This window comes from Oncorhynchus masou, chromosome 33 (genome assembly GCF_036934945.1).
Source record: "Oncorhynchus masou masou isolate Uvic2021 chromosome 33, UVic_Omas_1.1, whole genome shotgun sequence".
Taxonomy (NCBI): domain Eukaryota; kingdom Metazoa; phylum Chordata; class Actinopteri; order Salmoniformes; family Salmonidae; genus Oncorhynchus; species Oncorhynchus masou.
The window spans coordinates 10,181,953-10,470,310 of NC_088244.1; the positions used below are offsets into that span (position 1 = coordinate 10,181,953).

Here is a 288,358-nt window from a genome sequence, read left to right on the forward strand (position 1 = left end):
TTTAGGCCCTGGTTCTGGTCTAGGGTATCAGTGTGGACTGTGTCCTGTTTAGGCTCTGGTTCTGGTCTAGGGTATCAGTGTGGACTGTGTCCTGTCTATTCCCTGGTTCTGGTCGAGGGTATCAGTGTGGACTGTGTCCTGTTTAGGCCCTGGTTCTGGTCTAGGGTATCAGTGTGGACTGTGTCCTGTTTAGGCCCTGGTTCTGGTCTAGGGTATCAGTGTGGACTGTGTCCTGTTTAGGCCCTGGTTCTGGTCTAGGGTATCAGTGTGGACTGTGTCCTGCTCTCTCCCCTGGTCCAGGGTATCAGCAGTAGTGTGGACTGTGTCCTGCTCTCTCCCCTGGTCCAGGGTATCAGCAGTAGTGTGGACTGTGACCTGCTCTCTCCCCTGGTCCAAGGTATCAGCAGTAGTGTGGACTGTGACCTGTTCTCTCCCCTGGTCCAGGGTATCAGCAGTAGTGTGGACTGTGTCCTGTTCTCTCCCCTGGTCCAGGGTATCAGCAGTAGAATGGACTGTGTCCTGTTCTCTCCCCTGGTCCAGGGTATCAGCAGTAGTGTGGACTGTGTCCTGTTCTCTCCCCTGGTCCAGGGTATCAGCAGTAGTGTGGACTGTGTCCTGCTCTCTCCCCTGGTCCAGGGTATCAGCAGTAGTGTGGACTGTGTCCTGTTCTCTCCCCTGGTCCAGGGTATCAGCAGTAGTGTGGACTGTGACCTGCTCTCTCCCCTGGTCCAGGGTATCAGCAGTAGTGTGGACTGTGTCCTGTTCTCTCCCCTGGTCCAGGGTATCAGCAGTAGTGTGGACTGTGTCCTGCTCTCTCCCCTGGTCCAGGGTATCAGCAGTAGTGTGGACTGTGACCTGCTCTCTCCCCTGGTCCAGGGTATCAGCAGTAGTGTGGACTGTGTCCTGTTCTCTCCCCTGGTCGAAGGTATCAGCAGTAGTGTGGACTGTGTCCTGTTCTCTCCCCTGGTCCAGGGTATCAGCAGTAGTGTGGACTGTGTCCTTCTCTCTCCCCTGGTCCAGGGTATCAGCAGTAGTGTGGACTGTGTCCTGCTCTCTCCCCTGGTCCAGGGTATCAGCAGTAGTGTGGACTATGCCCTGCCGATCCCCTGTTCCAAGGAATCAGTGTGGACTGAGTAGTGTGTTAGTCATTGATTTACCTCTTATCTGATAGCATGGAACCTTCCCCAGCTGTTTAGTAGGGAGGGAAATACCTATCTCAGCCTCCCTGGGTAAACACCATGCCACTCAGATCACTGTCTATTTCTCTCTCTCTCTCTCTCTCTCTCTCTCTCTCTCTCTGTCTCTCTGTCTCTCTCTCACTCTCTCTCTCTCTCTCTCTCTCACTCTCTCTTGCTCTCTGTCTTTCTCTCTCTCTCTCTCTCTCTCTCTCTCTGTCTCTCTCTCTGTCTCTCTCTCACTCACTCACTCACTCACTCACTCAATTACATTTAAGGGTGTCACCATAGAGAGCCTTTTTCTTCTCTATTTTGGTTAGGTCTGGGTGTGACTAGGGTGGGTAATCTCGGTTGTTTTATTTCTATGTTGGCCTGGTATGGTTCCTAATCAGAGGCAGCTGTTTAGCGTTGTCTCTGATTGGGGATCATATTTAGGCAGCCATTTCCCCACAGGGTTTTTGTGTAGTTGCCTGTGAGCACTCCATCGCTTCACGTGTCGTTTGCTCTTTATTGTTTTCTGTTGTGCGGTTCACTTCTAATAAAATGTCGAACCGATTTCACGCTGCGCTATGGTCCGAATGTTATTATGACGATCGTGACAAAGGGGCTTTATTGGCATGGGGAACCTATGTTAACGTTGCCAAAGCAAGTGAAGTAGATAAACATAAAAATATACATAAAGATAAACATAAAAATAAAGACAAAATAATAAAGACATTTCAAATGTCATATTATGTCTATATACAGTGTTGTAAATAAACATAAATATAGATTGTAAAACCTGCTTATCTCTCTTTCTCTCTCTCTTGCTGTTTTATTGTGTTACTATTTCCTTTTTCTGTTTTTCATATGTTTCTTTATAACTCATCGTAGGTAAAGGCCTCATACTGTACGTATGTTTCTTTATAACTCATCGTAGGTAAAGGCCTCATACTGTACATATGTTTCTTTCTAACTCATCGTAGGTAAAGGCCTCATACTGTAAGGAAGCATTTCATGGTAAAGTCTACACCTGTTGTATTTGGCACATGTGAAAAATAAAATGTGATTTGATTGGCTGAAGACAGGAGAGGAGGAGCCATGCATACAGCAGGTCACTGAGTGTCACACACAGATCGGTAGATGAAGCTTGTGTGACCTAGATGCACTAAAAATGGTCTATATCGTAAAATGTATGGAAACCTTATTTTAAGGTTAGGGTTGGGCATAACGTGAGGAGTGTTGTTAAGGTAAGGTTTCAAATCAGGTTTTATGAAGAGAAATTGTAGGAATAGGCAGGGTTTCTGACTTTGTAACTTGGCCAGATAGTGACGACCGGTCGGATTGGCAGTTGGCTGAGTCCATTTGAATCTATTCAAAATATGTGGTGAGACACTGAGACATGCAAACGCTTAGTGGATTCATGTTACTGCCAGACCTGAGGAAATCCTCCTTTCTTCTCTGCCTTGCTTCATATGGAACGTTCACGAAGAAACTGCCTCTCCCTCTCCGCTAGCCATTCATCCATTCTCACTGGTTATGTCATGGCCACTCCACGTTATGAGTTACAGTTACTGTTTATCTCTTCATATTCCCTTTTAGTTGTTAATACAGACTCTCTCTCTCACTATCTCTCTCTCTGTCTGTCTCTCTCTGTTGGTCTCTCTCTCTGTCTCTCTCTCTCTCTGTCTCTCTCTCTGTCGGTCTCTCTCTCTGTCGGTCTCTCTCTCTCACTATCTCTCTCTCTGTCTCTCTCTCTCTCTGTCTGTCTCTCTCTCTGTATCTCTCTGTCGGTCTCTCTGTCTGTCTCTCTCTCTGTCTGCCTCTCTCTCTGTCGGTCTCTCTCTCTGTCGGTCTCTCTCTGTCGGTCTCTCTCTCTCTCTCTCTGTCTGCCTCTCTCTCTGTCGGTCTCTCGCTCTGTCGGTCTCTCTCTGTCGGTCTCTCTCTCTCTCTGTCTCTCTCTCTGTCGGTCTCTCTCTGTCTCTCTCTCTGTCGGTCTCTCTCTGTCTCTTTTTGTTTCTCTGTCTCTTTCTCTGTCTTTGATCTCTCTTCTTGTACGGGTGGGAGGAGTGGTCCAGGGCAGATACTGTACAGTGTCCCAGGTGTCATAAAGTACCATCCCTGGTTAACAGATTGAAGGTAGGTGGCTCAGCTCAGTGTCCTCTAGCAGGGGCTGGGCCAATGAAATCAGCCTTCAATGTTAACACGCATCTCTTTACGCTCTCTGGACAGGCATGTGAGGAATTCTGGGATGTTGACCTGCCTAGCCCCAACGTATGATTGACAGTTCTCATTAAGCTGGTGGTCTCTCTCTATCCCTCTCCCATCTTTGTGTGTGTGCGTCTGAGTGTGTGTTTGTGTTTGTGAACTACCACCATCTTAACTTTCTGAGAGTAAATTGGTAGCCTTAACACATACCACTATTAGAACGAGGGCAGGAGGAAAGTGACCGTGCCTGGCTAATTTTAGGTGGGTGTGTTGCACAGGAGATTGGTGTTACCTTAATTGGCGAGGACGGGCTCGTGGTAATGGCTGGAGCGGAATAGTATCAAATACATCAAACACACGGTTTCCGTTGACTCCTTTCCAGCCATTATTATGAGCCGTCCTCCTCTCAGCAGCCTCCACTGGTATGATGAGCATCTGCAGTTAGGCTGGAGACTGAAGTAGTTTGCTGCTTTAGGCGCCGGTTGTCCCCACGGAGGGAGAGCTATCTCTGGGATACCCACGAGTCCATGGGCCCCTCCCTACCTGGGGCAGGCTGGATCTGGGGGTCCGCTGTTTGTAATGGATGGGATCCTGTAGGGGAAATAGGGGAGGTACAGTGGACAGAAGGGACAGATAAAGGTGATGGATGATTGGGCTGAAAGCTCAGGGTCATCAGTGGGGTTGGTTAACTATCTGATGTGACCACTTGAGTTGACTGTGAGAGAAAGACCAGAATACTAGACGGGAAAGATTTGTCAAAGCTGCCATTGGTGTTTGTGAAAGACATTCTAGAAGACGTGTGTGTGTGTGTGTGTGTGTGTGTGTGTGTGTGTGTGTGCGTGCGTGCGTGTGTACGTTACTCTGTGCCGTAATCAGAGGCCTAGACTTTGACATTATGGGGTTTTAAGTGTAGATCAGTGACACACAATCTAAATGGAAGTTATTTTAAATTCAGGCTGTTGGGGGGGGGGGGATGAATCCTCTCTGAAGGCACTATATGTGTGTTTTGGTTGTTGAGAGGGAAGCGTCAGTTTAAATTGGTCTATAATAGTCGTTATGTTCTTCTGGTGACAGCTTTGTCTATGACGTAGAAGGGGAAACAAAGGGGGTGAGATTAAGCCAAGCGGTTTTACACAGCGAGATGACAGGAGGCCACTGTTGCTGTTGCCAATGTGGACCCAAAACAGCCCACAACATCAACGGCTCTGGCCTATTTTTATAAACACACAACTCCGCGCACCATAGAGCTGGAGGGACTACAAGACCTTAGGGAGTGTTTCTTGTAATATGAATTCACTTATTTGGTTAAAAATGCGTTCCATTTTTAAATTCCTAGCTCAAGGGGTTACAGTGAAACACTGATTATCCTATTTCCATGGGAAGTTGTCCCTTAATAAAGAGTTGGGGTTGTTTCTTTGTGTTTGTAAAGTATGTTTTCTTTTCATCCACAGTTAACAGTGTCTCATCTGATCTAATCGGTAGAGGTGTTTCCTCCTAAGCCGCCCTCTGTGCTGCAGGTCTCCTGTTCTCTCAGAGAGGCTGTCTGTCTGTCTTTATTCCAATAGCTATCTGTCTGTCTGTCTGTCTTTATTCCAATAGCTATCTGTCTGTCTGTCTGTCTTTATTCCAATAGCTATCTGTCTGTCTGTCTGTCTTTATTCCAATAGCTATCTGTCTGTCTGTCTTTATTCCAATAGCTATCTGTTTGTCTGTATGTCTTTATTCCAATAGCTATCTGTCTGTCTGTCTGTCTGTCGTTATTCCAATAGCTATCTGTCTGTCTGTCTCTCTGTCTGTCTGTCTGCCTGTCTGTCTTTATTCCAATAGCTATCTGTCTGTCTGTATGTCTTTATTCCAATAGCTATCTGTCTGTCTGTCTGTCTGTCGTTATTCCAATAGCTATCTGTCTGTCTGTATGTCTTTATTCCAATAGCTATCTGTCTGTCTGTCTGTATGTCTTTATTCCAATAGCTATCTGTCTGTCTGTCTCTCTGTCTGTCTGTCTGCCTGTCTGTCTTTATTCCAATAGCTATCTGTCTGTCTGTATGTCTGTCTTTATTCCAATAACAGTGATGAGATTGTGGTGGGTTGTCATGACATCAGGCTGACTGTCTATGTGGCAGCAGGTGGACCTGCCACCCTCTCCCACTCCTGAGACAGACCTGTGGAGGGGCGGGTGGTTGTGTGTGTGCGTGTGTGTGTGTGTGTGTGTGTGTGTGTGTGTATATGTTTGTGCGTGCGTGTGTTTGTGCGCGCGTGTGTTTGTGCGTATGTGCATGTGTTGGGCAGCTAATGGGCATCAGTTGGCATATGGCATGGCTTGTGGACAGGGACCTGATGGGACGGGACTGAAACAGGTTCCCATGCCAGGATGCTTCTTAGTGGGATTTAGGTGTGTTTATGGTGAAGCATTCCTCACCGGGTCAACCTAAATGAGCCGTTACAACAGACGCTTCCAAACGGAGACCCTCCCTGTTTAAAACACACTCTCTCACTGTGTGGCAGTTGCATAGTGGTGACATCATCTCCCAGGGTCTCTGTTCTAATGCTTGGTTGTCCATCTCATTTGCTGCACTACTAGTGAACAGAGCTGTTAAATGAAGGAGAGATTTCTCTATTTCTCTTTCACTCCTTTTCTCTTGCAGGGGTGGCAGAGCTGGGCTGGCAGGGCAAGGCTGGCAGGGCAAGGCAGGGCTGGGCTGGCAGGGCAAGGCTGGCAGAGCAGGGCTGGCAGGGTGGGGCTGGCAAGGCAAGGCAGGGCTGGGCTGGCAGGGCAAGGCAGGGCTGGGCTGGCAGAGTAAGGCTGGCAGGGCAGGACTGGCAGGGCGGAGCAGGGCTGGCAGAGCAGGGCTGGCAGGGAAGGGCTGGCAGAGCAGGGCTGGCAGAGCAGGGCTGGCAGGGAAGGGCTGGCAGAGCAGGGCTGGCAGGGCAGGGCTGTCAGAGCAGGGCTGGCAGGGCAGGGCTGGCAGGGCAGGGCTGGCAGAGCAGGGCTCGCACAGTTTCCACACAGCTCTGAGTCTATGCATATAGTTCCGTATTTATTTATGTTTATTTTCATGGTTGTTGAATGGTTGATGGTTGTGTAGCTTAGGTATCATACCTCCTGCCTGCTGGCTCTATAGACTAACGGGGTGGTGACAACGAGAGTCTACAGTATGTCATTAGGTATCATACCTCCTGCCTGCTGGCTCTATAGACTAACGGGGTGGTGACAACGAGTCTACAGTATGTCATTAGGTATCCTACCTCCTGCCTGCTGGCTCTATAGACTAACAGGGTGGTGACAACGAGAGTCTACAGTATGTCATTAGGTATCATACCTCCTGCCTGCTGGCTCTATAGACTAATGTGGTGGTGACAACGAGAGTCTACAGTATGTCATTAGGTATCCTACCTCCTGCCTGCTGGCTCTATAGACAACGGGGTGGTGACAACGAGAGTCTACAGTATGTCATTAGGTATCATCAAATCAAATCAAATTTATTTATATAGCCCTTCGTACATCAGCTGATATCTCAAAGTGCTGTACAGAAACCCAGCCTAAAACCCCAAACAGCAAGCAATGCAGGTGTAGAAGCACGGTGGCTAGGAAAAACTCCCTAGAAAAGCCAAAACCTAGGAAGAAACCTAGAGAGGAACCAGGCTATGTGGGGTGGCCAGTCCTCTTCTGGCTGTGCCGGGTAGAGATTATAACAGAACATGGCCAAGATGTTCAAATGTTCATAAATGACCAGCATGGTCGAATAATAATAAGGCAGAACAGTTGAAACTGGAGCAGCAGCACGGCCAGGTGGACTGGGGACAGCAAGGAGTCATCATGTCAAGTAGTCCTGGGGCATGGTCCTAGGGCCGCGGTTCAGTTGAAACTGGAGCAGCAGCACGGCCAGGTGGACTGGGGACAGCAAGGAGTCATCATGTCAGGTAGTCCTGGGGCATGGTCCTAGGGCTCAGGTCCTCCGAGAGAGAGAAGGAGAGAATTAGAGAACGCACACTTAGATTCACACAGGACACCGAATTGGACAGGAGAAGTACTCCAGATATAACAAACTGACCCCAGCCCCCGACACATAAACTACTGCAGCATAAATACTGAAGGCTGAGACAGGAGGGGTCAGGAGACACTGTGGCCCCACCCGAGGACACCCCGGACAGGGCCAAACAGGAAGGATATAACCCCACCCACTATGCCAAAGCACAGCCCCCACACCACTGGAGGGATATCTTCAACCACCAACTTACCATCCTGAGACAAAGCTGAGTATAGCCCGCAAAGATCTCCGCCACGGCACAACCCAAGGGGGCGCCAACCCAGACAGGATGACCACATCAGTGAATCAACCCACTCAGGTGACGCACCCCCTCAGGGACGGCATGAGAGAGCCCCAGCAAGCCAGTGACTCAGCCCCTGTAATAGGGTTAGAGGCAGAGAATCCCAGTGGAAAGAGGGGAACCGGCCAGGCAGAGACAGCAAGGGTGGTTCGTTGCTCCAGAGCCTTTCCGTTCACCTTCCCACTCCTGGGCCAGACTACACTCAATCATATGACCCACTGAAGAGATGAGTCTTCAGTAAAGACTTAAAGGTTGAGACCGAGTTTGCGTCTCTGACATGGGTAGGCAGACCGTTCCATAAAAATGGAGCTCTATAGGAGAAAGCCCTGCCTCCAGCTGTTTGCTTAGAAATTCTAGGGACAATTAGGAGGCCTGCGTCTTGTGACCGTAGCGTACGTGTAGGTATGTACGGCAGGACCAAATCAGAGAGATAGGTAGGAGCAAGCCCATGCAATGCTTTGTAGGTTAGCAGTAAAACCTTGAAATCAGCCCTTGCTTTGACAGGAAGCCAGTGTAGGGAGGCTAGCACTGGAGTAATATGATCAAATTTTTTGGTTCTAGTCAGGATTCTAGCAGCCGTATTTAGCACTAACTGAAGTTTATTTAGTGCTTTATCCGGGTAGCCGGAAAGTAGAGCATTGCAGTAGTCTAACCTAGAAGTGACAAAAGCATGGATTAATTTTTCTGCATCATTTTTGGACAGAAAGTTTCTGATTTTTGCAATGTTACGTAGATGGAAAAAAGCTGTCCTTGAAATGGTCTTGATATGTTCTTCAAAAGAGAGATCAGGGTCCAGAGTAACGCCGAGGTCCTTCACAGTTTTATTTGAGATGACTGTACAACCATTAAGATTAATTGTCAGATTCAACAGAAGATCTCTTTGTTTCTTGGGACCTAGAACAAGCATCTCTGTTTTATCCGAGTTTAAAAGTAGAAAGTTTGCTGCCATCCACTTCCTTATGTCTGAAACACATGCTTCTAGCGAGGGCAATTTTGGGGCTTCACCATGTTTCATTGAAATGTACAGCTGTGTATCATCCGCATAGCAGTGAAAGTTAACATTATGTTTTCGAATAACATCCCCAAGAGGTAAAATATATAGTGAAAACAACAGCGGTCCTAAAACGGAACCTTGAGGAACACCGAAATTTACAGTTGATTTGTCAGAGGACAAACCATCCACAGAGACAAACTGATATCTTTCCGACAGATAAGATCTAAACCAGGCCAGAACTTGACCGTGTAGACCAATTTGGGTTTCCAATCTCTCCAAAAGAATGTGGTGATCGATGGTATCAAAAGCAGCACTAAGGTCTAGGAGCACGAGGACAGATGCAGAGCCTCGGTCCGATGCCATTAAAATGTCATTTACCACCTTCACAAGTGCCGTCTCAGTGCTATGATGGGGTCTAAAACCAGACTGAAGCATTTCATATACATTGTTTGTCTTCAGGAAGGCAGTGAGTTGCTGAGCAACAGCCTTTTCTAAGATTTTTGAGAGGAATGGAAGATTCGATATAGGCCGATAGTTTTTTATATTTTCTGGGTCAAGGTTTGGCTTTTTCAAGAGAGGCTTTATTACTGCCACTTTTAGTGAGTTTGGTACACATCCGGTGGATAGAGAGCCGTTTATTATGTTCAACATAGGAGGGCCAAGCACAGGAAGCAGCTCTTTCAGTAGTTTAGTTGGAATAGGGTCCAGTAAGCAGCTTGAAGGTTTAGAGGCCATGATTATTTTCATCATTGTGTCAAGAGATATAGTACTAAAACACTTGAGCGTCTCTCTTGATCCTAGGTCCACGCAGAGTTGTGCAGACTCAGGACAACTGAGCTTTGAAGGAATACGCAGATTTAAGGAGGAGTCTGTAATTTGCTTTCTAATAATCATAATTTTTTCCTCAAAGAAGTTCATGAATTTATCACTGCTAAAGTGAAAGTCATCCTCTCTTGGGGAATGCTGCTTTTTAGTTAGCTTTGCGACCGTATCAAAAAGGAATTTTGGATTGTTCTTATTGTCCTCAATTAAGTTAGAAAAATAGGATGATCGAGCAGCAGTAAGGGCTCTTCGGTACTGCACGGTACTGTCTTTCCAAGCTAGACGGAAGACTTCCAGTTTGGTGTGGCGCCATTTCCGTTCCAATTTTCTGGAAGCTTGCTTCAGAGCTCGGGTATTTTCTGTGTACCAGGGAGCTAGTTTCTTATGAGAAATGTTTTTAGTTTTTAGGGGTGCAACTGCATCTAGGGTATTGCGCAAGGTTAAATTGAGTTCCTCAGTTAGGTGGTTAACTGATTTTTGTCCTCTGGTGTCATTGGGTAGACAGAGGGAATCTGGAAGGACATCAAGGAATCTTTGTGTTGTCTGTGAATTTATAGCACGACTTTTGATGTTCCTTGGTTGGGGTCTGAGCAGATTATTTGTTGCAATTGCAAACGTAATAAAATGGTGGTCCGATAGTCCTGGATTATGAGGAAAAACATTAAGATCCACAACATTTATTCCATGGGACAAAACTAGGTCCAGCGTATGACTGTGACAGTGAGTGGGTCCAGAGACATGTTGGACAAAACCCACTGAGTCGATGATGGCTCCGAAAGCCTTTTGGAGTGGGTCTGTGGACTTTTCCATGTGAATATTAAAGTCACCAAAGATTAGAATATTATCTGCTATGACTACAAGGTCCGATAGGAATTCAGGGAACTCAGTGAGGAACGCTGTATATGACCCAGGAGGCCTGTAAACAGTAGCTATAAAAAGTGATTGAGTAGGCTGCATAGATTTCATGACTAGAAGCTCAAAAGACGAAAACGTCATTTTTTTTTTTGTAAATTGAAATTTGCTATCGTAAATGTTAGCAACACCTCCGCCTTTGCGGGATGCACGGGGGATATGGTCACTAGTGTAGCCAGGAGGTGAGGCCTCATTTAACACAGTAAATTCATCAGGCTTAAGCCATGTTTCAGTCAGGCCAATCACATCAAGATTATGATCAGTGATTAGTTCATTGACTATAATTGCCTTTGAAGTAAGGGATCTAACATTAAGTAGCCCTATTTTGAGATGTATCATACCTCCTGCCTGCTGGCTCTATAGACTAACGGGGTGGTGACAACAAGAGTCTACAGTATGTCATTGTCAGGGGATACCGACTCTAATGGCAACACTCCATCCAGAACTACTGAACTGGTTCTGTTTATGTTCTGTTTACACAACACAAAATTCCACCCAGTCTAGTTTCCGGCCAAGTCACAATGGCACCATCCCAAAAAGCCTAGAAGTCCCCTTCTGTCCTGGAAGTCCCCTTCTGTCCCCACCCAGAAACATAGTCTTCTTCCCCTCTTCTCATCCTTTAATCATCCTTTTTTTTATACAGTATGTCTTAGAAGCAATGGGCTGTCATGGGCTGCCCTACAGTGACAGAGATAGATGTTAAGGCATTGAGTGTTATGAGGATGTGACATCTCTAGCCACAAATGGAGTGTGAGAGCTCTGTTCTGTTGGGTTGAAACTCGCTGACTGCTAACTCAATTTGTCTCTCCATGTCCATATTGAGTTAGCCAAGCGTTTTAAAGGATCTTAACTTAATCTCCTCATCCTCCTGCTCCCCTCCCTCCTCCTCCTCCTCCCTGTCTCATCCTCTTCCTCCTCGTCTTCCTCCCCGTAGTTTTCCTTTTTCTCCTCGTCCTCCTTCCCATCCTACCCCTTCTCCTTCCTCTCCTCCTCCTTCCCCTTCTCCTCTTCTTCCTCCCTCTCCTCCTCCTCCTCCTCCTCCCCCTTCTCCTCCTCCTCCTTCCCCCTCTCCTCTTCCTTCTCCTCCTCCTCCTTGTGGTCCTTTTCCTCCCCCACCTCCTTCTCCTCCCACTCCTTCAGGGATGCAAATTAGTCACCTTTTGGCAAAATTCGTGGTTTTAAATCCAAAATAGGTGACCTATGTGATTCGTGTAGATCCAATGAGAAAAGTTTTTTTTGTGGGGGGGGGGGGGCTCACTACTGGCTGTAAGTGAACAAGTGATGCGCGTTTGGAGGAGTACTGTCTGTAATCCAAGGCTCAGACAATCATTCACATAACAACAAAATGCAGCGACTGAAGAGAGAAGAGAACCAACTTACCAGTTACAGCAGCGTGTCCCCTGGACAATAACTAAAAGGTAACATTAGGTGAGAAGCCTGACCACGCAGCAAGGAATGAGAAGGTGATGAAGCGTACTTCATGAGCCGTAACTGAAAGTTTGAGGTGAGGGAGAAAGTGTGGTGGAACGAGTATTAGCATTGTTAAGTATCTTGTTAGCTGGATCAAATTCTCCGTTAGCTAGCCAGAGAAATGTTGAGCAACATTAGCCAATTTATCTGATCAAATGATTTGAGTTTATGGTGTGAACATTAGCTTGCTTATAAAGTCAGACAGCTAACATGAGCTAGCTAACTTTACAACATCAGATGAGCTAACATTAGTAACCTAACCAATTCGCTATAGTATTAACTGGTGTACGACTCCTTGTCGTTCAAGTTATAATGCATTAGTTACTTACTGAACTCTGGCAATCTGTGTGAAATGTTAACTAGCTGACGAACTAACCACTAACTGTTAACTAATATTTTCCCTCTACAGTATGTGGTTCATTTTCAGAATGAGAGAATTAGGTGTAAATGAGGCGTTGCTTATTAAACAAGTGGATTCAGGGTTCAAGTGTAGCTGGAGCCGGGCCTGGTTTAAACTGGATGCCACGACAGAGGTGAAAGGAACACCACTTTCCCTCTTCCTCACTTTTGCTGGCACATTGTAGAACAGATGTCCACAGGCAGAACGTGTACAATGTAATAATGTGCAGTGTTGCCCAAAGGTATTGCTTTTGTTGTGTTCAACCTGACAGTAACACGTGTGTGTGTGTGTGTGTGTGTATGTGTGTGTGTGTGTGTGTGTGTGTGTGTGTGTGTGTAAGGGGGGATTGTAAAAATGTTTACTCAGTGAACGTTATTTTTGCACACATGTAGGCTTGTGCACTTGATCGATGTCTATAGAAGCCACCATAATAGAGCAAAAATAGAATGCCTGTTAGTTTCATTATATTTCTACATTAAGATGTTTTTTTCCCCCCAAGTGGAATATTTAAGTGTGTGGTCACAAGCTTTCTATTATAACGGCTGTCATGGCTAACTGCAATATTAGTGGATTGTTTTTCCTCTATGACTTGAGTTTCATTTGCAGTAAAGTCTCGGCAAAAAGTAACATTGGATATATTTCTTTACATGTTTTAGCTGTGAGTTCAGTTCACATGAACCACTTTTTATTTAACACACACAGTCTGATCATATAGATCATATTCTTTGTTGTTTAATTAGTTCAAACCTGTATTTCCCCCCAGCAGGGATTTATTACATGTTTCAGTGCAACTAAAAAAAAAGGTCACCTTTTTGGGCCTTCATCAGTTTACATCCTTCCTCCTCCCCCTCCTCCTCATCATCATCATCCTCCTCCCATCCCCTTCCTTCTCTTCTTTCCCCTCCTCCTGCTGCTCCTCTTCATCCCCCCCTCCCCTTCGTCCTCCTCCTCCTCCCCCTCCTCCTTCGCCTGCTCCCCCTCCTCCTCATGATCCTCCTCCTGCCCCCCTCCCCCTGCTCCCCCTCCTCCTGCTCCCCCTCCCTCCTCCTCCCCCTCTTCCCCCCCTCCCCCTGCTCCCCCTGCTCCTCTCCCTCCTCATCCTCCTGTTTTTGATTGGCCTGAATAAAGAGTTCTGGAGTTTGACATGACTCTTAGCAGAACCACATGGATGCTGGAGATTTGTGGGCTCATGTTTCAGAGGGTTAGGGTTACATGGGGTTAGTCTGGGTTCAGGGGTCAAAGGCTTTGTAGCCTGTGAGGTAACCTGACCTGGGTAAGGGTTTGGAGCAAAACAACAGCATTTTGACTGTGCAGTCGTTCAACACATACAACAAACACACACACACACATGCGCACGCACGCACACATATACACACACACACACACACACATGCAAACAATGCTTTCAGGCTTTGCATATGCATTCCAAAAAGTCATTTGAAATTCTTTGCTCAACTTTCCCATGAGAAATCTCTTTAGGATGCCCTCGTCCCCTTTTCCCACCGCCCTCCCTTTCTCCATTTCCCCCCTTTGCCAAACCCCCTGTTGCTCTCTCTTCCCCTGCCTCTCTCTCTTCCCCTGCCTCTCTCTTCCCCTGCCTCTCTCTCTTCCCCTGCCTCTCTCTCTCTTCCCCTGCCTCTCTCTCTTCCCCTGCCTCTCTCTCTTCCCCTGCCTCTCTCTCTTCCCCTGCCTCTCTCTTCCCCTGCCTCTCTCTCTTCCCCTGCCTCTCTCTTCCCCTGCCTCTCTCTCTTCCCCTGCCTCTCTCTCTTCCCCTGCCTCTCTCTCTCTTCCCCTGCCTCTCTCTCTTCCCCTGCCTCTCTCTCTTCCCCTGCCTCTCTCTCTCTCTAGGACCATTAGGCTATATGGTTTCGATGGGATAGATAGTGTTTCAGCAATACGATTGGCCATTTTGATCCCTCTTGTTGCGAACAGTGTGGTCCATGGGAGTGTGAGTGGTCGTTAGGGTCAGAATGGGTGTGAGGGTGAATGGTCATCCAGTTCATAGGGAGGAGACTGGTCAGTGTGGTTGAGAGTGGTCCTTGAGGTCCATAGGTGTGTAAGCACGGTCAGATCAGGACCACTCCCCGTGCTGTGGTATTCACCCTCTGGTCCAACAATAACCACAGGCAGAACAGAACCCACTCACAAACGGGATGAGAATATACTGGAATACTGGAATATACTCTATACTCAATATCAATCTGTTTACGCAAGAGTTGGGTATATTCTCTCTCCCACTCTCTCTCTCTCTCTCTCTCTCTCTCTCTCTCTCTCTCTCTCTCTCTCTCTCTCTCTCTCCCACTCTCTCCCACTCTCTCTCCCTCTCACTCCCGCTAATTCAATTGGCTTTCTCTTGCTCTCACTTTCAGCACCAAGTCCAGTTCCACCCTGTTCTAAAGCTCATGCCTGTCATTGGGCTCTGTTTTCAGAGATGTAAAGTTTTGAGTGAAAAGCGCTCCACTATGGAAGCCCGGACCGACTGTGTTAGGATGAATAACCGTGAACTCCCCCGGGAGGATGAGGACAGCTGAAGAGGGGGGAAGCATAGAGAGAGGGAGAAGATGAGTGAAAAAAGCGCTGAGAAAAGGAGTGTGAATTTTCCCCGGTGTTAGTGGCTGGGCAGTGGGGACACTGTATGCTTTTGTCTGCAGGCAGTGCTGAGCCAAACAGGATTAGAGGAGGAGAGGAGGCTCTAGCAACAGAACAAAGCAGCCCACAAGGCACGTGATCTGGGCCTGGCTGGTGCTGTAGCCCTTCCCTCTGGTTCTGCACCACCATCCAGAGAGACACACTGTAGGCCTCTTCGTCCCATACTTACCAACTACCATCCAGACAGAACGGTTTCATTCATTTAATTTTGTATTACAAGCCTACCCTTCCAAATGAATGACATTATGGTCCCTCATTAACTCACAGACATCCCTATGCGCTCCCTCCCTCCTTCCCTCCATCCTCCCTCCCTCCCTCCAGCTGCTGGCTAGCTCTGCTCAATAAGATCCTATAGAATAGCCCAGAGTAGACCTCAATCACTTTCCATATGGCTGCTCTCCTCATCTACCAAGTAGTAATGAGGTACAGATGGAACCTGCATCGTGGCTAGCCAGCCACTGCCCACTGGCCCGACGACTGGCTGGAGGCTAGCCACTGCCCACTGGCCGACGACTGGCTGGAGGCTAGCCACTGCCCACTGGTCCGACGACTGGCTGGAGGCTAGCCACTGCCCACTGGCCTGACTACTGGCTGGAGGCTAGCCACTGCCCACTGGCCTGACTACTGGCTGGAGGCTAGCCACTGCCCACTGGCCTGACTACTGGCTGGAGGCTAGCCACTGCCCACTGGCCTGACGACTGGCTGGAGGCTAGCCACTGCCCACTGGTCCGACGACTGGCTGGAGGCTAGCCACTGCCCACTGGCCCGACGACTGGCTGGAGGCTAGCCACTGCCCACTGGCCTGACAACTGGCTGGAGGCTAGCCACTGCCCACTGGCCTGACGACTGGATGGAGGCTAGCAACTGCCCACTAGCCTGACGACTGGCTGGAGGCTAGCCACTGCCCACTGCCCACTGGCCTGACTACTGGCTGGAGGCTAGCCACTGCCCACTGGCCCGACTACTGGCTGGAGGCTAGCCACTGCCCACTGGCCTGACGACTGGCTGGAGGCTAGCCACTGCCCACTGGCCCGACGACTGGCTGGAGGCTAGCCACTGCCCACTGGCCTGACGACTGGCTGGAGGCTAGCCACTGCCCACTGGCCTGACAACTGGCTGGAGGCTAGCCACTGCCCACTGGCCTGACGACTGGATGGAGGCTAGCAACTGCCCACTAGCCTGACTACTGGCTGGAGGCTAGCCACTGCCCACTGGCCTGACTACTGGCTGGAGGCTAGCCACTGCCCACTGGCCTGACTACTGGCTGGTGGCTAGCCACTGCCCACTGGCCTGACGACTGGCTGGAGGCTAGCCACTGCCCACTGGCTTGACGACTGGCTGGAGGCTAGCCACTGCCCACTGGCCTGACTACTGGCTGGAGGCTAGCCACTGCCCACTGCCCACTGGCCTGACGACTGGCTGGGTGAGGCACTTCCCTCCCTGTGATGATCAAACTGTTCGGGACTCCAGTCCCATCTCACTCAACACACACACCTCACCTGTGTGACCACCAACTGACAGACAAGGGTGCAGCCCACACACACAAAGACACACAAACGTACACATACACACACAAACACACAGAAACACAGTCCGGTTGGTTTGGTTTCTCAGCCCTGAGAATAATAACTTCATAGCGCCAGGGTTTCCCTCTGACTGTGTAATAGCTGTAATCAAGGCTGAAATGAGCCTGGCCTGCTGACACTTCCACACATCTGAGAGGAGGTGGTGTGGCTGTGGCTGTGCAGCTGTTCATCTGAGCCCATGGCATGGCAGACGTGTGCTTGTTGACTGGGGGCGCTCCACTGCATGGTCCTTACTATCAAAGCCTGCCAGAATGATGCCGTTCCTAATGCATTTTCCCCTTTGTGGTGAAACACAGAGGTCATATTTTGTACTGTCACCCTGTCTATTTACTCTACTCACTCACCAGAGTTACATGACTCGGAATGTCTGTTTGTTCACGTGTAATGGCTGTGGATGTACTCTACCTATCCTATACAGAACGGCACTAAACCACTGTGATAGCACTGTACCCCCCCCCCCCACACACACACACACACACACCTTACAAGTCTGGACATGAGCTCATCCCAGGACAGCCCACCCCATAGAGGAGCAATGTTTCCACAACCCCCCTCCCCCCAAATCCTCATCCCCACTTCCTCCCAGTCTGTCACAATCTGATCACAGTGCGTCTTTTAATCGTCTACACTTGTCTGGAAATGTGGACACAATCGGAATGTGGACCAGATCAGGACAAAGGCAGCATGTTAGAACCAGGTCTAAACAGGGCTTATGTCTGTGAGTAGTTCTGACCCTCTAGGCAGGAGGAGTTGAGTAAACAGAACAGAAGGCTGTGGAACCAGTTATTTAATAGTCATTTGTTGAGTGTTTGGCCATGGTCATGAAAGACACTACATCCATATGTATGTGTATACAGTGTGTATGTATTTATTTGCGTTCCCCAATGTAAACTCTCCGTCAGTAGAGGCGATTTGGACTTTTTTTCCCCTGTGCTTCTCTCCGATGTGAACGCTGTGTTGGTATTTCCTGTTTTCACTATGGAGAGATGCCCTTTGAACTCTCCAACAGGCGCTCCCCCAGGACACCCCCACTCTCTACACTCAGGGCCCCACCCCTTTTCCCAGCATCCCTCAGAGCAACAACAACACAAATCCACTCATGGATGTTTGTTTTTAATCAATATCCCGAATGTCATTTGTTTTTTCCCAAATATTTGTCTCTGACTGCCATAAGGTATTACAGTCAAATGTTTGCCCACATGGTCGCACCCTACACAACAGGCAGGCACTTAAACACACACCGCCTGAGCAACTGACACAACATTGTGTTGTTATCTATTGACCAAGGCCTTCAAAGTGTCAATGTGAGAGAGACAGAAGATAGAGAGAGAGAAGGAGGAGCAGGATAGACGGAGGAGGAGGATAGAGGTATGACAGACCACATATTCACCTTGCACGCCCCAATTGACAAACAAACAAACCAAAACAAAGTCTTCTCATGCTTTGTTGATTTCAAAAAGCTTTTAACTCAATTTGGCATGAGGGTCTACTACAAAAAATTGAAGGAAGGCGGTGTTGGGGGGGAAATACTAATTCCATCCAGCCACCGTTGCCCGAGAGCACACAAAAAACGATGCATACCTCGGCCTAAACATCAGCGCCACAGGTAACTTGCACAAAGCTGTGAACGATCTGAGAGACAAGGTAAGAAGGACCTTCTATGCTATCAAAAGGAACATCAAATTCATAATACCAATTAGAATCTGGCTAAAAATATTTGAATCAGTTTTAGAACCCATTGCCCTTTATGGTTGTGAGGTCTGGAGTCCGGACACCAACCAATAATTCACAAAATGGGACAAACACCAAGTTGAGATGCTGCATGCAGAAATCAGCAAAAAATATTCTATGTACAACGTAAAACACCAAATAATTCATTCAGAGCAGAATTAGAGTCCCCTAAGCAAGCTGGTCCTGGGGCTCTGTTCACAAACACAAACAGACCCCACATAGCCCCAGGACAGCAACAGCAACACAATTAGACTCAACCAAATCATGAGAAAGCAAAAAAAGATCTACTTGACACATTGGAAAGAATTTACCAAAAAACATAGAAAACTGGAATGCTATTTGGCCCTAAACAGAGAGTATACAGTGTATATACAGACTCCAGTCACCCAAGTTATAGGCTGTTTTCTCTGCTACCGCACGGCAAGCGGTACCGGAGCGCCAAGTCTCGGACCAAAAGGCTCCCCAACAGCTTCTACCCCCCAAGCCATAAGACTGCTGAACAATTAATCAATACGCCGCCGGACAATTTACATTGACCCCCCCCCCCCCCCCCGTCTTTTTTGCACTGCTGCTACTCGCTGTTGTTTGTTACCTATGCATAGTCACTTCACCCCCACCTACATGTACAGATTACCTCAACTAGCCTGTACCCCTGCACACTGACTCGGTACCGGTGTCCCCTGTATATCGCTTCCACACTGACTCGGTACCGGTGTCCCTGTATATAGCTTCCACACTGACTCGGTACCGGTACCCCCTGTATATAGCTTTCACACTGACTCGGTACCGGTGTCCCCTGTATATAGCTTCCACACTGACTCGGTACCGGTACCCCCTGTATATAGCTTTCACACTGACTCGGTACCGGTGCCCCCTGTATATAGCCTCCACACTGACTCGGTACCGGTGCCCCCTGTATATAGCCTCCACACTGACTCGGTACCGGTGTCCCCTGTATATAGCTTTCACACTGACTCGGTACCGGTGTCCCCTGTATATAGCTTCCACACTGACTCAGTACCGGTGCCCCCTGTATATAGCTTCCACACTGACTTTGTACCGGTGGCCCCTGTATATAGCCTCCACACAGACTCAGTACTGGTGGCCCCTGTATATAGCCTCCACACAGACTCAGTACTGGTGGCCCCTGTATATAGCCTCCACACAGACTCAGTACTGGTGGCCCCTGTATATAGCCTCCACACAGACTCAGTACTGGTGGCCCCTGTATATAACCTCCACACAGACTCAGTACTGGTGGCCCCTGTATATAACCTCCACACAGACTCAGTACTGGTGGCCCCTGTATATAGCCTCCACACAGACTCAGTACTGGTGGCCCCTGTATATAGCTTCCACACTGACTCGGTACCGGTGTCCCTGTATATAGCCTCCACACAGACTCAGTACTGGTGGCCCCTGTATATAGCCTCCACACAGACTCAGTACTGGTGGCCCCTGTATATAACCTCCACACAGACTCAGTACTGGTGGCCCCTGTATATAGCCTCCACACAGACTCAGTACTGGTGGCCCCTGTATATAACCTCCACACAGACTCAGTACTGGTGGCCCCTGTATATAGCCTCCACACAGACTCAGTACTGGTGGCCCCTGTATATAGCTTCCACACTGACTCGGTACCGGTGTCCCCTGTATATAGCTTCCACACTGACTCGGTACCGGTACCCCCTGTATATAGCCTCCACACTGACTCGGTACCGGTGTCCCCTGTATATAGTCTCATTATTGTTATTCTTATTGTGTTACTTTTTATTATTACTTTTTATTTTAGTCTACTTGGTAAATATTTTCTTCTTCTTGAACTGCACTGTTGGTTAAGGGCTTGTAAGTCCGCATTTCACGGTAAAGTCTACACTTATTGTATTCGGCGCATTTGGCAAATAATGTTTGATTTGATTTGACCAAAAATTAAGGAAAGCTTTGAATATGTACAGACTCAGTCAGCATAGCCTTGCTATTGAGAGAGGCCGTCGTAGGCAGACCTGGCTCTCAAGTGAAGACAGGCTATGTGCACACTGCCCACAAAATGAGGTGGAAACTGAGCTGCACTTCCTGCCAAATGTATGAACATATTAGAGACACATATTTCCCTCAGATTACACAGACCCACAAAGAATTTGAAAACAAATCCAATTTTGGGTAATACCACAGAGAGAGAGAGAATATACCCAACTCTTGCGTAAACAGATTGATATTACACAAGCTAGTATCGATCATAGCTACATGTCATTCTCACACCCAATACAAACATACTCATACCCACATGTACATCAACACAAAGGAAAACACACATAGATGCTGTCTAGGTCACCCGTTCTCCTGAGAGTGTGTAAGGGGATGTGGATGTTAGACTGATAGAGAACAAGTGAAATGACGTTTTAACAGTTAAAAATGTAGAGAAGAGAAAACAGACCAGAGGCTGTTTTTTTTAAAGTGTGGAAGGATAAGTGCAGAACACGAAAGAAAGGGAGCGTGGAAATGGAGAGACGTTGAAAGATGAAGAGAAAAGTAATGAGAGAGAGTGGGGGGTGAAGTAGAGTGAGGAAGACAAGGAGAGAAAGGATGAGAGGAGAATGTTTGAGAGAATGTATGAATCTTTAAAAGCAGAGGTGAAGTGCTAGAGTAAAGGTGTAGCTAGTGATAGAAGGTTTTCTATTCTAGCAAAGTACTTCGATCTTTGTGAGAAGGTGAGAGATGTTGTGAGAGAGGTGGAGATGAGACTTAGTGAGAGAAAAGAACAGTTGAGAGCGGTGGAGACAGACAGAAACCGAGAGGGTACTGAAGTACCCAATGTTGGAGAAGAGGGTATTGTGGTAGTGAGAGGATGATCCTTGAGAGGACAGAGAGAGTAGAGTAGGACTGTAGTAGTGTGAGAGGGGAGGGGAGGGGAGGAGAAGAGAGAAGAAGAGAGGAGGGGAGGGGAGGCGAGGGGAGGGGAGGGGTTATGTTGGTCTTTTATTCAGATCCCCATTAGCTGTTGTGAAAGCAGAAACTACTCTTCCTGGGGTTCACACAAAACATATCAAAAGAGAACCATGGTTCTTTCCCAGAAGCTTGGCTGGTGCGTAAAATCCACAAATTCAGACAAACTAAAGGTGTTATAGGTTTGCACACAAAACATGAAGCATGACATAATACAGAACGTTAATAAACAAGAACAACTCAAGGACAGAACTACATAATTTAATAATGGCAAACATAGCCTATATATCAATACATACACACAAAATATCTCTGTCAAATAGGGGAGAGGCGTTGTGCCGTGAGGTGTTGCTTCATCTGTTTTTTAAAACAGGTTTTCTGTTCATTTGAGCAATATGAGATAGAAATAAGGCTCTATATAATACTGTACACTTTGTTGAATTTGTTCTGGATTTGGGGACTGTGAAAAGAACCCTGGTGACATGTCTGGTGGGGTAAGTGTTTGTGTCAGAGCTGTGTGTAAGTTGACTATGCAAACAACTTGGAATTGCATCTGTTTTGACCATGACAGTTTACACCAAGCAATTTAGTCTCCTCAACTTGTTCAACAGCTCTACATTCATTACCAGATTCAGCTGAGGTCTAGAGCTTAGGGAATGATTTCTGCCAAATACAACGCTCTTAGTTTTAGAGATGTTCAGGACCAGTTTATTACTGGCCACCCTTTCCAAAACTGACTGCAACTCCTTGTTAAAAAAAAATTGTGACTGTAGTAGCTGTATTTGCTGACACTTATATGGTTGAATCATCAGCATACATGGACACACAGGTTTTGTTTAATGCCAGGGTCAGGTCATTGATAAAAAAAATATATAAAAGAGTAGAAGACCTAAAGAGCTGCCCTGTGGTACACCTGACACTACATGTTTGACATTAGAGAAGTTTCCATTAAAGAAACCCCTCGGAGTTCTACTCTATACACTACATGACCAAAATAATGTGGACACCTGTTAGTCGAACATCTCATTCCAAAATCATGGACATCAATATGGAGTTGGTCCCCCATTTGCTGTAATAACAGCCTCCACTCTTCCTTCCACACCGATCTGGACAAAACATTTATGTATGGATTCTCCTTGCATCCGCCAAACCCAGATTCACCCAAGTCATAGACTGTTCTCTCTGCTACCGCACGGGATGCGATACGCCAAGTCTAGGTCCAAAAGGCTCCTTAACAGCTTCTACTCCCAAGTCATAAGACTGCTGAACAATTAATCAAATGGCCACCCGGACTATTTACATTGACACCCCTACCCCCTTTGTTTTTACACTGCTGCTTGTCACGCCCTGGCCATAGAGAGGTTTTTATTCTCTATTTTGGTTAGGCAAGGGTGTGACTAGGGTGGGCATTCTAGTTTCTTTATTTCTATCTTTTCTATTTCTTTGTTTTTGGCCGAGTGTGGTTCCCAATCAGAGGCAGCTGTCTATCGTTGTATCTGATTGGGAATCATCCTTAGGTAGTCATTTTTCCCCTCTTTCATTTGTGGGTTCTTAATTTTGCACTAGTTGTTATTTTACCCTGCAGAACGTCACGTTCGTATTTTGTTTTGTTGTTGTCGGTGTTCAGTTAAATAATAAATAGAATGAACACGTACCACGCTGCGCTTTGGTCCACTTCTTCCCATGACGATCGTGACACTGCTACTGTTTATTATCTATGCATAGTCACTTTACCCCTATCTACATGTACAAATGACCTTGACTATCCTGTATATCGCCTTGTTGTTATTTTATTGTTACTTTTTATTTCATGTTTTACTTTAGTTTATTCAGTAAATATTTTCTTAACTCTATTTCTTGAGCTGCACTGTTGGTTAATGGCTTGTAAGTAAGCATTTTACAGTAACCTGTTGTTTTTGACACGTAAAATCAAATCATATTTGATTTGAGATTAAAGATATGACTGATAGGTGTCTGCTGCCATCCTCAGTAACTTTCCATCTAAATTGTCAATGCCAGGAGGTTTGTCATTTGATTACAATCATTTTACCTGTTATGAACTTGAGTGAAGACCCAAAAGCGGTTTTAACAGAAAACAGAGTTCTTTAATGAAAATACAGGAATGGCATAAATCCTCTTCCAACGTTGTCAGCGGAACAAAAAGAACGTTAGTATAGTGCAGGATGCTCCTGCCAGGCAGACTCCGACAGGACAGGACAAGGTGGAAGCAAACGAGACGACAGCCTGCTTCTGGCATCAAAAAACACAAACAAGAATCAGACACTGAAAGTAGCAGGAACAGAGAAAGAAATAGAGACCTAATCAGAGGGGAAGAGAGAACAGGTGGGGAAAGAGAGAATGAGCTAGTTAGGGGAAATGTAGAACAGCTGAGGAATGAGAGACAGAGAAGGTAACCTAAAAAGACCAGCAGAGAGAGAGAATGAAGAGAAAGGACAGGAACAGACATAACAAGACATGACAGTACCCCCCCACTCACCGAGCGCCTCCTGGCGCACTCGAGGAGGAAACCTGGCGGCAACGGAGGAAATCATCGATCAGCGAACGGTCCAGCACGTCCCGAGAGGGAACCCAACTCCTCTCCTCAGGACCGTACCCCTCCCAATCCACTAGGTACTGATGACCACGGCCCGAGGGCGCATGTCCAAAATCTTACGAACCCTGTAGATGGGTGCGCCCTCGACAAGGATGGGGGGGGTGAGGGACGAGCGGGGGCGCGAAGAACAGGCTTAACACAGGAGACATGGAAGACCGGGTGAACGCGACGAAGATAGCGCGGGAGAAGAAGTCGCACTGCGACAGGATTAATGACCTGGGAAATACGGAACGGACCAATGAACCGCGGGGCCAACTTGCGAGAAGCTGTCTTAAGGGGAAGGTTCTGAGTGGAGAGCCATACTCTCTGACCGCAACAATATCTAGGACTCTTGGTCCTACGCTTATTAGCGGCCCTCACAGTCTGCGCCCTATTACGGCAAAGTGCCGACCTGACCCCCGTCCAGGTGCGCTCGCAACGCTGGACAAAAGCCTGAGCGGAGGGAACGCAGGACTCGGCGAGCTGAGATGAGAACAGCGGAGGCTGGTACCCGAGGCTACACTGAAAAGGGGATAGACCGGTAGCAGACGAGGGAAGCGAGTTGTGGGCGTACTCTGCCCAGGGGAGCTGTTCTGACCAAGACGCAGGGTTACGAAAAGAAAGACTGCGTAAAATGCGACCAACAGTCTGATTGGCCCGTTCGGCTTGACCGTTAGACTGGGGATGAAAGCCGGACGAGAGACTGACGGAAGCCCCAATCAAACGGCAAAACTCCCTCCAAAATTGAGACGTGAACTGCGGGCCTCTGTCGGAAACGACGTCAGACGGAAGGCCATGAATTCGGGAAAACATTCTCGATAATGATCTGAGCCGTCTCCTTAGCAGAAGGGAGCTTATCGAGAGGAATGAAATGAGCCGCCTTAGAGAATCTATCGACAACCGTAAGAATAACTGTCTTCCCCGCTGATGAAGGCAGTCCGGTGATAAAATCTAAAGCGATGTGAGACCACGGTCGAGAGGGAATGGGAAGCGGTCTGAGACGGCCGGCAGGAGGAGAGTTCCCAGATTTAGTCTGCGCGCAGACCGAACAAGCGGCGACAAATCGACGCGCGTCACGTTCCCGAGTGGGCCACCAGAAACGCTGGCGAATGGAAGCGAGCGTACCCCGAACGCCGGGGTGGCCGGCTAACTTGGCAGAGTGGGCCCACTGGAAGAACGGCCGGACGAGTAGGAACGGGAACGAACAGAAGGTTCCTAGGACAAGCTCGCGGCGACGGAGTGTGAGCGAGTGCTTGCTTTACCTGCCTCTCAATTCCCCAGACAGTCAACCCGACAACACGCCCGTCAGGGAGAATCCCCTCGGGGTCGGTGGAGACCTCAGAAGAACTGAAGAGACGAGATAAAGCATCAGGCTTGGTGTTTTTGAGCCCGGACGATAAGAAATAACAAACTCGAAACGAGCGAAAAACAGAGCCCAACGAGCCTGACGCGCATTAAGTCATTTGGCTGAACGGATGTACTCAAGGTTCCTATGGTCAGTCCAAACGACAAAAGGAACGGTCGCCCCCTCCAACCACTGTCGCCATTCGCCTAGGGCTAAGCGGATGGCGAGCAGTTCGCGATTACCAACATCATAGTTACGTTCTGACGGCGATAAGCGATGAGAGAAAAACGCGCAAGGATGGACCTTGCCGTCAGAGAGAGAGCGCTGAGAAAGAATGGCTCCCACGCCCACCTCTGACGCGTCAACCTCAACAACAAACTGTCTAGAGATGTCAGGTGTAACAAGAATAGGTGCGGATGTAAAACGATTCTTAAGAAGATCAAAAGCTCCCTGGGCGGAAACGGACCACTTAAAGCACGTCTTAACAGAAGTAAGGGCTGTGAGAGGAGCTGCCACCTGACCGAAATTACGGATGAAACGACGGTAGAAATTAGCGAAGCCCAGAAAGCGCTGCAGCTCGACGCGTGACTTAGGAACGGGCCAATCAATGACAGCCTGGACCTTAGCGGGATCCATCTTAATGCCCTCAGCGGAAATAACGGAACCGAGAAAGGGACAGAGGCGGCATGAAAAGTGCACTTCTCAGCCTTCACATAAAGACAGTTCTCCAAAAGGCGCTGGAGGACGCGTCGCACGTGCTGAACATGAATCGAGAGAGACGGTGAAAAAATCAGGATATCGTCCATGTAAACGAAAACAAAAATGTTCAGCATGTCTCTCAGGACGTCGTTAACTAGTGCCTGAAAGACAGCTGGAGCGTTAACGAGGCCGAAAGGAAGAACCCGGTATTCAAAGTGCCCTAACGGAGTGTTAAACGCCGTCTTCCACTCGTCCCCCTCCCTGATGCGCACGAGATGGTAGGCGTTACGAAGATCCAATTTGGTGAAAAACCTGGCTCCCTGCAGGATCTCGAAGGCTGAAGACATAAGAGGAAGCGGATAACGATTCTTAACTGTTATGTCATTCAGCCCTCGATAATCCACGCATGGGCGCAGGGACCCGTCCTTCTTCTGAACAAAAAAAAAACCCCGCTCCGGCGGGGGAGGAGGAGGAGACTATGGTACCGGCGTCGAGCGAAACCGACAAATAATCCTCGAGAGCCTTACGTTCGGGAGCCGACAGAGAGTATAATCTACCCCGGGGGGGAGTAGTTCCCGGAAGGAGATCAATACTACAGTCATACGACCGGTGTGGAGGGAGAGAAGTGGCCTTGGAACGACTGAACACCGTGCGCAGATCGTGATACTCCTCCGGCACCCCTGTCAAATCGCCAGGCTCCTCCTGTGAAGAAGAGACAGAGGAAACAGGAGGGATAGCAGACATTAAACAGGTTACATGACAAGAAACATTCCAGGATAGGATAGCATTACTAGACCAATTAATAGAAGGGTTATGGCGCACTAGCCAGGGATGACCCAAAACAACAGGTGTAAAAGGTGAACGAAAAATTAAAAAAGAAATGGTTTCGCTATGATTACCAGAGACAGTGAGGGTTAAAGGCAGCGTCTCACGCTGAATCTTGGGGAGAGAACTACCATCTAAAGCGAACAAGGCCCTGGGCTCCCTAACTGTCTGAGAGGAATGTCATGTTCCCGAGCCCAGGTCTCGTCCATAAAACAGCCCTCCGCCCCCAGAGTCTATCAAGGCACTGCAGGAAGCAGATGAACCGGGCCAGCGGAGATGGACCGGAAAGGTAGTGCGTGATCCAGAAGGAGAGGCCTGAGTAGTTGCGCTCACCAGTAGCCCTCCTCTTACTGATGAGCTCTGGCTTTTACTGGACATGAGGTGACAAAATGACCAGCGGAGCCGCAGTAGAGACAGAGGCGATTGGTGATTCTCCGTTCCCTCTCCTTGGCCGAGATGCGAATACCCCCAGCTGCATAGGCTCAGCATCCGAGCCGGCGGAGGAGGGTGGCAGTGATGCGGCAGGTGGCAGTGATGTGGAGAGGGGAGCAACGGAGAACGTGAGCTCCTTTCCACGAGCTCGGCGACGAAGATCAAACCGTCGCTCTATGCGAATAGCGAGAGCTATTAAGGAGTCCAGACTGGAAGGAACCTCCCGGGAGAGGATCTCATCCTTAACCTCGACGTGGAGACCCTCCAGAAAACGAGCGAGCAAAGCCGGCTCGTTCCAGTCACTAGAGGCAGCGAGAGTGCGAAACTCAATAGAATAATCCGTTATGGATCTATTCCCCTGACATAGGGAAGACAGGGCCCTGGAAGCCTCCTCGCCAAAAACAGAACGGTCAAAAACCCGTATCATCTCCTCCTTAAAGTCCTGATACTGGTTAATACACTCAGCCCTCGCCTCCCAGACTGCCGTGCCCCACTCACGCGCCCGTCCGGTAAGGAGAGAAATGACGTAGGCGATGCGGGCTGCGCTCCTGGAGTAAGTGTTGGGCTGGAGAGAGAACACCACATCACACTGAGTGAGGAATGAGCGGCACTCAGTGGGCTCCCCAGAGTAACACGGCGGGTTGTTGATCCTGGGCTCCGGAGACTCGGAAACCCTGGAAGTGGGCGGTGGATCGAGGTGGAGTTGGTGAACCCGTCTTGTGAGGTCGGAGACTTGGACGGCCAGGGTCTCAACGGCATGTTGAGCAGCAGACAATTCCTCCTCGTGTCTGCCTAGCATCGCTCCCTGGATCTCGACGGCGGAGTGAAAAGGGTCCGGAGCCGCTGGGTCCATTCTTGGTCTGATTCTTCTGTTATGAACTTGAGTGAAGACCCAAAAGCGGTTTTAACAGAAAACAGAGTTCTTTAATGAAAATACAGGAATGGCATAAATCCTCTTCCAACGTTGTCAGCGGAACAAAAGGAACGTTAGTATAGTGCAGGATGCTCCTGCCAGGCAGACTCCGACAGGACAGGACAAGGTGGAAGCAAACGAGACGACAGCCTGCTTCTGGCATCAAAAAACACAAACAAGAATCAGACACTGAAAGTAGCAGGAACAGAGAAAGAAATAGAGACCTAATCAGAGGGGGAAGAGAGAACAGGTGGGGAAAGAGAGAATGAGCTAGTTAGGGGAAATGTAGAACAGCTGAGGAATGAGAGACAGAGAAGGTAACCTAAAAAGACCAGCAGAGAGAGAGAATGAAGAGAAAGGACAGGAACAGACATAACAAGACATGACATTACCACCTCCCCCACACTAACTTTACAACATTCAAACTTACAATGCTTTTCTTTCATTATTTATGCATGAATACAATGGCTCACTGTTCATTGTTGGCATTTCCTGCCTAAGTGTGCCCACTTTGCCAATGAAGTAATAATTTAAATAATTGGCAACATCGAATGGTTTTGTGATGAATAAACCATCTGATTCCTTGAAAGATGGAGTTGAGTTTGTCTTTCTGACCATCATTTAATTTAATATACTCAAAAATGTATATATAATTGATCTTGGCTTCATAATAATACCATTTCTTATTTTTATTGGGTCAGATGTGCAGCCAGACCTATTAGCCACTCCCCCCCCATCTCTTTTTTTGTCATGGGATATAAACACTGGGTTGTTATTTTACCTGAAATACACAAGGTCCTCTACTCTGACAATTAATCCACTGAGAAAAGGGTAAACCAAGTTTATTTCTAGGAATCTCTCCCCCTTCAGGCTTCTTCTTCTTCAGACTTTATATGGCTGTTGGCAACCAACTTTAAGGTGCATTTACCTCCACCAACTGGACTGGACTGTGGACCTCCGTTCATCTTTCAATCACCCACATGGGTATATGCTCCTAAAAACCAATGAGGAGAATGGAGAGGCGGGACTTGCAGCGCGTCAAGCGTCACAAATAGAACCAAAGTTCTATTTTAGTGCCTGGCTATGCAGATGCTCGTTGACGTGTGCGAGCAGTGTGGGTGCACAGATTGAATAACTTGTATGTTTACATTTATTTTGCAACGCTCTCGCACATGACGTGGGCGGTGTGGTCAGCATGTTACACTTTATATATACATTCCAGAAGACTGAAATATATCAAAACTGTTTGACAGAGAAACACCAGATTTTCAGCGTGGAATTTTTAACATTTATTTATTCATTATTAAATTCTGAAAAATATGAATAACATTCCACCCATGAGGCCACTTTTTGAAGTCAGTTTCTTAACAGGTGCATGTTTATCAATAATTGGAAGAAGCCATTTCATAAATTCATCAAGTGCAGTGTCTGGATGCTCCTTATTAATCATATCAGACAAACAAATATTTTTAACATCATCCACATAAGACTCACAGCAAAATATTTGATACACTATTTTAGGCCCAACATTTTGAAATGTGGCTTTCCTGGATATTGCTACTATATTGTGATCACTGCATCCAACGGGTACGGACACAGATTTAGAACAAAGTTCTCCAGTATAAGTAAAAACGTGATCGATACATGTGGATGATCTTGTTCCTGTAGTGTTTCTAAACACCCTGGTAGGTTGATTAATAACCTGAACCAGATTACAGGCACTGGAAACAGTGAGAAGCTTTGTGTTGAGCAGACAGCTTGATGAAAACCAGTCAATGTTCAGGTCCCCAAGAAAGTGGACCTCTCGGTTTACATCACATAGCAAGCATTTTACACACATTATTTAGATACTGTTAGCACTTGGTGGCCTTTAAAATAATAGGCTTCAGACGAGGCAGGTGAACCTGCAACCACAACACATCAATAACTCTTGACATGAGATCTTCTCTAAGCATTACAGGGATATGGCTCTGAATATACAATGAGTGGAGAAAACATTACGAACATCTGCTCTTTCCATGACATAGATTGACCATGTGAATCCAGGCGAAAGCTTGGAGACAATTGAGACATGGATTGTGTACGTGTGCCATTCAGAGGGTGAATGAGCCAGACAAAGATTGAAGTACCTTTGAACAGGGTACGGTAATAGGTGGCAGGTGGTTATGTAAAGGGGCACAGGTTTGTTTCAAGAACTGCAACACTGTTGCTGTTTTTTCGCTCAACAATCACCCACATGGGTATATGCTCCTAAAAACCAATGAGGAGAATGGAAAGGCTGGACTTGCAGCGGGTCAAGCGTCACAAATAGAACCACGTTCTATTTGTGTGTGTCAAGAATGGAACTGTGGGAAGCGTTGAAGTCAATGTGGGCCAGCATCCCTGTGGAACACTTTCGACACCCTGTAGACTCCATACCCCAACAAATTCAGGCTGTTCTGAGGTCAAAAGGGAGGGTGCAACTCAGTATTAGAAAGGTGTTTCTAATGTTGGTATAGTCAGTGGGATGGTACAGTGCCTTGCAAAAGTATTCATCCCCCTTGAAATTTTTCCTATTTTGTTGCATTACAACCTGTAATTTAAATGGATTTTTATTTGGATTTCATGTAACAAACATACTCAAAATAGTCCAAATTGGTGAATTGAAATTTAAAAAATTATTTGTTTCAAAGAATTATACAAAATAAAAAATGGAAAAGTGGTGCGTTCATATGTATTCACCTCCTTTGCTATGAAGCCCCTAAATGAGATCTGGTGCAAACAATTACCTTCAGAAGTCACATAATTAGTTACATAAAGTCCACCTGTGTGCAATCTAAGTGTCACATGATCTGTCACATGATCTCAGTATATATACACCTGTTCTGAAAGGCCCCAGAGTCTGCAACACCACTAAGCTGCATGAAGACCAAAGAGCTCTCCAAACAGGTCAAGGACAATGTTGTGGAGAAGTACAGATCAGGGTTGGGTTATAAGAAAATATCCAAAACATTGAACATCCCACGGAGCACCCATAAATTCATTATTTAAAAAAATTAAGAATATTGTACACAATCCACGACAAACCTGCCAAGAGAGGGCCACCCACCAAACTCACGGACCAGGCAAAGAGGGCGTTAATCAGAGAGGCAACAAAGAGACCAAAGATAACCCTGAAGGAGCTGCAAAGCTTCACAGTGGAGATTGCAGTATCTGTCCATACACTCCACTAAGCTGGGCTTGGAAGAGTGGCCAGAAAAAAATAAGCAAACATGTTTGGTGTTTCCCAAACATATGGAAGAAGGTACTCTGGTCAGATGAGACTAAAATTGAGCTTTTTGGCCATCAAGGAAATGCTATGTCTGGCGCAAACCCAACACCTCTCATCACCCCGAGAACTCGATCTCCACAGTCCAGCATGGTGGTGGCAGCATCATGCTGTGGGGATGTTTTCATCAGCAGGGATTGGGAAACTGGTAAGAATTGAAGGAATGATGGATGGTGCTAAATACAGGGACATTCTTGAGGGAAACCTGTTTCAGTCTGGGATGGGATGGGGCTTCACTTTCCAGCAGGACAATGACCCTAAGCATACTGCTAAAGCAAAACTCGAGTGGATTAAGGGGAAACATTTAAATGTCTTGGAATGGCCCAAACCTCAATCAAATTGAGAATCTGTGGTACGACTTAAAGATTGCTGTACACCAGCGGAACCCATCCAACTTGAAGGAGCTGGAGCAGTTTTGCCTTGAAGAATGGGGAAAATCCCAGTGGTTAGATGTGCCAAGCTTATAGAGACATACCCCAAGAGACTTGCAGCTGTAATTGCTGCAAAAGGTGGTTCTACAAAGTATTGACTTTGGGGGGGAGGTGAATAGTTATGCACGCTCAAGTTTTCTGTTTTTTTTTTGTCTTATTTCTTGTTTGTTTCAACGGTAAAAAATATTTTGCACCTTCAACGTGTTAGGCATGTTGTGTAAATCAAATGATACAAACCTCCCAAAAATCTATTTTAATTCCAGGTTGTATGGCAACAAAATAGGAAAAATGCCAAGGGGGGTGAATACTTTCGAAGCCACTGTACCAACACCTCCCCCATAAGCATTCCTGTCTCTTCTATAGATGTTATATCCTTGTATTGCTACTGCTGTATCATCAAAGGAATTATCTAAGTAGTCTCAGAAATGGCAAATATATTAATGTTATCATGTTAGCAAGTTATTGATTTCATTAAACTTAACCTTGGGGTGGCAGGACAGCCTAGTGGTTAGAGCATTAGACTAGTAACTAGAAGGTTGCAAGTTCAAACCCCCAAGCAGACAAGGTACAAATCTGTCGTTCTGCCCCTGAACAGGCAGTTAACCCACTGTTTCTAGGCCGTCATTGAAAATAAGAATTTGTTCTTAACTGACTTGCCTAGTCAAATAAAGGTAAAAAATCTATAATAATTCTAAGGCTACATATATTAATATGGGCTACTCACATGCTGAGATTCTATCAGAGAGGAGAGAGGGTGAGCTGGAACAGATCACATACCAGCTACTGTAACACTAGGGAAGGAGAAGGGCAACAGCACCAGCCCCCGCCTTTCTTTCCTTCGCTCTCTCTCTCATTTGTTTTTCTTGCTTCCCTCAGTAACTCCACAGTTCAATTCAGACGCTGGTGGCAGGCTACAATTAAGAGTATCTGTAAAGAGCCATGGAGTCTTGACTCTTGTGTTTTCACTGAAGACACTCACAGCGGTACACAAGACATCCATCATCCTTCTGAGACGCGCTGGCACAGGTTGTTTGTTTTCTTTTGGTTTTGAAGAGGAGGGGTTGTAGCAGCGTTCACACGGGGACTGAAGGAAACCCCGCCGTTACAACGCTGTCCCGCACCAACACAGGGACACAGGGAGGGGGTAAGTTACCTTCTGATCTTTTTTAGGGGACAAAGACCCCCCTCCACCCCCCCATTACACATCTTTACTCAGGCAATGCTTTGACCTAAATGAGCATGATATGCTGATAGGTTATATGGCGTTGTCCTCTACTTAACAGAGGCTATATGTTGTTGTCCTGTACTTAACAGAGGCTATATGGTATCCTCTACTTAACAGAGCCTATATGGTGTCCTCTACTTATCAGAGCCTGTATGTTGTTGTCCTCTACTTATCAGAGGCTATATGGTGTTGTCCTCTACTTAGCAGAGCCTGTATGGTGTTGTCCTCTACTTAGCAGAGGCTATATGGTGTTGTCCTCTACTTAGCAGAGGCTATATGGTGTTGTCCTCTACTTATCAGAGGCTATATGGTGTTGTCCTCTACTTAGCAGAGCCTGTATGGTGTTGTCCTCTACTTAGCAGAGGCTATATGGTGTTGTCCTCTACTTATCAGAGGCTATATGGTGTTGTCCTCTACTTAGCAGAGCCTGTATGGTGTTGTCCTCTACTTATCAGAGGCTATATGGTGTTGTCCTCTACTTAGCAGAGCTTGTATATTGTTGTCCTCTACTTATCAGAGGCTATATGGTGTCCTCTACTTATCAGAGCCTGTATGTTGTTCTCTACTTATCAGAGGCTATATGGTGTCCTCTACTTATCAGAGCCTGTATGTTGTTGTCCTCTACTTAACAGAGGTTACATGGTGGTAACAACTATTAGGCAGGATAATGTCTTACTTCCCACAGTGTTGCTTGTCTCCTATGTCTTTGCCTTCCCACAGTGTTGCTTGTCTCCTATGTCCCACAGTGTTGCTTGTCTCCTATGTCTTTGCCTTCCCACAGTGTTGCTTGTCTCCTATGTCTTTCCCTTCCCACAGTGTTGCTTGTCTCCTACGTCTTTCCCTTCCCACAGTGTTGCTTGTCTCCTATGTCTTTGCCTTCCCACAGTGTTGCTTGTCTCCTATGTCTTTCCCTTCCCACAGTGTTGCTTGTCTCCTATGTATTTGCCTTCCCACAGTGTTGCTTGTCTCCTATGTCCCACAGTGTTGCTTGTCTCCTATGTCCCACAGTGTTGCTTGTCTCCTATGTCCCACAGTGTTGCTTGTCTCCTATGTATTTGCCTTCCCACAGTGTTGCTTTTCTCCCATGTCTTTGCCTTCCCACAGTGTTGCTTGTCTCCTATGTCTTTGCCTTCCCACAGTGTTGCTTGTCTCCTATGTCTTTGCCTTCCCACAGTGTTGCTTGTCTCCTATGTCTTTCCCTTCCCACAGTGTTGCTTGTCTCCTATGTCTTTGCCTTCCCACAGTGTTGCTTGTCTCCTATGTCTTTGCATTCCCACAGTGTTGCTTGTCTCCTATGTCTTTGCCTTCCCACAGTGTTGCTTGTCTCCTATGTCTTTCCCTTCCCACAGTGTTGCTTGTCTCCTATGTCCCACAGTGTTGCTTGTCTCCTATGTATTTGCCTTCCCACAGTGTTGCTTGTCTCCTATGTCCCACAGTGTTGCTTGTCTCCTATGTCCCACAGTGTTGCTTGTCTCCTATGTCCCACAGTGTTGCTTGTCTCCTATGTATTTGCCTTCCCACAGTGTTGCTTGTCTCCTATGTCTTTGCCTTCCCACAGTGTTGCTTGTCTCCTATGTCTTTGCCTTCCCACAGTGTTGCTTGTCTCCCATGTCTTTGCCTTCCCACAGTGTTGCTTGTCTCCTATGTCTTTGCCTTCCCACAGTGTTGCTTGTCTCCTATGTATTTGCCTTCCCACAGTGTTCCTTGTCTCCTATGTCTTTGCCTTCCCACAGTGTTGCTTGTCTCCTATGTCTTTGCCTTCCCACAGTGTTGCTTGTCTCCTATGTCTTTCCCTTCCCACAGTGTTGCTTGTCTCCCATGTCTTTGCCTTCCCACAGTGTTGCTTGTCTCCCATGTCTTTGCCTTCCCACAGTGTTGCTTGTCTCCCATGTCTTTGCCTTCCCACAGTGTTGCTTGTCTCCCATGTCTTTGCCTAAGTTGGATGGGTAATGGTGGGTGTCCTGGCTGAGAGGTGGAGGGGTGGATTCATTGAGGTTATGCTGTTTTTACAGTAACATTTAGCTATAGTCTGAACAGTCTTTTGAAAGAAAGGGCCTGGTGTGAGGGGAGTTCAGTGCTGGTTAGATTAGCTTGTCGGGGAGATTATCAGGTTGCTTGTGGAGTGTGTAAGGCTGATCTGGGGTCTGAGGGAGGGTGAGTAGGCTGCACCACTGAAGGACCAGAACACCCAGGGCATTGATGCAGGATTACGGCCTGACATTCCACTGCCCTCTGAGGGAACATGGGAGGAAACACAGCCATGAGCGTGGTTGGGGTGGTCGGTGTGTGTGTGTGTGTGTACTGTTGAAGACGGAAGTTTACATACACTTAGGTTGGAGTCATTAAAACTCATTTTTCAACCACTTAACAAACTATAGTTTTGGCAAGTCGGTTAGGACATCTACTTTGTGTATGACACAAGTAATTTTTCCAACAATTGTTTACAGACAGATTATTTAATTTATAAGTCACTGTATCACAATTCCAGTGGGTCAGAAGTTTATATACACTAAGTTAACTGTGCCTTTAAACAGCTTGGAAAATTCCAGAAAATTATGTCATGGTTTTAGAAGCTTCTGATAGGCTAGGTGACATAATTTGAGTCAATTGAAGGTGTACCTGTGGGTGTATTTCAAGGCCTTCCTTCAAACTTAGTGCCTCTTTGCGTGACATCATGGGAAAAGCAATAGAAATCAGCCAAGACCTCAGAAAAATTGTATACCTCCACAAGTCTGGTTTATCCTTGGGAGCAATTTCCAAACCCCTGAAAGTACCACGTTCATCTGTACAAACAATCATACGCAAGTATAAACACCATGGGACCACGCAGCCGGCATACTGCTCAGGAAGGAGACGCGTTCTGTCTCCTAGAGATGAAAGTACTTTGGTGCGAAAAGTGTAAATCAATCCCAGAACAACAAAGGACTTTGTGAAGATGCTGGAGGAAACAGGTACAAAAGTATCTATATCCACAGTAAAACAAGTCATATATCGATATAACCTGAAAGGCCGCTCAGCAAGGAAGAAGTCACTGCTCCAAAACCTCCATTAAAAAGCCAGACTGTGGTTTGAAACTGCACATGGGGACAAAGATCATACTTTTTGGAGAAATGTCCTCTGGTCTGATGAAACAAAAATAGAACTATTCTATCATGGCTGCCATTGTGTTTGGAGGAAAAAGAGGGAAGCTTGCAAGCTGAAGAACACCATTCCAACCGTGAAGCACGGGGGTGGCAGCATCATGTTGTGGGGGTGCTTTGCTACAGGAGGGACTGATGCACTTCAAAAATAGATAGCATCATGAGGTTGGAAAATTATGTGGATATATTGAAGCAACATCTTTAGACAATCAGTCAGGAAGTGAAAGTTTGGTCGCAAATGGGTCTTCCAAATGGACAATGACCCCACACATACTTCCAAAGTTGTGGCAAAATGGCTTAAGGACAATAAAGTCAAGCTTTGGAGTTGCCATCACAAAGCCCTGACCTCAATCCTATAGAAAATGTGGACAGAACTGAAGAAGCATGTGAGAGCCAGGAGGCCTACAAACCTGACTCAGGTACACCAGCTCTGTCAGGAGGAATGGGCCAAAAATCACCCAACCTATTGCGGGAAGCTTGTGGAAGGCTACCCGACACTTTTGACTCAAGTTAAACAATTTAAAGGCAATGCTACCAAATACTAATTGAGTGTATGTAAACTTCTGACCCACTGGGAATGTGATGAAAGAAATACAAGATTAAATAAATCATTCTCTCTACTATTATTCTGACATTTCACATTCTTAAAATAAAGTGGTCATTCTAACTGACCTAAGACAGGGAATTTTTACTAGGATTAAATGTCAGGAATTGTGAATAACTGAGTTTAAATTTACTTGGCTAAGGTGTATGTAAACTTCCGATTTCAACTGTGTGTGTGTGTGTGTGTGTCTGGGTCTGTCTGGGTCTGTGTGTGTGTGGGTGTGTGTGTGTGTGTGTGTGTCTGGGTCTGTCTGGGTCTGTGTGTGTGTGTGTGTGTGTGTGTGTCTATCTGTACTTTTGACAGCTTCACTTGGCAGACTGTAACGCTGGAACAAACTTTTCCTGTTGTGTTTCCCCTACAAACATGACCGTGATGTTCTGGAAAATGAGTGTGTTTGTGTGGGTACTTCTGTTTGATAAGCTGAGTAAGGGTTTTGTTGAGAAAAGTGGTTCCATTGTTTCATTGTGACAGTCTCTTTAAGTAATATTAATAGCTCGTAAGATTAATTTAGTTTCTGTGCCCGGATTATGTACTCACACGATGGCCATGTTTGTTGGAAACTTAACCAGCACAATCTCAGTCGCACTGCGTCAAATCAGATCCATCTCAAGTTGTGTTGTAACCTTCAGTCTCATACCTGTCTCACAGTTGTAACCTACAGTCTCATACCTGCCTCCCATACACTCTCATAGTCTCACAAAATGAGATAAACATGGTTAACAAGTGGTTTGTCCTTCATAAAGACCTTGGTTGCCAATACTGTCAGACCTAGAGACCTATCACTCTCTCTGAACCGTGGAAGGTCAGAGGGTTTAAAGCTTGTAACGCAGGGGAATGTGCAGGTGGGATTCTGGCCAGGTCTGGCATCCCAGTCACAGGCTTCTTTCTTCTCAGTTGCATATGAGCAAGTTGCCATTGAACAGTCATCTGTCTTGTTTACCCACCAAACAGGTCTAAGCCATTGTTTATAGTGCTGTGTGCATGTGTACATATCATACATTTTTGATCCCACATTTTTGGTGTCTTTGAGTGTGTTCTATGTACAGCAGGGAAGTCAGTCCTTTGGGTAAGGATGTGGGTACACAGACCGGTGAGCCACTGCAGCCCCTTAAAGACTTCAGATGTTTTGTGGCCCCCACCCGCCATCAAAGTTGCCCATCCCTGATGTATAAATATTTGTTTTTATTTTTCATCAAAAAATCTTCCTCTCTTCTGTTCCAGGGACCCAGGTCAAAGATGGCAGCCAGCTCCGGGATCGAAGGCAGCCATGTTGGTGAAGGTGAACAGCATTGGCAGGAACCAGTCCGTGGTGCCCACTAGCACCCAGCACCTCAACACTCTCAGCCCTGGGAGCCCTGCTGTGTACCAGGTCCACTCAGACAGACCCAGTCCCAGACCCATATCCAGCCCTGCAGGCAAGATGGCTGCCCCTGTGGACCACAAGCAAGCCTTCCACCTGAAGAAGGGAGACAACGGTAACTTCGGCCTGGTGATGCCCTCCACTGGCAGCCAGGTCTACCAGACTCCACAGAGGTGTCAGGCTGGCACCCCCCAGCCCTCCTCCCCCCATTACGGTGCCACTCCGCCCATCTATGATGAACCACCCATGGAAACACCTATCTATGATGAGCCCCCGATGGAGGTGGAGGGGGCCGCCCTCCTGAATAGGTCCTCCACCCCAACCACCAGCCTGCAGAGGATCCGCCAACCCCAGACCCAGACCCACCACCAGACCCAGCAGCAACCCAAGCTGCTTCAATACCCAGCCTCTCACCCGACCTCCAAACACAAGAGGAATCCCTCCGCCACAGAGTACAGCCCCGCTGGACGGGAGTGCATCAAACACATGGTCAACGTGGACCCTGCCACCTGCAAGCAGAGCCCCTTATCCCATCCTATCCAGACAGAGCAGGCCCCTGCTCTAGACCCTGAGCTGCCCCCCTCTCCATCCCCATGCCCAGTCGTGACCCAGCCCAGGCCCAAGGAGGTGAGCCTGGAGAAGAAGCAGTCGTGGCGTCTCCTGGAGACCAGCGTGAGGAAGAACATGGACGCGCGGCACAGCCGGCAGAACAGTGTGGCGTCCCAGGAGTACCCAGCGCCGGCCGCCGTCACCCACCAGGACTCCGGCTACTCCACCGGGCCCTCGCCCAGCTTGAGGAGGAAGAACCGCCGGAGAGCCCTGGGAGGTGGGGCTGGGGGAACAGGGCAGGGCCGGCCAGGCTCAGTGGGCAGCAGTGGGGAGCTCAGTGCCCTGAATGAGAAGCTGATGGCAGAGATGCGGGTGGTGGTGAGTCGATCTAACACCCTGCGTGGCAGCAAGGCCAGCCTGGACACTGAGATGTCTGACAGCTCTGTACCTCGGACCCGTTCCCCCCTGGACTCCCCGAAGAAGTACAGGGGCCGCAGCGCCTCCCGAGAGGACATCAGCGCCAGTAACCACTCTCTGTACCGGACCGGGAGCGGGAGTACCCATGGCGACGTGCCCCTCTCGCCCCTGGCGTCGGAGGGCATGGTGCGGCAGAAACGGACCTATGAGAAGGTGGACACTCTGGAGAAGAGCATCATCAGCCAGAACAGCCTGTCCTCCTCGGAGCCCCACATGTCCCTCTCACAGGTACAGTTCAGTACAGCCCGCCTCTCAACACTGTGTACTGTATCTGGGGGGGGGGGAATGTTATACTTGTCTTAGCATTCAGACCTCTTTGTGAATACACAGTAGAAAACAGGCCTGTTCCTCTGGCGTGTGTTATATATAGTTAAGTGTTGATATGTTGACATGTGTAGGGTGGCTGCTTGAGTTCCAGCACACTGGTTGAATCAACGTTGTTTCCTCGTCATTTAAATGAAATTACGTTGAACCAACGTGGACTAGACGTTGTCTGTACACAGTGCGAGGACCGATCCAGCCATATGACCGGGCGGTCTGTGTGAGGAAGGCTCTGTACTCTCGGTCTCATATGACTGGGCGGTCTGTGTGAGGAAAGCTCTGTACTCTCGGTCTCATATGACTGGGCGGTCTGTGTGAGGAAAGCTCTGTACTCTCGGTCTCATATGACTGGGCGGTCTGTGTGAGGAAAGCTCTGTACTCTCGATCTCATATGATAGGGCGGTCTGTGTGAGGAAAGCTCTGTACTCTCGGTCTCATATGACTGGGCGGTCTGTGTGAGGAAAGCTCTGTACTCTCGGTCTCATATGACTGGGCGTGTGCTAATTAGCCTCGTTAGGTGTATTACTGCAGGTCAGCTGGAATGTCTACCATCCATGCCCTGGGAATTCTCTCTCCATCTCTCTCCGACTCTGTCTCTACCAAAAATAAAGCTGCTGCCTTTCTCCTTGCTATTGTTAGAAGCAGTTCTAGGGAACAACAATTGTTCTATTTCCTCCCGTGTTCTGTTGGAGATGTGGCAGTGTGTAGGCGATGCGAAGGGAAGGCATTGTGAGGCGGCAATCATCTCTATCTCTCCCTGTCTTCTTTTCTCTGGGATTCACCTCCCTCTCACTTCAGCCTTCAGGAGAAAAATTGGACGCTGTCGACATCCTGTCGCCGTAGGAACAATGCAGAAGAAAGCTGCTTGTTCTCAGTTTCCTGTTGCCAGTCTGTTCCATTCCAGGAAAAGGGCCTCGGAGTGCCTTGAATCCTATTGGAGTTGTTTCTAATCACATGTTTTCCTTCCTGTAAAAAAAACAACGTCACGTTAATGCAGTGTGTGTATTGCCACCTGAGACAGCCCCAAGCCTCCTCACCTTGTTTTAGAAATAGTTTATAGCGTGATTTGGGTTAGCCTAGTTGCTTGTTGTGGCTGATTAATTATAATGTTAGGCCGTGAGTTGTTTTTGTCAAAGGCTTTATCAACTCAAACCGCATCCTCCCCCGCAACTAAGAGTCTGGCTGCTCTGCAGGGACAACCTGCACATAAAAACTAAAAACACAGAACGAGGACTCCACAGGCTACACGTTTGCGGTAGACAGGAAAAATAAACATGAAACGCGCATGAGTTTTAATGGGGGGGCGAACGCTCCACTCCCCCACGTGAGGTGTCACTCAGCTTTCCAAATCCATAAGGTGACTTTAGTCACCTCCACCAAGAAAACACTGCAAGCCTGGAGAAGATCTCCTGCAGAGAGAACGAGTGAGGAAAAAACTGAGGAAGAGAGAGATTCCATTCCGCTCTCAGCATCTATCTGTCAGGTGAGTCAGTGATCGATGTGCAAGGACTCAAAGTGCTTTGAGAGAACTGGATCATAGGATTCAGTGGGCGTGTCCGAATACTCATAAATAGTAGGCATTTGGGGTTTGCATAAAAAAAAATCTTTCATTTTTAAATGCTTTAAATGCCAGGATGTTGTACTCATTTCACCTTTTTGTGCTATTGAGGAAGATAAGCATCTTTCCAAACTTCTGTGTGTTTAACAACAGCTGATAATCAGCTGAGGGGACACGCTGTACCAACATGAATGAATTGCGGAAATCAACGCAATTGTGCATGAGGTGATGCGTTCTCAGTAGGATGAGCCTAGTATGTTGATATATTAGTTGCTTACTGCATTAGTTTTTACTACAAATCAGACGGGCTAGACATTCTGGACCCTCTCTTTCTAAAATTATCTTCTGAAATTGTTGCAACCCCTATTACTAGTCTGTTCAACCTCTCTTTCGTATCGTCTGAGATCCCCAAAGATTGGAAAGCTGCCGCGGTCATCCCCCTCTTCAAAGGTGGTGACACTCTAGACCCAAACTGCTACAGACCTATATCTATCCTACCCTGTCTTTCTAAGGTCTTCGAAAGCCAAGTTAACAAACAGATTACTGACCATTTCGAATCCCACCATACCTTCTCCGCTATGCAATCTGGTTTCAGAGCTGGTCATGGGTGCACCTCAGCCACGCTCAAGGTCCTAAACGACGTCATAACTGCCATCAATAAGAGACATTACTGTGCAGCCGTATTCATCGACCTGGCCCAGGCTTTCGACTCTGTCAATCACTGTATTCTTATTGGCAGACTCGACAGCCTTGGTTTCTCAAATGACTGCCTAGTCTGGTTTACCAACTACTTCTCAGACAGAGTTCAGTGTGTCAAATCGGAGGGCCTGTTGTCCGGGCCTCTGGCAGTCTCTATGGGGGTGCCACAGGATTCAATCCTCGGGCTGACACTTTTCTCTGTATACATCAATGATGTTGCTCTTGCTGCTGGTGAGTCTCTGATACACCTCTACGCAGACAACACCATTCCGTATACTTCTGGCCCCTCTTTGGACACTGTGTCAACTAACCTCCAGACAAGCTTCAATGCCATACAACTCTCCTTCCGTGGCCTCCAACTGCTCTTAAATGCAAGTAAAACTAAATGTATGCTATTCAATCGATCACTGCCCGCACCTGCTCGCCCGTCCAGCATCACTACTCTGGACGGCTCTGACTTAGAATACATGGACAACTACAAATACCTAGGTGTCTGGTTAGACTGTAAACTCTCCTTCCAGACTCAGATTAAGCATCTCCAATCCAAAATTAAATCTAGAATCGGCGTCCTATATCATAACAAAGCATCCTTCACTCATGCTGCCAAACATATCCTCGTAAAACTGACCATCCTACCGATCCTCGACTTCGGTGATGTCATCTATAAAATAGCCTCCAACACTCTACTCAACAAACTGGATGCAGTCTATCACAGTGCCATCCGTTTTGTCACCAAAGCCCCATACACTACCCACCGTTGCGACCTGTACACTCTTGTTGACTGGCCCTCGCTTCACACTCATTGCCAAACCCACTGGCTACAGGTCATCTACAAGTCTCTGCTAGGTAAAGCCCCGCCTTATCTCAGCTCACTGGTCACCATAGCAGCACCCACCTGTAGCACGCGCTCCAGCTGGTATATCTCACTGGTCACCCCCAAAGCCAATTCCTCCTTTGGTCGTCTTTCCTTCCAGTTCTCTGCTGCCAATGACTGGAACGAACTGCAAAAATCACTGAATCTGGAGACTCATATCTCCCTCACTAGCTTTAAGTGCCAGCTGTCAGAGCAGCTCACAGTTCACTGCACCTATACATAGCCCATCTGTAAACAGCCCATCTATCTACCTACCTCATCCCCATACTGTATTTATTTATTTATTTATGTATCTTGCTCATTTGCACCCCAGTATCTCTACTTGCACATTCATCTTCTGCACATCTACCAGTCCAGTGTTTAATTGCTATATTGTAATTACTTTGCCACTATGGCCTATTTATTGCCTTACCTCCCTTATCTTACCTCATTTGCACTCACTGTAAATAGACTTTTTATTTTATTTTGTTCTACTGTATTATTGACTGTATGTTTTATTTATTTCATGTGTCACTCTGTGTTGTTGTATGTGTCAAATTGCTACGCTTTATCTTGGCCAGGTCGCAGTTGCAAATGAGAACTTGTTCTCAACTAGCCTACCTGGTTAAATAAAGGTGAAATAAAAAAATAAAGAGTGCATTCTAAATAGTACATAGTACGATTAGTACACAGTATGTAATTTTTACTAAACAGTACGTTGTAAATAGTATGTAGTACGATTGGTATACAGTATGTGTAAGTAAGTAAGTAGTAGGCATGCCAGATTTCAGACAGGCCACTATGTCAGTGAATCAGAGAGATGAAGAATGAGGTGGTAACAGTATGGAGACAGGAACACTGAACACATTACTGAACACAACAGCATCTAGATCACCACTGGAGTAGGTGTGTGTGTGCGTGCGCGTGCGTTTATATTAAGAGATTGTACCATGTAGTTCAGTGAACTGTATGCCAGATCAAGTGAAATAGAGGACGAGTGAAAGCGAGTGGGAAAGAAAACACAGATTTGATCCTGGCTTCAGTGTGTCATGTGTTGAGCTGGGCTTGGGGACTTACTAGGGAGAAGGTCCCGTTAAGTGCCTCTGTTTGTCAGCTCATTGAAGCTGAGTATGTGAGACTTTTTCCCACACTAGCGCTTAGCGGAGGTCACGCTAGATCCATCCACATCCATCCACATCCATCCACTATCAAAGCCGGGCCACTTTACTCAACTGGAGAATTCTCTAAAATCTGCTCTGAAAATACACTGAACTTTTCAATAAAACACACCCTCACTTTTTATACTGTCTGGACAAACTTAATAGAATTGTTGGTCTCATTCCAGGACTATTTCCATTGTTTAAAGGGAAAAGGGATCTCTGTTTTTGGCAGTAGAAATAAGAACAATCCCTTTTCATTTTTTTGGAGGGGTGGGGTTTCAGACAATGGAGATTTGGGAGTGAGGATTGGGGAGAAGGGCTCCAGGCAGTCCTACTCCCCACCTGTATGTTTCCTGGATGGGAGGAACAGAGTAGTCCCAGTCCAGTCAGGAACAGAGTAGTCCCAGTCCAGTCAGGAACAGAGTAGTCCCAGTCCAGTCAGGAACAGAGTAGTCCCAGTCCAATCAGGAACAGAGTAGTCCCAGTCCAATCAGGAACAGAGTAGTCCCAGTCCAGTCAGGAACAGAGTAGTCCCAGTCCAGTCAGGAACAGAGTAGTCCCAGTCCAGTCAGGAACAGAGTAGTCCCAGTCCAGTCAGGAACAGAGTAGTCCCAGTCCAGTCAGGAACAGAGTAGTCCCAGTCCAGTCAGGAACAGAGTAGTCCCAGTCCAGTCAGGAACAGAGTAGTCCCAGTCCAGCCCTGCAACTATTACAAAGGCACCAGTGTGTTACATATAAAAACACTGTACTCTCTGGATCACTGGGTATAATGTGTTGGAACTGGATCACTGGCTATAATGTGTTGGAACTGGTTCACTGGGTATAATGTGTTGGAACTGGTTCACTTACATTCTGGATGTACAGTACTTCTACTTCGAAATTGTAGACTCTCCTTGGGGACTTTTACTGGGTATGAGTGTACTTATGTCTCGGGGTAGTAAATGTCCAATCAGAGGTTGAGTTACTGACTGTTATTGACAGCAAAAGCCATCTTGAATGGCCTCAAATCCTCAGAGCTGATATCAGTTTTGTCTCGTGGATGAATGCGTGGTCCGTGGGGTGCATTTATCATGTACTCAAATGTGCTCCTATATGAAACGCCTACCTTATGCAGATGAATAGTCCAGGCACATGTTGAAATACATTGGGGCAGAGTCGTTTCACTGTTCATTGTCAGATCTGTAGGAGAGGAACTTGGCAGAAGCTGCCTATGCTCTGCAAGGAGACTGTGTGTGGGTTGAAATGCCTGACTGAAATGTGGTTCAGGCCCTCAGAAGCCATGTCATTCACTGCAGTATATGAACACCCATGGAAATGACTCTTCCAAAGGCCTTCAGCAAAAAGGCCTGTCTGAAATTGATAAATGAAGGGTGTCCTTAATAACCAGACATCAGCAATTAGCAGGGTCTGTAATAGTGCTTATTTTATCAAACCATAATATAAAAACTAACACAATTAATCAAGGATTTATTTGAACACACGTTGATGGTCAATGTGGCGTTAAGAGTCTGTTTTTTTGTCGTGCCATTCTCTCGTCTGTAAGACCTGCCACTGTCGCTGTCTGGATGTGTCTGTTTTGAAGGTACCCCAGCCTGCCATTCAGATTCAGGAAACATTAATGTCCTCAAAGAGGTCATTCATCTTGCAGCAGTCATCAAACATATAACATGCAACTTCAATTAGCACTGAGGTGTGACGTGAGAGGTGTCAAAGCCCTTGAGCCCAACAATGGCAGGAGAGTTTCACAGTCTACCCCAACCAAACACAGACCTTTGAAGCCCCCTCCCGCTGTTCAGATGTCATTACAACACAGTACCCTCTGGATGTAGAAAATGACAAGGCACAAAAAGAGTACATACAAGCTCCTTGTGGAATATCAAGAGACACTTTTTTGCTGACTATTATAAAAATGGGAACATAAACAACTTAATATTCCACACAGACCATCCCCTGGCATGGTGCAGTGCTATATTAACACACTACACCTCTGTTAAGAGGGGAGGTGTTAGCGATAGGTGGAAACTCGGGATACTAGAAAACGAGGACTCTTGAGTCAGCCAATGTCAACCTGTACAAATCTAGAACAGAACCGAGTACTGGAGGAGAAGGAGGGAATGATGACATATGACAACCCATTAGAGAACTGGCCACCCCTGCAGAGAAGCCAGCAGAACTACTCACCTCAGCTCCTGACAAAAGTCTCGACACAACAGCAGAACAGTCCACCCCAGACCCTGACTATAGCCTTGACATCACAGCAGAACAGACAAATGAAGAACCCCAAGCCACCCTGATAGCCCTCCTGACAACCACCCCCACACCCATTGAAATCATATACAAGCCACAGATTGTACTCCTTATGCACTCAAACGGGAAATACAGTGCCTTTGCGAAAGTATTCGGCCCCCTTGAACTTTGCGACCTTTTGCCACATTTCAGGCTTCAAACATAAATAATAATAATAATTTTGCACGTCCAATTTTTCAGTTTTTGATTTGTTAAAAAAGTTTGAAATATCCAAAAAATGTTGTTCCACTTCATGATTGTGTCCCACTTGTTGTTGATTCTTCACAAAAAAATACAGTATTATATCTTTATGTTTGAAGCCTGAAATGTGGCAAAAGGTCGCAAAGTTCAAGGGGGCCGAATACTTTCGCAAGGCACTGTATATATATATATATATATACAAGAAAATGTACTTTTTCCCAAACACACAGTGTCTAAACTCTGGTGCCCAAACACCCAGCATGCTCTAGACCTTCTGTCTGAGGACCAACTAGGGTCACCCAGCCACATAATAATACACACAGGCACAAATGACCTAAGAACACAGCAGAAAAGGGTGGCCACAGCACTGAAGGGAGTGATTGAAAAAGCTTCTTCTACTTTCCCCAACGCACAAATCTCCACTCTGCTACCACGAAAAGACTTCCACCCTGCTACCATACAGCGGGTAAACAAAAGTATTTTCCGTGACTGTGCCTCAAAGCCCAATGTCTACCTGGCTCACCACTCCACCCTAGACTTGAACAGCCTTTACAACCAGGTCCACCTACACAACGCAGCAGTGCCCACCTTTGCCCAGACACTAAAGGATATCGCCCTCAACCACTGCCCCAGCACCTCAGTGTCAGACACTCCACCCAGGCCAGTCAAGACACTCTCCCAGACGTGCGGGAGCCCCCCCCCGCCCGCCGAGAGGACCTACATCCAGACCACAGCACCACCAGCCACATCCACACCCCCACCAATCAACACCCCCCCCCCTCAACCATGCCCACACACCATTTAGAACACCTCAGATCAGACCTATGCCCCTCCTGCCCACCCCATGCACTCCACCCCCGCAAAGAGGGCCTCAACATGAATGTCACACATGCGCCCAGGCCGTGAGCAGGCAAACAGGGCCAACCCCCACTCTTACACTAGCCCAAGTCGATGGCATGTACCAGATGCTCAGCAGGCTCTGCTCACACTTACTGGCCTGAAGCCCAACCACACGACTCACATTGGACACTTTATGGAACACAAAGCCATCACTAACTCATCCTGGAATATCCAAGGCCTGAGGTCATCTGCCTTTGGCTTAAAGAGCAGGAACCTGGAGTTCACCAAAGAAATCAGAAATTCAGACATTGTCACCCTACAAGAAACATAGTATAGAGGATATGGACCCACTGGTTTCCCTCTAGGTGACAGAGAGCTGGTAATCCCATCCACCACACTACCAGGTGTGAAACAGGGAAGGGACTCAGGGGGTATGCTAATTTGGTATAGAGCAGACTTAACTCATGCTATTAAATTAATCAAAACGGGGACATTTTTCATCTGGCTAGAAATTCAAAAGGAAATTATCTTAACAGAGAAAAATGTCCTCATGTGTGTTACCTATATCACCCCCACTAGAATCCCCATACTTTAATGAAGACAGCTTCTCCATCCTGGAGGGGGAAATCAATCATTTCCAGGCCTAGGGACATGTACTAGTCTGTGGTGACCGAAATGCCAGAACTGGACAAGAACCTGACACCCTCAGCACACAGGGGGACAACCACCTGCCTGGAGGTGACAGCATTCCCTCCCCCATATGCCCCCCTCGGCACAACTATGACAACATAACCAACAAAATCGGGTCACAACTCCTGCAGCTCCGTCACATGCTGGGTATGTACATAGTCAATGGTAGACTTCGAGGGGACTTCTATAGTGGGTACATGGCAGTAGTACTGTAGACTACTTTATCACTGACCTCAACCCAGAGTCTCTCAGAACGTTCACAGTCAGCCCACTGACACCCCTATCAGACCACAGCAAAATCACAGTCTAGTTGAACAGAGCAATACTCAATCATCAAAGCCAAAGGAACTGAATAATATCAAGAAATGCTATAGATGGAAGGAAAGGAGTGTGGAAACCTACCAAAAAATAATTAGGCAACAACTAATTCAGTCCTTTTTAGACAATTTCCTGGACAAAACTTTTCACTGTAATAGTGAAGGTGTAAACTTGGCAGTTTCTCAGCTTCCCTATCAAATCAAAAAAATGTCAACAATGACAGAAGATTTTATGAAGAATGCAAAAACCTAAGAAAGAATTTGAGAAACCTATCCAACCAAAAACATAGAGACCCAGACAACCTGAGCCTACGCCTTTTGTAGAAATGCTGTTATGGCCTGATTGGGTCTTAGTGGAGCTTAGCTCCAGACCTGCTGAGGGGGTTCAGATTGGAAAGCATTGGGCCTGAGCTGTGGACAAATACACCAGTTCTGATCTGATCAACGGTCCTGTTTCGCCATGCTGCATGGATTACTAGACTATTGAAAAGATTATCATGCCGCTTTTGTTTTTCATAAGGCCACATTATGAAGCCCATACTACATAGACATATGTATTTTACAGCTGCTATGTAAAATAGGGGTACCCTCCCCGGTCCCTACCCACACATCTCTGTCAGAACAATAATGTAAAGCCTGATATATAAGAGATCAGATCTCCTCTTAACAGATCTGCTTGACTTCTACAGCATTATATGGTAAAATATGAGGTCATATGACTATGAATGTAAAAGCCCATCTTTCAAGGTTATATTACTGTTTGTTCTTCTTTAGGCCATGTAATTGAGTTTGAAAAGTCCTTTGGTAAGACATTAGTGTTGGTTCAGAGGCAAACTCACTATTGATGTGATTGTGATGAATGACCTGGATGTTCTAAAGGGAGAACAATGTTGGCCGTTTGGGATTTGATATGATTCATTGCATAAAGGGAACAAATCAAACTCATGTTATTAGATTTGTGAAAGTATAGTGAACACAATTCTAATTGCAACATGTAAAGTGTAGGTCCCATGTTTCATGAGCTGAAATAAAAGATCCCAGAAATGTTCCTCACGCACAAAAAAGCTTATTTCGCTCAAATATTGTGCACAAAACATTGCTGTTAGTGAGCATTACTCATTTGCCAAGATAATAAATCCACCAAACAGGTGTGGCATATCAATAAACTGATTGAACAATAGTATCATTACACAGGTGCACCTTGTGCTGGGGGAAACAAAAGGCCACTCTAAAATATGCAAATTTGTCACATGTTACAGATGTCTCAAGTTTTCAGGGAGCGTGTAATTGGCATGCTGACTGCAGGAATGTCCACCAGAGCTGTTGCCAGGTAATTGAATGTTAATTTCTCTACAATAAGCCGCCTGCAACGTCGTTTTAGAGAATTTGTCAGTACGTCCAACCGGTCTCACAACCGCAGACCATGCGTCAACAAGACAGCTCAGCACTTCCACATTCGGATTCATCACCTGCGGGGATCATCTGAGACCCCTCTGAAACTGTGGGTTTGCACAACTGAAGAATTTCTGCACAAACTGTCTGAAACCGTCTCAGGAAAGCTCATCCGAGTGCTCGTCGTGCTCACCAGGGTCTTGACCTGACTGCTCGGCGTTGTAACCGTCTTCAGTGGACAAATGCTCACCTTCGATGGCTGCTGGAGAAATGTGCCCTTCATGGATGAATGTATGGCGTCGTATGCGACGAGCGATTTGCTAATGTCAAAGTTGGGACTTTCCAGCAACTTTCCAGCAAACAGTGGAAGTGTTTTGGGGCGATGGAAGGGAAGCAGCCAGAGGAAGGCTACAGAGAGTGGGGGATGGAAGGGAAGCAGCCAGAGGAAGGCTACAGAGAGTGGGGGATGGTTGTTATGTTACCATATATGTGTTTAGATGAGAAAGCCACACTGGGTCACCTATTTCTAGAGTGTGATCTGCATGAATGATTCCAGATTCTACTCTGTTAACGCTTTAGGGGACATTAATAAATTGATCCTACAGTACGCACACTGACGAACACACACACACACCATAATTCACATGCTCAATGTACTGTATGTTTACAGAATTAGACACGTGCCATCAACAGACAGTAATTCACATATGATTCCAGCTGTAGCGTTTATGTCTATGCCTTGCTAAATATTCCTCCCCCTCTGGATCTTCTTCTCCAGGCAGGAACACTGGACTCCAAGGCCCAGTCGGAGATCTCGTCACAAGGCGGAGGTAATGGACACAGGGGCACCCCTCATGTAGTCAAAGTGACTGGAGACAGGAGGGGAGGTGGGGGAGGAGGAGGCGGCAGTGTGGGATACCAGTACCCTTACACCACCCTCTGTAAACCTCCTCCAGACACCAACATGGTGGACTGGGCCAGTAAGAACCTGAATCTGCACACGCAGGGCCTGTTCCGCCGTCGCGTCTCCATCGCCAACATGCTCTCCTGGAACAGAGGCTCCATCAAAAAGCCCATGCTAATCACCAGCGACCGCACCGTCAAGAAGGAGGCCTGTGAGATGTTCAAGCTGATTCAGGGCTACATGGGGGACCGTCCGGCCCGGCTGGAGCGCCGTCACACCGCGCTGCTGGTGGTCACTAAGTGCTGGGGAATGCAGGCCCTGAGGGATGAGCTGTACGTCCAGCTGGTCAGACAGACCACTGACAACCTGAGCCTGAGGAGCCTGGAGGCCGGCTGGGAATTCATGGCCATCAGCCTGTCCTTCTTCTCCCCCTCGCCCAAGTTCAGAAGCTACCTTGAGGGGTACATCCAGACACACCTGGAGCCCTCCAATGACAAGAAGAGTGAGTTTCAAAAATGCTTCTATTGATAAAAATGTTTGTACAATTTATATACAGTACATCTATGGATTATGGGTTGTTTTCCTGTAGCTGGTGGTTTCGAAATATGATTTATTTGTTTGATTAGACTTGGGTGCATCCAGAGGTGTGTTTATGTATCCGGTACTCCCGTGAGTTCAAAAACAGACAGTCGATATTGGGTTTCCCAGCTATTATTATCTGGGATTCGGGCCAGATTAAACAGGATGCAGCACTGGAAAAGTGAGACAAAAAAAATGGAGTGGGAGCAGGGTCAAAGTTGAGAGAGCCCAGCACAAAACACCATCATCTGTTTTTCAGACCTAGACACTGGGGAGAGCGTTATTGCGACAAATCTTTAATCAAAAGAACATTTTGTCTTTCCGTCCTCCTCACCACTTCATTTACAGTCATGCAGCACATTATGGAACAACAGGACATGAAGACCAAGAAGAATTCAAAGTCCCGGAAGAAGAGGAAGCAGAACAACGAGGAAGAAGAAGAGGGTGAGTTTCACTACAGTAACACTTGTTCATTCACAGAAGGAAAAAGAGGGAGGAATAACAGTTGAATTACATTTATTTGGGTGAAAAACATATACAAAAATATGTAGAATGTGTTCCTAGAGGATAGCAGTTACAAGTATTAATTAAAACACTTCCAAAGTAGTCCTCACAGTGTCCCCATCTTACAGCTGGCAGGCAGACATTCACAGAAGATATGAACCTATGATCACACTTTATGTGGATAGTCCGGATTTTCCATTAGTAGATGCTCCACATATAGTTTGTTGGTCGTCATGCCATCTGTTGATAAGCAACTGGTTGCTAAGGTTATGGTTAGGCTTGAATAAGAGTTGGAGGAAAAGTTTAGATGAAGTGTTAGGGTTAAGTTTATGGTCAGGGTTACGGTCAGGGTTACGGTCAGGGTTAAGGTCAGGGTTACGGTCAGGGTTAGGATAAGGGTTACGGTCAGGTTTAGGATAAGGGTTAAGGTCAGGTTTAGGATAAGGGTTACGGTCAGGGTTAGGATAAGGGTTATGGTCAGGGTTACGGTCAGGGTTACGGTCATGGTTACGGTCAGGGTTACGGTCAGGGTTACGGTCAGGGTTAGGATAAGGGTTAAGGTCAGGGTTAGGATAAGGGTTACGGTCAGGGTTAGGATAAGGGTTACGGTCAGGGTTAGGATAAGGGTTACGGTCAGGGTTAGGATAAGGGTTAAGGTCAGGGTTACGGTCAGGGTTAGGATAAGGGTTAGGATAAGGATAAGGTGAGGGTTAGGATAAGGGTTACGGTCAGGGTTGGGATAAGGGTTACGGTCAGGGTTAAGGTCAGGGTTAGGATAAGGGTTAAGGTCAGGGTTAGGATAAGGGTTAAGGTCAGGGTTACGGTCAGGGTTAAGGTCAGGGTTAGGATAAGGGTTAGGATAAGGTCAGGGTTAGGATAAGGGTTACGGTCAGGGTTAGGGTCAGGGTTAGGATAAGGGTTAAGGCCAGGGTTAGGATAAGGGTTACGGTCAGGGTTAGGGTCAGGGTTAGGATAAGGGTTACGGTCAGGGTTGGGATAAGGGTTAGGGTCAGGGTTAGGATAAGGGTTACGGTCAGGGTTAGGGTCAGGGTTAGGATAAGGGTTAAGGTCAGGGTTAGGATAAGGGTTAGGGTCAGGGTTAGGGTCAGGGTTACGGTCAGGGTTAGGGTCAGGGTTAGGATAAGGGTTAGGGTCAGGGTTAGGATAAGGGTTAGGGTCAGGGTTAGGGTCAGGGTTAGGATAAGGGTTAAGGTCAGGGTTAGGGTCAGGGTTAAGGTCAGGGTTAAGGTCAGGGTTAGGGTCAGGGTTAGGATAAGGGTTAGGGTCAGGGTTAGGATAAGGGTTACGGTCAGGGTTGGGATAAGGGTTAAGGTCAGGGTTAGGGTCAGGGTTAGGGTCAGGGTTAGGATAAGGGTTACGGTCAGGGTTAGGGTCAGGGTTAGGGTCAGGGTCAGGGTTAAGGTCAGGGTTAGGGTCAGGGTTAGGATAAGGGTTAAGGTCAGGGTCAGGGTTAGGATAAGGGTTAAGGTCAGGGTTAAGGTCAGGGTTAGCACGAAGTTTATTTAGTTATTTGAAATGTTACTGATAGTCTGTACCAACGTATGTTTCTTTCTATATGAGATTGACAATAGAAAGTATTGCACACATTTACATCAGTACTAGACTCTTTAAATAAGATTAGCAGAACCACACAAAGGAGCCTTGAGGAACAAAAGCTGGGGTAATGTGTTTCCCTCTGTGCTTTATCTCTGTTGCCCAGCTGGGCAGGCTGGCACACACACACACACTGCCAGGCAGGGATTAGCAGGCAGATAGCCATGTTATAGGAGTGATCATCCCTGACCCGGTCTCCTCCTAACCCTCTCACCTAAAGAGCATTACTAATACTGTCCAGGCCATGGCTGAGGGGACCACTCTGTAGAGTGAGAGGAGACACCACCTTCATATAATCAATAAGAGACACCACGACCTGGACTCAATAAGAGAGACACCACGACCTGGACTAAATAAGAGACACCACGACCTGGACTCAATAAGAGAGACACCACTACCTGGACTCAATAAGAGACACCACTACCTGAACTCAATAAGAGACACCACTACCTGGACTCAATAAGAGAGACACCACTACCTGGACTCAATAAGAGAGACACCACGACCTGGACTCAATAAGAGACACCACGACCTGGACTCAATAAAACACCACTACCTGGACTCAATAAAACACCACTACCTAGACTCAATAAGAGAGACACCACTACCTGGACTCAATAAGAGAGACACCACTACCTGGACTCAATAAGAGAGACACCACTACCTGGACTCAATAAGAGAGACACCACGACCTGGACTCAATAAGAGACACCACGACCTGGACTCAATAAAACACCACTACCTGGACTCAATAAGAGACACCACTACCTGGACTCAATAAGAGAGACACCACGACCTGGACTCAATAAGAGACACCACGACCTGGACTCAATAAAACACCACTACCTGGACTCAATAAGAGACACCACTACCTGGACTCAATAAGAGAGACACCACTACCTGGACTCAATAAGAGAGACACCACGACCTGGACTCAATAAGAGAGACACCACGACCTGGACTCAATAAGAGAGACACCACGACCCGGACTCAATAAGAGAGACACCACTACCCGGACTCAATAAGAGAGACACCACTACCTGGACTCAATAAGAGACACCACTACCTGGACTCAATAAGAGAGACACCACTACCTGGACTCAATAAGAGACACCACTACCTGGACTCAATAAGAGAGACACCACTACCTGGACTCAATAAGAGAGACACCACTACCTGGACTCAATAAGAGACACCACTACCTGGACTCAATAAGAGACACCACCTACCTGGACTCAATAAGAGAAACACCACTACCTGGACTCAATAAGAGAGACACCACTACCTGGACTCAATAAGAGACACCACTACCTGGACTCAATAAGAGACACCACTACCTGGACTCAATAAGAGACACCACTACCTGGACTCAATAAGAGAAACACCACTACCTGGACTCAATAAAACACCAATACCTGGACTCAATAAGAGACACCACTACCTGGACTCAATAAAACACCACTACCTGGACTCAATAAGAGACACCACTACCTGGACTCAATAAGAGAGACACCACGACCTGGACTCAATAAGAGAGACACCACGACCTGGACTCAATAAGAGACACCACTACCTGGACTCAATAAAACACCACTACCTAGAATCAATAAGAGAAACCACGACCTGGACTCAATAGGAGACACCACCTTGCTAGACTCAATAAGAGACACCACTACGTACACTCAATAAGAGACACCACCTTGCTAGACTCAATAAGACACCACCTTGCTAGACTCAATAAGACACCACCTTGCTAGACTCAATAAGACACCACCTTGCTAGACTCAATAAGACACCACCTTGCTAGACTCAATAAGAGACCACCTTGCTAGACTCAATAAGAGACACCACCTTGCTAGACTCAATAGGAGACACCACTACGTAGACTCAATAGGATACACCACCTTGCTAGACTCAATAACAGACACCACCTTGCTAGACTCAATAAGACACCACCTTGCTAGACTCAATAAGACACCACCTTGCTAGACTCAATAAGACACCACCTTGCTAGACTCAATAGCAGACACCACTACGTAGACTCAATAGGATACACCACCTTGCTAGACTCAATAAGAGACCACCTTGCTAGACTCAATAAGAGACACCACTACGTAGACTCAATAGGATACACCACCTTGCTAGACTCAATAGGATACACCACCTTGCTAGGCTCAATAAGAGACACCACCTTGCTAGACTCAATAGGATACACCACCTTGCTAGGCTCAATAAGAGACACCACCTTGCTAGGCTCAATAGGATACACCACCTTGCTAGACTCAATAGGATACACCACCTTGCTAGGCTCAATAAGAGACACCGCTACGTAGACTCAATAGGAGACACCACCATCCTCACATACTGTGCGTATAGCAGAACCCCTAAAAATCTTTGTCACATGCATCGTAAACAACAGCTGTGGACTAACAGTGAAATGTTTACTTGGGGGCCCTTCTCAACAATGCAGAGAGAAAGAAAATAGAGAAATAATAGAAAAGTAAAACAAGTAATAATAAATACACAATGAGTCATGATAACTTGGCTTTATACACAGGGTACCAGTACTGAGTTGATATGCAGGGGTACCAGTACTGAGTTGATATGCAGGCCTTTCAAAGCATTCCACGGCTATACATAAAGCAGTAGCTGTTTGTTATAAAGTAGCTGTTATGTAAGTGAGTGTATTTCCTACCTCAAACCACTGCTACTTTCTGTAATGGTTCTACAGCTCGAGTCTCTCTCAGGATGGTCAGTGACAGTCTCATTCAGTGGTGGAAAAAGGGCCCAGTTGTCATAATGTAGTAAAAGTAAAGATACATTAATAGAAAATGACTCAAGTAAAAGTGAAAGTCACCCAGTAAAATAGTACTTGAGTAAAAGTCTAAAAGTATTTGCTTTTAAATATATATTAAGTATTAAATGTAAATATAATTTCTAAAATATACTTAAGTATCAAAAGTAAATGTAAAAGTATGAATAATTTCTTATATTAATCCAACCAGACAGCCTAATTTTCTTGTTTTTTAAATGTACGGCTAGCCAGGGGCACGCTCCAACACTAAGATATAATTTACAAATGAAGCAGGTGCTTAGTGAGTCCGCCAGATCAGGCAGTAGGGACCATTTTCCTGTCCTACTAAGCATTCAAAATGTAACACGTACCTTTCAGACAAATTCAGTGCATATAGTTGATTTTATTAAACACATAGGCTGTGTCTATATATGGAAAAATACATGTTTAAAAAGGTTGACCAATCTATTGGTTGAAAGAAAAGAACACTCTTGGTCGACCTATTTTTTAAATTTATTTTAAAGTCGGGGACAGCCCTAGTGTGTTCATTTGAACAATCAGATGGCCCCTCACAGCTGTGTCCCAGCATCTTTTCTGGTCACATGATGCTGCATTCTGCCCTGAGGCCAAACACTGCGTCTACCACACCAAGACCAAGACCCAGACTGACACCACATCACATCGCACAGTCATCCGCAGCCCTGCTACCAGCTGTACCAGTACTGTGACAGAGAGAGTCCCAGGCCCAGCTCCAGGATGACTTGCTTGGGAGGGGGGGGCATTTTAAATCCATGTGTTGTTTAATGTACTAACAACACAAGGTAGTTTGGTCTTACTGCTGTTCAAATGTACACACGTGTATCTGAAATGTAACCCTACACATCAACAACCGTCACTTTATATAATAACACAAGAAAGATATGCTCCCCACTAGGACGTGTATCTGATATGCAGCCGTAGCTGCAGTAGGCCTACACATAATCTATGCCTACCAACACTCACAGACCAGCAGACAGGATGAGCCCCACTAGCTTGTCAACAAATCTTATTCAACTTTAATCATTAGAACTACAGACTACATTTCTGTTAAATTTGTGTGCTACCAGCTGTACTAATACTGTGACAGAGTCCACTCACTGTGCTACCAGCTGTACTAGTACTGTGACAGAGTCCACTCACTGTGCTACCAGCTGTACTAGTACTGTGACAGAGTCCACTCACTGTGCTACCAGCTGTACTAGTACTGAGTCCACTCACTGTGCTGGTGCTACCAGCTGTACTAGTACTGAGTCCACTCACTGTGCTGGTACTAACCAGCTGTACTAGTACTGTGACAGAGTCCACTCACTGTGCTACCAGCTGTTCTAGTACTGAGTCCACTCACTGTGCTACATAATTTAAGAGACTATAGATAATGGGAGAGTTGTGGAAGGTTGAAATGGTTGTTGACTGACTCTCCTCCCCTTACTGTAGTAGAAAACAGTTCGTCACACTGTACTCCACATCCACTCTGGAGTGTTTTCACTGAGGACATGAGGAACTACTGTCTGTGTGAGAGTGTTGTCACGCGGGGCGGCAGGGTAGCCTAGTGGTTAAAGCGTTGAACTAGTAACCGAAAGGTTGCAAGTTCGAATCCCCGAGCTGACATGGTACAAATCATGGTACAAATCTGTCGTTCTGCCCCTGAACAGGCAGTTAACCCAGTGTTCCTAGGCCGTCATTGAAAATAAGAATTTGTTCTTAACTGACACGCCTAGCAAAATAAAGGTTAAATAAATAAAACTGAGGACATGAGGAACCACTGTCTGTGTGAGAGTGTTGTCACTGAGGACATGAGGAATGACTGTCTGTGTGAGAGTGTTGTCACTAAGGACATGAGGAACTACTGTCTGTGTGAGAGTGTTTTCACGGGTAAGGATAAAGGGGAGGAGGGGATGGTCGTTGGAATGTTTTGAAGGGAGGGAGGTGGCATCTTTGTGAGCTTCACCAGCTGCCTCTCTGGGCCCAGGCTGCTGAGTGGGTATTGTTCTGGGCACCAGTTTGGGGCCACGGATCCAGCTCTTCATCAAAAGAGGGTGTAGGGGGTTTGTTTTGGTAGTGTCCGATCTCTCTGGGGCACGTTTAAGAACGTGTGGCTGACAATGGGGCCGGCCCATGGGCCTCAGACAGGCTGGGAAGACCTGGGCAGCCAGGCATTGTGGTGGCAGCAGTGGGTGTCCTGGAAATGAAACAGTGGGCCAAGCCCAGTTAAGCCCCCAGTACAAGGAGAGCGTGGGCCAGCGGAGTGGAGTGGCTGGGGCCTCTTCTCCTCTCTGTGGAAGATTAAAGGTTGGCCGTTACAACACCACCAACTATTTGTATGCAAATACTCTCTGTTTCCTCTATCTTTTCTCTGGCCCTGGCTGTCCCTGGTTAGCGTGGGATTGCTGGATCCCATTGGACACTCAGCTGAGGCTTTGGCCACAGACAGGCTGCAAGTGGAGAGTAATGAAGAGACTGTTGATCTCATATGTCACGTGCTTCATAGATGCCCCCATCCCCCACATCAACTCCCTAGTTCTCTGTCTGTTTTTTTATGCATACAAACACATTTACAGCCATGGTAATAGACTTATACACACACATCCATGTAGACCCCCCCCCCCTCCGTCTTCCGTCCTCTCTGTCTTCTTGAGGTATCATATAGGAATTACGACCCCCAGGCTGTGGAAACTCAACACAGGATTCTCGCTATCTCTCAGAGCCTTAATAACAGTCTCAGAGGTCTTAACCGTGGTGCTCAGTGGTACAAGCCAGCCCTCTACCCTGCCTGGGCTATGTGCCTCATCTGGTCTATGTGTAACATCATCTGACACATAAGAGGGGAAATCAGTCCACCGCTCCCACATGCTTGTCATTCCAACCCTAACAACACAGGAGAAGGAAGGAATGCTCAGGAAGGAGGAGAGAGAGAGAGGGGAATGCTCAGGAAGGAAGGAAGGGAGAGAGAGAGAGAGAGAGAGAGGGAGGAATGCTCAGGAAGGAGGAGAGAGAGGGCTGAATGCACATGAATGCACATGAAGAAGGAGAGAGAGAGAGAGCAAGAGAGAGAGAGAGAGAGAGAGTGAGAGCAAGAGGGGGGAATGCTCAGGAAGGAGGAGAGAGAGAGAGCGAGAGAGAGAGAGAGTGAGCGCAAGAGGGGGGAATGCTCAGGAAGGAGGAGAAAAGGGAAAGATGAGGAGAGCAGGAGAGAATAACAGTACAGAAACCATTAGAGATGAGGAAAATAAATGAAGGACTGTGAGGGGCAGAGGAGTGAATAAAAGAGGATAAGAGAAGACGAGGGATATGAAGACAATAAGGTCTAGAAAAAAGGAAGGAGCAGATCTTGGAGCAGGTGTTCCCAGCAGCAGTCCTGAGCCAGAGCGATGTGTGTGTCCTCCAGTCCTCAGCAGCACGGAGATCAGAGAGCAGAGACAGGGGCTTGTGAAACCACTGCCCTGCCTCTTAAATATGTGTTTTTACATCCAAATAAAAGAGGACTTCTGCCTAAAACAACAACTATAAAACTCTCTTTTCTCCTTCTCAGCTACAAAGTCCTCCATCCACTATGTTGACAACACTGTAACAACACTGGTCAGAAGAGGAGGAGAAGTTAAAGTGTTTGTTCTGGACTGAGGTCATCAGGCTGTGTGACTGGTCACCTCTGACTATCCCTGCTGAGGCCTGCTTGGCCATGTGCCCTCACAGCTGTGCTCGGAGGTGAATGACCCAGTAGTATTATCCAGTCTGGTGTCTGGTCCTCTGAGCCGATACAGTGCTACAGTAACACTAGGACCTGGGCGGGCTGATGAACGACAGCCCTGAATCATAGTGTTCCATTTTCTCTACCTGGCCTGGTCTCTGGGACCTGCACAACAAGTCCCCCCTCCTTTCCTCTTCCCCCTGAGGACCTTACTTTGATATGTCAGCACCCCTCCTCTCTCTTTGTTGTTTCATGAAGGCGCAAAGTTATCCCGTGATTGAATTACTTTTCCTCATAATTGAAATCCATCTCATTCCCGTTTTGGATGAGGAGAAAGAACAAAGTTAAATCCCCCCTCCAGAAATCAACACCATGTCAGTTATGTGATTCATTTGACTTACTCGCAAAACCTTTTTAAAGCCTCAGGTTCCCGTAGTCTCTCAAAACTCAACTCAGCTAACCTCATGCTGCTGTTTTGTTGCTGAGGACAGGCTGTGAACGACTTTCACCTGTTTGCCATAAATCTGTGTCATGTAGTTTCAGCACCAGGGTCTGCAGCCAAGATGAACTCTGGTTCTCACAGAGTAAGGACAACAAAAAAAAAAATGTGTTGGCCGGCCAATACCTCGGTCGCTCATTCTACACTCTTGGAAAGGATTCTACCTGGAACCCAAAAGGATTCTACCTGGAACCCAAAAGGCTTCTACATGGAACCCAACAGGATTCTACATAAACCCCAAAAGGGTTCTACCTGGAACCAAAAAGGGTTCTACCGGGAACCCAACAGGATTCTACATGAAACCCAAAAGGGTTCTACCTGGAACCAAAAAGGGTTCTACATGGAACCCAAAAGGGTTCTACCTGGAACCAAAAAGGGTTCTGATATACAGTAGTAAGACTGGCAGTTAAAGTAGAAGCAGTTGAAGCACAATTAAAAATGCAGATTCAATAACGATAATAGTACTAGTGCTTTAATAACAGTAGCAGTACTATCTGTTATAGTAATACTTGGTGTTGGATATCTTGGTGGCTTTAACCTTGAGGTACAGCTGCTCCCTGCAGCTCGATAATACAGTAATAATACACGATGGTGACTGTGCAGGATTCTACTGGAATGTGTAGGGCTGATATCCAAAATGCCCTGCGGTGAACAGTTTTGGTTTTGATCATTCATTGGTAACATGTTCTGTCGGTGGGGTTTATGAGCCCCGGGTATTACTCCAAACTCCTGTGGAACTGACAGAGGACTTTCACATGCAGATAGAAAATGGTAACGAATTGTATTACTGCCTCAGGATTGGTCGGTAATGGTGTCTGTCATCTCCCCTCTCTCCAGGCCTGCCAATCAGCACTTATGCCAAGTACTGCTACCGCAAGCTGCAGAAGGTCGCCGTCACTGGGGGCAAAAAGGTAAGGTCATCCTAAAACACTATTAAAATGGCCAGGGAGGGATGTCATACAAAGACAGAGGGGGGTTGCGCCATCGCTCACTGCTCCATCGCTCACTGCTCCATCGCTCACTGCTCCATCGCTCACTGCTCCATCGCTCACTGCTCCATCACTCACTGCTCCATCACTCACTGCTCCATCACTCACTGCTCACTGTTGGACTGAATTGAGATTTCATTTCCAGACCTTCTGCTGCAGTTTTATATTCTTATTATCTAAATGATCTAGGAACTCCAACTCTCCCAGCAGACAAAGAGAAGTGGAATGTTTCTATTGTTCTAGTGAGTTAGTGTTGCCCCTGAGGTTAGCATCGGCTATGAAGCGAGGCATTCTGGGAGCTCGCACATGTGTTAGCAATCATCACACTGAGCCGTTAGGAGTCCTCAGCAAAATAGGCACTAATCTGTAAACCAAAACTGAGACGGGGGCATTAAAACAACCCTTTAGACACCCTCCGTCACCCGCTCTCTCCCAAATCCCCACTGGACACGTGGATCTTAAGAGAGGGTTCAAGTCTGAGCTTGTGCCTACCAAACCACCCCTCCATCAGTCAGCCAGTAGAGCAGCCATCTCCCAACCTCCACCCTGTCCTCTGTTGTGTCCCACCCTGTAAGCAGCCCGCCCACAGCCCGCCCACTGCAGCCCCATGCCAGGCACTTTTACTGGGGGCTATATTTCAAATCAAATTGTATTTGTCACATGCTTCGTAAACAACAGGTGTGGACTAACAGAAAAATAATGACTTAAGGGCCCTTCCCAACAATGCAGAGAGAAAGAAAATAATAGAAAAGTAAAACAAGTAATAATAAATACACAATGAGTCTTGATAACTTGGCTTTATACACGGGGTACCAGTACTGAGTTGATATGCAGGGGTACCAGTACTGAGTTGATATGCAGGGGTACCAGTACTGAGTTGATATGCAGGGGTACCAGTACTGAGTTGATATGCAGGGGTACCAGTACTGAGTTGATATGCAGGGGTACCAGTACTGAGTTGATATGCAGGGGTACCAGTACTGAGTTGATATGCAGGGGTACCAGTACTGAGTTGATATGCAGGGGTACCAGTACTGAGTTGATATGCAGGGGTACCAGGTCATTGAGGTAGATACAGTAGGTACATATAAACAGGAATAGAAGTGATAGATAATAAACAGCAGCAGTGTATGTAATAGTCAAAAAAAGTTAGTGCAAAAAGGGTCAATGCAGGTAGTTAAATAGTTAAACAGTTAGTTTGGGTAGTTAGTTGGTTAACAGTCTTATGGCTTGGGGGTAGAAGCTGTTCAGGGTCACCCAGTCGTGGTTGCTGCATTGGTACCGCTTGCTGTGCGGTAGCAGAGAGGACAGTCTATGACTTGGGTGGCTGGAGTCTGACAATTTTTAGGGCCTTCTTCTAACACCATCTGCTATAGAGGTCCTGGATGGCAGGGAGCTCTGCCCCAGTGATGTACCGGGCCGTATGCACTACCCTCTGTAGTGCCTTGCGGTCGAATGCCTAGCAGTTCCCATACCACGCCATGATGCATCCAGTCAAGATGTTCTCAATGCTGCAGCTGTAGAACTTTGAGGATCTGAGGGTCCATGCCAAATCTTTACAGCCTCCTGAGGGGGAAGAGGCGTTGTCGTGCCTTATTCATGACTGTGTTGGTGTGTTTGGAACATCATAGATCCTTAGTGATCTGGACACCGAGGACTTGAAGCTCTCGACTCGCTTCAATACAGCCCTGTGGATGTGGATGTGGGTGTGCCCAGCCCTCCATTTCCTGAAGTCCACGATCAGCTCCTTGGTCTTGCTAATGTTGAGGGAGAGGTTGTTGTCCTGGCACCACACTGCCAGGTCTCTGGCCTCCTCCCAATAGGATGTCTCAATGTCGTCGGTGATCAGGCCTAGCACCGTCGTGTCGTCGGCAAACTTAATGATGGTGTTGGAGTCGTGCATGGCCTTGTAGTTGTGGGTGAACAGGGAGTACAGGAGGGGGCAAAGCACACACCCCTGAGGGGCCCCTGTGTTGAGGGTCAGTGTGGCGGATGTGCTGTTGCCTACCCTCACCACCTCGTGGCGTCCCGTCTGGAAGTCCAGGATCCAGTTGCAGAGGGAGGTGTTCAGTCCTTAGTGTTGAATGCTGAGCTGAAGTCAATGAACAGCATTTTCACGTAGGTGTTTGTCCAGGTGGGAAAGGGCAGTGTGGAGTGCAATAGAGATTGTGTCATATGTGGATCTGTGGGGCAATATGCCATTGAAGTGGGTCCAGGGTGTCTGGGATGATGGTGTTGATGTGAGTCATGACCAGCCTTTCAAAGCATTTCATGTCTACAGATGTGAGTGCTACGGGGCGATAGACATTCAGACAGTTTACCTTGGCATTCTTGGGCACAGGGACTATACGGGTCAGCTGGTCAGCAGCTCGGAGTGCGTGTCCTGGTAATCCTGTTTAATGATCTTACACCGGCCACGCAGAGCTGATGCTCACTCATGGTTTTAAACGTAGAAGGCATTTAGCTCTGGTAGGTTCGCGTCACTGCGCATAGTAGGCATTTAGCTCTGGTATGTTCACGTCACTGGGCATAGAAGGCAATTAGCTCTGGTATGTTCACGTCACTGGGCATAGAAGGCAATTAGCTCTGGTAGGCTCTCATCACTGGGCATAGAAGGCATTTAGTTCTGGTAGGCTCTCATCACTGGGCATAGAAGGCATTTAGTTCTGGTAGGCTTTTGTCACTGGGCATAGAAGGCATTTACAGTGCCTTGCGAAAGTATTCGGCCCCCTTGAACTTTGCAACCTTTTGCCACATTTCAGGCTTCAAACATAAAGATATAAAACTGTATTTTTTTGTGAAGAATCAACAACAAGGGGGACACAATCATGAAGTGGAACGACATTTATTGGATATTTCAAACTTTTTTAACAAATCAAAAACTGAAAAATTGGGCGTGCAAAATTATTCAGCCCCTTTACTTTCAGTGCAGCAAACTCTCTCCAGAAGTTCAGTGAGGATCTCTGAATGATCCAATGTTGACCTAAATGACTAATGATGATAAATACAATCCACCTGTGTGTAATCAAGTCTCCGTATAAATGCACCTGCACTGTGATAGTCTCAGAGGTCCGTTAAAAGCGCAGAGATTATCATGAAGAACAAGGAACACACCAGACAGGTCCAAGATACTGTTGTGAAGAAGTTTAAAGCCGGATTTGGATACAAAAATATTTCCCAAGCTTTAAACATCCCAAGGAGCACTGTGCACGCAATAATATTGAAATGGAAGGAGTATCAGACCACTGCAAATCTACCAAGACCTGGCCGTCCCTCTAAACTTTCAGCTCATACAAGGAGAAGACTGATCAGAGATGCAGCCAAGAGGCCCATGATCACTCTGGATGAACTGCAGATATCTAAAGCTGAGGTGGGAGACTATGTCCATAGGACAACAATCAGGCGTATATTGCACAAATCTGGCCTTTATGGAAGAGTGGCAAGAAGATAGCCATTTCTTAAAGATCTCCATAAAAAATGCCGTTTAAAGTTTGCCACAGGCCACCTGGGAGACACACCAAACATGTGGAAGAAGGTGCTCTGGTCAGATGAAACCAAAATTGAACTTTTTGGCAACAATGCAAAACGTTATGTTTGGCGTAAAAGCAACACAGCTCATAAACCTGAACACACCATCTCCACTGTCAAACATGGTGGTGGCAGCATCATGGTTTGGGCCTGCTTTTCTTCAGCAGGGACAGGGAAGATGGATGGAGCCAAATACAGGACCATTCTGGAAGAAAACCTGATGGAGTCTGCAAAAGACCTGAGACTGGGACGGAGATTTGTCTTCCAACAAGACAATGATCCAAAACATAAAGCAAAATCTACAATGGAATGGTTCAAAAATAAACATATCCAGGTGTTAGAATGGCCAAGTCAAAGTCCAGACCTGAATCCAATCGAGAATCTGTGGAAAGAACTGAAAACTGCTATTCACAAATGCTCTCCATCCAACCTCACTGAGCTCGAGCTGTTTTGCAAGGAGGAATGGGAAAAAAATTCAGTCTCTCGATGTGAGAGAGACTGATAGAGACATACCCCAAGCGACTTACAGCTGTAATCGCAGCAAAAGGTGGCGCTACAAAGTATTAACTTAAGGGGGCTGAATAATTTTGAATAATTTTGCACGCCAATTTTTCAGTTTTTGATTTGTTAAAAAAGTTTGAAATATCCAATAAATGTCGTTCCACTTCATGATTGTGTCCCACTTGTTGTTGATTCTTCACAAAAAAATACAGTTTTATATCTTTATGTTTGAAGCCTGAAATGTGGCAAAAGGTCGCAAAGTTCAAGGGGGCCGAATACTTTCGCAAGGCACTGTAGCTCGTCTGGTAGGCTCGCGTCACTGGGCAGCTTGCGGCTGGATTTCACTTTGTAATCAATGATAATTTGCAAGCCCTGCCACATCCGACGAGCACCAGAGCTGGTGTAGTAGGATTTGATCTTAGTCCTGTATTGACACATTGCCTTTTTGATGGTTTGTCGGAGGGCGTAGCAGTATTTTATTTATAAATGTCCAGATTAGTGTCCCGCTCCTTGAAAGTGGTAGCTCTAGCTTTTAGCTCAGTGCGTATGTTGCCTGTAATTTAAGGCTTCTGGTTGGGATATGTACGTACGGTCACTGTGGGGATGTCGTCAAAGATGCACTTATTAATAAAGATGGTGATTGATGTGATAAACTCCTCAATGCCATCAGATGAGTTCCCGAAACGTATTCTAGTCTGTGCTAGCAAAACAGTCCTGTAGCGTAGCATCCACATCATCTGACCACTTCCGGTTTTAAGCAAGTCACTGGTACTTCCTGCTTTAGTTTTTGCTTGTAAGCAGGAGTCAGGAGGATGTAATTATGGTCAGATTTACAAAAGGGAGGGCGAGGGAGAGCTTTGTACATGTCTCTGTGTATGGAGTAAAGGTGGTCTGGAGTTTTTTTCCCTCTGGTTGCACATGTGACATGCTGGTAGAAATTAGGTAAAACAGATTTGTTTGCCTGCATTAAAGTCCACGGCCACTAGGAGTGCCCATGGCCTTACACAGCTCGTTGAGAGCAGTTTTAGTGCCAGTCGGTTTGTGGTGGTAAATAGACATCTACAAAAAATATCAATTGTAAATAGTATGGTCTACAGCTCATCATGGGGTATTTTAACTCAGTCGTGCAGAACCTCGAGACTTCCTTAGTATTACACCAATTTAACAGAGGGTAGAGGATGATTATTTACTCATCGCCATAGTTTTATCAGGGTACCCGCACGTCTGAATGTCGATGATTGGGGTCACGGGTAAACAGTATGTGCCGCTGACTCATTAAAGTAGAAATCTTCATCCAAATCGAGGTTAGGGATTGCTGTTCTGATGTCCAGAAGCTATTTTTATGGTCATAGGAAGCGATGGCAGAAACATTATGTACAAAAACAGTTAAGATCTGTGGGGGAAAAACACACAAAATAGCAGAATTGTTCAGGACCCATTAAAATGTCCGCTATATATTCCAGCGCCATTCTTTCTTTTAAACCTTATTTAACCCCTCGGAGCTGCTGAGATGGAAGCTGGGCTTTAAACATGGCTGGGTGTCTCCTGTCTGCTTCTGTATATGAGGGGCCTGACCTACAGTTCAGCTGTGATTGCAGTAGGGAAGTTACAGTAGTGTGAGTGACTCCACCTGGGCCTGACATAGATAGACAATGTACCTAGATAAGGGTCGGCTTAAAACCAGTTCTAAGCTTAAATCAATAGACTTTCTGTGTTTAGGGACAGGTCACTTTTTCCTACTCACACCACCACCCCCTCCCCCCTCACAGGGTCTGAGGAAGCCCACCCTGGAGGAGTTAGACCAGGGGAGGAATGCCATCGTGACCCCTTCCTTGTTCGGCAGTGCCCTGGAGGAGATCATGGAGCGCCAGAGCGAGCTGTTCCCGGAGCGCAGGCTCCCCTGGGTGCAGGTGCAGCTTTCTCAGTGCGTGCTAGCCCTGGGAGGGGCCCAGACAGAGGGAATCTTCAGGTGAGGAGTCACACCACATCACCATACCACCACACCAGGCTCGGCTCCTGGGAGAAGGGGTGGGCGTCACGGTGGAAGGATAGGGGGGAGAAGAGCAATGTTGGTGGACTTGGATAAACTTTGGGTTCCAGAAACGGTCTCCACAGATGAGGATCACTTTGAGGGGGTAAGTAGCGTTATGGGGTAAAGAAAGACAGGCGTGCATCATGGGAGAGAAAATACAGTATAGCCATCCCTGACACACATGGTATGCAGAACCAGACTGGGTCTGAGCCATTGTTTCAGCAGTAATTAGCAGTACAGACAGACAGAACTCTTCTGCTCCTTCTCTCCCAGGCCAGCAGCGTTATAGGACCAGCCTCATCAGAGACTCCCATTGGTCGGGAGGGGAGGAAGTGAGGCTCTTTCTCCTCTGATCTCAGGCTATGTTAATCAGTTAAACAAACACCCTGTCTGGTTAACCCGGGGAGGTTAATCCTTACTGACTGGGCTGTGGAGGAAAAAGGGAGATGACTGTAACCCCTCGCTGATTCAGACCCTCTCCTGGGGCATCGGTACAGATGTCTGGCGCTCTGAAGACCCCTACAAACTCGGGCCCAAGCACTGCTCATGGCTCAGACAGACTGGGTGGTCCTACTGAGAAATGGTAGTTCAAACAAACATTAATATGTTTGACATTACCAAATGATACAAATTCACAGACTAAATCCCTGTCACACAGCAAATAATGAAAATCCACCAAATGAATCTTTTGGCCGTTCATGTTTCAGATAAAAGCATCCGATGATTAAAGACATTGTTTTATGCCTGTGTATGTGAAAGTAAACACAGTGGGCAGAGTTTCCTCTTTCTCTCCCATTCTGTTTGTATTGAAGTACATTTAGAGCCCAGTGTTCTGCACACCATCTCTGTGTAAGTTCCTCTTTGGCTGAGGTCTCATCACATACTGACAGACTGTGGATTGTACATAAAACAAACAGGAGATTATGTGAGATACTGTAAACATATTTTAAGACAGTTCCCTTTTTGTCACAGTTCTCATTTTTGTCACTCACATCTCCCTTCAGTCTGGTGTGTGATTTGATCATTGACAGGAATTCTACCATGACCGTTTAAAAAAAACCCTGCTGTCAGAGGATTGTCTTTACTTTTGTTTTCTTATTGAGCATCACGGTTTATTTACTTCTACTTGACAGGGATCCCGGTGTCAGGGGAATGACTGGCATTATCTTTGTGGCTCCGTGATTTTGCTTTTTTTTTAAAAATCCTTGTGACAATCAGTCCCCATGTAAAGGATACCTCCAGACGTGTAGCACTGCTATGTCCGTGTCTGCGGACATGAAACACCTTTCTCACTAATTATATCTGAGTGGTGTTGTATAACCATGTCCACCTGGGATCATATATCCCCAATATGTGTGGACTAGACCACGGCAACATGCTGAAGTGATACCGTGGTTTCCCCCAGAGCCATGTATGACATACATGGCTTTGGTCTTCCCTGGGCAGCTTCAAGAGAAATGTCACAGCTGCTCTCTTTCGCTATAAATGTTAATAATTAATAGCAAACCACAATATCCAAAATGTATAACAATTTCAGGACGAGGAGGACAGCCCCGTGAAGGTATATCCAATTGATGTGAGAAATATCAAAATGTCTGTTTGTAGCCAGCACTTTCAGCCAGAGGATTTGGAAACAGAACTGAAGTCTCAACTGATGGAGTTGGTATGTCGTCGGCAAGTGATGCTGTTCCATGTTCCCTTCAAAGGGGAAGGCATCCGATCAGCCAACATCAGTGCAGCAGAAAAGAGGACAAGCTGAGGTAAGGTAGCTAACGTTACCTAGCTAGCTAGCGAACTAAACGTATCTATCTAAACCAAAATCTAGCTAGCGAACTAAATGTATTTATCTAAACCAAAATTGAGCTAGCTAGCGAACTAAATGTATTTATCTAAGCCAAAATTGAGCTAGCTAACTAGCGAACTAAATGTATTTATCTAAACCAAAATCTAGCTAGCGAACTAAATGTATTTATCTAAACCAAAATCGAGCTAGCGAACTAAATGTATTTATCTGAACCAAAATGGAGCTAGCTAGCTAGCGAACTAAATGTATTTATCTAAACCGAAATTGAGCTAGCTAGCTAGCTAACTTTCATAATACGCTGGCTAAACATTCCAAAGCATATCAATGTAATTAGCCAGCTGCTATCTAGTGATTCTCAATAATCAATTGCATGGCTATCTAGAAATGACGTTATACAGTTTCTTACCTCTTGTTTCAGGAAGTTATGTCACTGAGTACTGCCCCTATATATAGGACCTTCCACCCCCACCTGGGATATGAATGCCTGATGACCTACGGGTCGACAACGTTGTTGTAAATGCATTTCACCTGGGAGCATGAGCAGCAGTGTGCAGCGTTTTCCTTTCTGTTTTCCATCTAGCAACAATATCATATTTAGAGTTAGAAATCTAGCTAATTGCGTTTTGAGTCCTCACTTCCTCAGGTGGTAAATTATGTACCATGAGCACAGCCTAGGCCAATATGCACAAAAAACATGCAGGCAAATTCATCTCTAAAGAGCCAAACATTATTCTGATTATTCCCAATCCTATTTCCACCTGTTGCACATCATCATGCATTCCTTGAACATATTAGATGAAATAGCTAACTTCTCTCATGTCTTACTTGGCACTGGAAATAGTCCATCTAGAGGCCTCACCCATAGCTGCTTTTCTTGGAAGTATTGCCATTTGACACCTAATTCACTGAATGAGGGAATTATTTGATTAGACCTCTTTGTTGTAGGCTAATATTGTAATGTTCTAATGTCATAGCATAATACCTCCAGGAGAACTACTGGGTGTGCAGGCTTTTGTTCCAGCCCTACTCTAACACACCAGGTTCTACAGCTCAACTGCTCAACAGGACCTTGTTAAGCTGACCCTGGTGTTTTTGAGCAGTGCTGGATGGAGAAGTATGCACGCCCAATGACCTAGCTCTTCAGATGGAGAGTTGACCACGTGTTTTATACAGTAACTGTGCTGTATATTTTATTTGAAGGCATTTCTTCATGGTGGTATCGTTAATGTTGAGCATCATTATATTGAGCTGGTATTGGTATCAAAGTAAAACAGGAGAATGTTCATGGCTGCAATAGCACACCTGCCTGATAATATGAGCCATGTAGGCTATAGCCTTTCGGGAAAGAGCTAGCCCTGTAAATACAACTTGTTTGGCAACATGGGCTCATTTCTGGAGATGAACATTGGCAGGTGTGTGCCGTGCTCAGACCTCAAAATTGGCATTGCATTGCAAGTGGCATTAAAATGGTCTTAAAAAGACTTCAATTCAACTTCCTGGAGCCTGCAGAAAGCCTTGATTCAACTTCCTGGAGCCTGCAGAAAGCCTTGATTCAACTTCCTGGAGCCTGCAGAAAGCCTTGATTCAACTTCCTGGAGCCTGCAGAAAGCCTTGATTCAACTTCCTGGAGCCTGCAGAAAGCCTTGATTCAACTTCCTGGAGCCTGCAGAAAGCCTTGATTCAACTTCCTGGAGCCTGCAGAAAGCCTTGATTCAACTTCCTGGAGCCTGCAGAAAGCCTTGATTCAACTTCCTGGAGCCTGCAGAAAGCCTTGATTCAACTTCCTGGAGCCTGCAGAAAGCCTTGATTCAACTTCCTGGAGCCTGCAGAAAGCCTTGATTCAAGCGCCGCACCAGAGAATAGCGACACCTTCTAAATGCACCTTCTAAAATCTGACTAAAATCTACTAAATCTATCCATGATTAGCAAATAATATACTGGAGCTAGGCATAAACAGGTATTGTTGTCAAAGTTGGTGTGTTTACAAGTAGGTTACAACTTCTACTGTAGTTTTGTCTCTTATGACTGCAAGACTTGAAGGCGACATTGGAGAAAGGGAGGTAGTAGTGAGGAGGGCATGGTGTGGGGTGACTGACTGGTGTCTGTTGGCGGTGGGTATTGTGTGTGAACGTTAGTATGCATGATATATTGACATGAACATTCACCAATACACTAAACTGTCTACAAGACAAGTGTTCCTCAAACCTTTCTAACCCTTGCAGTCAGTTCTTTGGCATAGGGGAGAGGGGCTGTTAATATACCCTTCTAGACTATTCACTCTATTGGTGGCAGTGCTTGTCTACTCAACAACTGTAGGTGCTCGTACACAACTAGACTGTCTACAAGTCAACTCAAACTTTTCACAACTTTGCTAACAGCCCATCTCAATGGCGCACTCGGAGTCAATAAGGAACAAAACACATACCAGTCTACTCTACCCTTTTTAGTTTATAGATGAACATGGTTTATTGTATGGTTACACATCCTAATGATCAGTCTTCATGTCTTTCCAGGAGACTTGCAGTACAACAAATCCCCTGCAAGAGGTTGAAGGAGTGGGTGGTGAAGAAAGGGTATGAGAGGCTTGTCCACCAGACTGTGGAGTGCAGAAAGAACCAGACGGTTGTCCACCAGACTGTGGAGTGCAGAAAGAACCAGACGGTTGTCCACCAGACTGTGGAGTGCAGAAAGAACCAGACGGTTGTCCACCAGACTGTGGAGTGCAGAAAGAACCAGACGCTTGTCCACCTGACTATGGAGTGCAGAAAGAAAGAACCAGACGCGTGTCCACATGACTGTGGAGTGCAGAAAGAACCAGACGCTTGTCCACCAGACTGTGGAGTGCAGAAAGAACCAGACGGTTGTCCACCAGACTGTGGAGTGCAGAAAGAACCAGACGCTTGTCCACCAGACTGTGGAGTGCAGAAAGAACCAGACGCTTGTCCACCAGACTGTGGAGTGCAGAAAGAACCAGACGGTTGTCCACCAGACTGTGGAGTGCAGAAAGAACCAGACGCTTGTCCACCAGACTGTGGAGTGCAGAAAGAACCAGACGCTTGTCCACCAGACTGTGGAGTGCAGAAAGAACCAGACGCTTGTCCACCAGACTGTGGAGTGCAGAAAGAACCAGACAGTTGTCCACCAGACTGTGGAGTGCAGAAAGAACCAGACGCTTGTCCACCAGACTGTGGAGTGCAGAAAGAACCAGACGCTTGTCCACCAGACTGTGGTGTGCAGAAAGAACCAGACGCTTGTCCACATGACTGTGGAGTGCAGAAAGAACCAGACGCTTGTCCACCAGACTGTGGAGTGCAGAAAGAACCAGACGCTTGTCCACCAGACTGTGGAGTGCAGAAAGAACCAGACAGTTGTCCACCAGACTGTGGAGTGCAGAAAGAACCAGACGCTTGTCCACCAGACTGTGGAGTGCAGAAAGAACCAGACGCTTGTCCACCAGACTGTGGAGTGCAGAAAGAACCAGACGCTTGTCCACCAGACTGTGGAGTGCAGAAAGAACCAGACGCTTGTCCACCAGACTGTGGAGTGCAGAAAGAACCAGACGCTTGTCCACCAGACTGTGGTGTGCAGAAAGAACCAGACGCTTGTCCACCAGACTGTGGAGTGCAGAAAGAACCAGACGCTTGTCCACCTGACTATGGAGTGCAGAAAGAACCAGACGCTTGTCCACCAGACTGTGGAGTGCAGAAAGAACCAGACGCTTGTCCACCAGACTGTGGAGTGCAGAAAGAACCAGACGGTTGTCCACCAGACTGTGGAGTGCAGAAAGAACCAGACGCTTGTCCACCTGACTATGCAGTGCAGAAAGAACCAGACGCTTGTCCACATGACTGTGGAGTGCAGAAAGAACCAGACGGTTGTCCACAAGGAGCCACAGCCCCCCAAACCCAACATCCCTGCCAATATCGCCACAGCGCCAAAGCCTGCTAAACCAGCTGCCATTAACCAACACAAGAAGAGGCTCACCAGATGAGGAACATTTTGGAACCTGGCTGGAACATTCAACCAACACAACATCCATATTCAGTACTGATGAAGTAGTATAATATAGAATGCCTAGTATGCTCACAACTGCATTGTGGTATAAACATTGCTAGCTGTTATGTATATAATGCGTTTTACTAAATGTACTGACAAGTGACTAAATTATTCCAGCTGCATCCAAAACCAATAAAGTGTTGACTTCAATTTCTTGATCAATTCATTGTGATATTCAAATCCAATGCACGGTAACATGGCTCCTGCGAACCTGTAAACTAGTACCGCCCCCGTTTTGAAAAGCCTGCCTTCGAGGGTGAGAACAAGGAGGTATGACTGTCAGGCTGTAGTCTTTACAAAGCCAGGGAAAATGAGTCAACCTAGGAATCCTGCAATGTCCTGGCAGATAGGAACATCGTTGAGACAAGTCCGGTGGCTCTATTGAACAATGATGACCATATCTACTCGCTGCCGGTGTGATCGTGCAATCGGAGAAACACAAAGACCACAATAATTGCTAAAAAACTTGACTCCACATTTTTTGGATCAGACAACTGACTCAATCAACCAATGACATCAGTGGTTGAACTCTCCCGGCGAATAAATTCAAAAATACAGCTATAGTGCATAATTATGTCTGAAACACCCTCTCATCACTCATAATTATGTAGGGAGACTGGAAAAACACCCCAAAATGCTGGCTAGTGGTGAAATTTCCTTTTAAAAGACCTGCTGCACCACCAAGTGGAGCATTATCACACTACAACAATCTACATCAACGCTGTCATAATACTGTATATCAGCTTCTAGTCCTCCGTTGACATCGTTTTATCTCCTATCACTTCCTCGTCTGTAGCAGCTGTTAAACCTATCTGCTGTGTGTCTCTTCCCTCAGGGTGCCTGGAGATATTGACGAGGTGAATGCGCTGAAGCTGCAGGTGGATCAGTGGAATATTCCAGAAAACCTTGGGGACCCCAACGTCCCGGGTAAGAAATAAATCCCTCTCATTCAACAATAAAAACAAAAACACTAAATTCCTTCTCTTGGCTGCCTGTTTTGAATGGAGAAACTAACCTTTTCTTTGAATATGTTGTCAAGGCTGTATATAGAGCAGTCTGCACTCCATCATGCCTGGGGGACAGCAGAGGTGTGGGCGTCAGAGGGGTTCTGTGTACAGTGGAAAAAGGGGGGGGGGGGGGCTTGGTTTTTATATTTTTAGTTCTGGTAAAATGAAGTAAAGATTGTTCTCAAATGTACAGAAAATAAATCTATTTTAAACATAAGAACATCTCTCTCCCCTAGCGTCTCTGCTGAAGCTGTGGTACAGGGAGCTGGAGGAGCCAGTCATCCCTCAGAGCTTCTATCAGCAGTGCATCAGTAACTATGAGGATCCTGAAGCAGCTATCAGAGTGGTACAGTCTCTGCCTGAACTCAGCAGACTGGTGCTCTGTTACTTTATACACTTCTTACAGGTAACACTCAGACATATAGACGGCTTGGTTGTTTAGCAACAAACCCATAAACCCATACTTGCGCAACCGTGGAGCAAAACAGGCGAGGGTTCAAAGGCTTGTTGACAACATGTAAACTACACAGAGTGTACAAAACATTATGAATACCTTCCTAATATTTCATTGCCTCCCCTTTTTGCCTTCAGAACAGCCTCAGTTCGCCAGGGAATGGACTCTACGGGGTGTCTAAAGCGTTCCACAGGGAAGCTGGCCAATGTTGAATCCAATGCTTCCCACAATGCTTCTTGATAAACACGGGAAATTGTTGAGTGTGAAAAACCCAGCAGCGTTGCAGTTCTTGACGCACAGTGCGCCTGGCACCTACTACCATACCCCGTTCAAAGGCACTTACATGTTTTGTCTTGCCCATTCACACATACACAATCCATGCCTCAACTGTCTCAAGGCTTTAAAATCCTTTAACATGTCTCCCCCCCTTTATCTACACTGATTGAAGTGGATGTAACTGGTGACATCAATAAGGGATCATAGCTTTCACCTGGATTCACCGCATCAATCTGTCATGGAAAGAGCATGTTCCTAATGTTTTGTACACTGTGTATATTTCCTCTCTGAATCTTTATTAAAAACATACATTTACACAATGAGCACTTGTCTCTCAAATACATCGTTACAGTTGTTGGTTAGCTAGCTAGCTATTTTTTTTGCCATATTAGCATTGACGTGACAATAAGAGTCAAAACACCTCAAAACAAGACATGGTGTCAATAACAAGATACAACAAGCTGAAACGAGCTACCAGCGATTCCCCACTTGTCATTGTTGCTTGCTACAACAACTCAGACTTCTGCCGGCGCGCATATCATTTTCGGGACATTGTCTGCTAACCCATCTATAGGTCTCTCTCTCTCGCTCGTCTACCCTCTTTTTCTTTCTCTCCTCTCTTGATTGATTGAATTATTGGGGGAAAAACATCCACTGACTATAACCCAGGGGATAATGTGTTTATGTGAAATTCACTTGTTTCCAACGTGGTCCCTCTATAAATGTTTAATCTGTCACTGTATGTTTTGAAGTTCCACCTACATAATAACTAGATGTATTAGTATAAACACAACAAACACCACATAAATGTCTGTGATCTTGACTCTCGCCCTAAACTCATCCACTCTCCCTCTCCCTCCTGCAGGTGTTTGCCCAGCCAGTCAATGTGAGTAAGACCAAGATGGACGTGAATAACCTGGCCATGGTAATGGCTCCCAACTGTCTCCGCTGCCAGTCAGATGACCCACGTGTAATCTTTGAGAACACAAGGAAGGAGATGTCCTTCTTACGCATGCTCATTGTTCACCTGGACACCAGCTTCATCAAGGGCATCCTCTGAGGGAGCCAACTCTATCCCTCTTCATCAAGGGCCTCCTCTGAGGGAGCCAACTCTATCCCTCAAGGGCCTCCTCTGAGGGAGCCAACTCTATCCCTCTTCATCAAGGGCCGCCTCTGAGGGAGCCAACTCTATCCCTCTTCATCAAGGGCCTCCTCTGAGGGAGCCAACTCTATCCCTCAAGGGCCTCCTCTGAGGGAGCCAACTCTCTCTCTCTTTATCAAGGGCCTCCTCTGAGGGAGCCAACTCTATCCCTCTTCATCAAGGGCCTCCTCTGAGGGAGCCAACTCTATCCCTCTTCATCAAGGGCCTCCTCTGAGGGAGCCAACTCTATCCCTCAAGGGCCTCCTCTGAGGGGGGTCATCTCTTTATCTGTCACCATGCCCTGGAGAGCTGCACTTGTTCATCAGTCCTCAACTATAGCTGCTCTGTCTTTCTATCATACAACTCTACAACTGTCTACCACCTTATTCACAACAAGCCCTCTGTTCCTTCACACTTCTCATCAACCATATCACATCTCAACACTAGATTCCCTCTGGTTCACGAACACCACAGCTGGAGGAACACAGACAGTGGACTACACAGACAGTGGACTGCACAGACAGTGGACTGCACAGACAGTGGACTGCACAGACAGTGGACAACACAGACAGTGGACTACACAGACAGTGGACTACACAGACAGTGGACTACACAGACAGTGGACTGCACGGACAGTGGACTGCACAGACAGTGGACTGCACAGACAGTGGACTGCACAGACAGTGGACTACACAGACAGTGGACTGCACAGACAGTGGACTGCACAGACAGTGGACTACACAGACAATGGACTACACAGACAGTGGACTACACAGACAGTGGACTGCACAGACAGTGGACTACACAGACAGTGGACTACACAGACAGTGGACTACACAGACAGTGGACTGCACAGACAGTGGACTGCACAGACAGTGGACTGCACAGACAGTGGACTGCACAGACAGTGGACTGCACAGACAGTGGACTACACAGACAGTGGACTACACAGACAGTGGACTACACAGACAGTGACCGGGTATCTAGATGGTTTTTTGTGCTCCGAATCATCTTCCCTTATTGTTTGAGACTTTGGGACAAGCTCACATGTGATGGTAGTGGGAGACTGTTTATCCGTTGGAAAGCAGGACATACAGTACACTTTGTTCTTGGGCTCGTGTTAATGACCGGAGCAGAATCAGTGGAATGGTATCAAACACACGGTTTCCATGGTTTCCAGGTCTTTCATGCCGTTCCATTTGCTCCGTTCCAGCCATTTATTATGAGCCGTCCTCCCCTCAACAGCCTCCTGTGCTACTGTTTCTGCTCCAAACACTGGACCGTGCTGGCGTGAGATTCAGCATGTGAAGAAGAGCGATCGCAATACGAGACTATTATGCACAAGAAGCATGTGTGCAGGGAAAAGTCCAGAGACAAATGTGTAAATATGAGGTTGTTTTTATTGTGGGGGGAATTAGTTCCTGCTTTGAGAGACATATGTATCTGACTGCCATGGTAGTGAATGATGATGATGTCTCATCACGTTTAGACATGACGAATTGAGGGGGAACCCACTACAGACAGAATCTGTATTATACTGTTCTCTTTTCCTTTATTATGTAACAGTGTGTCTGCAAGCAACGATTTCCTTCGCATTTCATTTGGAACGCTTTTTTGACTAATTTGAATATGAATTCTGTCTGTGTTGTCAGAGCTGCAGGATGAGTTATAGTATAGTAAGGTTTAGACTTCTAGTAAGGTTTAGACTTCTCCACTGGCCGCAGAGACAGATTCCCCCTCTGGGCAACAAAAAATATATATATTTATTTCTAAACAGTTTCTCTTAAAATAAAAATGAAAACCCATCAGTTAGGCAGAGATGTGTGTACATATGTGAGAGACAGCGTTTCGGATTAAAATGAGGAAAACACATTTCTATTCTCCTCAGCGGTGGAGTTGGGGGGGCTAGGGAAAATTTGTGGAGCACTTTCTGCTGTTTTACTTCAGACAATTACATTTGGCTTATTTTTGGAGAGGGCCAAACATTATTTTTATCCTCCCTTCAGTGGAACACAATTATACCTTTGATGGAGCTTGCAAAAATGCTAATTTTAGCTATTAGCAGGTCAGGGGAAAAGGATGCAGGAGAAAATGAGAGCGCTGCAGCTGCCTGGACCGAAAGCCTTAGCCACGCAGACAGTGGTGGATTTACAGGCCAAAGGGAGAGGCAATCTGGCGGTGGTTTTAGGGTCTGGGGGTACATTAGTTTAGTACCATATACTGGGAGGACAAAAAACAAGTCGATTTAGTATTTTTAGACAATATTGCCTAACAAGGACTTTCCTATTCCTCAAAATCGTATGCCACATAAAGGAGAGGAGGGTTTAAAATCCACCTTTCAGCTGTCTTAAGGGCCATGCGGTCTCTGTTATATTTAGCAGTGTGGTCAGGGTTTAGGTTTTAATGCCCCACATGTTTTCTCTGTGTCTACCTCATCTTAGTGATGGGGTCTGTGCTGCGAGGCTTGTGTGTATGTATACGCGCGTGTACGTAAGTACTTGCACATCAGTGTGTGTGTGTGTGTGTTTGCCGACTATGCGTGTGTGTTAACTGTAAATGTGTGTGTTTGTGTGGTAGGAGTCTGTTCATATAGCATATACTCCATAGTTACTGGAAGCTGGAGCCCCTAAATTAGAGGGTGTGTTTAGCCAGAAAATTGCATCTAGAGGTTATATGGTTGTTAACCCCTTTTCTGCACAGCATTTACAGCGGCCGCTCCTTCGTTTCCTGCATTAATGCTTTACTGTTCGTCTTCACGAAAACCCAAGCCACCAGAGTTGGGTACTCCATAGCCACATCAGAGGACACTAGCTTTCTCCTCACCTCTAGCCAGCAGGGGCAGCTCTGAGGTGGGGTGGAGGATGGCTATGCAGTGCCAGTAGTTCTGGGAGTGCATGAGAGATATATATACTGAGCCTGCAGAACGAGGAGGGAGAATTCAGGGGCCAGCAGTCACTGGTCTATTGCTAAAGTTCTTGTATCACAATATGATAGTGTTCTTCTAGAATCTATACACAGACCTCTAATAAAACAGCTGTGGACCTGTAACTCTTAAGACACTGAACTCCTGAAGCTCTGGTTTAACTCTTCTCCATCCTGTGTTCTTCAGTGGCTGATGATTCATATATATATATATATATATGAATAGTAGCATGGTCTTTGGTCACTGAATGTTCAAAACAATGACGGTTATAATAACATGATTCCACAATATTGTGAAAAACAGTTCCATTCTTCAGTAATGTCATTATTCTCTTAGTTTGACATCAATGCTTACGGTGCGAGTCAGCGGTGTAATTTCTTGATTTGATAAATAATTTTTGACTCTTATTTTTTTCCTAACTGGAATGAGTGTTGATAATGTTTGTTGAGATGATAAACTGAGGTGTGTCATGTTTCGACTGTGTTTGATGACAGTTACAACGTGTGTGCCCCCCGTCCATTGTGCTTCCTCTTCCCTGGCCCTCACATGATGGGTGCTATTGACTCGTTGTAAATATGCTTGCAGATCTTTTGGGTATGTTGGTGTGTGTGTGTGAGTGTTCGAAAACAAGAAAAACAGCAACGGTGATTGTGTGGATGGATTTATTTCATAAATAATTGAAAAAATAAAGTTTGTAAACAAAATTTGTCATCACTTGTTTTATACTGAACAAAAATAAACATTACATGTAAAGTGTTGGTCTCATGTTTCATGAGCTGATATATAAGATCCCAGAAATGTCGTACGCACAATAATATTATTTTTCTCAAATTGAACACAAATTTGTTTACCTCCCTGTTAGTGAGCATTTCTTCTTTGCCAAGATATTCCATCTGCTTGACTGGTGTGGCATATCAAGAACCTGATTTAAAAACATGATCCTTGTGCTGGGGACATGGGAGCATGCATATGGCATGCTGACTGCAGGAATGTCCATCAGAGCTGTTGCCAGATGAATCCCAGTTTCAACTCTACCCGGGCAGATGGCGTCGTGTGGGCGAGCGGTTTGCGGATGTCAATGTTGTGAACACAGGGCCCCAAGTAACTTCACACAGCCATCAAAAAGCAGTGGAACAACATTCCACAGGCCACAGTCAACAGTCTGATCAACGATGTGAAGGAGATGTGCTACGCTGCACACCAAATACAGACTGGTTTTCTGATCCATGCTCCTACTTTTTTTATTTGTTTTAAGGTATCTGTGACCAACATATTCATATCAGTATTCCCAGATCATGTGAAATCCATACATTTGGGCCTAAAGAATTTATTACAATTGACTAATTTCCTTATATGAATTGTAAGTCGGTAAAATCTTTGACATTTGCATGTTGGGTTTATATTTGTGTTCGGTGTATCTTGAAAAGATTAGTTAACAAGGGATGAGTCGAACTTGTGCAAGTCTCCCATTGACATCAATATGCATTTCAGGGTTTTATTCTCTGGTGACCTACAGAAACATCGGAGTAGATGGCCAGAGGCCAGCGCTTACACAATTTTGGTTGCGGGGGCCGAGGATACACTTAGGTCCATATGTTATGATAGAATGTCTTTCACAGCACCCAACACTGTCACGTCTGAACGTATTTGACAAATAAGCAGCATATGTTGCCACAATCCCAACAGAGCCATGGTAACTATGTTAAAGCAACACTCTGGTATCTTCCTGGACAGCTGTAAGCATCAGGCCAAGTCGAGGAGAATAAGCAGCTTATGTTACCACAATCCCAACAGAGCCGTGGTAACTCTGTGTTAAAGCAACGCTCTGGTATCTTCCTGGACAGCTGTAAGCATCAGGCCAAGTCGAGGAGAATAAGCAGCTTATGTTACCACAATCCCAACAGAGCCGTGGTAACTCTGTGTTAAAGCAACGCTCTGGTATCTTCCTGGACAGCTGTAAGCATCAGGCCAAGTCGAGGAGAATAAGCAGCTTATGTTACCACAATCCCAACAGAGCCGTGGTAACTCTGTGTTAACTTCTTGAAACTCCCCATCCCGGATCCGGGATCGTGACTAAAGCCTCAGGCTCATTAGCATAACGCAACGTTAACGATTTCTGAAAATCACAAATAAAATTAAAATAATGCGTCTGCTCTCAAGCTTAGCCTTTTCTTAACAACACTGTCATCTCAGATTTTCAAAATATGCTTTTGAACCATAGAAATTGACTAATTTGTGTAAGAGTATGCAAAGCTAGCATAGCATTTTGTGTAGCATGTAGCACGCAACATTTTCACAAAAACCAGATAACCAAATAAATAAAATCATTTACCTTTGAAGAGCTTCTGATGTTTTCAATGAGGAGACTCTCAGTCACATACCAAATGCGCAGTGTTTCCTGAAAGCGTCTGTGTGTAGGAGAAATCGTTCCGTTTTCTACATTGCGTCTGGCTACCGAAACGAACCGAAAATGCAGTCACCTACAACGTAAAACTTTTTCCGGATTAACTACATAATATCGACCGAAACATGGCAAACGTTGTTTGGAATCAGTCCTCAAGGTGTTTTTTCACATATCTCTTCATTGACATGCAGTTCGTGGAAGCTTGCTTTACTCTCTGTATCGTATGGAAAAATACTGGCAGGTGACTTTTGCGCACCAATTTCGCCGCAGGACACCGGGCGGACACGTGGTAAATGTGGTCTGTTATGGTCAATCTTCCAATGATCTGCCTACAAATACGTCACAATGCTGCAGACACCTTGGGGAAACGGCAGAAAGGGCAGACTTACTCCTCTCGCGTTCACAGCCATATAAGGAGACAATGGAAAACAGAGCCTCAAAAATCCTTGTCATTTCCTGGATGCCATCTCATCTTGGTTTTGCCTGAAGCTCACGTTATAGGGCACGCACAGAGAAGATCTTTGTATTTCTGGACACGTCAGAGTGTTTTCTTTCGAACGGTAGCAATTATATGCATAGTCGAGCATCTTTTTGTGACAAAATATCTTGTTTAAAACGGGAACGTTTTTCATCCAAAAATGAAATAGCGCCCCCATAGATGTAAGAGGTTAAAGCAACGCTCTGGTATCTTCCTGGACAGCTGTAAGCATCAGGCCAAGTCGAGGAGAATAAGCAGCTTATGTTACCACAATCCCAACAGAGCCGTGGTAACTCTGTGTTAAAGCAACGCTCTGGTATCTTCCTGGACAGCTGTAAGCATCAGGCCAAGTCGAGGAGAATAAGCAGCTTATGTTACCACAATCCCAACAGAGCCGTGGTAACTCTGTGTTAAAGCAACGCTCTGGTATCTTCCTGGACAGCTGTAAGCATCAGGCCAAGTCGAGGAGAATAAGCAGCTTATGTTACCACAATCCCAACAGAGCCGTGGTAACTCTGTGTTAAAGCAACGCTCTGGTATCTTCCTGGACAGCTGTAAGCATCAGGCCAAGTCGAGGAGAATAAGCAGCTTATGTTACCACAATCCCAACAGAGCCGTGGTAACTCTGTGTTAAAGCAACGCTCTGGTATCTTCCTGGACAGCTGTAAGCATCAGGCCAAGTCGAGGAGAATAAGCAGCTTATGTTACCACAATCCCAACAGAGCCGTGGTAACTCTGTGTTAAAGCAAAGCTCAGGTATCTTCCTGGACAGCTGTAAGCATCAGGCCAAGTCGAGGAGAATAAGCAGCTTATGTTACCGCAATCCCAACAGAGCCGTGGTAACTCTGTGTTAAAGCAACGCTCTGGTATCTTCCTGGACAGCTGTAAGCATCAGGCCAAGTCGAGGAGAATAAGCAGCTTATGTTACCACAATCCCAACAGAGCCGTGGTAACTCTGTGTTAAAGCAACACTCTGGTATCTTCCTGGACAGCTGTAAGCATCAGGCCAAGTCGAGGAGAATAAGCAGCTTATGTTACCACAATCCCAACAGAGCCGTGGTAACTCTGTGTTAAAGCAACGCTCTGGTATCTTCCTGGACAGCTGTAAGCATCAGGCCAAGTCGAGGAGAATAAGCAGCTTATGTTACCACAATCCCAACAGAGCCGTGGTAACTCTGTGTTAAAGCAAAGCTCAGGTATCTTCCTGGACAGCTGTAAGCATCAGGCCAAGTCGAGGAGAATAAGCAGCTTATGTTACCGCAATCCCAACAGAGCCGTGGTAACTCTGTGTTAAAGCAACGCTCTGGTATCTTCCTGGACAGCTGTAAGCATCAGGCCAAGTCGAGGAGAATAAGCAGCTTATGTTACCACAATCCCAACAGAGCCGTGGTAACTCTGTCTTAAAGCAACACTCTGGTATCTTCCTGGACAGCTGTAAGCATCAGGCCAAGTCGAGGAGAATAAGCAGCTTATGTTACCACAATCCCAACAGAGCCGTGGTAACTCTGTGTTAAAGCAACGCTCTGGTATCTTCCTGGACAGCTGTAAGCATCAGGCCAAGTCGAGGAGAATAAGCAGCTTATGTTACCACAATCCCAACAGAGCCGTGGTAACTGACAAAATACAGGAAACATTTGAGTAAATGAGGGTTCTGGCGTGGGTTCTGAGGGTTCTGGTGTGGGGTGCATTTTCCTGGCATGGTTTAGGTCTACTCAGCCCCTTAGAGGGCAAGTTAAACACCAATAAATACACAGCCATTCAAAGTGATGACTTTCAACCTGTGGTGAGTCATTTCTATGCTGATGGACGTGGTCTCTTCCAGGATGACAATGCTCCCATCCACAGGGCACAAGTGGTCACTACATGGGTTTGATGAGCATGAAAATGGCGTTAAAACCATATGCCATGGCTGTCTCATTCACCAGATCTTAACCCAATTGAACACTCATGGGAGATTATGCAGTGATGCCTGAGAGAGTTAATCCATCTACAAAACACAAAAATATGGAATAAGACACGTGTAGGACTATCCAGACATTTGCAGCATTCCAGACATTTGCAGCATTCCAATCTAGAGGCGGGAAAAAAAATGCACACCTATTTAGGCAAGGTGCTGGCTAGAGGAATAGAACACTTGAAAAATGTAAGGAGAGCAGCGCACTCTAGGAGCTCGGATGCAATAATTGAATAACCTAATAACCAGTGTTTCCACAGACAAGCTGTCTTCATCAGGGTTCATCCAGACACTTGTAGCAGTATTATTATTGCAAGGCGTATTGAAGGTGTTCTGGTGGTTTGTGGTGGTCCAACAGGCCTATTAAGACGCTTTGTTGGTGTTTCCTTCATTTTCGCCATGTTACCTGTACACCATAGACTAGGCCTACATGGAGATGTTTCTATCTAGCACAGGGACTGATCATTATCAAAGAAAATACAAAAGCACATTGCTGAAGTTGCTCTTAAAGGCCCAGTGCAGTCAAAAACTTGATGTTGCTGTGTTATATATATATATATATATATATATATATATGTACACACACACTGCTCAAAAAAATAAAGGGAACACATAAACAACACAATGTAACTCCAAGTCAATCACACTTCTGTGAAATCAAACTGTCCACTTTGGAAGCAACACTGATTGACAATAAATTTAGCATGCTCTTGTCTAAATGGAATAGACAACAGGTGGAAATTATAGGCAATTAGCAAGACACCCCCCATAAAGGAGTGGTTCTGCAGGTGGTGACCACAGACCAGTTCTCAGTTCCTATGCTTCCTGGCTGATGTTTTGGTCACTTTTGAATGCTGGCGGTGCTTTCACTCTAGTGGTAGCATGAGATGGAGTCTACAACCCACACAAGTGGCTCAGGTAGTGCATCTCATCCAGGATGGAACATCAATGCGAGCTGTGGCAAGGTTTGATGTGTCTGTCAGCGTTGTGTACAGAGCATGGAGGCGCTACCAGGAGACAGGCCAGTACATCAGGAGACGTGGAGGAGGCCGTAGGAGGGCAACAACCCAGCCGCAGGACCGCTACCTCCGCCTTTGTGCAAGGAGGAGCAGGAGGAGCACTGCCAGAGCCCTGCAAAATGACCTCCAGCAGGCCACAAATGTGCATGTGTCTGCTCAAATGGTCAGAAACAGACTCCATGAGGGTGGTATGAGGACCCGACGTCCACAGGTGGGGGTTGTGCTTACAGCCCAACACCATGCAGGACGTTTGGCATTTGCCAGAGAACACCAAGATTGGCAAATTCGCCACTGGCGCCCTGTGCTCTTCACAGATGAAAGCAGGTTCACACTGAGCACGTGACAGACGTGACAGAGTCTGGAGACGCCGTGGAGAACGTTCTGCTGTCTGCAACATGTGGGGTGGCATTTCTTTGGGGGCCGCACAGCCCTCCATGTGCTCGCCAGAGGTAGCCTGACTGCCATTAGGTACCGAGATGAGATCCTCAGACCCATTGTGAGACCATATGCTGGTGCGGTTGGCCCTGGGTTCCTCCTAATGCAAGACAATGCTAGACCTCATGTGGCTGGAGTGTGTCAGCAGTTCCTGCAAGAGGAAGGCATTGATGCTATGGACTGGCACGCCCGTTCCCCAGACCTGAATCCAATTGAGCACATCTGGGACACCATGTCTCGCTCCATCAACCAACACCACGTTGCACCACAGACTGTCCAGGAGTTGGCAGATGCTTTAGTCCAGGTCTGGGAGGAGATCCCTCAGGAGACCATCCGCCACCTCATCAGGAACATTCCCAGGCTTTGTTGGGAGGTCATACAGGCACGTGGAGGCCACACACACTACTGAGCCTCATTTTGACTTGTTTTAAGGACATTACATCAAAGTTGGATCAGCCTGTAGTGTGGTTTTCCACTTTAATTTTGAGTGTGACTCCAAATCCAGACCTCCATGGGTTGATAAATTTGATTTCCATTGATAATTTTTGTGTGATTTTGTTGTCAGCACATTCAACTATGTAAAGAAAAAGTATTTAATAAGAATATTTCATTCATTCAGATCTAGGATGTGTTATTTTAGTGTTCCCTTTATTTATTTTTGAGCAGTGTATATATTTCCACAATATGATGTTGGAATAACTGTGACATTGTGAAAATTATGATAATGCACTTTTAGTGTAAAAGCTGTTTGAAAAGACCACCTGAAATTACAGCCTGTTTTGGTGGGAAGGAGTTTTGGCCTTCCACATGACATCACCATGTGGTAAATTACTTAATAGACCAATAAGAAAGAGCGTTCCGAACCTCTCTGCCAATAACATCTTTCCCCTCCCCACTCCTACAGTTTTTTTCAAAATTCTTGCTAGAGAAATTGCCCTTTGCTAAGAAGCTTTATTTTTATTTATTTTTACCATTGAAATTTAAAACAATCACAGGAAGGAACTTACTTGTTACCTAGAAATTATTTGATATTGAGGTAACGTTTGCATTGGACCTTTAATAAACTATAATGAGAAGTGGCTGGACATAACATCTACATTATGTATGTACGGAGTTGGTCGCAGTAGCAAGGAGATCTGTTCTCCTAAATTAAAGCAAAACTGCTCTCTGGTGGACAGATGTTTCATAGCATTTGTTTACGTATAGACCCACATGGTTACATGCACCATGCAAAACACAAGTTCCTAAAATGATGACTACTGCATTTCATACAAAAGAGGACTTAAGTCCTAATCTTCTCAAAGTCCAACATATAGTGTAGGTTCATCACAAAGCCTGTAGACTGGGATATTTTAACACAAAGGGGAATCAAAATGATACAGAATATAATTGAAAAATACAAACTAAAAAAGCACATGGATCATCATCCCTGTGCAGCCTATATTCTCTCTCTCTCCAAGACAAAAAATAATGCGAGAAACGATTAGAAAACAGAAAAAATATCTAAATTCTCTCCAAAAAGTTACATTTCATAATAGAAAGAAATCGAACATTTTATGTACACTTCTTGTTCTTGAGCTAGGAGGCAGTTGAGTAGTGCAAACGCATTAGTTATCTGCTTCGTAACAGTGACCTTGCTCTGGCAGACAACATACGTTGTCCATAGAGGCCCGAGAAGCACGTTGCGCGAAGGATTTGCAACGCAGTGTGAAACAACTGCGGAGCGCAAGGTAAACGTCTATCTAGCTTATTTGTAAAGAATATATACAGTGTATTTAAATGTAGCTGTATAATTTACATGTAAAACTAACATGTAAAAGGTTTTGGTGGCGGTAATGATGTGACGCTTCTGTGGATATTAAACTTGCCTGCAAGCGTGCGGGATGATGTCCGTCTCGTCTTGGTAACGTTAGCTAATATTCGCTAGCTACAGCAAAATAATTTGTTTAGCGAAAAGTTTGGAAACTCAAATAGTAGTATAGTATCTAATTGTATTTATTTGATTTGCTGCATAAGTGAAGTTAAAGTTCTGTGTTCTCAGACTGTGGTTACGGGGGCCCCGGGAAAGGAAACCACTGATTGACAGTGGCTGCATCCTATGAAACGTCTGTATCGACATTCCGTCATAAATTGTAAACAATCGATATTCGATATCGGCGGAAGTTGCTATGAGTAGAACGCGGAAGCGAACTTTTCTTTTTACAGTGTTAAGTTTTGGTTTTCACTGTTTTAACACAATTACTTTAACAGATTAGAACACGTGCATCTGTTAGATAAAGCTTTTGGAAGTTTGTGAGGAAAGTGTTATTTGTCAAGGAATAATTGTGCAGGCATTCTGACGTCGTACGCACGTTTCTTCCGCGGGCGACCTGGATTCAGATCATTACTGTACATTAATCGTATGTCGTGTTTTTGATAGCACCGGTTTTAATATGTCTATAGGTTTAATGTAAGGTCACTGTTAGTGCGCTGTTTAATTTAAGTAAATCAGAAACTATGTTAGCGCTTCTGAGAATGTAAACCAGATCGAGTCACTTTTGTCAGACTTCTATCACTGTCACTAGCTAGGTTTCCATCCAATTGCCTACAGATGTTCATGTGAATATACATATGGATTCGCTGTGGATAAAAAAAAAAATCAGTGTTTGTTGACGTAGGGCACACAATGTACATTTTCGCTTCCATTTTCAGGTGCCGAATAAAATAAAACAAAATGCAATGTGTTTCCATTGCATTTTAAACCTGACCGATAGTTTTGTCACAAACTGTTGCGTTAAATAGCAAATGTGTTTGCTCTGGTCTTGGTATGTGCGCTCTAGCCAACAGCTCGCATATACTGTCGTGGCCAAAAGTTTTGAGAATGACACAAATATTAATTTTCACAAAGTTTGCTGTTTCGGTGTCTTTAGATGTTTTTGTCAGATGTTACTATGGAATACTGAAGTACAAGCATTTCATAAGTGTCAAAGGCTTTTATTGACAATTACATGAAGTTGATGCAAAGAGTCAATATTTGCAGTGTTGACCCTTCTTTTCAAGACCTCTGCAACCCGCCCTGGCATGCTGTCAATTAACTTCTGGGCCACATCCTGACTGATGGCAGCCCATTCTTGCATAATCAATGCTTGGAGTTTGTCAGAATTTGTGGGGTTTTGTTTGTCCACCCTCCTCTTGAGGATTGACCACAAGTTCTCAATGGGATTAAGGTCTGGGGAGTTTCCTGGCCATAGAACCAAAATATCAATGTTTTGTTCCCCGTGCCACTTAGTTATCACTTTTGCATTATGGCAAGGTGCTCCAACATGCTGGAAAAGGCATTGTTCATCACCAAACTGTTCCTGGATGGTTGGGAGAAGTTGCTCTCGGAGGATGTGTTGGTACCATTCTTTATTCATGTCTGTGTTCTTAGACCAAATTGTGAGTGAGCCCACTCCTTTGGCTGAGAAGCAACCCCACACATGAATGGTCTCGGGATACTTTACTGTTGACACAGGACTGGTGGTAGCGCTCACCTTGTCTTCTCCGGGACAAGCTTTTTTCAGGATGCCCCAAACAATCGGAAAGGGGACTCATGAGAGAAAATGACTTTCTCCAGTCCTCAGCAGTCCAATCTCTGTACCTTTTGCAGAATATCAATCTGTCCCTGATGTTTTTCCTAGAGAGAAGTGGCTTCTTTGCTGCCCTTCTTGACACCAGGCCTTCCTCCAAAAGTCTTCGTCTCACTGTGCGTGCAGATGCACTCACACCTGCCTGCTGCCAAGCAAGCTCTGTACTGGTGGTGCCCCGATCCCGCAGCTGAATCAACTTTAGGAGACGGTCCTGGCACTTGCTGGACTTTCTTGGGCGCACTGAAGCCTTCTTCACAACAATTGAACCGCTCTCCTTGAAGTTCTTGATGATCCGATAAATGGTTGATTTAGGTACAGTCTTACTGGCAGCAATATCCATTCCTGTGAAGCCATTTTTGTGCAAAGCAATGATGACGGCACGTGTTTCCTTGCAGGTAACCATAATTGACAGAGGAAGAACAATGATTCCAAGCACCACCCTACTTTTGAAGCTTCCAGTCTGTTATTTGAACTCAATCAGCATGACAGAGTGATCTCCAGCCTTGTCCTCATCAACACCCACACCTGTGTTAAGGAGGGAATCACTGACATGTCAGCTGGTCCTTTTGTGGCAGGGCTGAAATGCAGTGGAAATGTTTTTTGGGTATTCAGTTAATTTGCATGGCAAAGAGGGACTTTGCAATTAATTGCAATTAATCTGATCACTCTTCGTATCATTCTGGAGTATATGCAAATTGCCATCGTACAAACTGAGGCAGCAAACTTTGAAAATTAATATTTTTGCAGGTTTAAAGTTAATTTCCTGCAATTCAACGCATTTTGCCACTGAGCTGAGAGAAAATGTTGCAGTTTTCAAGCAAATTTCCAGGGAGTCTACATTTTCTTCCATCTAGCTGAGAGAATATTTTTCAGTTTTGAAGATAGTTTCCTGCAATTCAACACATTTTGACACTGAGCTTGAGAACATTTTGCCATAGTTAATGCTGTTCTTTTGCTCAAAAATCAATACTGTTAAATTCATTGTTTTAGGAATTTTCAATTCCTCTAACTGTTTAGCTTTTATTTTGGTGATTGTAAAGTTCTCAAAGATGTAAAAAAAAATATATAGGTCCATTATTTTGTATACATACTTTATATTTGGGTTTAGTAATTTAAGTTCACGCTGAAAGCATTTTTTCCATCCCGAAAATTAAAAACAAATTAAATGTAAAAAAATTAAAATATTCTCTACATTTCGGCCCGTCCAGCCCACCCAAGGGTTTCTATGGCAGAAGAATCTGTGTACATTGGGTCAACATTCTGACCGTGTCTGTTTTTCTCTCTCTTCAGCTTCCTATACTGTGAAGTTTTTCGATGGAGTGGTCAAGACCATTAAGCCAACCAAAGTAAAGCCATATAAGCTAGAGGTGAGAGCTCCATATGACTGTTGATTCACACTAGTGTAGAAGATGGTTGCTCGGGTTATCTTCATGTTTTAAATGTTGTCTTGTGTGATAGAATGTGAAGGCCCAGGAGAGAGACATAACTCAAGGTGAGCAGAGCAATGGGAAAGGTGAAGCCAAGGTGAACGGGAAAGCAGAGAGTTACAAATCGAAAAAAGGATCTTCAGACCTGGAGGAAGAAGAGAGTATGAAAGATGAAGAGGAGAAAACGCGGAATGGCAACATTGAGAACAGTGGACAGAATGGGAACCTGAACGGCGAGGAGGGGGAGACGGGAGCAGGAGAACTAGGCCAGGAAGGTGTTGGGGAACAGACTGAAGAGCCACAAGCCAAGAAAGATGGGCTGGCTGTCCAAGCTGAAAGGAAAGATGGGAAGGTTGTCCAAGCTGAAAGGAAAGATGGGCTGGCTGTCCAAGCTGAAAGGAAAGATGGGCTGGCTGTCCAAGCTGAAAGGAAAGATGGGAAGGTTGTCCAAGCTGAAAGGAAAGATGGGCTGGCTGTCCAAGCTGAAAGGAAAGATGGGCTGGCTGTCCAAGCTGAAAGGAAAGATGGGAAGGTTGTCCAAGCTGAAAGGAAAGATGGGCTGGCTGTCCAAGCTGAAAGGAAAGATGGGAAGGTTGTCCAAGCTGAAAGGAAAGATGGGCTGGCTGTCTAAGCTGAAAGGGAAGATGGGAAGGTTGTCCAAGCTGAAAGGAAAGATGGGAAGGTTGTCCAAGCTGAAAGGAAAGATGGGCTGGCTGTCCAAGCTGAAAGGAAAGATGGGAAGGTTGTCCAAGCTGAAAGGAAAGATGGGCTGGCTGTCCAAGCTGAAAGGGAAGATGGGCTGGCTGTCCAAGCTGAAAGGGAAGATGGGCTGGCTGTCCAAGCTGAAAGGGAAGATGGGCTGGCTGTCCAAGCTGAAAGGGAAGATGGGCTGGCTGTCCAAGCTGAAAGGGAAGATGTGAATGTAGGTGGGGAGTGTGTGATGAGCAGTAACCAAAGGCAGGAGGAGAAAGAAAGGGATGTTTCTGGACAGAGTTCCCAGCTGAACTGGTACCGACCTTCTGAAGGTATGTAGGTTAGTGTAAGGCCTCGATCACACAAACAGCGTCATTGCATTTTGGTACACCAGAAGTACATTAATTTCCAGTGAAACGCTACGTTTGCCTTGCAGCATTGCGTTGCATCAAACTTTATGCCTAGACAGCTTGACAGAAATGGTAGCAGAAGGTGAACTTTTGTTGCACACACAGATTATGCTGTGTACCGTTTTGCACACTGACGCTATCGGTGTGATCAAGGCGTAAGGCTTTGACAGTGGAACAATGAAAAACCGAAAAATCATCAGGTTGAAATAGAACGTTTCCCATGGTTGTGCTCGTGTCCGAACTGGAGAAGAAAGATGGAAGCTTGGCTTATAGCTTTGCTTGGTAAATTGAATTGTGGCTTAATAAAGCATGTTAGGACAGATTCTGTAGCTTGATCGATAAGTGGAAGAAGTCAAGGGGAAAATGTCTGCTGAGTCACACTGAACTTTCACTTTTTATCGTTTACAGAAAGTTAACACGAACTGAGGAAGAGGATGGTGTGTCTCTTGGACAGAGGCCACCGCCAAAGATGGAAAGGTCAGACACAAGCAAAGGTCTGTATCTTAATAGATGATTTTATTAGTCACATGCACAGGGTCGCAGACATGGGCACAACTTTGGTTTTAGAAGTGGGAGGGACATAACTTGTTTTATTTTTTTATCCAATCGGATAAACACACCAATCAGCCTACCTACCCGCCGAGAGGCGGTCCTAAAGCACTCCGTTGCCTCGTTTTGTATCACATTTCCAATGATAAAACTGGGGGGAACACTAATGCAATGTCAGAATGTGCACGGTCTCCCCCTTTCCCAGTGAAAGTTGCGCCCCTGGTCACAGATGTATTTACAGGGTTCAGTGAAATTCTTAAGCTTTGAACTCCAATAGGTCAAAGAGAAGTGAAGTGAATTCTAATATATATACATATTTACAACTGCAATGATGATAAACGTCCATGGGGGGGGATTATTATACATTTGTATTTAACCTTTATTTAACTAGGCAAGTCCCTTAAGAGCAAATTCTTATTTACAATGACGGCCTACCATAAGGCAAAAGGCCTCCTGTGGGGATGGGGGCTGGGATTAAAAATATAGTACCAAACACACATCACGACAAGAAAGACAACAACACTACATAAAGAGCAATACATCACTGCAATACATCACGCAAAGCGGCCACAACTGTCAGTAAGTGTCCATGATTGAGTCTTTGAATGAAGAGATTGAGATAAAACTGTCCAGTTTGAGTGTTTGTTGCAGCTCGTTCCAGTCACTAGCTGCAGCGAACTGAAAAGAGGAGCTGAAAAGAGGAGCGACCCAGGTGCTTTGGGGCCCTTTAACAGAATGTGACTGGCAGAATGGGTGTTGTATGTGGAGGATGAGGGCTGCAGTAGATATCTCAGATAGGGGGGAGTGAGGCCGAAGAGAGTTTTATAAATAAGGATCAACCAGTGGGTCTTGCGACGGGTAAACAGAGATGACCAGTTTACTGTATCATCTGCATATAAGACTGTATCATCTGCATATAAATGGATGTGAGAGCTTCCTACTGCCTGAGCTATGTTGTTGATGTAAATAGGGGAAGATCATGGGGCCTAGAATCTCTGGGGGGACCAGACTTTTTGACTGTTTAATGACATTGAAAGCTCTGTTTGTTCTTTGTTTATAACTCCTTCTTCTCTGCCTTCCCCTTCTTCTCTGCCTTCCCCTTCCTCTCTGCCTTCCCCTTCCTTCTCTGCCTTCCCCTTCCTTCTCTGCCTTCCCCTTCCTCTCTGCCTTCCCCTTCCTCTCTGCCTTCCCCTTCCTCTCTGCCTTCCCCTTCTTCCCCTTCTTCTCTGCCTGCCCCTTCTTCTCTGCCTTCCCCTTCTTCTCTGCCTTCCCCTTCTTCTCTGCCTTCCCCTTCCTCGCTGCCTTCCCCTTCTTCTCTGCCTTCCCCTTCTTCTCTGCCTTCCCCTTCTTCTCTGCCTTCCCCTTCTTCTCTGCCTTCCCCTTCTTCTTCCCCTTCCTCTCTGCCTTCCCCTTCCTCGCTGCCTTCCCCTTCCCCGCTGCCTTCCCCTTCCTCTCTGCCTTCCCCTTCTTCGCTGCCTTCTCCTTCCTCGCTGCCTTCCCCTTCCTCGCTGCCTTCCCCTTCTTCTCTGCCTTCCCCTTCTTCTCTGCCTTCCCCTTCTTCTCTGCCTTCCCCTTCCTCTCTGCCTTCTTCTTCCCCTTCTTCTCTGCCTTCCCCTTCTTCTCTGCCTTCCCCTTCTTCTCTGCCTTCCCCTTCTTCCCCTTCTTCTCTGCCTTCCCCTTCTTCTCTGCCTTCCCCTTCCTCGCTGCCTTCCCCTTCCTCGCTGCCTTCCCCTTCCTCGCTGCCTTCCCCTTCTTCTCTGCCTTCCCCTTCTGCCTTCCCCTTCCTCGCTGCCTTCCCCTTCTTCTCTGCCTTCCCCTTCTTCTTCCCCTTCCTCTTTGCCTTCCCCTTCCTCTCTGCATTCCCTTTCCTCTCTGCCTTCCCCTTCTTCTCTGCCTTCCCCTTCCTCTCTGCCTTCCCCTTCTTCCCCTTCCTCGCTGCCTTCCCCTTCCTCGCTGCCTTCCTCTTCTTCTCTGCCTTCCCCTTCCTCGCTGCCTTCCCCTTCCTCGCTGCCTTCCCCTTCCCCGCTGCCTTCCCCTTCTTCTCTGCCTTCCCCTTCTTCTCTGCCTTCCCCTTCTTCTCTGCCTTCCCCTTCCTCTCTGCCTTCTTCTTCCCCTTCTTCTCTGCCTTCCCCTTCTTCTCTGCCTTCCCCTTCTTCTCTGCCTTCCCCTTCTTCTCTGCCTTCCCCTTCCTCTCTGCCTTCTTCCCCTTCCTCTCTGCCTTCTTCCCCTTCCTCTCTGCCTTCCCCTTCTTCCCCTTCTTCCCCTTCCTCTCTGCCTTCCCCTTCCTCGCTGCCTTCCCCTTCTTCTCTGCCTTCCCCTTCTTCTCTGCCTTCCCCCTCCTCGCTGCCTTCCCCTTCTTCTTGTGAGATTACTACTTCTTCTCGAATCTGTCACCTCTGTGCCAAAAAGCTACAGTTGATATGTTTGTATATTTCTATACAGAAGCAATACTGAAACGCCAAGTCCTCCTGCCTAACACCCACAAGTACAGCAGAGAGCCATGTGAGCGCACACACACACACACACACACACACACACACACACACACACACACACACACACACACACACACACACACACTTACATTAATTACATGTTGTTCCTTTTATCTCTGTCTTAGTGTATAGAGTCATCAAAAAACCAGCCACTTCCAATCCTCTCCATTGAACGGGACCACATCACCTTCAAGTGTGAGGCTCCTGGCTGCCTGAAGTCCTTCTGGAAGGCCTCTCTCCTGCACTACCACGTCAGGTACTACCATGCAGACAGCGAACACGCCGCTGAGTGCAGCGTGCAGACCCGAGCATCAGAGAAGCAGGTTGGCACCATGTCAGACTCTAGACGTGAGTAGTGTCACTCAAGCCCAGGGATCACCTGAGCTAAACCCAACCTCTCTGTCACATTATTATCTGGACCAGTTGTTGTATACAGCCGATGCTGTTATATCCATGCATGGACAATAAATCAATCAAATCCGAATGAAATCCCCTCTTCTATTGCAATGCTCTGCTGTATTATAGACTCACCCCTGGGTGACAGACAGGCTGCCATCGGAGTTACCCGTCATCGTCGGAGATCACTGAGTGAGAGAAGGAAGGAGAACCAGCAAACCAACAGCAGACCCCAATGATGAAAGAGAATATGGCGTCAGTGAAACAGGTGAGGGACATGTGACACACATTTCACCATCGTTCTGGACTGAGAATGTCAACTTGGGTCTTGAACACTTTTATACACTGAGTGTACAAAACATTAAGAACACCGGCTCTTTCAATGACAGACTGACCAGGTGAATCCAGGTGAAAGCTATGATCCCTTATTGAGGTCACCTGTTAAATCCACTTCAATCAGTGGAGGTGAAGGGGAGGAGACGGGTTAAAGAAGGATTTTTAAGCCTTGAGACAGTTGAGACATGGATTGTGTATGTGTGCCATTCAGAGGGTGAATGGGCAAGACAAAAGATTGAAGTGCCTTTTGAACAGGGCATGGTTGTAGGTGCAACCATTTTCTGTCAAGAACTAGTGTTGTCACGATAACCAAAATGTTACAAATGATACGATAACCAGGCCAAGTAGCACGATACCAAGTAGGATCGCGATACCACGGGATGAAAACATCAGTGACCTAGCATCCTGTTTGCCCTGTCCACCGGACACATGTTCACGTTGTCTAAACGTTCTCCAAAAAAACATGTCACTGAAGTTCACACTTCTACTCAATACAACACATTGAATTGGCTGATTTTGCTCATATTTGTAAAGGCCCAGCTGTGATTTGATTGGAGGAATGGCAGGAAGTATACATATATGCAGTATATACATATATACATGCATGATGATCTGTATGTCCTTGTGTCAGTCAGGGGACAACACTACATGATGATCTGTATGTCATTGTGTCAGTCAGGGGACAACACTACATGATGATCTGTATGTCATTGTGTCAGTCAGGGGACAACACTACATGATGATCTGTATGTCCTTGTGTCAGTCAGGGGACAACACTACATGATGATCTGTATGTCCTTGTGTCAGTCAGGGGACAACACTACATAATGATCTGTATGTCATTGTGTCAGTCAGGGGACAACACTACATAATGTCATTATGCAATGTTACAATGATATAAAATTTGTGTGAACCCCCCCCAAAAAAGACCTCTGGTAACATGGATCATATTTTATAACTGTTCAGGCTAGAGACAAGACCTCTGGAGACAAGACGTTTTCTTTGCTGTAAAGCTGCATGTAGAGAAGCAGTGCTCCACGTTCCCTCTCTGACACTCCGAGGCTGCATGTTGAGAAGCAGTGCTCCACGTTCCCTCTCTGACACTCCGAGGCTGCATGTAGAGAAGCAGTGCTCCACGTTCCCTCTCTGACACTCCGAGGCTGCATGTTGAGAAGCAGTGCTCCACGTTCCCTCTCTGACACTCCGAGGCTGCATGTTGAGAAGCAGTGCTCCACGTTCCCTCTCTGACACTCCGAGGCTGCATGTTGAGAAGCAGTGCTCCACGTTCCCTCTCTGACACTCCGAGGCTGCATGTTGAGAAGCAGTGCTCCACGCTCCCTCTCTGACACTCCGAGGCTGCATGTTGAGAAGCAGTGCTCCACGTTCCCTCTCTGACACTCCGAGGCTGCATGTTGAGAAGCAGTGCTCCACGTTCCCTCTCTGACACCCCGAGGCTGCATGTTGAGAAGCAGTGCTCCACGTTCCCTCTCTGACACTCCGAGGCTGCATGTTGAGAAGCAGTGCTCCACGTTTCCTCTCTGACACTCCGAGGCTGCATGTAGAGAAGCATTGCTCCACGTTCCCTCTCTAACACTGCGAGGCTGCATCCCCGCTGACGGAGAAGCAGTTGAGTGAGGGCTGGTAGGGAAGGCTGAAAGAAGCAGGTGAGTGAGGGCTGGTAGGGAATGCTGAGAGAAGCAGGTGAGTGAGGGCTGGTAGGGAATGCTGAGAGAAGCAGGTGAGTGAGGGCTGGTAGGGAATACTGAGAGAAGCAGGTGAGTGAGGGCTGGTAGGGAATGCTGAGAGAAGCAGGTGAGTGAGGGCTGGTAGGGAATACTGAGAGAAGCAGGTGAGTGAGGGCTGGTAGGGAATACTGAGAGAAGCAGGTGAGTGAGGGCTGGTAGGGAATACTGAGAGAAGCAGGTGAGTGAGGGCTGGTAGGGAATGCTGAGAGAAGCAGGTGAGTGAGGGCTGGTAGGGAATACTGAGAGAAGCAGGTGAGTGAGGGCTGGTAGGGAATGCTGAGAGAAGCAGGTGAGTGAGGGCTGGTAGGGAATACTGAGAGAAGCAGGTGAGTGAGGGCTGGTAGGGAATACTGAGAGAAGCAGGTGAGTGAGAGCTGGTAGGGAATACTGAGAGAAGCAGGTGAGTGAGGGCTGGTAGGGAATGCTGAGAGAAGCAGGTGAGTGAGGGCTGGTAAGGGAATACTGAGAGAAGCAGGTGAGTGAGGGCTGGTAGGGAAGGCTGAAAGAAGCAGGTGAGTGAGGGCTGGTAGGGAATACTGAGAGAAGCAGGTGAGTGAGGGCTGGTGGGGGATGTAGCTGGCTGATTACAGCAGCCACACGTGATATGCACATGAAAGTGAAGTGGATATCATTGGACCTGTGCATACCAGTGGCTAGTGACTGATGCTTAAATTCAACTTAATTTAAAAACAAAACAGACTTTATATAAGTTGCTCTGGATAAGAGCGTCTGCTAAATGACTAACATTTATGGAACAGTGTGTGTGGTATAGGTCTCACCATCCAGATCCTTCTCGATGAGGTCCATCCTGTGTGTGACCTTGGTCCGGTCCACTAGGGTAGAGCTTGGCTCTGTCTGGGTGCAGTGGGCCACCGTAGCGCTGCGCCAGCTCCAGCAGGTCCTCAGTGCTCCTCAGGCTGTCCTGCAGCTCAGAGCCTCCCGGTGTCTCCACCACCAGCCTCTGCTCCACCGCTGCTTCTGGTAGAAGTGCTCACTGCTGATATAGGAAGCGTTCGAGTCCTAGAACGAGGTTGGGCTCTTCTGAACCCTGTTGGGCTGCACAGAGTGTGTTGAAATTGACGTTGCACTCAGCGTGTCGCCCACCTGCCACTGTCATCAGACCCAACACTCTTAACCACTAGACTACATGCTGCCCTTACCACTGTCAGACCCAACACTCTTAACCACTAGACTACCTGCTGCCCTTACCACTGTCAGACCCAACACTATTAACCACGAGACTACCTGCTGCCCTTACCACTGTCATCAGACCCAACACTCTTAACCACGAGACTACCTGCCACCTATACCAATGTCTGTTCCATACCACTGTCATCAGACCCAACACTCTTAACCACTAGACTACCTGCTGCCCTTACCACTGTCATCAGACCCAACACTCTTAACCACTAGACTACCTGCTGCCCTTACCACTGTCATCAGACCCAACACTCTTAACCACTAGACTACCTGCTGCCCTTACCACTGTCACAAGACCCAACACTCTTAACCACTAGACTACCTGCTGCCCTTACCACTGTCAGACCCAACACTCTTAACCACTAGACTACCTGCTGCCCTTACCACTGTCAGACCCAACACTATTAACCACGAGACTACCTGCTGCCCTTAGCACTGTCACAAGACCCAACACTCTTAACCACTAGACTACCTGCTGCCCTTACCACTGTCATCAGACCCAACACTCTTAACCACTAGACTACCTGCTGCCCTTACCACTGTCATCAGACCCAACACTCTTAACCACTAGACTACCTGCTGCCCTTAGCACTGTCACAAGACCCAACACTCTTAACCACTAGACTACCTGCTGCCCTTACCACTGTCATCAGACCCAACACTCTTAACCACTAGACTACCTGCTGCCCTTAGCACTGTCACAAGACCCAACACTCTTAACCACTAGACTACCTGCTGCCCTTACCACTGTCATCAGACCCAACACTCTTAACCACTAGACTACCTGCTGCCCTTACCACTGTCATCAGACCCAACACTCTTAACCACGAGACTACCTGCTGCCCTTACCACTGTCATCAGACCCAACACTCTTAACCACTAGACTACCTGCTGCCCTTACCACTGTCATCAGACCCAACACTCTTAACCACTAGACTACCTGCTGCCCTTACCAATGTCATCAGACCCAACACTCTTAACCACTAGACTACCTGCTGCCCTTAGCACTGTCACAAGACCCAACACTCTTAACCACTAGACTACCTGCTGCCCTTACCACTGTCATCAGACCCAACACTCTTAACCACTAGACTACCTGCTGCCCTTACCACTGTCATCAGACCCAACACTCTTAACCACTAGACTACCTGCTGCCCTTACCACTGTCATCAGACCCAACACTCTTAACCACTAGACTACCTGCTGCCCTTAGCACTGTCACAAGACCCAACACTCTTAACCACTAGACTACCTGCTGCCCTTACCACTGTCATCAGACCCAACACTCTTAACCACTAGACTACCTGCTGCCCTTACCACTGTCATCAGACCCAACACTCTTAACCACTAGACTACCTGCTGCCCTTACCACTGTCATCAGACCCAACACTCTTAACCACTAGACTACCTGCTGCCCTTACCACTGTCATCAGACCCAACACTCTTAACCACTAGACTACCTGCTGCCCTTACCACTGTCATCAGACCCAACACTCTTAACCACTAGACTACCTGCTGCCCTTACCACTGTCATCAGACCCAACACTCTTAACCACTAGACTACCTGCTGCCCTTACCACTGTCATCAGACCCAACACTCTTAACCAATAGACTACCTGCCACCTATACCAATGTCTGTTCCATACCACTGTCATCAGACCCTGTATGGCACAGAGATGATTCATTTTAGAGATACATTTAAATTATCCAGTTGAAGGAAGATACATTTTTACATGGATGTAAGTATGATGGAACTATTATTTATTCTTACCATGTCTTCCTCACTCGGTCTCTCCCCCACCTGCTCTTCCTGCTCCTCCTCCTGCTGCTCCTCCTCCTCCTATCCCTCTGCAGCGTTGGAGAGTAGGCTGGACTACACAGGGGAACTGGGACCTCCTGACCCGTTGACCCGATTGCCTCAGCTCAAACATCTCATCAGACAGATGGTCACAGACCTGGGCACTGTGCATCAGATGTCCCTCTGCTCCTCCAACACATGAGTGCGCCACTGAGTTCATCACTTCACCACAGAGACCTGGCTAGAGCAGGGCGTAACAAGCAAGACTACAGTACAAATGATGGGTAGGGGAGTAACACAAACTGTCATTAATCAGTTATTATACCAGCAAAACTATTGTAATCAGATTACAGATCCTTTTGAAAAACTACATTACTTCTTGGATTACTTTTAATATCAGAAAAAAAATACATTATGACACCTTTTCAGTTCAGTTCAGCATTTTTTTTAAAGGCGCAAGTTTAAGTTTGTTCCAACTGAGCAAGTCTGACCGGATGTCAGAGACCACTATGATGACACACCAAATGATGACGACCAATCAGTGACCACTATGATGACACACCAAATGATGACGACCAATCAGAGACCACTATGATGACACACCAAATGCATTTGATGGATCTTTTTCTGTCTTCTGTCCAAAAGTAACTGAAAGTAATCAGATTGATAATTAGTTTGGATAATCCAAAAGTTACGTAACTGATTACAATTGTGGACAGGTAACTGTAACGGATTACATTGTTGAAGGTAACATATAGTCCACAACCCTGCGTGTGGGTTACATGGACAGAGACGTTACACCTGCTACTACTGACTATTCAGGAATCAACAATATGAAATGTCTGGCAACCTGCATTCCATGGTGATGAAGGATGGATAGGACAGGCTACTTTTCTGAAATGCAAGAAAAATAAGAACAGAACATAACCGTGTTTAACACTTTTAGTTTAGTTTTTATTAACTTGACCATTTAAAAAAAAAACAAGCACACATGAAACTTAAAAGCCATACATGAAACTTAAAAGCCATACATGAAACTTAAAAGCCACACATGAAACTTAACTTAACTTACATTTTTTTTTGATTTTTGATTGTAAGTCAACCCCTCCTGATAATATAGTTCTTGCAATTAAATGTAAAACATGGTGAATACTTTGTTTTTGCTAACATAAATAATCTATATCCAACAGTGCTTTATGATTGGATGGTTTTGCTGAAAGGTTCAAATGTAGACCACTGTAGGCTTTTTTTCTACAGTTCTATTAAATGTTTATATAACATTACACATGTTTGTTCAATGTAAGCACATATGTATCTAATCCTATGTTTCAAATACATATTTTTGATTAGTGTTTCAATGAAATGTATTTGGAAATAAAAATAGCTTAATAATGGTTTTAAGATCATAAAAAATAAGGGTCACACTATATTTGGATAGTCCGGATATTCCATCTGTAGATGCTCTACAGATAGTTTGGCCATCTGTTGATAAGCAACTGCTTGCTAAGGTTAGGTTTAGAATAAGGTTAGGGTTGGAGCTAAGGGTAGCGTTAGTAGATGGTTAGTTGAAATGTTACTGATAGTCTGTAGAGTGTCTACAGGTGGACAATCCAAAAAGGTATACAAAAAAAAGAAGTCATTTTTAAAAGGAGGGGAAATATTTTCATATTTGCAAATATTGTCCTGTCTTTTGGAATGTCCAGAATGTTCTTGAGAATAGATGGTATCTTTCTATTGTCCTTTTTAATAACAAATGTTTCTTTCCTCATAGATATTGACGTAGTATAGTATACAAAGTCATTTAGAGGACATTGCCAATATTAATACTTTTACAAACAAACTGTATATTTTGTAAATTGTAATACTCTGTTAAGATATTTCTCTTTGATTTAAATATTTAGTTGTGATGTTTTTTTTCTTCTTATTTCATGCAGGCACTGTGCTCTTATCCTTTTATATATTGTGATTCAGAATTTAATTTATATATTTTTTGTAATCAGTAAGTAATGATATGTATAGCATGTAGTCCATAGAGTATAGGACTGTGTCACGGTATATTTAGTACTGATATACTCAGTACATTGCCTGTGTATCCTTCCCTGGTGGGTAGAACTAGAAGATGTGTGTGTGCGTATGTGTTGACTGGAGAGCAGTGGGGGGAAAGCAGATGGAGCCAGCCCAGCATATGGCCCCACAGTGTGTAGTCAGAAGGCTCTGGAGTCCCTTATGGCAGTGCCACCTCTGCGTTTCCTTGTACCATATTAGGAATATTACTTTGGTTTCTTTCTATTGTGCATTTTCTTAATCTTTGCATGTGAAATGGATATTTTTATTTATCCTTTATTTAACTAGGCAAGTCAGTTAAGAACAAATTCTTATTTACAATGACGGCCTACCCCGGCCAAACCCTGACGCTGGGCCAATTGTGCGCCGCCCTATGGGACTCCCAATCACAGCTGGTTGTGATACAGCCTGGAATCAAACCAGGGTCTGTAGGGACGCCTCTGCACGGAGATGCAGTGCCTTAGATCACTGCGCCACTCTGGAGCCCCAAATTGACATGCGACTTTGACCTGACACATTTCAGAATGGTTTGTTTTTCCTTACTGTTTGTTTCAATGGTTAGTAATACTTTATACTTCAGCTGCTTGCTAAGGTTGGGTTTAAAATAAGGTTGGGTTTAGAATAAGGTTGGGTTGAGAATAAGGTTGGGTTTAGAATAAGGTTGGGTTTAGAATAAGGCTAGGTTTAGAATAAGGTTAGGTTTAGAATAAGGCTAGGTTTAGAATAAGGTTAGGTTTAGAATAAGGTTAGGTTTAGAATAAGGCTAGGTTTAGAATAAGGCTAGGTTTAGAATAAGGTTAGGTTTAGAATAAGGCTAGGTTTAGAATAAGGCTAGGTTTAGAATAAGGCTAGGTTTAGAATAAGGTTAGGGTTGGAGGTAGGGTTAGGTTTAGAATAAGGTTAGGTTTAGAATAAGGTTAGGGTTAGAATAAGGTTAGGTTTAGAATAAGGTTAGGGTTGGAGCTAGGGTTAGTAGATGGTGTCACTCTCCGCACCGGAACACCAATGTAGGTGCATTTAATTATTATTCCCCAAGTTGCTAGCAACATTAGCTTGCTACTGATGGTATTAGATATGCAGATACTAAGCATAACTGACAGGGATTCATTAATTTGAAGTACCAGAGATCTATAAAATATTGCTAGCTGCCGAGCGCACTCCTCGCAACGAGCATGAACCGAGGTTCACGCTGTCTGTTGGTTTCACTGCTTTGCGCATCCCGTCGTCTCTGCCCACCTCCTCTCATTAAGCTAACTTCCCACATTTTAATTAACAGCCATTTAACCAGAAATGTCAAATTATTGCACATTCTAATCATCACTAGAAAAGTCAGTTAAGAACAATTTACAATGACGGCCTACCCCGGCCAAACCCTGACGCTGGGAAAATTGTGTGCCCCCAATGGGACTCCCAATCATGGCTGGTTGTGATACAGCCTGGAATCAAACCAGGGTCTGTAGTGACCCCTCTAGCACTGAGATGCAGTGCCTTAGACCAATGCGCCACTGGAGCCGCAAATTGATGTTTAATGTGACCCATTTCAGAATGATTTGTTTTCCCTTCCTGTTTGTTTCACTGGTCGATAATATTTTATATTTCAGCTGTATGTTGGCAGCGTCAGACTTATCAATGTTTTTTTTAATGTAATAGATTTTGTCATGAGAGGACTGAGATTTAGCTTTACCCAGGACCCAACACTGGAATTGTGCTATTTTTGTTTAATAAATAATTATTTAAGATGTCCATGCAAGAAAATAAACCTTTTTATTTATCTAAATTACGTGTTTCTCTTCGAACATTATAATTCAGACTAGACGAGCAAGCATATGATATGCGAATTGACGATCTAACATTGCCCAGAATCAATCTCGGGAAAGTAACTAGGTCAATATCAATATTCATTTTTAGATAAATTTTTATTCTCAAATAAAACTGATTCAGATACAAAGCAACACAGCTGAAGGAAGTCACAGTATATATACCTCTATCACTCATACTGGTCATCCTCTAGGTTCGGGTTGAATGGAAATGTATTCGAGTTGGTCTCCATTTACACATTGAAGGGTCCTTTCATGTGTCAGATCAGCGTGCTGCTGGTTTCAGTTGGTCTCCGTCGGTTCGAGCACTACGAGACAGCCAGTCCGACTGCTTTCCCCACTGTTTTATCCTAAATCAACGGGTGAGTAGCATGGTGCATTCTCGGATATAAACCGTGTGTAGCTAAGATGTTTGTATGGCAGTTGTTGATTTTCTTAGCCAAAGCAAAGGTTTGGTAAAGTGCGTTGTTCTCGGCTAGACAACGTTAGCGAGCTGCTAACAGTAGTTAACTAATTGTAGCTAGCTAGTTCAACGTTAATTGATTAAGCTAGTTATCGATGAAGCCCAGCGTAATCCTTGTAATTTAATTTGATTAACATTTTCACACGTGTTAATAGCTAAACGTTACCGTTTAACTTGGCTAGTTAACGACCATTGGACCAGCAGAGAGTGGTTGGAAGAGTAGCCTGTCTTTGGTGCAATCCTAGCTCAAGTTAGCTAGCCAGGACTTGAGATGCTAACTAGTCACCCAAACCGTTAGTTATAGCTATATTGGGTGTGTATGTATAGTTATTGTGATACTGTTAACCTATTCCCTTGAACGATTTCACATTAAGAATCAGAACACAGGGCAAGGGATTTAGGGAGATGGACTGTCAATGTCTAGTTACAGAGAAGCAAGTCCTTGGCAGAAGAGCCATGCCCTTTTAAACATAGCTATCCCCCGGTAAAGTGTCCCTTTGATTGTATATTCGTGCTGCTAACCTAGATTCCCAAAATACAGGGATTTAAAAACACAAACAAATGCCAGCAAAGCCATGAGATTAGTGACAGCTGTTTAGGAGTCCAGATGGCCTCTGCAACCATACAGTAAACCTACACACAAATGATGGCGTTCTGTTCAGAAACTAACATTGAGGGTTGAATTGTGCTTCGTCCCTGTACATAATCTGCAGCCCCTGGATTGATGTACTTTTTAAACTGTAATAATGATATGTACTTTTCATAATGGACCCTACTGCTTGGAAATTATAAAGGAAAGGAACTTTAGAATATACTCTCTTCCCAAGACAGGTGAGTTCTGTTTGCAATGGCAAGAGATGATGCTGCGCCACCCCCACCCCCCCCACCCCCACCCCCCCCCCAGGGCTACTGAAGCAAGCACAGCCTTCTACTGTACTTGAGCTGGATTTTGCAGGTTTTTGTGTTACATACAACAGCTGCTGCACAGCTGTGGTGCAGGACAGTTCTCTCCATCCTTGGAGGAGGGGAGGGGAAGAAGGCACCACTACTATGTAATCAATGGTGAACATTGTATCCCCTGGGCCCATTTATACCCCCTGAGTTTCATTCAATTTGGCATTGGTTTAGTCAATTGTTTTTGTCCATTTAATAACTGCTAGGGGGTTGGTTGATGTCTGTAATTTATATAATTGTGATTAAGCAATGTAATGACAGCAGCCAACCTCACTATTACACTCAATGACCACGTGAAATTGTACGTTACACAGTTGTGATTGAGGTTGTCGTCCTAAAGGTCCAACATATTTTATGATTGCGCATCGGCTACTGTGTGGATGGGCGCTAGCGGGCGTATTAAAAATGCTAGCAGACACTCGGCCCTCCGTGGAATGAGTTTGACAGCTGTGATGTAGACCGTCATGAAAGTAAAATAACCGCCATAACCGTTCATTTATTTACGAACAGTCGACTGAAGACTGGCCGGCCAGACATTCGTGCGGTCGAGTCTGTTTCTGTGATAACATGGACTCTTAGCAACGTAATAACTTTTGTCCCTTGCTGAAACAAGAAAGGTGTTGTAGCAAACAATGAATAGAATGGGCTTGGAACCTCTAACCCTGGCGATTTTGACTGGTAAACTCATGAGCAGTGTTCGTATACTCATACTAACCATACTATTTGTTATGTAAATTGAGTATGTAGTATGCTTATTGGTCATAGTATGGATATAGTTAGTACGCTTATTGGCCATATTATGGATATAGTTAGTATGCTTATTGGATATAGTTGGTATGCTTATTGGATATAGTTAGTATGCTTATTGGCCATAGTATGGATATAGTTAGTATGCTTATTGGCCATATTATGGATATAGTTAGTATGCTTATTGGATATAGTTAGTATGCTTATTGGATATAGTTAGTATGCTTATTGGATATAGTTAGTATGCTTATTGGCCATAGTATGGATATAGTTAGTATGCTTATTGGATATAGTTAGTATGCTTATTGGATATAGTTAGTATGCTTATTGGATATAGTTAGTATGCTTATTGGATATAGTTAGTATGCTTATTGGATATAGTTAGTATGCTTATTGGATATAGTTAGTATGCTTATTGGCCATAGTATGGATATAGTTAGTATGCTTATTGGATATAGTTAGTATGCTTATTGGATATAGTTAGTATGCTTATTGGATATAGTTAGTATGCTTATTGGATATAGTTAGTATGCTTATTGGTCATAGTATGGATATAGTTAGTATGCTTATTGGTCATAGTATGGATATAGTTAGTATGGATATAGTTAATATGCTTATTGGCCATAGTATGGATATAGTTAGTATGCTTATTGGTCATAGTATGGATATAGTTAGTATGGATATAGTTAGTATGCTTATTGGTCATAGTATGGATATAGTTAGTATGGATATAGTTAGTATGCTTATTGGTCATAGTATGGATATAGTTAGTATGCTTATTGGTCATAGTATGGATATAGTTAGTATGGATATAGTTAGTATGCTTATTGGTCATAGTATGGATATAGTTAGTATGCCAAAAGTTCCCGGATGTCGTACTAAATTCTCCAAAATACGAAGTATACACGCAGTGGACACTATTTCTGTACTTTTGGGCCCGTAATGCAATTCTTCAGAAAATGGACGTGTCTTCGTAACTTTTTCAGATTTGAAGAAAATGGTGGAAAATATGCAGCCAATGTCCGACGAGAGCGGATACAAATTCATTGAGTTTAGCTAATTACGACAAATGTTGAGCAATGTAATGTTGGCTGACAATTTGTTAGCTACGCTATCCTTACGAACCGCATATCATTACAGCAGTATGTACCACCGGTATGTTAGCTGGTTACCTAACGTCAGTTGGCTACTAATACAGCGAACTTGCCAGGCAGTATATTAATTATATGCTATCTAACTAACAAGCTAGCAAGAGTATCAACTTCTGGCAGACAGGCAACTAGTATGCTCAGCTGAAACGATACCGTTAGTTTACAGTATACTAAAATGAAGTAATAGTATGTAGTAGATACTCCTTAAGTATACGGTATGTTAGTATGGGTATTCGAACACAGCTATGGTTACACTCACAATGACTGCTTGGTATTGTGACGCCATAATGTCCGTGGTAATGTTGAATGCTCATTCAAATGATGTTCGCTGATATGGCTCATGCAATGGAATGTAGTTTTTGTATTGTCAGTTGAGTTGAATCAATATGTGAGTGTAAATGATTTGTTGCTATTCTAATGGTTATCACGGCGCCCGTGGTCATTTGGCTGGCCTATTACCGTCATACAGAATTCCATGACCGCCACTGTCCGAGCAGCAGCACTGCAGAGACGCCTGGTAAAAGCTGGGCAATGGCATTACCAATTAGGCTACCCAAACAAGACTGGTTTCAGCGGGTGTTGTCTCACAGAACAGAGAAAGCACGAGCTGCTCCCTGATATTGTGTCGGGCCTATATGCAGGGCACCTTTGTGAAATGGATATTGGCCTCTATGGGACTCCCTGCTAAAATAAAGATGAGCTGAAATGCTCCAAATATACCCACATGTAATTTAGGCTGAGCATTTCTATATTTAGATATTTTTCCCTTCCAACATCACAAACTTGGCTGAGCATTGCCCAGGAGGAGCAGGTCCCTTGGCTGTGTATTAGTAAGCACAGTTACTCAGGTAGAGAGGGTGGGGAATACAAAGCAACGCAAAGGAACGAGCTAACATCAAACGCTCGTTACCCAGCCCAACGGCTCATAAAGAATATTCTGTCAGAGGTTTTTGCCTGCCGTCTGGATAGCCTTATTACCTCTCCTGTGGCCTGTCCTGGCTGCTTGGACACGGTCCCCTAGCCAGGCTACTCTCCCTCTCCTTGCTGTATTGCCAGATGAGGGTGTCTCCATTTCCCCCCTCTCTGTTTGGAAGCAGATGTCACCCTCGTCTGCTCCGTTGCGTCTTGAATACCAACCTCAATATGTAATGGAGACGAGTCACGAGTGTGTCACTTTGCAGTGCTCAGTCTGCCAACCTTATTCTCCTAGCATTCTGGCTGGTGCTCATACAGACTCTCTCTCTCCATTAGCTGACCATGAGTAGGGGACTCCAATGCCTGACCTGGCAGCACTCCACAGGTGGATCACTGTGAAACCAGTGCCAGAGGAGAGCCAGACTTTGGGGGCTGCACTGGAATAAAATAAACCCGAATGTTAGTAGTTTAGTCACTTTAGTGTGGGTTTTGTGAGATGCATGGATGGAGTTGGGTGACCTTTAGCTTGCTGGAGTGACGTGAGTTTATAGTCCCTGTGCCAAACAATGCCGAGGTAACCTGTCTAAATGACCATCTCCCCGTTGCACTCACATCTTTAGCCATGACATGCATCTTTAGCTGGTCATGGCTCCACACCATCATTCCAGACCCCTTGGACTCACTCCAATTCACATACCGCCCCAACAGATCCACAGATGACGCAATCTCTATTGCACTCCACACTACCCTCTCCCACCTGGACAAGAGGGCCACTTGTGTGAGAATGCTGTTCATTGACTACAGCTCAGCTCCAAGCACATCACTAAGCTCAGGAACATGGGCCTGAACAACTGTATCCTGGACTTCCTGACGGGCCGCCCCAGGTAGTGAGGGTAGGCAACAACACATCCGCCACACAGACCTTCAACACGGGGGGGGCCCTCAGGGTGCGTGCTTAGTCCCTTCCTGTACTCTATGTTCACCTACGACTGTGTGACCGCGCACGACTCCAGAACCTTTTAAAGTTTGCTGACGAGACACGTGGTAGGTCTGACCGCCAATGACGATGCGCACGTCCATTTGATCATTCCTTCGTGACGTGGACACTGAGAACTTGACCCACTCCACATCGTCAGTGCTGTGGTGGAGCTGGTCAAGAGTTTCAAGTTTCCAGTGTCCACGTCACTAAAGAATGATCATGGTCCACACACACCAACACAGTTGTGAAGAAGGCATGATAACGCCTCTTCCCCTACAGGAGGCTGAAAAGATTTGGCATAGATCCTTAACAAGTTACACAGCTGCACCATTGAGAACATCTTGACTGGATGCATCATGGCGTGGTATGGGAACTGCTTGGCATCCGACCGCAGGGCGCTACAGAGGGTAGTGCATACGGCCCGGTACATCACTGGGGCCGAGCTTCCTGCCATCCAGGACCTCTATAGCAGATGGTGTTAGATGAAGGCCCTACAAATGTTCAGACTCCAGCCACCCAAGTCATAGACTGTCCTCTCTGCTACCGCACAGCAAGCGGTACCAATGCAGCAAGTCTGGAACCAACGGGACCCTGAACAGCTTCTACCCCCAAGCCATAAGACTACTAAATAACTAGCTGGACTATCTGCATGGATCCTTTTTGCACTAACTCTTGACTTTTCACATTCTCTTCTGATACTATTTGTATCTATCCTGTTGCCTAGTCACTTACCTATATGTACATATCTACCATATCTACATATCTAAGTTGTCGTTACTCATTGTGTATTATTTTTCTCTCCGTGTTGTTGGGAAGGGCCCGTGAGGAAGCATTTCACTGTTAGTCTACACGTATTTTATGTGACAAATACAATTAGATTTGATCCCCTGCTGCAGAGAGACTGTTATATGTGATACACTTGTGTAGCATCGGAAGTTTGTCTCCTCCACATTCCAGCCCTGCAATTATACCCATGGACCTGCTGCATCTGTGGAATGACAGTTCAGTCCTCCTTTTTGAAATAAACTCAAAGACAAAGGGGTTGAATGAGGCTCCCTTTGTTAGACTCTTCCCCTCCGTACAATGAGACGCTAATGGAAACCACCCACACACACAGCTGAGACTCGGCGTGTGTATAAATGAGCCTAGAGAGCCCCGGGCTTTGTCATTACTCTCTCTCTCCCCCCCTGGCTTCCATGCATCTTTAATACAGTATAGTGACAGTGTGGATATCATATTAGGCCTTACACTGGGTCCATCGACTTAAGTAGCCGTGGTTGACAGATGGCACGGCGGTCACCTGGCTGTTTCAAACTCACTGATCTGTTTGTAGCCTGGTGTGTGTGTGACCATTTGTGTTTTCTCTCCGCCCAGACAGCTTCCAACATGGAACAATTTATTAATTTTCTTTAGCCAAGAAGGATGTGGCACACTAGGACTAAATCTGGTGTTGTGAAATATAAGGTAAACATGAGAAATAAAGTCTTAAACTTTAAACTGCTCATTTTTTTTATTTCATAGTTTAAAGAAAGAAAAAAAAAATGACATGTGAATTTCACAAAACCGATATGGCCCTGCGTATGACCGATTGGGGGGGGGGGTGATTCAGTTCAATGTACCCCAGTCCTGGATACCAGACGGTGCTCGCCTTACTGTTGTCCCCCACCCACTCGGCAACGATGGTAGGTCATGACGTTTTTAGGTTCTCTGCTGTGTTACTCACCCCATGTTCTCAGGTCAGTACATGGGACTTCATATCTCACCTCTCATCAGTGTGATGGCTCCCTGCAGTGATGTATGACTCACCTCTCATCAGTGTGATGGCTCCCTGCAGTGATGTATGACAGCGTGTTCATATACATCCAACAATCTGTTGTTAACGCCACATATGGTGTTCGATAGCTTGCGCTTTGTACTTGTAGAGCAATCGGTGTACAATTTCTCAATCCAGACCATCACGCACTTTATTTTTTACATGGCATCTTGTAGTCTGGTTCTAGATATGCCATCAGGCATTGAAGCCAACATCCTCTACCATTGACAATGGCTGCATGTCAACTGCAATCTTTTCTGTAATCAACGCTGTGATTTTTCTCACTCCGTCCCTCATCGCCTCTGTTTGGGTCTCACCGTGCCTCCCTTTCAGATGGTTAAGCATTGCACCCATACTGCCACTCTAGCTCATTTCCACCTCCTAAAACTTCACCACCTTCTCATTTATCTACTCAAAGTATTGTCAATTGGCCATACAGGACTTTGCTTCCCTTTCTCGCCTTCATGCCATTTGTCCAACTGTGAACAATGATGGCGCTTTATAACCACGGCAAATCATGTGAAAGATGCATATCTCCTAGCATTGTTGCGTTAGGTATTTTGTTCAATTTAAATTTTCAATTTAAATGTTTCCCTTTTATGGTAATGATGATCAGAACCTGTTAGTGGTAGTTTTGTGATAACTGCACTGTGACATTTTGTTTTAGAAAACCAAACAGTTTTTCGGTTCGGGATTTTTTTTCCCTAAAGGTTAAGAATCCCAATTTCATTTAAACTTTCACACCCCTACTGTGAGGTGTCATTATCTAGGCTAAAATGTGGACAAAGCATGACGTGGGAAGCAATTGAAGAGTGTTAACCAGGTTGTGAATAAATGGCTCAGTGGTGTCAAAATAATTCTCATGGAGAGGTGTGTGTGTGGGGGGGGGGGGACTTTAATCAGTAAATGGCCTGTGCGTTTCCTTAGTCTTTCTGGACCAGAGAGCACAGCAAAGTGTCATGTAGGAATGACATCTCCTGACGTAAGACAATGAGAGTGAATTACAGCTGGTTTAAATTGAAACTCAGTAGGTGACAGGGAAGACGTACATATTATCCCCCATAGAAGTATAACCCCATAACAGCATGTTATAATGTCAATGGAAGATGCTCTAAGGATTAGGAAATGGAAAAAGTTCATGTAAATCTGTGATGCCCGAACCACAGGGGCTCTGGTGCTTGCTTCTGTTGCCCATCATGCAGTGGCAACTAGACAGACTGCCAGCTGGGCTAGTTTATTGACAGCCCATCTTTATTCCCTTGTGTTTTTGGCATAAACTTTACCCAAATGTGCAATGGAACAGTCGGACTGGTCTGACAAATGCCCAGACTGCTGAACATTCTTGGGTTTTAGGGGACCCGGTCCAGTGACCCAAGGATCTGAAACATAACTCTGTACTGGCCCCTATGTCACAGTTTTTAAAAATTCTAATCACAGATGCAGACTGCCAGTGGTCCAGGAGCGAAGTTCTAATGGGCTCTGACTGCACAGTCTGGGTCCAGTGATGGGAGGTAATTACCCACTAGCATGGCCAGAGTGGTGCTGTCTCTCCACTGTTCCCTGACTGTCCCCCCCCCCCCCACCCCCCTGTGGCCTGTCTGCTGCCCAGGCTCAGTCACACTGTCCTGCAGAACTATCAGACCATCAGCCCTGTGATTGGGCTCCCAGATTACTCCAGCAGCTGCCAGAGCCACATCCCTGCTGCCAGAGCCACATCCCAGCTGCCAGAGCCACATCCCAGAGCCACATCCCAGTTCCCAGAGCCACAACCACCTGCTGCACATTACTTGCACTCTTCCTCTATCTATCACAGGAGGTTGGTGGCACCTTAATTGGGGAGGACGGGCTTGTGGTAATGGCTTGAGTGGAATGGTATCAAACACATGGTATTTGATGCCATTCCATTTACTCCGTTCCAGGCATTATGAGTCGTCCTCCCCTCAGTCGCCTCCAAGATTGTGGGGGCTGCTTTGTTAAATTTCAGTGCGGCTTTTGACATTAACGATCATAGTCTGTTGCTGGACAAACGTGTGTTATGGCTTTACACCTCCTGCTATATTGTGAATAAATAGTTACATGTCTAACAACACAGAGCATGTTCTTTAATGGAAACCTCTCCAACAAAATCCAGGTAAAATCAGGAATTCCGCAGGGCAGTTGTCTAAGCCCCTTACTTTTTTCAATCTTAAGAGCAACATGCCTTTGCCTAAAGCCACTGTCTATCCATGCTGATGACTTAACACTATACACGTCAGCTACCACAGGGACTGAAATGACTACAGCACTTAACCTCTCTAGGATAGGGGGACAGTCACGTCCTACTTGGCCAAAAGCCAGGGAAAATGCAGAGCGCCAGATTCAAATAAAATTAAACTTTCATTAAATCACACATGTAAGATACTAAATTAAAGCTGCACTCGTTGTGAATCAAGCCAACATGTCAGATTTTTAAAAAGGCTTTTCGGCGAAAGCATATAAGATGCTACTATCTGATGATAGCAAATCAAATGTATTTGTCACATCCACATGGTTAGCAGATGTTAATGCGAGTGTGGCGAAATGATTCTGCTTCTAGTTCCGACAATGCAGAAATAACCAACGCGTAATCTAACCTAACAATTCCAAAACTACTACCTTACACTTGTGTGTATAAAGGGAAAAAGAATATGTACATAAAGATCTATGAATGAGTGATGGTTCAGAACGGCATAGGCAAGATGCAGTATATGGTATCGAGTACAGTATATACCCTACATTATTCATCTCATATGTATGTAAACATTATATTAGGTAGCATTGTTTAAAGTGGCTAGTGATAGATCTTACATTTCCCATTATTAAAGTGGCTGGAGTTGAGTCAGTGTGTTGGCAGCAGCCACTCAATGTTAGTGGTGGCTGTTTAACAGTCTGATGGCCTTGAGATCGAAGCTGTTTTTCAGTCTCTCGGTCCCTGCTTTAATGCACCTGTACTGACCTCGCCTTCTGGATGATAGCGGGGTGAACACGCAGTGGCTCAGGTGGTTGTTGTCATTGATCTTTATGGCCTTCCTGTGACCGGGTGGCGTAGGTGTCCTGGAGGGCAGGTAGTTTACCCCTGGTGATGCGTTGTGCAGACCTCACTACCCTCTGGAGAGCCTTACGGTTGTGGGCGGAGCAGTTGCCGTACCAGGCGGTGATACAGCCCAACAGGATGCTCTCGATTGTGCATCTGTAGAAGTTTGAGTGCTTTTGGTGATAAGCCAAATTTTTTTCAGCTTCCTGAGGTTGAAGAGTAAACAGAGTAGCATATTTCAACCCTGCAGGTGCTACACAACGCAGAAATAAAATATATATCATGGCTTAGCTTTGACGAGCTTCTTTTGTTGGCACTCCAATATGTCCCATTAAACATCAGAAATGGTCCTTTTTTGTTCGATTTAATTCCGTCCATATATATCCAAAATGTCCATTTTATTTGGCGCGTTTGATCTAGGAAAAAAGTCACTACAAAATATCTCGTTACCTGTAAACATTTCTAAATACTTTTGTAATACAACTTTAGGTATTTTTAAACGTTAATAATCTATCAAATTGAAGACTGGTCGATCTGTTTTCAATAGAGGACGAGAGGAAACTAACACTACTTTTCAAGTCTTGGCCAACTCTCAACCGCATTACCCTTTACCAAGATGGCTGTACTTCTTCATTGCACAAAGGAATAACCTCAACCAAATTCCAAAGACTGGTGACATCCAGTGGAAGTGGTAGGAACTGCAAACAAGTGCCTAAGGAATATCGTTTCCCCATGAGAACCCAATGAAGAGACAGTGACCTCAAATCATTCTGAATGGTTAGTCCTCGGGGTTTTGCCTGCTACATAAGTTCTGTTATACTCAGAGACATGATTCAAACAGTTTTAAACTTCAGTTTTCTATACAAATCTACTAATAATATGCATATCTTATATTCTTGGCATGAGTAGCAGGAAGTTGAAATTGGGCACGCCATTTATCCAAAAGTGAAAATGCTGCCCCCTATCCCAAAGAGCTGCAGTTCGTTTCAGAATGGGTGGCAAGGAGTAAGTTCTAAATATTTCAAAAACTAAAAGCATTGTATTTGGGACAAACCATTCACCAAACTCTAAACCTTAACTAAATATTGTAATGAATGTGGTAATTGAGCAAGTTAAGGAGATTAAACTGCTTGGACTAACCCTGGATTGTAAACTGTCATGGTCAAAACATCCATACAACAGTAGCTAGGATAGGGAGAAGTCTGTCCATAATAAAGCACTGCTCTGCATTCTTAACAACACTATCAACAAGGCAGGTCCTAGGTGTGTTGCACCTGGACTACTGTTTAGTCGTGTGGTCATGCCACAGAGGGACTTAGGAAAATTGCAATTTGCTCAGAACAGGGCAGCGGGACTGGCCCTTGGATGTACACAGAGCGCTAACATGAGTAATATGCATGTCAATCTCTCCTGGCACAAAGTGGAGGAGAGATTGACTTCATCACTACTTGTAAGAGGTATTGACATGTTGAATGCACAGAGTTGTCTGTCTGAACTACTATCACACAGCTCAGACACCCATGCATACCCACAAGACATGCCACCAGAGGTCTCTTCAGTCCCCAAGTCCAGAACAGACTGAGAGGTGCACAGTACTACATAGAGCCATGACTACATGGAACTCTATTCCACATTAAGTAACTCATGCAAGCAGTAAAATTAGGTTAAGAAATGTAAAATACACATTATGGAACAGTCGGGACTGTGAAGCAACACATGGGCACAGACACATGCAGACATACACACTATACACACACGTTCACACGTTTTGTGTTGTAGAGTATGGGCCTGAGGGCACACTTAATGTATTGTAATGTTTTTTTGAACTAACTGCCTTCAATTTTGCTGGACACCAGGAAGAGTAGACAGTAGCTAAATACACTGCCACCTACACTGAGTGTTCAAAACATTTAAGGACATCTTCTTAATATTGAGTTGCACCCCCACGAAACGGTTCCACAGGGATGCTGGTCAACTTTAACTCCAATGCTTCCCAAAAGTTGTCAAGTTGGCTGGACGTCCTTTGGATGATGGACCATTTTTGATACACGCGGGAACTGTTTTAAGGTGAATAATGTAACAGCATTGCTATTCTTGACGCAAACCAGTGCGCCTGCACCTACTACCAAACCCCGTTCAAAGGCATTTAAATGTTTTTTTTCTCACCCTCAATGCCACCCATACACAATCTCATATCTCAAATGTTTCAAGGCTTAAAGATCCTCCTTTAACCAGTCTCTTCCCCTCCATTTGCTTGTCTCGTTTTTCCGTCCCATCTTTTATCATTTCAGTTAATCTTCATTTGCCATATTCGATTAATACAGGCAGATCCTTAATATTTTAATTGTGTGGTTGGGGAATGGGGATAACCAATGATATCTCTTCTCGCACCTGATGACGAAGACTGGTCACCATGGCAACTTAGGTTCCGTTTGGGCAGATGTTGCGCTGGGTGGGTGGGGGGAATTGGGGGAGCTGAGCTGGGCCATGGCTCTCTGTCTGAGAAATCGGGTTAGGAGTTGCCATGAGCTATGTCTCTCAATAAGACTAATCAGATTTCTCTGCATGGCTGTTTCTCTGTGTCGCTGCCTGGCTGTTTCTCTGTGTCGCTGCCTGGCTGTTTCTCTGTGTCGCTGCCTGGCTGTTTCTCTGTGTCGCTGCCTGGCTGTTTCTCTGTGTTGCTGCCTGGCTGTTTCTCTGTGTTGCTGCCTGGCTGTTTCTCTGTGTCGCTGCATGGCTGTTTCTCTGTGTCGCTGTTTCTCTGTGTCGCTGCCTGGCTGTTTCTCTGTGTCGCTGCCTGGCTGTTTCTCTGTGTCGCTGCCTGGCTGTTTCTCTGTGTCGCTGCATGGCTGTTTCTCTGTGTCGCTGTTTCTCTGTGTCGCTGCCTGGCTGTTTCTCTGTGTCGCTGCCTGGCTGTTTCTCTGTGTCGCTGCCTGGCTGTTTCTGTGTCGCTGCCTGGCTGTTTCTCTGTCATTACAGAAAGTGATTGGGGATCCATAACTAATGTCTTTAGTCTTGGTAAAGAATGCTGGCTGATGATTCCTCTGCTCTAGGATACATGAACTATGCTCAGTGCTGGGCAGAAAACTGTCTAGGCAGATCTGGGGACTGTAAGGGAAAGGCCTATGTTACAGTAGCACTGTCTGGCTGCACTCGATCCTCACCTGCCCCCCCCCCCCCCCCCCATAGCCCTGGCTGTGACCCTCCATACTAAGGCTTGACATTCTATTATTTTGCTTGTCCAAAACCACAGGTCACTGCAAGGAACCACTTTACAAAATAAAATGCATTGCAACAATCAGACACAAATGTAGGCTACACTCTGCCTATTGGCTGCTCTGCATATCGGTCTCAAAAAAACAACACTGTCCCTTTAAGGCTCTCCTGCAGGATGGTTGGCCACGCTTCTTTTAAAAACACTTTTATTTAACCTTTATTTAACTAGGCAAGTCAGTTAAGAACAAATTCTTATTTCCAATGACAGCCTAGGAACAGTTAACTGCTTTGTTCAGGGGCAGAACGACAGATTTTTACCATGTCAGCTTGGGGATTCGGTCTAGCATCCTTTCGGTTACTGGCCCAACGCTCTAACCACTAGGCCTGCCGCCTTTGGTAGCCTATAATATTACAATTACAACCAAACACTTTTCATATCTTTTTATAAAATAATTCCCTCCGGGGCTTGAAATTAAGGCAGATCCATCGTCCCTCGGACGATAAATACGTCTACGGTTTAAAACTGACTTAGGGACAGTTAACAAATCATACAGCCACTGCACGCCAGTTTTAGTTTAAAGCAATGAGGCTGATGGAACAGATCAGACCGTTTTTAGTTTAAAATGTTAATCAAGTTTTTTTTATTTCTTCATATTATAAGCTCAACAAATGCACACATACATGGCTGTTGACTAGTATAGGCATATGCACTCATGTTCCAAAAACACCATTCTCAAAAGTGCACCGCGTGCACATGAGATTTCATGTGACCAAGACACAATTACTCCATTAGAAAGAGGGGACTCGAATAGCAACATTTAGGAGTTATTAATATGACTAGGATTATGCCTTGGTTGCTGGGCAATGAAAGAATGTTCAATTTGAAAACCAATGGAACATGAGAGAAATGCTGGTTTCAATGCCATGAAGTGTTAGTTCCCTCAACATTTGTATGGTTGTATTTTGGCTAGGCTACTTTGAAACGAGGTAAGAACCCCCCCCCCCCCCTTAAATGATTTAGATGCACTATTGTAAAGTGGCTGTTCCACTGGATGTCAGAAGGTGAATTCACCAATTTGTAAGTCGCTCTGGATAAGAGCGTCTGCTAAATGACTTAAATGTAAATGTAAGACATGCTTCATAAAACAACATAAAACGTCCAGGTTTTAAACGATAATAGTGTATGGTTAAATAGTTTCAAAATGCTGACCGCCGCCTCTCAGATTCAAGGTGGGTGATGTGCAGTGTGCAGCATGCACCGTCTTTCACTCGGACCTTGTGACCATTTTGATCTGAACCAACTGTGCCTCGAGTATGTCGACAGAATCAAACCTTTTTAGACGTTAATGTTAGTTGTCCTTCATTATATTTGTCAAACATGACTGGCTTTTAGCCTATATTTATATAATTCAAAATCTCATTCAAGTTCAGCTTCATTTTCTGGTGCTTCCCTCCTGTCAGCATCAGTTTTAACATGAAAAATGTGTTTTTATATTTTTCCAATGTTGGCCTATGATCCAAACCTGGCCGGCACTTAATGTTTTTTTTTTTGTTTTTTTTTTTAAACATGTCCATTTCGACATCTTAAATCTACACTGCTCAAAAAAATAAAGGGAACACTTAAACAACACAATGTAACTCCAAGTCAATCACACTTCTGTGAAATCAAACTGTCCACTTAGGAAGCAACACTGACAAATTTCACATGCTGTTGTGAAAATGGAATAGACAACAGGTGGAAATTATAGGCAATTAGCAAGACACCCTCAATAAAGGAGTGGTTCTGCAGGTGGTGACCACAGACCACTTCTCAGTTCCAATGCTTCCTGGCTGATGTTTTGGTCACTTTTGAATGCTGGCGGTGCTTTCACTCTAGTGGTAGCATGAGACTGAGTCTACAACCCACACAAGTGGCTCAGGTAGTGCAGCTCATCCAGGATGGCACATCAATGCGAGCCGTGGCAAGAAGGTTTGCTGTATCTGTCAGCGTTGTGTCCAGAGCATGGAGGCGCTACCAGGAGACAGGCCAATACATCAGGAGATTTGGAGTAGGGCAACAACCCAGCAGCAGGACTGCTACCTCTGCCGTTGTGCAAGGAGGAGCAGGAGGAGCACTGCCAGAGCCCTGCAAAAATGACCTCCGGCAGGCCACAAATGTGCATGTGTCTGCTCAAACGGTCAGAAACAGACTCCGTGAGGGTGGTATGAGGGCCCAACATCCACAGGTGGGGGTTGTGCTTACAGCCCAGGACGTTTGGCATTTGCCAGAGAACACCAAGATTGGCAAATTCGCCACTGGCGCCCTGTGCTCTTCAGATGAAAGCAGGTTCACACTGAGCACATGTGACAGAGTCTGGAGATGCCGTGGAGAACGTTCTGCTGCCTGCAACATCCTCCAGCATGACCGGTTTGACGGTGGGTCAGTCATGGTGTGGGGTGGCATTTCTTTGGGGGGCCGCACAGCCCTCCATGTGCTCGCCAGAGGTAGCCTGACTGCCATTAGGTACCGAGATGAGATCCTCAGACCCCTTGTGAGACCATATGCTGGTGCGGTTGGCCCTGGGTTCCTCCTAATGCAAGACTATGCTAGACCTCATGTGGCTGGAGTGTGTCAGCATTTCCTGCAAGAGGAAGGCATTGATGCTATGGACTGGCCTGCCCGTTCCCCAGACCTGAATCCAATTGAGCACATCTGGGACACCATGTTGCACCACAGACTGTCCAGGAGTTGGCGGATGCCTTAGTCCAGGTCTGGGAGGAGATCCCTCAGGAGACCATCCGCCACCTCATCAGGAGCATGCCCAGGCATTGTAGGAAGGTCATACAGGCACGTGGAGGCCACACACTACTGAGCCTCATTTTGACTTGTTTTAAGGACATTACATCAAAGTTGGATCAGCCTGGAGTGTGGGTTTCCACTTTAATTTTGAGTGTGACTCCAAATCCAGACCTCCATGGTTTGATAAATTTGATTTCCATTGATAATTTTTGTGTGATTTTGTTGTCAGCACATTCAACTATGTAAAGAAAGTATTTAATAAGAATATTTCTTTCATTCAGATCTAGGATGTTATTTTAGTGTTCCCTTTTATTTTTTTGAGCAGTGTATTCTTCTTGTCCGACTATATTCATTGTTACTTGTCCCGGACAAGATGGCGTTAATGTCGAGCCCTGCTATTCTGTCAACTGCTTTTCTCAAACTCATTATTTATCAACTCATCTGACATGTTAATCTCTTATTCTTTCTTCCTGAAAATAAGGCTATATTAGATTATAATTGATGACGTGAGCTACATAACCTAATTTTGAAAGGGTTTGTGATTGACATATTATATATTATTATAAAATAGAATTTAGTGATTTATTATTTATTTTTTCCAAGGGAAAAGGTCATCTCAGTCATGTCTTGTGTATGCCGTGGTTAGCGGGATTGCAGCTGTGTGGGTGTGTGTGTTTGTCAGAGGTCTGTGTGTGGGCGTGTTATTACACCATCACTGACCGACTCATCCACGTGTCTTTGTTGTTGCAGTGCTCATGACTAGGGTTTAATTGCAGGAACTTGGATTTACTGAGATTTCCCGCCCGAACCCACTTCCTTTTCCAGGGATAAATAATTGAGAAACGGGTAAAATATAAAGATTTATTTCTATCAACAGCATGACGTGAAATGGAATTGTTAAATTATATGCAATGTCTATATCTGGCTTCTCTATGGCTTCTGTCTGCATGATCAGTCATCAATGCTGAGAGTGGGGACAGACGGTGCATCTCATATGGTTCGCAGTTTACATTGTTGTATCATATTGTTTTCTTGCGACAGGTACATTTGCTGCAGCATAGCCTATGCGTGCCTAATTTACACATCACCATCTTGTTTGGGGGGGGGGGGCTTGTAAAAAAGCAGCTACACTTTTTTTTAAACAACCCTATCACTCAAATATCATTGCTTTAAAGGGTAGGGTGGATGTGTTTTTACTGACCAAAGTAACAACACTGTGTGGTCAAAGTCTTAGTTGTCACGATCTGCTTACCTATAACTATTATTTTTATATTGAACTTATTTCCAGATATCTTCGGAACTACCCACAATGCACTATTTCTCAACGTCATATAGAGGTTCTACTCTGTGCTAAAGTGTTCGTATGCTAGCTCAGGCTGGGTAATGTTAGCAACACCTTGATTTTCACAGTCTTTGTGGCTGTATTATCTAGTTGCAAAGCTTAGCATTGCAGGCTCTGGTGCCTTCTTGCAGTAGACTCTAAACGAAAGAGAAAATCATTCTTGCTTGCTCTAATTGTGTAACAGTGGTACCTCGTCTCTTCTCCTTTTTGTTTTGTCTACTATTTGTCATGTTCTCTGCCAAGTAGGCTACGCAAGTTTTGTAACTTTTTCCACCTTGACATCTGGAAGCTATCCATTTAGAAATGTTCTCGCTATTGAATTTCCCTCACGCTTACTTACAGATTGATGGCTGGGTCCCATTCGACGGTATCTGCTCTTTAGTTCTGCGGTTGTTTTTGTTTTGTGTTAACTGATCATCAGTAGTTGGGCTCTAGCATGTCGACCGTAGCTGTGCTGGTTGTCTAGGCTGGCTAGGCTAATAGCTAACTTTAGCTGGCTGGCTACCCTTTTTATTATAATTTTGTTGATTACTGGCTAAGAACTGAATATTAGTGATGCACCAATATGACATTTTTTTAATTTTCCTTGCCCCCAAAACAACGATACTGATATTTAAAATGCTAGTGGCCATTTTAAACATCCTAGTATAGTTAAAACACATACATGGACGCAGCGGTCTAAGGTACTGCATCTCAGGCTGTATCACATCCGGGCATGATTGGGAGTCCAATAGGTCGGAGCACAATTGGCCCAGCGTCGTCCAGGTTTGGCCGTGGTAGGCCAGCATTGAAAATCTTTCTTACCTGACGTTCCTAGTTAAATAAAGGTTACACACACCACACTGACCAAAAAGTTATTTTCTTTGCATTTACGTATTTCGTCAGCCACCAATTGTGCAAGTTCTCCCACTTAAAAAGATGAGAGGCCTGTAATTTTCATCATAGGTACACTTCAACTATGACAGACAAAATGAGGGGGAAAAATCCAAAAAATCACATTGTAGGATTTCTTTATTTATTTGCAAATTATGGTGGAAAATAAGTATTTGGTCACCTACAAACAAGATTTCTGGCTCTCACAGACCTGTAACTTCTTCTTTAAGGGGCTCCTCTGTCCTCCACTCGTTACCTGTATTAATGGCACCTGTTTGAACTTGTTATCAGTATAAAAGACACCTATCCACAATCTCAGTCACACTCCAAACTCCACTATGGCCAAGACCAAAGAGCTGTCAAAGGACACCAGAAACAAAATTGTAGACCTGCACCAGGCTGGGAAGACTGAATCTGCAATCGGTAAGCAGCTTGGTTTGAAGAAATCAACTGTGGGAGCAGTTGAAAATGGAATTAGAAAAATGGAAGACATACAAGACCACTGGTAATTTCCCTCGATCTGGGGCTCCACGCAAGATCTCACCCCGTGGGGTCAAAATGATCACAAGAATGGTAAGCAAAAATCCCAGAACCACACGGGGGGACCTAGTGAATGACCTGCAGAGAGCTGGGACCAAAGTAACAAAGCCTACCATCAGTAACACACTACGCCGCCAGGGACGCAAATCATGCTGTGCCAGACGTGTCCCCCTGCTTAAACCAGTACATGTCCAGGCCCGTCTGAAGTTTGCTAGAGAGCATTTGGATGATCCACAAGAAGATTGGGAGGATGTTAGATGAAACCAAAATATAACTGTTTGGTAAAAACTCAACTCGTCGTGTTTGGAGGACAAAGAATGCTGAGTTGCATCCAAAGAACACCATACCTACTGTGAAGCATGGGGGTGGAAACATCATGCTTTGGGGCTGTTTTTCTGCAAAGGGACCAGGACGACTGATCCGTGTAAAGGAAAGAATGAATGGGGCCATGTATCGTGAGATTTTGAGTGAAAACATCCTTCCATCAGCAAGGGCATTGAAGACGAAACGTGGCTGGGTCTTTCAGCATGACAATGATCCCAAACACACCGCCCGGGCAACGAAGGAGTGGCTTCGTAAGAAGCATTTCAAGGTCCTGGAGTGGCCTAGCCAGTCTCCAGATCTCAACCCCATAGAAAATCTTTGGAGGGAGTTGAAAGTCCGTGTTGCCCAGCAACAGCCCCAAAACATCACTGCTCTAGAGGAGATCTGCATGGAGGAATGGGCCAAAATACCAGCAACGGTGTGTTGAGAAACTTTGTTATTGACCAAATACTTATTTTCCACCATAATTTGCAAATAAATTCATAAATCCTAGTGTGATTTAAAAAAAAAAAAAATTCTGGATTTTTTTCCCCTCATTTTGTCTGTCATAGTTGAAGTGTACCTATAATGAAAATTACAGGCCTCATCTTTTTAAGTGGGAGAACTTGCACAATTGGTGGCTGACGAAATACTTTTTTGCCCCACTGTATGTCCCCATTACCAGTAAAACATAATCAAAACCAATTTCTTTCATTTACTTGCTGTGCTGTTTCATTGTTAATTTGTTCAGTCGTTTCATTCTCAACCAGGATTTCTATGGAACGCCGTTTGGGTCTTTGCGCGTCAAAAAAGATACATGTCAAATATCACTAATTGACATGTCAAATAAGCTTGTTGCCCAATCAGGACCTGAATTTGACTGCGTCACATAATTTAACGCGTTCATACATATTTTATGTAATTACACTATCACTTGTATTTTATGTCACAACGATTCATTGATGCGTATGCTATGATGCTGGTAAAGTTGTCTCGCACACCTGGTCATAAAGAAGAAAGCACCATAGTGGACTTTGCGGTTTGCCTTCAGAATAAAAGTATGTCATTGACAGTGATATAAATTAATACAAATAGTATAATTTTGCCGTAATTGAAAAGATAATGCTAAACGAGGTTGGAATGTTTATATAAAATCAACAAAAGACAATTTGTTAATTTGGCTAATCTGAAATCACACAATGTATTATTCTTTAGAATTGCATTGAGGGCATACTTATTTTACTGTACAGCCTTACCTATAGATTGATACCCAGAGAACATTAGGGAGAACGTCTAAAAACTGAGGAGGACGTTGGGAAATAATATCTTGGGTATTGAGTAGACTGATACCCCATTTCATTAATCTCCAATCCTTAGGTAAAGCTGTACAGTGCAATATGAATGTCAATACACACAATAGCCTGACTTTATTTTTCCTTTATTTAACTAGGCAAGTCCAGTTAAGAACAAATTCTTATTTTCAATGATGGCCTAGGGGTTAACTGCCTGTTCAGGGGCAGAACGACAGATTTGTACCTTGTCAGGCCAGGGGTTTGAACTTGCAACCTTCCGGTTACTAGTCCAACACTCTAACCACTAGGCTACGCTGCCTAACTACTAACGTTAGGTAGATAGCATTACAGTAGTATGTACCGGTATGTTAGCTATGTGGTTGGTAAGGACAGAATAGCTAACAAATTGTCAGCCAACATAACGTCTAAGGTAACTTATTTGAAAAGTCATTACTTTATTACTTTGAGTAGCAAGCTACCCCTTGGTCGTTAGGGCAAATCTGGTCTGACAGGAGGGGGTGTTCAATAGTCTATTCAGCTATTAGCCCCCCTCCCCAACTTGCAACAAATTGTGGTTTTCCTTGCCCTCTTCCAAGCGTTATCATTCTGCGCCTGAGTGGCTCGCTTGTCGGCTGGCAGGATATGGCAGCATCTTTGGTTGTGCATCAAGAATTCTACACGTTTGTATGAAGGTGTGGTTATTCACAGGCAAATCGTTATGCTATGGAGGTACATTTTGTCTTTTTTTTGTCGAGAGCAAAATGTTTATTTTCAATCAAATAATTGTTCTGAAAGCAACTTTTCTGACACAATGGAAGTCTAAGCGGACACCTACGAAGAAGGACTGTGTGATGAGGGTATCTCAGGTAAGCAGCACTGGGCGTTCTTCCGTCCTACTTTTACATAGCTAGTATTTAGCCCCTACGATTCAGTGTCGGTTCATAACATTTAGCTACGAACGCCTGTTCTCGCCATTTTCAGTTGAATTAATCTAACTTTCTTTCATGGCAACTCCTAAGCAGGCCATGTCATATTTGTTCCATAGTCGATAGATATAGATGTGTGTGTGTGTGTGTGTGTGTGTGTGTGTGTATATATATATATATATAATCTCCTATTTCATGACAGTGAAACGGTTAGCTTTTTTTACAGAAGGATGAAAGAACACTCTTTCACAACGAGTTAGGGAGTCTTGGCAGAGTGTAGATGGGAAATATGCACTGATACCTGCACAATCACCTAATGAACAACCACAATACCAGTCTGGTGTTCAGCTTTCTGTGCTGTATTGACGTATCCTGAAAATGACATCTTCATCCCTCTCCCCCTGCTCCCTAAATCCTCTAGGTTACATCAGCTGTTTTTGTGAACCCCTCCTGTATCGGAACTGGCTGACAGAGGGCACAGCATGATCATAGGTGAGAGGTCACTTGGTCGGGTCAACAGGAAGTATTATTAAAGAGATGCTATACATTGAAATACAGACAGAGATGTAGTAGTCCCGGAGTTAATGATCCAAGGTCAGTTTTGCATTTAATCTCCTGATGATTATGATGACTGACTGTGTTAAAATAAAAATAAAAACAAGGCTTAATCATGCTCTCTCTCTATCAACCTGTCACTCGTCTGCAGGTATGTTTTGATGTGAGAGAGGAAGCCAGTCCCGTCATCGCCAACTGGGAGCCCAAGGCTGGTTAGGAGACACCGCAATTGTGATGAACTGAGAGAATATTAGGGTAGCACTGTAATTCATTAATCATATGCTGTCTGCCGCTGTTCTTACCTCTTTCTGTCTTCTACCCCTCTCTCCTCACCTCGTCTTTCTTCCTCGTTTTATAATGCACACCATATGTGCACTGAAGTACTGATTGAACTTGTATTTATAATATATTACAATTATCATAATTATAATGCAGTATGTATTTATAACACCTGGATAATGAACTTCTTTCAGGAAAGCGTTTCACATTCTCCACTGGTTGAAATGAAGTATCTCATTGAAATACTATCCTGTGTCCTGAGATTGATGCAGATGGAGTTAGATATGCATATATTATTTTCGGTATATATGAATTACAAATCGGCCTTTTACTTAAATCACATATCTAGTCTATTGCATAGTTACAATGTGTAATCATTGATGTCCCAGGAGCAAGAGTGGTAAACACTGTTGGAAGTGTATAATTGTAATACATACATGCAGACACAGCATCATTCAAAGAATGGAGTTTGATATGACTGAAGAATGTCTGAGATAGCTGAACCACACCTTTATTTGCCAAGGAAGAGTACATGATCGGTGAACATATTCACTGTACATTTTACAATGTGACAATCTCCTGTGTGGTAATAACTACAGTACATGTATGTAGGACTTGCATCCTTGGCACAATACAGTTATTATATTCTACTCTGTCCATAGGCTCCATTAATGCCATCCAGACATGAAGTTGATACAACAACTGTGATAGCTGAGGTTCATAGATTCTGGTTCTGAACTAATATTCATACCAAATGTTTTAGGTTCCATACACAGATCGGCTACATACTGTTTCTAGCTAAACATCCATAGACATGCAAGTAAATAGTTAGCTTACTAAGTTACTTCAGCTGCATGACAAGGCAAGTTTACACACTTGTACGTTCAATTTACAGTAAATGCTTTAGCTAGCGAGATTCTTTACATCCACTGTTTCACAAAACGACAGCCTGGTTTGCTGGTTTTCAGTTAGAAATATTATGAATAAACAATATTCTCATTTTAAATAGAACTGTAACTAAGTAAACTTATATTCTGTTTTATATCTGATTAACAATATGAGTTCATAAGAAGGGATTGTGTGACACAGACAAGGAGTAATTAAAGTTAATGAACACCATTCCAACTAGGAAGAAACAAATGGGTTGTGGATTAAGTAAACAGATAGGTTAACTACCTTGTGGTTGAACCGATGAAACTTGGCTCTGGGGTGTTTTAGATAAGACAGTGAGTGCATTCCTAGGTTTTCTGTTAATTACAACGGTCAGCTAAGTGGTGATTGATAATTTTGAGGGGTCAAAAGTTAATTCAGTTGTGTTGTGTGTCCTGTGAATTTATTGTGCTAGGGGGGGTCAGAATGGACTTTTAAAGTTCCCTTTGTCCGGTTCGAGAGGAGGGGATTCTGTTAAGCAATGAAATTACGTCATGTTATTGTATATAAACTGTCACTCGTGGTAACGTGGCAGCGCGCTCCGAGAATAAATTCTGTTACCTATTATTTAAGAGACTGGTCTCCGTCTATTTTATGCAAACAAGAATCTTACAAATTCTCATAAAATAGATTAAGGGAATTCAATTAATGAATACATATTGGTATAATTAAATTACAGTAACATTTTCTCAGGAGTCCCTAAAACATTAAACAACACAAATTATAACTTAATTCCCCTGTCATAACACTAGCTAGCTAGCTGGCTAATGTTAGCTAGTCAGCGAACTTGCTAAATAGCCATTTTCGTAAGTTAACTTTATGACCAAAAAATGATGCACAAATGTTTCTACATTAACTAACATATTCCTCTCAATTGTACATTTTTTGCTTGACTCGTTATAACAACTTACATTTGGTTCCACCGTAATGTTTTGTCAGCCATCTTCAACAAGGTACTGGTGGCTCGCGTCATTCATCATTGGAACCACTCGATATGATTGGTCATATAAAACCCTTGGGACCCAAATGCATAATGAGTGCTCTAACTCCCCCTTGTAGTGGTCTGGAGCAATGAAGCCGTGACGCTGGGTACCTCCAAGTCCTGCGGTGCAAGCTCGCAACTTTTAAAGGAGGATCCACTGTAGTTAAGTACCTAGCTAGACGCTAGCTAGCTCCAGAAGTTGCGGTCAAACAAATAATGCTTTATTACCGACGCAGTATTGTAAACACATCGTTCGTGGCCGGTGCTGGACATGTCACTAAATGAAAAGCCACTTTGTTTTTTTGTTTGTTTTTGCTGCGGTCTCGGGACACAAGCACATTGGAATTTGTGGAGAGAGAAAGACATTCAAATTTCGTCCATAATATATATAGTCCTGTTCAGGGTAGATGTCCTAGCCTCCCTCTTTCAGGTAATTCATTCAACGTAGTATAAGCCTTTATATTTAGCTAATAACTTGTGGTTTAATATGCATAAGATTATAATTTAGCTATAGCCTCTGCAGTGTTCTATTGCACAATGAAACTGCTCTCCCATGAAAAGCTAGACTAGAATAGATGGTTGGTCATCTTTTTGAGCATTTCTTATACTAATAGACTATTTGAAGAGGGGCGCATGCTTGCTCTCGTTTGCTGAACGTTAAAATACAGCAGCGAAAATGACTCAATGAGTTTGAAAGAAGAGGGAGAAAGCATGGATGGGTATAGCAGTTATTTATGTCTGACAATGTCAAATCAAATTTTATTTGTCACATACACATGGTTAGCAGATGTTAAAGCGGGTGTGGCGAAATGCTTGTGCTTCTAGTTCCGACAATGCAGTAATAACCAACAAGTAATCTAACTAACAATTCCTAAACTACTGTCTTATACACAGTGTAAGGAGATAAAGAATATGTACATAAGGATATATGAATGAGTGATGGTACAGAGCAGCATAGGCAAGATACAGTAGATGGTATCGAGTACAGTATATACATATGAGATGAGTATGTAAACAAAGTGGCATAGTTAAAGTGGCTAGTGATACATGTATTACATAAGGATGCAGTCGATGATATAGAGTACAGTATATACGTATGCATATGAGATGAATAATGTAGGGTAAGTAACATATAAGGTAGCATTGTTTAAAGAGGCTAGTGATATATTTACATTTCCCATCAATTCCCATTATTAAAGTGGCTGGAGTTGAGTCAGTGTCAGTGTGTTGGCAGCAGACACTCAATGTTAGTGGTGGCTGTTTAACAGTCTGATGGCCTTGAGATAGAAGCTGTTTTTCAGTCTCTCGGTCCCCGCTTTGATGCACCTGTACTGACCTCGCCTTCTGGATGATAGCGGGGTGAACAGGCAGTGGCTCGGGTGGTTGTTGTCCTTAATGATCTTTATGGCCTTCCTGTAACATCGGGTGGTGTAGGTGTCCTGGAGGGCAGGTAGTTTGCCCCCGGTGATGCGTTGTGCAGACCTCACTACCCTCTGGAGAGCCTTACGGTTGAGGGCGGAGCAGTTGCCGTACCAGGCGGTGATACAGCCCGCCAAGATGCTCTCGATTGTGCATCTGTAGAAGTTTGTGAGTGCTTTTGGTGACAAGCCGAATTTCTTCAGCCTCCTGAGGTTGAAGAGGCGCTGCTGCGCCTTCTTCACGATGCTGTCTGTGTGAGTGGACCAATTCAGTTTGTCTGTGATGTGTATGCCGAGGAACTTAACTTGCTACCCTCTCCACTACTGTTCCATCAATGTGGATAGGGGGGTGTTCCCTCTGCTGTTTCCTGAAGTCCAAAATCATCTCCTTAGTTTTGTTGACGTTGAGTGTGAGGTTATTTTCATGACACCACACTCCGAGGGCCCTCACCTCCTCCCTGTAGGCCGTCTCGTCGTTGTTGGTAATCAAGCCTACCACTGTTGTGTCGTCCGCAAACTTGATGATTGAGTTGAAGGCGTGCGTGGCCACGCAGTCGTGGGTGAACAGGGAGTACAGGAGAGGGCTCAGAACGCTCCCTTGTGGGGCCCCAGTGTTGAGGATCAGCGGGGAGGAGATGTTGGGCCGCCCCCAAGTGGTGAGGGTAGGTAACGTCAGGAAGTCCAGTACCCAGTTGCACAGGGCGGGGTCGAGACCCAGGGTCTCGAGCTTGATGACGAGCTTGGAGGGTACTATGGTGTTGAATGCCGAGCTGTAGTCGATGAACAGCATTCTCACGTAGGTATTCCTCTTGTCCAGATGGGTTAGGGCAGTGTGCAGTGTGGTTGAGATTGCATCATCTGTGGACCTATTTGGGCGGTAAGCAAATTGGAGTGGGTCTAGGGTGTCAGGTAGGGTGGAGGTGATATGGTCCTTGACTAGTCTCTCAAAGCACTTCATGATGACGGAAGTGAGTGCTACGGGGCGGTAGTCATTTCGCGCAGTTACCTTAGCTTTCTTGGGAACAGGAACAATGGTGGCCCTCTTGAAGCATGTGGGAACAGCAGACTGGTATAGGGATTGATTGAATATGTCCGTAAACACACCAGCCAGCTGGTCTGCGCATGCTCTGAGGGCGCGGCTGGGGATGCCGTCTGGGCCTGCAGCCTTGCGAGGGTTAACACGTTTAAATGTTTTACTCACCTCGGCTGCAGTGAAGGAGAGACCGCATGTTTCCATTGCAGGCCGTGTCAGTGGCACTGTATTGTCCTCAAAGCAGGCAAAAAAGTTATTTAGTCTGCCTGGGAGCAAGACATCCTGGTCCGTGACTGGTCTGGATTTCTTCCTGTAGTCCGTGATTGACTGTAGACCCTGCCACATGCCTCTTGTGTCTGAGCCGTTGAATTGAGATTCTACTTTGTCTCTGTACTGACGCTTAGCTTCTTTGATAGCCTTGCGGAGGGAATAGCTGCACTGTTTGTATTCGGTCATGTTACCAGACACCTTGCCCTGATGAAAAGCAGTGGTTCGCGCTTTCAGTTTCACGCGAATGCTGCCATCAATCCACGGTTTCTGGTTAGGGAATGTTTTAATCGTTGCTATGGGAACGACACCTTCAACGCACGTTCTAATGAACTCGCACACCGAATTAGCGTATTCGTCAATGTTGTTATCTGACGCAATACGAAACATGTCCCAGTCAACGTGATGGAAGCAGTCTTGGAGTGTGGAATCAGCTTGGTCGGACCAGCGTTGGACAGACCTCAGCGTGGGAGCTTCTTGTTTCAGTTTCTGTCTGTAGGCAGGGATCAGCAAAATGGAGTCGTGGTCAGCTTTTCCGAAAGGGGGGCGGGGCAGGGCCTTATATGTGTCGCGGAAGTTAGCGTAACAATGATCCAAGGTTTTTCCACCCCTGGTTGCGCAATCAATATGCTGATAAAATTTAGAGAGTCTTGTTTTCAGATTAGCCTTGTTAAAATCCCCAGCTACAATGAATGCAGCCTCCGGATAAATGGTTTCCAGTTTGCAAAGAGTTAAATAAAGTTCGTTCAGAGCCATCGATGTGTCTGCTTGGGGGGGGATATATACGGCTGTGATTATAATCGAAGAGAATTCTCTTGGTAGATAATGCGGTCTACATTTGATTGTGAGGAATTCTAAATCAGGTGAACAGAAGGATTTGAGTTCCTGTATGTTTCTTTCATCACACCATGTCTCGTTAGCCATAAGGCATACGCCCCGCCCCTCTTCTTACCAGAAAGGTGTTTGTTTCTGTCCACGCGATGCGTGGAGAAACCCGTTGGCTGCACCGCTTCGGATAGCGTCTCTCCAGTGAGCCATGTTTCCGTGAAGCACAGAACGTTACAGTCTCTGATGTCCCTCTGGAATGCTACCCTTGCTCGGATTTCATCAACCTTGTTGTCAAGAGACTGGACATTGGCAAGAAGAATGCTAGGGAGTGGTGCACGGTGTGCCCGTCTCCGGAGTCTGACCAGAAGACCGCCTCGTTTCCCTCTTTTTCGGAGTCGTTTTTTTTGGGTCGCTGCATGCGATCCATTCCGTTGTCCTGTTTGTAAGGCAGAACACAGGATCCGCGTCGCGAAAAACATATTCTTGGTCGTACTGATGGTGAGTTGACGCTGATCTTATATTCAGTAGTTCTTCTCGACTGTATGTAATGAAACCTAAGATGACCTGGGGTACTAATGTAAGAAATAACACGTAAAAAAAAAAAACTGCATAGTTTCCTAGGAACGCGAAGCGAGGCGGCCATCTCTGTCGGCGCCGGAAATCAAGTAATGCCTTTGTCCTTGACTGCCATCTACTTCATTTGACTCTTCCTGAAAGCAAATCCCTTAGCATAGTCATTGAGCTGACCTAACATGGTGGGAGAAATAATGGCTGCTTCGTTCAGGACGTCTCCAGTGATCCATCAGTAGTGCAGTCAGGCAGAGTTATGGTAACAATCATCTCCTGGGTCAGCAACCATTATCAGCCACTACAGCTTTTCTCTTGGCTTTGTCACACTGAAGGACGTGTTGGATCCATCCCTTCTCCTGGAATAATACCTCCCCTCCGGGCTCCAGTATGCTCGGCTGATCTGGTTTTAGTTGAGAGGGATTGTACGAAGATGTTGCTTTGTCCTCCGTCCACTTATAGCGTCCGGTTAGTGGGCTTCACACGTTTGGTTTTACTGCCTCTTTGTAATTTATTCAATACTATAGAAAGACACATTTGAGTGGTAGGCTGTTTTGACTTCTGTGCTGAAAATCTCTTCATCAATGTGCCCATCAAAGATGCATTCTATTTTCAGCCCACACTTTCAAATCCCTTTTTTGTTTTCTGTCAAAAAAATGCCTCTTCCAGATGATGTGAATGAGACCATGTGAGACACAGGCATGCTGTGAAGTCCTCATCTACTCCACATGTAATTAGATTTAGAACTGGGACAGACTTGGCAACGTTCACTAAAAAGACATAGCAGCACTGAGAGAGAGAGTGAGTGTGAGGAGTGTTCAATAAACCACAGGACATTCATCATGACAGTCAGGATGATATCCACTGCATGTGATCCTGGGGCCATTTGCTAGATCCTTGTCTTGTTGGTTCTCTTCTGGCTCATTTCACCAGTAGCGTTTAGACGTTGGTCACACTGTGATGACACTCGGTCACATGCTCCCCTACTGCGACAGGATAAGGGACTGTCCCCCATGGGGAGGGAGATGAGGTTCGGTGTTGACATGCCCAAATGCACACGACACACAATTTATTTTCCCTTTCTTATTGCACCCTTTGTGTGGAATAATATGGGAATTATTTTGGTGCCCTGTTAGTGTTCAGTGGAAAATGTCTGCCAGTGAATGGCTGAACACTGTCATACTAGTATCCATTTAGGGGTTTTGACAACTTGAGTAGCTAGGCTACTACTGCGATTGAATCGCATTTCCATTTTAAATGGATTTGTCATAAAATAGAATGACAGTTTTCAGCCAGACGTAGTAGTACTGACACCATCTAACATCAATGCTCCCTCTCCATGTCATTACTTATTCATGTCCTCATTTCTAGTGCACTCCATCTCTGGTTAACAGGATTCTTCCTGCTTTCTAATCCTGTTCTCTCTTCCCAGTTCTGCTCCCTTTCTGTGGGTAACAGAGCTCCAGTCCACACATCCTGATCTACCACTACAGCATCCTGTTCCTATCTAGTGAGCAATGTTAAGAGGACACTCGGTGTCCATGGCAACGGAGCCGCTGTTTCTCTCTCGGTTTCTCCTGATCTCTGTTTTTGAGTCTTCTATCCTCAGACTTATTCATGCTGGCAGGATATAGGATATCACTCAGGGAGTAAGTTGGTGGTAGTAGCTTACTACTGCTTCCTGTGAAGAAATCTGATACACTTCTCTCTCTCTCCCTCAGGTGTGATTGACAGCTGTCAGACCTAAGTTGAGATGGACGAGCTCCAGGACGTGCAGCTGACTGAGATCAAGCCACTGCTCACAGATAAGGTGAGTGGACAGGAAGAATAAACCCACTCCTTTACTCCCACCAATAGGTTCAGCGGTCGCTAGCCTGGGCTGATCAGCTTAGCACTGCACAGCTCTGCCCTTCAGTCAGTCTGCACTCTCAGCATAGATCGGTTCCTTTTATTTACATTTGATCAATTTGCCTGCCAGGCCCCAGGGTGCTGCTGCTAGTTACCCTGGAGAAACGAGACTGGCTGGGGTACGTGGTGGTGGGGCTGGAGGTGCTGCAGTGTGGAAGTGCTATAGGGGAGAGCAGTGCTAGACTTGGACTGGAAAAACCTTAGAATAGCAATGATCAAACTTCCGCGACGCATATAAGGCCCTGCCCCGCTCTCCTTTCGGAAAAGCTGACCACGACTCCATTTTGTTGATCCCTGCCTACAGACAGAAACTAAAACGAGAAGCTCCCGCGCTGAGGTCTGTTCAACGCTGGTCCGACCAATCTGATTCCACACTCCAAGACTGCTTCCATCACATGGACTGGGATATGTTTCGTATTGCATCAAACAACAACATTGACGAATACGCTGATTCGGTGAGCGAGTTCATTAGAACGTGCGTTGATGTCGTTCCCATAGCAACGATTAAAACATTCCCAAACCAGAAACCGTGGATTGATGGCAGCATTCGCATGAAACTGAAAGCGCGAACCACTGCTTTTAATCAGGGCAAGGTGACCAGAAACATGACCGAATACAAACAGTGTAGCTATTCCCTCCGCAAGGCAATCAAACAAGCTAAGCGTCAGTATAGAGACAAAGTAGAATCTCAATTCAACTGCTCAGACACAAGAGGTATGTGGCAGGGTCTACAGTCAATCACGGATTACAAAAAGAAAACCAGCCCCATCACGGACCAGGATGTCTTGCTCCCAGGCAGACTAACTTTTTTGCCCGCTTTGAGGACAATACAGTGCCACTGACACGGCCCGCAACCAAAACATGCGGACTCTCCTTCACTGCAGCCGAGGTGAGTAAAACATTTTAAACGTGTTAACCCTCGCAAGGCTGCAGGCCCAGACGGCATCCCCAGCCGCGCCCTCAGAGCATGCGCAGACCAGCTGGCTGGTGTGTTTACGGACATATTCAATCAATCCCTATCCCAGTCGGTTGTTCCCACATGCTTCAAGAGGGCCACCATTGTTCCTGTTCCCAAGAAAGCTAAGGTAACTGAGCTAAACAACTACCGCCCCGTAGCACTCACTTCCGTCATCATGAAGTGCTTTGAGAGACTACTCAAGGACCATATCACCTCCACCCTACCTGACACCCTAGACCCACTCCAATTTGCTTACCGCCCAAATAGGTCCACAGACGATGCAATCTCAACCACACTGCACACTGCCCTAACCCATCTGGACAAGAGGAATACCTACGTGAGAATGCTGTTCATCGACTACAGCTCGGCATTTAACACCATAGTGTCCAAGCTCGTCATCAAGCTCGAGACCCTGGGTCTCGACCCCGCCCTGTGCAACTGGGTACTGGACTTCCTGATGGGCCACCCCCAGGTGGTGAGGGTAGGCAACAACATCTCCACCCCGCTGATCCTCAACACTGGGGCCCTACAAGGGTGCGTTCTGAGCCCTCTCCTGTACTCCCTGTTCACCCACGACTGCGTGGCCACGCACGCCTCCAACTCAATCATCAAGTTTGCGGACGACAACCGTGGTAGGCTTGATTACCAACAATGACGAGACGGCCTACAGGGAGGAGGTGAGGGCCCTCGGAGTGTGGTGTCAGGAAAATAACCTCACACTCAACGTCAACAAAACTAAGGAGATGATTGTGGACTTCAGGAAACAGCAGAGGGAACACCCCCCTATCCACATCGATGGAACAGTAGTGGAGAGGGTAGTATGTTTTAAGTTCCTTGGCGTACACATCACAGACAAACTGAATTGGTCCACCCACACAGACAGCATCGTGAAGAAGGCGCAGCAGCGCCTCTTCAACCTCAGGAGTCTGAAGAAATGCGGCTTGTCACCAAAAGCACTCACCAACTTCTACAGATTCACAGTCGAGAGCATCCTGTCGGGCTGTATCACCGCCTGGTACGGTAACTGCTCCGCCCACAACCGTAAGGCTCTCCAGAGGGTAGTGAGGTCTGCACAACGCATCACCGGGGGTAAACTACCTGCCCTCCAGGACACCTACACCACCCGATGTCACAGGAAGGCCATAAAGATCATTAAGGACAACAACCACCCGAGCCACTGCCTGTTCACCCCGCTATCATCCAGAAGGCGAGGTCAGTACAGGTGCATCAAAGCTGGGACCGAGAGACTGAAAAACAGCTTCTATCAGACTGTTAAACAGCCACCACTAACATTGAGTGGCTGCTGCCAACACACTGACTCAACTCCAGCCACTTTAATAATGGGAATTGATGGGAAATTATGTAAAATATATCACTAGCCACTTTAAACAATGCTACCTAATATAATGTTTACAAACCCTACATTATTCATCTCATATGTATATACTGTACTCTATATCATCTACTGCATCTTTATGTAATACATGTATCACTAGCCACTTTAACTATGCCACTTTGTTTATATACTCATCTCATATGTATATACTGTACTCAATACCATCTACTGTATCTTGCCTATGCCGCTCTGTACCATCACTTATTCATATATCTTTATGTACATATTCTTTATCCCCTTACACTTGTGTCTATAAGGTATTAGTTTAGGAATTGTTAGTTAGATTACTTGTTGGTTATTACTGCATTGTCGGAACAAGAAGCACAAGCATTTCGCTACACTCGCATTAACATCTGCTAACCAATGTGTATGTGACAAATAAAATTTGATTTGAAATAGGTGCCGGTAACCATTTTGGGTGCCGGTACTGTTTATATTTAGGTGAAGCAGCTCCAGCAGTAGAACATTTGAGGTGTTGGTACTCCTGCACAAGTCATGCACTGGGGAAGAGGAGAGGCTGATATGAAATTAGATTGCAAGGAGATGTTATTAGATGTGATGGCAGATTAGATGTGACTATATTGGTAGCTAGCAGATTCTGGGAGCTTGTCTATATTGTCAGGAAGAGGGCTTGCTGAGTTGAGCTTGGTTTTTGATATCGCAGTGAATCCGCCATTTGAGTTTCAAAACAGCGTCCCACTTTGCTCACTATGGTGGGTGGCTGAGGCACTTGAACCACTCTGCAAATCATGACCCTGCCTCGTTAGAATGAAAGTTCCTGACTGACTGTAGTAGGGAATGTGCCTGTGTGTTCTGCCCATGTAAAAGGGCGGCAGGTAGCCTAGTGGTTAGAGCATTGGGCCAGTAACCGAAAGGTTGCTGGATCGGATCCCCGAGCTGACAGGATACAAATCTGCCGTTCTGCCCCTGAAGAAGGAGCACACTATCCAGTGTTCCTAGGCTATCCAACACTAGTCCAGTGTTCCTAGGCCATCATTGTAAATAATAATTTATTACTAACTGACTTGCCTAGTTAAATAAAGGCTCAATAAAAAAATAAAAAATGTCTTCTCTGCAGTAATGATCCTTCTCATCGACATCTGCTCAGTGTCTCCACACTCTGCTCCAGCAGTACATTACTGCTAATGATGAGGGTGGGTGGAGGGCTCAGTATGAGGACAGTAATGACACACAGAGAACCCAGGGGTGTCCTCCACATTGCTGGGAGCAGAGAGAGAGACAGAGCGAGAGAGAGGCAGACCCTGGCATCAACCACTAGAGGTAATTTACTCCACACATTGATCTGAGAAGGCTCTTGTTGCCTCCCCCTGGTTACACCTGTGGCTCCACAGACTCTTCGCCTTGGAGCAGAATGACTGAGGGAGAAGAGGAGCTTCGGATCCCGTTCAATCAAAAAAAAAATATAAATATCTGGCACTTGTTTGTGACTTAAATACATGTCTTTTTTTCTTCTCTTCCCTCGGCAGAATGGGCGTAACTTCCAGGACTTTGATTGTCAGGTGAGTCAAACGTCTCTTAACCAGTGTTCACATTGGCAGTATGAAGTGACTCAAATCCATTTTTTTTCCATATCCGATAGAATCTGTTATTTTTCCTCCAATCTGAACAGCTAAAAAGCACATGGAATCGGGTATTTCAAGTCACCTTCATGGGTGGTTTGAAATCAGATACGAATCTGATTCGTCTGAACAGTCAAATCTGATTTGCCCTCAAGTGGTTTTAGACTTATTTGGCACATCTTGTTTCTTGCTAGCTCCTCTGTTGACAGTTTGACCAGAACATGTGGTAGCTAACTAGCTTGGCAATTGTTTACAGACAAATAAGTGAATGTGCTAGAAAGCTAAACAGATGCCTAGCTAGCTAGTGGACTGCTGTGGCCAGCGAGCTAGTGGACTGCTGTGGCCAGCGAGCTAGTGGACTGCTGTGGCCAGCGAGCTAGTGGACTGCTGTGGCCAGCGAGCTAGTGGACTGCTGTGGCCAGCGAGCTAGTGGACTGCTGTGGCCAGCGAGCTAGTGGACTGCTGTGGCCAGCGAGCTAGTGGACTGCTGTGGCCAGCGAGCTAGTGGACTGCTGTGGCTAGCCAAAAAGGACTCTCTTTGAAAGTTGGATCATCTTATCCTTTGTGGCTTTAAGTGTTCTTAAACTGTGATTTTGAACATTCAAAGCAACTGGTAATGTGATGGGAACCACAATCAGCCTACACCACTGCGTGCGCACACACACCCATCATTACTATGACAACTAGCGTAGCCATGTCAACAAACTGCTGTCTGAACACACACACATCCGATTTGGTCACTTACAGCTTTCTGTTTGGACAGTCGCTAGTTCAAAACTGATTTGAAAAGCAAAAGCGCAAAGAGAACTGTGACCACAGACGTATCTAGACTAAGTTAGAAACGTATGCAACCCAACATTCATTAGCTAAATGATAAGCCTAACACTGCAGTGAATAGCATATAGCCTACCCAATAAATGTACACAGTGAAATATATCTTTTTGATCAGATCATGAAATAACAGGTAGCCTAGGATAGTGTGCTCCCCAGGCTGCGCTCCAGCTTTTTAGGGACAAGAAAATGACTAGAACAATGTAATAATGCTTTCTTTTCTAGTGAGTAAAGATTTCCAGTGTAGGCTGTAAACTGCAGTGAATATACCATTTCCGTAACCGCTAAAGATCCCTGCGTTTTGAATGCATGGTTCATTCCGGCAATAATAATCTAGTCTATTCCTGATTAGGCAACCATTTGGAATAGTCATGGGTCTATTGTCGACAGTTCACAAGGTCCAGAACGGCACATTAGCAGGCCAGTCATAGTGTGTGTATTTTCTCAGAATGTATCGGCGTTAACATATAGGCCTACCATCGGGAAATAGGACCTTCTCATGCTCTATTTGTGGTGGATCATCATTCTCCCAAGTCGTCCTATAATTGAAGTGGTCACCCACCAATATGCTCACACATAACCAGTTATCCAGGCGAGATTACAGTGAGCTCTGCCTTGTCTCCACTCCAATCAGCATCGCGCACCTACAACCAAGAACACTTGTACAGAACACGTTTTTGATTGGTTGTCAATGTTTTATAGTGGGAGGGACAGGGGAAACTTTGCTCTGAAAGTGATAGACGATAGCTCTCGTTATCGTTCTCCACTCTTTTTGTAGTTATCAGTTAACGCTCCTGTTCACTTAAATTATAACAAGTTTTGTTATCATTATAGTTATCTTCATTGGTGTGGATGGCCCTTTTGACCGTTTTACTGTGAATAGGGCAGTCTGAGATCGTTGCAGCTTTAGGCCTACCCATAGTCGAATGGTCAGTCTGTGGGGATGTGTATCTTTTCCTTTCAAGATGATGATCAAGATGGCTCTGATACCATAAAGGGACCATACATTTTAGTTTGAAATGATTCCGTTTGATAAGAGGAACGGATCTATATGATACGAGTCGATGCACTAACGTTTGTTGTATAAACACTAAATGGTAAGTGATGCTTTAATGTGCATGAAGATGATAGTCCTGAGTTTCGGTTCCTTCTCCCTGTGGCTTGTCGTCGCGGTTCCTTCTCCCTGTGGCGCGTCGTCGCGGTTCCTTCTCCCTGTGGCGCGTCGTCGCGGTTCCTTCTCCCTGTGGCGCGTCGTCGCGGTTCCTTCTCCCTGTGGCGCGTCGTCGCGGTTCCTTCTCCCTGTGGCGCGTCGTCGCGGTTCCTTCTCCCTGTGGCGCGTCGTCGCGGTTCCTTCTCCCTGTGGCGCGTCGTCGCGGTTCCTTCTCCCTGTGGCGCGTCGTCGCGGTTCCTTCTCCCTGTGGCGCGTCGTCGCGGTTCCTTCTCCCTGTGGCGCGTCGTCGCGGTTCCTTCTCCCTGTGGCGCGTCGTCGCGGTTCCTTCTCCCTGTGGCGCGTCGTCGCGGTTCCTTCTCCCTGTGGCGCGTCGTCGCGGTTCCTTCTCCCTGTGGCGCGTCGTCGCGGTTCCTTCTCCCTGTGGCGCGTCGTCGCGGTTCCTTCTCCCTGTGGCGCGTCGTCGCGGTTCCTTCTCCCTGTGGCGCGTCGTCGCGGTTCCTTCTCCTTGATTGGCCAATCGACTGCTTGTGGCGGGGCGTGGGCGATGTATGTTGTCAGCATGTGATGAGCACAGCCTCGTGTCCTCTGGGTTGCAGTTATTAGACTGAGTGTGGATGTATTCACTGAATCCAAACAACCCTGAGGCTTTACAATGCAGTACATGCAACCCAGCCGCCTGCAGGAGCCTTGAGAGAAGCCTTGCTGGATCTGATTCTCTTAATGACACTCCTCTCTTCCAGTCCTTCAGTGCTTTTCTCCCTTAATTAACTTCCTGTGTCTCAGCGGGCTTATGAGGCACCAGGTTTACCTCATCTTGACAGTTTCAGACACGCAGACAGACGGGCGGAGGCAGGCAGGCAGACGCGCAGACAGACAGACAGACAGACGGGCGGGGGCAGACAGGCAGACGCGCAGACAGACAGACAGACACGCTCGCGCAGGCAGGCAGGCAGGTGCACGCTGGCGCCCTCATGGCGGCACGGCGCCCTCCCCCCTCATGGCGGCACGGCTAGATAGAGGATGTTCTTTTTCCATGCAAGTGGTTGAGGGGAAATGGAGTTTCTTTACTGTACATAAAAGCACCGGTGCCCCCAGAAGAGGGCATCATGAGAACACGTATGAATCTCCAAGTCAACCCCAGGGAACATGGTTATAGAATTATTGCAAAACCTTCCATTGATATAATGAACTATTGTTGACAGAGCTGAACTCAACATGTATTCGCTTTAGCCTCACTGATCTTGAGGACTTACATAAATGGTTTGCCGACTGGATATCATGAGTCCGATCAGGGAGGATCTGTAATGAAAAGTGTGCTTTGGTTTGATAATGGTGTCCCTGACTGGACAGGTTTAGGCCATCATTATCTTGTGCTTGGTTTTATTAGTTACAATTAACAGGCGCTCTTATCCAGAGCGACTTGCGGTAGTGAGTACATACGTTTTTCGTACTGATTTGATGTGACGACACCAAACTATCCTCCATCCTGGCCTGTCATGTGGGCTGCCTGTTTTCTGCATAGGGCATCGCAGCAGCCAGTGAGACTGCATCGGGACGAGTGATTTTGAATGGCAGAAGGCCTGAGATTAAACGATACAGTGCTGACAGCAACCTTGCCTATCATGTCCACTCAGTGTTTTCCCTATACTGTAGGTCGGCCATGCTGTCTCCCCTGGAGCCATGTGACCTAGATGGGCTAACTATCTTAAGATGAACGCACTAACTGTAAGTCGCTCTGGGTAAGAGTGTCTGCTAAATGACTAACATGTAAGTGCCATTGGGAGAGGGCTGAAAGAGTGTGAGGGAAAGTGGAGGGAATCAGCGTCAGGGGAAGAACACTAATGGTCGGAACGGAAGAGGATCAATAAGCTACCTGTGGATTGGCTGATACTGAACACCTGACTAAAATATTAGGTTTCGGCATGATATGGTAATATCCTCACATAGACGTCTAATCCATTCCAATCCACAGAGTTCTTAGAAAATGGCGTGTTGGTGGTTGATTTGGAATTGGGCATTAGCGTGTCATGTGCATACCATCCGTTTCCTTTAGGAGGCATGGGCTTTGTTGGAGGTCTCGCTGCCCCCTCTAACATGCTGACGAGACTGGGGCGAGCGCTGCTGGAGGGCGGGGTCCTACATCCTGCCTGCCGAGAGAATGATTCATTCTGATCAAGTCATTATTGGATCCATATGGTTGAGATATTTATATCCCAACATGGCTGGTAGTGGTGGTGGAGAGGAAGAGGGGTAGGTGAATGCACACTAAGGTCAGTGTAAACACAGGGAACCTTGGTATAGGGAAGACATACAACTCACTGTAAGTATGTAGCGCCCTCTGTGGCTGATGCCATGAACTACAATTGTATGAGTAGAGCTATTTCTATGCAAGCGTGAAGTTACTATTTCTTGTGACAATTGTTGAGCTGATAGTTCAGCACTGCACACAATTTATTACCTCAAGTTGGCAGTTGGTAATCTGAGCACAACAGCCTTACCTGCTCACACTGCAGCCAACGCCTGGTTTGAGCCTCTTCCTACACCGAATATGTGCTCAGAGTGGGTAACCTGTAGAGAGGGGGCTGTATGTGGCCCAGGGAACCAACCCTCGTTTGCAGGGATTCCCTCTCCCCCTCACAGCAAATGTCACTATGAGGGAGGTGTTTCCCGTCAAGCTGTTTGAATACGTTCACAGACCGATGTCTCTCAAAGATCTCCACCTTTTTAGATCGCCGCTGTCAGAGGTGGTCTGCACAGCTATAGACTGTTCAGGGCCAGCTTCCTGTGTCTTTCTGGGCCTGAGGAGGATATCCGTGTCCCAGCATTACTTTGGCGACCCCATTCATATGACCCACATAAATGGTTAAAATCTTGGAAACAAAGTGTTATCTCACATTTTGTTGTGTAATTCCAGGCATGCCACTCTACATCAATTAGCCAGATTATGGTCATACTAACCCCAGGAACCTGCTCTAATTTGGGTTTGTCTCCAGAATAGAGGTGAAGAGATTAGCCTGCTGCAGGCCATGGCAGCTGGGGATCCCAGGGTTGAGCCGAGGATCCCTGGGTTGGGCAGAGGTAGCAACAATGGCACTGACCCAGTTTGGAGCATAGTTTTGGGCTGCTTTCCCTGTCCTGAATCGGCCCTAATCCTGACCTCCAAATCCATTGTGTACTCGTCTTAGCAGATCTACAGTGTTTCTGCCACAGTGTCTCTGTGTGTGTACACTGAGTATACTAAACATTAGAAACACCTTCCTAATATTGATTTGCCATCAGAACAGCCTGAAGTCGTCGGGGCATGGACTCTACAACGAGGAAAAAGCCTTCCACAGGGAAGCTGGCCCATGTTGACTCTACAACGAGGAAAAAGCCTTCCACAGGGAAGCTGGCCCATGTTGACTCTACAACGAGGAAAAAGCCTTCCACAGGGAAGCTGGCCCATGTGGACTCTACAACGAGGAAAAAGCCTTCCACAGGGAAGCTGGCCCATGTTGACTCTACAACGAGGAAAAAGCCTTCCACAGGGAAGCTGGCCCATGTGGACTCTACAACGAGGAAAAAGCCTTCCACAGGGAAGCTGGCCCATGTTGACTCTACAACGAGGAAAAAGCCTTCCACAGGGAAGCTGGCCCATGTTGACTCTACAACGAGGAAAAAGCCTTCCACAGGGAAGCTGGCCCATGTTGACTCCCAATACTTCCCACGGTTCTGTCAAGTTGGATGAATGTCCTTTCGACCATTCTTGATACACACAGGAAACTGTTGAGCAATGAAAAACCCCAGCAGCGTTGCAGTCTGGCACTTATATCATCCTCATCCAGAGCCAATGGCTAAGTGACAGACTGTTAGTGCAAACTGCTTCTGAAATGGACTGCCATCACAATGTATAGTAGCCTAACTGGAGACTGAGGAGAGCTAGTTCTTACCGTTCAATGAACGCCTTATGTTGTAGGCTGTGTTATGTTGCAGTACTGTGCTGTAGCCGTTGTCTCCTGATATTATTGCTGAAAGGCGGCAACATGAAGGAACAACAGGCCACAGACATTGCTGGTGCTACTGTCTGGCTGGATTGCCCTCTGGAAGAGAAACTGAGTGGACATTGCAGACGGAGTCCAGAGAGCTGGCTGAGAAAGCCATATTGTCTTCTTGACATCCCATATCTGCAGTTAACCCCCGCCCTTAATTCATGCCAATGCTCCATCTGTCTCGGTGCTGGTGCTGCAGACAGCAGGCCAGGGAGGCAGAGCAGAAAGATTGTTCCCAATGAACAGCCTGAGGATTAAACCCAGGCCAGGCCCCTTATATGCTGACCACACCAGTTGTGTCGTGTGCACATACATGTTATTCAATCATTGTACCCTCACTTCTCCCGCGCGTCAATGAGCGTCTGCGTAGCCAGGCACTAAAATAGAACTTGGTTCTATTTGTGACGCTTGACGCGCTGCAAGTCCCGCCTCTCCATTCTCCTCATTGGTTTTTAGGAGCATATACCCATGTGGGTGATTGAAAGATGAACGGAGGTCCACAGTCCAGTCCAGTTGGTGGAGGTAATGCACCTTAAAGTTGGTTGCCGACCGCCATATAAAGTCTGAAGAAGAAGAAGCCTGAAGGAGGAGAGCTAGAAACAAACTTGGTTTACCCTTTTATCAGTGGATTAATTGTCAGAGTAGAAGACCTTGTGCATTTCAGGTAAAATAACAACCCAGTGTTTATATCCCATGACAAATTAGCTAGCAACAGCAAGCTAGCTAGCCAAATTGCTATAAATGTTTAATTATTTTCAACCTGTCCCCAAATTAATATAGTTGGTTCAGGGTTCGTTTTGATATTTCAACCTGCATCTGGTGTGGGGAGACAAAATCAACATGTGTGGGAAAGCATGCGCGCCCGGTCTAGTCAGTTAGAGGGGGCAGCCAGACCTCCTAAAGGAAACGGATGGTATGCACATGACACGCTAATGCCCAATTCCAAATCAACCACCAACACGCCATTTTCTAAGAACTCTGTGGATTGGAATGGATTAGACGTCTATGTGAGGATATTACCATATCATGCCGAAACCTAATATTTTAGTCAGGTGTTCAGTATCAGCCAATCCACAGGTAGCTTATTGATCCTCTTCCGTTCCGACCATTAGTGTTCTTCCCCTGACGCTGATTCCCTCCACTTTCCCTCACACTCTTTCAGCCCTCTCCCAATGGCACTTACATGTTAGTCATTTAGCAGACACTCTTACCCAGAGCGACTTACAGTTAGTGCGTTCATCTTAAGATAGTTAGGTGGGACAACCACATATCAGTTATAGTAAGCTACTTTGAGGGATAATTGATCAGAAAAGTCTGTGCTAGTAAGGGGTGAGTAAAGTAAAGTGTGAGTGTTTAATTCACGAAAGGCTTTATTTAAGATACTCTTTGAAGAGGTAGGATTTCAGATGTTTTCTGAAGATGGGCAGGGACTCTGCTGTTCTAGCTTCAGGGGGAAGCTGGTTCCACCATTGGGGTACCAGGACAGAGAAGAGCTTGGACTGGGCTGAGAGGGAGGGCCAAGAGACCAGAGGTGGCAGAACGGAGTACTCAGGTTGGGGTGTGAGCATCCGGTGCATTAGGAAAGTATTCAGACCCCTTCCCTCTCTCCGCAGCCTTACTCTAAAAAAGAATGATGAGGGAATAAACAAAATAGCAATCTACACACATACCCCATAATGACAAAGCGAAAACAGGTTTTCTGACAAATTTGCAAATGTATTAAAAATAAAAAACCTTATTTACATAAATATTCAGACACTTTTGTATGAGACTAAATTAAGCTTCATTCTGTTTCCTGTTTCCATTGATCATCCGTGAGATGTTTCTATAACTTGATTGCACATGTTATCAGGGCCCACAGTGCATGTCAGTGCAAAAACCAAGCCACGAGGTTCGAAAGAATTGTTGCTCAAGCTCTGAGACAGGATTGTGTCGAGGCACAGATCTGGGGAAGGGCACCAGAAAATGTTTGCAGCATTGAAGGTCCCCAAGAACCCAGTGGCCTCCATCATTCTTAAACGGAAGAAGCTTGGAACCACTGAGACTCTTCCTAGAGCTGGCCGCCCAGCCAAACTGAGTAATCCGGGGAGAAGGTTCTTTGTCAGGGAGGTGACCAAGAACCCGATGGTCACTCTTGACAGAGCTCCAGCGTTCCTCTGTGGAGATGGGAGAACCTACCAGAAGGACAACCATCTCTGCCGTACTCCACCAATCAGGGCTTTATGGTAGAGTGGCCAGACGAAAGCCACTCCTCAGTAAAAGGCACATGACAGCCCGCTTGGAGTTTGCTAAAAATGCCCCTGAAGGACAGACCGCGAGAAACCAGATTCTCTGGTCTGATGGAACAAAGATTGAACTCTTTGGCCTGAATGCCAAGTGTCATGTCTGAATGAAACCTGGCACCATCCTTATGGTGAAGCGTGGTGGCAGCATCATGCTGTTGGGAGGTTTTTCAGCGGCAGGGACTAGGAGAATAGTCTGGATCAAGGGAAAGATGATCGGAGCAAAGTAGAAAGAGGTCCTTGATGAAAACCTGCTCCAGAGCACTCAGGATCTCAGACTGGGGTGAAGGTTCGCCTTCCAATAGGAAAATGACCCTAAGCACACAGCCAAGACAATGCAGGAGTGGCTTTGGGACAAGTCTCTGAATGTCCTTGAGTGGCCAAGCAAGAGCCCGGACATGAACCCGATCAAACATCTCTGGAGAGACCTGAAAATAGCTGTGCAGTGACGTTCCCCATCCAACCTCTGCAGATCCTCTCTCAAGCTCTGTCAGAAGAATTGGAGAAACTCCCCAAATACAGGTGTGCCAAGCTTGTAGTGGCATACCTACGAAGACTAGGTGCTATAATCGCTGTCAAAGGTGCTTCAACAAAGTACTGAGTAAACGGTCTGAAATTCTTATGTAAATGTGACATTTCAATATTACATTTTTTATAAATTTGCAAAAAAATCTAAACCTGTTTTTGCTCTGTCATTATGTGGTATTGTGTATACATTGATGAAGGAAAAAACTATTTATTACATTTTAGAACAAGGCTGTAACGTAACAAAATGTGGAAAAAGTCTAGGGTTCTGAAACTTTCCGAATGCACTGTAGCCTGCTCTTAAACGCTAGTAAAACTAAGTGCATGCTCTTCAACCGATCACTGCCCACACCCGCCCACCCGACTATCGCTACTCTGGACGGTTCTGACTTAGAATATGTGGACAACTCCAAATACCTAGGTGTCTGGCTAGACTGTAAACTCTCCTTCCAGACTCACATTAAGCATCTTCAATCTAAAATTAAATCTAGAATCGGCTTCCTATTTATCAACAAAGCCTCCTTAACTCATGCTGCCAAATATATCTTCGTAAAACTGACTATCCTACCGATCCTTGACTTCAGCGACATAAATTACAAAATAGCCACCAACACTCTACTCAACAAATTGGATGCAGTCTCTCACAGTGCCATCCGATTTGTCACCAAAGCCCCATATACTACCCACCACTGCGACCTGTATGCTCTCGTTGGCTGGCCCTCGCTACATATTCTTCGCCAAACCCACTGGCTCCAGGTCATCTATAAGTCTTTGCTAGGTAAAGCCCCTCCTTATCTCAGCTCACTGGTCTCCATAGCAACACCCACCCGTAGCATGCGCTCCAGCAGGTATATTTCACTGGTCATCCCCAAAGCCAACACCTCCTTTGGCGGCCTCTCCTTCCAGTACTCTGCTGCCAATGACAAACTAATTGCAAAAATCACTGAAGCTGGAGTCTATCTCCCTCACTAACTATAAGCATCAGCTGTCAGAGCAGCTTACCGATCACTGCACCTGTACTCAGCCCATCTGTAAATAGCCCAACCAAATACCTCATCCCCATTTTGTATTTTTGCTATTTTGCACCCCAGTATATATGCTTGCACATCATCTGCACATCTATCACTTGTGTTAATGCTAAATTGTAATTATTTCACCACTATGGCCTTTTTATTGCCTTACCTCCCTCATTTTAATACATTTGCACACACTGTATATACATGTTTCTATTGTGTTATTGACTGTACGTTTATGTCTAACTCTGTTGTTTTTGTTGCACTGCTTTGCTTCGTCTTGGCCAGGTCGCAGTTGTAAATGAGAACTTGCGCTCAACTGGCCTACCTGGTTAAATAAAGGTGAAATAAAAAATAAACAAAGCCTGACGTTAGGGAGGGGCAGTTCCTCTTGTTGCTTCGTAGGCAAGTACCATGGTCTTGCAATGGATGCGAATTTCGGCTGGAAGCCGGTGGAGTTTTTGCGGAGGAGCGGGGTGACATGGTAGACTATTCAACCTACTGGTCCTTCTGACCTTCTAAATGCAATTACAAAGGGCTACTGAGTGCCTAGACGACCCTGAGAGCTTTGTGCATACCCAGCAAGAAGCACACTCCCACACTCCCTCCCCCTTCTTCCTCCACGTCTCTCTCTCGAGCTTCCATTCACACCGCCTCTCCAATCCCTCAGTCTCTCTCCCTCTCTCCCTCCCCCTCTCACACATTCTCCTCCCATCTTTTGATGGGACCAGCTGCTGCTATCGAAGAAATTTCAGTCGTTCCTTGTGGGCTCTCCGTTCTGTCGCTGCCCCCTTCTCCGCCACTACCGCCCCTTTCACAGACAACACAGGGACAGACAGCACTCGTCTCTCCTTTCTCTGGCTGACAAAATGACAGCCGTTATGGACCTCAACCAGGTTGCTATTGCCTGTTCGGCCATTGCTGTGCTGGTGAGTGAGACTCTCTGTTAGATTTGTGTGGGGTTGTATTCATTGCTGATCCCATCGTCAGTCACCCTCCGTGGCCTGCCTGTTGCTTGAGCTCTGACCCTGAGCAGCAGTGTGTCTTGATTTCTCTGGGTTGTTTCTCGGGGGTGTGATCTCTATGGCTTGGGAAAGTAGGTGTTAGGCAGTGTGGTGATGTGGGCAAGCGTATGACTGAGGACACAAAAAAACCTGCTGAGCATATTTGTGCTAGTGAGTGTGACTATGTTGTGTTCGTGACGAAGAGATAATGCATCTGTCTTTGTCTGTCTCTCTGTGTGTTTTATTCACCCTTTTACTGCTGCCGATCCAGCGAAAGGCGAATGAACAGTGTTGTCAGTGTATCAATACACCAGGCAGGTAAAGGGTTTGTCACTGCCAGGGGCCTGAGAATATCAGACTGAGGGAAATGTGACAGGCGTCTACCAAGTGGAAGGCATTGCGAAGGTGGGAGAGTACAGAGACTGCATTGTTTACCCCATCCAGTGGAGTGAAGAGTGTGATGAGGAATGGGGGTGGGGTTTAGCCCTGTGGGTGGGGTTTAGCCCTGTGGGTGGGGTTTAGCCCTGTGGGTGGGGGGTTTAGCCCTGTGGGTGGGGGGTTTAGCCCTGTGGGTGGGGGGTTTAGCCCTGTGGGTGGGGGGTTTAGCCCTGTGGGTGGGGGGTTTAGCCCTGTGGGTGGGGGGTTTAGCCCTGTGGGTGGGGGGTTTAGCCCTGTGGGTGGGGGTTTTAGCCCTGGGGGGGTGGGGGGGTTTAGCCCGGGGGGGTTGAGGAAAAGGGAAGGTCTCCTCTCTCCTTAAAGATAGTCCTCCATCTCTTCATTCCCTGTGGTTGCAGAGATGGAATATGACACCGCTTGTTTTCCAGTCCTACTGGCTGTGTATTTTATGCGGCATGTCTGTGTGAGTGAGGGAGAGATTAGCCGAACCACCAGCTGGGAACATATTTATTTTTTAAATGGACGCTTCGCTTGCTTGTTGAGTCACTACCTGGTTCCACTGTGTGGAGGGGTTCCTTCACTTCCTTCACTGCGTTCAGTGTGGTCCTGCCTAGACTACAACACAGACTCCTACAACACAATGGGTTAGCTTATCCATCTCTCCTCACTGTGTCTCTTTCACCCCAGGCTACTGGGAGACATTGCTTATTTATTTATTTTTGTTGACAATTTCAAACCCACTACAACCACACATGGATACAGTAGAATGCCTTTAAAATCATTGAGGATGACACCAAAAAGTTTAAACGTATTCTATTGTGGTCCTCATGAAAATACATGCAAACAAAATATACACGATTATACCGTCAAAACAAAATGCTTCTCAAATTCATCTCAATAGGGAAGAAACCGTAAAAGGAATAAAATAGATTACCAAGTAACGTTAATTGAAACAATTATACTTTCTTTAAGCCTGTGCAGTTTTAAAGCATTTTGTCCATGAACCATTTCTTAAAACTCCCTAGCGTAGTGAATGGTTTTGATATGGTTTGGTACACTTGACTGGGAAGTTGGAAGAGTTTCTCACTTTGTGTTTGGAACCAAACAGGATACATTCTGTCTTCCCTAAATGCAGAGAATGTTGTCGGATAAATCCACTTACTGACTGGTCAGTTGGCTGCTTAGGTTCTTTTCAATGGTCTCCTTTTCCTAATGTGAAACCAAGAGGGCAGCATCATCCACATACAGGAACAGAGGGCATGAACAGGCAGAGTCCATGTCATTTAGGTAGAATAACAAATCGATGACCCCAAAATGCTCCCCAGGGGTACATCACAGTTGATCTCCTTCGCGTCAGACGGTTTCCTGCCCACATCCACCCTTTGGATCCTATCAGCTAGGTATGACGTCATCCATAATAAGGAGCTTTTGCCAAAACCAATTATGTTGAGTTGGTACAACTAAATATCATGGTTCACAGTATCAAATGCTTTTTCTATGTCAAGCATGAGCATAGCACAGAAGTTGCACTTTGTGTGAATTCAATTTCATGCTTGATTTAAAAAGTATAGCAAACACGTGTCAGTAGAATAGGATTTGTGTAAAACCCAGACTGAAGGTCATATACAATGTTATGGTCATCATGTACTTTATGACCTGTTCATGGAGTGCTCTTCCTAAAACATTTGACAAGACACTGAAGATTGACACTGGTCTGTATGTCCCTTGTTCAACTTGGCTTCCTTTCTTGTATAAAGGAACAACTCTGGCATGTTTAAACTCTTGTGGTACCTTTCCATGTTGAATGGAAAGACTGATGTGTCTTTTTACATGACGTCCAATAGGATTAGCAGCATCACATCGGAATCTAGCTGGGATCCAATTGTGTTCCTCTCTGTTTGTCAAGATCTTTAAACTTCTTTGTAACAGTTGAAACCCCGTAAATGCAAACTGTCCTTTTGTAGATGCCCTTGGCTGAATAATAGGTTTCAATAGGATGGTTGCCAAAGGTTCCAGAGTATTCTGGGAGTTGGTCAACAAGGTTGCTGGTAATGGTGGTGGAAAACGCTTGAATATTTATCAGAACATCTGCCTCTCCTGCTGCTGAACCATCCTTGAATCCTTCTTCCTCATTTAGCATAAAGTGGCTCTACAAAACACCGCCGACCATGATTATTGCCATGTTGCTTTTCTCTCTCTAATATGGAAAAGAAGGATCCGTGTTGTCGTGGTAACCGATAGTGTTCAGCTTTTCTCTTTTAACTTGTTCCGTTCTAAGTGCTTCCTCTAGGTCTGTCTTTGTTGTCGTTCAGAGGGGGTGAATGTTAGGCTTTTACCAATGAATACCACGTTTTAGGCTTCATCAAAACAAAAATAGTATGACTATTGTTTACACCTCAAACCCCCTCAAGTGCTACCTCAGATCCACATGCCCCTTTTTGAGAAATGGTTCCAAACTTGCAGTGCTCTCTGAATGACACGATCTAGACCAAGGGTAGTAGGGCTGGGAATTGCCAGTGACCTCACAATTCTATATGTATTGCAACTCGATTTTGTGATTCGATGGTTCCGGACATATTGCTCACGATATGTCTGCTGCAGAGGGACAAGAGAGCCCTGAGAAAATGAGTTTTGATCGGCCATGGAAATAAAAGGGCTGGAAACAAACTGGCTCCCTATTTTAAAAACTAGAGATTAAACTATGAAGGAAAAACACAAGTTTTTACTAGAGGTACTGCCAACTAGCGCAAAAATATTGTCAAAATAATACAATATATCATCAAAAATAATATATTTAATCCCCCCCCCATCACTAAGAGGTAGGCAACTATATTCAGACGAGGGACGATTTCTGTCTGCGTAGATAGTTGGGGGGCCGGAACATAAGTTATATTTATTTGGATAGTCAGTCTATCTACTAACCCTAGCTCTATCCTAACCCTTATCTTAACCCTTACCCTAACCGTGACCTTAGCAAGCAGTTGCTTGTCAACAAATAGTGTGATCATCTACAGATGGACTATCTGGACTATCCAAACAAAGTGACTGAAAATAACAATTTCATACCTTGATTACATTGAGACACGATCACATTTTTTCTCACAAAAAAGCCCATTCTTCTCAGAATACTGCTGCAGTAGGTCCCCTCTCCTCATCACATGACCCCTGATCTAGATGTAGCAGCCTGTTCTTCTCAGAATACTGCTGCAGCAGGTCCCCTCTCCTCATCACATGACCCCTGATCTAGATGTAGCAGCCTGTTCTTCTCAGAATACTGCTGCAGTAGGTCCCCTCTCCTCATCACATGACCCCTGATCTAGATGTAGCAGCCTGTTCTTCTCAGAATACTGCTGCAGCAGGTCCCCTCTCCTCATCACATGACCCCTGATCTAGATGTAGCAGCCTGTTCTTCTCAGAATACTGCTGCTGCAGGTCCCCTCTCCTCATCACATGACCCCTCCATTGTGACCAGCCAGATATCAGCAGAGCACAGCCGCTCAACCTTGGCCAGGAATACATAAAATCAGTTATTGGGACTGCTGATGTTTTCAAAGCATCGAGTGCTTTGTTTTTGTTTGGTCAAGGCCACCATTGACCCGGAAGCTATTTGAGGTCATTGACGTTTCAGAAGAAAAAGCTTTTTTTTTTGTTGTCTTTCTCTCAGGCTTCCATTTCATCTGGTAGATAAAAGCCCCAGGCTACAAAATATATATATATATTTTTATCCTTCAGTTGTGGCAATCCCTGTCTCCTGAAGCCTCTTTGATCAGAGTCGTCATATTCAACAAGGTTACAGGGGTCTGTATCAGGGACCAGGCTGAAGGCACCTCGCATGTATCCTCCATCTCTCACAACGTTTCACACAACCAAGCCCTTCAACCACAGCTTCTATTTATACTCCTCCTCACCCAGATAGGAGTGTGACTCTGCCAGGTGTCAGCACAGCTGAGGGAGGTATTTATACAGGCCTGGGTTGAACAACGACAATCCATATTGTATAGCTATTGTGTTTGCTTTTTGCAGACATGGTTGAATAGACAGGTTTAGCCTAATCTCTACCCTACCCCCTCCCAGACCCCATGGTGTTGAGTGTTGCTCAATGTTCTGGTGACGTGGCTGATCCTGAACAGTTGTTTGAGAGGGCCTCATGTCTCAGCGTGGCGTCCTCCCATCCAGTTTAGATCTCTGACGCAGTACAGCCCTCAAACCGCCGTCTCTGTGGTTTTCAGCTGCACCAATGGACGGAAGCTGAACACTGACATAGGTACACACGTTTAGTAGTGTTCCTATATTTGGGTCTCTGCTTGTTTGTTGGTTTTCTCGCTAAAACTGACCACCACGCCATTATTGCTACCAGACAGAAACATGCCTCCCACTAGGCTGTAGTAGCACTGTGCTTACTAGTAAACTATATGGTTGAATCACACCTCTATATGCATTGCCTTCATTAACTTTTTGATGTTGATGTGTTCCTGTGTTGAATAAAGGGCATATGTGGAAGAAGTTCTCTACCTACATGTACATACTACCTCAACTAACCGGTGCCCCCGCACATTGACTCTGTACCACCACCCCCCTGTATATATATATATTGGTTTTTTTACTGCTGCTCTTTAATTACTTGTTACTTTTATTCTTATTAATATTTTTTTTTTAACTGCACTCTTGGTTAGGGCCTTTTTAAGTAAGAATTTCACTAAGGTCTACTACACCTGTTATAATTCAGCATTTCACTGTAAGGTCTACTACACCTGTTATATTCGGAGCATGTGACTAATAACATTTGATTTGAAGATGTGACCTGTTAAATGACATTTAATGTTGAATTAGCGTCAGGTCTAAGGGCTGTGGACGGACAGAGATTCCCATCCCCACATAATTAGATTAGCCAGACGTCAGATGATGTTATCTGTAAGACGCGACAGGTAGAGGGCCCTCTACTTATCCACACATCTGCATTACGTGTGTGTGTGTGTATGGTGTGAGAGACTACAGTGTGCACATATGCGTCTGGTGTGGCGCCAACAGCACCTCCTGACATTAGCGGTGCCGCTCACATGCAGCGGTCATTGTGACCACAGAGATATGGGTCATGATGATCCAGCCAGTCAGTTTTCAATCTAGGTCATCTTCTAGGCTACCTGCTAAAGAGGACCCAGTTTTCATCATGAAATTATTTTCTCTCTCCTGACACTCGCTGAGGAAGTGATTTTCAGTCTCCTACTGACAATGAGGCTCGCTGAAGAGGTGATTTTCAAAGTGTCAGTAGGAGACATCCTCGCTGAGGAAGTGATTTTCAAAGTGTCAGTAGGAGACATCCTCGCTGAGGAAGTGATTTTCAAAGTGTCAGTAGGAGACATCCTCGCTGAGGAAGTGATTTTCAAAGTGTCAGTAGGAGACATCCTCGCTGAGGAAGTGATTTTCAAAGTGTCAGTAGGAGACATCCTCGCTGAGGAAGTGATTTTCAAAGTGTCAGTAGGAGACATCCTCGCTGAGGAAGTGATTTTCAAAGTGTCAGTAGGAGACATCCTCGCTGAGGAAGTGATTTTCAAAGTGTCAGTAGGAGACATCCTCGCTGAGGAGGTTATTTTCAAAGTGTCAGTAGGAGACATCCTCGCTGAGGAAGTGATTTTCAAAGTGTCAGTAGGAGACATCCTCGCTGAGGAAGTGATTTTCGGTCTCCTACTGACACTTTGAAAATAACCTCCTCAGCGAGGATGTCTCCTACTGACACTTTGAAAATAACCTCCTCAGCGAGGATGTCTCCTACTGACACTTTGAAAATAACCTCCTCAGCGAGGATGTCTCCTACTCGGTGTATGAATGAATAATGCATGTTTTTTTTTCTCAAATCTGCACCTGAATAGTTTTATGACTGGCTGGCCCCTCTAAGCACCACAGACACCGCCGGCCCTGACCCAGACCGTGCTGTCTTGTGTTTCAGGAGTATGACATCGAGACCCCCCATGGGGTTCTGCACGTGACGATGAGGGGCACCCCCAAGGGCAATAGACCAGTCATCCTCACCTACCATGACATTGGTCTCAACCGTGAGTGTACACACATTCAGGCTCTCATTGGCCTAGCTAGGCTTTGAAATCTCTCCAAACACCACTGAAATGCATAATATCACGGGTGAATTGTCATTAGAACAGTTGACGCTGTAGAGATGTAAGAAACTGTAGGGTTGAAGGTAGAAAGCTCCTTGAGCATTGGAGATATGAGCCACTATGTCAGACTGGATTGCTCCACCAGTTGGCTGCCTCGTTGTAAAACAACACTGATTGTTTCAGTATATTTTTTTGGTTGATTACTGCTATGGGATGGGATTTCTTGACACACTCAATGTTACATTCAGTGTCGTGACTTTAAACAGTGCTGCCCCCCCCCCCCTTGCAGATAAGTCCTGTTTCAACACCCTGTTCAACTTTGAAGACATGCAGGAGATCACATCCCACTTTGCTGTGGTTCACGTGGACGCCCCAGGACAACAGGAGGGGGCTCCCCCATTCCCCACAGGGTAAGAGGCCAGTTCACTCAAGTCATCATCCTCAACATCATGTAATAATATCACCACAAGTACCAACACAGTCATGATTTGATATTGTAGACCTGAATAAATGGTGGCTATGTCGTCAGAGCCAGAGTAAACCATGAGGTCCTCTGGCTGCACCTGCCCCCACCTCCCCTTCCTCTGGCCCCGCCTCCCCTTCCTCTGGCCCCGCCCCCTTCCTCTGGCCCCGCCTCCCCTTCCCCTGGCCCCGCCTCCCCTTCCTCTGTGTGAGTGAGTGAGTGAAAGGACCGTTTCAGACCAGGAGTCACACAGCCGGCCAGAACATGACATGGCTTTGGACTTTCATCAACTTGATAGGATGGTGTGCTGCTCCAGGTGTCTGGTAGTGTCTCTGCTCGTCAGTCCATTTTAAAAAACTAAACAGAGAGTCTGTTTCAAATAACTAGTGCCAGTTACCTCACCAAGGCAGACCTATTGTACCTCAGTGATCCTGGTCCTACCGCTGTCTGTCTGTCCCAGGTACCAGTACCCTACAAACCTATATGTCTGTCTGTCTGTCCCAGGTACCAGTACCCTACAAACCTATATGTCTGTCTGTCTGTCTGTCCCAGGTACCAGTGCCCTACAAACCTATATGTCTGTCTGTCCCAGGTACCAGTACCCTACAAACCTGTCTGTCTGTCCCAGGTACCAGTACCCTACAAACCTATATGTCTGTCTGTCTGTCCCAGGTACCAGTACCCTACAAACCTATATGTCTGTCTGTCTGTCCCAGGTACCAGTACCCTACAAACCTATATGTCTGTCTGTCTGTCCCAGGTACCAGTACCCTACAAACCTATATGTCTGTCTGTCTGTCCCAGGTACCAGTACCCTACAAACCTATATGTCTGTCTGTCTGTCCCAGGTACCAGTACCCTACAAACCTTTATGTCTGTCTGTCTGTCCCAGGTACCAGTACCCTACAAACCTTTATGTCTGTCTGTCCCAGGTACCAGTACCCTACAAACCTATATGTCTGTCTGTCTGTCTCAGGTACCAGTACCCTACAAACCTATATGTCTGTCTGTCTGTCCCAGGTACCAGTACCCTACAAACCTATATGTCTGTCTGTCTGTCCCAGGTACCAGTACCCTACAAACCTATATGTCTGTCTGTCTGTCCCAGGTACCAGTACCCTACAAACCTATATGTATGTCTGTCTGTCTGTCCCAGGTACCAGTACCCTACAAACCTATATGTCTGTCTGTCTGTCCCAGGTACCAGTACCCTACAAACCTATATGTATGTCTGTCTGTCTGTCCCAGGTACCAGTACCCTACAAACCTATATGTATGTCTGTCTGTCTGTCCCAGGTACCAGTACCCTACAAACCTATATGTCTGTCTGTCCCAGGTACCAGTACCCTACAAACCTATATGTCTGTCTGTCTGTCTGTCCCAGGTACCAGTACCCTACAAACTGATGTCTGTCTGTCCCAGGTACCAGTACCCTACAAACCTGTCTGTCTGTCTGTCCCAGGTACCAGTACCCTACAAACCTATATGTCTGTCTGTCTGTCTGTCCCAGGTACCAGTACCCTACAAACCTATATGTCTGTCTGTCTGTCCCAGGTACCAGTGCCCTACAAACCTATATGTCTGTCTGTCTGTCCCAGGTACCAGTACCCTACAAACCTATATGTCTGTCTGTCTGTCCCAGGTACCAGTACCCTACAAACCTATATGTCTGTCCCAGGTACCAGTACCCTACAAACCTATATGTCTGTCTGTCTGTCCCAGGTACCAGTACCCTACAAACCTATATGTCTGTCTGTCTGTCTGTCCCAGGTACCAGTACCCTACAAACCTATATGTCTGTCTGTCTGTCTGTCTGTCCCAGGTACCAGTACCCTACCATGGATGAGCTGTCTGAGATGCTGCTGTCTGTCATGACTCAGCTGAAGTAAGTTCTCCTGCAGTGTTTCCATCGTGGATGTAGAACCCTATATTGTCTATGGTTTCCATAACTACCTCTTACACTGTTGTTTATTGACTTTTTAATTGTTGTTCCATCTTCATTGCGGCTTGTATTTTTCTCTCCCCTTTCCCCAGGGTGAACAGTGTGATTGGGATTGGAGTTGGCGCTGGAGCCTACATCCTGTCCAGACTGGCTGTAAGTCCTCATTCCTCCTCGTCCTCCATATACCACATGAACTCCTGCGCACCCTGCTTGTTTCCAAACATATAACAAGATCATTTGTTAAGACAAAGGTCTTAAAGGGATCATTTGTTAAGACCAAAGGTCTTAAAGGGATCATTTGTTAAGGACAAAGGTCTTAAAGGGATCATTTGTTAAGACCAAAGGTCTTAAAGGGATCATTTGTTAAGACCAAAGGTCTTAAAGGGATCATTTGTTAAGACCAAAGGTCTTAAAGGGATCATTTGTTAAGGACAAAGGTCTTAAAGGGATCATTTGTTAAGGACAAAGGTCTTAAAGGGATCATTTGTTAAGGACAAAGGTCTTAAAGGGATCATTTGTTACATTACATTTACATTTAAGTCATTTAGCAGACGCTCTTATCCAGAGCGACTTACAAATTGGTGAATTCACCTTCTGACATCCAGTGGAACAGCCACTTTACAATAGTGCATCTAAATCATTAAGGGGGGGGGTGGTGAGAAGGATTACTTATCTTATCCTAGGTATTCCTTGAAGAGGTGGGATTTCAGGTGTCTCCGGAAGGTGGTGATTGACTCCGCTGTCCTGGCGTCGTGAGGGAGTTTGTTCCACCATTGGGGGGCCAGAGCAGCGAACAGTTTTGACTGGGCTGAGCGGGAACTGTACTTCCTCAATGGTAGGGAGGCGAGCAGGCCAGAGGTGGATGAACGCAGTGCCCTTGCTTGGGTGTAGGGCCTGATCAGAGCCTGGAGTTACTGCGGTGCCGTTCCCCTCACAGCTCCGTAGGCAAGCACCATGGTCTTGTAGCGGATGCGAGCTTCAACTGGAAGCCAGTGGAGAGAGCGGAGGAGCGGGGTGACGTGAGAGAACTTGGGAAGGTTGAACACCAGACGGGCTGCGGCGTTCTGGATGAGTTGTAGGGGTTTAATGGCACAGGCAGGGAGCCCAGCCAACAGCGAGTTGCAGTAATCCAGACGGGAGATGACAAGTGCCTGGATTAGGACCTGCGCCGCTTCCTGTGTGAGGCAGGGTCGTACTCTGCGGATGTTGTAGAGCATGAACCTACAGGAACGGGCCACCGCCATGATGTTGGTTGAGAACGACAGGGTGTTGTCCAGGATCACGCCAAGGTTCTTAGCGCTCTGGAAGGAGGACACAATGGAGTTGTCAACCGTGATGGCGAGATCATGGAACGGGCAGTCCTTCCCCGGGAGGAAGAGCAGCTCCGTCTTGCCGAGGTTCAGCTTGAGGTGGTGATCCGTCATCCACACTGATATGTCTGCCAGACATGCAGAGATGCGATTCGCCACCTGGTCATCAGAAGGGGGAAAGGAGAAGATTAATTGTGTGTCGTCTGCATAGCAATGATAGGAGAGACCATGTGAGGTTATGACAGAACCAAGTGACTTGGTGTATAGCGAGAATAGGAGAGGGCCTAGAACAGAGCCCTGGGGGACACCAGTGGTGAGCGCGTGGCGAGGAGACAGATTCTCGCCACGCCACCTGGTAGGAGCGACCTGTCAGGTAGGACGCAATCCAAGCGTGGGCCGCGCCGGAGATGCCCAACTCGGAGAGGGTGGAGAGGAGGATCTGATGGTTCACAGTATCGAAGGCAGCCGATAGGTCTAGAAGGATGAGAGCAGAGGAGAGAGAGGTAGCTTTAGCAGTGCGGAGCGCCTCCGTGATACAGAGAAGAGCAGTCTCAGTTGAATGACTAGTCTTGAAACCTGACTGATTTGGATCAAGAAGGTCATTCTGAGAGAGATAGTGGGAGAGCTGGCCAAGGACGGCACGTTCAAGAGTTTTGGAGAGAAAAGAAAGAAGGGATACTGGTCTGTAGTTGTTGACATCGGAGGGATCGAGTGTAGGTTTTTTCAGAAGGGGTGCAACTCTCGCTCTCTTGAAGACGGAAGGGACGTAGCCAGCGGTCAGGGATGAGTTGATGAGCGAGGTGAGGTAAGGGAGAAGGTCCCCGGAAATGGTCTGGAGAAGAGAGGAGGGGATAGGGTCAAGCGGGCAGGTTGTTGGGCGGCCGGCCGTCACAAGAAGCGAGATTTCATCTGGAGAGAGAGGGGAGAAAGAGGTTAGAGCACAGGGTAGGGCAGTGTGAGCAGAACCAGCGGTGTCGTTTGACTTAGCAAACGAGGATCGGATGTCGTCGACCTTCTTTTCAAAATGGTTGACGAAGTCATCTGCAGAGAGGGAGGAGGGGGGAGGGGGAGGAGGATTCAGGAGGGAGGAGAAGGTGGCAAAGAGCTTCCTAGGGTTAGAGGCAGATGCTTGGAATTTAGAGTGGTAGAAAGTGGCTTTAGCAGCAGAGACAGAGGAGGAAAATGTAGAGAGGAGGGAGTGAAAGGATGCCAGGTCCGCAGGGAGGCGAGTTTTCCTCCATTTCCGCTCGGCTGCCCGGAGCTCTGTTCTGTGAGCTCGCAATGAGTCGTCGAGCCACGGAGCGGGAGGGGAGGACCGAGCCGGCCTGGAGGATAGGGGACATAGAGAGTCAAAGGATGCAGAAAGGGAAGAGAGGAGGGTTGAGGAGGCAGACTCCGGAGAAAGGTTGGAGAAGGTATGAGCAGAGGGAAGAGATGATAGGATGGAAGAGGAGAGAGTAGCGGGGGAGAGAGAGCGAAGGTTGGGACGGCGCGATACCATCCGAGTAGGGGCAGTGTGGGAAGTGTTGGATGAGAGCGAGAGGGAAAAGGATACAAGGTAGTGGTCGGAGACTTGGAGGGGAGTTGCAATGAGGTTAGTGGAAGAACAGCATCTAGTAAAGATGAGGTCGAGCGTATTGCCTGCCTTGTGAGTAGGGGGGAAGGTGAGAGGGTGAGGTCAAAGAGGAGAGGAGTGGAAAGAAGGAGGCAGAGAGGAATGAGTCAAAGGTAGACGTGGGGAGGTTAAAGTCGCCCAGGACTGTGAGAGGTGAGCCGTCCTCAGGAAAGGAGCTTATCAAGGCATCAAGCTCATTGATGAACTCTCCGAGGGAACCTGGAGGGCGATAAATGATAAGGATGTTAAGCTTGAAAGGGCTGGTAACTGTGACAGCATGGAATTCAAAGGAGGCGATAGATAGATGGGTAAGGGGAGAGAGAGAGAATGACCACTTGGGAGAGATGAGGATCCCGGTGCCACCACCCCGCTGACCAGAAGCTCTCGGGGTGTGCGAGAACACGTGGGCGGACGAAGAGAGAGCAGTAGGAGTAGCAGTGTTATCTGTGGTGATCCATGTTTCCGTCAGTGCCAGGAAGTCGAGGGACTGGAGGGAGGCATAGGCTGAGATGAACTCTGCCTTGTTGGCCGCAGATCGGCAGTTCCAGAGGCTACCGGAGACCAGGAACTCCACGTGGGTCGTGCGCTGGGACCACCAGATTAGGGTGGCCGCGGCCACGCGGTGTGGAGCGTTTGTATGGTCTGTGCAGAGAGGAGAGAACAGGGATAGATAGACACATAGTTGACAGGGTACAGAAGAGGCTACGCTAATGCAAAGGAGATTGGAATGACAAGTGGACTACACGTCTCGAATGTTCAGAAAGTTAAGCTTACGTAGCAAGAATCTTATAGACTAAAATGATTGAAATGATACAGTACTGCTGGAGTAGGCTAGCTGGTAGTGGCTGCGATGTAGCTAACCTAGAAAATCGCTCTAGGCTAAACAATTGACTTAGATACAAAGACGGCTATGTAGCTAGCTAGCTACGATCAAACAAAACAAACCGTTGTACTGTAATAGTTACTACAGTGCTGCTATTCGGGGGCTAGCTGGCTAGCTACGTTAAGAGAACGACAATAGGTCTTAAAGGGATCATTTGTTAAGGACAAAGGTCTTAAAGGGATCATTTGTTAAGGACAAAGGTCTTAAAGGGATCATTTGTTAAGGACAAAGGTCTTAAAGGGATCATTTGTTAAGACCAAAGGTCTTAAAGGGATCATTTGTTAAGACCAAAGGTCTTAAAGGGATCATTTGTTAAGGACAAAGGTCTTAAAGGGATCATTTGTTAAGGACAATGGTCTTAAAGGGATCATTTGTTAAGGACAAAGGTCTTAAAGGGATCATTTGTTAAGACCAAAGGTCTTAAAGGGATCATTTGTTAAGACCAAAGGTCTTAAAGGGATCATTTGTTAAGGACAACGGTCTTAAAAGGATCATTTGTTAAGGACAAAGGTCTTAAAGGGATCATTTGTTAAGGACAAAGGTCTTAAAGGGATCATTTGTTAAGGACAAAGGTCTTAAAGGGATCATTTGTTAAGGACAAAGGTCTTAAAGGGATCATTTGTTAAGGACAAAGGTCTTAAAGGGATCATTTGTTAAGGACAAAGGTCTTAAAGGGATCATTTGTTAAGACAAAGGTCTTTACAGGGATCATTTGTTAAGACCAAAGGTCATAAAGGGATCATTTGAGATTTTGGCAATGATGACCTTTATCTGCTTCCGTAGAGTCAAATGAACGTGTGGATGCCATTTGTTTGTATGTCTCTGTGTCCAGTATGAAGGACGTTTTGAGGTAGTTTTGCGAGACAGTGCTAGCTAGCGTAATGACTGGAAATCTATGGTATCTGCTAGCATCTGCACTACTCCATCGGTCCTCTGTCTTCAATAATAACTGGGCTGAACAAGGATGAACAGAGCAGTCTCTATCGATCTCCACTAACAAAATCATTTTACTACTTCTTCAACATATAAGGCATATTTTCACAAACTCTCTCTTTTCCTCTCTTGTTGTGTACATTCATTTCTTATGCGGTCTGTGTGTATCTAACCTAATGTCGCCGGTGTAAAAGTGTATCCATCTCGGTCACAGCCAGAGAAAAGATGCAATGGAATATGGTCATTGCAGTTAATTACCATAAAGAGTAGAGTTCTTGACTTGATTTCTCTCATGAAGGATTAGATTTCTCTCTAGAGAAACGGCGCGTTGGGTTCACAAAAAATAAATATACGGAATAAAAATATAAACGCAACATATTGTTGTTTCATGAGCTGAAGTAGAATTTTCCATACCATTCCAAAATGCTTCATTGTTTACATCCCTGTTAGTGAGCATTTCTCCTTTGCCAATATAATCCATCCACCTGACAGGTGTGGCATATCAATGAGCTGATTAAACGGCATGGTCATTACACAGATGCACCTTGTGTTGGGGACTGTAAAAGGCCACTCGAAAATATGTGGTTGTCACACAAGACTTCGCCAAAGATGTCTTTAAGTTTTTGAGGAAGCGTGTAATTGGCATGCTGGCAGCAGGACTGTTCCACCAGTGCTGCGGGTGGCAGGTAGCCTAGCGGTTAAAACCGTTGGACCAGTAACCGAGAGGTCGCTGGTTCGAAACCTCGATACCGACTAGGGGCGGGAATCTGTCTGTGCCCTTGAGAAAGGCACTTAACTCTACATTTGTGTGCTGCCCTGCTTCCTCTGCTGCTGGGCCCTGTCTGTGACTCCTTTGGTCCTCTAGGTTCCACACAGTACGGTCAGTACAGTAACCCCCTATCCTCTGTCTTCAGCTCAATGAGCCGGCCCTGGTCGAAGGTCTGGTCCTCATCAATGTGGACCCTTGTGCAAAGGGCTGGATGGACTGGGCTGCCTCCAAGGTAGAATGTGCCCATACACACACATTTCTATGCGAACTCTGCATTTTAGAGTCATACTAGATTGGCACCTTGGAACGTAATTATTTGTTCTTTGTTTTAGATGTCCGGCTGGACCAGCAACCTGGTGGACATAGTGATGGCCCACCACTTCAGTGATGTGAGTCAGAGGGCTGTCTGGAAGGCTGGGAGACTGGGATGGGACAGAGGGAAAGGGCGTGCAAACTGATATTTAATTTCAGAATAAGTTAATGGTTTAGTTAAGGATCCGTTTCTGGCGAGTCCGTTTGAAAGGTCTTGATGGCCCTGTCCAGGGGCAGAGCATACTGGCTGAATACTGTGGGTGGTTGTTACGTCACTTTCAATCTTTGCCCCCTCAGGATGAGCTGTCTGACAACCAGGAGATCACCCAGACGTATCGGCTGCACATCGCCCAGGACATCAACCAGGAAAACCTGGCCCTCTTCTGCAATGCCTACAACAGGTACAGTACTGTACATAGAACCCCAAGAATAACTGGCTGTCCATTTCGGGTATAAATTATAGGTGGGTTGATTTGGTTCATCTATTTGTTATGACAGCCGTCGGGACTTGGAGATTGAGAGGCCTGTCACCGGTCTGACTGACGACACGGTGAACACATTGACGTATGTAAACATGCTGCTTCATCGTATTGCCTATGGACTGTATGTTTTGTATGTGAGTTGTTGTTTTTTATAAATTGACTGGTTCGAGCCCTGAATGCTGATTGGCTGACAGCTGTGGTATATCAGACCATAATCCACAGGTATAAATAAAATAAAAAAATATTTTTACTGCTATAATTACATTAGTAACCAGTTTTTATATAGCAATAAGGCAACTCGGGTGGTTTGTGGTATCTGACCAATATACCACGGCTAAGGGCTGTGTCCAGGCACTCGGCGTTGCGTCGTGCGTTTAGAACAGCCCTTAACCGGTTTTCCCTCCTGTCTCTCCATCCAGATGCACTTCTCTGCTGGTTGTTGGTGACACGTCCCCGGCTGTCGATGCAGTGGTGGGTGCCCACTTTATCTCCATGGCAACACAGTAGCGAATAAGCCAGAGGGTCTGAATTCCAATACAAAGTATCAACCCCCATCAGGGACAGTGTGTTCAGTCTATAGAGACGGGGGTTGAGGTCACTAGACGTAACCTTTCTGAATAGGAGGGGCCAGACTGAACCCTGTCTAAACTGCTGTTGTATCTCATCCATCTTCTTTTCTCGTTTACAGGTTGAATGCAACTCGAGGTTAAATCCAACCAAAACAACCCTTCTTAAGGTGTGTTCAGTTCCCCTTTTGTTGTTAGAAATAGGAGTGGTAACGCTATGTGGTCCCTGCTGTTCTGCTCTTTAGTAATGCACACGATCTGAATGGTACTGAGAGGTTCAGCATTCTTCCATGTGTTCATAGGCCAGTGAGTGTTAAGGTGTTTTGACTAACGGCATGGTCCTGTCTGTGAGATTCTCCACTCTGGTCATGCTCTGGTTACTTCCCTATAGATGCAAGACTGTGGCGGGCTTCCTCAGGTCATCCAGGTGAGTCATTAACTAGTTTTGTGTTTGTCTTAAACTACACTTAAGTGGTCCTCTGTAACTCCGTTGTTTAGAGAATGGCGCTTGCTTTGCCAGGACCGTGAGTTTGATTCGCGGCACCACCCGTACGTAGAAGGTATGCATTACTGTAAGTCGTTTGGGATGAAAGCTTCTGATTTATATCTCAACTGTTACTTCATTCAGTTTTATTTCAAATGGCTCCATTTAACGGATGTTTTCTGTTTGTGTCTTACAGCCGGGTAAACTCGCGGAGGCCTTCAAATACTTTATCCAGGGAATGGGTTACAGTGAGTAGTGCTCCGTTTCCTTCTCCTTCAGTCGTCTCTGGTGTCAGACTTGGGGTTTTTCACTTCCTGGTTGTATCCGTCTGTTCCATGTCCTGTTTACTGAAGTCCACCTCTTATCTCAGAACTGATATCCCATAGAATGTGACCATTTCAAGCAGCAGCCCTCCCATGTGGGCATCACACACACACACACACACACACACACACACACACACACACACACAGAAGATACTCTTATCCAGAGTGACTTACAGTAACCGCTGGTAACCGCTAGGCTACCAGCCACACACACATTTATGCCCTAAACTAAGGCTAATGTAGCATTCATGTAGCACTTCAAGAATACAGCAGAACCCCAGTATCTACAAAACCACATGTACTGGATGTCCAAGGATGACAAACCATTACTGGTAACTGACGAGGGAACTAACCTCAAGCTAACCTTGTCTCCTTTCTGTTTGCAGTGACTTTTAACAACGGGTGTAAGTAGTGTGATGCTGAGTAAATAAATGACATGCAGCATGGTCTTCCCTTGGAAGACCACATTTGCCAAAAGTAGTGACACTCCTTCAAATTAGCATAGTTAACTATATAAGCCACACACGTTGCTGACAGGTGTATAAAATCGAACACACAGCCATGCACTCTCCATAGACAAATAGTCAGTAGAAGAACTCCGTGATCTTCAACGTGGCATGTCAAAGGATGCCACCTTTCCAACAATTCAGTTCGTCACATTTCTGTCCTGCCTAGAGCTGCCCCGGTCAACTGTAAGTACTGTTATTGTGAAGTGGAAGCGTTTAGGAGCAGCAACGGCTCAGCCTCAAAGTGGTAGGCCACACAAGCTCACAGAACGGATCCGCCGAGTGCTGAAGCATGTAGCGTGTAAAAATCGTCTGCCTTCGGTTGCAACACTCACTACAGAGATCCAATCTGCCTCTGGAAGCAACATCAGCACCATAACTGTTCGTCTGGAGCTTCATGAAATGGATTTCCATGGCCAAAGAGCTGCACACAAGCCTAAGATCACCATGCGCAATGCCAAGCATCGGCTGGAGGGGTGTAAAGTTCACCACCATTGGACTCGAGCAGTGGAAACGCATTCTCTGGCGTGATGAATCACGCTTCACCATCTGACAGTCCGACGGACGACTCTGGGTTTGGCGAATGCCAGGAGAACACTACCTACCTAAATGTGTAGTGCCAACTGGGAAGTTTGGTGGAGGAGGAATAATTGTCTGGGGCTGTTTTTCATGGTTTGGGCTAGGTCCCTTAGTTCCAGTGAAGGGAAATCTTAATGCTACAGCATACAATGAAAATTAGACCAGGGATCATAAACTAGATCCAGCTGTGGGCCGATTTTTATTTGTTGAGCGGATGGTCGGAGGACCGGAACATAATTACTAATCATTTGTAGACTTTAAATTGACCGCAAGAAGATCAAATATATATATTTGACTAAAATAATCATTTCAAATCTACAGCAGGAAAAATCGGGGGTCAAATAAAAACACAGCGGGCCAAATTCGGCCCACGGCCTGCCAGTTGGGGAAGCCTGTTCATGACGATTCTGTGCTTCCAACTTTGTGGCAACCCTTAGGGGAAGGCCCTTCCCTGGTTCAGCCAGCATAACAATGCCCCTGTGCACAAAGTGAAGTCCACAGAAATTATTTGTCGAGATTGGTGTGGAAGAACTTGACTGGCCTGCACAGAGCCCTGACCTCAACCCCATCGAACATCTTTGGAATGCTGAATGCGAGCCAGGCCTAATCGCCCAACATCAGTCCCCGACCTCACTAATACTCGTGGCTGAATGGAAGCAATGTTCCAACATCTAGTGGAAAGCCTTCCCAGACGAGTGGAGGCTGTTATAGCAGCTAAGGGGGGACCAACTCCATATTGATGCCCATGATTTTGGAATTAGATTTTTGATGAGCACATACTTTTGGCAATGTAATATACCTTGGTGTGTGGGATGATCTGTAACACACACCCGACAATGGTTCTTTCCCCCAGGTCTTAAGATGCAGTGCCCTAAACACGGAGGGTGTTTACAGGCCTACCTTTTAAAGCTGTGGTTCATTTAGGCCTGCTGAGAGCTGATCTGGCTTGTTGAATGATCATCATATTAGAAACAGACCACGTATTGGGCACTGTATCTTAGAATGGCCAAATTCCATTGGCTGTCTTTGATCACTACTTTGAGATACTTGAATCTCTTTTTCTTTTTTTTCTGCACTTCAAAATGTTTATTTTGTTCATATAAACATTTAAAGGTTTGAGTTGCTAGCTCACAGAGTGGAAAATGTAAGGTGTTAGGGAGGTCAGAGTAAAAGCTGCTTGACTATTACAATAGTCTCAACATTAAGCCTTCTGTACCTGTGTAAACCTCACTGGCAAAACCCTGCACCCCCTTCCACCCCTCATCTGGCTTGCCCTCACCATCCTCACCCCCGGCCCTCTCCCCATGACCCCTGGCCTTCACCTACCCTCCCCTGGTCCTCACCCCTCCAGTGAGGGCTGACTGAGGCTCCAGTGGTTCTCCAGGTATGGTAATGTCAGTGGCAGATTAGTGTTCTCATTAAAGGCTACTCTTAAGCCTCACAGCATGGCCTGACCCCCTGCCCTGGGAACCTGTCTGGAATCCTGTGAGCCCTGCCCTGGGGACTTGTCTGGAATCCCGTGAGCCCTGACCCCCTGCCCTGGGAACCAGTCTGGAATCCCGTGAGCCCTGACCCCCTGCCCTGGGAACCTGTCTGGAAGCTCTGAGCCGCCTGGCCAGCCTGTTGTGCTCTGCTCTGCTGGAAATGTGCTGCTTGGGTTTGTTCTGCTACTGCAGGGACACTCACATGGTGCTGCTGGAGGGTAATGTCAGGAGAGCAGGGCCTCGAGAACCATGCCGCCTCCGCACAGCACTGTGGGAAGGAAGATCTGTCGTTGCCTTATTCCAAATCCTACCCTGTGAGGGTGACCCTTGATGTTTTGTCTGCAACAAGTGACTACAGAGGCACTCCAAGCGGCACCCTAGGGGCTGGCCCGGGGTTAGTTTTGGATTGAGTGTTGGTTCATCCCACGCCCCCTCATTCTTCCACCTCTTGGATGTCTGTTTTCCTGCTTGAAGAGTTATTCTGGATACCCATCCTAGTTATTGAAATGAACTAGAATTTTCAATGGAATACAGTATAGCTTGAAAAAACAATTTTCACTCATCAAACCCTTGATAGCCCTCCTTTCTGTTGTTTTTGTTGTGAACCCTGTCTCTGCTGAGGTGTTAAGTATGGTGGTTTCCTCGCCGTCTGAGCGTTCACATCCCACGCGTTATGCTCTTAGTCCACACCAAGCAATAGCACGTCTCAGAAAGGGAAGGTCCTTTCTGAGAATACCTAAACATTGAAACAGTTGGGGACATTGTGAGCTTTCACAAACACATAATTGTGGCATACTGTAGGAGGTTTGTAACTCTGTAGCGTTCAGGCTGCGCCTTCTGTCAGGTGGCTCATCCCAGAAGATAAGCATTGTGTTGAAAGGAAAGCAATAAGCTAGCAGGAGATTGGTTTGAGTGTGAATAGATGAGCAGTAGAGCTGGGACGAAAATGATCGACACCGACGATCATTACCACAACCAATTTACTGACACCGATAATCACAATAAATAGCCTACTAGAGAAATGTGGAGTTTAAAGGAAATACGTTTGCTAATGGTACAATTGATAGTAACAACATTCAAAGTAGTAGTTGTAGTAGTAGTGCTAATGGTATGGTAATATATAAAAGGTGGCTAACAAGTGTACATGAATGTTACGTGGTTATCGTGATAGTTCAGTCAATTTATCGTTCTATGGATTTGTGTCCATATCGCCCAGCTTTACCCAACAGTCAAGTGCTCGTCGAGGCCCTGTTTGAATGGTTACTATAGTACAGAAGACTGTAGTTCAGTGGGGAAGTTTTTAGCAGTCGGGGAGGGGAGGGGGGGGGCACATTAAACTAACTCAACAGGATCAGACAATGTACTCATGAAGCACATCTTGGCTCAAAGTTCTCTTCAGGTAATCTCAGCACCACAGGTAACATTCCCTTTAGATTGACAGAACAGTAAGAAAGCCTTCTGGCTATTTTCACAACTGTCAGAGATTTACTGAAAATTCCTGTAAAAGTCGATGGTGCTGGAATGACCTATACACGGTGCTGCTTCAAGTCTCTCCGAGCTGTAGGACACCATGTTGGTTTCTTTTCAGATCTTTTGTGACGACAGCGCATTAATCTGACAGTCTCTCTGTACCCCTTCCTTTATTTCTTCCCTCCTTCCTTCCTTTCTGCCCGTCCGTCAATGCTAACAGTCCCTCATGTACTGCTTAGCCACGTAAGCAGTGAATCAGGTACCAGGGCCATAGGTAGCAGCCTTGGCTGCGCCAGCCTGCCCTCTCTACCTACAGTACGCTACTCTCCCCCAACCCTGTTTGCCCATCGCTGGTAGTCACTTTTTTAGCCATCTTCTCAAGTCTGAGATTTGAAGCATGTGGTCAACTTTATTTTTATTTTTTTAAGATTCCTTTGTCTCGCTAAATGTGTGGTTTGAGAGGGCGTGGATGTTTGTATGTGATGTCTATCAGGTAACATGGTTGTCTTATGTCTGTCCGTTCTTGTCTTTGTTATTTTTCTCCTCTGAACAGATGACCCTCAGATCTCTTGTGTGCATGCTGCATAATCATATTGGCCTTTCCCATTTATTCATTTTTTCTCCAACAGTAAAAATGAATTGGAACTTGACCTGATCAGGCAATCTCTTTTTCTTTATGGGAGAATAATGAACACACTGAGGGATTCTGCTCAGACATTTCAGACCCCAACCACTTTAATGAGATGCATATGCAGTACCAGTCAAAAGTTTGGACACACCTACTCATTCCGGGGTTTTTCTTAATTTTTTACTATTTTTTTACATTGTAGAATATTAGTGAAAACATCAAAATATGAAATAACACCTATGTATTGTATTTTACCTTTATTTAACTAGGCAAGTCAGTTAAGAACAAATTCTTATTTACAATGACTGATGACGCTGGGCCAATTGTGCGCCGCCCTATGGGACTCCCAATCACGGCCGGTTGTGATACAGCCTGGAATCGAACCAGGGTCTGTAGTGACGCCTCTAGCACTGAGATGCAGTGCCTTAGACCGCTGTGCAACTCTGGAGCCCACATATGGAATCATGTAGTAAGCAAAAAAGAGTTAAACAAATCCAAATATATTTTATTTTTGAGATTCTTCGAAGTAGCCACCCTTTGCCTTGATGACAGCTTTGCACACTCTTGGTATACTCTTAACCAGCTTCATGAGGTAGTCACCTGGAATGCATTTCCATTAACAGGTGTGCCTTGTTAAAAGTTAATTTGTGGAATTTCTTAATGTGTTTCAGACAGTAAGTTGTGTTGTGACAATGTAGGTGTGGTATACAGAAGATAAACCTATTTGGTATAAGACCAAGTCCATAATATGACAAGAACAGTTCAAATAAGCAAAGAGAAACGACAATCCATCATTTCTTTAAGACATGAAGGTCGAGAGAATGCCAAGAGTGTGCAAAGCTGTCATCAAGGCAAAGGGAGGGTACTTAAAAGAATCTCAAAAATAAAATATATTTTGATTTGTTAAACACCTTTTTTTTGGTTATTACATTATTCCATATGTGTCATTTCATAGTTTTGATGTCTTCACTGTTATTCTGCAATGTAGAAAATAGTAAAAATAAAAACCCTTGAATGAGTAGCTGTGTTCAAAACTGTTTTGACTGTACATACAGTACTTTCTGAAATACAGTGAAATTTCCAGTATTCCTGCTTCGCTGATATCAATCTCCTTAGAAGGCAGTGTAGCTAGCATGAGCTGAACACTACAAGGTGATCAGGTTATTAGCTGTTTAGAGATTTCATTATTCTCCCTGGGCTCCAGTCCACCCCATCTTAAATTGGGAATGTTGATGCAATAATGATTGCGGTATGATTACCAGGGGCCTCATTTACAAACATTGCGCATGAACAGAATATACCCCAAAACATTTATACAAACTGAACTTCTCCTCCTGCAAGCTTCAGACCATGAGTACGGACACGTTCTAGTGGTTGAAGTATTGCATTGCAAGAAGGCAAAAGTAGCCCTGTGCATATGGGGGATATACTGTATGATGACTTATAAATAACTTTAAAAAACAACTAACTAAATATAATAACAAGATGCAATAATTTGCTGTTAGTGAGAAGAGAATCTATTTGTTATCTTTGCATTCTAAAATAATTAGAAATCACCTTTCCTGACTGATGGTTTCATAATCACTAAATAGCCTACAGATCAACAACAGTTTAGTAAAGGCTACCATTCATCCCAGCTCTCATTTAATTGGACCCACTTCACAGTAGTAAATAGGTAAGTTATTGCTATTTCAAGTATCTTGTTCTCTGCGATCCAAAGCAAAGTTTAATGGTAGAATAGACAGTTCACCAACTCCATTGACATTTGAAAACTGTAATGTAACATTTCCCAAGGAGCCTAGACAATTTATAATACATGTGTAATACATGTATAATACATGTATAATACATGTTTATAATACATGTGTCATAACCAGTTGCACCTCTTCTGGCTGTGATGCGCTCATATTGCTGAAGTAGCCATACAACAAATGACCGTACGCATCTCAATTAATTGGGCCTATTAGATAGGCGATTATAATTTCTAGTTCCAACAGGGAGCATGGTTTCTAATGTACAGTAGAAGGGAAGGTCTTTTGCGTTGAAGTGTGTGGGCTACCACTGAATGTAGGCCTACTGTCGTTTGTTTTCCAGAGTAAACAATGTTTCAGATTTCATGGCCAGTGCAGCATATTTCGGTTTTGTAGAAAGTAAATTAAAAACAATTAAAAACAATTATTGAATAAAAACATTTGAGTTTTCCAGGTCCACAAAAATGTGCAATTTTGTTTTTGTTTCAAAAACGGTCAAATATAGCAAATGTCAAAACAACAAAACATATTCTGCCAACACCTCCAAAGACATTTGATCAAGTTCGCCATTGCTATTTCCTTCAGATATACTGTCTTGGCTTAATTACAATACTTGCGAAGTATTCAGGAAATAAGGGCGTTATTGTCACCTTCAAGGGTGAATGACGGGCGTTATTCAAGCAGAGATATAAAATGCTCGTTCAGTTTTACAGCCGGTCTGATTTATAATGGGGAAACGTGTATGTATGGCATGTGCCAAGTATATACATCTACATTTTTCCATACGTGTGTAGTGTTTTCAGAAATGGCTCACGCAGATATTTAGTGTAAAATTCACACAACGGCTATAAATGAGGCCCCAGCATCCTGCCCCTAGCCACATTCTCTAAAACAAACTACCCCTCCCATTAAACATTCAACACACACTAAGTAAATGTCCTCATACGTGACTTCTTAACCTAAATGTTCTCTCCTCTCTCTCGTCTGTAGTGCCCACGGCCAGTATGACCCGCCTGGTGCGTTCTCGTACCCACTCTACCTCCAGCATGGGCTCTGTGGAGGGGAGTCGCAGCCGCACCCACACACAGCTAGAGGGCGCCACTGCTGCCGGCCCAGGTGTCGAACAGGCCAGGCCACAGACCATGGAGGTTTCCTGTTAAAGAACCCAGCCCAGAAAACCACCACTTCCCCCTCCCTCTCTTTCTTTCCTTTCCCATGCTCAAGGTCAGAGAGGATTGGAATCCTGAGGGGGCGTCTGAAACATGTTCTGATCATTTATGAAGACAGAAGCAGTCAGGTTCTCTGCTGTGTTCTCTCACCATTTCCTGTTGTTGTCTGTCTATCATGCCTGTCTGTGCATGACTGCTGTGGTACGGCAACCTGAAAGTCAGTAAGCAGGCGGACGATGCTGCTTGTCTGGTTTTCCTTTTGCTGTCTACCAGCTCTCCCCATTTAAAAGAGGAAGAGGTTGTTTTTTTAATATTTGAGATTTGAGATATATTTGTATTTATAACTATTTTGGGTCAATGTGTCAGTTTAAAGATAACAGATGGAAAGGCATCAGGAGTTTTCTCTTGTAAATGTTGCCCCTCTTGCTGTCTCCCTCTGGGGTCTTCTTCACCTTGCTAATTGGTAAGAACAGACCAAATCACACCACCCCTCGTTAGTGATCCATTCCTTAATCATGTGTCTCATGACACACCATTTCTTTCTTGATTCTTTTTTAGTTGTTTTTATGTTGTGATTTGTGAGAAAAAAAATACCTTTGCTTTCCTGGATTGCAATACGATGTGATAAACTTGCTCCTGCTCTGTACCTTTATACCAAGAATATCTGACAGAATGACCCTCTAGTAGATGAAACGTAATGGACGTGTCTGTAGAATTGCTTTTGTCTAGATGTATCTAGAAATAGTTGCCTTGTTTGATATTTCCTTTTTCGAGTGAGTTATTTGAAATGGCAGGCCCTGGGTTTTTGATCCCACCCACATGTATTATTGCCGGGCAGAGAAAAGAACCAACCCACTGGGCACAGACGTCAGTTCAGTGTCTATTCCATGTTGGTTCAACGTCATTTCATCGAAATGATGTGGAAACAACATTGATTCGACCAGTGTGTGCCCAGTGGGAACATTTACTGTAGTTTATTGAAAATTCAAGTCAAATGCGGAGAGTACCTAAACTAGCCCCAGCTCAGTCAGAGGTGAGTAAATGTCTGCGAATTGAGGTACAGATATCATTACTACCTCTTTCATAAAATATAACTAAAATATATTAACTTACATTGCTTCCAGTTAGCAGAAAATAGTATGTTTTCCCTCCTGATTAAATAAAGATGGGGTGAGAACGACAACGGGTCAGATGCCTGAGGGACTGTGGATTGTGTAATAAATGTTTTTATAGAGTTTCTTATTAATGTTATTAGTTGGTAGTTTTCTCTGTGGTTTTCCTGCATTTCTCTCTGATTGTACTACAGCTTGGGTGAGCAAGTGGTGACGATGCATTGGACTCTGTCTGCATAGTATACGGGGTGCTGTTAGTCATACTGTGCTGACTATGTCAATTTGTACTGATCATAAAATAAAGCTAGAAGCTGTACATGCCTGGACTTTTCATCTTATCCTTCCGTCACTGGCATGTCTGTTCTCTAACTTGGTAAACTAGCCTGATTTATAATAGTGGTCCTTTGTAGTTCAGTTAGTAGAGAATGGTGCTTGTAACGTCAGGGGAGTGACTTCGATGCTTGGGACCAGCCATGTATAAAATGGAAGCGCCCATGACTAAGTAGCGTTGGATAAACATGTCTGCTAAATGGTATACATTTATTATTAGGTTCGGCATCAGCAGTTTCTCATTCTATGTCAGTCACTGACACACTCAATTAGCCATGTCTGCTAACAAAAACATTTATCGGTATGTTTATCTGGCCAACTTTCTAAACCAGTGGTGGTCGGTGCCGTTTAAGATGAGGGGGAATGATGATTATTATTATTTTAATGAACATGGTTTTATTTCTATTACAGCATATTGGATGACTGTCATTCATATTCCATTCACCCAGCTCGATGTAACATCCATAGGTTTAGGCTACTACATAATACTCAAATTGGCACAATGAATATCCCCCTGATCACAAGCAAACACATTTTACTTTCACACCAGACACACACAAACAGTTCGTTGTCTGTATATATATATAATTCCTTCTCGCATTTTTTTTATTTATTTATTTTTTTACCTTTATTTAACCAGGCAAGTCGGTTTCAACACATTTTGCCATAGTGCAGGTTAAGAACAAATTCTTATTTTCAATGACGGCCTGGGAACAGTGGGTTAACTGCCTGTTCAGGGGCAGAACGACAGATTTGTACCTTGTCAGCTCGGGGGTTTGAACTCGCAACCTTCCGGTTACTAGTCCAATGCTCTAACCACTAGGCTACCCTGCCGCCCCACATCTATCCACTCTCCTCTCACATGCTCCCCTTGCTTGTGGACTTCAGTGCAGAACACATCAGCTGTCTGTGACCAGGCGGGGAAAAAACTTTCCAAGCTAAACCTTCATATCATGACTGCGAACTGCTACATCATTGTCACGTCATAGTCAACATACGCATAGCTACTAGAACTAAGGCGTTAGTAAACCCACTATAATCATGCAGAACCGTGTGGTCCGACAAGCAGTTTAGCAGTTACACCGGCGGGCCCCAGAGGCAATGAATTAATAAAGCCAAAAGCTTACCTTGACTTGGAAGAGTTCCAGTATTGAATAGCAATAGCCAGCTAGCTAACATAGCATCCCTCTGTTTGAGCTGGGTGTTTGAGTAGGCTAAACTAGCTAGCTGCATTGGACACTAGCCAAGTAAGTGAAAATGGGAACAGAAAATCTAAGAAATATAGCTAGCTCTCTCTTGCTTCTTAATTTTGGAAGAAGTTCATTTGTTCAAAACTGTTCAACTATTGTCTTTCACGCTCTGAATCAACTACCACATTTTATGCACTGCAGTGCTAGTTAGCTGTAGCTTATGCTTTCAGTGCTAGATTAATTGTCTGATCCTTTGATTGGGAGGACAACATGTCAGTTCATGTTGCAAGAGCTCTGATAGGCTAGAGGACGTCCTCCGGAAGATGTCATAATTACTGTGTAAGTCTATGGAAGGGGGTGAGAACTATGAGCCTCCATAGAACTTCATTGCCAAACAGTGTGTTTTAATACATTTTTTGGAAACAAACATATATTTAGTATATATAGTATAGTCCTCCCCTTCCTCCACTGATCTAAACTTGTAGTACTCATGGCCGAATGACTGGGCACGTGCCAGACCAGACTATCGCATTTGGGGCCCCGAGGCACCAACCTCTGGAGAGTTGGTGCTGCATTTCAACACATTTTGCCATAGTGCAGAGTCAAATGTGCAGCTTTATAATGCTACTGTACACATTTTGTCATGAGGCAGATCATTATTTTGCTATTTTTATAGCTCATCTCATGCTTTTAACATTTTGCCATGAGAAAATGCTAGTCACTCTCACTCATATTATATTAATATGGCATAAGTCATGGCAAAATGTGTAGAATGCCAGGAGATTCATTTTAAAACTGCAAAAACTGCATTTCTCTACACCCCATGGCAAAATGGGTATAATTGCAGGTAATTCATTATAAAACATAAATTTTTCTCTACACCATCAAGATGCCGTGCCAGTACAAAAACAATCTTGTTTAGGGCCCCCAAAAGGCTAGGGCCGGCCCTGGCTACTGGTATAATGCAGTTAGTTCAGAGGGTTCAGTAGTTTAACTGCACAAATCAGTGTGGGTATAAATGTGGATATGCAGAACCGTGAGCCCATATCTCTTGATAATGAGTACAAAAGGGTTATGAAGAGAGAAATAATTGCTCAACACTTTTACCCAATCAACAGCATTTACCTGAATGATGAAGAATTTGAAGCTCTATTCTGGGGGAAAAACATTGTGACCTCACTTCACACCAGTGTATGTATGCCACCGCTCATGCAGATGCTGCAAAACAGAACATTTGCACAGACCAATTGCACCTCATTGCTACAGCTGATGACTCATTGATCAAGTCACTGATGTCAAAGGTCTGTCTGTTCCAATTACTACAGCCCCATGTTCAGTAGATATTGTTGAACAAAATCTTTCTTCCTTTCTCTTTGTGCATCACTTTTTCTTTGTCTTCCCTCCACTCTTCTCCATTTCCCTCTCTTCACTCTGACATCTGAGTTGTGGTGTGTACATGTTTCAGGCCTCATTGAAACAGGAAACAGCGTGTGTGAGGTGAATATAAAAAAAGAAGTCCTCCTGTCAAATCTCTCCACAGATGTACTATAGATCACTCTGCCACGCGTACGTAGCCTCTACCTACCACCGCTGCCTCCGTTCCTCTTGGATCACCACAAAGGAGAACACTCTTTCTTCATTGGAGCCTAAAGAAGTCTCACACAGACTCTCATACACACACATCGCACTCTCGTTCCACATGTGAACACTACCGGCAGCGTGCAACTCCCAGACCCACTGGACTCTTCTGCCCTCTGGGCCACACCTCTATCCTTGTGCTGGTCTACTGTGGTACTCTACAGCTCTGACATCAATTCATACCACAGCATCAGAAGACTGACGTTCACCAGCGCCACAACAGGGAAATGCTGTGAGTATACAAATATTTTTGAGCTGTCTAATTGTCTAATCGATCTGAATGTACTGTACACGTAAAAGGTTAGTTTTATCCAACTCAGATTTAAAATATTAAAAGTATACTTTTTGGTTTTAACAAAGACGACAACGGTCAAGTAAATATACACACATAGCTTCTATTTGTCGGGGCATGGACAAGGTGTGGAAAGTGTTCCACAGGAATGCTGGCCCATGTTGATTCCCACAGTTGTGTCAAGTTGGCTGGATGTCCTTTGGGTGGTGGACCATTCTTGATACACACAGGAAACTGTTGAGCGTGATAAACCCAGCAGCGTTGCCGGTTTTGACACAAAACGGTGCGCCTTGCACCTACTACCATACCCCGTTCAAAGGCACTTAAATCTTTATATTTTTTTCAAAGGCACTTAAATCCATATCTCAATTGTTTCAAGGCTTAAAAATCGTTCTTTAACCTCTCCTCCCGTTCATATACTCTGATTGAAGAAGAGTAAACAAGTGATATCAATAAGGGGTCATAGGATTCAACTGGTCAGTGAGAAAAGAAATAAAAGATGGTGTTCTTAATGTTTTGTACACTCAGTGTATAGGACAAACTGATCTTATATGAACAGAAATTTGCCCCGCTAAATGCTTAAATGAATACTGTAGCTTGATGTCCAGCCAGGTCTACACCTCTGGATTACAGCATCTGCTAAATGTCATATACATACACTATATATACGAACGAATGTGGACACCCCTTCAAATGAGTGGATTTGGCTATTTCAGTCACACCTGTTGCTGACAGGTGTATAAGACTGAGCACACAGCCATGCAATCTCTATAGACAAACATTGGCAGTAGAATGGCCTTACTAAAGAGCTCAGTGACTTTCAACGTGGCACCGTCATAGGATGCCATCTTTCCAAAAATTCAGTTTGTCAAATTTCTGTCCTGGTAGAGCTGCCCCGGTCAACTGTAAGTGATATTATGGAAACACTGCCATTGGACTCTGGAGCAGGGAAAACGCATTCTCTTTAGTTATGAATCACGCTTCACCATTTGGCAGTCCGATGGACAAATCTGGGTTTGGCGAATGCCAGGAGAACGCAACCGGCCCAAATGCATAGTGCCAACTGTAATGTTTGGTAGAGGAGCAATAATGGTCTGGTGCTGTTTTTCGTGGTTCGGGCCCCTTAGTTCCAGTGAAGGGAAGTCTTAACGCTACAGCATACAATGACATTCTAGATTATTCTGTGCTTCCAACTTTGTGACAACAGTTTAGGGAAGGCCCTTTCCTGTTTCAGCATAACAATGACCCCGTGCACAAAGCGAGGTCCATATAGAAATGGTTTAGAAGAACTTGACTGGCCCCCACGGAGCCCTGACCTCAACCTCATCGAACACTTTTGGGATGAATTGGAACACTGACTGCGAGCCAGGCCTAATCGTCCAACATCAGCGCCTGATCTCACTAATGCTCTTATGGCTGAATGGAAACAAGTCCCTGCAGCAATGTTCCAACATCTAGTGGAAGGCCAGAAGAGTGGAGGCTGTAATAGCAGAAAAGCAGGGGGACAAACTGATCTTTTCTTAATGATTATGTTACGTGCCATATTACAGAGCATTGAGGGAAGATATTTAGAAATATTTAAGGCCAATATATTTCATATGACTATTTCTGAAATGGTCATCTATTTTTGTGTCTACCATTGTCAAAATTAGACAAACACACACCAGGGTAGAAAGGTGTTCACAAAAAGAGCATTTATTTTCTACCCAATGATATCCTGCCACTTTTATGTTTGACTCCATTGATGCTTGAGAGCTCATGCATTACCTTACAGTAAAACATGTTGCAAATTACGACACAAAACTTTTCATCTTATGCGATGTTTTCTGCATCAGTGTATTGCTGCGAACTAATTTACCCATCTTCCATGGCTCCTGTTGAGCAGAAGGTTGCCATGAAATGTCATATTTGTCACACGTGTGTTTGTGCAAATCACCAATGCATGACACTTCAACTAGTTACACATTAGAGCATTGTTGTTTACATCAATTAGAGCAGTGGTCCCCAACCGGTCCATCACGAACGCCAATCGGACGGTTCAGATTATGGTGTCTGCAGTCATTTAGAAGGCATAAAAGAAAGCAACAGAAAAATTGATACTGTGAGATTTCAAAATGTTTAAAACCATCACTAGAGAGAAACTGTCAAGGAATAGAGCAAAGAGATGCTGTTTTTATTTAACTAGGCAAGTCAGTTAAGAACAAATTCTTATTTACAATGACGGCCTACCCCGGCGACGGCGGGTCAATTGTACGCCACCCTATGGGACTCCCAATCAAGGTCGGATGTGATTCAGCCTGGATTGGAACCAGGGACTGTAGTGGTGCCTCTTGCACCGAGATGCAGTGTCAGAGATGCTGCGCCACTCGGGAGCCCAGTGAGTTGAGTTTAAGTTCTTACTCGGCACTGTCAACACTTTGCATTCAACACTTTTATAAGCCATGAAATTGGCGTTCTTCCTATATCCACTCAGCGCCACAACAAGCAGTGCAGCAGAAATGAACGAGAAGGAAAGTGTATTTATAGGTTTGCGTTGTTGTTATTATTAGCAGCTTGGTTTTTTTTATATCAAGGAATATTTCACTTTCTCTGTTCATAGGAGTAAGAATTTGTGCATGAGAATTTTTGCATTAAATAATGCGGTGCGACTCGAGTTTCCCCATCAGCTGGAAGACGGTGTCCCTTCATGGTCAGTGTCAGTGGAGAAAAGGGAGAACGGAGGGATGTTGAGAGACGGACCCTCACTCTGCGACTCTCTCCCTCCGCTGAGACTGACCATCAAATGCAGACATTATCAGCCCAGTAAAATAAAAAGCTAATTATTTACATTTATGCTCACTCAGCTGTGCCTCACCAGTAAAACAACAACGGATCTATTACCAGTCTGATCATATGCCTACCTCAAATTTAGAAATATATATCTTTTTTTTAATGGCCCAAACAACAATGCTTTGTCAGGGCAATTCAAGCAAAGCCAATATGTGGTGATAATGTATTGGGCCTATAGCATACTGCACGAACCTCATTGCTACAGTACTGTTTTTAATTGGTTAATGTTACATAGGCTTGTGTTTAAAAATACATCTGAGCCGTAGAGCTCGGCTTGCATCAAAAAGTGATCTCAAAAGGTCGGTGAATTAGAGAGCGTTCTATTATGTGTTCTAATATTGTTATTTATTCAGTCGAAAGCCCCTTATTTTCCTTGCCAACAGCACCTCGACAACCAGCAGCCCATGTGTAAAAACAAGAGTGTGGTTGGAAACTAAAGGGTGTTCAGAAGAGTGGTTTTCAACTTCCTCCCTCCTTTTGTCTGACTTTGCAATAAATTAAATACAAATAGGCAGGGCTATTTTAAAATCAATTCACAGTTTTGGTTTTGAAATATACTAGCTGTAATAAGTTACAGTGAATTGTGATTGATGCAATAGTATGCACAGAAAACATGTCTCTACCCATATGAAGTCTTTAATTCCAAAATGCTATACGGTGCATTTGGAAGGTATTCAGACCCCTTGACATTTTCCACATTTTGCCTCATTGCAGCCTTATTCTAAAATTGATTAATACAACAACAACAAAGTCCTCACACAATACCCCATAATGACAAAGCCAAAACAGGCTTTTAGAAATGTTTGCAAATGTATTAAAAACTAAAAACCTAAATACCTTATTTGCTTTAAGTATTCAGACCCTTTGCTATGAGACATGAAATTGAGCTCAGGTGCAACCTGTTTCCATTGATCATCCTTGAGATGTTTCTACAACCTGTGGTAAATTCAATTGATTGGACATGATTTAGAAAGGCACACACCTGTCTATATAAGGTCCCACAGTTGACAGTACAAGTCAGAGCAAAAACCAAGCCATGAGGTCGAAGGAATTGTCCGTAGAGCTCTGAGACAGGATTGTGTCGAGGCACAGATTTGGGGAAGGGTACCAAAACATTTCTGCAGCATAGAAGGTCTCCAAAAACACAGTGGGCTACATCATTCTTAAATGGAAGACGTTTGGAACCACCAAGACTCTTCTTAGAGCTGCCCGCCAAGACAAACTGAGCAATTAGGGGAGAAGGCCTTGGTCAGGGAGATCGTCACTCTGACAGAGCTCCTGAGTTCCTATGTGGAGATGTCAAAATCTTCCAGAAGGACAACCATCTCTGCAGCATTCCACCAATCAGGCCTTTATAATAGAGTGGCCAGACGGAAGCCACTCCTCAGTAAAATGCACCTGACAGGCCGCTTGGAGTTTGTCAAAAGGCACCTAAAGGACTCAGACCATGAGAAACAAGATTCTCTCGTCTGATGAAACCAAGATTGATTTCTTTGGCCTGAATGCCAAATGCCACGTCTGGAGGAAACCTGACACCATCCCTATGGTGAAGCATGGTGGTGGCAGCATCAAGCTATAGGGATGTTTTTCAGCGGCAGGGACTGGGAGACTAGTCAGGATCGAGGGAAAGATGAATGGAGCAAAGTACCGAGAGATGCTTGATGAAAACCTGCTCCAGAGCACTCAGGACCTCAGACTGGGGCAAAGGTTCACCTTCCAACAGGACAACGACCCTAAGCACACAGCCAAAACAACGCATGAGTGGCTTTGGGACAAATCTCTGAATGTCCTTGAGTGGTTCAGCCAGAGGCTGGACTTGAACCCTATCGAATATCTCTGGAGACACCTGAAAATAGCTGTGCAGCGACGCTCCAAATCCGACCTGACAGAGCTTGAGAGGATCTGCAGAGAAGGATGTGAAAAACTTCCCAAGTACAGGTGTGCCAATCTTGTAGCCTCATTCCCAAGAAGACTTGAGGATGTACCCGCTGCCAAAGGTGCTTCAACAAAGTACTGAGTAAAGGGTCTGAATTCTTATGTAAATTTAATTTTTTATTTTTTTGTTAAACATTTGCAAAATTTCCCAAAAACTGTTTATGCTTCATCATTATGGGGTATTGTGTGCAGATTAATGAGGGGGAAAAAATTATTACATCCGTATTAGAAATAGGCTGTCATGTAACTAAATGTGAAAATAGTCAAGGGATCCGAATACTTCCCGAATGGACTGTATATCAGAAATGTTGGTAAATTAGGTTTTAATGTTTGAAAGAAGTTACGAAAAAGATGAGTGTTTTCTTTCTAATCACGGCAAGGAGTTGTTCGATGACATATTTGTTTAAAATCTATCACTTGATGGCTTAATTTCAGAAAGACAATCATGTTTTTTTAGTTTTTTTTTGTTTTTTTAAATTCTATATATCCACCTCATTATCAGAGAAATAAGTAGTACTGCCAGGCTTTCAAATGTAACAAATAACTCAAGTAGTTTTTTTTGTTGAAAAAAAAGTTTCGTTTCGTTTAAATAAAAAAAATACTTAAATACTTTAATATGAGATCTATATATAAAACATTTACATTTGTCATTTTAGTCATTCAGCAGATGCTGTTATCCAGAGTGGCTTACAGTAAGTGCATTCAACTTAAGATAGCTCGGTTGGACAACCACATATCACAGTCAAATATACAGGATACAAACATTCCATTCTAGCTTAACAATGGATACATAGTGTATTGCACCAACAAACAAAAAACATCTAAAATCTATCAATAAAGAATCTGAGAAGAGTAATATTTAACACACACATGCAAACATTTCTGATATAAAAAAACACGTGAAAAATTGGTGGATATAGCATTTTGGAAATAATTGGCTATTAATTAATAGCTGTGATTCCCTCTAACCCACAGAGTCCTCTGGTGACCCATAAGAGCTCGACATCGCCATGGGCAGTAGGCCCAGTAAAGAACGTCGGGGATCCAGCACTCAGGCAGCCTTGCTGGGCCAGGAAGAGCCCGCTGAGTCCGTCATACTGGGTAAGGCCTGCCCTCCCATCTCGGTCTGAGCACAGCACAGGACTCTGGGAAACAGGCCAGTACTAGCCTTTCTCTGTCTCTGTCCTCAGAGGTCAATCGTCCTGGGATTGTTTTGACTGAAACTTATAGGGAATTGGAAGTGTGCACGACAGCCGGGTCTATTTATGGTTAAGGACAATCATTGGATAACCTGCATTTTTATTTAACTTCTTTCTTCTTAAAAATGCATTGTTGGTTAAGGGCTTGTAAGTAAACATTTCACTGTAAGGTTGTATTCAGCACATGTGACAAATACAATTTGATTTTATTTCAAATTAGTTCAAATTAAATCAATGCGACCAACATAATGCGGAATTGTTTTTGTTAATGTTCCTGCATCCATGGTGTGGTGATGCTGTTCCTATGCATCCATGGTGTGGTGATGCTGTTGCTATGCATCCATGGTGTGGTGATGCTGTTGCTATGCATCCATGGTGTGGTGATGCTGTTGCTATGCATCCACGGTGTGGTGATGCTGTTCCTATGCATCCATGGTGTGGTGATGCTGTTCCTATGCATCCATGGTGTGGTGATGCTGTTGCTATGCATCTGTGGTGTGGTGATGCTATTCCTATGCATCCATGGTGTGGTGATGTTGTTCCTATGCATCCATGGTGTGGTGATGCTGTTGCTATGCATCCATGGTGTGGTGATGCTGTTGCTATGCATCCATGGTGTGGTGATGTTGTTCCTATGCATCCATGGTGTGGTGATGTTGTTCCTATGCATCCATAGTGTGGTGATGCTGTTCCTATGCATCCATGGTGTGGTGATGCTGTTGCTATGTATCCATAGTGTGGTGATGCTGTTCCTATGCATCCATGGTGTGGTGATGCTGTTCCTATGCATCCATGGTGTGGTGATGCTGTTGCTATGCATCTGTGGTGTGGTGATGCTGTTGCTATGCATCCGTGGTGTGGTGATGCTGTTGCTGTTCCTATGCATCCATGGTGTGGTGATGCTGTTGCTATGTATCCATAGTGTGGTGATGCTGTTCCTATGCATCCATGGTGTGGTGATGCTGTTCCTATGCATCCATGGTGTGGTGATGCTGTTGCTATGCATCCATGGTGTGGTGATGCTGTTGCTATGCATCCATGGTGTGGTGATGCTGTTCCTATGCATCCATAGTGTGGTGATGCTGTTGCTATGCATCCATGGTGTGGTGATGTTGTTCCTATGCATCCATAGTGTGGTGATGCTGTTGCTATGTATCCATAGTGTGGTGATGCTGTTCCTATGCATCCATGGTGTGGTGATGCTGTTCCTATGCATCCATGGTGTGGTGATGCTGTTGCTATGCATCCGTGGTGTGGTGATACTGTTGCTGTTGCTATGCATCTGTGGTGTGGTGATGCTGTTGCTATGCATCCGTGGTGTGGTGATGCTGTTGCTGTTCCTATGCATCCATGGTGTGGTGATGCTGTTCCTATGCATCCATGGTGTGGTGATGCTGTTGCTATGCATCCGTGGTGTGGTGATGCTGTTGCTATGCATCCGTGGTGTGGTGATGCTGTTGCTGTTGCTATGCATCTGTGGTGTGGTGATGCTGTTGCTATGCATCCATGGTGTGGTGATGTTCCTATGCATCCATAGTGTGGTGATGCTGTTGCTATGTATCCATAGTGTGGTGATGCTGTTCCTATGCATCCATGGTGTGGTGATGCTGTTCCTATGCATCCGTGGTGTGGTGATGCTGTTGCTGTTGCTATGCATCTGTGGTGTGGTGATGCTGTTGCTATGCATCCATGGTGTGGTGATGCTGTTCCTATGCATCCATGGTGTGGTGATGCTGTTCCTATGCATCTGTGGTGTGGTGATGCTGTTGCTATGCATCCATGGTGTGGTGATGCTGTTCCTATGCATCCATGGTGTGGTGATGCTGTTGCTGTTCCTATGCATCCGTGATGTGGTGATGCTGTTCCTATGCATCCGTGGTGTGGTGATGCTGTTCCTATGCATCTGTGGTGTGGTGATGCTGTTCCTATGCATCCATGGTGTGGTGATGCTGTTCCTATGCATCCATGGTGTGGTGATGCTGTTGCTATGCATCCATGGTGTGGTGATGCTGTTCCTATGCATCCATGGTGTGGTGATGCTGTTGCTATGCATCCATGGTGTGGTGATGCTGTTCCTATGCATCCATGGTGTGGTGATGCTGTTGCTATGCATCTGCGGTGTGGTGATGCTGTTGCTATGCATCTGTGGTGTGGTGATGCTGTTCCTATGCATCCGTGGTGTGGTGATGCTGTTCCTATGTATCTGTGGTGTGGTGATGCTGTTCCTATGCATCTGTGGTGTGGTGATGCCCTAGATGTTTAGATGCCTCTCTGTTAAATATGACCATAGATGATGTGCAAGAAATAGGATAAAAAACATTCCTGGTCTTCTGTTGAACCACCAGAGGGGAGAAATGAGCTTGTGCAATAACTCAATTCGCCTTTGCACTCCTTCTAAACAACGCACTTTAAAAAAAAAAAGTCTACAAAACTTAGTCCACTCTGTTCGTAACAGGTTTTAGTTTTGGGAACAGAACTGTATTGAGATCAAATGTTTCATCGGTGGGAAAAATGTACCGAATGTCGGCCAAAGTCCTTCTCGTTTCCTTCTTCTCCTGCCGGCCCCTTGGCTTCCTCTCACTACCATATTTGGTAATGAGTGGAAACACCAAGCGGATGCTTCACATTTATACATCCGGTGAAATATCTGTCTCATTGTTCAATCTGTGGCTGTACTCCCTCTAGTCACCCTCTAGAAATGGGGTGAACCAGGTGACATTGAATTCCTCAAGATGTTAGTTGATGAAGATCACATCGATCATTTAGCTCAGAAAGACTGACGATCATCTCCTTTGTGTAACTTGGAAGTGTCTTGCCTAACCATCACTACTCACATTCAAAGTGTGAATTACAAACATACAAGTACATAGATATTTTATCGTATGCATGCTTTTTTTGTGCTTTTTTGCTTTTTTCTCAGCATGAAAATACTGCGTTGTGATGGTTTGAGGTTCTCATAATAGACTGACAATAATCTTTCATGTATCTGTTCTGTCTACAGAGAGCAGCAAGTATATGGTAGTGGCCCTGTATAACTATCCCACTGGTCCCCCAGCACACTGTCGCATCCACGCTGGAGAGAGACTCGCCGTGCTTTCAGAGTAAGAAAACATAGCCTCTACATACAACTACCATAATTACTACTACTACTACTACTGTGATGTGTGTTGTTCCTACAATAACTTATGTATGTCTTGTGTTTCTGTGAATGTGCATGTCTATATAGCGAGGGGGAGTGGTGGAAGGTGAGATCCTCTGCCACAGGCAATGAGAGCTACATCCCCAGCAACTACACAGCCAAGGTGTACCACAGGTGAGTCCGCTGATCCATCTGACTCTATTCCCCTTTGGAATCTCTATTTACATGGCTCTGTCTATTTCTATGTCTGACTCGATCTCTATGCTCTTGGCCTAGGTGGCAGTATGAGGGTCTCAGCCGAGAGAAGGCTGAGGAGCTCCTCTTTCTGCCCTACAACCAGACTGGCTCTTTTCTGGTCCGGGAGAGTGAGACCCACCCTGGTCAGTTCAGTTCACACTCCAGGCTACACATTATCAAACACTAACAAGACCAGGGAAACAATCTTAAAAATGTCATTGATAAACCTGAAGTGATAAAACGCGGTGACTTAAATATGGTCTTACACTGTCCACTCTAGGTGCCAACTCCCTGTCAGTGCGTAAGAGCAGTGACCAGGATCGTCGCTCAGTCAAACACTACCGGATCCAACAACTGGAGAATGGCTGGCTCTACATCTCCCCCTGCCTCACCTTCCCCAACCTCAGAGCTCTGGTAGACCACTACTCAGGTCAGGTGCTTTAAAGCATTTACAGTGGTGTAGAAAATACTGAAGGCTGTAGTTACATCTTGTCATGCCCTTTTGTGTCCAACCCACACATTTGAACATTTTGCACAAGTGGCAGTGGGATAAAAGCTGGGGACACTTAAAGCATCTTCAGTCATTAAATTGTAGTATTCATGTTCAGGCTGAGTTGTAACAGACTGATTGACATCTCCTTCCAGAGGTCCGTGATGGGCTGTGCTGTCTGCTAGGGGAGCCCTGCTTCATCCAGGGGTCCAACAACGTTCCTGTGGTTACTGGGCCACTCCCCATGGCTGTCAGGAAGCCAACCCTCAACTGGAAAGATATGGACAGGTGAGGTCATTTACTGTTGTGGTACAGTAATAGGTTGCCAGTCTCTGTGTACCCATATCTGTCAATAAATCTTATACTGAACAAAAATATAAACGCAACATGTGACAATTTCAATGGTTTTACTGAGTTACAGTTCATATAAGGAAATCAGTCAATTGAAATCAATTCATTAGGCCATAATCTATGGATTTCACATGAGTGGGCAGGAGCACAGACATTTGGGAGCCAGGCTCAGCCAATCAGAATCAGACATAAATACTCCTCAGTTGGCTGGTCTCAGACAACCCCGCAGGTGAAGAACCCGGGTGTGGAGGTCCTGGGCTGGCGGCATGTTTACACGTGGTCTGCGGTTGTGAGGCCGGTTGACATACTGCCAAATTCTCTACAATGATGTTGGAGGCGGCTTATGGTAGAGAAATGAGCATTCAATTATCTGGCAACAGCTCTGGTGGACATTCCTGCAGTCCGCATGTCAATTGCATGCTCCCTCAAAACTTGAGACATCTATCTGTGACATTGTGTTGTGTGACAAAGCTGCACATTTTAGAATGGCCTTATTGTCCCCAGCACAAAGTGCACCTGTGTAATGATCATGCTGTTTATTCAGCTTCTTGATATGCCACACCCGTCAGGTGGATATATTATCTTGGCAAATGAGAAATGCTCACTAACAGGGATGTAAACAAATTTGTGCACAACATTTTTAAGAAAAAAGCTTTTTGTGCGTATGGAACATTTCTGAGATTTTATTTCAGCTCATGAAACATGGACCCAACACTTTACATGTTGCGTTTATATTTTTGTTTAGTACATATTCTTTGTCACCATTTCCTCACTAATGGGGTTTCTCTGTCTGTCTGTAGCTCCATGATTTTTGGCAAGGACAAAGGCAAGGACAATGAGGATTCCCTGGTGAGCGAGGGATTAAAGGAGGCCATCAAATCCTACCGCTTCATGACAGAGGACTGCAAAGGCTCCAGCCACAAATGGGACAGCTGAGCATGGATCTGGCATCATAACGACAGAGAGATACTCAGACTAAAACAGACCATAAGATGGAGAGCTTTGCATCAAGCTACCCATTAAAGCTGAGGCAATCCTGAGGACCAGACATTCTGGCCATGAACCCAATGGATCTCATTAAAGGGATGTTGTTAGGGGAACTGGAAATCACAACTCAACCACTGCAGAGAACCATGGTTCTCAAAGCTATGGTTGTAGAGTGCTCAACATTACATTGCCAAGCAGCTGAGGGCCATCTTTGCTTGGATTCATGAACAGAATAAATGTTTAGATCCTGGAGCCAGACTTTGCTAGACTTAACAGATAGTCTGAAAGTGAGATATACAGCCTTATGAACGTGATCCTGTATCATCAATAAACAGACTACATGGTTGGTTTTGTTGAAGTACGCTACCTTGAAAACAATTAAGGAACTGTGAGGTATAAGAATTAGTCTGTTTGATTTATGTGTTTCCTGTCCTGAACATGAACACCTTTTAGCTGTTGCTTGTTCTCTTCTGCAGCACAGTCTTGACTTTGGCACAGGAAATGGTCAAGGTGCAGTGGAAAGCACAATGGTGTGGCAGAGACAGAAAGTTGAGGATGTGGTGAAGAGCATCTCAAAGTTATGTCAAATATTATGGTATGAAACACATGTTCTTGTGAGGTTTCATCAACTGAAACAATGTACTGTAGTGTGTGTGTATATATATATAATGTTAATATCAAGTTTCGTGATGTTGTTGGGTGGGTGGAAATGTATTTTTTATTTTGTTTAACTATTCTACATTAAAATGTTGCATTTAGTGAAATATGGGGAAATTATTTTGTTGATATGCTGGTTTTTCACAAATCAGAGAATGAATAACCAAACGCATAAACGCCGAAATAACCAAATACATTTCACACATGAAGTGGCAAGTATTTGGCGTACCGTTATTTACGACTTTATCTTGTCTTGTATCGCCACCTGCTGGGGGAAAAGCGTAGGTTGTCAAGTTGGCGGAGACGTCAGTGACACACACGCGCCAAGCCCATTCAATTTACTTCCCCGTTAACCGTTTAGTGTGTTGTTGTTGCTCTTGTTAATAATTTAATCAGTGTATTTAGCTGTTATCCAATACCCCGGTTCTTAATGCTTAGGTTGCTGTGCACTATTCGTTTTTGTGTAATTCATGTCTTTACATAACTCAAATCAAATGTATTTATATAGCCCTTCATACATCAGCTGATATCTCAAAGTGCTGTACAGAAACCCAGCCTAAAACCCCAAACAGCAAGCAATGCAGGTGTAGAAGCACATTTGATCAACAATGCAAAAGGACAACAGTTTTACAGAGCTGGAGATGCCTTCGGGTGCCTTCAGAAAGTATTCACGCTTGACTTTTACACACCGCTTGACTTTCCACATTTGTTGTGTTACAGCCTGAATTTAACATTTATTACATTGAGATTTTGTGTCACTGACCTACACACAATACCCCATAATGTCAAGTGGAAATATGTTTTTAGACATTTTTTTTTTTTTTACAAATGAATTACATATGACAAACTGAAATGTCTTGAGACAATAAGCATTAAACCTCTTTGTTGTGGAAAGCCTAAATAAGTAAAGGAGTAAATATTTTATTAAATCAAATAAGGCCTTTATCACACCTACAGTATATTTGCGCAAAATTTGTGGAACAAAAAGTTCGAAATTCACCTGCTACAATTTCGTTCAAGCCATCTATGCATACAATTGGGTGCATACGTTGGACGATAAAAAGAAACGGAATAGACCTAAGCAGAAGGAATAGACCTAAGCAGAAGGAATAGACCTAAGCAGAAGGAATAGACCTAAGCAGAAGGAATAGACCTAAGCAGAAGGAATAGACCTAAGCAGAAGGAATAGACCTAAGCAGAAGGAATAGACCTACGCAGAAGGAATAGACCTAAGCAGAAGGAATAGACCTAAGCAGAAGGAATAGACCTAAGCAGAAGGAATAGACCTAAGCAGAAGGAATAGACCTAAGCAGAAGGAATAGACCTAAGCAGAAGGAATAGACCTAAGCATAGGCAAAATCCTAAAGGAAAATCTGGTCCAGTCTCCTTTCCAACAGACACTGGGAGACAAATTCACCTTTCAGCAAAACATTAACCTAAAACATCAAAAATACACGAGTTGCTTACCAAGACTGCATTAAATGTTCTTGAGTGGCTTAGTCACAGTTTTGACTTAAATCAGCTTGTAAATCTATGGCAAAGCTTGAAAATGGCTATCTAGCAATAGTCAACAACCAACTTGACAGAGCATGAAGAATTTTTTAAAGAATAATGTGCAAGTATTGTACAATCCAGGTGTTCAAAGCTCTTAAGAGACTTACCCAGAAAGACCCACAGCTGTCATCGCCGCCAAATGTGATTCTAAAATGTATTGACTTAGGGTGTGAATAATTATGTAAATCAGATATTTCTGTATTTCATTTTTAATAAATGTGCAAACATTTCTATACACATAATTACACTTTGACATTATGGGGTATTGTTTGTAGGCCAGTGACAAAATCTAAATTTGATCCATTTTAAATTCAGGCTGTAACACAACAAAATGTAGAAAAAGTCTAGAGGTGTGAATGCTCTCTGAAGGCCCTGTATATTACTAATCTACCTCTTTGTTTCCTCATATCTTTCAGAACATGAAAGTTGTTAACCCCTTTCCATCTTGCATGGATTTTTATGTGCCTGATGTTGGGCTTAATTTTTCAGTGCCTCTGTTGTAAAAAAAATGATAATGTGTGGGTGTGTACACACCAATCAGCGTGCTGCATTTGCCATCATGTTGTAAAAAAAAATGATAATGTGTGGGTGTGTACACACCAATCAGCGTGCTGCATTTGCCATCATGTTGTAAAAAAAAATGATAATGTGTGGGTGTGTGCACACCAATCAGCGTGCTGCATTTGCCATCATGTTGTAAAAAAAATGATAATGTGTGGGTGTGTGCACACCAATCAGCGTGCTGCATTTGCCATCATGTTGTAAAAAAAAATGATAATGTGTGGGTGTGTACACACCAATCAGCGTGCTGCATTTGCCATCATGTTGTAAAAAAAATGATAATGTGTGGGTGTGTGCACACCAATCAGCGTGCTGAATTTGCCATCATGTTGTAAAAAAAATGATAATGTGTAGGTGTGTGCACACCAATCAGCGTGCTGCATTTGCCATCATGTTGTAAAAAAAATGATAATGTGTGGGTGTGTGCACACCAATCAGCGTGCTGCATTTGCCATCATGTTGTAAAAAAAATGATAATGTGTGGGTGTGTGCACACCAATCAGCGTGCTGCATTTGCCATCATGTTGTAAAAAAAATGATAATGTGTGGGTGTGTGCACACCAATCAGCGTGCTGCATTTGCCATCATGTTGTAAAAAAAATGATAATGTGTGGGTGTGTGCACACCAATCAGCGTGCTGAATTTGCCATCATGTTGTAAAAAAAATGATAATGTGTAGGTGTGTGCACACCAATCAGCGTGCTGCATTTGCCATCATGTTGTAAAAAAAATGATAATGTGTAGGTGTGTGCACACCAATCAGCGTGCTGCATTTGCCATCATGTTGTAAAAAAAATGATAATGTGTGGGTGTGTGCACACCAATCAGCGTGCTGCATTTGCCATCATGTTGTAAAAAAAATGATAATGTGTGGGTGTGTGCACACCAATCAGCGTGCTGCATTTGCCATCATGTTGTAAAAAAAATGATAATGTGTGGGTGTGTGCACACCAATCAGCGTGCTGCATTTGCCATCATGTTGTAAAAAAATGATAATGTGTGGGTGTGTGCACACCAATCAGCGTGCTGAATTTGCCATCATGTTGTAAAAAAATGATAATGTGTAGGTGTGTGCACACCAATCAGCGTGCTGCATTTGCCATCATGTTGTAAAAAAAATGATAATGTGTGGGTGTGTGCACACCAATCAGCGTGCTGCATTTGCCATCATGTTGTAAAAAAAATGATAATGTGTGGGTGTGTGCACACCAATCAGCGTGCTGCATTTGCCATCATGTTGTAAAAAAAATGATAATGTGTGGGTGTGTGCACACCAATCAGCGTGCTGCATTTGCCATCATGTTGTAAAAAAAATGATAATGTGTGGGTGTGTGCACACCAATCAGCGTGCTGCATTTGCCATCATGTTGTAAAAAAAATGATAATGTGTGGGTGTGTGCACACCAATCAGCGTGCTGCATTTGCCATCATGTTGTAAAAAAAATGATAATGTGTGGGTGTGTACACACCAATCAGCGTGCTGCATTTGCCATCATGTTGTAAAAAAAATGATAATGTGTGGGTGTGTACACACCAATCAGCGTGCTGAATTTGCCATCATGTTGTAAAAAAAAATGATAATGTGTAGGTGTGTACACACCAATCAGCGTGCTGCATTTGCCATCATGTTGTAAAAAAAATGATAATGTGTGGGTGTGTGCACACCAATCAGCGTGCTGCATTTGCCATCATGTTGTAAAAAAAATGATAATGTGTGGGTGTGTGCACACCAATCAGCGTGCTGCATTTGCCATCATGTTGTAAAAAAAATGATAATGTGTGGGTGTGTGCACACCAATCAGCGTGCTGCATTTGCCATCATGTTGTAAAAAAAAATGATAATGTGTGGGTGTGTACACACCAATCAGCGTGCTGCATTTGCCATCATGTTGTAAAAAAAATGATAATGTGTGGGTGTGTACACACCAATCAGCGTGCTGAATTTGCCATCATGTTGTAAAAAAAAATGATAATGTGTAGGTGTGTACACACCAATCAGCGTGCTGCATTTGCCATCATGTTGTAAAAAAAATGATAATGTGTGGGTGTGTACACACCAATCAGCGTGCTGAATTTGCCATCATGTTGTAAAAAAAAATGATAATGTGTAGGTGTGTACACACCAATCAGCGTGCTGAATTTGCCATCATGTTGTAAAGAGCCTGGCCACTGATGGAACTCATTCTGCCACTGAGTCATTACTTAACAACTACACGTGGATAACGTAAATCAAGTGCTGTTTGCATGTGAAAATGTCACAGGATGCATTTGCTCCATTGTCAACAAAACATGTGGCCCTGTCTTTGAGGGTATTCACAAACTAAGGAGTATGGCTCATCACAAGCTCCACAAACCCTACTGGCTGATGGCCACTTCAACATGCCATCACCACGCTTCCTCCATTTCTGAAACATTTGGCTTTAAAGTGGCATACCAGTCTGATTTTCACCTCAATTAACACCAGATTTACTTAACTAACGGCACATCTCAATAGGTGGTCCAGGTAAATCATGACAAAGCAAAGGTGTGTGTGTAAATTACTAGTATCAGCCAAAGAGATGATTCCAACGGCATTGTCTTCCAACTAGCTAACTAATCCTTATTTTAATAAGATGCTGAAAAGCTGCTGCATACCGTTTTGTTTGAACAATAGTAGGAGAAAAGACCAGCAAATTAAGTTTGACCAACTGCCTAAGGACCAGATTAGACAAACCTTATGGTTTCAGGCCATTACACCGCTATGATGATGGAAAGCTGTGGGCTCCAGTTACTTCATACATGAATGTGTGTTCAAATCGCCGGCAAGTCACTTGTTTGCATTTAACTAGCAACGTGTATTGCATAAAGCTTGCTTGTTAGCTTGTAGTAAGGACTAGTGAGCTGTATCCGTCAAATAACAGCTATTATATTCTCCTGCATTTGTAGAAGAAAAAAAATAATAATTCAATAGAATCAAATAGGAAGAGTACAGTACAGAAATGAACGCGTATCAGAATAAAAACGTCAATAATAAAAAAATAAGTAGGTTTTGATATCACCATAGGCTACTTTATTTGGAACGGTTGTCTCCCCAGCTAGATCTCCGGAAAGTTGAAAAGACACGGAGGCAAGCCGTCAATAATATACTTGTCTACATACCTGGACCTTTCAAGGGCAAGCAACGACTAAATAGTTACGTGACATATCAAAGTCAAGCCAATTAGTGCTTTTGCGGCACAGTCGATAGCGCGCCGGACCTCGGGCTCGAAGGTCGAGGGTTCAAGACCTGCTCCCTGCTGTTTCATTACAGTATATTCTATCAAATAGGCCTCACATAGCAAATTTGCAGTTAAATTCAACACACACACAAACAAAACACTTCCACTACAAACTGCAGTTGCTACATCACTTTTTGGACTTATAAATTAATGATAAATCAATAAAATTGTATTCATCACATGCAGCGATTAAATGCTTTACCGGGAAATGCTTACGAGTCCTTTCCCAACAATGCAGAGTAGAAAAGTAAGAGAACATAGCTAAATAAAATTAAAAAAGGAAATATTAACATAATAAAACAGCAATAACAAGGCTAAATACAAGGAGTACCAGTACCGAGGCATGGATTCTAAAAGATATCCGAAAGTGTTCCACAGGGATGCTGGCCCATGTTGACTCCAATACTTCACACAGTTGTGTCAAGTTGGCTGGATGTCCTTTGGGTGGTGGACCATTCTTGATACACACTGGAAACTGTTGAGCCTAAAAAAACACAGCAGCGGTGCAGTTTTTGACACAACCTGACAAAATATTTTGTCTTGCCCATTCACCCTCTGAATGGCACACATACACAATCCATGTCTCAATTGTCTCAAGGCTTAAAATCATTCTTAAACCTGTCTCCCCATCATCTACACTGATTGAAGTGGATTTGCCACATGCGCCGAATACAACAAGTGTAGACCATACCGTGAAATGCTTACATACAAGCCCTTAACCAACAGTGCAGTTTTAAGAAGAGTTAAGAAAATATTTACCAAACTAAACAAAAAAATAATAAAAAGTAACACAATAACATAACAATAACGAGGCTATATACAGGGGGTACCGGTACCAAGTCAGTGTACTGGGGTACAGGTTAGAGGTCATTTGTACATGTAGGTAGGGGGTGAAGTGACTATGCATAGATAATAAAGAGCGAGTAGCAGCAGTGTACACGTAGGTAGGGGTGAAGTGACTATGCATAGATAATAAACAGCGAGTAGCAGCAGTGTACACGTAGGTAGGGGTGAAGTGACTATGCATAGATAATAAACAGCGAGTAGCAGCAGTGTACACGTAGGTAGGGGTGAAGTGACTATGCATAGATAATAAACAGCGAGTAGCAGCAGTGTACACGTAGGTAGGGGTGAAGTGACTATGCATAGATAATAAACAGCGGGTAGCAGCAGTGTACAAAACAAATGGAGGCGGATCGGGGGTCAATGTAAATAGTCCGGTGGCCATTTGATTAGTTGTTCAGCAGTCTTATGGCTTTGGGGGTAGAAGCTGTTAAGGAGCTTTTTGGTCCTAGACTTGGCACTCTGGTACTGCTTGCTGTGGGTCACTGGAGTCTTTGACAATTTTATGGGCTTTCCTCTGACACCGCCCAGTATATACACTACATTTCAAAGGTTTGGGGTCACTTAGAAATGTCCTTTAAAAAAAAAAGAAAATCACCTTTTTTTTGACCATTAAAATAACATTAAATTGATCAGAAATACAGTGTAGACATTGTTAATGTTGTAAATGACTATTGCAGCTGGAAACGGCAGATTAGTTTTATGGAATATCTACATAGGCGTAAAGAGGCCCATTATCAGCAACCATCACTCCTGTGTTCCAATGGCACGTTGTGTTAGCTAATCCAAGTTTATAATTTTAAAAGGCTAATTGATCATTAGAAAACCGTGTTGCAGTTATGTTAGCACAGCTGAAAACTGTTGGTCTGATTAAAGAAGCAATAAAACTGGCCTTCTTTAGACTAGTTGAGTATCTGGAGCGTCAGCATTTGTGGGTTCGATTACAGGCTCAAAATGGCCAGAAACAAATAACTTGTGGAAGACTACCCGTACTTGTGGAAGACTACCCCCTCTACTGTTATTCTGACATTTCACATTCTTAAAATAAAGTGGTGTTCCTGACCTAGGACAATTTTTACTAGGATTAAATGTCAAGAATTGTGAAAAACTGAGTTTAAATGTACTTGGCTAAGATGTATGCAAACTTCTGACTTCTACTGTACCTCTTCCATTGGTTCTTCCCGTAGACCACTCCCCTGTTCCAAAGCAGTTTCCGGTCATTGGCTTGGACGGGATGGTTGATGGCTGGAACGTACAGTTGATCCATCCCCGCTTTGAGCCCCGGTGGGCTTGACGGTGGGCTTTGGTGGGGGAAACTCCACCACATAATCTTTAAGATAACCAGGTGGTTATCGGCTTGTTTGTTGCCTGATTCTGGTGGTTGAGGATGAAGCCTTCTTTAGGGCTTCAGGATTAGCACCTGGCTCTTTTATCTGTTACAAATCAAAGCACATTTTATTTGTCACATACACATGGTTAGCAGATGTTAATGCGAGTGTAGCGAAATGCTTGTGCTTCTAGTTCTGACAATGCAGTAATAACCAACGAGTAATCTAACCTAACAATTCACAACAACTACCTTATACACACAAGCATAAAGGGATGAAGAATATGTACATAAAGATATATGAATAAGTGATGGTAACTCTACAACATAGCGTGACCGTTAACGCTCCATTACTGCAGTCATTATTAATAAAGTTTGATGGTTTTGAAGAAATCTAAAAGTCTCTCCTTTGATTAGAATAATTACCACGACAATTGTCAGCATTTCTGGTATTGTTACAAAACAGATTTGTACCAAATGGTTCAGTTGGTAGCCACTTGGTGCTTGCAATGCCAGTGTTATAGGTTCAATTCCCTCCAGGACCAGTATGGGGAAAAGTTATAAAATGTATGCGCTCAACTGTAAATTGCTCTGGATAAGAGCATGTATTAAATTACTAACATTTTTAAAAATGTAGCTAGCCTGCTAATGTTGATATGCTCGCTATGTTTACCACTACTATTGATAAAATGGGTTAACATACAAAAACACTTCAGTGTTTGAAATAGCTTTTGTCCAGTTACATTAAATAATATATTCTACCAATCTTCTGCCTACTTTGTACTACAAGTTGAGGATTGAAAAATGTGTGTCCAATAATGTAGCTACATGTGGTTACTGTTGAAGCAAGTCCACATCTCAGTGCTTGAGGCATCACTACAGACCCTGGTTCGATTCCAGGCTGTATCACAACAAGCTATGATTAGGAGTACCATAGGGAGGTGCACAATTGGCCCAGCGCCATCCAGGTTAGGGTTTGGCCAGGGTAGGCCTTCATAGTAGTGGGCAGAGGACAGGATGCGCAAAGCAGTGAAACATTTGTATTGTGTATTGTGAGACTAGTAGCCAGGGATAAAACGCAAACAAAGGGTTCACTGCCCACCCGCCCTGCTTCGGTGGGTCATTGTCTATCAAAACATTACATTCGTTCTAAAATAAATTACGTGCAGGTCTCGCACTCAATGCCTTTGTTGAGTTTAGGCCACTCACACAGCTCACTAAACTAACCCAGTATAACACTCACTAACCACACATCATAAACTAACCCAAATGATTACTTCACTATAGGTGTACTTATTTATAACAATAACTAGCTGCTACCACTACTAAACTACCACTGGGCTACAGTCATTTGGCTATTTCACTACCACTGCATTCACTATTTACTTCCACAGTAACTATTCCACTAACGGCCACTATCCCACTACAACAAATAATACTAGTACTTGTACTACTACATTAGTCTCCATTTTTCAACACTAGACTCTAGCAATTTAAAAAGTTTCAACTTCTTCCACCTACCATAAAAATACGCCACCCACAACATTTTTTCTTTAAGAATTACGATTTCTGGTTAGACAATTGTAGTTGCTATAGCGCACCATTAGGTGGTCTGTGAGAACTCTGCCGTCGTCGGTCCGTAACTTCCTGTTTAGACAAGCGAAAGAGGAAGTATGGCGACAACAGAGCGACTCGGGCCCTCTCGGACCCGAAGAAATAGTAATAAAAACATACTTACAAGGATCAGACATGGACAAATTAGTGGCGGAGGACTTAGTCGAGGCACAGAGGTAAAATACACATTTATAAATCCTTTCTAAAAGCTGAAATTGTAAGGGTTTGGGACGGAGAAAACCTAGCTAGCTAGGTTGATAGCTGCTACGTCTACGCGGAACGGAGCGCTGTGCAAACGGCTAGCTAATGTAGTGGAAGTGTATGTAGGTATTTTTTTTATTAGCTAGCTAACAAGTTAATATGCTAGCTATTACGTTATCTACTTCATTAAGATGGATGGCTTCCTTGTAGCGGACTCACTCCATGGTGAATGAAGTAAAATAAACTTCCTTCACCATGTCCGCTAGCTTCCTTGCTGATCACTGGAAAAGTTGTCACAGCAACCCCTCGAGGCTACAGCTATCACATTTTAAACATCAACTGGTATAGCCCCTCAAATTAGGTGCGTGCGTGCGTGCGTGCGTGCGTGCGTGTGTGTGTGTGTGTGTGTGTGTGTGTGTGTGTGTGTGTGTGTGTGTGTGTGTGTGTGTGTTGTCTGTTTAATATACACTCAGAGGGGGAACCTAGTGGGGAACCTAGTGGTTAGAGTGTTGGACTTGTAACTGGAAAGTTGCAAGTTCAAATCCCCGAGCTGACAAGGAACAAATCTGTTGTTCTGCACCTGAACAGGCAGTTAACCCACTGTTCCTAGGCCGTCATTAAAAATAAGAATGTGTTCTTAACTGACTTGCCTAGTTAAATAAAGGTAAAATGTATTTATGTACTGCATTTCCCTATCCTTGACATGTTCTTGTTCCTATGGTGTTCCCTCCTTGTCCTCAGATGTCTGAGGCCCTACTTCAAGAGAGGGACCATCAGGCCAAGTGGCATGGGATTCCCGTGATGCTGCAGAGACTGTATGACAGCAGTCACCTCAACAGTGACCTCTCCCAGATCCACTCCATTATCAAGGTGCAATAATTACTCTTCCCTGACCTCGTTGGCGTTGTAATGCCCCTCTTTACAGGCGACCGGTTCAGGTTTGTTTTCCTCTTGGTAGCTGTGATGGTGATTGTTGCTGAGCTGACAGATGTTGTTCATGACGTGTTTGTGTTCTCTCTATGGTGTGGTAGGAAGTGGCATCTTTTCTCTCCATGGAGGCAATGTCATTTGTGACAGAGGAGAGGAGAACAGCACAGGAGTCCACCTCTCCCAACACATACACCTTTGACCTCTTTGGCGGCGTTGATGTGAGTCTCCAACATGTTGGAATAAAGGCATATAGAGCCGACGGTCTTGTCAGTGAACATATTTGCTATGTCAGGGTTTTAATTTCTCCTTTGTCCTCAGTTACTAGTGGAGATTCTGATGAGACCCACCCTGACCACGCAGACCAATTTCCCGAAAAGTAAACCATATTACATTCCTTTGTCATAGTTTTGCAAATGTGAGGAACCAATTTTTTTATGCCTTCAATATATATTCTAACATATGTTCTCATTACAGTGAGTGATGACCTCGTCAAGGATTGTTTAAGTGTTCTGTACAATTGTTGTATATGTGTAAGTATCAATGCCTTAGATAAAGTGTTTGAATGCATGTAAGAAATACAGAAATCCTCCCTGTATGATGCCAAACGCTGCATCATATGAAAGTTACATATCATGAAAACTTGATTGCTTACATGCAAAACATTTTGGGACTATGTCAACAATGGATTAATGAAACAAATACCAAAATATTGTTTTTGGGTTGAGTTTTCCTTTAACACTGTCTGACAGAGGATGGCGTCCACCCTCTCTACTTTCTTTTAGTCAGGGAAGGTTAATCATGAGCTTTCCCTCACTTTCAGATGGAAGGAGTCACTAAAAGTTTGGCATCACGAGATGACTTTGTCATGTTTTTGTTTACGCTCATGTCAAACAAGAAGACATTTTTGCAAACTGCCACATTGATTGAGGACATTCTTGGGGTCAGGAAGGTAAGGATGCATACTATCACTATGTCAGTCCTTACACATTGGCAGTTACCGCTGGTCATGGCCAAAAGATTCACGAAAACATTAGTTGTTCCATGCCATTTCAGCAAGCCATGACACCCACCATTTTAGATGAAATGGTTTCTGTAGTTAGAAACAGATAAGAAGCATTCCAGAATAATTTTTCCTTTGCCAGTTTGAAGTGGAATGACCCTAATAACTTGTACCTTCACCTTTATGCTCCAGGAGATGATCCAGCTGGAGGGCATCCCCAACCTGCCCAGTCTGGTCCAGAGCTTCAACCAGCAGCAGCTGGCCAACTTCTGCCGCATCCTGTCAGTCACCATCACTGAGCCGGACCTGGGCAACGATGACAAGCACACACTTCTGGCTAAAAACGCCCAGCAGAAGACCAACCTCTGCCCTTCCCACTCTGAGGTTAACCAGGGTAAGACAGCTCTCACCATCAGACCAGGGAGAGAGAATGGAAGGTGTTGTCACATATAATGATGCTTCATATGACTAGCATTTAATGCAGAAAATCCTTGCAAATTACCTGTCCCTCTATTGCTCAGCGATGAATGAGATTAAAAAATGATAGATTTGTACTCCTCAATGTTTCCTTAGGACTCAGTTAAAGGGGCAATCTGCAGTAGTTACATCCATTTTTGGACTTAATGGTTAATGATCTATACCTATTGATTATTTGAGAATATAACTTATAAATACCTCATAAGCTTAGTTCAACTGTCGTACCCCATCAGATCCCAAAATATAAGATAGTTTACAAACATCGGAGTAAAACAAAGTATAATTTTGATATTTGGATGGTCAGTCCTTGCATCCATAGCTCTGTTTATGAATTTTAGAGTGGTTGCATTTCTCCAGCCCCATGTTGCAGCTTTTTAGTGAAACAGCGACGCTTTGTTATTGTTTTGACTGCTGATTGCCACTTTAATGGGAAACAGTAAATTGATAATGAAATCTGTTCTCTCTCTGTGCGCAAGGTTTAACGTTCTCAGTCTCTTTTTTGGGGGGGAAATTATTATTTTGTCTTAAAGAAACACCGAAGACCACACTTGAACGTACACAACTAGATGAACATATATAGTTTCAAATACCTGCCCTTTGTTTTGACAAACAAATCAGTCCTAAAAAACAAGCTGTGATGCCCTCCGTTGAGTTTGTAAATCACGATGTGGCACGCAAGCTGTGATGGACTTAAGTTTCAGTCATTCATGGGATTTCTTTTTGATTGAACCCCTGTGTGCATCAGTGGCCCTGCTGAACATCCCGGGCTTCATTGAGCGGCTGTGTAAGCTGGCGACCAGGAAGGTGTCTGAGGCCTGGGGGGCATCCAGCCTGCTGCTGGAGCTTCAGGAATGGTACACCTTGCTGGACAACGCCCTGGTGCTGGACACTCTTATGCAGATGGCCACAGAGGACGCCGAGCAGAGCAGCACAGGTCAGACCAGTAGATAATACATGCACTCTCCCTCACACACATGCCCACACGCCACGCTCATCTGAGATATGCTGACGGTATAATGGACCGCTGTTCACTGTTTTCTTACGTCAGTAATACGGTTCAGAGTGTGACCCACTTTACAGTCACGTGTGATGTCATAATCTTCAGGGATGTGAACTCGTCACTTTTGGCCGTTTTGATTTCAAGTGAATGTGTAGATCTGTAAAAAAATAATAATAATAATACATTCTGACAAAGTGCAGAGTGTATCGCCCATTGGGCTATAAAAGAAATGAGCAAGCAGATCTTCTCCCTGTGTGATCACTAAATAATGGTGTCATAAACTCTTCTTTCTGCTACCGCAATGGCAAGCATTATCGGAGCCCCACATCTAGGACCAAAAGGCTACTGAACAGCTTCTACTCCCAAGCCATAAGATGCTGAACAATTAATCAAGTGGCCACCAGACTATGTGCCTTTGTTTTTACACTGCTGCTACTCTCTGTTTATTATCTATCCATAGTCACTTCACCCCTACCTACATGTACAAATTACCTCAACTGACCTGTACCCCCACACATTGACTCGGTACCGGCACCCCTGAATATAGCCTCGTTATTGTTATTTTATTGCTTTTATTTATTTTTTTACTGTAGTTTATTTTGTAAATATTTTCTTAACTCTATTTATTGAACTACATTGCTGGTTAGGGGCTTGTAAGTAAAGATTTCATGGTAAGGTCTACTACACCTGTTGTATTCAGCATTTCACTGTGAGGTCTACTATACCTGTTGTATTCAGCAGTACACTGTAAGGTCTACTACACCTGTTGTATTCAGCATTTCACTGTAAGGTCTACTACACCTGTTATATTCAGCAGTACACTGTATGGTCTACTACACCTGTTGTATTCAGCAGTACACTGTAAGGTCTACTACACCTGGGTATTCTGCAGTACACTAAGGTCTACTACACCTGGGTATTCTGCAGTACACTGTAAGGTCTACTACACTTGTTGTATTCAGCAGTACACTGTAAGGTCTACTACACTTGTTGTATTCAGCATTTCACTGTAAGGTCTACTACACCTGTTGTATTCAGCATTTCACTGTAAGGTCTACTACACCTGGGTATTCTGCAGTACACTAAGGTCTACTACACCTGTTGTATTCGGCGCATGTGACATAACATAAACTTTGATATATTTTTCATAACGAAATTAATGTCTGAGCACAAATCAAAATCAAATTGTATTAGTCACATGCACCTAATACAACAGGTGTAGACCTTACAGTGAAATGCTTACTTAGGAGCCCCTAACCAAAAATGCAGTTTCCAAAAATACAGATAAGAATAAGAGATAAATGTAACAGAATGCATCCCTACGCGTTATACAAATAGCTCATCAGAGTTCAGAGTGATGTCAGCTATGTCATTTCAGAATGAGTTTTGGGTTTGAGCAGCCAGCCACATCCCCTAACCAGGCATTATCCTACTCAGCTGTGGACAGACGGCATCATCCCCTAACCAGCCATTATCCTACTCAGCTGTGGACAGACGGCATCATCCCCTAACCAGCCATTATCCTACTCAGCTGTGGACAGACGGCATCATCCCCTAACCAGCCATTATCCTACTCAGCTTTGGACAGACGGCATCATCCCCTAACCAGGCATTATCCTACTCAGCTGTGGACAGACGGCATCATCCCCTAACCAGCCATTATCCTACTCAGCTGTGGACAGACGGCATCATCCCCTAACCAGCCATTATCCTACTCAGCTGTGGACAGGCGGCATCATCCCCTAACCAGCCATTATCCTACTCAGCTGTGGACACACGGCATCATCCCCTAACCAGCCATTATCCTACTCAGCTGTGGACAGACGGCATCATCCCCTAACCAGCCATTATCCTACTCAGCTGTTCTTTCTGCTCATCTCCCATCAGTTTTAAACTGTTATTTAGCCATGATGGTGGTCTGGGGTTTCTGTTACATTTGTTTAATTATTGGAGTGGCTCACAGCGCGAGTGTAGTGAATACATATATATTTGAATAGCTTCTGCAAGAACAAGCAGGGCAGTCTGACTAGGCTCAGTGCCATAGAGGGAAACGGAGCACAGACAGTCAATGATGCCTTTACATCACTGAAAACCAAACCTCCGGAACTACCTTCTCCCCTTTTCTACCTCGAGGGCTACTCAAACAACCTTGTTTGGTCATGTTACCTGGATAGCTAACGAATAACAAGCTACATTGGCTTAGGACTGCATAATTTATTAGCAGTATCACGATACTACTCTATCGTGATATTTGGCCTGGTGTGTCACATTGTTAGTCATAATAAAATGGGCATCTTACAACTTTTCTTGGACTTTTCTTGGATTTAACTGAATTTGTTTTGTCACCTTTTTTGGGCCCCTCACCGGTTATCATCCCTGAATCTTAACGTGTTTCTTTCTCAGAGTCGCCAGACGAGAGCTCTCTGGTCACCAGTCCTCTCAGGCACAGTCTGCCCCAGTCCATGAAGATCGTCCATGAGATCATGTACAAGGTGGAGGTTCTCTATGTGCTCTGTGTGCTCCTCATAGGCCGCCAGAGGAACCAGGTGAGACAGATAGCTGGACTTGCTTCAATCAGTAACTGAGATTGTAAAGTTTTTCCACTGTGCTTCTGCCTCTGCATTCCTTGCCTTTTTGTGGTTTTAGGTTGGTTGTCTGTTAAGTACTGTGTGACATCTGCTGATGTAAAGTTAGGCAGTACGTCCTGGGGGGGTGGTATATGGCCAATATACCACAGCTAAGGGCTGTTCTTATGCAGGATGCAACGCAGAGTGTCTGGATACAGCATTTAGCCGTGGTATATTGGCCATATACCACAAACCCCTGGGGTGCCTTATTGCTGTTATAAACTGGTTACTAATGGAATTAGACCAATAAAAATGTCCTGTCTTGTCATACCTGTGGTATACGTTCTGGGCTTTATAGAATGTAAATATATGGTGCCTTGTAAACAGGTTCACAGAATGCTTGCAGAGTTCAAACTGATTCCAGGTCTCAACAACCTGTTTGACAAGCTGATCTGGAGAAAGCAGACGTCCACCCACGTCCTCCACGGCCAGAACCAGAACTGTGACTGCAGCCCGGTAAGATGACCTCTCTGCTCTGGGAATGAGCTCAATGGCACTGTAACACTAAGCACCTCTATTGCAGCACTCACTGGTTCATCCTCTCTCGATCTCACTCACACAGGAGATCTCCTTTAAAATCCATTTTCTACGACTACTCCAGAGCTTCAGCGACCATCATGAGTGAGTTCAGTACAGACAGTATGATTTAAACTGTATTTCTGTGGAATTAGACATATGGTCTGGTACCGAGTTTAGTACCATCATGTTCAGTGACTCTGTCGTTTGGATCATGTCTGTTCTTTCCTCCTCCCTCTCAGGAACAAGTATCTCCTCTTGAACGCTCAGGAGCTGAATGAGCTCAGTGCCATCTCTCTGAAGGCCAACATCCCTGAGGTGGAGGCTCTCGTCAACACGGACAGGTTGGGCTGTTAGTTAGGCAGGGGTACAGGGATGGACGACATTTTGTGTTTCTGAATTTGACAAATCCTCCATTGCGTTGTTTCTCTCTCTATATATGTGTATAGAAATCTGATCTGTGATGGTAAAAAGGGCCTCCTGACGCGGCTACTTTCAGTCATGAAGAAAGAACCGGCCGAATCCTCATTCAGGTGAGTGTGTGTCGACTCCAGGAGTTAATTAGGGAAACGTCACCAGGTATAGAAAGAGGAAGACGAGGGTTAAACCCCCTGTCCGTCTGTAGGTTCTGGCAGGCGAGGGCGGTGGAGAGCTTCCTGAGAGGATCCACCTCCTACGCTGACCAGGTGTTCTTGCTCAAGAGAGGCCTGCTGGAGGTACGGAGGATGTTGACAAGCCAGCGAAGCCACACACACACCTATGATAGAACCGTCTTCATTTAAAACCTCCTATTAAATCCCTCTCCTCTCTGTCCTTCCAGCACATCCTGTTCTGCATCATAGACAGCGGCTGTAAGTCCAGGGATGTGCTGCAGAGTTACTTTGACCTGCTGGGGGAACTCATGAAGTTCAACATCGACTCCTTCAAGAGGTTCAACAAATACGTCAACACAGAGGAGAAGGTAGGACACTGCCCAGGGGAAGGGCACTTCAAAAGAATGAGGATCAGACTGATGGAAAGGGAGTGCAGTCCACTTTCTAGCGCTAGAGATCACTTCCTTTTAATACATGTTTGGTTTCATTTCTGCTTCCTGTGTTAGTTCCAGACGTTCATGACCCAGATCAACAGCTCTCTGGTGGACTCCAACATGCTGGTGCGTTGTATCATTCTGTCCCTGGACCGCTTCGAGAGCCAGACTGACGATGTGAGAGGTAGGTCCATAGAAAATAGTCTTAGGCCTAGCGGTGAACACGTTTGTGGCTGTAGAAACGTGTTCATCCTCAAGAGTCGACTGACACACCGGTGCGCCAATCTAAGTGGTGGTCTCCGTTTTGCTCTACGGCCTCCACAAGTGTCTGGATTCATCTGAAGCTGGTACCATCAATGTGCCAACTTCTGTTTGTGGCGTCCGAACCATTTGGGTTACAAACTAACTCACAAACACTATGGTGTTCTCCGTTTTGCCCTATGATCTGGGACTTGTCTGAAGGTAACCAGTACCAGTTTAAAAACATTGATGGAAGTATGAAGGTCGTTTTGTGGCAACCTAAAAAAAAAAGGAGTTAAATGTGTAAAATAATTATATACACACACACACACACACACCGTAGGGATGGTGCCAGGTTTCCTCCAGATGTGACGCTTGTCATTCAGACCAAATAGTTCAATCTTGGTTTCATCAGACCAGATAATCTTAGGTGACTTTTGGCAAACTCCAAGCGGGCTGTCATGTGCCATTTCACGGAGGAGTGGCTTCCCTCTGACCACTTACCATAAAGGCCTGATTGGTAGAGTGCTCAAAAGATGGTTGTTCTTCTGGAAGGTTCTCCCATCTCCACACCTCACTGACCAAGGCCCTTCTCCCCCGATTGCTCAGTTTGGCCGGGCAACCAGCTCTAGGAAGAGTCTTGGTGCTTCCAAACTTCTTCCACTGTGTTCTGGGGACCTTCAATGCTGCAGAAATATTTTGCTACCCTTCCCCAGATCTGTGCCTCGACACACTCCTGTCTCGGAGCTCTACGGACAATTCCTTCCACCTCATGGCTTGGTTTTTGCTCTGACTTGTACTGTCAACTGTGGGACCTTATATAGACAGGTGTGTGCCTTTCCAAATCATGTCCAATCAATTGAATTTACCACAGGTGGACTCCAATCATGTTGTAGAAACATCTCAAGGATGATCAATGGGAACAGGATGCACCTGAGCTCCATTTCGAGTCTCATAGCAAAGGGTCTGAATACTTATGTAAATAATGTATTTCTTTTTTTGTTTTTTGGGGTATAAATATTTTTTTATCCATTTTAAAATGAACGCTGTAACATAACAAAATGTGGAATAGGTTATATATATTTTCCACGTTGTTACGTTACTGCCTTATTCTAAAATGGATTAAAAATATATCCTTAGCAATCTACACACAATACCCCATAATGACAAAGGGAAAACGGGTTTAGAAATGTTTAGAAATAAAAATGCTCAGGATATATATATATATCTCCTAGATATAGGACAGACACGTCAAAACCTTGTTACTTATGATTTTTTTTTACTTTTTTGTTGTTGTTGCCATCTTATGAATGTGTTATTCAATGGGTTTCTAAAGGCCAAAATGCATATTTTATCAAATAATTCTAAATCCAATAGCTAAATGATCCATAGAATGACCACCTTAAAACAATTCCATGTATCAGCTTAGAACCCCCACAACAGCATTGACTTTTAAGAATTAACCAGGCAGTCATTGTAAATATGAATCTGTTCATTATTTGACCAGCCTGGTAAAATAAAGGTAAAATGAAAGTAAAGCCCACTTGAAGCATCAGGAGGCTTTGAAGTAGTGAAATATTTCCACTTTGCACAGACATCAGTTCAACGTCCAGTTCTGATTTACATTTGGTTGAGTTGTCAACTAATGTGAGTTCAACAAAACATGACACCATGTCATTGGCTTTAGGTTCAAAGATGGTTAAAAATAAGACCCCATGTTTCCCCATGTTGATTCAATGTCATATACATTTTTTTTTAGGTTGAAGTGACGTGGAAACAACATTGATTCAACCAGTGGGTTATGTCTAATCTTGGTGTTTGTAGAAATCCACCTCTGACTCCTCCATGTGTCTGTCTGTCTGTCTGTCTGTCTGTCTGTCTCTGTTTGTGTGTCTGTCTCTCTTTGTCGGTGTCTGCCCTGTAGTTGTGGAGGTGCTGTCAGAGTGCAGTCTGTTGTCCTACATGGTCCGCGTGGAGAACAGACTAACCATCCTCTTCAGGCTCGTCAACATCATCAACGTGCAGACGCTCACACAGGCAAGGAACCCCCCTACCCCATCGTCTGTTGTCGGGTGTACTGTAATGCTAATGACTGTCATGGGATTGCATCCTCCTTCTAGCGATCGTAGACTTTACATTCCTCTATTTCTTGTTTCTCATATTGAGACATACACTTGTCTGGATCATCTTACATGTTAACGGACTGTGATCCTTTCCCTTCTGTTTGATGGTGGCTGGACCCTACCAATGTTAGGAGAATGTGAGCTGTCTGAACACCAGCTTGGTGGTATTGATGCTGGCCAGGAGAAGGGGTAAGCTGTCCTTCTACCTCAACGCCCTGAGAGAGAAGGAGTACACAGAGAAATACCCCGGCTGCCTGCTCAACAACTTCCACAACCTGCTGTGCTTTTGGCAGCGCCACTACCTCAACAAGGACAAGGACAGCACCTGTCTGGAGAACGTGAGTGTCCTCCCCAATGCGCTCACACACACACACACACTCACACCGACCGTTGTTCCTTGAATGCTGCCTACTCTATGGTGGTAATTCTGTATTAGGTTACCTGTAAACTAAACCATGTTCTGTTCTATTGTGGTTGACTGACTTACTGTTGTATTTCTCTCTTTGGGTTAAATGAGGAAACACATTTCTGTTGAATGCATTCAGTTGTGCAACTGACTAGATATCCCCTTTCCCTGTCTATATCATTCTCTCCTATCACTCTCTCTCCTACCATTCTCTCCCCTCATACCATTCTCTCTCTTTCCTACCATTCTCCCTCTTTCCTACCATTCTCTCCCCTTGTACCATTCTCTCTCTCCCCCTCCCCTCATACCATTCTCTCTCCCCTCTTACCATTGTCTCTCTCTCTCCCCTCGTACCATTGACTCTCTCTCTCTTTCCTACCATTCTCTCCCCTCGTACCATTCTCTCTCCCCTCGTACCATTGTCTCTCTCTCACTCCCCTCGTACCATTGTCTCTCTCACTCCCCTCGTACCATTGACTCTCTCTCTCTTTCCTACCATTCGCTCTCTCTTTCCTACCATTCTCTCCTATTGTACCATTCTCTCTCTCCCCCTCCCCTCATACCATTCTCTCTTTCCTACCATTCTCTCTCTTTCCTACCATTCTCTCCCCTCGTACCATTCTCTCTCTCCCCTCGTACCATTCTCTCTCTCCCCTCGTACCATTGTGTCTCTCTCCCCTCGTACCATTCTCTCTCTCCCCTCGTACCATTGTGTCTCTCTCCCCTCGTACCATTCTCTCTCTCCCCTCGTACCATTGTCTCTCTCTCCCCTCGTACCATTGTCTCTCTCACTCCCCTCGTACCATTGACTCTTCTCTCTCTCTTTCCTACCATTCTCTCTCTCTCCTATCTGCAACAGAGTTCCTGTATCCTCTTCACCTATTGGAAGGAGACTGTGTCGGTTCTGTTGGACTCAGACCGGACTTCACTATGTGCCATAGCCAGCTACATTGACGAGGCCTACATGGATCTGGGAAGAGACTTTCTGGAAGTTTAGTCCCTGGGAAGCCGTCTCTGGAAAAGGGAAAAGATGGGGGAATGGAAAGAAGAGAGAAAAAAGAGGAGAGGCAATGTCTCAATCACCTGAAGACTGAACAGATCTGAGCGCTCACTTCTTCACATAGCTGTTATTCAGGGATCCATCGGTGTACAGAATGACTGTGTGCACAGTTTTGGGCATGTGTATGTATTTTTGCATTTGTGTGTGTGTGTGTGTGGATATGCTTTAGTGGGTGTGTGAGTATTGGCTGTAGGGGTGGATGCGTATGCTTGTGTCGTGTGTGTGTGTGTGTGTGTGTGTGTGTCTAGCAGTGGAGGCTTGGGAGAGGAGTTATAGGAGGACGAGCTCATTGTAGTGCCTGGAATGGAATAAATGGGTTGGGTTAAACGTGGTTTCCGTATGTTTGTGTTTGATACTGGTCCATTTATTCCATTCCAGACATTGCAATGAGCCTGTCCTCCTATAGCTCCTCCCACCAGCCTCATCTGGTGCATAGCTGTGTTGGGGTGTGTCACATGCTGGAGTTTCCATTCTGTTTTATCTGTGGGGGAAAACAGTCAGCCAATCAGCAGCCTTTCACTAACAGAAGGGAGATTTTTCGTACCCGGTTGTCACTAGTTACCACAGCCACAAAGTCAAACAAACCCCCTGCCTATTTCTCTAATTTCTATTCTTAAAATGGAATTTCAAACCTAACTTTAACCACACTGCTAACCTTATGTCTAATCTTAAATTAGGATTAAAATGCTCACTTTTGTTTATATTCATTATTACGTTATAGCCCATGTAGTCTTTGTGGCTGTGGTAACTAGTGGAAACCTTCCCACCCTCTGGCAAAAAAAACTGACGGTCCAACTTCATATTGAGTGGTACCAAAACCCTGCATTTACATGGTAATTACACTGGGTACATATACACGGTTAGTACTTACAACGGGTATACCTGTTTTGATGCTAGTGTAATAGTCAAACACGAAGGAGATGTTTTAACACAATCAATTTTGAATTTGTTTGCCGATATAAAGCATGTTAAATACATTTTGTTGTGCAGTCAACCCAATGTGTAAGTACACCAACAAGGAAAAGAACCTTACTCTGTATCTAACGGTATCTAATTACGATGTCAAAATGTTTCAGTGACATTTAATACAAGTGGGACCAAAACATTGATATTTAAGGGACAAGCAATTGTTTTATTTTGGTGGTCTAAAAAGGGACTCTATATTTAAAGAAATGGTCCATGTAAATGATAAAGTATTTAGGCGAAGGACAAGGTCGATACAAGGCTCTGGAACATGGACTCGCCAGAAGCATGAATTTCTTGTGTCCGACAACACAGAGGAGACCTGACTGGCCATTCTAAAATAACGTTAGGAAAGCTGCTTAACTTATGGCACGAGGATACGAGACTCCCTGTTTCAGAATGTGTATCTGTATGTGACACTGGGCTTATGTCTGAGCTCTTCTCAGAAAGTGAGTGAGAGTATGTGTGTGTTCATCTAATACACAGGTAAGTATCTGTAACTTCACTTTGTAAAGCGAATGAGATAAATAATAGAACACCACTTTGGATTTGTCTTTTTATTTAAGTGTTTTAATTCACTACAACACATGGATGTAAAGTACAATCTATTGTTGACAATGGACAGTCCTGTCAAAGGCTATTTAAGTATTTAATCTTTTAACATGGCGTTGGTTTGTGTTAGTCTTATCACAAATCATTGCTATTTGAACACACATGTCAAATACTTAACACCCATTGCAGTCATCTGAAAGCACAAGAGTTTAATAAAGCAGTACTAGCAGGCCTCCACTTCATTCTGCAAGCAGACTTAAGTCAGGCCTGAGACTAGACCACTCAAGAACACTCCACACGTCTTGGAAAGCCATTTCAGAAGACCGATGGGTTTTCCTGTTACATTTTACCTGGGCTTTGCTAGTTTCATATTTCTTTAGATCCTAACAAACTCCCCAGTCCCTGCCGATGACAAGCATACCCATAACATGATGCTGCAGCCCACAATATTTGTAAATAGACAAGAGTTTCACTCTGTTGTACTGAACTTGATCCCCTACTGTCGTTTTTATTTTAGGCCAAAAAGTTCATTTATTTGCAGGTTTTAACAGCCTTGTTGCAAACAATGTATTTTTTTTAACACAGGCTTCTTTCTTTACACTTTGTCATACAGGCCAGTAATATGAAGTGAATGCAATGTTGTTGACCCTTTTAGTATGTTCAACTATTGTGGTGTCAGCATCATGTTATGGGTATGCTTGTCATCGGCAGAGACTGGGGAATTAGGATGAAAATAAATATGAAAGGAGCAAAGCCCACCTCAGTCTTAACCTAACCCTGGGATAGGTTTTATATTTCTGTGGGACAATTACACACATCTTTATGCAAAAGACATACCAGCATGGCTTTCCAAGAGGTGTTGATTGGTTTAGTCTCAGTCCTGACTTAAATTTGCTTAAAACAAGATTTAAATATCGCTGTCTATCAATGAACCCAAACCAAATTTACTGAGCCTGAGCAATTTTGACCAAAATGCTGGATATACGGTGTATTCTGAAGATATTCAGACCACTTGACTTTTTCTACATTTCGTTACGTTACAGCTGTATTCTAAAATTGACAACAAAACTAATTGTCCTTATCAATCTACACACAATACCCCACAATGACAAAGAGAAAACAGGTTTTAATACAATTTAGCAAATTTATAACAAAAAAAGATACCTTATTCACATAAGTATTCAGACCCTTTGCTATGAGACTCGAAATTGAGCTCAGGTGCATCATGTTTCCATTGATCATCCTTGAGATGTTTCTACAACTTGATTGGAGTCCACCTGTGGTAAATTTAATTGATTGGACATATCAGTTTTATATTTTTAATAAATTAGCAAAACATTCCAAAAACCTGTTTTTGCTTTGTCGTCATGGGGTATTGTGTGTAGATAGGGGGGGGGGACAATTGAATACATTTTGGAATAGGGCTGTAACTTAACAAAATGTTGAAAGGGGTTTTGAATACTTTCCGAAAGCACTGTATACGGGTGACCACTTAGTTAACCTAAGTGTGACCTCTGACCTTGTTCTCCTACAGCTATTTGTTCAGTGTTCTGGCTGAAGGAGATCTTGGTACCATAGCCTCAGGTTCCACTAGCCTACAATTATACTCTGCTACTCAGAGCGAGAAGCAGAGAAAGGTGAGTTTGGTTAGCTTCTCGAGGTCAGTTAACTTTCTGACAAATTAATAACTTAAAGTCATGCTGTGCCGTGTGACCCTTCATTTTAATGATTGACAGACGCTATGTGTTTAACTAAGGAGCTCGTTAGGCTACTGTATGTGGTGAAGCGTGTTTTTCATGTCCCTTTACTAACATTGTCCACTTGCTGCTCCAGCTTGACCTTGGCCTTGCTCAGCATATTGACCTTATCCTCCCCGACCAGCAGGTTAGTCAGGACCTGCTGGTAGGCCTCCTGCAGGGCCGCCTTCTCCTTGGTCAGACACAAGATGGACTCGGGCTGCCGGTGGGCCTCCTGCAGGGCCGTCTTCTCCTTGGTCAGGCTCAGCATGGACTCGCCCAGAACACCTATCTCCTTCATTCGGTTCTTCACCTGAGGACAGAAAGGGGAAACAAACAATGTGGTATAAATATGAAAGTTCGCAGTCATTGGACTCTGGAGCAGCGGAAACGCTTTCTCTGGAGTGATGAATCACGTTCACCATCTGACAGTCTGATGGACGAATCTGGGTTTCACAGATGCCAGGAGAACACTACCTGCCCAACTCTATAGTGTCAACTGTAAAGTTTGGCGGAGGCTGTTTTTCGTGGTTCGGGCTAGGTCCTTTAGTTCCAGTGAAGGGAAATCGTAACGCTACAGCATACAATGACGTTGTAGACAACTCTGTGCTTCCAACTTTATGGCAACAGTTTGGGGAAGGCCCTTTCCTGTTTCAGCATGACAATGCCACCGTGCACAAAGCGAGATCCATACAGAAATGATTTGTTGAGATCGGTGTGGAAGAACTTGACTGGCCTGCACAGAGCCCTGACCTCAACCCCATCAAACACCTTTGGGATGAATTGGATAGCCGACTGTGAGCCAGGCCTAATGGCCCAACATCAGGGCCCGTACTCACTAATTCTCTTGTGGCTGAATGAAGCAAGTCCCCGCAGCAATGTTCCAACACCCAGAAGAACGGAGGCTGTTATAGCAGCAAGGGGGGGGGGGGGCAACTCCATGTTAATGCCCATGATTTTGTAATGAGATGTTCAACGAGCACGTGTCCACATACCTTTGGACATGTAGTGTATCTGATAAATACAGCACAGTAAATTGACTGATCAGAGGTTTCCACAACAGGAATGCTGAAAAGTATATCTGCGGGCATTGAGCCACCCCTTAGCTTGGGTACCAGTCTGTTTAGCTAACACTCCAGTGCTAACACTCCAGTGCTAACACTCCAGTACTAACACCCCAGTGCTAACACTCCAGTGCTAACACTCCAGTGCTAGCCCCCCTACACTGGCTTCCTGTTAAGGCAAGGGCTGATTTCAAGGTTTTACTGCTAACCTACAAAGCAGTACATGGGCTTGTTCCTACCTATCTTTCTGTACTACACGTACGCTACGGTCACATGACGCAGGCCTCCTAATTGACCCTAGAATTTCTAAGCAAACAGTCGGAGGCAGGGCTTTCTCCTATAGAGCTCCATTTTTATGGAATGGTCTGCCTACCCATGTGAGAGACGCAGACTCGGTCTCAACCTTTAAGTCTTTACTGAAGACTCATCTCTTCAGTGGGTCATATGGTTGAGTGTAGTCTGGCCCAGGAGTGTGAAGGTGAACGGAAAGGCTCTGGAGCAACGAACCGCCCTTGCTGTCTCTGCCTGGCCAGTTCCCCTCTCTCCACTGGGATTCGCTGACTCTAACCCTATTACAGGTGAGTCACTGGCTTACTGGTGCTCTTCCATGCCGTCCCTAGGAGGGGTGCGTCACTTGAGTGGGTTGAGTCGCTGACGTGGTCTTCCTGTCTGGGTAGGCGCCCCCCTTGGGTTGTGCTGTGGCGGAGATCTTTGTACTCGGCTTGTATCAGGATGGTAAGTTGGTGGTTGAAGATATCCCTCTAGTGGTGTGGGGCTGTGCTTTGGCAAAGTGGTTGGGGTTATATCCTGCCTGTTTGGCCCTTTCCTGTGGTATCATCGGATGGGGCCACTGTCTCCTGACCCCTCCTGTCTCAACCTCCAGTATTTATGCTGTAGTAGTTTTTGTCAGGGGGCTAGGGTCAGTCTGTTATATCTGGAGTATTTCTCCTGTCTTGTCCTGTGTGAATTTAAGTATGCTCTCTAATTTTCTTTCTTTTTCGACCTAGGACCATGCCTCAGGACTACCTGGCCTGATGACTCCTTGCTGTCCTCAGTTCACCTGGCCGTGCTACCTGTCCCAGACCTGCTGTTTTCAACTTTCTAGAGACAGCAGGAGCGGTAGAGATACTCAATGATTGGCTATGAAAAGCCAACTGACATTTACTCCTGAGGTGACGACTTGTTGCACTCTCGACAACTACTCTGATTATTATTATGATTTGATCATGCTGGTCATTTATGAAAATTTGAATATCTTGGCTTGTTCTGTTATAATCTCCACCCGGCACAGCCAGAAGAGGACTGGCCACCCCTCATAGCCTGGTTCCTCTCTAGGTTTCTTCCTAGGTTTTGGCCTTTTTAGGGAGTTTTTCCTAGCCACCGTGCTTCTACACCTGCATTGCTTGCTGTTTGGGGTTTTAAGCAGGGTTTCTGTACAGAACTTTGATATATCAGCTGATGTAAGAAGGGCTATATAAATTAACATTTGAAAATTTGATTCCACTCCATGTGATTGGCCAAAAATGTTTAGCATTGCAAGGAGGGGGAAGGAGTAGAACAGTAGTTAAACAGACTGGTACCCAGACTAATCCCTCCCTGCTCACCTTGTTCTCTGTGGCATGTCTCTCCTTCTCCACCTTGGCCATGGTGATGTCTTTCTTCAGCTCTGCGCACACGTCGTCCAGCTTGTGGTTCTTGGCGTTCAGGCCGGTGTTCAGGCTGGCGTTCATCTCCTCGTCCTCAAGTCTTTCCTTCAGCTCTATGACCTTGGCCTTGATCAGCAGGTCACAACCTGCATCCATCAGGTTGTCCTGCTCCTGGGGGTCAGGGGTCACATAGAGAGAGAGACTTCCTGTTTAGCACATCTTCTTAGCATCTCTTATCTTGATTTATGGCCTAATCGTTTCTGGTCTATTTTGATTAGGTCTACATTTATCTTGTCTGATCATATTGCTACATTTTCACTTTATCTTATCTCATTGATCCTTATCCTGACGGTATCCTGTTGTACAGTGTAATATCTTGATGTTATCTGTAAATACTCACTGCCTGCAGCTGTAGGGCCAGGTCATTATTCTCCTGGATCAGGGCCACCTGTCTCTCATGCAGCCCCTTGTGCTTTGCCTCAGACTTGGCAAACTCCTCCTTGAGTGTGGCCAGCTTCTCTGCCGTGGTGCTCCTCAGGTGAGGCCTGAGCTTGAAGAAAAGCAGGGCCAGCTCCTCTGCCGTTGTGCTCCTCAGGAGAGTGCTGAGCTTGAAGAAAAGCAGGGCCAGCTCCTCTGTCGTGGTGCTCCTCAGGAAAGGCCTGAGCTTGAAGAAAAGCAGGGCCAGCTCCTCTGCCGTGGTGCTCCTCAGGAGAGGCCTGAGCTTGAAGAAAAGCAGGGCCAGCTCCTCTGCCGTGGTGCTCCTCAGGAGAGGCCTGAGCTTGAAGAAAAGCAGGGCCAGCTTCTCTGTCGTGGTGCTCCTCAGGAAAGGCCTGAGCTTGAAGAAAAGCAGGGCCAGCTCCTCTGCCGTGGTGCTCCTCAGGAGAGGCCTGAGCTTGAAGAAAAGCAGGGCCAGCTCCTCTGCCGTGGTGCTCCTCAGGAGAGGCCTGAGCTTGAAGAAAAGCAGGGCCAGTTCTTCACCACTGTAAACGCCAAGATGTTTTACTGGATTTGTCTCTATTCATGGGTGAGAAGAGGAGAATGGTTTTGTGCACTAAGGTCTGCGTTTAAAAAGGAATGATATTTGGGACTGATGTTCATGTTTTTGCCTTAATTAACCATTTATTTTATGTAACCATACCGAACATAATATATATTAAATGGAGTGACTTGGATTTCCATACAGAATAATACTAAATGCTCTGAAATCAGGTTGGGTGTCCTCCTGGGCAGAGCTATTGGGGGACAATTTTTTTGTATTTAACTAGGCAAGGTAGTTCAGAACAAATTCTTATTTACAATGATGGCCTACTGGGGAACAGTAGGTTATCTGCCTTGTTCAGGGGTAGAACCACAGATTTTTACCTTGTCAGCTCTGGGATTTGATCCAGCAACCTTTCCGTTACTGTCCCAACGCTCTAACCACTAGGCTACCTGCCGCTCCATGAGAGTCCAACTCATGAGTCTGGAGAGACGCAAGATGTTGGAGGAGAAATAAGGATCACACGTGAAGTGGTTTCACTGGGACGGCTCTGTATGAGTTTTCAGGCCCAACCCAAAACGTTTTTAGTAGTGTTTTCTATGCAAAATGTGTGTGAGTGTTTGCCCCCAAGTTTGTCGGTATGTACATGGCATGCGTGAAGTATAAGTGTGTCAGCACTTGCTTGCTTTACATTGTGTGTGTGTGTGTGTGTGTGTGTGTGTGTGTGTGTGTGTGTGTGTGTGTGTGTGTGTGTGTGTGTGTGTGTGGTCCTGGTTGAAATAGCCTGTTATAACCTCCGGGCGCTAACTGGCGCTTAGAAAAACAGGAGGGGTTGACACATGGCCCTTAAAGAGGAGCACCTGCCATGTCCTCCAGCCCCATATTAATAACAACCCATTCTCCCTGGCCCCCTTTGTCCATGGAGCCTGAAGTTCAGAGCCTCCACATAGCTGGAATAACTGGCCAGGTAATAAGGGATTAAGTCCTCTGGTTTCACAGAGGGCTGGAGTTTCACGTAATAAAATACCCTCTACCTGACCCCCAGTGTGTCTCCTGCCTTGCCTTGCCAGTGATTCACTATTGATTTACTTCCCCCGGCCAGCATGCTTGCTGTCTCCCAGCACCCACTGTTGTAAAGCAAATGAGACAATGGCCTGCGCCCGCCAGGCCGTATTTGGTAAGCAGGGCACACACACACCGATCTAATTTAGAACGAAGAGGGGTGGGAGGGATCTAGACCACGCCCACCCGTTGACTGACCAGTTCATTGGACACGTGAAAGGAACATGTTAGGGTGGAAAGCCATAGGACAAAGCATTCTAGCTACCTTTTATAGTCTACTGCTTTACAGCACATTTCCACAAAGCTCTACTCATACACACATTATACCCAATCACTCAGGCATATATGTTTCACTATTTCATTATTTCCCCACCTAGATAGAATTTGTAACATATCGTACATTTTGCAGTAGTCGTCACATAATGTACGTTTTTCAAATTCGTTACACGTAATATGGATTGTAATTCGTAACATATCATACGAAATGGGTGATGGACACAAATGAATACATACCATACAAAATGTAACATATCATACTAAATGGATAGTCCTGGATCTACGTATAGAATAATACGAAATGCTCTGAGGCACATACTGACAAGTAAGCCTGTCCTAAACATAACGTCCACCGATGAGGAGTGGCCATATGCTTTAAGCTTCAGCCCCAACACCAGACACAACTGGAGATGAGATCTCAAAACACAAGAATCCAGCTCTAAACTCACTCAGGTGCATCAATACCAGTCATACAGTATCCACCTTGGTGATTAAATTCCAAACTTGTACTGGGTGTGGTCAATGTGTCCAGTGATCTCAGCAGCTTCTCCACAGCCTTCCTGCTGTCCACAAAGGATTCCTCAGGGATAGCCATGGGGTTCAGGATACGGTGCCTGCACAGGATAGCACACACACCAGGGAACACATAAGTACGTCCTTGACTCTTCACATTGTTGCCATTTTGATAACAAGATGGTAAACGCGTTTGTGTCTCTGTGATTTTTAAAGTTCCACATGTATACTGTATGTGTTACAGAGGTACTATGCCCGTCGTAGTTTGAACTCTGCATAGAGGATGCGGTTGGGGAAGCCCTTCCTGCAGATACGGAATTCCCTCCAGTACTCCGTTACACCGCATCTGCTGAAGGACCTGGAATGGGTCCATGCCTCCTGGGACAAAGATGACTGAAAGAGCCAATCTTACCTCCTCCTTGTCCTCAGTCAGAGGCATGAAAGAGTGGAGGTAGCACAGACTTAAAGTGATGTTCATGAGCTGAGTTACCTAAACATCACTGTAAGTCTTAACTACTTCCCTCTCGACTCAAGGCAGGTCATCGTGACTCAGGAACAACATCAGAGCACCTCTAAATACTCCCCTTCTGATCTCTACGAAACCACACAACTCCGACACCGAGAGACACTCTGGTAATGCCAGCCTGTCTCTACCTTTATTTAACTAGGAAAGTCAGTTAAGAACTAATTATTATTTACAATGACAGCCTACTGGGGAACAATGGGTTAACTGCCTTGTTCAGGGGCGGAACCATTTTTACCTTGTCAGCTCAGGGATTTGATCCAGCACATTTCGGTTACTGGCCCAACGCTCTAACCACTAGGCTAGGCTAACCGAGGGTGCAGCAGACCTTTGGTGAGGGCACCTGAATTGACCCAAATCAGGTAGGAGGCCTTGTCCGCACCTGAAGACCAAAGCACATGCATACACTATATGTATCGAAACCACACAACTCCGACACCGAGAGACACTCTGGTAATGCCAGCCTGTCTCTACCTCACTCTTACACACCTTGTGAAGCTGTGACACGGTCTGGAAGGAGGCCCCTCTCTTCCTCTTCTCTTTGGCCTCTGTCTTTTGAATCAGCAGCTGAACAGTCAAACTGTAGATCACGATGACTTCATTTCCCTATTTAGTGTAGTTTCACTTTAAAACATGTGAAAATGTAAAGTTGTGTCACCGTCAATAGCTGCATCGCTACTGATAAAGTTCTCTAAAAAGGAATGCTAACCGTTTATTAAATGATCCCTGTAAGCAGGTGACTATTGTCTCATCTAAGGGGTCTCTGGTTTTTGTCCAGCCACCCTCTGATGTTGTACGGTACCAGGAGATGGGTGACGGGAGAGGATAGGTCAATGGTGAGAAATAATACCTTTAACATGGATTAATATCAAGTGTCATGAAGACGACATGTTTAACTGTTAAAAAAGGATCAAAATGTTTCAAATAAACAGACTGGAGCACTTACCACTCCAGCGTAGTGCACCAGCTCGGAGTGGGTCTCGTACTTACGTCTCTTGTCAGAGCCGTGGCTTGATGAAGTTGGGAGACTTGCCCACGTGGTTGTCATACAGCTTGGTGTTAAAGCTGACATCAGTGGCCTTTGGAAACATGCATTCTTCCTCCAGGATGGACAGTATACTGTATGCCCATGGACTGCAGGAAACAAACGAGAGGCAGTATACTGTATGCCCATGGACTGCAGGAAACAAACGAGAGGCAGTATACTGTATGCCCATGGACTGCAGGAAACAAACGAGAGGCAGTATACTGTATGCCCATGGACTGCAGGAAACAAACGAGAGGCAGTATACTGTATGCCCACGGACTGCAGGAAACAAACGAGAGGCAGTATACTGTATGCCCATGGACTGCAGGAAACAAACGAGAGGCAGTATACTGTATGCCCATGGACTGCAGGAAACAAACGAGAGGCATTATACTGTATGCCCACGGACTGCAGGAAACAAACGAGAGGCAGTATACTGTATGCCCATGGACTGCAGGAAACAAAGCGAGAGGCAGTATACTGTATGCCCATGGACTGCAGGAAACAAACGAGAGGCAGTATACTGTATGCCCATGGACTGCAGGAAACAAACGAGAGGCAGTATACTGTATGCCCACGGACTGCAGGAAACAAAGCGAGAGTAAATCACACAGAAATCAAACCACTCTTCACAGGCAAAATGCTCTGCTCTAGCCCCTTATTTGAATGGCTGAAATAACAGACACATACCTTCTCTATGAGGTTGATACAGGTTTGTAGATCCAAGCCAAAGTCGATGAAGGTCAATACCCTCCCTCTTATACTCCTCCTGCTCCAGGATGAGCATGTGGTGGTTGAAATACTGTTGTCGTTTCTCGTTGGGGAAGTTTATGCACAGCTGCTCAAAGAATGGAGCCGTGTAGAGGCTCTTGTTGATCCGGCTGTCTTGGCAGGGCCGTGTAGAGGCTCTTGTTGATCCGGCTGTCTTGGCAGGGCCGTGTAGAGGCTCTTGTTGATCAGGCTGTCTTGGCAGGGCCGTGTAGAGGCTCTTGTTGATCCGGCTGTCTTGGCAGGGCCGTGTAGAGGCTCTTGTTGATCCGGCTGTCTTGGCAGGGCCGTGTAGAGGCTCTTGTTGATCCGGCTCATCATCCAGTTGAACATGCTGTCGTAGGTGGATTTGGCTAGAGCTCCAACTGAGTAGTTCACCTACACAAAGGGAACATATAGCTGTTACAGTATATCACTGACTTTACTCAGAAAACAATATTGGTAATGTGGATAATATTAGCTTGAAGTCTAATTATTTAAAAAAAAATGTAACCTTTATTTAACTAGGAAAGTCAGTTAAGAACTAATTATTATTTACAATGACAGCCTACTGGGGAACAATGGGTTAACTGCCTTGTTCAGGGGCGGAACAATTTTTACCTTGTCAGCTCAGGGATTTGATCCAGCACATTTTGGTTACTGGCCCAACGCTCTAACCACTAGGCTACCTGCCACCCCATTTCTATAGTTATTCTACAGTTGTTCTACAGCGAGAGAAGAAGAGAGATCACCTGCTCAACAGTCTGGCCCTTGATGACGTACTTGTTACACACTTTGAACCAAGGGGGCAGCAGACCTTTGGTGAGGGCACCTGAATTGACCCAAATCAGGTAGGAGGCCTTGTCCGCACCTGAAGACCAAAGCACATGCATACACTATATGTATAGAGTGCAGAGGAGGCTGGTGGGCGGATCTATAGGAGGACAGGCTCATTGTAATGGCTGTAATGGAATAAATGGAACGGTATCAAATGCATCAACTTGGACACCACGTTTGACCCCTTTCCATTTATTCCATTCCAGCCATTACAATGAGCACGTCCTCCTGTAGCTCCTCCCACCAGCCACTGATTGGGTGGAGTTTCATATTGACATTGTGTTTGCAAAATAGTTTTACAAAAACACTATCATAACGGTACGGTATTCCAGTTTAAAGAATAGGAACGCTCAGGTTGACAATCATACTCAGGATGTTAACGTTATAGAGTAAAAGATGCACTATAGTCTGTTTAATCAGACATGACGTCTGACTGACTGCTTGTGCATCTCTCCGAACCTTCTTGAACTTTGTGTTGCCAAACTGTACTTCTCCCAGACTGCCCATTGCATATGGAGGAGGGGTCAGGCAGAGAGAGAGAGGTCAAGAAGAGTAAAAAGAGTGGAGGAAAGATCATTAGTAGAAAAAGGCAGTCATCTGTGGCCAACAGTTCCTCCTCGTCATTCACGTTCTCAACTGCAAAAGTGGTAGTCGAAGGGATTGGTGGACATCAATAACATGTATGGAAGATCAACAAGAAGACAGACACCCTGTCAAAAGCTTAGAAACTTGGAGAACTCTGAACAGATGAAACTCTAACCCAAAAGCATGGATTGATTCTCATGATGTATTGAGAAAACATATGGGCCAGAGTTACACAAATGTATTTATATTTTTAGGCATTTACTTACTTATTACATACGTACTATTTTTAAACGTTGTGTAAGCACTGTGAACATATTTAATCTAAATGAGGATTAAATAATTCCAACATGACATTGTTGTAGACTTACTGCACAGCATGTCAATGTAGGCGTTGTCAACGATTGTGCACCTCTTGCCTTTGTTGAGAGAAAGAGCTTGGTTGTGAAACAAAATATCGCCCACATAGAGGGAGAGTCTCTGGTTCAGAACAACCTGTTTATCCTCCTAAGAGCTCCTCTATGGCATTATGTACAGAACTGTGACTCACATAGATCATCCACATACTGTAGCGCCTGGTGAGGTTGAAGAGCACAGAGGCTTCATTGAGGGTGGTCAGTGTGACCATGTCCTATATCATGTCTATACTTCAGAGGGTTCATCTGCTGTCTGTCATCCTCCTTCACAACCAAAGTGTTAGGGAGAGTTGGGTAAATCTGTAGTCAATTCATACAGTTAGCGGATAATCTATCACTTCATTCTAGGGACTCCTGCGCCACAGCATTTTCAACTTTTACTAATAATATTTCACATAGATTCTATTAGATCTGCAAATATTTTTAATTAAAAAAAATATATTGTCACAAATGTGACAACAGTGCACTTCAGAACAAAGTAAAGTTATTTTGATTTAGATATGGACTGAATTACCTACACCTACTCATTCATTCAAGGGTTTTTCTTTATTTTTTACTATTTTCTACATTGTAGAATAATAGTAAAGACATCAAAACTATGAAATAACATTTATGGAATCATGTAGTAACCAAAAAACGTGTTAAACATATCTAGATATATTTGAGATTCTTCAAAGCAGCCAGCTTTTGCCTTGATGGCAGCTTTGCACACTCTTGACATTATCTCAACCAGCTTCACCTGGAATGCTTTTTCCAATAGTCTTGAAGGAGGTCCCACATATGCTGAGCACTTGTTGACTGCTTTTCCTTCACTCTGTAGTCCAACTCAACCCAAACTATCTACATTGGGTTGAGGTCAGGTGATTGTGGAGGCCTGGTCATCTGATGCAGCCCTCCACCACTCTCCTTCTTGGTGAAATAGCCATTACACAGCCTGGAGGTGTGTTGGATCATTGTCCTGTTGAAAAACAAATGATAATCCCACTAAGCACATACCAGATGGGATGGCATATTGCTGTAGCATGCTGTGGTAGCCATGCTGGTTAAGTGTGCCTTGAATTCGAAATATATCACCGACAGTGTGATCCATTCACCTACTCTGCATCTCACAAAGACATGGCGGTTGGAACCAAAAATCTCAAATTTGGAGTCATCAGTTCAAAGGCTAGATTTCCACCAGTCTATTGTCCATTGCTTGTGTTTCTTGGCCCAGGCAAGTCTCTTCTTCTTATTGCAGCAATTCGCCCATGAAGGCCTGATTCACGCAGTCTCCTCTGAACAGTTGATGTTGAGATGTGTCTGTTACTTGAACTCTGTGAAGCTTTTATTTGGGCTGCAATTTCTGAGGCTGGTAACTCTAATGAACCTATCCTCTGCAGCAGAGGTAACTCTGGGTCTTCCTTTCCTGTGGCGGTCCTCATGAGAGCCAGTTTCATCATAGCACTCAATGGTTTTTACTCTAAAAATTCTTGAAATGTTCCAGATTGACTGACCTTCATGTCTCAAAGTAATGATGGACTGACGTTTCTCTTTGCTTATTTGAGCTGTTCTTGCCATAATATGGACTTGGTCTTTTACCAAATAGGGTTATCTTCTGTATACCTCCCCTACCTTGTCACAACATAACAGATTGGCTCAAACACATTAAGAAGGGAAGACATTCCACAAATTAACTTTTAACAAGGCACAGCTGTTAATTGAAATGCATTCCAGGTGACTACCTTATGAAGCTGGTTGAGAGAATACCAAGAGTGTGCAAAGCTGTCATCAAGAAAAAGGGTGGCTACTTTAAGGAATCTCAAATATAAAATATATTTGGATTTGTTTAACACTTTTTTGGTTACTACATGATTGTGTTATTTCATAGTGATGTGTTATTTCATAGTGTTGTCTTCACTATTATTCTGCAATGTAGAAAATAGTCAAAAATAAAGAAATGAACATCATTATGTTGTATTCAACTGCAACGAATAGCCTACCAACCCTTACATCTTTGGGCTCCACAGTGGCTTTGTCACCATCCAGTTGTTTAACCTTCACCTCAATGTAAGCCTCTTTCTCACCCGGGATCAGCACTTGTATTGTACCTGAGTGAATGGGCATTTAGAAGACAACAAATGAGTGGCAAAAAAACATTGCAAAATTGTCAATATTCTCATTGTCAGCTTCCATACACTCCATATAAAGTGATTTATGGAATTTTAAAAATAAAATTGTTGCATTTCTGGTCTTGAATCTGACAGTGCCATCAAATGCATAATTGTCCTTGGTGAGGCTGGTGAGACAGAACGAAGTTGCCCCCCGAACTCTTTCATTTAATTCAAGTTGAACATGCTGATAACTCCGGATAAAGAACAAGCAACAGCGCACCTACAATGGATAAGCGCAGTAACGGAAACACATTGTTGAAGACATGCTCAAAACTACCGGAGGTCCATTTGAACTGTAAAATGTGACTACGCCTATTCTTATATAATTATGGTTATCTGATGTCATAAATTCATGTTCGATTATTTACATTATTAATCACTCACTAATATTTGTAAACATGTTACATGTGGTGTGCTGATTCAACAAGTTACTCCAACGCATGCAATGTGTAAAGAGTTGCGTTAATTTGTTATAATGGCGTATTTACGCATCAATTGTAGAGTAAATGGAACGCGCATGCATCCGGTGTACTAACCTTTGAGCGCACTGTAAAAGTTTGACCGGTGTGCCACAGTGTCCCTTTTATTGTCCTCCTCAAGGTCAGGGTTAGGGGAGCTACGTCAGACATCCCCATGTGTTCCCTTCCTCAACAGCCTATTGGCTCGGACCTTGTGCATGGAGCGTCACAAAAGTCAATCTGAATATTTTTCTTTCCCCAAACAAATATATATATATATTTTTTATTAAACAGTATTGTTTTACAGAATATTACATCAATGTCTGACTTTTTTTTCTGTCATTAATAAACTGCACATAGTAATTTAAAAGGATGTGCCTAATGAAACTGTAAATACATTAGTTGTTACTCAATTCAAATGGAACAGCAGTGTTCTTTTCTGCCCATGCCATAGAAACACAAGGATATGGTGTATGGAGGAACAGACGTGAATCTGAAAGTGCAGAAGGTCAGGGAATGTGCCCCTGGTGCACTGCACAATGCATTTGGTAGGATCTTCAGAAGTTGACTGTGAGTGTGACTGCTGTAGTCTGGGTGCCAGTCTGTTTCTGCTCTCTTGCCAACTCCTTGTGGAATTGTCATGAAAAACATGTTTTGCCAGCCTCTTGAGTGGCGCGGTGGTCTAAGGCTGTGCCACAAGAGATCCTGGTTCGATCCCAGGTCGCAGCCGGCTGTGACCGGGAGACCCGTGGGGCGGCGGCGTCCGGGGTAGGGGAGGGTTTGGCCGGCAAGGATGTTCCTGTCCCATCGTGCACCAGCGACTCTTCTCCAACACATTGGTGCTTGTGGGTATTGTGTCAAGAAGCAGTGCGGCTTGTTTGGGTCGTGTTTTGGAGGACGCGTGGCTCTCGACCTTCGCCTCTCCCGAGTTCATAGGGGAGTTGCAGCGATGGGACAAGACTGTGGATACCATGAAAAAGGGGTACAAAATAAACAAACACATGTTTTTCCTTCACAATGACAATGGAGTAGATCTGGGACCAGGCTATGAAACAGATGACTGTTCTGGTAATACAGCCCGTCCAAGTTCCATGTTACATATTAAAGTTTACCACCAAGTCATTACAGTAATTGCCCGGACTACAAGTGGCATTCATTCAAGTGGCTTACATTAAAAAAAGACAAGGCTGTATGTTAATTTAAAGGGGGGATGACTCAAGTGTTGGACGGTAGGGGACATGGTCAGGAACTTGTTATTTGCTTTACACTCCACTATCAAATTCTAAGTGAACGGTTCTTCTGTGGACTTCCTATCTCTGTGCGCATACCAGCCCCCCAAAACAGAAAATATGTTTATCTTTAATCAACTGTTTTAAACCTTTTCCAATGTGAAAGCAGGGTTCAAAGAGACACCATGTTGTAATGACAATAACTCTTTGAAGGGAGTCTTTCTTTATGGTCCCGTTGGTCTGGATGTGGTTTTAACTAGCAGTACCCTTGTACAGTACGTGTACACTTTAAACAATGCCAACAGGGCATCCCCCAGACAGAAATGAATCCATTTCAATATCTAGGAGAGCTGTTCCTGTTCCACTACTAATGAAGTAATTAGCCAGTAAATATACCATGACTTAATCACAGAACATAATATTCAGCCAACTGATCAAATGTACTGTGACTGTGTATTATATCTATATCCATATAAAGGCAGGTTTGATTGTGTTTGCATTATTTAAGCCAGAGGGTGATTTTCAGCTTTGTGGATTAAGCCCGTCCATCACCTTGAGAACAAAAAGAGGAGAGATAAATGTCATTGTGTGCACAGGCCAGAGTACAGCTTCCCCAAATAGACCAGAAGACAACTCCTGATCCCAATATCCCACATTCCGGGCGAAGAGACGCTCAGTCTGCAGTTAAAGTGGTAGGGTGCTGCTGCTGTGAAGTCACTTTACTATTGTAAAGTGGCTGTTCCACTGGATGTCAGAAGGTGAATTCACCAATTTGTAAGTCGCTCTGGATAAGAGCGTCTGCTAAATGACTTAAATGTAATGTTAAATGTAAAACAAAAACTACTGTAGAAATAAAATGGAGGACAACCATTAAATACATGTTGATTATTCCATCATAATAGATGATAAAGTCAAATTAACCCTCCGTTCCCACCAATTGTAAGATTTGATTCCCATGGTGACAGTTTTATAATAAGTTACCTATCACGTACTACCATTATAAACATTCTTTCTATTTTTTTTCTGTGTATCATTTTTGACTTTTATTTTGTCTCAGTCATTTTTTTAACTACAGGGTGAATGTCTAGTAATACTAAACTGGTCAAGAATTCCAGGAAGTGGATTTTGTATTTCTGCTCTTAGATTACAGTTGGCAAGATGCAGCACATACTGTACCTATTTGCTTAACTATAGTGCTGATACAGGGAACAGGCCATGGTGGGACCTAGTATATTCACTTTCACACAGCAGCAACATGAAACATCTCCAATACTTCTAATGAATCGTTTCCTTGTGCCAATGAAAACGCAACCTACAGTAAGTGTATCTGGTCTGTTTTTGATTTATGATCAGAAGATTTATGAAGAGAACCCCTATTGGCTATTATCCTCTGGCTTTGCCCTGATGTGGATGCAATTTCTGAGTTTAAGTTTGACTTGTTTGCTGATGTTTTACAGCAAGCGAGCCTCTTCCAACCTCAACAGACTCCTATCAGTCATCAGCTACAGCAATGCATAGACCCAGATATGCAGAGAGGGCAGACTCTGGCTAAAGCCGTCTTCCATTCTTGGTCCTAATCTCCCACTGTGCTGCTACTACCCCCACAACATCCCCAGCCCACAGAGGCAGCAATAGCGTGAGCTAATCAGTCTTTTCGCGACTCGGCTGGTAGAGATACAAATGCCTTTAGTCTCAAGGCTCCAGGGGCCAGCCTATCCTACGATTAGGCAGTGCCAATCCAGCCTCTTTCCCTCTCTGATATGGGCACCCACAGCTGTCCTTCTATTTTGGAGCATGCTGTGACAGCGGCATGACTCCCCCCCCACCCCACCCCCACCGACGCCCAGTCCAGAACAATAGACACGCTCAAATAAACATGACAAACTTAGAAACCAATCAGACTACAGAATACCAGAGCTATCCCTCAGTCAATCCTTTTGCTGCCACACAGTATGTCCAGGCAGGACCAATCGGCAAGGCCTGGGGCCACCACCAGCTACAACAAACAGAAGGAAATGTACCTCTTGAAACATGGATAAAACAATGCTTACATTTCATTAGTTTGTATTTCTCTAAACTATCCACGTGGTCCTTGCTTCATATACAATATAAATTGTAAGCTGAAACAAGTGTCTGAATTTAAAAAAACATTTTTTTATCACAGGTAAAAATCCAATCAACATGTATTTGTCACGTGTTTTGTAAATGGTTGTAGGCTAACAGTGAAATGTTTACTTGGGGGCCCTTCTTAACAATGCAGAGAGAAAGAAAATAGAGAAATAATAGAAAAGTAAAACAAGTAATAATAAATACACAATGAGTCATGATAACTTGGCTTTATACACAGGGTACCAGTACTGAGTTGATATGCAGGGGTACCAGTACTGAGTTGATATGCAGGGGTACCAGTACTGAGCTGATATGCTGGGGTACCAGTACTGAGTTGATATACAGGGGTACCAGTACTGAGTTGATATGCTGGGGTACCAGTACTGAGTTGATATGCAGGGGTACCAGTACTGTGTTGATGTGCAGGGGTACCAGTACTGAGTTGATATGCAGGGGTACCAGTACTGAGTTGATGTGCAGGGGTACCAGTACTGAGTTGATATGCAGGGGTACCAGTACTGAGTTGATATGCAGGGGTACCAGTACTGAGTTGATATGCTGGGGTACTAGTACTGAGTTGATATGCAGGGGTACCAGTACTGTGTTGATGTGCAGGGGTACCAGTACTGAGTTGATGTGCAGGGGTACCAGTACTGAGTTGATGTGCAGGGGTACCAGTACTGAGTTGATATGCAGGGGTACCAGTACTGTGTTGATGTGCAGGGGTACCAGTACTGAGTTGATGTGCAGGGGTACCAGTACTGAGTTGATGTGCAGGGGTACCAGTACTGAGTTGATATGCAGGGGTACCAGTACTGAGTTGATATGCAGGGGTACCAGTACTGAGTTGATATGCAGGGGTACCAGTACTGAGTTGATGTGCAGGGGTACCAGTACTGTGTTGATGTGCAGGGGTACCAGTACTGAGTTGATGTGCAGGGGTACCAGTACTGAGTTGATGTGCAGGGGTACCAGTACTGAGTTGATATGCAGGGGTACCAGTACTGAGTTGATGTGCAGGGGTACCAGTACTGAGTTGATATGCAGGGGTACCAGTACTGAGTTGATGTGCAGGGATACCAGTACTGAGTTGATGTGCAGGGGTACCAGTACTGAGTTGATGTGCAGGGATACCAGTACTGAGTTGATGTGCAGGGATACCAGTACTGAGTTGATATGCAGGGGTACCAGTACTGAGTTGATGTGCAGGGGTACCAGTACTGAGTTGATGTGCAGGGATACCAGTACTGAGTTGATGTGCAGGGGTACCAGTACTGAGTTGATGTGCAGGGGTACCAGTACTGAGTTGATGTGCAGGGGTACCAGTACTGAGTTGATGTGCAGGGGTACCAGGTCATTGAGGTAGATATGTACATATATCTAGGAATCAAGTGACAGATAATAAACAGTGGCAACAACAGCAACAGAAAAGTTTAATGCAGATTGTCCGGGTAGTTATTTGGTTCATTATTTAACTACTTATTTAGCAGTCTCATGGATTGGGCCTAGAAGCTGTTCAGGTTCCTGTTGGTTCCAGACTTGGTGCATCAGTGTTACTTGCCGTGCAGTAGCAGAGAGAACTACCTTTGACTTGGGTGGCTAGAGTCTTTGACAATGTTTAGGGTCTTTCTCTGACACCGCCTGGTATAGAGGTCCTGGATAGCAGGGAACTCAGCTCCAGTGATGTACTGGGCTGTTCGCACTACCATCTGCGGTCGGATGCCAAGCAGTTGCCATACCAAGCGGTAATGCAGACAGTCAAGATGCTCTCAATGGTGCAGTTGTATAACGTTTTGAGGATCTGAGGGCCTCCTGAAGGGGAAGAAGTGCTGCCCTCTTCACCACTGTGTGGGTCTGTGTGGACCATGTTAATTCCTTAGTGATGTAAGCACAGAGGAACTTGAAGCTCTCGACCCGCTCCACTACAGCCCCATCGATGTGGATGAGGGTGTGCTTGGCTCTCCGTTTCCTGTAGTCCACGATCAGCTCCTTTGCCTTGCTGACATTGAGGGAGAGGTTGTTGTCCTGACAGGGAGTACAGGAGGGGACTAAGCACACACCCCTGAGGGTAAATGGTTTGGTCTGGAGAGACCCCATGAGCACCAACATGTAAAGGATCCATGAGCACCAACATGTAAAGGACCCATGAGCACCAACATGTCAAGGACCTATGAGCACCAACATGTAAAGGACCCATGAGCACCAACATGTAAAGGACCCATGAGGACCAACATGAGAAGTTCATAGGAGCACCAACATGTAAAGGATCCATGAGCACCAACATGTAAAGGACCCATGAGGACCAACATGAGAAGTTCATAGGAGCACCAACATGTAAAGGACCCATGAGCACCAACATGTAAAGGACCCATGAGCACCAACATGTAAAGGACCCATGAGGACCAACATGTAAAGGACCCATGAGCACCAACATGTAAAGGACCCATGAGCACCAACATGTAAAGGACCCATGAGCACCAACATGTAAAGGACCCATGAGCACCAACATGTAAAGGACCCATGAGCACCAACATGTAAAGGACCCATGAGCACCAACATGTAAAGGACCCATGAGCACCAACATGTAAAGGACCCATGAGGACCAACATGAGAAGTTCATAGGAGCACCAACATGTAAAGGACCCATGAGCACCAACATGTAAAGGACCCATGAGGACCAACATGTAAAGGACCCATGAGCACCAACATGTAAAGGACCCATGAGCACCAACATGTAAAGGACCCATGAGGACCAACATGTAAAGGACCCATGAGCACCAACATGTAAAGGACCCATGAGCACCAACATGTAAAGGACCCATGAGCACCAACATGTAAAGGACCCATGAGGACCAACATGAGAAGTTCATAGGAGCACCAACATGTAAAGGACCCATGAGCACCAACATGTAAAGGACCCATGAGCACCAACATGTAAAGGACCCATGAGGACCAACATGTAAAGGACCCATGATGACCAACATGTAAAGGACCCATGAGCACCAACATGTAAAGGACCCATGAGGACCAACATGTAAAGGACCCATGAGGACCAACATGTAAAGGACCCATGAGGACCAACATGTAAAGGACCCATGAGCACCAACATGTAAAGGACCCATGAGGACCAACATGTAAAGGACCCATGAGGACCAACATGTAAAGGACCCATGAGCACCAACATGTAAAGGACCCATGAGCACCAACATGTAAAGGACCCATGAGGACCAACATGTAAAGGACCCATGAGGACCAACATGTAAAGGACCCATGAGGACCAACATGTAAAGGACCCATGAGGACCAACATGTAAAGGATTCATGAGGACCAACATGTAAAGGACCCATGAGGACCAACATGTAAAGGACCCATGAGGACCAACATGTAAAGGACCCATGAAGACCAACATGAGAAGTTCATAGGAGCACCAACATGTAAAGGACCCATGAGCACCAACATGTAAAGGACCCATGAGGACCAACATGTAAAGGACCCATGAGGACCAACATGTAAAGGACCCATGAGCACCAACATGTTAAAGGATTCATGAGCACCAACATGTAAAGGACCCATGAGCACCAACATGAGAAGTTCATAGGAGCATATCAAATTAGGTGTCAAATGAAAACTAAGAGTATATTTTCGAGAAATGAAGATATATATACATCCATCCTAAAAATGAGAAATAAGCAAAGGCTTTGATTTCTTGTCAATCCGTTGGAAAATGGGTCTTAGAAAATATTTAACAGCAAACGTCTTAAAGGGTATTGGAAATACATCCAAACACAACAATGTTTAAGTAAAGCCCCCTGCTGACCAATAAACAACACTTATATTTAGTTTAGGATAATTTGTTCTGCCTTCTGTAAGTTTAACACACATTGCCTTGTGCCTTGATATTCCGTTACCAGAAATTGAAATAGCTTTAAGATACTCTACTTGACTATACTCTACTTGACTATACTCTACTTGACTATACTCTACTTGACTATACTTTATTTGACTATACTCTACTTGACTATACTCGACTATACTTTATTTGACTATACTCTATTTGAATATACTCTACTTGACTATACTCTATTTGACTATACTCTATTTGACTATACTCTATTTGGCTATACTTTATTTGACTATACTCTACTTGACTATACTCTACTTGACTATACTCTATTTGACTATACTCTACGTGACTATACTCTATTTGACTATACTCTATTTGACTATACTCTACTTGACTATACTCTACTCGACTATACTATATTTGACTATACTCTACTTGACTATACTCTACTTGACTATACTCTACTTGACTATACTCTATTTGACTATACTCTATTTGACTATACTTTATTTGACTATACTCTACTTGACTATACTCTACTTGACTATACTCTATTTGAATATACTCTATTTGACTATACTCTACTTGACTATACTCTATTTGACTATACTCTATTTGACTATACTCTACTCGACTATAGTCTATTTGACTATACTCTACTTGACTATACTCTACTTGACTATACTCTACTTGACTATACTCTACTTGACTATACTCTACTTGACTATACTTTATTTGACTATACTCTACTTGACTATATTTTATTTGACTATACTCTACTTGACTATACTCCACTTGACTATACTCTATTTGACTATACTCTATTTGACTATACTCTACTTGACTATACTCTACTTGACTATACTCTACTTGACTATACTCTACTTTTGCCTTTTTCACACAATGTATATTAGACTATATTTTTGTCTACTGTGTTATTGACTTGTTAATTGTTTACTCCATGTGTAACTCTGTGTTGTCTGTTGACACTGCTATGCTTTATCTTGGCCAGGTCGCAGTTGCAAATGAGAACTTGTTCTCAACTAGCCTACCTGGTTAAATAAAGGTGAAATAAATTAAAAATTAAAAATACTCTGCTGAACTCTACTCTACTGAACTCTACTGCTCTGTGCTCTACTGTGCTATACTTTTGAGAGCGTACATTTTTAGGATAATTATGTATTTCTGTGTAGTACAGATCAGGGACCCATGATGAAATTCCATTACTGTGTGTAAATCCACTTCACTTATGGTTGTTCAATAACCAAAATAGAGGTGTCATGTCATAGCTGACACCCCATTCTTTCTGCAGACATCTTTGAGTCTTAATTCAGAGCAGACATTTAACAGTTTTTTAGAAAGTTTTCTCTGTGACTAAGTTGAGGGAGATTTTATCGAAATTCTGTTACCAAACTTTGCACCTGCACAGTTCTTCCAATAAATGTGTTTTAGTAAAAAATGTTCAGTGTAAATTGTTAACAAATAGTCCTTGTGCATCAAGGATGGTTTGTTAATCTTTGAAATCAATGTTTTTTGTTTGGCATACATTTTAAATGACACGAGTGCTGTGGTAAGTATGCTGGTTAAGTGTGCCTTGAATTCTAAATATATCACTGACAGTGTCACCAGCTAAGCACCCCCACATCATCACACCTCCTCCTCCATGCTTCGCGGTGGGAACCACACATGTGGAGATCGTCCGTTTACCTACTCTGCATCTCACAAAGATACGGCGATTTGAACCAAAAATCTCAAATTTAAAGTAATGACGGACTGTCATTTCTCTTTGCTTATTTGAGCTGTTCTTGCTATAATATGGACTTGGTCTTTTACCAAATAGGGATATCTTATGTATACCAGCCCTACCTTGTCACAACACAACTGATTGGCTCAAACGCATTAAGAAGGAAAGAAATTCCACAAATTAACTTTTAAGAAGGCACACCTGCTAATTGAAATGTATTCCAGGTGACTGCCTCATGAAGCCGGTTGAGAGAATACCAAGAGTGTGCAAAGCTGTCATCAAGAAAAAGGGTGGCTACTTTGAAGAATCTCAAATATAAGATATATACAGTATGACTAGTGGGGTTTTAATTGGGGAAATTCTGTCATTTAAGGGCGGTAGTCTTGTATCTTGTTGAAGAGGACCAAAGAAACATCTTCGACCATCGATATGTGGAGAATGAGCTATGGAAGAGGTGAGGCCTAGGTGCTTGGTCAAACGCATCATAATCAATTGTGACACATCGTTAGATATTTATCCTGTTGACGATGCTGTCTGATAGTGCCTCCTACTGCCACTTTCGTAGCCATGGGAGACCAATGTATTTGGCTATATTGATATAAAAGAATATATTGTGTTCTGAAATATTCCTGTGATACCAAGACGGGTTGAAGGTGTATCTAAGAGTGGATTCCTTGGTCAGTATAAGAGGCTGTTTCTGTAAGTGTTATTTTTTTATTAAAAAAAAAAGTTTATCTGGGTTATTTGCATGCATTACACTACTTATCTGGGTTATTTGCATGCATTACACTACTTATCTGGGTTATTTGCATGCATTACACTACTTATCTGGGTTATTTGCATGCATTACACTACTTATCTGGGTTATTTGCATGCATTACACTACTTATCTGGGTTATTTGCATACATTACACTACATATCTGGGTTATTTGCATGCATTACACTACTTATCTGGGTTATTTGCATGCATTACACTACTTATCTGGGTTATTTGCATGCATTACACTACTTATCTGGGTTATTTGCATGCATTACACTACTTATCTGGGTTATTTGCATGCATTACACTACTTATCTGGGTTATTTGCATGCATTACACTACTTATCTGGGTTATTTGCATGCATTACACTACTTATCTGGGTTCCAAAACTACTGTCTTATACACACAAGTGTAAGGGGATAAAGAATATGTACATAAAGATATATGAATGAGTGACGGTACAGAGCAGCATAGGCAAGATGCAGTAGATGGTATCGAGTACAGTATATACATATGAGATGAGTATATAAACAAAGTGGCATAGTTAAAGTGGCTAGTGATACATGTATTACATAAAGGTGCAGTAGATGATATAGAGTACAGTATATACGTATACATATGAGATGAATAATGTAGGGAATGTAAACATTATATTAGGTAGCATTGTTTAAAGTGGCTAGTGATATATTTTACATAATTTCCCATCAATTCCCATTATTAAAGTGGCTGGAGTTGAGTCAGTGTGTTGGCAGCAGCCTCTCAATTTTGGGGTGGCTGTTTAACAGCCTGATGGCCTTGAGATAGAAGCTGTTTTTCAGTCTCTCGGTCCCAGCTTTGATGCACCTGTACTGACCTCGCCTTCTGAATGATAGCAGGGTGAACAGGCAGTGGCTCGGGTGGTTTTTGTCCTTGATGATCTTTATGGCCTTCCTGTAACATCGGGTGGTGTAGGTGTCCTGGAGGGCAGGTAGTTTGCCCCTGGTGATGCGTTGTGCAGACCTCACTACCCTCTGGAGAGCCTTACGGTTGTGGGCGGTGCAGTTGCCGTACCAGGCGGTGATACAGCCCGCCAGGATGTTCTCGATTGTGCATCGGTAGAAGTTTGTGAGTGCTTTTGGTGACAAGCCGAATTTCATCAGCCTCCTGAGGTTGAAGAGGCGCTGCTGCGCCTTCTTCACAATGCTGTCTGTGTGGGTGGACAAATTCAGTTTGTCTGTGATGTGTATGCCGAGGAACTTAAAACTTACTGCCCTCTCCACTACTGTTCCATCGATGTGGATAGGGGGTGTTCCCTCTGCTGTTTCCTGAAGTCCACAATCATCTCCTTAGTTTTGTTGACGTTGAGTGTGAGGTTATTTTCCTGACACCACACTCCGAGGGCCCTCACCTCCTCCCTGTAGGCCGTCTCGTCGTTGTTGGATATGTTAGATATGGTAAGAGAACCAAAAAAACAGAGGGTTATACTACATAGCAAGCTAGATCTACTCAGAGTTTTCTAAAGCTAACTAGCTTCAGTTAAATTCACATTCCAGCTCAGGCTTCATCCATACTACAACGGTGGATATTTCTTGCTGGCTAGCAGGTTTTTAACTGCGCATGCATGTCGAACGCCAAACTCGTCATAGAGACAATGCCACTGCTCATACACTCATACATTCAGGATACAAGTAGTTAGCCCTGAGCTAGCATGGAGCAGGCTACATCTGAAGGATTTGTTTCCATAGAAATGTACCTGGCTAAAGGTTGAGCCACTTGCGTGGTACCTGTTATCCTGAGTTGAACTCAGTTGCTCAAAGTTACCTCGCAAACTCCCCAAACTTCGTAGTATAGGGGTCTGGCTCATTGACACTCGACAATGTTTACATCAAATCAAATGAAATAAATCAAATCAAATTTATTTAGAAAGCCCTTCTTACATCAGCTGATATCTCAAAGTGCTGTACAGAAACCCAGCCTAAAACCCCAAACAGCAAGCAAAGCAGGTGTAGAAGCACGGTGGCTAGAAAAGGCCAGAACCTATAGAAGCAACTTAGAGAGGAACCAGGCTATGAGGGGTGGCCAGTCCTCTTCTGGCTGTGCCGGGTGGAGATTATAACAGAACATGGCCAGAACCTGGCCAAGATGTTCAAATGTTCATAGATGACCAGCAGGGTGAAACAATAATAATCACAATGGTTGTCAGGGGGGGAACAGGTCTTCTCCTCAGGAGTAAATGTTAGTTGGCTTTTCATAGCTGATCATTCAGAGTATCTTTACCGCTCCTGCTGTCTCTAGAGAGTTGAAAACAGCAGGTCTGGGACAGGTAGTACGTCCGGTGAACAGGTCAGGGTTCCATAGCCGCAGGCAGAACAGTTGAAACTGGAGCAGCAGCACGACCAGGGGGACTGGGGACAGCAAGGAGTCATCAGGCCAGGTAGTCCTGAGGCATGGTCCGAGGGCTCAGGTCCTCAGAGAGAGAGAGAGAGAGAGAGAGAGAGAGAGAGAGAGAGAGAGAGAAAGAAATAGAGAGCACACTTAAATTCACACAGGACACCGGATAAGCCCAGAGAAATACTCCAGACATAACAGACTGATCCTAGCCCCCGACACAAACTACTGTAGCATAAATACTGGAGGCTGAGACAGGAGGGGTCGGGAGGCACTGTGGAGGGAAACACAAGGGAAACACAGCAGCGTTTTCAGTTCTCGACACAAACCAGTGCGCCTTGCACCTACTACCATACCTCATTCAAAGGAACCTAAATCTTTTGTCTTGCCCATTCACATTCACACACGATCCATGTCTCAACAGTCTTGAGGCTTCAAAATCCTTCTTTAACATGTCTCCTCCCCTTCATCTACACTGATTGAAGTGGATTTAATAAGGGATCTATCAGGATAAGGTAAGACCCAGATGCAGAATGTGTCAAAGTAACAGTGTTTAATACAGCAACAGCGGCAAAGGTAGAGGACAGAGGTCAGGTTAGGCAGAGGTACAGGACAGAGGTCAGATTAGGCAGAGGTCAGGTTAGGCAGAGGTACAGGACAGCGGTCAGGTTAGGCAGAGGTCAGGTTAGGCAGAGGTCAGGTTAGGCAGAGGTCGGAAATCCAGATAGGGGTAAAGGTACAGGACGGCAGGCAGGGTCAAGGGCAGGCACAGTGGTCATGCAGGCAGGGTCAGGAGGAGGCACAGTGGTCAGGCAGGCAGGTTCATGGTCAGCAGCAGGCACAGTGGTCAGGCAGGCAGGGTCAGGACAGGCACAGTGGTCAGGCAGACAGGCAGGTTCAGGGTCAGGACAGACAAGGGTCAAGAGAAAAGAAAAGACAGGAGCTGACCGGACAAACGCTGTTAAGCTTGACAAACAAGACCAACTGGCAACAGACAAACAGAAAACACAGGAATAAGTACACAGAGGATAATGGGGAAGATGGGCGACACCTGGAGGGGGTGGAGACAAGCACAAAGACAGGTGTGACAGGATTGTTCGTTTCACCTGGTCACTCTGTGTCGTGGAAAGACCAGGTGTTCTTAATGTTTTGTTCACTCAGTGTATACTCATTGATTCTTGAAGTATATAACTTCTAAAATATATATAACTGTATATAAATGTATATAACTTCTAAAATATATATAACTGTATATAAATGTATATAACTTCTAAAATATATATAACTGTATATAAATGTATATAACTTCTAAAATATATATAACTGTATATAAATGTATATAACTTCTAAAATATATATAACTGTATATAAATGTATATAACTTGTAAAAGCCTCATGAGCTTAGTTCAACTATCGTTCAACTGTCGCATAAGAACCAAAAATATAAGCTTGTTTATTCCATTGTTGGTAAACAATGCAATTGTAAGAAAACTATATAGCCCCAAAACATGGTTAAAACTATAATTTTTTATATAATGGATGATCAGTCCTTACACCCATAGCCCTGTCTATTAATTTGAGAGTGGTTACATTTCTCCAGACCCAACCCCCATGAGATTTTTTTTTTACCAAAACAGCTGTCTGTTGTTTGAATTGCAGATTCCCCTTTTAAAGAAACTGTTCATATTAGTTCAAGAGGTGATACTTAGAACAAGAGAAAATGTCAAATGTGAAGCCAGAAGAGAAGTGGAGGAAACTCTTAAGCTCCTGCTGAACCCGGCCTTGTTGCAGTGCAGAAATCAAAACCTGTGGTATCGTACATCATACATGATTTTACTATAATAAAGGCAGAATGTACACTCAATGGGATTATTCTGGGTCCTGGAAACCGGCCTTAAAAGTTTATGTAAAAGACAACGCTTTTTTCTTGAACTTTGACAACTTGAACACAGGTGTACTGCAATTTGTTAGCACTCCCAGTGGGTTTCCAGAGGAGGTGTTGAACACTGAATTTATAAAGAATTCAGTGGAAGAAACTGAAGTCTTTGCCCTTCTGATACGGACTAAACATATGGACTAAAGAGACCCAACTCATCCGAGGTAAAGCTGTCTGTTATTCAGCTCACAGGTACAGTACATAGTAGATTATTGACCATGCTTATGCATAAACTAAGACATCTCTATCGACTGTATTTTTTTATTTTTTTATTTAACCTTGATTTAAATGGGCAAGTCAGTTAAGAACAAATTCTTATTTACAATGACGGCCTACCAAAAGGCCTCCTGCAGGGAGGGGGGCTGGGAATAAAAACACAAATATATGAAATTAAAATATAGGACAAAACACGTATCATGACGAGAGACAACACAACACTACATAAAGACAGACCCAAGACGACAACAGCATGGCAGCAACTGCCAGTCATTGACCAATGACTAAACGCTATAGCTAGTAACTTTAATTTAATAACATATATCAGGGGGTAAAAGACTACTAGAATGTACTACAGTCACTGAAATGAGTCCTCATCCACCCCTCAAAACCATAGAAGACTTGCTTATAACATCGTATTACTTGATATATGGAATTACTATGGAATCTTCTATTATAAGATGGTTAGACCCCTGAGATGGTGTGCTAAGGGGATTTAGTTCAGAGTGTCAACAACTGAGAGGTGAGAATGAGCAGGTCAGCCATTGTTCAGCAGCCATGTCAGGAAGTAGAGTGTTAGAGCTCCTTTACATGTGTCTGGTTGCAGATGGTGACCTACAACACCGTTCAGACTCTTCCCCTCGCCAGTGCCTAGGCTAAAGCTGCCTACCACCAGGTTCCAGCAGTACAGGCACACTACAACCGACTGGTGGACAAGAAGAGTTAGGACTCAAGCCAGTTAAAACAGACAGAGCTGTATGACCAAGCAGTTGGTTAATCTGAAACAAAGATTCTGGGATAGGAAAATCCGATTGAAATCTGTAGATTACTAAGGGGCTTGATCTCTGCACAATGTAAGGATGATAGTGGATGATTTCACTGCCAGGTTGTTCAGGTAAGGCATTGTTCTGTCACACACTAAAAAATATTGGTGATGAATTTTCTCATGTAACTTTTCAGTCCATAGTTTTGGGTCTGAATTACTCAGACTACATGCTGAAGCTAAATGGGGATGGGAATAGCAGATAGGGATTAACACCATCGCTGCCGGTGGCTGTGGTGTTTCTGCCCGCACACCAGACGCCCACCGGTATGTTCACATAACTAGTTATCAAATGATACCTTTAAATGTCCCCTGTGAATCATTTTTCTAAATTAGGCTTATTATTATGTAATCACTAGGCAACATCCTGAAGAGGGCTGGTCTGTTGGAGAAAAGCAAGCATATCCTAGACAACAACCCTCCTGCAGGTCTGGCATAAGGCCTGGGACCTCTACGGCTCAGAGAAGTGGGTGTCATAAGGTTTTCATATCACTTTGACTTTGAATGATTCAAACTCCAACTGTCAAGGCTAACTATCTAACTCTCACTCACTGCAGGGAAGTTGTCATGTTTCTGGTTGAAGAGTTCCAAAGAACTTTGGCCGTAGATATACTGAGAACGGTCTACGGAACAAGTACGTTTGGTTGTATTCATTTTGGTGCTTATTAGTCAAGTGAATTGTTATCAGTAATGACACAATGAAGTCATGAGTGATCACAAAACGGACTGCAACATGTTTTCCTTTATATTCCTCTTATGAAAAGAGGGTTTGAAGTTGTATGGATTGTGTTTGTTTTCTAAGAAGTGTTACTGACAAATGTTACTGACATGAACGAAATAACGAATGTTCATGTCAGTGGAGGCTGTTGAGGGGAGGACTGCTTATAATAATGGCTGGAATGGAGTCAATGGAATGGTGTCAACCAGATGGAAACCACGTCTTTGAAGTGTTTGATTCCATTCCGTTGACTCCATTCCGTTGACTCCATTCCGTTGACTCCATTCCGTTGACTCCATTCCAGCCATTATTATGAGCCGTCCTCCCCTCAGCAGCCTCCACTGGTTCATATAAATGTTCATGTAAATAGCAAGAAGCAAATGTCACTGACATGAAGCTTGTTTGCATTCAAGCAAGTCAAACTCATTTTTTTATATCTCTTATTGTTTAATCATTCACTCTGCAGAGATGGACAAGAGGTTTCTAATTTATATTTCCACTATGGGGACATGCCACAGAACTACACAGAACAGGTTAGATATTAACATCCAGTCGTTTTACTTCACCTGTAGTTGTTAAAGCTGGAAGTCCATTCTCAGTAGCCATTGTACCGTTGAATGTACTGTATGTACACATTCAAGACTAATTTCCACTTCCCGGTTCATCTATAATGATGATACTGTTGGATTAGATTTGGGCATTTCATTCCACACTAATAATCTTCCCTGAGTGATGTTGTGTAGATCTGGGAGGCTCGCCTCATGATGAAGCGCTATCTGTCTGTGAAGTGTCCAGACATCAGCACCCACCTGGCCGGCACCAAGAAGGTCCAACAGGAACTGGCCAGACCTGGTGTTCTGGAGAGGTTCTTTCCCGGTGAACCTGGCGTCGTTGACCAGATCCGGGCCGCCTTTGCTGGACTGCATACATTAGATATGGTCAGAGAACCTGGTTCAATGTTTACATAGTACCTATTTTCTTTACAATGCTATTTTAAGTAGTTTGCATTTCTTCTTCAACTTTCCTATTGGATATCTTACTAACAGGGACCAGAAGGTGACAATGGCTATGACAAAATCAGACCAGTTTGTCCTGAAGCCACAGAGGGAAGGTTGGGTTAAGAGGACCTCATTTCTGTACTTCTTCTCACTATGTCACTTTAAGACCAATTGAATGGTCTACAATTTACAAACTCCTCCCACTCTGTGCCCCAGCTGAGGTTAAATGAATGCACCTGGTCTCTCATGAACTTGACCTCTAACCTTGTCAACCTCTGGCCTGTATGCTGATGTGTAGAATTCCTCTCCTCTTGTCGTCAACAACATCTATGGAGCTGAGATCTGTCAGGTACTGGAGGGAGTCAAATATTATTTCATTAGCACTTATCTTTTCTAAATAATTTGCTTTTGATTTCTTCACAGCTTCTTGAAATGATTGGCAAGGATCAACCAAGTCTAATGTAGAATTATGCTGATTTGGAAACAAATATATCACAATACACAGGCATTAATACATGCAGCTCAATTCCGATATTTTGCCCAATTATTCTCAAAAGAGCTGATCTGATTGGTCCAAAGACCAATTGGTGAAGAAATTATCAGAATTGGGCTGCCTGTGTTAATGCACTATTACTCATACGCAAATGGAATGTTGTAGAAAATTGCAGTTCTTTAGTTTGAACACCAGGTGGGAGTAAAGGATAAACGGCTGTCTTTGCAAAAGGCCCAGATGAGAGAAACTAGTTTTTCATCCATTATTCTAAAGTCCTTTTGAATATTTTATTTTTTGAACAGGTTGATCAGTGGTCATACTGTGTGATGATTATCAATGAACGGATCATTTTTGGAAACATGTCAAATACACTTCAGACATGCAAATGCAACTGCTGGTCATGGTTGAAGTCTGCTGTGTCAACCATCAAATTATTTACGTATAATCTTAAATACTGATCCTGATAAAGTTGTCTGTTCCTCTGTGTAGCCATTCAATTCTCTGTTCATGATCTACCAACTGGGGTTGGGGTCAATTCGAATCAAAGGCATTCAAATAAGGAAGCAAACTTAAATTACAATTGAAACGTTGAAAAAAGGGTATCTATTTTCAATGACTTCTCATAAACTGACAAGTAGAAGCTATTTCTTTCAAACGTTTTCCTATTTTAGAATGTTTTATTGAAATCACTTCCTGAATTGAGTGTCTTTGAATTGAACCAAACTGTGGTACCAACTCTCCGTAGAGGACAACAAAGACACAATGGGGCCAAATTGGCTGTCCGGAATGAACAAACACCCACAACTCGCCCTCCTTGTCCCTGGCAGTGCTGTTGTCTACTCTGCCTGTGTGTTTTATCCTGCTGCCATCAGATTAGAGCGCTTTGTTATTGATCCCCCGGTGCCACACATTCCAGGAGGCAGGTCATCAAACAGACAAACACACAGGTCACTCTCACTGGGTTTGATGTCAGCACCAGCCGGGAAATGCAAGTGCCTCCCACTTTACTTCCTGGACTGCAGCAGCAGGATTTGGTCAAAAAACGAACAGTGTTTGTTCCCAGCAAAAGGTTACTCTAGAGGTCAGGATATGTATTGTTTTTTGTTCCAGGGATCACGAAGAAGGCAGTTTATTTGTCATATATTTCCTTTCTCTGAAATTGCTCCACATGACTGTTCCAAAAGCTGACAAAAAATTACACCTATCTTCTCCATTAATGACTCCACTGTTAATGTTTCCTTGCCAGCTTGGTCACATTCTCAGGCAAGTGATTGGCATGGGCAGAATGAGGAAAACGCTTGAGAGAGACCGTAATGGATCAACCTTCAGCTCTGATCCACGGGCTAAAAGCAAACTGCTGGGGATAACAGGCTGGTTACACAAGTGGCCCAGTTAGCAGTGGCACTGTGGCAGAAAGTGGCAGAGACTGGAGATGGAAGGTCAGGAAGGAACAACCGGAAGTGGGTCATGACAGGGTGGAAGTGGGTCATGACAGGGTGGAAGTGGGTCATGACATGGTGGAAGTGGGTCATGACAGGGTGGAAGTGGGTCATGACAGGGTGGAAGTGGGTCATGACAGGGTGGAAGTGGGTCATGACAAGGGTGGAAGTGACTCATGACAGGTTGGAAGTGGGTCATGACAGGGTGGAAGTGGGTCATGACAGGGTGGAAGTGGGTCATGAATGGGTGGAAGTGGGTCATGACAGGGTGGAAGTGGGTCATGACAGGGTGGATGTGGGTCATGACAGGGTGGAAGTGGGTCATGACAGGTTGGAAGTGGGTCATGACAGGTTGGAAGTGGGTCATGACAGGGTGGAAGTGGGTCATGACAGGGTGGAAGTGGGTCATGACAGGTTGGAAGTGGGTCATGACAGGGTGGAAGTGGGTCATGACAGGGTGGGAGTGGGTCATGACAGGGTGGAAGTGGGTCATGACAGGGTGGAAGTGGGTCATGAGAGGGTGGAAGTGGGTCATGACAAGGTGGAAGTGGGTCACAGTGCTCTGGCTCTGCATGGGAGGACAGGGAGGGACAGCAGCCCTGGGACAGGATTGGGAGTAGCTTCCTTGCCTGCCTCATTCTGTTCCCTGCTGCACTCCCTACAGCCGCTCACTCCTTACAGCCGCTCACTCCCTACAGCCGCTCACTCCCTACAGGCGCTCACTCCCTACAGACGCTCACTTCTCACAGCCGCTCACTCCCTACAAACGCTCACTCCCTACAACCGCTCACTCCCTACAGCCACTCACTCCTTACAGCCGCTCACTCCCTACAAACGCTCACTCCCTACAACCGCTCACTCCCTACAGCCGCTCACTCCCTACAACCGCTCACTCCCTACAGCCGCTCACTCCCTACAGCCGCTCACTCCCTACAGGCGCTCACTCCCTACAGACGCTCACTTCTCACAGCCGCTCACTCCCTACAAACGCTCACTCCCTACAACCGCTCACTCCCTACAGCCGCTCACTCCCTACAACCGCTCACTCCCTACAGCCGCTCACTCCCTACAGCCGCTCACTCCTTACAGCCGCTCAGTCCCTACAGCCGCTCACTCCCTACAGCCACTCACTCCTTACAGCCGCTCACTGCTTACAGCCGCTCACTCCCTACAGCTGCTCACTCCTTATAGCCGCTCACTCCCTACAACCGCTCACTCCCTACAACCGCTCACTCCCTACAGCCGCTCACTCCCTACAGCCGCTCACTCCTTACAGCCGCTCACTCCTACAGCCGCTCACTCCCTACAGCCGCTCACTCCCTACAGCCGCTCACTCCCTACAACCGCTCACTCCCTACAGCCGCTCACTCCCTACAGCCGCTCACTCCCTACAGCCGCTCACTCCTTACAGCCGCTCACTCCTTACAGCCGCTCAGTCCCTACAGCCGCTCACTCCCTACAGCCGCTCAGTCCTTATAGCCGCTCAGTCCTTATAGCCGCTCATTCCTTATAGTCGCTCAGTCCTTATAGCCGCTCAGTCCTTATAGCCGCTCAGTCCTTATAGCCGCTCAGTCCTTATAGCCGCTCATTCCTTATAGTCGCTCAGTCCTTATAGCCGCTCAGTCCTTATAGCCGCTCAGTCCTTATAGCCGCTCAGTCCTTATAGCCGCTCAGTCCTTATAGCCGCTCAGTCCTTATAGCCGCTCAGTCCTTATAGCCGCTCAGTCCTTATAGCCGCTCAGTCCCTACAGCCGCTCAGTCCTTACATCCGCTCAGTCCTTATAGCCGCCCAGTCCCTACAGCCGCTCAGTCCCTACAGCCGCTCACTCCCTACAACCGCTCACTCCCTACAGCCGCTCACTCCCTACAGCCGCTCAGTCCTTATAGCCGCTCAGTCCTTATAGCCGCTCAGTCCTTATATCCGCTCAGTCCTTATAGCCGCTCAGTCCTTATAGCCGCTCAGTCCTTATAGCCGCTCAGTCCTTATAGCCGCTCAGTCCTTATAGCCGCTCAGTCCTTATAGCCGCTCAGTCCTTATAGCCGCTCAGTCCTTATAGCCGCTCAGTCCCTACTGCCGCTCACTTCCTACAACCGCTCACTCCCTACAGCCGCTCACTCCCTACAACCGCTCACTCCCTACAGCCGCTCACTCCTTACAGCCGCTCACTCCCTACAACCGCTCACTCCCTACAACCGCTCACTCCCTACAACCGCTCACTCCCTACAACCGCTCACTCCCTACAGCCGCTCACTCCCTACAGCCGCTCAGTCCTTATAGCCGCTCAGTCCTTATAGCCGCTCAGTCCTTATATCCGCTCAGTCCTTATATCCGCTCAGTCCTTATAGCCGCTCAGTCCTTATAGCCGCTCAGTCCTTATAGCCGCTCAGTCCTTATAGCCGCTCAGTCCTTATAGCCGCTCAGTCCTTATAGCCGCTCAGTCCTTATAGCCGCTCAATCCCTACAGCCGCTCAGTCCTTATATCCGCTCAGTCCTTATAGCCGCTCAGTCCTTATAGCCGCTCAGTCCTTATAGCCGCTCAGTCCTTATAGCCGCTCACTCCCTACAGCCGCTCACTCCCTACAGCCGCTCAGTCCTTATAGCCGCTCAGTCCTTATAGCCGCTCAATCCCTACAGCCGCTCAGTCCTTATAGCCGCTCAGTCCTTATAGCCGCTCAATCCCTACAGCCGCTCAGTCCTTATATCCGCTCAGTCCTTATAGCCGCTCAGTCCTTATAGCCGCTCAGTCCTTATAGCCGCTCAGTCCTTATAGCCGCTCACTCCCTACAGCCGCTCACTCCCTACAGCCGCTCACTCCCTACAGCCGCTCACTCCCTACAGCCACTCAGTCCTTATAGCCGCTCAGTCCTTATAGCCGCTCAGTCCATATAGCCGCTCAGTCCCTATAGCCGCTCAGTCCATATAGCCGCTCACTCCCTACAGCCACTCAGTCCTTATAGCCGCTCACTCCCTACAGCCGCTCAGTCCCTATAGCCGCTCAGTCCTTATAGCCGCTCAGTCCATATAGCCGCTCACTCCCTACAGCCGCTCAGTCCTTATAGCCGCTCACTCCCTACAGCCGCTCAGTCCTTATAGCCGCTCAGTCCTTATAGCCGCTCAGTCCTTATAGCCGCTCAGTCCTTATAGCCGCTCAGTCCTTATAGCCGCTCAGTCCTTATAGCCGCTCAGTCCTTATAGCCGCTCAGTCCTTATAGCCGCTCAGTCCTTATATCAGTCCGCTCAGTCCTTATAGCCGCTCAGTCGCTCAGTTATAGCCGCTCATTCCTTATAGCCGCTCATTCCTTATAGCCGCTCAGTCCTTATAGCCGCTCAGTCCTTATAGCCGCTCAGTCCTTATAGCCGATCAGTCCTTATAGCCGCTCAGTCCTTATAGCCGCTCAGTCCTTATAGCCGCTCATTCCTTATAGCCGCTCATTCCTTATAGTCGCTCAGTCCTTATAGCCGCTCAGTCCTTATAGCCGCTCAGTCCTTATAGCCGCTCAGTCCTTATAGCCGCTCAGTCCTTATAGCCGCTCATTCCTTATAGCCGCTCAGTCCTTACAGCCGCTCAGTCCTTACAGCCGCTCAGTCCTTACAGCCGCTCAGTCCTTACAGCCGCTCAGTCCTTACAGCCGCTCAGTCCTTACAGCCGCTCAGTCCTTACAGCCGCTCAGTCCCTATATCCGCTCAGTCCTTATATCCGCTCAGTCCTTATAGCCGCTCAGTCCCTACAGCCGCTCAGTCCTTATAGCCGCTCATTCCTTATATCCGCTCAGTCCTTATAGCCGCTCACTCCCTACAGCCGCTCACTCCCTACAGCCGCTCACTCCCTACAGCCGCTCACTCCCTACAGCCGCTCACTCCCTATACCACTCTGTTTTGTCCGTAGACTGTAAAAATAAACATGGTTAACTCAAATGTGTTTACTGTGAATCAATCATTGTTTTATTCAATACCCTCTCTTGAAGGTAAAGCTATTTTTAGGGCAGATCTCTGTCAAGCGTTACTTTCCTTTACAGACTTGTTGAAATAATTTTGTTTTGGTAAAAATGCTGAGGGATGGGGCAAGAGAAATGTAGCCACTCTCAAATCCATAGACAGAGCTGTGGATACAAGGACTGGCCATCCATAATATCAGCATTGTAGTTTTAACCATGTTTTAAGTGTTTGTATAGTGTTTGTTTACAAAGAGTGGAGAAAAAAAAAGTGAATATTTGGGTTCTGATGGGGTACGACAGTTGAACTAAGCTCAAGGCATTTATGAGTCATATTTTTCAAGAATCAACAAGTATATATCATTAATTAATTAATTAATTTAATTAAGTCCAAAAATGGATGTAGCTACTGCAGATTGCCCCTTTTACCCACCTATGCTAGACTCTAGTCGATTTTCACACCCTGGAGAAAACCCTTGTATTCTACAGTACATTTACTCATTCTTCTTCCTTTTCTGCTACTTCATAAAACCATAGTAGGCAATTGAATGGCCTATATTTACGCATTCTTCTATGAAAACCCTAGTAAGCAATAGCCTATATTTGCGCATTCTCATTATTCTTCTTCAGTTAACCCTAGTAGGCTACAGTACATTTACTCATTCTTCTTCTTCAGTTAACCCTAGTAGGCTACAGTACATTTACTCATTCTTCTTCTTCTGTTAACCCTAGTAGGCTACAGTACATTTACTCATTCTTCTTCTTCAGTTAACCCTAGTAGGCTACAGTACATTTACTCATTCTTCTTCTTCAATGTCCTCTTCATGCAGCACTGATTGAAACAGAATCTGCAGCATTTAACTGTCACCGTGACAACAGTTATAACTAAGACAATGAGCAGGGGGAAGACATTTAGCCAGAGGTCACTACATTAATATTGAGGTCTTTTCCCACGCCTTGTGCTGCCATGCGCTGCACGCTGTCACCCTGGTCAGCAAACAGGGGCAGCGTCAGTGTGGGTACACTGTTGCAGATCCCATGTATCCCGGCTTTGTGTGATGAAGGCCTTGACGCTGGGATGGCCCAACAGATTGCTGTGGGGGAGCCAGCTCATGGCCATCACAAGCAGCTTCCCAGCCTGAGTGGAGGCAAGACAGACATGGAGCAGCAGCCTTCAGAAACAGGATAGAGAGAGCACTACACTCAGTTAAACTACAGATTAGAGGGAACTTTCCACACACAACAATAGCAAGTGAACAGGAGCTGAGAATTCACAATGCAGTTTTCAATGTTTTACTGTGCCATCAATGAAATGTTTACACAGAAGATGTTTCAAAAGTTTACATGTTACATAGTTTAGGAGGAGTTTACATGTTACATAGTTTAGGAGGAGTTTACATGTTATATAGTTTAGGAGTTTACATGTTACATAGTTTAGGAGTTTACATGTTACATAGTTTAGGAGTTTACATGTTATATGGTTTAGGAGGAGTTTACATGTTATATAGTTTAGGAGGAGTTTACATGTTATATAGTTTAGGAGGAGTTTACATGTTATATAGTTTAGGAGGAGTTTACATGTTACATAGTTTAGGAGGAGTTTACATGTTACATAGTTCAGGAGGAGTTTACATGTTATATAGTTTAGGAGGAGTTTACATGTTATATAGTTCAGGAGGAGTTTACATGTTACATAGTTCAGAAGGAGTTTACATGTTACATAGTTTAGGAGTTTACATGTTACATAGTTTAGGAGGAGTTTACATGTTACATAGTTTAGGATGAGTTAACATGTTATATAGTTTAGGAGGAGTTAACATGTTATATAGTTTAGGAGGAGTTTACATGTTATATAGTTTAGGAGTTTACATGTTACATAGTTTAGGAGTTTACATGTTACATAGTTTAGGAGTTTACATGTTATATGGTTTAGGAGGAGTTTACATGTTATATAGTTTAGGAGGAGTTTACATGTTATATAGTTTAGGAGGAGTTTACATGTTATATAGTTCAGGAGGAGTTTACATGTTATATAGTTCAGGAGGAGTTTACATGTTACATAGTTTAGGAGGAGTTTACATGTTACATAGTTTAGGAGGAGTTTACATGTTATATAGTTTAGGAGTTTACATGTTACATAGTTTAGGAGGAGTTTACATGTTACATAGTTTAGGATGAGTTAACATGTTATATAGTTTAGGAGGAGTTAACATGTTATATAGTTTAGGAGGAGTTTACATGTTATATAGTTTAGGAGTTTACATGTTACATAGTTTAGGAGTTTACATGTTATATGGTTTAGGAGGAGTTTACATGTTATATAGTTTAGGAGGAGTTTACATGTTATATAGTTTAGGAGGAGTTTACATGTTATATAGTTTAGGAGGAGTTTACATGTTACATAGTTTAGGAGGAGTTTACATGTTATATAGTTTAGGAGGAGTTTACATGTTATATAGTTTAGGAGGAGTTTACATGTTACATAGTTTAGGAGGAGTTTACATGTTACATAGTTTAGGAGGAGTTTACATGTTACATAGTTCAGGAGGAGTTTACATGTTATATAGTTTAGGAGGAGTTTACATGTTATATAGTTCAGGAGGAGTTTACATGTTACATAGTTCAGAAGGAGTTTACATGTTACATAGTTTACATTTACATTTACATTTAAGTCATTTAGCAGACGCTCTTATCCAGAGCGACTTACAAATTGGTGAATTCACCTTCTGACATCCAGTGGAACAGCCACTTTACAATAGTGCATCTAAATCATTTAAGGGGGGGGGTGAGAAGGATTACTTTATCCTATCCTAGGTATTCCTTGAAGAGGTGGGGTTTCAGGTGTCTCCGGAAGGTGGTGATTGACTCCGCTGTCCTGGCGTCGTGAGGGAGTTTGTTCCACCATTGGGGGGCCAGAGCAGCGAACAGTTTTGACTGGGCTGAGCGGGAACTGTACTTCCTCAGTGGTAGGGAGGCGAGCAAGCCAGAGGTGGATGAACGCAGTGCCCTTGTTTGGGTGTAGGGCCTGATCAGAGCCTGGAGGTACTGCGGTGCCGTTCCCCTCACAGCTCCGTAGGCAAGCACCATGGTCTTGTAGCGGATGCGAGCTTCAACTGGAAGCCAGTGGAGAGAGCGGAGAGAGCGGCTTTAGGAGGAGTTTACATGTTATATAGTTTATATATGTTATATAGTTTAGGAGGAGTTTACATGTTACATAGTTCAGGAGGAGTTTACATGTTACATAGTTCAAAAGGAGTTTACATGTTACATAGTTTAGAAGTTTACATGTTATATAGTTTAGGAGGAGTTTACATGTTATATAGTTCAGGAGGAGTTTACATGTTACATAGTTTAGGAGGAGTTTACATGTTACATAGTTTAGGAGGAGTTTACATGTTATATAGTTTAGGAGGAGTTTACATGTTATATAGTTTAGGAGGAGTTTACATGTTATATAGTTTAGGAGTTTACATGTTACATAGTTTAGGAGGAGTTTACATGTTATATAGTTTAGGAGTTTACATGTTACATAGTTCAGGAAGAGTTTACATGTTATATAGTTTAGGAGGAGTTTACATGTTACATAGTTTAGGAGGAGTTTACATGTTATATAGTTTAGGAGGAGTTCACATGTTACATAGTTTAAGAGGAGTTTACATGTTATATAGTTTAGGAGGAGTTTACATGTTATATAGTTTAGGAGTTTACATGTTATATAGTTTAGGAGGAGTTTACATGTTACATAGTTTAGGAGGAGTTTACATGTTATATAGTTTAGGAGTAGTTTACATGTTACATAGTTCAGGAAGAGTTTACATGCTACATAGTTTAGGAGTTTACATGTTATATAGTTTAGGAGTTTACATGTTATATAGTTTAGGAGGAGTTTACATGTTACATAGTTTAGGAGGAGTTTACATGTTACATAGTTTAGGAGGAGTTTACATGTTATATAGTTTAGGAGGAGTTTACATGTTATATAGTTTAGGAGGAGTTTACATGTTATATAGTTTAGGAGTTTACATGTTACATAGTTTAGGAGGAGTTTACATGTTATATAGTTTAGGAGTTTACATGTTATATGGTTCAGGAAGAGTTTACATGTTATATAGTTTAGGAGGAGTTTACATGTTACATAGTTTAGGAGGAGTTTACATGTTATATAGTTTAGGAGGAGTTCACATGTTACATAGTTTAAGAGGAGTTTACATGTTATATAGTTTAGGAGGAGTTTACATGTTATATAGTTTAGGAGTTTACATGTTATATATTTTAGGAGGAGTTTACATGTTACATAGTTTAGGAGGAGTTTACATGTTATATAGTTTAGGAGGAGTTCACATGTTACATAGTTTAAGAGGAGTTTACATGTTATATAGTTTAGGAGGAGTTTACATGTTACATAGTTTAGGAGGAGTTTACATGTTACATAGTTTAGGAGGAGTTCACATGTTACATAGTTTAAGAGGAGTTTACATGTTATATAGTTTAGGAGGAGTTTACATGTTATATAGTTTAGGAGTTTACATGTTATATATTTTAGGAGGAGTTTACATGTTACATAGTTTAGGAGGAGTTTACATGTTATATAGTTTAGGAGGAGTTCACATGTTACATAGTTTAAGAGGAGTTTACATGTTATATAGTTTAGGAGGAGTTTACATGTTATATAGTTTAGGAGTTTACATGTTATATATTTTAGGAGGAGTTTACATGTTACATAGTTTAGGAGGAGTTTACATGTTATATAGTTTAGGAGTAGTTTACATGTTACATAGTTCAGGAAGAGTTTACATGCTACATAGTTTAGGAGTTTACATGTTATATAGTTTAGGAGTTTACATGTTATATAGTTTAGGAGTTTACATGTTATATAGTTTAGGAGTTTACATGTTATATAGTTTAGGAGTTTACATGTTATATAGTTTAGGAGTTTACATGTTATATAGTTTAGGAGGAGTTTACATGTTATATAGTTTAGGAGGAGTTTACATGTTACATAGTTTAGGAGGAGTTTACATGTTACATAGTTTAGGAGGAGTTTACATGTTATATAGTTTAGGAGTTTACATGTTATATAGTTTAGGAGGAGTTTACATGTTACATAGTTTAGGAGGAGTTTACATGTTACATAGTTTAGGAGGAGTTTACATGTTATATAGTTTAGGAGGAGTTTACATGTTACATGGTTCAGGAAGAGTTTACATGTTACATGGTTCAGGAGTAGTTTACATGTTACCTATTTCAGGAGTTTACATGTTACCTATTTCAGGAGTTTACATGTTACATGGTTTAGGAGTTTACATGTTATATAGTTTAGGAGGAGTTTACATGTTACATAGTTTAGGAGGAGTTTACATGTTACATAGTTTAGGAGGAGTTTACATGTTATATAGTTTAGGAGGAGTTTACATGTTACATAGTTTAGGAGTTTACATGTTATATAGTTTAGGAGGAGTTTACATGTTATATAGTTTAGGAGGAGTTTACATGTTACATAGTTTAGGAGGAGTTTACATGTTACATAGTTTAGGAGGAGTTTACATGTTATATAGTTTAGGAGGAGTTTACATGTTACATAGTTTAGGAGGAGTTTACATGTTATATAGTTTAGGAGGAGTTTACATGTTATATAGTTTAGGAGGAGTTTACATGTTACATAGTTTAGGAGGAGTTTACATGTTACATAGTTTAGGAGGAGTTTACATGTTATATAGTTTAGGAGGAGTTTACATGTTATATAGTTTAGGAGGAGTTTACATGTTACATAGTTTAGGAGGAGTTTACATGTTACATAGTTTAGGAGGAGTTTACATGTTACATAGTTTAGGAGGAGTTTACATGTTATATAGTTTAGGAGCAGTTTACATGTTACATAGTTTAGGAGGAGTTTACATGTTACATAGTTCAGGAGTAGTTTACATGTTATATAGTTTAGGAGGAGTTTACATGTTACATAGTTTAGGAGGAGTTTACATGTTACATGGTTCAGGAGTAGTTTACATGTTACCTATTTCAGGAGTTTACATGTTACCTATTTCAGGAGTTTACATGGTTCAGGAGTTTACATGTTACATTGTTTCGGAGAATGTCTTGCAGCAGGCTGAATCAGAATGGACTTACCCACCCCAGTTTACTCCCTTTCCTGAAAAAATATATATATTGGGAATGTCAGTATTTCCTAACATGTTTTCATTATGTTTTGCTTATATGCTATTATTTTTTTTTTTAAATGGCCACCAGTCTTGTTGCTAGCATGTCAAAAAAGTACACTACAGGTAGCCTTCCACACAATCTTTGGTCAAGGCTCTGCTATGGGACTAAAGTCCAAAACAGGCAACAGAGCAACTTGGCCGCCAATGAATTTGGATCTCTCTATTTCCGTTTATTTTCAAAGCACTTATCTCCCTTTACATTTACGCCACTTAACAGACGCTCGTATCCAGAGAAACGAGGGTTAAGTGCCTTGCTCAAGGGCACATTGACAGATTTTTCACATAGTTGGCTCTGGGATTTTGAACCAGCGACCTTTCGGTTTCCGGCCCAACAGTCTTCACTGCCGTACTTTATTGGTTTTACTGCGTCTTTTCCCCCTGACACGACCACATGTCTCTGTTGTCATGTTCATGCCAGTGGTTTGGTAGAGGACCTTTAAAGTAGCTGTTTTAATAAGTGGATATAATATGGTTGGGTCTCCTGGGGACAAAGGTCTGTGCCAGCGTGCTTCACTGCCTTTTCCCAGTGATAACATTCTGGCTAATGTTTGGAGCGGCTGGCTGCATGGAAGGAGAATGACATGCAGGTAGCAGACCGACAGGAACGCATCAGGCCCATTACACTACACACACTATCCGCCTGAACAAGTGCTGTTGTTCATTAGGCTATAGGTCAGTGTTATCTGGGATCCTTGGGATGTCCCTAAACTAATCTCTAACTTTAACCTTAACCCCTACCCTTGCATTAATCTTAACCATAACTCTTACCTAACCCTAACCTTAACCATTAACCACTTTTATTTCAATGGGGTAGGGATGTCCAAAGGATTCCCGATTGCACGGACCGTAGACTGTAGCTTCAGAGGAAGAAAAGTGTTACAGCCACACGGTCAAGGTTTAATTCCTGTTTTTCAACTTTTAAGTTCTTCATTACTGTAAAATGGAACTTTCCTATCCCCAACTTCCATTTCCACTTTTTTTATGACTGATAAAAGACTTGTGAAACTCAGTGAAACTCACAAAAACCTAAAGAATGCAGTGACAGGGCCACATTTCTTGGAAGAATTTTCATATATGAAATAATTTGCCTACATTATACATATCATAAATAGCCATGCAATTGTAAAACAAAGTACATATTAGCATGGCTGTGAAATGACTATGTCCTCAAGATTGTTTTTAGCGAAAAGCCTTAGAATTTCAGGCTCATTCAAGATGAAAGCCTCAACAACAACAAGGAGAAGCAAGTATTGACAAATCAGCATCTCTTTAACTACTCTCACAGGAATGAGGAAGTGAGTGAGGATCTAGTTTACGGGAAACTAGTGGGAGGGGTTGATGGGAATGCATGGGGGTGGTTTTGAGGATGACTATAATAAATATTTTAACAGAGAGAGAGAGAGAGAGAGAGGAAGAGAGAATAGAGAGGTAGAATGCCTTTTAAACAATTGTAGCACAGTAACATTGGATTTGACATCCCAATGTGTTTACATATGTAGGCCCACCATTGAACAAGACCTAGGGTTCAATATAGTGTTTTGCTGATGTGTTCTTAACTTCATGTACAGTGCTTTGCGAAAGTATTCGGCCCCCTTGAACTTTGCGACCTTTTGCCACATTTCAGGCTTCAAACATAAAGATATAAAACTGTATTTTTTTGTGAAGAATCAACAACAAGTGGGACACAATCATGAAGTGGAACGACATTTATTGGATATTTCAAACTTTTTTAACAAATCAAAAACTGAAAAATTGGGCGTGCAAAATTATTCAGCCCCCTTAAGTTAATACTTTGTAGCGCCACCTTTTGCTGCGATTACAGCTGTAAGTCGCTTGGGGTATGTCTCTATCAGTTTTGCACATCGAGAGAATTTTTTCCCATTCCTCCTTGCAAAACAGCTTGAGCTCAGTGAGGTTGGATGGAGAGCATTTGTGAACAGCACTTTTCAGTTCTTTCCACAGATTCTCGATTGGATTCAGGTCTGGACTTTGACTTGGCCATTCTAACACCTGGATATGTTTATTTTTGAACCATTCCATTGTAGATTTTGCTTTATGTTTTGGATCATTGTCTTGTTGGAAGACAAATCTCCGTCCCAGTCTCAGGGCTTTTGCAGACTCCATCAGGTTTTCTTCCAGAATGGTCCTGTATTTGGCTCCATCCATCTTCCCATCAATTTTAACCATCTTCCCTGTCCCTGCTGAAGAAAAGCAGGCCCAAACCATGATGCTGCCACCACCATGTTTGACAGTGGGGATGGTGTATTCAGGGTGATGAGCTGTGTTGCTTTTACGCCAAACATAACGTTTTGCATTGTTGCCAAAAAGTTCAATTTTGGTTTCATCTGACCAGAGCACCTTCTTCCACATGTTTGGTGTGTCTCCCAGGTGGCTTGTGGCAAACTTTAAACAACACTTTTTATGGATATCTTTAAGAAATGGCTTTCTTCTTGCCACTCTTCCATAAAGGCCAGATTTGTGCAATATACGACTGATTGTTGTACTATGGACAGAGTATCCCACCTCAGCTGTAGATCTCTGCAGTTCATCCAGAGTGATCATGGGCCTCTTGGCTGCATCTCTGATCAGTCTTCTCCTTGTATGAGCTGAAAGTTTAGAGGGACGGCCAGGTCTTGGTAGATTTGCAGTGGTCTGATACTCCTTCCATTTCAATATTATCGCTTGCACAGTGCTCCTTGGGATGTTTAAAGCTTGGGAAATCTTTTTGTATCCAAATCCAGCTTTAAACTTCTTCACAACAGTACCTCGGACCTGCCTGGTGTGTTCCTTGTTCTTCATGATGCTCTCTGCACTTTTAACGGACCTCTGAGACTATCACAGTGCAGGTGCATTTATACTGAGACTTGATTACACACAGGTGGATTGTATTTATCATCATTAGTCATTTAGGTCAACATTGGATCATTCAGAGATCCTCACTGAACTTCTGGAGAGAGTTTGATGCACTGAAAGTAAAGGGGCTGAATAATTTTGCACGCCCAATTTTTCAGTTTTTGATTTGTTAAAAAAGTTTGAAATATCCAATAAATGTCGTTCCACTTCATGATTGTGTCCCACTTGTTGTTGATTCTTCACAAAAAAATACAGTTTCATATCTTTATGTTTGAAGCCTGAAATGTGGCAAAAGGTCGCAAAGTTCAAGGGGGCCGAATACTTTCGCAAGGCACTCAGCTTAGGAGTTTAATATTTTACAAATCTCAGACAACTCTTTCAGTGAGTTTTCCAGGTCAATAGTACATTTAAGAGCTACAAAGACAACCCCTCAGTAACATCTTCTTGTCTGTAAACAATGTTATTTAAAAATGGTTGAGTCACAGGGGTGAGTCGACATGCACATGTTGACAGTTGGCGGTCTGACTATCGATCTTTGTGCTCCCTCCCTCTGCCTCAGAGGAGGACAGGAATCTGGTTGTGGTCTAGTCACAGCGCCCTCTCATCTGCCCAGCGCTCCATGTCGACCTGTTTGCCTGTTTGCTTTAGAGAGCAAGTTGACCTTTTTCCTTAATGGCCTATCTGGCCAATACAATGTGTGGGTCTGTGAGTCAGGCAGCAGGAATGCAGCACTCCCTGACGGGTAGCACCAGTCCCAAGGAGTCAGGGTCACCCTAAGACATTGTATTCTTGTCTTGGAAACCCCTGAGGAATCCTGCAGGCAAACATTGACTCAGTCATCTCCCACACTACAGCCAGACTCCCTCTCAGGCAGCTCTCTCATGTGCTGGCTTGTTGCAGGAGGTGGGTGCCTGGATGGCCAATCGTGGGATCCGTCACAGATGTGAAAGTGCTTGTGTGGATAGCTGGAATAGCTGTCCGCCCTCCCTTATTAGTGTGTCTGACTCATTCACAAAAATGTGAGAACTTAAACTGCAATACCTTGAACAAGTTCAGTCGCAAACTCTGCAGTGTAGTTGATTATCTCTAACTTTCACAAAGAATAAAGCACGAGATGTGAGCCAAATAAAACTAGCAGCATGTGATAAGCTTAGGATGGGAAACAGGGTTTTGAATGTTTTCTTGAGAGCAGACGTTTCGCAGAAGGTATCTATCTTCCAGTGATAATCCCTTAACTATCGGTTCTCTAAGATCCAGGCCACACACAGGCAATATTTTCGAGGAGGACCAGGATCACTCACAGATAGAACACCCTGCTATTCAGGGGAAAACGAGTCACAGTGACCTCCGTCCAAAACATGAGAAAATTAATGTTTTGGACAGCATACAAAACATACCTTGTGAAAGCACAGCCCTGTATGATTAGCTGTTAGAAGTTGACTTTCAGATTGTAGTCTGTGTTATACAAACAGTGTAAACAGTCTGCGTGTTTACTTTCAGGTTGTTGTCTGTGTTACACAAACTGTGTAAACAGTCTGCGGGTTTACTTTCAGGTTGTTGTCTGTGTTACACAAACGGTGTAAACAGTCTGCATGTTTACTTTCAGGTTGTTGTCTGTGTTACACACGGTGTAAACAGTCTGCATGTTTACTTTCAGGTTGTTGTCTGTGTTACACAAACGGTGTAAACAGTCTGCGTGTTTACTTTCAGGTTGTTGTCTGTGTTACACAAACGGTGTAAACAGTCTGCATGTTTACTTTCAGGTTGTTGTCTGTGTTACACAAACGGTGTAAACAGTCTGCATGTTTACTTTCAGGTTGTTGTCTGTCTTACACAAACGGTGTAAACAGTCTGCATGTTTACTTTCAGGTTGTTGTCTGTGTTACACAAACGGTGTAAACAGTCTGCGTGTTTACTTTCAGGTTGTTGTCTGTGTTTTGCATGCAGTGTAAACGGTCTGTGTGAGTCTTCTGTTCTTCAGAAGAAATTCTTGAGAAAGATGCTCAGTAGATCTGATCCTATGACAGGTTTGGGAGGGGGGAGTTTGTGCAACAGCTGGAGTTTCTCTTTCTGTTTCCCAAGAACTGATTTGTAGGAGTGGTGTACGGAAATGAGCATGTACACTAAGTGAACAAAACATGAATAACACATTCCTTGATTGAATTGCACCCCTCTCAGAACAGGCTCTACAAGGTGTCGAAGGTGTTCCACAGGGATGTTGGCACACACCCCGTTCAAAGGCACTTTTTGTCTTTTGTCTTGCCCATTCACCCTCCTCTCACACATACACAATCCATTTCTCAACTGTCTCGGGGCTTAAAAATTCTTCTTTAACCTGTCACCTCCCCTTCATCTACACTGATTGAAGTGGATTTAAAAAGTGACATCAATAAGGGATCATAGCTTTCACCTGGATTCACCTGGTTAGTCTATGTCATGGAAAGAGCAGGTGTTCTTAATGTTTTATACACTCAGTGCAGCTGTGCTGTAGCTGTCACTAACGGGTCATAAACTATGGTCAGAGTGGTAGAGAAATAATATAAGATGAGCAGCACTGTTAACAACACAACAGTCACACCAGCATTTCACTGTTATTTGCTGTGTATGAATTTCAGTGGAGGCTGGTGGGCGGCTGCTAAAGGAGGACGGACTCATTGTACTGGCTGGATTGGAACATTGAAACAGAGTCAAAAAGTGGTTTCCACATCTTTGGTACTGTTCCATGTGTTCCATTCCAGACATGACAATGAGACCGTCCTCCTATAGCTCCTGCCACCAGCTGCCACTGGTCAAATCAAATCAAATTTTATTGGTCACATACACTTGGTTAGCAGATGTTAATGTGAGTGTAGCGAAATGCTTGTGCTTCTAGTTCCGACCGTGCAGATATATCTAACAAGTAATCTAACAATTTCACAAAAACTACCTTATACACACAAGTGTAAAGGAATTAATGAGAATATGTACATATAAATATATGGATGAGCGATGGCCAAAAGGCATAGGCAAGATGCAGTAGATGGTATAGAGTACAGTATATACATATGAGATGAGTAATGTAGGGTATGTAAACATTATATAAGGTGCCATTGTTTAAAGTGACTAGTGATACATTTATTACATCCCATTTTTAATTATTAAAGTGGCTAGAGATTTGAGTCAGTATGTTGGCAGCAGCCCCTCATTGTTAGAGATGGCTGTTTAACAGCCTGATGGCCTTGAGATAGAAGCTGTTTTTCAGTCTCTCGGCCCCTGCTTTGATGCACCTGTACTGACCTCGCCTTCTGGATGATAGCGGGGTGAACAGGCAGTGGCTCGGGTGGTTGTTGTCCTTGATGATCTTTTTGGCCTTCCTGTGACATCGGGTGGTGTAGGTGTCCTGGAGGGCAGGTAGTTTGCCTCCAGTGATGCGTTGTGCAGACCTCACTACCCTCTGGAGAGCCTTACGGTTGTGGGTGGAGCAGTTACCGTACCAGGCGGTGATACAGCCCGACAGGATGCTCTCGATTGTGCATCTGTAAAAGTTTGTGAGTGTTTTTGGTGACGAGACAAATTTCTTCAGATGAATATGGTACAATGATAAATGAATTGAGGAAACATATTTTGGAAAAGTTTGTATTGTAACAGCATACTTAGGCAAATAATCAAGTTGTGAGAAAACATATTTTATTTTCCAACAGTCCCTCAAAGTAAATTGGCTTTGTCCTGCTATTGTGATGACTCAATCCAAAATGCAGATGCGCTCCATAGCTGAGGAGAGACTGTGTCATCGATTCTCCACCCATGCACATACAACAGCCTTATGTGACTCATTGTTAAACACGTTTGCATGATTTTCCCTTCCTCAGTTCAGGGAATGAGAAGGCTACTTCATTGACTGAGTCCTGTCAAAAACACAAGGCAGATAGCAGCACATATGGGACAAGACAAAAATGGTGGCAAGGTCAAAGGTTTCATGGCGGAGAAATATACTGAGATCTGATTAGACTGGTGTTGAGAAATATACTGAGATATCATTAGACTGGTGTTGAGAAACATACTGAGATATGATTAGACTGGTGTTGAGAAATATGTCAGTGGTATGTATAACCAATGTTCCATAAGTGCAATAGCTTAAGAAGACACAGTACAGTGAGCATTTACAGTAATATCCAGCCACAGTACAGTGCTACAGTAATACCCAGCCACAATACAGTGCTACAGTAATACCCAGCCACAATACAGTGAGCATTTACAGTAATACCCAGCCACAGTGAAGTGAGCATTTACAGTAATACCCAGCCACAGTGAAATGAGCATTTACAGTCATACCCAGCCACAGTACAGTGTTCCAGTAATATCCAGCCACGGTACAGTGAGCATTTACAGTAATACCCAGCCACTATACAGTGAGCATTTACAGTAATACACAGCCACAGTGAAGTGAGCATTTACAGTAATACCTAGCCACAGTACAGTGTTCCAGTAATATCCAGCCACGGTACAGTGAGCATTTACAGTAATACCCAGCCACTATACAGTGAGCATTTACAGTAATACACAGCCACAGTGAAGTGAGCATTTACAGTAATACCCACCCATAGTACAGTGTTCCAGTAATATCCAGCCACGGTACAGTGAGCAGTTACAGTAATACCCGCCCATTGTACAGTGTTCCAGTAATATCCTGCCAAACTACAGTGTTCCAGTTATATCCAGCCACTCTACAGTGTTCCAGTAATATCCAGCCACACTACAGTGTTCCAGTAATACCCAGCCACACTACAGTGTTCCAGTAATACCCAGCCACACTACAGTGTTCCAGTAATACCCAGCCACACTACAGTGTTCCAGTAATACCCAGCCATAGTACCATGAGCATTTACAGTAATACCCAGCCACAGTGAAGTGAGCATTTACAGTAATACCCAGCCACAATACAGTGAGTATATACAGTAATACCCAGACACATTACAGTGTTCCAGTAATACCAAGTCATAGTACTGTGAGCATTTACAGTAATACCCAGCCACACTACAGTGTTCCAGTAATATCCAGCCACATTACAGTGTTCCAGTAATACCAAGCCATAGTACCGTGAGCATTTACAGTAACTACAAAAAGAAAACCAGCCCCGTCGCAGACCCGGATGTCTTGCTCCCAGACAAATTAAACAACTTCTTTGCTCGCTTTGAGAACAATACAGTGCCACCGACATGGCCCGCTACCAAAACCTGCAGACTCTCCTTCACCGCAGCCAACGTGAGTAAAACACTTAAACGCGTTAACCCTCACAAGACTGCCAGGCCAGATGGCATCCTTAGCCGCGTCCTCAGAGCATGCGCAGACCAGCTGGTTGGTGTGTTTACGAACATATTCAATCAATCCCTATCCCAGTCTGCTGTTCCCACATACTTCAAGAGGGCCGCCATTGCTCCTGTTCCCAAGAAAGCTATGGTAACTGAGCTAAACGACTATCCCCGTAGCACTCACTTCCGTCATCATGAAGTGCTTTGAGAGACTAGTCAAGGACCATGTCACCTCCACCCTAACTGGCACCCTAGACCCACTTCAATTTGCTTACCGCGCCAAAAGGTCCACAGACGACGCAATCGCAGTCGCAACCACACTGCACACTGCCCTAACCCATCTGGACAAGAGGAATACCTATGTGAGAATGCTGTTCATTGACTACAGCTCAGCATTTAACTCCATAATACCCTCCAAACTCATCATTAAGCTAAAGACCCTGGGTCTCGACCACGCCCTGTGCAACTGGGTCCTGGACTTTCTGATGGGCCACCCCCAGGGGGTGAGTGTAGGAAACAATCTCCACCCCGCTGATCCTCAACACTGGGGCACCACAAGGGTGCGTTCTCAGCCCTCTCATGTACTCCCTGTTCACCCATGACTGTTTGGCCATGCACGCCTCCAACTCAATCATCAAGTTTGCAGACGACACTTCAGTGGTAGGTTTGATTATCAGCAACGACAAGACGGCCTACAGGGAGGAGGTGAAGGCCCTCAGAGTGTGGTGTCAGGAAAATAACCTCACACTCAACGTCAACAAAACAAAGGTGATGATCGTGGACTTCAGGAAACAGCAAAGGGAGCACCCCCCTATCCACATCGACGGGACAGTAGTGGAGAAGATGGAAAGTTTTAAGTTCCTTGGCGTACACATCACGGACAACCTGAAATGGTCCATCCACACAGACAGCGTAACAGCGCCTCTTCAACCACAGGAGGCTGAAGAAATTTGTCTTGTTACCAAAAACACTCCCAAACTTTTACGGATGCACAATCGAGAGCATCCTGTCGGGCTGTATCACCGCCTGGTATGGCAACTGCTCCGCCCACAACCGCAAGGCTCTCCAGAGGGTAGTGAGGTCTGCACAACGCATCACTGAGGGCAAACTACTTGCCCTCCAGGACACCTACACCACCCGATGTCACAGGAAGGCCAAAAAGATCATCAAGGACAACAACCACCCGAGCCACTGCCTGTTCATCTCGCTATCATCCAGAAGGCGAGGTCATTTATTGCCTATGCCGTTCTGCCATCGCTCATCCATATATTTATTGCCTATGCCGTTCTGCCATCGCTCATCCATATATTTATTGCCTATGCCGTTCTGCCATCGCTCATCCATATATTTATTACCTATGCCGTTCGGCCATCGCTCATCCATATATTTATTACCTATGCCGTTCGGCCATCGCTCATCCATATATTTATTGCCTATGCCGTTCGGCCATCGCTCATCCATATATTTATTACCTATGCCGTTCGGCCATCGCTCATCCATATATTTATTACCTATGCCGTTCGGCCATCGCTCATCCATATATTTATTACCTATGCCGTTCGGCCATCGCTCATCCATATATTTATTGCCTATGCCTTTCGCCATCGCTCATCCATATATTTATTACCTATGCCGTTCGCCATCGCTCATCCATATATTTATTACCTATGCCGTTCGGCCATCGCTCATCCATATATTTATTACCTATGCCTTTCGGCCATCGCTCATCCATATATTTATTACCTATGCCTTTCGGCCATCGCTCATCCATATATTTATTGCCTATGCCGTTCGGCCATCGCTCATCCATATATTTATTACCTATGCCTTTCGGCCATCGCTCATCCATATATTTATTGCCTATGCCGTTCGGCCATCGCTCATCCATATATTTATTGCCTATGCCTTTCGGCCATCGCTCATCCATATATTTATTGCCTATGCCTTTCGGCCATCGCTCATCCATATATTTATTACCTATGCCGTTCGGCCATCGCTCATCCATATATTTATTACCTATGCCTTTCAGCCATCGCTCATCCATATATTTATATGTACATATTCTTATTTATTCCTTTACACTTGTGTGTATACGGTAGTTGTTGTGAAATTGTTAGATTACTTGTTAGATATTACTGCACGGTCGGAACTAGAAGCACAAGCATTTCGCTACACTCGCTTTAATAAACAGCCCACATGGTCATACAGGTCCTCTCTATGGGCTCTGGACACACACTGAGCCATATACTGTATAAAGCCAATCAGGTATAGTGAGCAAAAATAGGCAGAGGATTAGAGGCTTGGGGACTATGAACCCCATGGCGGGTGTGTGTCCTGGCGAGAGAAGAGGGGTCAGGTTGGCCAAGCTGGGCCCTGGGGAGAGGAGGGGGTAGGTTGGCCATGCTGGGGCCTGGGGAGAGAGTAGGGGCAGGTTGCTAAGCAGGGGCCTGGCGTGGGAAGAGGGGCCAGGTTAGCCAAGCTGGAGCCTGGGGAGAGAGGAGGGGGTAGGTGGCCAAGCTGGGGCCTGGGGAGAGAAGAGGGGGCAGGTTGGCCAAGCTGGGCCCTGGGGAGAGAGTAGGGGCAGGTTGCTAAGCAGGGGCCTGGCATGGGAAGAGGGGCCAGGTTAGCCAAGCTGGGGCCTGGGGAGAGAATAGGGGCAGGTTGGCCAAGCTGGGCCCTGGGGAGAGGAGGGGGTAGGTTGGCCATGCTGGGGCCTGGGGAGAGAGTAGGGGCAGGTTGCTAAGCAGGGGCCTGGCGTGGGAAGAGGGGCCAGGTTAGCCAAGCTGGAGCCTGGGGAGAGAGGAGGGGGTAGGTGGCCAAGCTGGGGCCTTGGGAGAGAAGAGGGGGCAGGTTGGCCAAGCTGGGCCCTGGGGAGAGGAGGGGGTAGGTTGGCCATGCTGGGGCCTGGGGAGAGAGTAGGGGCAGGTTGCTAAGCAGGGGCCTGGCGTGGGAAGAGGGGCCAGGTTAGCCAAGCTGGGGCCTGGGGAGAGAATAGGGGCAGGTTAGCCAAGCTGGGGCCTGACGAGAGGACCACATGCTGAGCCATCTCTGCTCAAGGAAGTAAGATGAGTGCAAGCCTTGCTATTTGTATTTGAGTACATGCTAAATAAACAGACCATTTTGTCACACATTTTGGCTATCTTTAGGTTGTCTCTATTGTTGTACAAACACTACAGCAGTAGACTACTAGAACTTTAAAATACCAGCTACTTTGCCTTCTGAGATGAGAGGAAGGTTCTGACACCAACAGATTTACAGGCTGAGGCCAGGATCCCCCTGTGGTGTAATCACCTTTTATTAAACATACCCTGCTTTCGAGATAAACCTATAAGAGCATAATTAAAGTTTATTAGCTGGTCTTACCAAAAGACTGCAATGTAATCTGGACCATGTCTCCTTTGCCATATGGTAATGATCTACACCCCCCTTCTGCTTACACATGACAGACTGTTGAGCTATGTCAACTCTTGAGCAAGTGCTTGGTGGTGGCAACTTCTGTTGCTATTCATTCATGCCAATCTAATACAAATGTGAAATATGATTTAAATATATTCCCGGGTTTGTGTTTTAACTTCCCAGGCTCGTGGTAGAAAGGATCTATTGGAAATAAAACCAGTGAGACAAAAGTCAAGGTAAAAAAAAATATTTATTGAGAAACGTATAAAAATATTTTTAACAATTTACAAATTTAGATGAAAAAACAAAACAAGCCGCAATCATACAACTAGAGGTGAAAACAAGTTGATGTATGTAACAGTCATTTCATCCACATCAGACAAATACAGTAACAAAAAAATGCCATCAGTAGACGTTCAATGTTACATTAAAATGGAAGTGCTTTGAAAGTTATTTACACATATACACATCTGCTCAGAAGATTTTAAACCATAAATATGGTCAAAATTATTTTAAATAATCTGTGGGCCCTTCAATAACCGTGGAATGAAATATACTGCCAAAATTCTCTTAAAATAAATAATTCCACGTAGCTCGAGTGAAAGAAAACCCCCCACAAATAAATATTATTCACAATGGCCTCAATGCTAGCCTGTTATGCGAAAGACACAGATACATGTTTACACATAAACAAAAGAACAGGACATTTAGTGTTTCAGTGTGGTGCTTTGCATTTCAGTGTGCATTAACATCTGGATGAGTGGTAACTGTGTGGACAGGAGTTAAAAGCTCAGAGGTGGATGCAGGAAAGTGAGGTAAGTTTTCAGGTTCTTGTTTGCACCATGAGGTTGTCTTGTTGCTGTTGACATTGGAATATGGCATAGGCTTTACTGATCTATGCCTATGGAGATAGGAAATAAAGCCTTGTAAAGTATTATTTTATTCAAGTATTTCCAGGGTCCCAACAATCTGACTCACAACCAAAGGCGTTTAGATCTGCTTCCTCTGACTCCCACTCATCAGTGAGCAACAGAGTACAGTGGCTGGTTGGTAGCTTGTTATGTAACAAAGACTGTCCACTTGTTCATGCCTTCAGTAGAACAATCACATGGGTAGGGATGGACTCTTTTCTGGTGAACATAATCTCACACCACAGCCAATATTATAGAGCAAGTCCTTCATAAGGGTGAGAATAGCTTTTGCTATTACAAGTAGCTATTAAGGACTTTGGTTTTCAAGTCCAAAAGCTGTGAACAGGTGGGGTCTGGCCACAAGAGAAAGAGATTTAACAAGAGTCATCTGTAACTTCCTTCTGTATAACATATGTTGTGTTTCAGTGTACGGCCACATCAGTCCTCTGGGTGCACCACTAGTCTCTGTCAGTGCAGCCATGCAGTCACTGGGCCACCACGGTGGTGAAGGCAGTAGGCTCAGGGCTGATGCTGTGCAGTCGGATCTCGTTGCTCTGCTCTGCAGAGGACACTGTGCTCTGCATCCACGGGTGATTGATGATGTCCTCAAACGATGGCCTCTCAGCAGGTCTCAGGGACAAGCACAACTTGATCAACTGCTGGCACTCTGTAAGAACAATGGGGATAACGGTCAGTCGGTTCTTAGACAGGACACACAATGACTAACATTCCACTGGTTTAGGTTTGAGGTCTTGTTCACCACCTCAATCACCACCTTCCGGAGACACCTGAAACCCCACCTCTTCAAGGAATACCTAGGATAGGATAAGTAATCCTTCTCACCACCACCCCCCCCTTAATGATTTAGATGCACTATTGTAAAGTGGCTGTTCCACTGGATGTCAGAAGGTGAATTCACCAATTTGTAAGTCGCTCTGGATAAGAGCGTCTGCTAAATGACTTAAATGTAAATGTTATTGGGGCTCACCTGTGGAGATTCTTCGTCTGAAGAGCACCTGGCCTCGTACAATCTCCTCGTCCTGCTCGAAGGGGATATCTCCACACACCATGTCATACAACAGGACACCCAGAGACCAAACTGTGGCTGAACGACCATGGTACCGATGGTATTTGATCCATTCTGGTGGACTGTACACTCTCGTGCCTGTGGATATAAAGAATAATAGTTAGATTCAATGAGGTGTCTATTTCTACAAATAGATTTTTTATTTTTTAATTGGACCTTTATTTAACTAGGAACACATGCAATAGAATCTGTTCAAAATTGACAAGTATAAAAATAAAAGATTGGGGAACATTTAATAAATTGTGATATTATGAATTAAAATATTATATAAAACAATAGCTGCACCTCCTATTGGGGCCAGGTGACAGTGAGCATGACAGGTGTGCGTGGGAGGAAAGTCAGGTGACAATGTTTACAAACTTTGAGTTGTAAAAATACACTTTTCCTCCAAATGGTGGCGCTCAAAGCAACACATTCGGTAACCCACTAAAATGGGCTATGGTTAAAGTCTATCAACTGGTATGCTTACCGTCGAAGTCGGTGTAAACAGTGTCTTTGAGCAATGCCCCGGATCCAAAGTCAATAAGATTAATTTCGCCCGTCCGAAGATCGATGAGGATATTTTCGTCCTTGATGTCCCTGTGTACAACCCCACAGTTGTGGCAGTGTCGCACGGCTTCAAGAACCTGACGGAAAAAGTTCTTTGCCAGCTCCTCTGGTAAGGCGCCCTTCTCAGTGATGAAATCAAACAGGTCCTTGCCGTTCTCCGGTCGTTCCATGACAATAATAAAGCTGTCAGGTCGCTCGTACCAGTCCAGCATTTTTATTACCCCCCGAGCCCCATTTCCAACTTTCTTCAAGAGTAGAATCTCCATAGGGACGCGAGAGCCATTGGGCTGAAAACAAAATAGAAATATGTTTAATTTCTGGAGACAATAGTACAACATATGATAAACAACTATCCCTTTAGTTAAACTTGTTAAAATGCACAACCAAAAGCATCCTTACCATCTCCCCCCAATCCGAGACCCGATCCTTGGCCACATGTTTGACAGCAACCTGTGTGAAAGAAAAACAATCTAACATGAAATTACATGAGCAAACATGCAACAACAAAAAAATGCATTGACTAACGGACTTGGATGTATAACACGTTAAATATTTTCAAATAATGCGAAAGATACTAACCAGTGCTCCATCTGAAATTGTCGTGCCTGAATAGACTGTGCCAAACCCGCCGCTTCCCAGCACAGCGCCGACCTGGTAAACCTTATCAAATGGCTCCCTCTCCTTCCCTGTGATTAGAGATGTACACACGGTTAATACAAAGCTTCAAACTAGTGCAATGTGACATGGCTGAATGCAAAGCATCGAAATAACAGAATAGGAAAACGATGAATTAAAATGCAATAACATTTTTGTGAGCCCAGCTAGATATAGCAGCTGGTTAGTAAAGCTAACATTTAACGTTAGCTAGCTATAGCGAACAACAAAAGCTTAATCTAACCTTGGTGAATTTGAAGCTGGATTTTCGCCGGCATATCAACGGTGGAGATATGAGCGAATGAGTTTAATTTCGACAACAGCATTCCCGTAATCCACGAAATTTGTGATTTATTCTACAAATATTCCGTTGTGGGATACAGTTCCACTATCGGGCGTGTGATCCACGTTGTTGTAGCTGGGGGGGAAAATGCGTCAGGAATGCTCTCTAATCCGGATCTCATGAAGACTCGTATTTGATCCTTGACCATAAATGCTTCGGTATCCAGTGAGTAGAAATAACGAATAGCCCAATGATTAAAAAAAAAGACTATTAACAACCTCAATAGTGGTAAACAGTAAGTCAAATTAAAAGAAAACCAGCTCCTAATACGTTTTAGTCGCAAAGACACCGGCTCCTTGGATTTGAGTAAGGGCAGCGGAAGGACAAATATATATCTATAGTAAATGGGAGTAGCCACAAGGTCTATCGTCATTCTTTTCTCCGCCCACCAGTCATTCTCCACCAATAGTAATTATTATAGACGATCCAAACACACGTCAATCACAGAATTAGAAGAAAGAAAAGCCTAACCGGCTAGACTAGACGTGGCGGGAATTAAAACGCGGCAAAATAAATACACTTTTTTTTTTTACTGCACTTCGGAAGGAAATACAAATAGAATATCTACATGGGCTGTCCCTCTCCTTGCATGCGAGATGTAGTCTGCACGGGAATTTATGGAGGGTTACTGTTACGGAGTTGCATGCTTCATTCAGGCTTTGACGCAACATCGTTTTATAAGAACATTATTATTTTTATTATACAATTAACTGTTGTTTACATTATACTACATATCCTTTACCCCAAAAAGGCTATGCCAGAGATGGTTTAGCCTATATGCATTATGGAATATAGTGTGATCCTAATGCAATTTTATGCAGCAAGATTTCAGTAGATTTTTTGGTCTAATTTTACAAAAATGCTTCATTAATGTTGTGTTGCAAATATGTCTTCTGTCGCATGGATATAATGTAGCTCATTCTGTATCAGTTCATCAAGAACTTGGATCTATTGTATTAACCCCACAATATGCTATAGCCTATTATTTTCACTTCAGGACAATGCAGTGTATTGCCTATTCGAGGGGAGAACTAACCTATAGTTTTTATTTGAATTGGCGAACAATAGTAGTCTACTCGACACTAAAGCGCTATGTATAATAGCCGCATACCATACATTCTTTCAAATTGGGTGGCCTCGTTTTTAGTTGGTTGCAGGATGTGGGAAACTCGAGATAAAAGACATCCATTTACCCCCCCCCCCGTCCCCCCAGCCCTCTTTTCCCGCGCAATACATCATTGTTTGAACGCCCTCCTCCTCCTCCTCTTCTCTCTCTCTCTCTCTCTCTCTCTCTCTGTAATGGTTTGCTTGACTATTCAATGTCATGGTTGACTATATTAATGATACTATCAGGCTTTGATATGTAAAAGTTTATCTGCAACATATTTGGTCATTTTGTGCCATATTGTCATTGAGTAATAGCCCAATGAAAAGCTCCTCAAACAAAGAAACCACTTTTAAATATAACATCAAATAGACTATATATACAGGTAACTGCCAAAATATAGGAAACAACAACTTTTTTGATTTGTTTTACCTTTATTTAACCTGGCAAGTCAGTTCAGAACAAATTCTTATTTTCAATGACAGTCTAGGAACAGTGGGTTAGCTGCCTTGTTCAGGGGTGGCACGACAGATTTTTACCTTGTCAGCTCAAGGATTTGATCTTGCAACCTTCCGGATACTAGTCCAATGCTCTAACCAATAGGCTACCTGCCGCCCCCAGTGTGTGTTTTAATAGGGCGTTGGGCCACCATGAGCCAGAACAGCTACAATACACTTTGGCATAGATTCTTCAAGTGCCTGGAACTCTATTGGAGGGATGTGACACCATTCTTCCATGATAAATTCCATAATTTTGTATTTTTTTGATGGTGGTGGGTGGGAACATCATCATACTATACTGGCATAGCCATGGTAGCCAAAATAATAGCCCGCCCAGCATTTTTATACATGACCCTAAGCATGATGGGATGTTAATAGCTTAATTAACTCAGGAACCACACCTCTGTGGAAGCACCTGCTTTCAATATACTTTGTATTCCTCATTTACTCAAGTGTTTCCATTATATTAGCAGTTACCTGTATATATTTATACATTTTCATTTGCTAGTTGTTGTTTGTTTTTTTACAAAGAGGGAAGAAACAAATGTGCATACATTGCATTGTAAAAATAGTAATTATGTCATGAAACTGGTACAGTGTTTAGGCTACTCCGTTGTTTATCAATGCAAAGCATTGATGCGATCCATTCATCAATACACTGGACTGCATAAAAAGTTTTGTTTATCCCCAAAGTTTATTCCTGCTTATGGAATGTGCAATAACCTCGAACACATAGGCCTTTCTAGGCCTACTACCTGATAAGGATCTCATATATGTTACAACCTTTATACACTTTTGGTGTAGGCCTGCACTGTCCAGGCGGCAGGGCAGAGGGCAGGGACTTGAATCTTATTTCATAGTAAATTGGCCAGGGGATGCGTTAAAGGGTGTGAACAGGGGTGTAAAAATTAGCTGCAGGAGAGCAATGAAATGCCAGTGTAAGGTCCGCACTTCTCAGTGACGATACTAAGGTGCCCGATCAGCAAAGTTCGAGTGACAGCAACATAGTTCTCCATCTGTCCACTGCGGCACTGTCTTTTATTAGCTGGACTTGGAAGCATGCATTATTCCAGCTGCCCAGTCCAATCATCTAACTCAATTCCCTTCACATCACCCGGTGTTGGGTGCCATTTGACAACATTCTATTCACAAACCTGCTCTGATAATATTAGCCCTGAAAGTGGCAGCTTTCTCACCTCCGTAGGTCACTCTGGGCCAGACACTCCTTTCTGCGACAGGAATGGACCAGGGAAAATATCACTCCTCTGTGGAATACGAGTCCTCTACCTATTGTACCTACCTATCTACCTACAGTACGAGTCCTCTACCTACTGGTTTGATAGCAAATAAGAAACAACTTCAAGAAATGTTGCTTCCTTTTTTGGTCCAATGGAAAGATCACAATTTGAATATTTCTCAATGTATTTTTTTGTGTTTGTGAATATTTGTATTTGGCCTTGTTATGTAATTTCCTCTTTATGTAATATAGATGCCGCAAACCAAATAGTGCCGAATCGTCCAGTTTAGTTATACCATGACTTCAGAGCAAGAACCTTTTGCTCTGTTCTGCCCTGCACTCCACCCTCAGACATTCTAATGACATTTCCTGCATGACACAAGAAAAAGTGTTTGCAGTAACTGTCTGCTGTAACTGGATAAGATGACTGAAATACTGACCGATATGTCCAGGGTGATGTCTTGAGATGTTGCTTCAATAAATCCAAATCATTTTCCATCCTCATGATGCCAACTATTTTGTGAAGTGCACCAGTCCCTCCTGCAGCAAAGCACCCCCACAACATGATGCTGCCACCCCCGTGCTTCACGGTTGGGATGGTGTTCTTCAGCTTGCAAGCATCCCCCTTATTCCTCCAAACATAACGACGGCCATTATGGCCAAACAGTTCTATTTTTGTTTCATCACACCAGAGGACATTTCTCCAAAAAGTTCAATCTTTGTCCCCATTTGCAGTTGCAAACCATAGTCTGGCTTTTTTATGGCGGTTTTGGAGCAGTGGCTTCTTCCTTGCTGAGCGGCCTTTCAGGTTATGTTGATATAGGACTCGTTTTACTGTGGATATAGGCACTTTTGTACCTGTTTCCTCCAGCATCTTCACAAGGTCCTTTGCTGTTGTTCTGGGATTGATTTGCACTTTTCGCACAAAAGTATGTTCATCTCTAGGAGACAGAATGTGTCTCCTTCCTGAGTGGTTTGACGGCTGCGTGGTCCCATTTATTTTCTGAGCTCTTGCCTGATTTCTTTTGATTTTCCCATGATGTCAAGCAAAGAGGCACTGAGTTTGAAGGTAGGCCTTGAAATACATCCACAGGTACACCTCAAATTAACTCAAATGATGGCAATTAGCCTATTACTACAGGAACAAGCTTCTAAAGCCATGACATAATTTTCTGGAATTTTCCAAGCTGTTTAAAGGCACAGTCAACTTAGTGTATGTAAACTTCTGACCCACTGGAATTGTGATACAGTGAATTATAAGTGAAATTATCTGTCTGTAAATAATTGTTGGAAAAATTACTTGTGTCATGCACAAAGTAGATATTCTAACCGAGTAGCCAAAACGATTGTTTGTTAACAAGAAATTTGTGGAGTGGTTGAAAAACGAGTTTTAATAACTCCAACATAAGTGTATGTAAACTTACGACTTCAACTGTATATACAGTGCCTTGCGAAAGTATTCGGCCCCCTTGAACTTTGCGACCTTTTGCCACATTTCAGGCTTCAAACATAAAGATATAAAACTGTATTTTTTTGTGAAGAATAAACAACAAGTGGGACACAATCATGAAGTGGAACGACATTTATTGGATATTTCAAACTTTTTTAACAAATCAAAAACTGAAAAATTGGGCGTGCAAAATTATTCAGCCCCTTTACTTTCAGTGCAGCAAAACTCTCTCCAGAAGTTCAGTGAGGATCTCTGAATGATCCAATGTTGACCTAAATGACTAATGATGATAAATACAATCCACCTGTGTGTAATCAAGTCTCCGTATAAATGCACCTGCACTGTGATAGTCTCAGAGGTCCGTTAAAAGCGCAGAGAGCATCATGAAGAACAAGGAACACATCAGGCAGGTCCGAGATACTGTTGTGAAGAAGTTTAAAGCCGGATTTGGATACAAAAAGATTTCCCAAGCTTTAAACATCCCAAGGAGCACTGTGCAAGCGATAATATTGAAATGGAAGGAGTATCAGACCACTGCAAATCTACCAAGACCTGGCCGTCCCTCTAAACTTTCAGCTCATACAAGGAGAAGACTGATCAGAGATGCAGCCAAGAGGCCCATGATCACTCTGGATGAACTGTAGAGATCTACAGCTGAGGTGGGAGACTCTGTCCATAGGACAACAATCAGTCGTGTATTGCACAAATCTGGCCTTTATGGAAGAGTGGCAAGAAGAAAGCCTTTCTTAAAGATATCCATAAAAAGTGTTGTTTAAAGTTTGCCACAAGCCACCTGGGAGACACACCAAACATGTGGAAGAAGGTGCTCTGGTCAGATGAAACCAAAATTGAACTTTTTGGCAACAATGCAAAACGTTATGTTTGGCGTAAAAGCAACACAGCTCATCACCCTGAATACACCATACCCACTGTCAAACATGGTGGTGGCAGCATCATGGTTTGGGCCTGCTTTTCTTCAATGAAGAAAAATGTGAAAAAACACCTTGAGGATTGATTCCAAACAACGTTTGCCATGTTTCGGTCGATATTATGGAGTTAATTCGGAAAAAGTTTGACATTGTAGGTGACTGAATTTTCGGTTCGTTTCGGTAGCCAAATGTGATGTACAAAACGGAGCAATTTCTCCTACACAAAGACGCTTTCAGGAAAAACTGCACATTTGGTATGTAACTGAGTCTCCTCATTGAAAACATCCGAAGCTCTTCAAAGGTAAATGATTTTATTTATTTGGTTATCTGTTTTTTGTGAAAATGTTGCGTGCTAAATGCTACTCAAAATGCTAAGCTAGCTTAGCATACTCTTACACAAATGAGTGAATTGCTATGGTTCAAAAGCATATTTTGAAAATCTGAGATGACAGTGTTGTTATGAAAAGGCTAAGCTTGAGAGTAGGCGCATTATTTTCATTTTATTTGCGATTTTCAGAAATCGTTAACGTTGCGTTATGCTAATGAGCCTGAGGCTTTAGTCACGATCCTGGATCCGGGATGGGGAGTTTCAAGAGGTTAAAATTGATGGGAAGATGGATGGAGCCAAATACAGGACCATTCTGGAAGAAAACCTGATGGAGTCTGCAAAAGACCTGAGACTGGGACGGAGATTTGTCTTCCAACAAGACAATGATCCAAAACATAAAGCAAAATCTACAATGGAATGGTTCAAAAATAAACATATCCAGGTGTTAGAATGGCCAAGTCAAAGTCCAGACCTGAATCCAATCAAGAATCTGTGGAAAGAACTGAAAACTGCTGTTCACAATGCTCTCCATCCAACCTCACTGAGCTCGAGCTGTTTTGCAAGGAGGAATGGGAAAAATTTCAGTCTCTCGATGTGCAAAAATGATAGAGACATACCCCAAGCGACTTACAAAGTTCAAGGGGGCCGAATACTTTCGCAAGGCACTGTAGCTTACCCGCTACATAGCATGCTGATCTATCCATTGGTGAGGTAATTTAATGTCAAGCTAAATATAAAAAACATTTTAAATTCCAGAGGTTTAAAAAAAGGAACAGAAATGAACAATATAAACACTAACTTTGTTTTGGTTCGAACCGGTTGAAACTTAATTTTTCATGGTCGTAACAGTTGAAAGAAACTGAAAAAAGAGCTGTTCTGTTCCGTATGAAACAATTGGAAAATAATTTTGGTTCCAACCCCTGGTAGAAAATGAACCTATCTAGCACGAAAGGCCAGCGAAATTTAGACTTTCAAACATCGCATGGTACAGATTTTGGACCCGAATAACTGTAGAAATTGCTGTATTGGCTGACCAGGGCCCAAAATCCGTAGACACACTCAAGCTATTTTTTTTACTCTTCCTGTTACACTATCCCACATATAGATGTAGTAATGTACACAGACTTAAGGGTAAAAACAAATGTTTCTAACAAAATACTGTTTTTTATACACAAGTGCGAACTTCACGGAGTCGGCCATTCAAGGAGCTGATGTGACGTCGTCGACCTCCCTTGTTTGAGGAACAATAGAGGAGCAATAGAGAACATAAGAGGAAAAGTCCAACCCTCCCCACTTGTGCTTTGTCATGAGGATACCTGGACCACCTATTGAGATGTGCCTTTTGTTAAGCAAATCAGGTGCTAAATGAGCTGAAAAGGAGACTGGAGTAGGACTTTAGATTCCATCCCTGCTTGACAAAGATTACCCTACAATTAGGGGAGGGTCATAAAGCTGCCATTTGTCTCAGCAGGGGGAACAACTCAGCCCAGAACAACAAACCCAGCATGCATCCAGTCTATTGGGCTGCAGAAAACATGCCAGTAATGTTTTTAAAATTGAACCTTTATTTAACTAGGTAAGTCAGTTAAGAACCAATTCTTATTTCCACCAGCCAAACCCAGACAACGCTGGACCAAATTGTGCACCACTCTATGGGACTCCAAATGGGACTCACGGCTAGATGTGATACAGCTTGGATTTGAACCAGGGTGTCTGTAGTGATGCCTCTAGCACTGAGATGCAGTGCCTTAGAACGCTGCGCCACTCTGTATTAATGAGAAGTAATATCAAGATGGGATTTAAAAAAAAAAACTTTTCTGATGGCTCTGGCTTTCTGAACATGGCATGTCGTTTCCCTTATTCCAATTCTGAAACTGTAACCCTGCAAGCTTACTTTTCTATGAGTGTGATCACCAAAACGGACTCATTAGTTTTAAAGTTGTCAACAACATGTTTTCCCTCTTCTCTCATTCTGAAAAAAAATGTGTGATGAGAAAGATGGAATCAGCAGCAATGTCCCCTTAAGACAGAGGACCAGGAAGTCACCTACCCATTCAGCCCACCACGCCACACACTGTCTTTTCTCTGAAATACCTCCCAACAAGGAGGTGAGCAGAATGTGGTTATTTTGGAGTTGTTTAAAAGGATGAGGGTTTGGTGTGTAGTCTGAGCACCTCCATCATCAGGTAAGATAATCGCAATTGTCCTTGTCTATTGGTTGGGGGTTTATACTGCCTAGTCGGTGTTCTGTCAATTGTGATAAACAAACTAAATGTTTCAGCGATCGCCAGCGCTTGGCTTTGCACCAATCACAGCATTGTCCTTCCTTCTCCTCTGGCTGTGGTGGTCATGGAAAGGGAAGAGAAGAGGTTCTCTGGAATGTGGTTGAATTAGGGATGCGAGGAATGTGCTGAACCAGAGAGAAGGTACTCCTTCCCACGGAGTTTAAAGAGGCTAGGGGACGGGTTTGTATAAACAATTGTCCTGTGACAAACAACAGTATAAATAACACTGTGGTGACCATAGAAATATGAATATAACATTTTTTATTTAACTAGGCAAGTCAGTTAAGAACAAGTTCTTGTTTACAATGTCGGCCTACCCTGGACACCACTGGGTCAATTGTGCACCACCCTATAGGACTCCCAATCACAGCCAGATGTGATACAGCCTGGATTGGAATCAGGGACTGTAGTGACACCTCTTGCACTGAGATGCAGTGCCTTAGACCACTGCACCACTCGGGAGCCAAATTAGAATATGTATTGCATAATTGAATAGGATCTCTATGGTAGTGACACATTAAACCGCTGCCACAAACCCCAACAAGCCCCCTTGTAGAGTTTAGTAGGAAATGTCTTCTCTTTCTATTTGCCTTTTCTTTACGTTAGAACAACTCTTCTCAATCCATCTGTGTGACTGTTTAGTTTTTGTATCTCCCCTCCCCCAATGTTTACAGTTGATTTCCATGCTGCCGTGGGGTTTTCCCAGGCCTAGTCTACTTCTCCATGTTCAGTTTGAAAACATCCTTGTGTAGTGGTGATGTCATGGCCTAAAAACCACCCGCAACCATGGGAAATCCCACACCAGGAAGTTCAGACAATGTTTTGACTTGATTATTAAAGCAGAGCACCATAGCCGTTTTGACAGAACAATTCAGATTCCCATGCATAGACAACAAAGTGATCTGCTTGGGAAATGAAACAGCATGGAACTAATTCGCAGCATTCTATTTGTAACTTTTAACATACATTAATATTTGGTGTATTGTTAATTTTCAATGTGTCAAAGTACATTCCAAATATTTTCCATATAGATTCCAACGTATATTTGTGTATGTGTGTGTTTTGTTGTGTACTATGTTCCATCTCCTCTTCTCCCTGGTTGTTGGGTTAACCTTTAAATATATGGCAGAAAGCCCTCTATCTCCTCTTCTCCCTGGTAGTTGGGTTAACCTTTAAATAGCTGTCAGAAAACTCTCCATCTCCTCTTCTCCCTGGTTGTTGGGTTAACCTTTAAATAGCTGGCAGAAAACCCTCCATCTCCTCTTCTCCCTGGTAGTTGGGTTAACCTTTAAATAGCTGGCAGAAAACCCTCCATCTCCTCTTCTCCCTGGTAGTTGGGTTAACCTTTAAATAGCTGTCAGAAAACCCTCCATCTCCTGGGCCTGCCTCTGACTGCTTTCTTTCCCTCACCAGACGTGGATAAAGAAAGACATGCTCTGGGCCTCCTCACACACCGTCCCAACCTCCTCCATTCCCATGCCTGAATAGGGCAGAGGAGCCATGCTAATAGTTAGCCATGGGTTGAGCAGGACGATTAGTCTGCTCACCCTGTGGGCAGGGTGTGAGTTCAAGGACCACATTCTCAACCAGTATCTGTCTAATGATTACATCCTGTTGCCACCATATCAAAATAAGCGTCTTCTAAGTGACTCTTTTTTGGTTTTCCCTCTTTCTGAATGGACTGAATGGCTGCTCTCCTTTCTGAATGGACTGAATGGCTGCTCTCCTTTCTGAATGGACTGAATGGCTGCTCTCCTTTCTGAATGGACTGAATGGCTGCTCACCTTTCTGAATGGACTGAATGGCTGCTCTCCTTTCTGAATGAAGCCTCCGTTTACTTTTCTTGTTGTCTGTCCTTCTCTCTACTTATTGGCAGCACATGGCTTCTCACTGTACTTTTCCTTCGATTGACCTGCCTTTTTATAGTCACGTTGAGAGACTTTCTCTGGGTAAATGGGAGAGGAAGCATGTGGTGAATGTAGTTTCAACATAAATCAACCTCCTGGGAGCCAAAAGATGCTGCTCGGTTAGGGGAGGGGCCTAATAAGAGAGGGGGAGGGGCAATGATAGCCAAGAGATAGATTTTTGGTTCATCTTAAACATGTATAGTACCAGTCAAAAGTTTGGACACACCTACTCATTTAAGTTTAAAAAAAATATTGTTATTATTATTATTTTTAGTGAAGACATCAAAACATATGGAATCATGTAGTAACCAAAACAGTTATTTTATATTTGAGATTCTTCAAAGTAGCCACCTTTTTCTTGACGACAGCTTTCCCCACTCTTGGCATTCTCTCAACCAGCTTCATGAGGTAGTTACCTGGAATGCATTTCCATTAACAGTGTCCATTGACACTCTCAGTGTCCATTACCAGCTTTGTTAAAAGTTACTTTGTGGAGTTTCTTTCCTTCTTAATGCGTTTGAGCCAATCAGTTGTGATGTGACAAGGTAGGGCTGGTATACATAAGATTTGGTAAAAGACCAAGTCCATATTATGGCAAGAAAACCTAAAATGAGCAAAGACAGTCCGTCATTACTTTAAATTTGAGATTTTTGGCTCCAAGCGCCGTGTCTTTGTGAGATACAGAGTAGATAAACGGATGATCTCCACATGTGTGGTTCCCACCGCGAAGCATGGAGGGGGAGGTATGATGATGTGGGGGTGCTTTACTGGTGACACTGTCAGTGATATATTTAGAATTCAAGGCACACATAACCAGCATAGTTACCACAGCATTCTGCAGCGATAAGCCATCCCATCTGGATTGCGTTCAGTCGGACTATCATTTGTTTTTCAACAGGACAATAACCAAACACATCTCCAGGCTGTGCATTGGCTAATTGACCAAGAAGGAGAGTAATGGAGTGCTGCATCAGATGACCTGGCATCCACAATCACCCGACTTCAACCCAATTGAGATGGTTTGGGATGAGTTGGACTGCAGAGTGAAGGAAAAGCAGCCAAACAGTGCTCAGCATATGTGCGGAATCCTTCAAGACTGTTTGAAAAGTATTCCAAGTGAAGCTGTTTGAGAGAATGCCAAGAGTGTGCAAAGCTGTCATCAAGGCAAAGGGTGACTACTTTGAAGAATCTCAAATATAAAATATATTTTGATTTGCTTAACACTTTTTTGGTTACTACATGATTCCATATGTGTTATATCATAGTTATGAAGTCTTCACTATTATTCTACAATGTAGAAAATAGTAAAAATAAAGAAAAACCCTTGAATGAGTAGGTGAGTCCAAACGCTTGACTGGTAATGTATGTGTGTATGTGTATGTGTGTGTGTGTGTGTGTGTGTGTGTGTGTGGACATATGACAACGTCCCTGATAGACTGGTGCTTTTGGAGTCTTGATAGATAGATTAGCACCAATCTTGTTAAGTCTATATTTGAGATTCTTCGAAGAAGCCACCCTTTGCCTTGATGACAGCTTTGCACAATCTTGGCATTCTCTCAACCAGCTTCATGAGGTAGTCACCTGCATTTCAATTAACAGGTGAGCATTGTTAAAAGTTAATTTGGAATTTCTTTCCTTCTGTGCCAATCAGTTGTGTTGTGACAAGGTAGGGGTGGTATACAGAAGATATGTCAGGATTTGGCCAGGGTTGTTCCGGGTTTTTGTCAGTAGATGTCCCCATTGTGCTTTTTGTCCCTGTGTTTTTCCCTTGATCCCCATTATTGTTTGCACCTGTGTCTCGTTTCCCCTGATTGTATTTAAACCCTTTGTTTCCCTCAGTTCTGTGCTCTGTGTTTGTATGTTAGCACCCTGCCCTAGTGTTCTGTGTGCTCTTGTCGATTCCGGGTGACGTTCTTGTGGTATTCTGTTTTTTGTTTTTGTTTATTTTTGGTGAGTTTCTTTTGAGTTCTTTTGTGTTTTACCTACCACCTTTTGGATTTGCCATTTTTGTATTTTAGGATTTTTTCTTTATTAAATACACCGTCTTAAGTACTGCTGTGTCTGCCTCATCTTCTGGGTTCTGCTGTCTATTCGTGGCTCAGTTGGTTAAGTGACTGTTTCTCACTCCGGAGACCCAGGTTCGAAACCGGGTCCTGACAGAAACACAGAGCCAAAAATGAACCCAGAGGCAGCCAGTTCCCAGGACATTTTTGCCACGCTGTCCCACCACCAGGAGACTGTCCAACGCCACGAAGCCGCCCTGGTTCAGCAAGAGGCCTTAATGGCTAGACATTCTCATCTTCTGTCGGAGATGCTGACTTCCATTAAGCAAATATCTGATCGACTTACCCCGGCAACAGTTCCCGTCCCAGTACCTCAAACTGGTGTTTAGCAAACAGAGGGCCACCATGCTACCACCCCATAGATCTTACGATTGCCCCATCGACCTGTTTCCGGGCACTTGCCCCCCCAGGGGTCGGATCTTTTCCCTATCTCCACCCGAACGAGCTGCTATGGACACCTACATCAAGGACTCTCTGGAAGCAGGCCTCATGCGTCCATCAACCTCCCCGGCGGGAGCAGGGTTTTTCTTTGTGGCCAAGAAAGATGGTGGGTTACGTCCTTGCATCGACTACCGGGGACTCAATGACATAACCGTCCGTAACCGTTACCCGCTACCCCTTATGGCCACAGCCTTCGAGCTGCTCCAGGAAGCAGTTGTTTTCACTAAGCTTGACCTGCGGAACGCATACCATCTTGTGCGGATCAGACCTGGTGACGAGTGGAAGACCGCTTTCAACACGCCTACTGGTCACTATGAATACTTGGTGATGCCCTTCGGCCTGACCAACGCCCCAGCGGTGTTCCAAGCGCTCATAAACGATGTGCTTAGGGATATGCTTAACATATTTGTGTTCGTTTACTTGGATGACATCCTCATCTTTTCGAGCTCCCTTCAAGAACACACTAAGCATGTCAGACAAGTACTCAAACGCCTCCTGGACAGCCATCTGTACGTTAAGCCGGAAAAATGTGAATTCCATTCATCCCGAGTACAATTCCTGGGATTTGTAGTGGAACCCGGTCGAATCCAAATGGACCCTAGGAAGGTAGGGGCGGTAGCGGATTGGCCCACCCCAAATCCGTTAAGGATGTTCAGCGTTTCCTGGGCTTCACAAACTTTTACCGCAAGTTCATCAAGAACTTCAGTTTGGTGGCAGCTCCTCTCTCAGCTTTAACCAAAGGTGGCAATGCAAGGTTTTTTGGGGAAGAGAAGCTGAGACGGCCTTCCAAGGACTCAAGCAGCGCATCCTCTCTGCTCCCATCCTGATACTACCGACTACGGATGAACCATTTGTGGTGGAGGTAGACGCATCAGAGGTTGGTGTTGGAGCTGTCCTGTCTCAGAGGGGTGAAGACAAGAAGCTTCATCCGTGCGCTTTCTTCTCACACCGGCTTACCCCGACTGAGAGGAACTACGATGTGGGGGATCGTGAACTCCTAGCGGTTAAGATGGCATTGAAGGAATGGAGACACTGGCTCGAGGGGGCTTCTCACCCGTTTCAAGTGCTTACGGACCACAAAAATCTGGAGTATATCCAGCAGGCGAAGCGATTGAACTCTAGACAAGCTAGATGGTCTCTTTTCTTCAATCGATTCCAGTTTATCCTCACCTATCGGCCCGGGTCGAAGAATCTCTAACCGGATGCCTTGTCCTGAGTCTACGCTCCTGCCATTCGAGATGACACGGACATGCCTGTCCTTCCTGCTGCTAAGATTGTGGCTCCGATCTCGTGGCAAGTTGAGGATACCGTGAGACGTGCTCAAGCTAGCGAACCGGACCCTAAAGGAGGCCCTGCCAATCGGTTGTTTGTCCCCAAGGCAGTGAGGACTCAGGTCCTTCTGTGGGGGCACTCCTCTCGCCTCACCTGTCATCCGGGCGTAGGTCGCACCTTGGAGTTCATCCAGCGTAAGTTCTGGTGGCCTACCATAAGAGAAGACGTTGCCACTTTCGTCAATGCCTGCCCCGTGTGCTGCCAGGGCAAATCTTCTCACCTCCGCCCTCAAGGACTCCTTCATCCTTTACCTGTTCCCCACAGACCCTGGTCCCATATCTCATTGGACTTTATTACTGGACTTCCTCCATCCCATGGCAATACTACTATCCTAGTCATAATCGACAGGTTTTCAAAGGCGGCCAGGTTCGTCCCTCTGACTAAGTTACCTTCTGCCAAGGAAACGGCTGAGTTGGTAATTAATCATGTGTTCCGAGTCTTCGGCATTCCTCAAGATGTGGTTTCTGACAGAGGTCCCCAGTTCGCCTCAAGGTTTTGGAAGGCCTTCTGCCAACTCATGGGGGCTTCTGCCAGTCTATCTTCAGGGTATCATCCGGAGTCCAACGGCCAAACAGAGAGGATGAATCAAGAGCTGGAAACCACCCTCCGATGTATGACTCGTGACAACCCGTCCACATGGTCATCCTTTATTGTTTGGGCCGAATACGCGCACAACACCTTGCGCTCCTCCTCCACTGGTATGTCCCCGCACGAGTGTCAGTTTGGCTATGCTCCTCCATTGTTCCCGGACCAGGAGGCAGAAGTCAGAGTGCCTTCAGCCTTGAGGTTCGTCAGACGCTGTCGGCTTATGTGGAGGAAGACCCGTCTTAATCTGATGCTTTCCTCACAGAGGTATCAACAACAAGCCAACAGACGTCGCCGTCCCGGGCCTACCCTGCGCCCCGGCCAGAGAGTCTGGCTTTCCACAAGAGACTTACCTCTACGGGTGGAGTCTCGCAAGCTGTCCCAAAAATACATCGGTCCCTTCAAGGTTGCCAGGAGAGTTAACCCAGTTTCTTATCGCCTACACTTACCCAGATCCCTTAAGATTAATCCCACATTTCATGTGTCATTGTTAAAACCTGTTGTTTTTTCTCCCCTTGTCCCGGCAGACAGACCTCCCCTCCGCCTCGTGTCATTGGAGGCCAGCCGGCTTATACCGTCCACCGGATACTGGATTCCCGCCGGGTGCAGCGGTCCTGGCAGTATCTGGTGGACTGGGAAGGCTACGGTCCTGAGGAGCGCTCCTGGGTTCCTGCCAAAGACATCCTGGACCCTGACCTCATTCGTCAGTTCAGGGTCCTCCACCCTGAGAGAGCTGGTAGGAACGTCAGGAGCCGTTCCTAGGGGGATTCTGTCAGGATTTGGCCAGGGTTGTTCCGGGTTTTTGTCAGTAGATGTCCCCATTGTGCTTTTTGTCCCTGTGTTTTTCCCTTGATCCCCATTATTGTTTGCACCTGTGTCTCGTTTCCCCTGATTGTATTTAAACCCTTTGTTTCCCTCAGTTCTGTGCTCTGTGTTTGTATGTTAGCACCCTGCCCTAGTGTTCTGTGTGCTCTTGTCGATTCCGGGTGACGTTCTTGTGGTATTCTGTTTTTTGTTTTTGTTTATTTTTGGTGAGTTTCTTTTGAGTTCTTTTGTGTTTTACCTACCACCTTTTGGATTTGCCATTTTTGTATTTTAGGATTTTTTCTTTATTAAATACACCGTCTTAAGTACTGCTGTGTCTGCCTCATCTTCTGGGTTCTGCTGTCTATTCGTGGCTCAGTTGGTTAAGTGACTGTTTCTCACTCCGGAGACCCAGGTTCGAAACCGGGTCCTGACAAGATAGACCTATTTGTTAAAAGACCAAGTCAGTATTATGGCAATAATAGCTCAAATAAGCAAAGAGAAATGACAGTCCATCATTGCTTTAAGACAAGAATAAAACTTTAAAAGTTTCTTCAAGTGCAGTCGCAAAAACCATCAAGCGCTATGATGAAACTGGCTCTCATGAGGACCACCACAGGAAAGGAAGACCCAGAGTTACCTCTGCTGCAGAGGATACGTGTTACATCTGCTCCTGCCACGCCCTTTACTGCTCATCCTGTGTCTTCTTGACCTGCCGCCACTCCCCGTGCTCTCTCCCTCTCTCTCTGTATGTGTGATTGTGTGGTAGGAGACAGGTGTGCTGCAGTCAGCGCAGATCCCCACCAGCTGCAACCTGTTCCATAATCAAGACCTCAACAAATACTCAGTCCTGCCACTTCCACACTGCCAGATCATAATCTGTGCTCATTCTGCCCACTCTGACTCTGGTCCCTGTCTCCAGTCCCATGTCTCATCATCCTGCTACTCTGCCTTGGATTCCCCACTGTACTGCTCCCTTAGATTCCCCTCCGGACCTGTTTGCTACCACAAACAGACCCCATAGAATCCCAGGACAGACCCAACCAAATCATGACAAAACAAAAATATAATTACCTCACACATTGGAAAGAATTTACAAATAAATGTAGCAAACTAGAATTCTATTTGGCCCTAAACAGAGAGTATGCAGTTGCAGAATACCTGACCACTGTGACCGACCCAAAATTAAGGAAATCTTTGACTATGTACAGACTCAGTGAGCATAGCCTTGCTAATGAGAAAGGCCGTCGAAGGCAGACCTGGCTCTCAAGAGAAGACAGGCTATGTGCACACTGCCCACAAAATGAGGTGGAAACTGAGCTGCATTTCATAACCTCCTGCCAAATGTATGACCATATTAGAGACACATATTTCCCTCAGATTACACAGACTCACAAAGAATTAGAAAACAAATCCAATTTTGATAAACTCCCATATCTATTGGGTTAAATACCACAGTGTGCCTTCACAGCAGGGAGATTTGTGACCTGTTGCCAAAAGAAAAGGACAACCAGTGAAGAACAAACACCATTGTAAATACAACCTATATTTACCTTTATTTATTTTCCCTTTTTTAATTGAACTGTTTGCACATCATCACCACACTATATATACAGTGAGGGGGAAAAGTATTTGATCCCCTGCTGATTTTGTACGTTTTCCCACTGACAAAGAAATGATCAGTCTATAATTTTAATGGTAGGTTTATTTGAACAGTGAGAGACAGAATAACAACAAAGAAATCCAGGAAAACGCATGTGAAAAATGTTATAAATTGATTTGCATTTTAATGAGGGAAATAAGTATTTGACCCCTCTGCAAAACATGACTTAGTACTTGGTGGCAAAACCCTTGTTGGCAATCACATAGGTCAGACGTTTCTTGTAGTTGGCCACCAGGTTTGCACACATCTCAGGAGGGATTTTGTCCCACTCCTCTTTGCAGATCTTCTCCAAGTCATTAAGGTTTCGAGGCTGACGTTTGGCAACTCGAACCTTCAGCTCCCTCCACAGATTTTCAATGGGATTAAGGTCTGGAGACTGGCTAGGCCAATCCAGGACCTTAATGTGCTTCTTCTTGAGCCACTCCTTTGTTGCCTTGGCCATTTGTTTTGGGTCATTGTCATGCTGGAATACCCATCCACGACCCATTTTCAATGTCCTGACTGAGGGAAGGAGGTTCTCACCCAAGATTTGACGGTACATGGCCCCGTCCATCATCCCTTTGATGCGGTGAAGTTGTCCTGTCCCCTGAGCAGAAAAACAACCCCAAAGCATAATGTTTCCACCTCCATGTTTGACGGCGGGGATGATGTTCTTGGGGTCATAGGCAGCATTCCTCCTCCTCCAAACACGGCGAGTTGAGTTGATGCCAAAGAGCTCCATTTTGGTCTCATCTGACCACAACACTTTCACCCAGTTGTCCTCTGAATCATTCAGATGTTCATTGGCAAACTTCAGACCGGCATGTAAATGTGCTTTCTTGAGCAGGAGGACCTTGCAGGTGCTGCAGGATTTAAGTCCTTCACGGCGTAGTGTGTTACCAATTGTTTTCTTGATGACTATGGGCCCAGCTGCCTTGAGATCATTGACAAGATCCTCCCATGTAGTTCTGGGCTGATTCCTCACCGTTCTCATGATCATTGCAACTCCACGAGGTGAGATTTTGCACGGAGCCCCAGGCCGAGGGAGATTGACAGTTCTTTTGTGTTTCTTCCATTTGCGAATAATCACACCAACTGTTGTCACCTTCTCACCAAGCTGCTTGGCAATGGTCTTGTAGCCCATTCCAGCCTTGTGTAGGTCTACAATCTTGTCCCTGACATCCTTGGAGAGCTATTTGGTCTTGGAGAGAGGAGAGTTTGGAATCTGATTGATTGATTGCTTCTGTGGACAGGTGTCTTTTATACAGGTAACAAACTGAGATTAGGAGCACTCCCTTTCAGAGTGTGCTCCTAATCTCAGCTCGTTACCTGTATAAAAGACACCTGGGAGACAGAAATCTTTCTGATTGAGATGGGGTCAAATACTTATTTCCCTCATTAAAATGCAAATCAATTTATAACATTTTTGACATGCGTTTTTTTAATTTTTTTTGTTGTTATTCTGTCTCTCACTGTTCAAATAAACCTACCATTAAAATTATAGACTGATCATTTCTTTGTCAGTGGGCAAACATACAAAATCAGCAGGGGATCAAACACTTTTTTCCCTCACTGTACATAATATGACATTTGAAACGTCTTTATTATTTTGGAACTTTAGTGAGTGTAATGTTTACTGTACATTTTTTAATGGTTTATTTCACTTTGGTTTATTATCTATTTCACTTGCCTTGGCAAAGTAAACACATGTTTCACATGCCAATAAAGCCCTTGAATTGAATTGAAACAGAGATAGAGATAAAGAGAGAGAGATACAATAGAGAGGGAGATACAGTAGAGATAGAGAGAAAGGGAAAGAGAGAAAAGGAGAAAGAGAGAGAGTGAAAGAGAAAGGGAAAGAGAGAAAAGGAGAAAGAGAGAGAGTGAAAGAGAAAGGGAAAGAGAGAAAAGGAGAAAGAGAGAGAGTGAAAGAGAGAGAGAGAGAGAGAGAAAGGGAGAAAGAGAGAGAGTGAAAGAGAGAGAGAGAGAGAGAGAAAAATAAAGAGAAGGGGAAAGAGAGAGAAAGAGAGAAAAGGAGAAAGAGTGAGAGAGAGAAAGAAAGAAAGAAAGAGAGAGAACATATGTGAGTGTATGAGAGCGTAACAGAGATATTTGGGATCAGTCACTGACTGCTCTAGTAGCACACTGTCAGCGCGTGTAACATGAGTTGTTATATAATGAAAGCATCTTTACCTTTCACCCAAGGTGTGAATTTATGGACTTCAGGCATCGCCCTGACGACAACACTTTCACTTTCAATGAAGAGAGAAGAGTGTTGAAACCGTTTTAAAATGCACTGCAAGTTTGGTCAGATTCCTTAACCCCCAGTTTGTGTGTCTCTCATTCATCATTTCATCTGCACCACAACCTTGACATTGCAGGATCAGAAAATAGAGAAGTGCATATAGTTATATGACCAAATGAAACACTCTCTGGCACTATAAAGTCGAGAGTAAAAGCTATTCTCGTATTTGTGAGACACTGCTGTGGAAAGTATGGCAAGAGCTGGT

The 288,358-nt window shown here is 44.6% G+C and overlaps 7 protein-coding genes, 1 long non-coding RNA gene and 1 pseudogene across 16 annotated transcripts in view; 5 read left to right on the forward strand and 4 right to left on the reverse strand.

Moving 5' to 3' along the window:
* Positions 1 to 79,494, forward strand: part of LOC135527805 (rho GTPase-activating protein 39-like) — a 156,835-nt gene extending 77,341 nt beyond the window's left edge. The window contains exons 1-9 of one of the 2 annotated variants that reach the window (XM_064956394.1): positions 32,625 to 32,890; positions 37,937 to 39,329; positions 50,197 to 50,824; positions 51,250 to 51,345; positions 60,874 to 60,947; positions 66,824 to 67,023; positions 73,782 to 73,873; positions 74,190 to 74,359; positions 75,549 to 79,494. In XM_064956394.1, the coding sequence (XP_064812466.1) occupies positions 37,983 to 39,329; positions 50,197 to 50,824; positions 51,250 to 51,345; positions 60,874 to 60,947; positions 66,824 to 67,023; positions 73,782 to 73,873; positions 74,190 to 74,359; positions 75,549 to 75,743 (2,802 nt within the window). In that variant the 5' untranslated portion in view covers positions 32,625 to 32,890; positions 37,937 to 37,982 and the 3' untranslated portion in view covers positions 75,744 to 79,494. Of the gene's footprint in view, positions 1 to 32,624; positions 32,891 to 37,936; positions 39,330 to 50,196; positions 50,825 to 51,249; positions 51,346 to 60,873; positions 60,948 to 66,823; positions 67,024 to 73,781; positions 73,874 to 74,189; positions 74,360 to 75,548 lie in introns of those variants that run through there. The other variant, XM_064956393.1, reaches the window with a different exon arrangement.
* A 7,189-nt stretch (positions 79,495 to 86,683) lies between these two features.
* On the forward strand, positions 86,684 to 101,464 carry LOC135527806 (uncharacterized). Of its 2 annotated transcripts, XM_064956395.1 has the most exons (8): positions 86,684 to 86,767; positions 89,936 to 90,012; positions 90,104 to 91,097; positions 91,584 to 91,669; positions 94,167 to 94,226; positions 94,345 to 94,567; positions 94,745 to 94,883; positions 99,751 to 101,464. In XM_064956395.1, the coding sequence occupies exon 3, from the start codon at positions 90,387 to 90,389 to the stop codon at positions 90,990 to 90,992; it is 606 nt and encodes a 201-aa protein (XP_064812467.1). In that variant the 5' UTR covers positions 86,684 to 86,767; positions 89,936 to 90,012; positions 90,104 to 90,386; the 3' UTR covers positions 90,993 to 91,097; positions 91,584 to 91,669; positions 94,167 to 94,226; positions 94,345 to 94,567; positions 94,745 to 94,883; positions 99,751 to 101,464. The 2 variants fall into 2 exon arrangements, with proteins under 2 accessions (XP_064812467.1, XP_064812468.1); XM_064956396.1 differs by lacking the exons at positions 86,684 to 86,767; positions 99,751 to 101,464 and adding an exon at positions 87,219 to 87,436 and having other exon boundaries at positions 94,745 to 95,047.
* On the reverse strand, positions 92,389 to 93,584 carry LOC135527651 (octapeptide-repeat protein T2-like). Its single transcript, XM_064956134.1, has 2 exons — positions 92,855 to 93,584; positions 92,389 to 92,402 (listed from the first exon to the last, which is right to left on the reverse strand). Exons 1-2 carry the CDS (start codon positions 93,582 to 93,584, stop codon positions 92,389 to 92,391), a joined length of 744 nt encoding a protein of 247 aa, XP_064812206.1.
* A 2,312-nt stretch (positions 101,465 to 103,776) lies between the features above and the next one.
* LOC135527807 (protein NDRG3-like) lies at positions 103,777 to 174,081 on the forward strand. Of its 5 annotated transcripts, XM_064956398.1 has the most exons (18): positions 125,331 to 125,412; positions 125,627 to 125,730; positions 133,501 to 133,589; positions 137,529 to 137,561; positions 154,816 to 154,921; positions 155,271 to 155,391; positions 157,267 to 157,329; positions 157,479 to 157,539; positions 163,042 to 163,128; positions 163,229 to 163,285; positions 163,506 to 163,609; positions 163,707 to 163,772; positions 164,110 to 164,161; positions 164,379 to 164,426; positions 164,648 to 164,683; positions 164,937 to 164,988; positions 169,326 to 169,364; positions 172,475 to 174,081. In XM_064956398.1, the coding sequence occupies exons 3-18, from the start codon at positions 133,533 to 133,535 to the stop codon at positions 172,642 to 172,644; spliced, it is 1,152 nt and encodes a 383-aa protein (XP_064812470.1). In that variant the 5' UTR covers positions 125,331 to 125,412; positions 125,627 to 125,730; positions 133,501 to 133,532; the 3' UTR covers positions 172,645 to 174,081. The 5 variants fall into 5 exon arrangements, with proteins under 5 accessions (XP_064812469.1, XP_064812473.1, XP_064812472.1 ...); XM_064956397.1 differs by lacking the exons at positions 125,331 to 125,412; positions 125,627 to 125,730 and adding an exon at positions 103,777 to 103,937; XM_064956401.1 differs by lacking the exons at positions 125,331 to 125,412; positions 125,627 to 125,730 and adding an exon at positions 103,777 to 103,937 and having other exon boundaries at positions 169,326 to 169,348; positions 172,475 to 172,591.
* A 2,001-nt stretch (positions 174,082 to 176,082) lies between these two features.
* LOC135527809 (src-like-adapter 2) lies at positions 176,083 to 191,160 on the forward strand. Of its 2 annotated transcripts, none has more exons than XM_064956402.1 (8): positions 176,083 to 177,155; positions 182,955 to 183,080; positions 186,180 to 186,279; positions 186,405 to 186,491; positions 186,594 to 186,697; positions 186,835 to 186,984; positions 187,200 to 187,332; positions 188,196 to 191,160. In XM_064956402.1, exons 2-8 carry the CDS (start codon positions 182,990 to 182,992, stop codon positions 188,329 to 188,331), a joined length of 801 nt encoding a protein of 266 aa, XP_064812474.1. In that variant the 5' UTR covers positions 176,083 to 177,155; positions 182,955 to 182,989; the 3' UTR covers positions 188,332 to 191,160. The 2 variants fall into 2 exon arrangements, with proteins under 2 accessions (XP_064812474.1, XP_064812475.1); XM_064956403.1 differs by lacking the exon at positions 176,083 to 177,155 and adding an exon at positions 180,844 to 182,671.
* A 2,635-nt stretch (positions 191,161 to 193,795) lies between these two features.
* LOC135527512 (uncharacterized) lies at positions 193,796 to 198,168 on the reverse strand. Of its 2 annotated transcripts, none has more exons than XR_010453443.1 (3): positions 198,103 to 198,168; positions 196,418 to 196,687; positions 193,796 to 194,895 (listed from the first exon to the last, which is right to left on the reverse strand). It is a non-coding gene; the product is annotated as an uncharacterized LOC135527512 (long non-coding RNA). The 2 variants fall into 2 exon arrangements; XR_010453444.1 differs by having other exon boundaries at positions 193,796 to 195,829.
* A 66-nt stretch (positions 198,169 to 198,234) lies between these two features.
* Positions 198,235 to 211,306, forward strand: LOC135527810 (short transient receptor potential channel 4-associated protein-like). The gene is made up of 19 exons (XM_064956407.1): positions 198,235 to 198,371; positions 199,138 to 199,266; positions 199,428 to 199,544; positions 199,645 to 199,702; positions 199,801 to 199,856; positions 200,147 to 200,275; positions 200,519 to 200,720; positions 201,549 to 201,737; positions 204,207 to 204,349; positions 204,758 to 204,886; positions 204,993 to 205,051; positions 205,189 to 205,290; positions 205,396 to 205,479; positions 205,572 to 205,662; positions 205,767 to 205,907; positions 206,046 to 206,157; positions 208,138 to 208,250; positions 208,468 to 208,674; positions 209,602 to 211,306. Exons 1-19 carry the CDS (start codon positions 198,255 to 198,257, stop codon positions 209,737 to 209,739), a joined length of 2,316 nt encoding a protein of 771 aa, XP_064812479.1. The 5' UTR covers positions 198,235 to 198,254; the 3' UTR covers positions 209,740 to 211,306.
* Positions 211,307 to 211,314: 8 nt separating this feature from the next.
* LOC135527652 (myosin-2-like) lies at positions 211,315 to 222,937 on the reverse strand (annotated as a pseudogene).
* Positions 222,938 to 265,927: 42,990 nt separating this feature from the next.
* Positions 265,928 to 269,547, reverse strand: LOC135527811 (serine/threonine-protein kinase pim-1-like). Its single transcript, XM_064956408.1, has 6 exons — positions 269,142 to 269,547; positions 268,823 to 268,929; positions 268,643 to 268,693; positions 268,164 to 268,530; positions 267,596 to 267,772; positions 265,928 to 267,274 (listed from the first exon to the last, which is right to left on the reverse strand). Exons 1-6 carry the CDS (start codon positions 269,221 to 269,223, stop codon positions 267,093 to 267,095), a joined length of 966 nt encoding a protein of 321 aa, XP_064812480.1. The 5' UTR covers positions 269,224 to 269,547; the 3' UTR covers positions 265,928 to 267,092.
* Positions 269,548 to 288,358: the final 18,811 nt, after the last annotated feature.

Excerpts from the sequence above, each read along its gene's own strand:
- LOC135527806 (XM_064956395.1), top strand. The coding sequence starts at position 90,387 with ATGGGCTGGCTGTCCAAGCTGAAAGGAAAGATGGGAAGGTTGTCCAAG.
- LOC135527651 (XM_064956134.1), bottom strand. The coding sequence starts at position 93,584 with ATGCAGAGAGGAAGGGGAAGGCAAAGAGGAAGGGGAAGAAGAAGGGGA.
- LOC135527807 (XM_064956397.1), top strand. The coding sequence starts at position 133,533 with ATGGACGAGCTCCAGGACGTGCAGCTGACTGAGATCAAGCCACTGCTC. Across the intron at positions 163,286-163,505 it reads TGGCCCACCACTTCAGTGAT|GATGAGCTGTCTGACAACCA; the intron begins GTGAGTCAGAGG and ends TTGCCCCCTCAG. Across the intron at positions 164,684-164,936 it reads GGCTTCCTCAGGTCATCCAG|CCGGGTAAACTCGCGGAGGC; the intron begins GTGAGTCATTAA and ends TGTGTCTTACAG.
- LOC135527809 (XM_064956402.1), top strand. The coding sequence starts at position 182,990 with ATGGGCAGTAGGCCCAGTAAAGAACGTCGGGGATCCAGCACTCAGGCA. Across the intron at positions 186,280-186,404 it reads AGACTCGCCGTGCTTTCAGA|CGAGGGGGAGTGGTGGAAGG; the intron begins GTAAGAAAACAT and ends ATGTCTATATAG. Across the intron at positions 186,698-186,834 it reads GGAGAGTGAGACCCACCCTG|GTGCCAACTCCCTGTCAGTG; the intron begins GTCAGTTCAGTT and ends TGTCCACTCTAG.
- LOC135527810 (XM_064956407.1), top strand. The coding sequence starts at position 198,255 with ATGGCGACAACAGAGCGACTCGGGCCCTCTCGGACCCGAAGAAATAGT. Across the intron at positions 201,738-204,206 it reads CGCCGAGCAGAGCAGCACAG|AGTCGCCAGACGAGAGCTCT; the intron begins GTCAGACCAGTA and ends TTTCTTTCTCAG. Across the intron at positions 206,158-208,137 it reads CCAGACTGACGATGTGAGAG|TTGTGGAGGTGCTGTCAGAG; the intron begins GTAGGTCCATAG and ends TCTGCCCTGTAG.
- LOC135527811 (XM_064956408.1), bottom strand. The coding sequence starts at position 269,223 with ATGCTGTTGTCGAAATTAAACTCATTCGCTCATATCTCCACCGTTGAT. Across the intron at positions 268,694-268,822 it reads CAATTTCAGATGGAGCACTG|GTTGCTGTCAAACATGTGGC; the intron begins GTTAGTATCTTT and ends TCTTTCACACAG. Across the intron at positions 267,275-267,595 it reads CAGACGAAGAATCTCCACAG|AGTGCCAGCAGTTGATCAAG; the intron begins GTGAGCCCCAAT and ends TTGTTCTTACAG.